The sequence below is a fragment of the Microchirus variegatus genome (assembly GCF_963457635.1).
Source record: "Microchirus variegatus genome assembly, chromosome: 6".
Taxonomy (NCBI): domain Eukaryota; kingdom Metazoa; phylum Chordata; class Actinopteri; order Pleuronectiformes; family Soleidae; genus Microchirus; species Microchirus variegatus.
This window is the reverse complement of record NC_139807.1, coordinates 32,388,207-32,663,206: the sequence shown is the minus strand read 5'-3', so window position 1 is coordinate 32,663,206 and position 275,000 is coordinate 32,388,207. Positions and strand designations below refer to the sequence as shown.

Here is a 275,000-nt window from a genome sequence, read left to right as displayed (position 1 = left end):
GTGTTGCTCATACTAATACTAATCTTTCACTACAACATCTCTCCATTACAACGACTCAGCACAGACCTCCCATCAGTCAAATCTGATCCAGAACAAACGAAAAATGGGTGAATTCCAATTCCTTTCTTAACCCTCAATCTCAAAAATGTTCTCCCTCTAGTCCAAGTGCTGTCCTGATTCTCAGAAAAATTAAGTTGAGGCCAAGTTTAAGGGCTGTATCGCCCTCAATGTTGAGATTTTCTGAGAGACCACCCTTGGGAGCAAGGGCTACCCAGAATGCATTGCGTGTTTTCACATAACAAAGATGGCGCCGAAAGCAGCGAAACGAGTGCGATACAAATGAAGTATTTTCTTTGTTAATAGAGATATAAAAATGATCATAGTTTAGGCCCATATTATGGATTACTGACGTCATTGTTGCCTAACATTTATTTTTATTTGACCATCTTTTGTCAATAGTCGGCCGGTGTGGTTTACTAGACGCAGCTTTCGCGTTATTCTGCCCCCTACAGTCTGAAGACGTATCTGCATTTAAGGGGTGTCCCATTTCTAAGTGACAAAATAACCCTTGGATTTGAGGGCCAGTTAAGATTAAGGGTTGAGCTTGAGGGTTAAGATAGGAATTGGAATTGGGCCCAAAGAGTCTCAAAGTGAGTCAGACAATAAATGCAATAAAACACGGATCAAGTGTTTCAGAGATCCAGAGATCGCCTCATGTCTCTCTGTCTGTCTGTATCTGATGAAATCAAAGCACGTCACTGATTAACTTTCACGTCTGAACAGGCTAACGTGACTCACAGAGTTCCCCAAGGCTCCGACGTGGGGCCTCTTCTGTTTAAGATTCACGTGTGATCCTCTCAGTAGCTCGGTTTCACAATTATGCTCACATCATGCATCGTCGTTATGGACATTTTACGCTCGCGTACGTATTTGCATTTGAACTGAACAAATCCACATCTGAATGTCCCAGAATCAAAGGTTATATGTGAATCACACACACAAGCGCTTTTTGGGGAAAAAGCATTAAATGTTAGGTTATGTGTGGATTGAGCCTGAGACTGAGATAAAAGACAGAAAACTCAGACTCAGACCTTTACAAGCACATGAAGACATGGACAAAGTCAGTATATTGATGTGTGAAGAACACATCGAGGTATAAAGGACTTGGATCTTCAGTCTCTTTGACTGTGATGTAGATTCTAAATGTGTCTCTTAAAGATCAGACTCTGAAGCTTTCACTCCAGACCAAAGATAGTGAATGAAATAACCTCACAGTTGTCAGATCTTTACACTTCCTGTCTGACTTCAAAAATACTGCTTTGGCCAAAATACATTTTCTACTACTACTACTGTGCTGCTAATCATCCAGAGAGCTTCAGGTTGTCTGGGATACATCTGCTTCCTGTCCCCAGAGTGAGAAATAAAGCAGCATTCCGTTTTTACGCTCCACATATCTGGAACAAAACATCCACTGCACGCCTGCTGCTGCTGCTGATGCTGATGCTGCTGATGCTGATGCTGCTGCTGCTGCTGCTGCTGATGCTGCTGATGATGCTGCTGCTGCTGAATGCTGCTGCTGCTGAATGCTGCTGCTGCTGCTGCTGCTGCTAATGCTGCTGCTGCTGCTGATGCTGAATGCTGCTGCTGCTGCTAATGCTGCTGCTGTTGCTGCTGCTAATGCTGCTGCTGCTGAATGCTGCTGCTGATGCTGAATGCTGCTGCTGCTGCTAATGCTGCCTTTAATGTTGCTGCTGCTGTTGCTGCTGCTGCTGCTAATGCTGCTGCTGCTGCTGAATGCTGCTGCTGATGCTGCTGATGCTGAATGCTGCTGCTAATGCTGCTGATGCTGAATGCTGCTGCTGCTGCTAATGCTGCCTTTAATGCTGCTGCTGCTGCTGCTGCTAATGCTGCTGCTGCTGATGCTGCTGCTGCTGATGCTGCTGCTGCTGTAAATGCTGCTGCTGCTGCTGATGATGATGCTGCTGCTGCTGCTGATGCTGAATGCTGCTGCTGCTGATGATGCTGCTGCTGCTGCTAATGCTGCTGCTGCTGCTGCTGCTGCTGATGCTGCTGCTGCTGATGCTGCTGATGCTGATGCTGCTGCTACGACTCCCAGGTCTAACAAATCCCTGCATTTCATTCAATCAAAAATCGTTACGACGTCTCTGTATTTATATATTTTTATATAATACTGTCGTTAATTTTGTGACTTTCTATCAAAAATAGTTCCATTATCTTATGTTATCTTTTACATTTAGTCAGCGGCGCACCAGTTTGCAGAGGCCTGTCACTAAATGTGATATGGACAAAGTTTGTTGTTGTTTTTCTTTTGTTGGCAAGAATTCTTAATATAATGCTAATTACATATAAACTTAAAAGCCAAATATTGGTTCAGCGTTTTCCTACACAAAAAAGTTTCTGGGCATAATTTTCCACTCATTTTCATAAGTATTTCTGTTCTTATATTCACTTATTTGAATAATTACTTCAGAGAAAGTTAGGGAAGTTCAAACAAAATGTCGTAAACACCTTTGTTGTTATTTTTTAAAGGTGCATTATGTAATAAATCTATAGAAACTGGCCATAAAATCCTCCTAATATGTCACAGAGAATAATGTTCATATTACAACTTTGGCATGTGGCGCCACCTACCGCCGTCTACCAATCATTGCAGTCAGTAGAGTCTCAGCTGCCTTTTTGCAGACAATGAAAATCCTTAATTCCTTAATTTACCCATTTTATACTTTGGGCATACAGTGTATTAAATACACATGAAACAGCTCAGACTTTGTGTTTTCTTTAATCCACTAAAACACGTAGATTTACGATAAGTCTGTTGTTCGTCCGTCTCTTTTATCGGAGCATTAACTGCGTTTCATTCGTGACAAAACAAACGCAATCTCTGCAGCTCAGTGTCGTCACGACAACGACGTCGACAGTTCTTTAGAATCAAAGTTTGAAAAACAAAACATGTTAAATTCATTCCACGCGTGCATCAAAGAAAAAAAAAGAGAGAGTTTTACAGCAGGGCTTTTTCTTTGTGATCATTTCTTTGTTGTGTTGATTGGAGAGTTGTTTGTCTTTGAGCTAATTATTGAGGATTTGAAGCTTCTTCACGACGCTTTAAAACGACTCTGATGAGTGCGAATATCAGGGACTGAGAAGTGGACTTGGGTTTAGTCGATTTTCTACTGTAATAATAAAAGTAATTGCTGTTAAAGTTGCTCTAAGTCCTCTGAGAACTTAAAGATAAAAAGGATGCGGTGTCTTTTCCCCTTACCATTGTCATTATACAACAACAACAACAACAACAGCCTGCAGGCAATAAAAAGACATCCTTGAATATGATATATGAGGCCATTTAAAGCACACATTTGGTTTAAAAATAAAAGGATAAGATATATGAGAACGTATCCATCTCTGTCTCTCATTATGCAAATGTACAGTCCTGTAAATACATTCTAGTAATAATACACCAAACATAACATCTGTAATAACACATTATGGGCACTGTGTGAAATACAGGGGGGTCTGGGGGGGAGGTTGGGTTAGACCCCCCTGATTAACACTCGAGACCCCCTGAAAGCCTCAAAGGCCAAATTTGAGGGGGGTCTAAACTAGGGCTGGACGATTCATTTAATGTTATTCATGATTTAGATTTTGGCTTCTCACGATCATAAAAACATTATAATCGAAGAAAAACGATTAATGCGCCGCATGGCGTGGCGTGTATGTAAATTCCTATGCTCGAAAAACACCTTGAATGCACCCGTGTTACCCATGTTTTTTTGTCTTTGTCATTTCAGTTTTACATATATGATCTACATACATAATACAATTTGCATGTTTTCTTATCCTTTATAACCAGACAAAATGTAAATTATTTTATTTGTAATTTTGTATTTTTAATGTTTTAATGAAATGCTTTTCAAATAGCGCTGTGGAAAAGACCCACACACAAGCCCACATCTGACAGGGAAGATGGCCAATACTGCAGTGTGGCACCTGGGGAGGTGAAACAGTATTGTGCAATAAATGGGAGATGGGACCAGTGTGCGAAATAGCCATTAATAATGGGGGGGGGGGGGTCCCGATCATTAATGGGTTGTTGACTGATGTTGAAATCATGATAAAATATGATGATTTTTTTTTTGTCGAAATCACGATTTTCAAAGTCATGATCTCGAGTTTCCAAAAAAATATGAAAAACTTTTTTTTGAAAAAAAACTTTTTTTTCATAATTTTTGGGAAATTTTCCCAAAAAAATATGAAAAAAATATTTTGAAAACATTTTTTTTTTTTTTAAATGTTTTGGGAAACTCGAGATCTCGAATTTCCAAAATATATGAAAAAAAAAAAAAAAATATTTCCACACTTGCTGCAGCTGCACGTAACACGGGTGCATTCAAGGTGTTTTACGAGCATAGGAATTTACATACACGCCGCGCCGTGCGGCGCATTAATCGTTTTTCTTCGATTATAATGTTTTTATGATCGTGAGAAGCCAAAATCGAAATCATGAATAAAATACAATTAATCGACCAGCCCTAGTTTAGACTCCCCTCAAATTTTACCTTTGAGGCTTTCAGGAGGTCTAACCCCCTAATCAGTGTATTTCGCACACTGATAATGGGTGTAGTATGGAGGCAAAACTATTGTATAAAAACGATGTATTTGTTGTTTTATCAGCGTTGTAATAAAGGAAGAAAAATTCATGACGTGTTTTCTCGTGAAAACAAATTGTTCTCCTCCAGACTCTTCACTCTCCAATCTTTGATAATAAATTGTTCCTTGGAGCCTTTATAATAATAAAGTCTTTGGCATAATCGTTCCCCACAGATGTGGAGACGTAACGCAGCACCTTCAGCTCACAGAGCAGACTGATACGACGACTGTCAAGTCATGTTCCCCCAAACCCTGAGCTCAGTGTGAGGATGTGAGGAGCCTGCAGGGAGATGTGGCTGCTGCAATCGCAGCGTTCGGTAAAAACCTCTGCCCACACAGACACAAGCTCATCACTCCTCTGCAAGGACTCCACACAATCCCACATCACCTTTATTCACTAAAGGCTAAAAGGTTTTGCCTGCCCACGTTTTCACGAGCTGAGAGCGGAGTAGGGACTGCCTACACTTTCAGTCGCCGTGTGTTTCCGTGTGTGACGCTCTGAGCTATAAACATGAAAACAGTAAAGAAAAAAAAGGTGCAGCAGCAACAATGAGCTGCTGGTTTTTCACTCTCCGGTGTTATCTCCTCCTGGATCCTGTAATTATCCAGGCAGGAGGATCTGCATAAATAACAAGTCACACAGTTAATCCTCATCTGGCTTAGTTTCCACAGATGAAAAGAAAGAAGAAGAACATGAATAATTTCCCAAATGATAAGGAAGTAAAAAAAAGCTGCACACCTGCAATAACTCTCACTCACTCAGTTCTGGATAATGACCTCAGCCACAGAGACACAGAAGTATCGTTCTCCTCGAATAATAATAATAACTCAAACTGTTTTTTAATGATTCTTGAGGCAGACTCCACGCTGCACCTCCTCTGTCGTCTCGCCAGCGACAATAAAGCCTCCCACTTGTTTGTGAAGTGCGTTTGCCGTCCTCGCAGCCGTCGCCCGCATGTGTTCGCTCGGGGCGACGAGCTAAAGTGTGAGGACCAGAGGCTACAGCAGCTGCTGAGAGGGAAACTCTATCACTGACTTATCTACAGGAGAAAAGACGCAGCCAACACTGTGAGGAGCACGTTAAAACACACAATAACATATGTCTATGTGTGTGTGTGGGTCATTATAACAGATGTGTTTTTACTCTTTTAGGCCCCGCCCCAATCGCGTTCACCTGTAGGGGGAGCAAGGGGAAATGCGATTTTCCCCTTATAATAAACCCTCAAAATGTACTGAGCTCTGATGCGGGCTTTAAAAGAAGTGGAGGATGAAATTACCCATGATGCTTTGCGAATTCAGAGAGCCGGCTGATATTTTTCAACAAAGATGGCGGCCACATCTGCCGAGGAACATTTTCGTTGTAATATATTTTTCGCAAATGAGCGCGTTACAATGTTGAAATGTGTTGGTTTGATACACATCCAAAGGACCGCTGAGCTTTGAACACTAATGTCAGAAAATAAGTGACGATTTATGAAAGCAGCTAGCTAACGTAGCTAGCGAGCGGCTACCCGCCGAGCGCCTCTCGGAACGCTCTCGAATCACCCGACAAACAGCCGCCAGCTAGCTCTGCTACATCTGGGTAGTTTTGCCAGTGTGTGGATGTGTGTACCGACGTTCACCTGAACACAAATACCCTGGACTTGTCAGATTTCAATCACATTCGTGATTTGGCGTTTACGAGGACGGAGAAAAACCAGGGTTTTCTAATCGTCCAATAGTCTTCTAACGCCATTAGCAAACACAATGTACCATTAGAACACGGCAAATGTGCCTCTATACACCTATGTACATATTCCATTAAAAACCAGACGTTTTTACCACATTAACAATGTATAGAGTGTATTTATGATTAATTTCATGTTATATTCATTGAAAAAAAAGAGCTTTTCCTTCAAAAATAAGGACGTTTCTAAGTGAGCCCAAACTTTTGAACGGTATTGTAGCAACAAGTGATCTCTTATAAAAAAGAAAATGTGATATAATCAACAGATTGACTGCAAACTGTAGCAAATATTGCATTTTTATTGTGTTATTTGTTGCGTCCAAGTCTAAATGTGACAGAGAAACTGACGTGTGCACAGGATTTCAATCCCCGTAGCTGATTGATATCAAGGTCAACGTGTCGCCCTTGTCCATGCCTTATTAAAGACAGAAATTCATGAATATTTTTGTCAAACCTCGCGCCCGTCATTAGCGACTCACAGAGGAGTGTGTCCACTGACTGTGTCAGTCGATTGCAGCGTTACCGCGCGTCATCTGCAGCCGCCCGGATTAGCCTCGTACGTGAGTAATGACCGCGGACGCCTCGGTTTGATTGCTCTGATTTTCCTCGACACAAACAGTTTATCGCGTGCAGAATGCGGCTTTAGCGCGCCGATTCAATTTGATTTAGCGCCGCCGACACAATGCAGATGATGAAGGACGTCCGCGTTGTCGCTGCACGTCGTTTTGCCGCTTGTTGGACAACGAGAGGCGAGTAACGAGAGAGAGAGAGAGGTTTCAGATACAGAATCCATTTTCTGTGAAGAGATAAATTGGCGATGGAGGAGCTGCTGGTCAAAAGTTCACTTCAGTGCACTGTGTGACAAACTAGTGAGCACAAATATAACATGCAGCAGCAGCATCATCTGTCCTGTTTTAGCTCTGCAAAAGTTCTATTACAGTCCTACAGTGAGGACCAGTGAGGGGTTTTTAACCAACAAAGTGAGGTCATTTTTACGAAGTGAGGACATTTTAGCTGGTCCTCACTTTGTTTTCATTCAAATCACTTCCTGAGGTTGTAAACATACAGCTATGAATTTAACAGAGCTCTGCAATTTGGTACAAACACACGTTTTCCAGCCCTGGTGTTTCACACACGTTTTGCTCTGGGGGCTCCACCTGCAGACATCTTATGGTACTGCACCCAGTAGTTCTCTGTAGAAGTCATTCATCAAGTAGATATTTGTAATTGTGTTGATTTGTGCACACATCGTCGTCGTTTTCCGAAAAGTTTCCGTTGACATTGACCCGCATAAATATGCTGTCCAGAGCCGTCATAACTACGCCAAGCATGCGGGCGGCAGTGTAGGAAGAAGGAGAAAGCCATACAAGCCAATCAGAATCCTCATCGACAACAACAACAAGAACGACTGACCTCTGACCCAAAACCGTAGAAAAAGTTCTTAAATTGCTGAACTCCGAGCGCTAATACGTCTCTGCTCCTCTACGTAATACAGGAGCTGTTTTTGCAAATGCAAACATGTAAAAAATTTAAAAAGGTTGCATTTTTGGAGCCAGAGGCGATTCTAGAGTCTGTAGGGGCCCTAGGCAAAAATTCCCAGGGGGCCCTTCCTTCCAACCAGTGTTCATCACCATTACGTTACAACTAATCTGACACCAACGGAAAATGTATGATTTCAAAATATTTTTTTTTCAAAATGAATGAAATAACATGGGAAGTATGTCACAATATAAAACTATAGAACAATAAAATACTGTAAATAACTGAAAAAAACATATATAAACTGAGTAAAAAAGATATGCATCACACTGTAAATAATCCTCTTCATTTTCCAACTTGCACAACGATAACTTCACACAGGTTAAAGTGAGGTGGGGCCCCTTTAGGGGGGTTTACTACTGAGATGTCATTGTTGTTTAAGGGGGACGGGGAGGCGGCTGCTCACTGCACATTTCAGTAAAAACAGCCCTCAGGCTCTCCGAGTGTCGGGGGGGGGGCCCCCTATCAGCTCGGGGCCCCAAGCAGTTGCCTGCCCTTGCCTGTTCACAAGCTACGCCTCTGTTTGGAGCGTAGATTGCCTTAAACTCTGTTTTTCTCCAAAAACGGAGTTTTCCTAAATCTCCACTTTTGCCAGAGTTTTTAGAAAGAATCGTTTTCAGGGGCGAAATCGCTGTTTGTGTGTAAACGAAAGGCACAAACGCAATGGGGAAAGTCTCCGTGTTTTCAAAAATACTCATGCTAGTGTAAACGTAGCCCAATTCTGTCTGGCTCATTCTGCCCATTGTTAGCTCAGTGCTAAGTTATGCTTTACTTTTCTACCTTCGATAAACGAAGAGCTGCTGTGTCTTTGTGGCAGAGTTTCTTTGCAAGAGGAACAATAAAAAGCTCTTGAATCATTCCTCTCGCCTCCCGTCTCATGCATTTGGGATCCACGCGGTGCATTCATCACCTCGCTAACGTGCAGCTCTGCTTCACAAGAAGAAGGCACAGACAAAAAAAAAAAGAACCCACACTGTGTGCAACAAAGAGAGAAAAAAAGCCCAGACCGACCTGTCGTAGTCCTGACAGATCTCGCCCACTGCGATCAGAGCCTTCAGGTACTCGTTGGGCTGGTACGGGTTGATGTAGTGCAGAGAGCAGCTGTTCCTCGGGTCTCCGTTGGAGGCCGTGAAGTCAATGGCGACCTGAAGGAAAGAAGAAGAAGAAGGAACAATGTGATACGAGCTCAACTTTATTTTCGACTCCTCAAGTTTTGTGCAAAGACTATCATTTGTCTGCTCATTATGATATCGTGAGATGTTCTTTTTGCGAGCGAGTCGGGGAACATTCCTAATGGCAGCATACATTATCTCATCGGAGGCAGGAGCTTGCACTCGTTACACCCACGTGCTGCTGAAGCACCGGTGGCTTCCGTACACTTTTAAAAAATCCGAGCGAACGAGCGAGCAGCTATTTCAGAGCAAAGAGGAGCTGCATGTATCACAGCAGCAGCACTCGGGCCATTAATATTCACAGCATGGAGAGGCAGCGCTGCAGAGGCCACACCAAAGGGCAGCGGTTGAGTCAGGTTAGCATTTTATTCCTGCTGCCTACAATATAAAAATCACAGAAACTGTGCATGCAGACAAAAACACCACCAGGGAATTCTTTGATGATTAAAAAAGATTGTGTTGTGCTTCACAATAATAAAAATAATAATAATAATAATAAAAAAAAGATGCATTTATTGCATAAGAACTGGCAGCGAGTTCCGTTTTATAAGCAAACACTCCTAAACAAAACATCATATACAGGGAACCTGAGAGCAGTAATTCATAGCCGCTGCAGTTAGAAGCTCAGTGAAACTTAATTAAAACTCCTAACTCAAACTTACTGTAAAGTGAATCTGGCATCCTCCCATGATGTAATCCAAGAAGGAATAGACTCTGTGGAGCTGCATGAAACACAGAATATTCACGTTAAGGCAGAACCTCAGAGCGAATAAAACAATCTGGTGACGTGAAAAGGTCTCGTTATTTATCTGTCGTCAAAGCAGTGGAAACTCCAGGCTGTAAATAGTGATTTAAACTTTTAAATATGAATAAATGTGGATTACAGGTACAGCTGTGTTTCTGAATATGATGTTTCCGTGCTGCACACAGGAAGTGATTCAGTTTACGTCACGATTGATGGAGGCAAGGCTGAAGCACAACGACAGCGTTCCACTATACACTCTTAGAAATAAGGGTTCCAAAAGGGTTCTTCTACAAGGGCTGAGGTTCTACCTGGAACCATTTGCTTCTGAAAAATCATTTTTTCTGTTTTTCAAGGGTTCTTGGTAACACTAATGGTTCCAGTAATAACCATTTTGATCCAGAGAACCCTTTAAAACCCCTTTCCTGAAAAAAGGCTTTTCCTGAATAAGGAAATAAGGGTTCCAAAAGGGTCCTTTTACAAGGGCTGAGGTTCTACCTGGAACCATTTGCTTCTGAAAAGGGTTCTTTGTAACACTAATGGTTCCAGTAAGAACCATTTTGATCCAGAGAACCCTTTAAAACCCCTTTCCTGAATAAAGGGTTTAAAAGGGTTCCAGGTGGAACCCTCCAAATGGGTTCCCTGATGGAACCCTTTTATAAAGGTTCCACCGGGAACCGTTCACTTCTGAAAAAACCCTTTACCGAAGAAAGGGTTTTTCAAGGGTTCTTGGTAACACTAATGGTTCCAGTAAGAACCATTTTGATCCAGAGAATCCTTTAATACCCCTTTCCTGAATAAAGGGTTTTCCTAAATAAGGAAATAAGGGTTTCAAAAGGGTCCTTCTACAAGGGCAGGAGGAACCTTCATAAAAGTTTCTACCTGGAGCCAAAAAGGGTTCTCCTATGAGGACAAGCCAAAGAACAGTATATGGTTCTACTTAGCACTTTTATTTCTAAGAGTGTAGTAAAGAGCGACGGCTGCAAACAGTTAAATTACGGCCTAAAACGGCAAAGACGTGACCGTGATAAAGTTTCAGTTAAAGATTCTCCATCCAAACCCAGAGACTCAGCTCTTTGACAGAGTAAATGCTTCCAGCGACTGTGTAATTAATTGGTAATTACTCAGAATCCCTCAGGGGAGAGACACGAGTTCCTCACTGGAGCTTTAAATGTTCCCGTTTAGACTTGGAAAGCAATGAAAAGCGTGTCGTAAATGGTTTACTCGACTGTGATTTACAGAACGCGACTCGTCTCTGCAGCAGATCCCTACCTTCAGGTCGCTGAGGATGACGACCCCTGAGTTTTTGTAGTTCCTCTTCTTCTGCTTGTACTTGGGATTGACGCAGTCCCACGTCACCTGAAAACAAAGGAAGTGGAAGACAAAGCACACGCACACAAAGCTGAAAACCTCATGTTTCGTCGGTGATGGATTCCGGCCGAGGAAAATGAGAGTCTTATTGGAAACAAATGAGAAAGATGCTGGACTGTGTCAGCGCTCGCTCGCTGCTCACTGACCTTATTTCCACTGGAAATTTTCTGCATTTCCCTGAAAGTGGTGTAGAACTCGCCGATGAAGTCGTGCTTCCCCCTCGAGTCATAATCCCACACCAGGCACTGTTGCACACACACACACACACACACACACACACACACACACACACACACACAATAAAAGCCAGGGTTACATTACATTGCACAAAATTACGAGTTCCCTGTTTACATCAGTGTAAGAATAACAAATCCAATTGTGACCATGGATCCAGGGTTTAATCAGAGAAAACCCATTTTGACTCCAACAACACTATGTTTTGAACATTGTGTTACATACATATATATGTATGTGCTCTTCAAATAATACTTTTATTTCTCTTGTTCTACACTGTCGTACAAAAGTTTGGGCTCACTTTGGGGTCAAGTTTGTCCTTATTTTTGAAGGAAAGGCACTTTTTTTCAATGAATCTATTAATTGAATCATAAATACACTCTATACATTGTTAATGTGGTAAAAACGTCTGGTTTTTAATGGAATATGTACATAGGTGTATAGAGGCACATTTCCAGTGTTCTAATGGTACATTGTGTTTGCTAATGGTGTTAGAAGCTATTGGATGATTAGAAAACCTTTGTGCAATGATGTTAGCACAACTGAAAACAGTTTTATTTGGAATAAAAATCATTATTTCTAATCTTGTCAATGTCTTGACTATATTTTCTATTCATTTCGCAACTCTTTTGATGAATAAAAGTGTGACTTTTAATGGAAAACACAAACAAATTGTATCGGTGAGTAAATTTGATCAAATTTGTTTTTTTTGTTGTTGTCTTTTTCCAGAAAGTTTCCTGACATTTTTTTCAGGAAAAGTTTCCTGAAATTCTTTTTTCTTCAAAAAGTTTCCTGAAAATGTTTTTTCTTCAAAAAGTTTCCTGAATTTTTGTTTTTCAAAAAAAGTTGGGTTATTTTTTCATTTTTTTTTTCCAATATTATATATATATTTTTACTTTTTTACTAATTGTTTTTTTTTTTTTTGAAAATGGAAAAATTGTATAGGTGACCCCAAACTTTTGAACGTCTCAGCAGTCAACAGTAGGACGGGGCATCAGCCCAAACACATTTAATGTACTGTCCTACAATGTGGGGTCATTTTAATTCAATGTCTCTAAGAAGAAACCATTTTTCTGCTCCTGCCATTTTTATCCATTTCCAGCAGCAGAAATATAAACATCACATTTACATAGCAGCAGAACCAGGACGTTAACATTAACGTTAATCTGAACGACGATCGGCACAAACCGACCAATGTGGCCAAAGTATTCAAATTGGCACATTTACATTTTTATTCCAAACAGGCTTTAATTCCAATTATTGGCGTCCATGTAAACATGAGTGGTGTTTCCTGATCTTATCTCTGCTCTCTGGTTGTTGTCAGCGTTGTGGCAGCAGCTTCCTCACCTTGAGCTTTCGCTCTTCATCGCAGCTGCAGAGGGATATGAGCGACACTTTGAAGGCCTCCCACACGGGGTTCAGGTTGTTTTTAATCACCTGTTAAGAGTGAGAACACGTGACACGTGAAGGGGGAAAAACAGCGGTGAAAAGCGGTGTTTGATGAGCAGCTGTTGAAGAGGGAACACGGCGAGTTTTACCTCAGTTCTGTGCACGAGCTGCTCGGTCTCGTCGTCGTTGACTCGGTAGATTTCCAAAAAGGGGTCTGATTTACTGAAGATGTCCTGCAGAGACACAGACACAACTGTTTACTCTTGCACATTGGTTCTCAAAGTGCGGCCCACGAGCCAATGGCGGCCCGCAGAAACATTTCTGGCGGCCCACAATGAATTACACTTGATTATGGTTTTAATCCAGGAGCTACTAAGCTTCTTTAATGTTTATTGGACATTACTGGATACAGACCAATAAGTGTAAACTGTAGAACTGCAATCTGGTCATTAAAATTATTACAAATGGGATTTATTTCTGTTTTTTTTTCCTTTTTTTTTTCCTTTGGCGGCCCTCAGTCCAATGTTGGGTTCCTAAATTGGCCGTCGGGTATCAAAACTTTGAGAACCCCTGCTCTAGCCTATGGAATTAGATTTGTGTCAATATATATATGTATATATATATATATATAACAACACTTTTTAAGAAACAAAAAAATATTATTTCATCATTCAAAAATGTTTGTTTGTGTTTAATGTTTGTATTGTATCGTTTGAAAATGCACTTTTTCTTTGCGCTCTGTGATTTGCTATTTGCGCTCCCGTCTTTGTTATTTGTGCTGTTTTTTTGTGGGCGGGGCTTAGGAATCTGCCTGCTGATTGGCTACTGAGTTTTGGAGCGACACCTCAATAGATAAAAGTCGTTAGGGGTTTGGAGTCGCTGTCCATCTGGAACCCGTTCTGTAATGGCAAATTTAATTTCTTTGTCTCAGAGCTATAGCTGCCCCCTTTCCTAACATAAGATACAGTATCAGGTCCTTTTGTGTATTCAAATCACTACAGGATGTCTAGACTCAACTCGCACCTAACTACAACACCTGCAGGATACCTCGGAGGGTTGTGAAAGCACGGCCTGGGGAGGCAGACCCCTTCCCAGATAAAGAGATCTGAAAGGTGTGTTTCCGTAGGTATAAATATTGAGGGCTCACGATGCTCTGCGTCTTTCTACAGCTACGAACACTCGTGTGAAGATTGAACTTTTCTTTGTAAAGAAACATTCTCTGTCGACATCCAAGTATCTAACGTTTAAGATCTGACAAACGTAAGTTGTTTACAATTATTTTGTCGGATGTCGACAGGGAAAACTTGGGGAACGAGTTCCAGGCGGACGACGGCGACTCAAAACCCGTAACGACTTCCGATCTATTGAGGTGTGGCTCCAAAACTCAGGGGCCAATGAGCAAGCAGCTTCATAAGCCCCGCCCACAAACAAACATAAATACAATATTTTTGAATGATTAAATTGATTTTTGTTTTGTTTTTGCTTCTTAAAACGTGTTGTAGGTCATATTTCCTTGTAAAAAAAAAAAAGTCAGAATTATAAGTTTAAGTAAAACTGTGAAGCAAAAAACTAATTTTTGCAAAATATCCCTGAAATAAAAACCTGACTTACAGCAAATGAGAACAAATGAGGTTCCGTTTGACATTTGGGATTCGGCCTCTAATATATTCACTAATGAGCCTATTATACTATTTGACTATTTTTTTTTTTTTGCCCATGGAGCTGTGATGAATGCAGCTATAACACCATCACATTAACGGGTTATTTATATTATAAATCTCAGTTGTTGGGGGTGATTTGTATGAGAGGAAAACTGGAATGGCTGCTGGCGCTGATGCCTCATCACGTAATTGCACAGATACTTGTGTGCATGATTAAAGGTCAGGAGGGAAGCAAACATAACATTAACAAGGCAGCATCGCGGACAAATAAGCAACGTTGTGAAATTACATCGAGGGGGAAAAAGATCTCTGGTCTGAGGAGAGTTTGAGGGAAAACTGAGCGAAAAAAGCCACAGTTGAAGCTCTTTCACAGCATCAACATCAGCTTCTTCAACCAATATTCAAACACTTCATTTACTTCCTAAGTGCAAAATACATCCCGGACAAATCCTCTGGCACTGGACGGTTATTTCTAAATCAACGATAGCTGTGTGTGTTTCGACGTCGTCATAGTAAGTGAAGTGAAAACATTAGCATTAGCTCGTGTATCCTTGAGAGTTATCTGCACTGGCCGTAAGAAAAACTCTCCTGAGTCTGAAGAACACGAGCACAACAACAACAACAACAATTCAGAGGTCAATCTGTCTGTCACGGCTCTGATGGATTTAGGGTGAATTCCAATTCCTTTCTTAACCCTCAATCTCAAAAATGTTCTCCCTCTAGTCCAAGTTCTGTCCCGATTCTCAGAAAAATTAAGTTGAGGGTCAAGTTTAAGGGCTGTATCGCCCTCAATATTGAGATTTTCCGAGACCACCCTTGGGAGCAAGGGCTACCCAGAATGCATTGTGTGTTTTCACATAACAAAGATGGCGCCGAAAGAAGCGAAACGAGTGCGATGCAAATGAAGTATTTTCTTTTCAATAAAAAGTACTCGTCATCGAAATATATCAAAACATGACAATACATGACACATTTGAGTAGAAAAACTTTCAGCCCCAAAATACTCATCAAACTAGTATTCACAAGGCCTGGCTGTCAGTCAGTGTGTGTGTGTGTGTGTGTATGCGTGTGTGTGTGTTTGTGTGTGTAGAACAGTAGAACAGGGGACTTTGGCGTCGTTACACACTCACAAAGCGGGGACTCACATTGAACAGGGGACATTTTTATTATTCCCCTCTTTAACATGCTTTAAATCAAGCTAAAATCATGTTTTTGTTTGTGGGCGGGGCTTACGAAGCTGCCTGCTGATTGGCTACTGAGTTTCGGAGCGACACCTCAATAGATTCGAAAATTTGTTAAGGGTTTGGAGTCGCTGTCCATCTGGAACTCGTTCTGCAATGGCAAATTTAATTTCTCTGTTTCTTTGTCTCTAACCTTTAATTTCTGTTTTAAAGGCGCCATATGTAAGAATGTGGCCAAAAACGGTTACTACATTCAAATTCAAAACACCGAGGTCTTTTAGGTTTGGTTTTCTGACGTAACTGGCAACCCGTGGTTGCTCGGCACGCTGAGACTCTACTGACTGCAATGGTTGGTAGACGGCGGTAGGTGGCGCCACATGACGCCAAAACATAAACATGATTTGCAGTCTGCAAAATATATTTTTTAATGCAAATATTTTGTCTGTACTGTTGTTGTTGGTGAGTTCAGTTTGTTATATGAACATTATTCCTGAGTCTCTGTGACATATTAGGAGGATTTTATGATTTATTACATAATGCACCTTAAATTAAGCACTAATAACTTATTCAGAGTCTGATTTAACGTCAAATTTTGACTAAACCGTTGAAAATGTTCGGCCCCAAAAATCAAAAATACTCATCAAACCAGTTTTCACAAGGCTTGGATGTCAGTCAGTGTGTGTGTGTGTGCGTGTGTGTGCGCGTGTGTGTGTGTGTGTGTGTGATGGACACTTTGTTCAGGTTGGGTGGGTGAGAGGCTTCTGTGAACACAATGAAACAGTTACTGCTGCATTTCCCGCCACATTAGCCAGATAAATCCCCCGAGGGAACGGAGCGAGGAAAGAGGAAAGAAAGAAAAAAAAAAGAGCATCCAACTCTCGGTTGTCATGGCAACTGCTCGCCAGTGGCATCGGCAGCGTGCACCGAGCAGACGAGATGCGCGTGTCAAATCTTAATCCCGCGCTAACAATGCAAAAAGCGACGGTGAGACAAAGTGATGCTCGTGTTCGTGTTCTTCACAAAAGTTCATTTGTCTCAGTGATTAAAATAAAACATCACTGTGTTTACAACCATATGTGGAGCTGCACCGATCAATGTGTGTGTATCAGCAAACTGACTGGTACGTCGATCAAGTGTAGACGCTGCGTTTTAGCATCTGTTAGCGGGAGGCTAAGTTTGGAACGCTGCCCGAACCGAGCTCGCTGAGGGACTTTATGAAGCATGGAGACAAAGTTAGAAGAAGAAGAGACTCTGCCTGGTAACCACTTTATAGGCAAGTTACTTAAAATGATATGTTTGGAATTACTGGTAATATGAAAGTCATTAGTCATTTCACGGCTCTAGAACGTTCTGTGCTAACTGTACATTTGTCTAAGACGTCCAAATATATGAAGACAGACTTTTCTGTTCATTTCTAATACTGTACTGTAATTTATAGTCCTTTGATACACTTGATTTATCATTTTTATCTTTTTAGTTTTGTTGTTTTTAGTTTTTTTGATTTTCCTTGTATATCTGAATGCTATTTTATAAACGTCTCTTTTCTACGCTTTTTTAATGTCTTATGTAAAAGCACTTTGAATGACCTTGTTGTTGACAGGTGCTACACAAATAAACTTATGACAGATTATCTTTGTAGAGAACGATGAGCTGAAAAATAAAACATTAAAAATAACATCTCATACTCATAGAGCAGCAGCAGCATAATAATCCCTTTAATGGCCTCCGTGGCTCTTTAATTTGGTCGGGGTTTTATTAAAAAAGTTTAACCAACAAACACAAACTACAGCTTTAAAGATGCTATAAAACAACAGTATAATTTACTACCATCTGTGAAAATATGAAAGATTGTGATTGGTAATTACAGTCATGCGTTTCATTTTTGTTAATTAAATTAACAACCCTGATGCAAATGCTTCACCGACAACTTTTTAATCACGCATCAAGGCTACGTTCACTGCTACAATCACTGTCCTGAAGCGGCTGCTGCTCATCTAAATCTCACCAAAGCAGTTAGTCAAGAAAACTGAAAAATTGTTTTTCACCTTCATCTAAATCTTACGGAGCCCCCGAAGTGACATGAGGAAAAAAATTAAGAAAAACTTTTTCTTTTTTTTTCTTCTTTTTTTTAATCTCCAGTTTCAAAGCCAAAATCTCGAGTTTCCAAAAATAATTTAGAAAAAAAAAAAAAATGTTTAATTTTTTTTTTTATCATTTTTTGGAAAGTCAAGATCTCGACTTGAAAAAAAATATATATTTTATCATTTTTTTGAAAAAAAAAAAAATTGAAAAAAAAAATGTCATTTTTTGGAAACACGAGATCTCAAGTTTCCAAAAAAAAATTAAAAAAATAATGTTTGTCAATTTTTTGGAAAATGGAGATCTCGAGTTACCAAAAAAAAATGAAATTTTGAAAAAAACATTTTTTTGTCATACTTTTTTGGAAAGTCGAGATCTCAAGTTTCCCAAAAAATAAAAAAAATAAAAAATTGAAAAAAAAAAAATTTTGTCATAATTTTTTGGAAACTGATGGAAAATGATGACAAAAAAAAAATTCAAAATTTTTTTGGAAAGTCAAATGTCATGTCACTTCGGGGTCTCCGTAAAATCTAAATATTCAGAATAAACAATCACAAAACACTCTTGTAGATCTATTGTAGAAACGTATTCACCGCAGTGAATTAAAGACATACATTAGTCATAATAGCAGTACGTGCTCTGTAACATGGTAACAATACATGTGAATAGAATATTCTATTAGTCATCTCAGCTGCTCATTATTACACACTATTGTGTCTCTGTGTGACGCGCTGCTATTTATATAGAGTGTGATTTCTCTGGCAATTCATCAGAAATGCATGACACACAGAAGAACGATGCACTTATTTTCTCTTTAGGTTCCGTTTCCAGCGATAAAGTGGCTGTAAATTGCAAACTTTAGCGTCAAAAATAATAATGTATATATATATATATATATATGCTGCAGGAAATGTGAATTTTCCTCCCTGTGCTGCCGGGGATTGGAGTGTGATCCAGAGATTTGCGTGCTACTACGGCTCAATCCTGAGAACATGACGTGCCTTCAGATTGTCTGACATGTAACAGGATGTGAGCTCCTGCTGTCTTTTTGATTGAAAAACGCCCTCAGCAAAGTTTTGCAGACAGAGCTCAGGTCAGTGGTCTGCACACTCAGAATGGAACCGTGTGGATGCCACGAGTAACGCCACACAGTTCACATTATATATATATATATATATATATATATACAGTACTGTGCAGAAGTCTTAGGCCACCATTAGATGTGTTGTTTTAGCTGATGCTATAACGACAATAGAGGATCATTATTTCTGTTTCACTTTACTGGAAAACACTCAGAAAATATGTATGCAGTTTTCTGTTGGTATTTTTTCCTCTACAGGTGTGAAGTATTTAGGCTGAATTCCAATTCCTTGCTTAACCCTCAATCTCAAAAATGTTCTCCCTCTAGTCCAAGTGCTGTCCTGATTCTCATAAAAATTAAGTTGAGGCCAAGTTTAAGGGCTGTATCGCCCTCAATATTGAGATTTTCCAACACCACCCTTGGAAGCAAGAGCTACCCAGAATGCATTGCGTGTTTTCACATAACAAAGATGGCGCCGAAAGCAGCGAAACAAGTGCGATACAAATGTAAGTATTTTCTTTGTTAATAGAGATATAAAAATGATCTTAGTTTAGGCCCATTTTATGGATTACTGACGTCATTGTTGCATAACATTTATTTTTATTTTACAATCTTTTGTCAATAGCCGGCGCGGACAAGCGATGACGGTGCGGACAAACTAACTGACAACCTAATAACTTGACTGACAAACGGATCAGAATAAATAATCCTGACGTAAATGTGTTCTTCTTCTTCTTTTTTGGAGTTGACAGACTGGACGCAGCTTTGGCGTTATTCTGCCCCCTACAGTCTGAAGACGTATCTGCATTTAAGGGGTGTCCCATTTCTAAGTGAAAAAATAACCCTCAACACTTGGTTTTGAGGCCAGTTAAGATAGGAATTGGAATTGGCCCTTAGTGTTATGTACCCTTACACTTGAACAATAACACAGCTCTGTTCATACTAGAGTGGAACCTTCACTCATGTTACTAATAAATCCTGTGTTTGTCCTACTATTTAATTTAAAGACATATCTGCTGTAAAAACCTCTATTACGCCAGGTTTATTCAAGATATGACAGAAAAAGTACTGCATAACCAGTATTTACATCTACGTGAGGCACATGATTTAGCATAAAATAGTGAATAAATGTGGGTGTTCTATAGTATATAATATATAATATACACAGTATATCACGACTGCTGCAGTCGCCTAAACCACAGCTAATAAAAGCAGGACTCGTGCTGACGTCCACGTTAAATAACAATGTCTCACCTTATCGTCGAGCTTCTTGGCGCAGAAGCAGAGCTCCACGTATCCGTTGTTGCCAGAGATTTCCTCAGCGTTCACCTGAGGGAGAATGAGATTTACGTTGAATATTTTTGCATTTATCGCCTTTAGTCGTCTTTGTCCATCACGCTTTGACGATCTGTCTCCATCTGGGCGTTTTCCCCCCCGAGGGCATCTGCATGTCTTCTCTGGCTCTTTATTGTAAAGAAGATAGCAGCATATTTTATATCTGCATTGTGAAAAGGCGTTAATGTGTCTTGTTCATTTCACCTTTTACAGAGACGATTCTGAGCTGCTCTGCTCTGACCCACAGATGAACCACAGACTCTTGTAAATTCTCCACATGCTTATGAAAGTCTTGCTCTTTTACCTTTTTATTTAGTTTATTGCTCACTGTTAAAAATGTCTTTACTGTAAAATCAGTTTTGACTAAGTTTTATATGTTAGTCATGGTCACAGATAAAGGATCTTTAACTGAATACAGGATTTTAAGGTACCGCTCTGTTTCTCTTTAAAAACTTTTCAGTTCAATTGAATGAATGAATGAATGAATGGTTTATTTCGCACTAATATACATTGAGACATTTACATGTTCATTTCACAAATAATGGTAAATAAAAATGTCCAAAAAAAGGAGTAGGCTGAAGCCAAGGGCTTATTATAGCCTATATACTTTGCAGTTTCCTGGATTTCATTCAATCAATATGGCATCCGGTGGATGATAATACACAAAAAAGAAAGGAAATATATAAAAAGGAAACAAAGATAAATGTATTTCATGTATTGCATTATATCATATTACAATAATAATACTAATATTGTAATATGGGGCCTATAGTGGTGCTATTTTAATGTTAATATAGGCAACCAACATAATTACTAAGTATCTTTATAACTGTTTATCGTTTTCTTTACTTTTGGTTCTTCCCCGTGTCTTTTTAAACATACCTGTGTTCCTTCAGTTCATATTTACTCTCATGAATTTCGAACATCTTGGCAGGAGATCATGATGTGCTTTGTATATAATCAATAAGGTTTGAAGGTTGACTATATCCCAGAATTTTAATGTATTTAAATGTATAAATGAAGCATTGGTTGTCTCCAGGTACTCTGCTCTGCTCCCATAATTATAAAACTGAACTGAATTTAGTTTCAGCAGAGAAACCTAGCATTAGGCTTCAGTGGAGAGAAGAAAAACCTCCATTTTAACAGAAGAAGAAATCTCTCACAGAACCAGACTCTTAAAGACGTATTGTATGTTTTTGGGTAACATCTGTGGAGTGGATCCCTCACCTGAGCTTCTCCCTAAGGTTTCTACCTCTTTCTTTTGCCCTGTTGCAATGGGTTTTTGTTCCTGGTAGTTTTTCTTTAGCCTGGTCGAGGGTCTAAGGACAGTGGATGTTACCAACCCTGTGGGACAAACTTGTAATTGTGGGCTATATAAATACATTTTGATTTGACTATTAATAATTGGACAATATTATAAACCATATACACCTGCTGCTTATCCATTTATCCACTTATCTGCACATATTACCTTTACGTGGACGTGGACTTTTACTACCTGGAGTCCAAGAGGCTTCAACTTTTACTGACACCGAATACAGAGGAGCATGTTTACTGTATTGGACAATGCAATAATAACAGTGTACACGGATGCAATAAACAAATGGGTATGAAAGCACGGCCTGGAGGGGCAGACCCCCGCAACAGACAAAGGGATGTGAAAGCGGTGTTCCTTAAGGCCACATTATAGTTCTACAACTGCGTAATGCATTATCCAACTGCGTAACCACGGAGACCCCTCGAGCCTTCATAGTTCTCCGTCGTGGTGCCGGATACGCACTGCAATTTCCCGCCAGATCAGTAGGGGTCGCTAGGCAAGGTTGTTGTGCTTCTGGCTACAGTGAGTAACAATAACAACAACGTTTCTCACTTTTCTGTGTCACGGAAAGCAGTTTTAAGATAATTTGCGGCGAGAAATTTGCCATTTAGAGTCTAAACATGTCAGGTATGTATTAGATATGATGTATTTATAGTTTGGCAGCGACGTTGTCGGCGGTGATCAGCTCCGCCTCTTTGGATGCTCTGTGTGTACTCTTGTATGTCAATATTTTTAAGTACAAGTGGTACAAGGCTGTTTCAAGGCAGGTCTTTAATGCCACGGTGTGTGTTTGTGCCCTGAAACGATAAAGTGATAAATATGAGTTTCATTTTGAGATCTGAATCCTCTCTTCTGATGTGCGTCATTCAGAAGACCTTCAATATGTGTGTGTTTTTTATGCGGTTAAATTTGGGTTTGGATGAAGTCAAACTCGCTGGCGAGAAGTGAAATGAAACCCTGAGTCTCTCAGGGTGAGAGGTGCTGGGCAGATGATGAGTTTCCTGGAGAACAAGAGTGTCGCCTATGTGCAACTGGGATGCTCTGACCGCTGAACCGCATAAAAGCTAGTTCCTTACAGTCTGTGAGAAGGGCACCACCTGCAGAAGTGTACTCGGTACAAGAACGCCGCGAGCCGGAAATCAGTGATTGGAACTCTTGTGCAGGTCACCGAGGGAATAAGGGGCTTTGGAAGCGTCGCTATGAGTAATCCTCGCCTTGTGTAACCAAAGTGTGTTTGAATTCTTGGCGAGGAGTGAAACGCGCCGCTCTGTGGGTTCAGCCTCACAGTTTGGTTAAAGAAGTCGAACGTGTTTGGAGGGAGGTGAAGCGGAAACTGCAGCTTCTGTAGCCGTGGATCCAGAGGAGCAGCTGAAGACGCTGCCAGGGTTCAGGACGCCAGGGTTTGTTTTTGTTTGACCGTTGCAGAGAAGGGAAATTAAACGCACGGTTGCTATTGTGACACAAACGTGGACTTTTACTACCTGGAGGCTTCAACTTTTACTGACACCGAATACAGAGGAGCATGTATTAGACGATCCAATGATAACAGTGTACACGGATTATTATGACTATATGACCTAAACGATTATATAAACGAGATAAGGACGAGCAGCAATAAAACGTAATTAGAAGAAGTGACTCTCTGGTGTATTCTCAAACAAGGCAGAGCAGTTAGTTTTCAAACCACAACTCGCCTCGCGTATAATATGCACTTTTATTTTGCAGTGAAATGGTGGTTAATGAACCGGCATCTCTACTCTGTCACATCTGACACATGCATCATTTCTGGTGAATGTGCTCGTTTCCTTATGTGCCTTATGTGTAACGGCAAATTCAATGTCTTTACTAGATATACTAGATCCTTATGTGTATTCAAATTAGGATGTCGAGACTCAACTTTGCACCTAAATACAACATTTCTGCACCGATACCTGCAATAAACAAAAGGGTGTGAAAGCCCGGCCTGGAGGGGCAGACCCCCGCAACGGACAAAGGGATGTGAGAGCGGCGTTCTTTAAGGCCACGTTATACTTCTACAGCTGCGTAATGCGTTATCCGACTGCGTAACCACGGAGACCCAATGAGCCTTCATACGTCTCCGTCACTGCAGTTACGTGCTGCAATTTCCCGCCCGATCAGTAGGGGTCGCTACGCAAGGTTGTTGTGCTTCTGGCTACAGTGAGCAATGGTGTCCGAGAGCAAAAGACTGTTGTCGTTGTTGTTGTTGTTGTTGCAGCGGAATAACAACAACGTTTCTCACTTTTCTGTGTCACGGAACGCAGTTTTAAGATCATTTGAGGCGAGAAATTAGCCATTCAGAGTCTAAACATGTGGAGAGAACTTCCACAAGGGACACTTAAGTGCTCAGCGAGGGCCTGATGTCGACCTTTCAGATGTTTTACCACAAAAAACAGTTAAAAAAAAGTATCCGAGTATGAAACGCAATGAAATAATCCAAAAATCTTCAATTCACCGTTGATTATTTTGCTCAGCAATCACTGAACATTAGCTATTAGCTCATATTAGCAGTAAATCAGAGTTCCACAGATGAATAAGGTCATAAACACAAAGTAAGAAACTTACTGTGATGGTGGATTTTCCGGCATATTTCCCATATTTCAGCAACAAAGGCTTCACCATCTTCTTTTGGGCCACGATCTGCAAAGAGCAGCATAAGCACAATCAGGAAATGATTTTAAAGGAATAAAGAAAACAGACTTTAACAGAATAGTTTTTTGTTTAAATGCATCTGTAAGACAGCAGCGTCTGCCCACCTGGCCGAGCGTGCACTCCACTCCTCCCAGGAAGTCGTCGTCTCGGGTCCCGATGCTGTGAGTGCCGTGGATGTCGTAGACCTCGAAGCGAAGCTTCTGAACCTCTTCAAAGTAATAGTCCAACGTGAAAACCTTGGCAAAGACCGGGTGCAAGTTGCTCTTGATCACTTCTGTTCGGTCCAACTGAAAGACAAGACACAAACAAGTATTTATACAATCTACATATTGGGCTTTTATATCTCAATCTTTCCACAAAATGTGCAGTTTCTTTTTTTGGCAAAATGACAGGAAATGGAGCTAAAAAAACATCACAAACAGTATTTTGAGGAACACCAGCATATATATATATATGTGTGTAAGGGTTCTAAAAGGGCTGAGGTTCTACCTGGAACCATTTGCTTCTGAAAAAGCCTTTCCTGAAGAAAGGGCTTTTTCAAGGGTTTTAAAAGGGTTCTTGGTGGAACCCTCCAAAAGGGTTCCAGGTAAAGGGTTCTCCTATGACAGGGGTGTCAAACTCCTTTTCACTGAGAATAAATGTAACCAAATATAATATAAAATAAAGGTAACTACTCTGTAACATATTGCTCAATAACTTTCTGTATTTATAACTTATTCCGTCGCTTTGCGGGTAACACAATCGCCATGCATTGTGGGAAATGTAGTCTATGATCAACGCACACCTTAAAGCTTCACAGACCTATTTTAACACTGATTTTTAAGGCCAATTAATCACTCGCGGCCTTGAGTTTGACACGTGTCCTATGAGGACGAGACGAAGAACCGTATATGGTTTACTTAGCTCTTTTATTTCTAAGAGTGTACATATATATATACACATATATATATAAATATACACAGATGGGCAAATTGCATTTCTGTATGTCAGGAGAATGATACAAGAGAAGATCTCAGGGCTCTGACATCTAATCACGTCATAAACAAACAGCCATGCTGGACTTTGACTGTGTGACACACGCAGAAGCTGATCTCTCTCTCAGCTCCATCTGCTCGTGATGAAGGATTTAGTGTCAGGACGGTTTCACGAATACACGAGTCGGTCAACGGTTTAAATGCAGATCTGGGATTAAAACCTCAATCTAGCAAAGCTACAGTTTCATGTCACGGAGGAGAACGGATCTGACTGACTGTGTTTCTGACTTTGGTAAAAAAACATGTCATCTGGAAACGTGATGATGATGATGATGATGAAGGAAGAAGAAGAAGATTCACTGACAATCATTCGGTGAAAAATGTTTCCTCCAAAGAAATCTTGTTTGGTATTTTGACGTGTGGATGAGACCTGAGAGAGCTGTCCATCAGCAGCAGCTACAACACAACACAACACAAGACAACACAACACAACACAACACGAGATAACACAAGACAACACAACGTAAAACAAAGCAAGACACAACAACACAAGACGACGCAAGACACAAGACAAAATAACGCAAGAGACAACACAAGACAACACAAGACAAGACGACACAAGACAAGACAACACAACACAAGACACAACGCAAGACACAACACAACACAAGACAACATAACGCAAGACAACACAAGACAACACAAGACAACATAACGCAAGACAACACAACACAGCACAACATAACACAAGACAACACAAGACAAGACAAGACAACACAAGACAAGACAAGACAACACAACGCAAGACATGGCAACGCAAGACAACACAACACAAGACGACACAAGACAGCACAACGCAAAACATGGCAACGCAACACAAGACAACACAAGACACAACAACGCAAGACAAGACAACAATGCAAGACAACACAACGCAACACAAGACAACACAATACAACACAAGACACAACAACGCAAGACACAAGACACAAGACAAAACGACACAACACAAGACAACACAACGCAACACACGGCAACACAAGACAACACAAGACAACACAAGACACAACAACGCAAGACAAGACAACAATGCAAGACAACAACGCAACACAAGACAAGACAACACAATACAACACAAGACACAACAACGCAAGACAACGCAAGATACAAGACAAAACGACAACGCAAGACAACACAATGCAACACACGGCAACACAAGACAACACAGTACAACACAAGACAACACAACGCAAGACGACACAAGACACAACAACACAAGACAAGACAACACAAGACAACAATGCAAGACAACACAACGCAACACAAGACAACACAAGACACAACAACGCAAGACAACGCAAGACACAAGACAAAACAACACAACGCAAGACAACACAACGCAACACACGGCAACACAAGACAACACAATACAACACAAGACAACACAACGCAAAACAATGCAAAACAACGCAAGACAACACAAGACAAGACGACTCAAGACAACACAAAACAAGACAAGGCAACACAAGACAAGATAACACAAGACAATCTATTGATCTAATCATCAAATAAAGGAGTCATCCATTAATGATAGAATCAGAATCTGTTAAATACACTGAGAAATAAATGGTGAAGACATGAAACAGTGATAGAACCATGACAGAACCATGACAGAACCATGACAAAGGTCAGGTCTGTTTCTGGCTGATCCAGCGTTTGTTTGATAGAAGTAGAAGGAAGTTTCAATGCTCCTGCGCTCCTGGTGTTGTTGTACGGCAGTGCTTCACAGCGCCACCTAGCCACCTGGCATGCATACTACATCAAATTTCACGCACTTTAGCGTCAGCGTGTGCGCGCAGATTTACACCCAAAGACGCTCGACTAAACACGAAATAAAAAGTGGGAACGCAACGACACTTTTGCGGTTTTTGTGCACCTTTACGGGCGTCTCTGGACTCTCACAACCAAAAGATATACATTTTCTATTAGAATGCTAAATATCTGGTTCGGTTTTTTGATATAAACGCTAGTGGACAGAGAGGAATCCTTCTTTGTTGTGGTTCTACATAAATAAGCTCACTGCGGCTGACGTTAACCCTGTTGATTGCTCTAGTTTTCCATGTTTTTCCTTGGCAAAGATCCAGAAAGACGAGGTATAAGACGTGGCTCCCGCATCCTCATCCTCTCCTGTCGTATATATACTATCTCCTCATTATCTTTCCTTGTCTTCTCCTCCTCCTCCTCCTCCTCCTCTCTTTGTGCCATCTGGATGGACAGATTCAGGATGAGTCTGATAAGTCTGTTTGTTGATGGAAGCTAATCAGAGCTGCAGATGAAAGGCTGCGGCAGAGTCTGTGACACCTGTTTGTCACTGGTCTGAGGCCAGAACTGCACACACACACACACACACACACACACACACACACACACACACACACACACACACACAGATCGCCGACTGCTGATAACGACGCTCTGGTCTAATCAGAGCTGCCAGGTCGGTCGCTGGACCATTATCTGCGTGGCTCAGTCATTACAGGTCAAATATCAGCAGGAAAAGACGGTGTTTCTAAATGATCTCATTATCACGGGAGCACGGAGAGAGTCCAGTTAACACAAAGACAAGAGAGAGAGGGAATGTACTGACGTGAGGAAATGTCAAGTCTTTGTCGTTATAGTCGGGCTTTCTTCTTCTCGAACAAAGAGTCGAACAAAGGGAATTTTATTTGAAGAAGAAACCTAGTTTTTAAAGCGGACCTAGACCGGAAGTTCCAATTAACGCTGTTTTTTTAGTGTGTATCTGCGTCATTACCTTGTTTACGAAGCCCCGAAGGTTCTAAACAAACAGTTCAGCCACTGCTGAGAACGTTGTGTTTTATTGTAATCTCGGGCTCAGTGAGATCTCTGAAAAAACCCGGTCCGGTTACGTAAACAGCGGTTCTCCTGAACAGCAGATCCTCCTGCTCCGGGCACTAGTCCGGGCACATCCGGTTGCGTACATTGAACCGCAGAAGAAGAAGAATAACGTCCGTTGTGGAGGTGTTTCACGAGCGACAGTGTCTTCTGACTCTGGGTCTGACTCTGGGTCAAAGGTCGTCAAAGGGACTGCGGCGGGGAGTCGTGAAGAAGCTATTTTTAAACACTGTTAAAACAATGTTTTGATAATGAGGAGCAGTGCATCCACCGTTCCAGAGGGGGGAGCTGTGCTTCTGAGAGCAGGTGTGCTGATTATGTCACTTCCTGGTACTGGCCAATCACAAGACAGTTCTGTCTTCTCGGGGTGAGATTTCAGTCTGAAACAGCGCGGCTGACGAGAGCTTCAGTGAGGAGAGATTTCTATCGGCTCGTTTACAGCAACTAGGAGGTTTTTGAGCATAAACACAAGTGAATGTATGTAAGTAGACCTCCATAACTAACATATATGTGCAACAGGACCACTCTATGGGAGCTTTAAGGATTCTCTGACTTCCTTATCTTAATCCCCACATTTGGCGATCGCCCCAGTCTCCTACTTTTATGAGGTTACCTTTACCGTGAAAGAAGTTGTGTCAAATGCCAAATCTTTACCTTCTCACCAGTGTCTCAGAATGGATCCTCTCACAAACGTACACATATATATGAAGTTTTGACATTGGTGTTATTTGGTCCAAACAGGAAACATCTGTACTTCGTTGACCTTATGCATTGTTCAGGACTGGCAGACAACAGGCTTCTGTTGTCTGCCAGATTTTAGGTGAAGCTAGTCCAAGTGCTGTCCCGATTCTCAGAAAAATTAAGTTGAGGCCAAGTTTAAGGGCTGTATCGCCCTCAATATTGAGATTTTCTGAGACCACCCTTGGGAGCAAGGGCTACCCAGAATGCATTGCGTGTTTTCACATAACAAAGATGGCGCCGAAAGCAGCGAAGCGAGTGCGATACAAATGAAGTATTTTCTTTGTTAATAGAGATATAAAAATGATCTTAGTTTAGGCCCATATTATGGATTACTGACGTCATTGTTGCGTAACATTTATTTTTATTTGACCATCTTTTGTCAATAGTCGGCCGGTGTGGTTTACTTTTCAATAAGTCGTGGTGTGTGGTAACTGTCAGCTGAATATTTGTATGAGTATCATCTTATAACTAACTGACAACCTAATAACTTGACTGACAAACGGATCAGAATAAATAATCCTGACGTAAATGTCTTCTTCATCTTTTTTGGAGTTGACAGACTGGACGCAGCTTTTGCGTTATTCTGCCCCCTACAGTCTGAAGACGTATCTGCATTTAAGGGGTGTCCCATTTCTAAGTGACAAAATAACCCTCAACATTTGGTTTTGAGGATCAATTAAGATTAAGGGTTAAGATAGGAATTGGAATTGACCCTTAACCCTCTCATGAGGAAGTTCCTGTTTGCCTCTCAGTTCTTACTCTTCTCACAGTCGAGACAGAAATCAGCTGAGTCAGAATTAAACATTAAGCATTTCAGAACCAAAGATTAGCCGTGTTGACGTGTTCATCTTTGTTCACACACTTCATCTTCTCTGGCCCTGATTCTGCAAAATAGGACGGATTGAAAGCAATGAGAGTGCCTACGAGTCAGCGAGCCACGAGCTGAGGGAAAGAAAGAGGGAAAGAGTGATGCTCTGTCGATGTGAGTGGGCTCAGCTTCTTACTCAGTTGTTGTTGACGTAAGTAAACAATTTTGCCCGAGCGATCGTGCCGCTGCCTCCCCAACAGCAGCAGCAGCATCAGCAGCAGCGCTGAGGGGTTTGACAGCAGAGGATTGGAAACAACTTGTGTTTTCGCCCGTCATCGACACGCCGGCGTGATTTCACCGCATGTGAATCTGAATGTGCTTCAGTTAGTAAAACTAAAAATAACCTCCGTGTTCACGCTGCGTTAAGACCCAGGTCAGTCGTCGCACAACAGCTGCCAATATCAAAGTACAACCAATCTATCACTGTGTGTGGGGGGGGGTGTGTTTGTGTGTGTGTGTGTGTGTGTGTGTGTGTGTTCTTGTACTTGCGGCATACTGAGGACCAGTGAGGGGTTTTTAACCAACAAAGTGAGGTCATTTTTACAGAGTGAGGACATTTTGGCCGGTCCTCACTTTGTTTTCATTGAAATCACTTCTTTAGGTTGCTATAACATGCTATACTCAATTTGTCAAAAAAAAAAAAATTTGGACGACATAGTATAGTATGACTTTCTGTAAAATTTTGGACCCAAAATTTTGTGTCAATTTTTTTTCCAAATTTTGATAAACATAGTATATAGTATGACGTTTTTGCAAAATTTTGGACCAAAAATTAAAAAAAGTTTTCCAGCCCTTTTTGCTCTGGGGCTCCACCTGCAGACATTCTATGGTACTGCACCCAGTAGTTCTTTGTAGATGTCATTTCATTCATGAAGTAGATATTTGTAATTGTGTTGATTTATAAAGTGGAAATGCTGGTCCTCAGTATGCAGCAAGTACAAGAATGTGTGTGTGTTTGTGTGTGTGTGTGTGTGTGTGTCTTCAGCGTGGTTCCCGTGTGGTCTGAATCCGAGCTACACTTCCTTATTATCTCCAGTTTCTACGAAACAGACGGGTTTTTCGGTTAATTGCTCGGGGAGGAGAGAAAAATCTATAGAATGAGACGTCACAGTTTAACACGTCCTCTTCTTCTTCTTCTCGACGGCAAAGTATGTGTGTGTGTGTGTGTGTGTGTGTGTGTGTGTGTGTGTGTGTGTGTGTGTGTGTGTGTGTGTGTGTGTGTGGTTTTTCCCTAATGAGCTAATTACTTCATAAACGGGGGAAATGAGCATCCTGCTGCCTACGCTCCTAAACCAGTGTGGGACCAATGCAAGGAAATCAACATTTTCAACCATATCCTCAGTGATGTCAAACATCACACACACACACACTCACACACATACATCTGTACAGTGTGAGTCCTTCAGGGAAGACAAAGCACTCTCTCTCTCTCTCTCGTACTGAATCATACTCCTCTGCAGATGATATTTGTTTTAGTCCAGAATGAGACTGAAAAGAAAAGAACCTTGAGAGCTCGGACAGAATAATCTCTCTGGTTATGAACTAAACGTCACGACAGGATTTTGATTTAGAAAACGTCATCGTCTACCTGAGACTTTCTGTGCAACGGTTCTCTCCAGAGTTATCCGAACGTTTAATAATGTGCTTAACGATATGGAAATCGCAGCGTGAATAAAAAGGCGTTTGACCAACGAAAACGGAGTAAAAAACAAAAGCATCCTCACCTCTGTCCACTGTCCATTGGTCTGCACCATGAGCATCACACAGGGATCCGATTTATTCAGAGTGTCACGGTCCAGCAGAGCTTTGCAGGACACTCGCAGCTCCACTTTGGAGACGCAGGTCGCCGGACCGCTGAGGCTGGTGGAAGGCGACGTGGCCTCCTGGACGTCATTCATCCTGGTTCAGAGCGATGTAGAGGCTTCTGCTGTAGCTGTGAAGTCCGTGAGGATAGTGGTTAGGGTGGTGGTGGTCAGAAGGAGGATCTCAGTGAAGACGGCCTCTTTTCACTCGGCGTGGATGTGGGGAGGGAAGGACAGAGAATCCTGCCGAGTCCCTGGGGAGCAAAGCAAAGCAAATCCATGCTGTTGTTAGCGGTCGTCAGATCCATCCCCATGTGAGCAGCATCATCTCACCTCTGTGAGCAGCAGAGAGACAGGACGTGGAAGTGCTGGACTAATGCTTTTAGAGGTCAGGAATAGAGCTGAAAGGATTATTAATCGACGACCGAATTAACCGCCAACTATTTTGATCATCGATAATCGGTTTGAACAAGATTTCTGATCGTTTCAGCTTCTTAAGTGTGAATGTTTTCTTGGTTTCTTTGCTCCACACAAACAAAGAAATCATTAAAACTAACATCGTCATTTCCACCTTTGACCACCACTGATCAACGTTTTTTAACATCTCATGGACCAAACCATGCATCGACTCATCGGGAAAATAATCGACAGATGAATCGATTACGAAACTAATCGTTAGTTGCAGCTCTCGTCAGGAATCAATTCATGAGGTCTTATATTGATTTTGGATGTTCATAATGGCACAAATTAAAGGACCAATTAGAACATAAGGGACATAAAGTCACCATTTTCTGTGCATTGGCACATTTTATGAGATACTAAAGAAAAAATGTTTTTTAATTAAAGATAAATATTATACACAGGGACATAAGGACTGACATTTAATTTGACTATGAATGAGGGGCAGGAATTAGTGTAAACTTCATCCTGCTATTTTGTCTTTATATATATTTCTTTATGTTTGGAATTGTAACTGCAGTTTGTCTGAAATAAATATGAACATAAATATCAATGAGTGTCTTTATGTTCAAGGGAAGATCATAATAATCACAATAGTAAAAAAAAGAATCCGCGCTGCTCTAGTGTCCTTGAGCCACGAGGTTTTTGACCCTCTTTACTTTTTAAAAGGAAGAAGAGGAGGAGGAGGAGAGAGGAAGAGGAGGAGGAGGAGGAGTGGGTTCAAATTTCTCTGCCAACATCCTTCACTGTCACATTGTTACGAGACAAGAGCGCGTTTGTCTTTCAGCACCACGGACAGCGCCTCCAGCACCGCGGACAGCGCCCGTGATTTGTTTCCAGCTGCGGAAGCAGATGTTTCCGCTGCTCACGAGACAACAATCGTCCTTATAATAAAAACATGATAATAAAACATTGACGTCAAAGTTAAGAGAAGAAACGCAGACTCTAAACGCTCCGTGTCGTCGGCGACCGAACGCGAATCACTGCCGTTAAAACGCGGATAATTGTCGGGTAATAAAGCAACACGTTCGCGGACAGAACTTCGTGCATAAGAAAGAAAACACTCGCGAGGGTTTAGTTCGTAAATCGACACATTTCTTTAACTCTTAATCCACAGAAACAGTGAAACCTCGGTGTTTTTTCCTCTTACTTTGACGAGTCCGTTTCTGCTTCACTGATCTTCACAGACGCACTTTGACTTCAGTGATGAACTGATCTGAGTCAAGCAAACAAACAGAGAAACTGACTTCTTCTTCTTACCTGGGCTTCTTCACACACACACACACACACACGCGTGTGTTTTATTCAGCTCCCATCGCAACACTGATGCCCGCTTTTTCCCTCTTGTTTGATCCGCCTGAAGTCATCGATGAGCGGCTGAGGAGGAGCTGAGGAGGAGGGAGTGAAGGAGGAGAGTCCAAACGCTGCTGCTGCTGATGATGATGATGATGTAAAGATGGTGATGGTGGGGCTTTTCGAGCAACAAGGGAGAGAGATATTACATATTATATATATATATATAGATAGATATGTATATATACATGTATATATATATATGTGTGTGTATATGTATATACCACTTACTTCTCACCAGGCAGAAGATCCTGAAAATAATCACTTCTGGGATAGTGCTTTGTCCCTGGGGATGTTTTTATCCAAAGTAACGCATTTGACGTAACACATAGGGACATAAAAGCTATAAAATTTTATTTTTTAAGGGTCATATGTTAACTAACAAATAAGGCTTTTCATAAGTTAAAATATTTGTTAGATAATTTGATTTTATTCCCTCTTAAAGCCTGTTGCAATAGACGAAATGTAGGGACAGCCATTTTACAGGTATACAATACGTAAATCTTTAGAATTCTTTAAAAAGTATCAATGTATGAATATTTAATGAATATTTACAATGAACATTGTTTGTTTACCATATCATCAGGAAGTCATAAATAAATATATATCACACAATTGGTCGTAATGATGTTACGATTCTCATGTTCTCACGTTTACGTCAGCGTCTAATTGTTTAAAACTGACGTACGTGCACTTTAAAAGCTACTTTTAAATGTACAAAAATAGAGTTTTGTGGCATATAATACAAAGCTGTTATTTACTTATATTTAATAATATTTAGTTTAAAGAACCTGGGATCCCAGTTCTTACAAAACAATATAATCCTGGTCCTCAAAGGTTAAAATCTTTGACCTCTCTTTGTTGTGAAAAGATTGATTGTTACGTGAAGCCTCCATTGTTCTCTGATGTCACTCATTCTTACACACTGGACCTTTAAATCACAACAGAATACTACTTTTTTTATTCTCTGCTTGAATCTCTTGAGATTAAACACAAAGATGTCTAATGTAGAGTCAGACTTTTAGGTTAAAAGACAGTTTTTCCATTATTCCATATGTGCATAAATGCAGCCCGTCCTATTGTTTCGGTGCATGATGTCGTGAATCTATAGAATATTAAAATGACATCATTCACTGATGATATTAAAGTACAGACTTGAACAAACACACGAGGATCAATAACAGTGTTTCAATAATTAACAAACGCATTAGTGAGACGAACGCATGTTTCTCTGCGCCTACACTTTCTGAGGCCTTTACGCAGATTAAAGAACATATAATTTAGGGGAAAAGCGCCGGGATAAAAGCTTACATTTTAACACTCAATTATAATCTAATAATGATGCGACAGGGTCACGGTGAAAAAGTAAAGGCAGCGGAGAACGAGAGCAGCTTTTAATCTGTTTTTGGGACAGGTTACAGTTTTAGGGCCAGACTTAATTGCCATTGGGAGCTGAGTCCAGCAGTGGGCAGCACTGCAGCTAAACTCTGCTGCTGCTGCTTCAATATTAGCTGCACGACTTCCTATAAACACAAGAGCTGAGCTGCTCCACTCCTTTGTCTCTATAGGAGATCATCTGAGGATGGACTATGGACTATATCTATATAGATAGATAATGATAGAGATACATACAGCAAAAAGTTTCAGTCAACACCAGCTCTTTGGAATTTGGAATGAAGTGATGCGACTTAAAGCTGCAAAGATGCACTTTGACAGTGAACTGACTTTTTTCTCAAAAACAAAAAGTATCTCGGAATGACTTGAAATTTACCATCATAATAGTCGGCATCGCCCTGAACAAGGATCTGTTGAAAATATTTGCAAATCTCTTAAGGAATAATTTTCATGAATTTTTGAAATTCAGGAAATGATCCTTTTGCCCTGATGCACTGACTTTTTTCTCAAAAAAAAAAGTATCTCAGAATGACTTGAAATTTACCATCATAATAGTCGGCGTCGCCCTGAACAAGGATCCGTTGAAATTTTTTGGAAATCTCTTAAGGAATAATTTTAATGAATTTTTGAAATTCAGGAAATTACACCTCTGCACAGTACTGTATATAGATATAGATAAATATCATTATCTATATAGATATACATATATCTATATAGATTTAGATATTTATATATATATATATATATATATGTATGTATATACAGTACTGTGCATGACCATGGAAGGTGAGAGCAGATGCTGTGATGATGGGATGCACAGACTCTCAGTGAGGGGGAAAGAAAAATGAATACGATGCAAAACAATAGGATGTTGGCAGTGGCCTTGTTTCACCTCAGTAGGAAAAAAAAAAACATGAAAGGATGCAAAACATTTCACCGCCAAACAACAGGAAATCAAAAGGGGGCGGAGCTTTGAGCAGCAGCAGCAGCAGCACATCAGTCAGTCACAGCTCTGTGTGGGAGCAGCAGAGGAACTTTAAGGACCTGTGAGGACCTGTGACACACACACACACACACACTGACCAGTAATGGTGTCACATTCAACATCCATGAGTCACAACGTCCGGTTTTCAATCATTCGACAACAGCGTCTTATGTAACATATTGTTTCTACGCGGCGTTCGAGCTCGCACCTTCTTCTCTTTTTTCCTTTTTTTTTCCCCTGCCGTCCGCCCACTAACGTATTATTTTCATAAACGTATTTCCAGACATTGCATAACATTTATAGATCGCGCTGACAAAACAGCAGCTCTCCAGTTTCTGTAAAAAAGCCAAAGTGTCAAAGGCCGTGAAAGACAAACCAGCTGCAGTTGAAAAAAAAAATAAAAATAAAGTGTAAACACAACACGAGCAGCGTTATATTAGAGCAGTGCACTTCTGTTCTCACTGAAAAAAGCATTGGCTTCAGTCGTCGTTTGGTTTTTAAAAGTCCTTCAGACGTCAAAGAAACGTCTAACTGTGCAGAATTTGATTTTGCTCTAATGTGAGAGGATGCTGCTGATTGTTTGAGAGCTCGGGCTTTCGGAGGCTTTTAGGTGCTGAGGTGAGTCCGTCTTCCGCAGATAGGCAGCTCAATTCAATCATTTACAAAAGCAGGAAACAAAAACAAAAAAAGCTAAACCTTTGGCTCTCTGCTTTTTAAATATCTGCTGCTGTGTAAGAGTTTGGTTACATCACATCACTGGAACGCTCACAGGTTGATTACCAGAGTACACGGCTTCATTGCTTGAGTAAAAGTACACATACCCCTTGCTAAATTTTACTCAAGTACAAGTAAAAGTACTACAGTCAGATGTCTACTTAAGTAGAAGCAATGAAGTGCTTGTTTTTAAAAGTACTTGAGTATTAAAAGTACATTTTCTAAATATAGCATTACTGCTGCCACAGTGTTTACATTTACGTATAGAAACGTCCTACATGGAGTTATGACAAATGTTCATGTTAATACCTGAAAAATGTGAAAGCACGTTTATGTTTTGAAATCATGTTTTGGCGTCATGTGGCGCCACCTACCGCCGTCTACCAATCATTGCAGTCAGTAGAGTCTCAGCTGCCGAGCGACCACGGGTTGCCAGTTACGTCAGAAAACGAAACCTAAAAGACCTCGGTATTTTGAATTTGAATTTTGAATGTAGTAACTGTTTTTGGCCACATTCTTACATATGGCGCCTTTAACATTTCTCACTTGAACATAAGGCAACAGCACAACAGCAAAGCTCTCGCTTAGAAATGTACGGAAGTTTATTTCAATGTACAACACTTTGACGTGCTTCCTCAAGTTGGAAGATAAAAGGCGCCATGTGTAAGAATGTGGCCAAAAACAGTTACTACACTCACATTCAAAAATACTGAGGTCTTTTAGGTTTTGTTTTCTCCGCCATTGTAGCTCAGACCTAACTGTTCAACCCGTGGTTGCTCGGCAGCAGAGACTCTACTGACTGCAATGATTGGTAGATGGCGGTAGGTGGCGCCACATGACGGCAAAACATGATTTCAAAACATAAACAAGATTTTGCAGTCTGCAAATTTTTTTTTTTTAATGCAAATATTTTGTCTGTACTGTTGTTGTAGGTGAGTTCAGTAATGAGTTCTCGGTTATGGATATAAATGTATTGGAGTAAAGAGTACAATATTTGCCTCTCAAATGTACTCGAGTAAAGTCATGAGTACTCCCCAAAAATGATGTAAAGTGCAGATCCCTCAAAATTGTACTTAAGCACTGTACTCAAGTAAATGTACTCCGTTTTTTGATTATACGGTTGATTTTTCCAAGTAAAACTAACTTAAATATGTGGCTGCACTAAAGACTCTGAGCTCTCTGACAGTTTTCACCTCTATTCAAAGTCAGTATGAAGCGTTTGTGCTGTGGGCAAAAACACCAGAGTCCTGAGTCCTGTTAAACCACAGCTCCACACAGCAGCCATCTGCTGTGTGTGTGTGTGTGTGTGTGTGTGTGTGTGTGTGTGTGTGTGTGTGTGTGTGTGTGTGTGTGTGTGTGTGTGTGTGTGTGTGTGTGTGTGTGTGTGTGTGTGTGTGTGTGTGTGTGTGTGTGTGTGTGTGTGTGTGTGTGTTTGCGGCAAACTGGAGGTTTTTAACCAACAAAGTGAGGTCATTTTTACAAAGTGAGGACATTTTGGCCTCACTTTGTAAAACTGATCCTTGTTCAGGGCGATGCAGACTATTATGATGGTAAATTTCAAGTCATTCTGAGATACTTTTTGTTTTTGAGACTAAACTCAGTTCACTGTCAAAGTGCATCAGGGCAAATGGATAATTTCCTGGATTTCAAAAATTCATTAAAATTACTCCTTAAGAGGTTTGCAAATATTTTATATATATGTTAATTTTGCAACTTTTGTGATGCATAAAAGTCTGACTTTTAATGGAAAACACACAAATTGTTTAGGTGACCCCAAACTTTTGAACGGTATAGTGTATAAACGTATTAAAAGCAGGAAAAAGGCAATCAACAAAATTAAACTTCCTCAAATAATCCTCCCAAAAAAGTTCAGTGCACTTTTGTGAACAAAATGTCGATTACGGAAAAATGGATAAAACATTAGCAAGTAAACTCCTCTAATCAGACTTTTTTTGTTTTCTAAACTGAAAAACCTGAACATAATCACCTGAATCTCTTCACACATTCACTGTCTGTTTGTGTCACAGCAGCTTCCTCCTGCACAGACAGGTTTTCTCTTCTCTATCGATTAACTCAAGTCCATTTTATTGATGATCGTTTTTTAAGAGGAATCAATCACAGAGTTTCAGTTTCAGCTCGACTCTCCTGACCTGAACGTGTGGTTACAAACATCCCAGCTCACTTTCACTCTCAGTGAACATGATCCGTTCACTAATGAAGCTGACGCAGCGCGCGCACACACACGCGCACACACACACAAACACACACACACACACACACACACAACATTTTTACCGCATTGTGGGGACCACGTTCGGGACCGGGCATAATGTCCCCACAAGGAAAAATGTCCCCACAAAAAGGTGTTTTGCCAGGGTGTGGTCCACACAAGCATAGAAAGACAAGCGCATACACACACACACATTTCTTTACCACATTGTGGGGACCACGTTCAGGACGGGGCATAATAATGTCCCCACAAGGAAAGATGTCCCCACAAAAAAGGTGCTTTGTCGGGGGTGGTCCACACAAACATAGAAAGACAAGAGCATACACACACACACACACACACACACACACACATCTCTTTACCGCATTGTGGGGACAAAGTTCGGGACCGGGGATGATAATGTCCCCACAAGAAGAAATGTCCCCACAAAAAAGGTGTTTTTCCAGGGGGTGGTCCACACAAGCATGGAAAGACAAGAGCAAACAGACACACACACACACACACCTACATGTCTTTACCACATTGTGGGGACCACGTTTGGGACCGGGGATGATAATGTCCCCACAAGGAAAAATGTCCCCACAAAAAGGTGTTTTTCCAGGGTGTGGTCCACACAAGCATAGAAAGACAAAAGCATACACACACATCTACATGTATTTGCCACATTGTGGGGACCACGTTCGGGACGGGGCATAATGTCCCCACAAGGAAAAATGTCCCTACAAAAAAGGTGTTTTTCCAGAGTGTGGTCCACATAAGCATGGAAAGACAAGAGCATACACACACACACACACACCTACACGTCTTTACCACATTGTGGGGACCATGTTCGGGACTGGGCATAATGTCCCCACAAAAAAGGTGTTTTTCCAGGGTGTGGTCCACACAAACATAGAAAGACAAGAGCACACACACACACGTGTAAACTGAGGTATTTCAGCTCCATAGTAAAATAATGATCGTGAGCTAAAATTGTAATATTTTATTTTTATTAGTGGATCGTTTCACATGAGGCTTTCGTCTGATTCCACACGAAGCTTTTCCTCGGTGTAGAACGTCTCGTCGACCGTTCACCTTCATAAAGCTGAATTATTTATCTGCGTTCAGACTCTGGAGACTCAGACTGACGAGCGAGACAAGGGCACCGTGTCACACTCGTCCATTTCAGGAATCGCTGAAATGTCGATGAGTAATGATTTTTGTGTGTGTTTTTTAAAGGAAACATCTCTTGCTGTTTATAAATCAATGAGAGCTCACGAGAACACCACAGTCACCTCCAGCATGTGCTCGTTTCTCCTAATTGTGAGAAACATCTGTTGTCGTAGCAGTGTTTCATGTTTATGGTGCACTGTGGGTAATTTCTGCTCCGCGTGGTGATTAAGATTCAGCTTCTGCAGCCACTGAGTTGAATAATTGTACACGATGGGATTCGTTTGTTTCTTTTTAAACCTCTTGCCTTCAAGGTTTACTTGTTGACCTCTGCGCTGTGAGTAATGGAGCTTTTTTAATACTATAAATCATGCTAATGAGGCTCTGTCCACTAAACCTTTACTATTGGGGAGCAAACTTTTAACCACACAAGTTAACAAAGGTGAACATATAAGTTTTAGTCACACGTCGACTTCAGATTACGAGTGAATAAGCGTCACGTCATGATTGGAGTTAAAAGTTACTACATATTTTCTCCATTTTAGTCAAAACCTACTTTTCAATGTTTTTACATCTCTATCAATTAGCTTCATTTTGTGTCACTACCGCCCCCTGGTGTTAGTACGCACACACAGTCACAGCTGACACCAGTGGTTATTAATATTACAATTTCCACAGAAGAGGCTGTCAATTCAAAGTATATAAATAATATTAAGGTTGGCTAAATTCCAATAATTTGCCTCTTGGTACAGAACAGTCATAAAGATGCTCAAATCAAAATCTCTTAGTGAATAAACATATTAATTTAATACAAAAAATAAAACTTAACTCTACCAGTTGTCATTTTTCTTATTTTACTTACTGCGAGTGCGAAAGCGTCGTCAGAGTTGAATGTACTGCATTTTATTGTTGCAGCTAGAGCTAAAACAATTAAATTAAGCTTCAACTATTTTGATTATCGGTTTGAAGCTTTTTTCACGATTAAAATAAGATTTCTGATTGTTTTAGCTTCTTAAATGTGAATATTTTCTTCGTTTCTTTGCTCCACATAAACAAAGAAATCATTAAAACTGAATCATTTTGGTTTGTGGAAAAAAACAAGACATTGGAGAAGATCGTCATTTCCAGTTTCGACAAACACTGATCGACGTTTTTAACATTTTATGGACCCAACGATTAATCGATAAAATAAAAATTAGTTGCATCTCTGGTTGCAGCCGTCTCTAGGAAAAATGTTAAAAAGACAAGTCTATAGTGAACAAGGGACTATTTAGTCATTTTTCCTAAGATAGTAAAACTGGCGTGCAGTTTTTCAGTGAAAATGTGGACTGTCTTACAGTTGATTCTGATTAATGGACAACATTTTGAACTATATTCTGTGCACAGTTACTCGACCGAGACACAAAAACACAGCCAGGATTAGTTGGCAGCCTTTACCTTGTTTTTAAATCCTGGGGCTGATAAAGTGTGCAGACCATGTCCAGTCTAGACGGGACTTTAATGACGACATTCTCACGTGGATCTTTTTGAACACTTTATTTTGCAAAGTTCCATAGAGACTATTTTTACTTCTTCTTCTCCACGTCCTGCTCGGCGGCCTCTTTAGCTCTCTTGGCGCGGATGCCGAAAAGACGAGCGTTGGAACGAGCCATACGCAGGCTGGCGAAAGCCTTGAAGTTCTTCTCGTCCTCGGAGATGACCCTGGCCTTGTCCTTCTTTTGCACCTGAAGACGCAGATTAAGACACGCGTTAATTTGTATTTGCAAAAACACAAAATCCAGCTTATGTTACCAAAATAATGTCCAGTTTAGGGAAATCTGCATGTCAGAAATATTCAATTTAAAACTGGATTTAGAACAGCAGTCATCAGATAAGGGGTTCAAACGCTTCATCAAAGAAAGTACAGAGATTCCGGAGATTTGTCATCACTTGACTGCTGTTCAACCAAACACACACGAGTTTGCTTTACGTGTAATCAATAATATATGACAATTAAGATAATTCAAGGAACATAAACTTACAGTTTTGATGGGCATGACTGCACCAGGGAGCTGAGTGGCCATCTTGAGTTCCTCCTCCTGGAAATATTACAAACAATTAACTCAAGTGGGAAAAACGGAATAAAACAAATCATAAACCCGTACTGCTTAGTAAGACTTGCTAACATTTGTTTAGATTTAAAAGATTTAAAAAAAACTATTTAACCTCAGAAAAAGCCAATAGTTAAGAGTTATTAAAGCGTAACTAGACTGTGTTTAAGATAAAATGATGGTTATGGTTGGAGCACAAGCCTGCAATAGTCATCAATGACGACTCAGAGAGATGATTCACTCCAGATTGCAGGCTTTTACAGAATGACCTTCAAGTCCAAACATTTGTTGTGACAAACACGACTGCAGTCTGTCCAAGTGGACATTTCGTACGGCAGCGAGAAGAAGAGAAACTCACAGTGCTGTCTCCCTTCTTGGGGGCAGAAGACTTCCTGGGGAAGAGGATGAGTTTGGAACGATATTCCTTCAGACGCTGCACGTTGGCCTGCAGAGACTCTGTGGATCTGTTGCGACGGCGGGGGTCAACGGAGATGCCGATGGTACGGGCTGTCTTTTTGTGGATGCCAGCCGCCTGCAGACACGAGCACGACAGGTTCAACATTCAGACTTTGGACATTTAGATTTGAAGTTTATTAAGAGACGACGTCCTTTTTAATAAGTTTGGTCGATCCAACTTGTTTTAATTACTAACAGTCATCAGAAAAGGGGTTCGAGGTATTCATCAAGCAAATACAGAGATTCCGGAGATTTGTCATCATCTGACTGCTGCAACAACCAACACATGAATGTTTCCTCTATTACTGAACAGATTTGCCATCACTGCTAGCACAGGAGCTTTGTTAGTATACATCAAAGTTATCTCCAATATAAATGACGTTTTACATACAGTAAAAATACCATTGTGAATGAATTCCTTTATAAATTGAACACTAGATTACAGAAAACTACAAAATCTCACCTTGAGTTCCTCCAGGGTGAAGCCACGTCCGGCACGAACCTTTGTGTGGTACCTGATGGTGGGACACCTGACCTGTGGCCTCAAGGGTCCTGAGACGGGACGAGGAGCGATGCGACGGGCTTTGGCCTGACGAGCCTTTCGCCTGTGGGAAAGATTTCATTTTAACACGAGTAAATAAACTATCTTTTCTTGCAATAAACCAGGACAAAAGGAATTGATTTACAGTCAAAGTAACATTGTCGTTTAATAATTAAAAACACACATTGCACATCTGAACATATTTAATTTTAACCAACAGAGCTGTATGCAGCTGAAATGGACATTTTACTGTTTTTTGTCCTTGTGAAAAGCAAGTATTTTTCTTAAGGTTTCAAATCAATTGACGCATTTTCGCTGGTGGTACAAAGCCAGAAGAATACTGGGGGTTAAGGAGGCTGGTGTCATTTCAGCATTTGTGATTATGTCAGTGTATATCAAAATAGGAACCACAAGGAAAAGGGCATATTGTTTCTCAACCTCACAATTTTCTTTTTTATCTTACTACACTTCAAATTAACCCAGGAACTGCGGCTAAAACAATGTGTGTAATGTTCTAAAGTGTAGTTCTGGGACTTGAAATTTCAGACTTGTTTATACCAAGTAACACCTGAGAAAATATAATCAAAATGTAATACAGTGGTGTAAATAGACTGAGCAAAGTCAGCTACAGACTTAACACAAGAGACAGATTTATTCCAAATAAGATAATTTGCTCTCTCATCCTCATATAACTTCACACACTGGTATAGGAACATTAGATTAAGATGGAGTGGGAGATAAGGCAACTCGGAATTATTTGTTTAATTTCCTATGCACTCCAGTCAAAACTTCTCAGTTGCACTCCAATTACACACCCTGGTATCACATAAGTAGAATAGTATTTCTGATTTTCCTTTTAAGTACCACCAGAGGACCATGAAACTGTGAAAAACATACTATACACAACCTTTGTACCACACTATAAACACAAAATATACACACAATGCATTCAGAATATACACCATCAAAATAAAAACACATTTGAAAACCTCATGGCAACAACTAGATAACATAAGGAAGCCGGAGTTCAGCCTTTATAACCATATTAACACCAGCTAGCTGTCTGTCAATGCATAACAGCTCAATAACGTCTTCATATAAGCATATTTTAATGTAAATGAGGATTTGTTGCTATCTGTACGCACACCACATTGCTGCAAGGATGAGTTAGCTTAGCATAACAGCGCGTACACACCAGAAAACCAGAGGACACTCACCTGCGGATCTTCCTGGCTGGTTGATTGAACCAGGTGCGCACTCTCTTCTGCCAGTCCTTGTGAAAGTGAGGGTTCAAGAGCATTCCATTCCGACTGGGGGCCATGGCTGCCTACTTCCCTGCAACACACACACACACAACAGCGACATGAGCCCAATGACATGCCGGCACACCACAGAGCCGCGGCTAACATGCTAACCACGTAGCGTATTTGAGCGACTAGCTATTAGCAACGCGTCACGATAATTATTCTATACTAAAACATACGGTTTGTGGTCATCTGGTAAATGTATATGAAACGTTAAAAACTGTACATTAGAATACAGCTATAAGTACTGGCCCGCATTAGCAATGCTAGCATCCACACACACACTGACGTGACTTGACTGTACACATCGGCTAAAACAAACGCTAGTTAGCATTTCAACTGCGAATCGTGCAACAATAGTCACCTTATTACAAAGGTAACAACACAGACTATGTCGGGATGTGAGTAAAACACAAATATATGATGAAAATAACGAGGATTAACTTAGATTAGATAAACTTTGGTGGAGAATAATTCAACATACCTACGAGGGAGGAAAATGGCCGAAAGGAAAAAGGAAGTAGTAAAGCGGTGGATTGTGGGATATGTGCGAAGCAGCCAATGAGCGCGCAGACGCGCGTTTAAAGGAGCAATCCGCCAAATATAAATGTGACATGAATTGACATTAATTCGTGTTCAGATTAAGATTATAATAGTTTTGTCAAAGTCAGTAAAGTAGGAAAATAAAGACAAAAACCAGACTCTGTCACCAACGTTTGGACTAAAATCGTAGCATTTTATTCGCTTGATATAAATAAACGATAGTGTATTGTTTGACTTGAATGTAATTAAACATAATAACATATTATGTTAGTGAGTGGATGGAGTCTATGGCGTTAACTGTGTTCCTTACGTTTAAAAGTATAGACCTATTAGTTTGAGAAATGGTGAAGTTTTTAAACTGACCACTAGATGTCGACGTTTCACCTCTTGTTAGCAGTCACAAGTGGGCGTGGTCACATCTTAATTTTAGTTTAGTTTAAAATGATTGTATATTTACTATTACAAACACTAACCTTTTTATTTTGGCTTTCAATTTAATTGTATTTTTATTTTAGTGTGTTTATGCTTATTTATTTATTGGTTATTTGTTCATCTATTTATTTATTTTAGTATAATTAAATACAGGAATAAATAAACGCATGAATAAATTAATAAAAGTATAAATAAAAGAATAAAGAAATAAATGCTTTACATTTATTTCACCTACATTTAGTTATTTTTGTGTCCATATGTCGATATTTATACTTTTATTCATTTATGCATTTATTTATTCTTTCATTTATTTATTTATGCATTTATCTATTTATTCCTGTATTTATTTATGCTTTTATTTAAGTATTCATTCATGCATTTATTTATTTACGCATTTATCTATTTATTTATTCTTATGTCAGGTTTAGTCCTCCATATTTTTAATTTATTTATTGGTTATTTGTTTATCTATTTATTTATGTTAGTATTGTATTTATTTATTTATTTATTAATTTTAAATGATAATTTACTACTACTTTTAACTCAGTGCGTACATTTTTGTGTGTGTAAAGCACTTAGTGTTGCATTAACTATGTATAGAGAGTGATATATAAATAAAGTTTTAATGATTTCTATGGGTAACCAATAGACGTATTACTAACTAAATACATACGTTTGTACTGTTTCTAGCTATAACAGGTTATAATTGCCAGTCATAATGAAGCAATAGCATTATTTATTATTGAAAAGATGAAAAGATATTATTTAACAATGATCCACGTTTAGCACCAGGACATTGATGTTATATCTACAGCTTCTTTTCCCCATGTTACAGAAAGATTCACTATAATTAGATCACCGTTTGCCCACAGGTGAACATGTTTCTGGCTGTTTTATCATACTTTTTTATCATAAGAGTCGTAGGCTACTGAGCAACAATGGAACAAACCATTCTACTCTACAATGTACTATAATAGAGATAAGCTTTTATGAGTTTGAAGATGTGGACATTTGCCAGCAAATCAGAGAATCATCAGTCAAATATCACTCGGCTTCAATGCATTTCCTTCTGTCAGATTTGAAAGCTGCAGCTTCATTAATCATTGATCGAGCAGTTTTTCTCTAATCTCTAATCTTCACCTGAGGTCAAAGGTCGAGGTGTGGGCGACCTCTGCTGCGTCGTCAGCACACGTTCGAGTCATAAACGGTCAAAACCATCCTAACGCTTGTCCAAGAAGAACGCCAAAATGTTTTTTTTCTTCAAATCAATTTAAAACTTTATTAAGAGAATGTGTCACAGCGCGAACAGTATTCTGTGCATATTTAACACGGCAGAAAAGCACCAGAAACACCAGAGGCAATAAAACAGATCTGTGAGAGAGAGAACGTCACGTCCTGAAAACACATCTGAACCTTTTTTAAGAAGAAAAAGAAGAACAAAGGACGTTGTCACGTAGGATGTTAGTAACCCACTCTACCAACTCTCTGATTGAAAACATTACAACACAGCACAGTGAGAGGAACCGTTTATTCTTCCAGTGACTTAATAAATTTGTCATACGCAGCTTGATCCATGAGGTCGTCGAGTTCCTCGGGCTTCTCAATCGTCATCTTGATTAGCCATCCTGCAAAAGGAAGACGTCACACTTAAAACACAATAAACTGTGACTTTTTCGGGCCAATTCCAATTCCTATCTTAATCTTAACCCTTAATCTTAAAGGTGCCATATGTAAGAATGTGGCCAAAAACAGTTACTACATTCAAATTCAAAATACAGAGGTCTTTTAGGTTTCTGACGTAACTGGCAACCCTTGGAGACTCTACTGACTGCAATGATTGGTAGACGGCGGTAGGTGGCGCCACATGACGCCAAAACATGATTTCAAAACTGTTGTTGGTGAGTTCAGTTTGTTGTATGAACATTATTCCTGAGTCTCTGTGACATATTATAAGGATTGTATGGCCTTTAGTTGCTTTAGATTAATTACATAATGCACCTTTAACTGGCCTCAAAACCAAGTGTTGAGGGTTATTTTGTCACTTAGAAATGGGACACCCCTTAAATGCAGATACGTCTTCAGACTGTAGGGGGCAGAATAACGCCAAAGCCGAGTCCAGTCTGTCAACTCCAAAAAAGAAGAAGAAGAAGAACTAGAGCTGAAACCATTAACCGATGAATCGATCATTTATCGATTACAAAATTAATCGGCAACTATTTTGATCATCGATAATCGTTTTGAAGCTTTTTTAATGATTAAAACAAGATTTATGATTGTTTCAGCTTCTTAAATGTGAATATTTTCTTTGTTTCTTTGCTCCACATAAACAAAGAAATCATTAAAACTGAATCATTTTAGTTTGTGAACAAAACAAGATTCGAGAACATCGTCATTTCCAGCTTTGACAAACACTGATCAACATTTTTTTAACATTTTCTGACATTTTATGGACTCGATTAATCGAGAAAATAATCGACAGATTAATGGATTATGAAAACAATCGTTAGTTGCAGCTCTAAGAAGAAGACATTTACGTCAGGATTATTTATTCTGATCCGTTTGTCAGTCAAGTTATTAGGTTGTCAGTTAGTTATAAGATGATACTCATACAAATATTCAGCTGACAGTTACCACACACCACAACTTATTGAAAAGTAAACCACACCGGCCGACTATTGACAAAAGATGGTCAAATAAAAATAAATGTTACGCAACAATGACGTCCGTAATCCATAATCTGGGCCTAAACTAAGATCATTTTTATATCTCTATTAACAAAGAAAATACTTCATTTGTATCGCACTCGTTTCGCTGCTTTTGACGCCATCTTGGTATGAGAAAACACGCAATGCATTCTGGGTAGCCCTTGCGATACAGCCCTTAAACTTGGCCTCAACTTAATTTTTCTGAGAATCGGGACAGCACTTGCACTAGAGGGAGAACATTTTTGAGATTGAGGGTTAAGCAGGGAATTGGAATTCAGCCTTTATTTGGGTTTGGCAGCTCGTTATCAGCCTCATTCGACGGGGGAAGAATTCCTGGAAACCAAAGTGTCAGGTTGAGATTCTCACCGTCTTCATAGCAGGATTTATTCACCAGTCCAGGACTCTCTGAGAGCTCCGTGTTGATTTCAGTGACTTCTCCGGTCAGAGGTGAGTAGAGTTCACTGGCAGCTTTTACACTCTCCAAGGCACCAAACTCCTCTGCAACACACACACACACACATATACAGATAAATCACTGTTTGTGTGACAATTTTAAGTGGTTTTTCTGATGTGTACGACTATGGAGGACTAAACCTGACATAAGTATAAATAAATAAATAAATACAGGAATAGATAAATAAATGCATGAATAAATATATAAATAAACAAATAAATGCATAAATAAAGTATAAATAAATGAATAAAAGTATAAATAAAAAAATAAATGCTTTACATTTATTTCACCTACATTTATTTATTTTCGTGTCCATATATTTATACTTTTATTCATTTATTTATTCTTTTATTTAGTTATTTATTTACTCTTTTATTTATTTATTCATGCATTTATGTATTTATTTATGCCTGTATTTATTTATGCTTTTATTCATATATTTACTAATGCATTTATTTATTTTTTTATTTTTTTATTTATTCATACTTATGTCAGGTTTAGTCCTCCATATATGACTGTGTGTTTGAACCTGTCATTTCTGGCTCACTTTGCTAAATACGACACTTTGTGTATCCTGTTATATACAAACAAATAATAAATATATATAAATATATATGTATATATATATATATATATATATATACATACATACAGACCCACCTAACCCTAACTCGCACATACTCACTAATGGTCATGACTGTTTGTGAGAGTAGAATCACGTCAGACTGTACAGATTTGTCTGACGTCAACACAAAGACACGCAGAGACAAACAAATCTGACTGAAACAAGGCTCTACTCGCACGACTGTAACATGAAATGGGTTTTTTACCATTAGAAAACAGACATGTATGCTGTAAATATTAATTCATTGCTGAATCGGCACTGATTAGTGTAAAAAATACTGTGAAACTGCACTGGGGTCAGACGACGTGAGCTGAAAAGTATGTGTTTTTGAGACATATTTTTTAATGTTTGCTGCCGAGGCTGAAACAGAACATGCAATCCTCTCAGACTCTTACCCATTATTTCTAGTTTTTGTCCAACTTCAGGGAGTCCACAGTAAACCACGTCACCCAATGCCTCCTAAACGTAAAGTAAAAAAGAAGAAAATGCATCAATTACAGACAAAGGAAACATGTATTCGTCAACAACCACTTTGCCCTGAGCATTTTGTTCCAAATAAAGGCCTGTAGCATTTACAGGAGCGAGATGTAATTAACTCAGTTTATCATAAACAAAGGGAGTTTGTTTGCATAAACAAGATTAGATTTTAGATTAAACACAGCAGTGTTTCACTGAGGTAAAATGAGAGGAATCTATATAAAGTGACCTCATTGTTTTAACTGAAACAACAGGAATGGATCCAAAGATAATGACTTAATAATAATAATAAGCCTCACATGTCGTGGCCGTTGTAAGTCATCACTGATCATGACTGGACTTTAGTTTGGAACTAAAGAACTCTCAGGACACTCATTTACAGTATGTGCATTTAAGTTTGCATGATTATTTGACTCTCACTCTAAACCAGGGGTCTCAAAAAAGCCACTTTTTTAAGTGACTGGGAGATTATATTGTGAATTTCAAAATAAAGTGTTTGTTTTGTTTATGGAATGATATTTAGTTCACAATAAAACTACTTCTGATGCTCAATCGATCTCCAAATAGAAATATATCATATGTCATTATAACGTGATATTAAATGGCGGGCCACATGAAATCAAGTGAACTTTAATCATTACATCACCAGACAGTGTGTGATTTCATTGCTCCTGAATGAGCCTCTGCACAGCAGCCATGTTGATAACATTACATTACATGTCATTTAAAGCGACTGACAGTGATCAAGTAGCATTAAGGGCCTTGTCTAAGGACTCACACTGGGTATTTATCCTCCACACCAAGGTCTGTGGACTATACCACTGAGCTTAACCAGCTGAGGGTCCCAGATAAGGGTTCCAGCAGGAAAATCACACATTTAAATCAATCAAATCAATTTTAAAATCACAAACGCACAAATTGATTGCAGTAAGTTGCCTTGAAATTTTGAGTCCTCAACGTTTTTCTTTTTACAGTGCACGTCTGTGACCCTCACACATTTGCTGAATCATGAATCAAGTTATTGATTTCCCATAAAACAGCGTTCAACTCGCCTCCGTTCAAAGCAAAGTTTGCGCCCTTGACATTTTCCACTCACCGCGGCGACCTGAACGTTATCAATTGTCTCAAAACCAGAGCAATAAAGCAGTAAATTAGCTTTGATGAGCTGTCGCTGCTGCAGCTGAGGACAAAGTGCAGCGTTAAACTGCAGATTACACACATATTAGTGTACGACTGTCGTCATAAATGAGTGTGTGAGCAGACGCAGCAGAAACGTACCTGAGCATAACTGCTGATGCCGACTGTTCCAGTTCCAGCGTCTACTTTGACCCACTCGTGTTTCTCTGTGAACTTCAGTGCTGTGGAGACAGAGACGACAACAGTTAGTTTATTAACAGATTAATTAATTAATGACTGCTAATCACTATCACCACAAAGAACCATAAAAAAGGAACGTTGAAAGTGCTACAGAGCAAAGTGTGAAATAAGAGAAGTCCATAATGTGTTCGTCCAAAGAGCTTCACTGTGCTGTGAGCCAGAGGTACGGTGGCCCTGAGGTGCAAAACACAAACGCAAATCACAAAACACAAGACATACCTCTTCCATTTAGAGTTAATGTTTTTGTGTGTTTTGATTGCGTTTGTGTTTTCTGCTTTTGCGTTGTTCGTTTTGCGTTTTTTGTGATTTGCATTTGTGTTTCTCGATTTGTGTTTTTGCTTTGTGTTATTTGTTTTGCGTTTTGTGATTTGCATTTGTGTTTTGTGATTTTCGTTTTGCGTTTGTGTTTTGTGATTTGCGTTTGTGATTTGCGTCTATGTTTTGTGATTTGCGTTTGTGTTTTTTGTTTTGCGTTTTGTGCTTTGTTTGCTTTCTTGATTGCGTTAGTGTTTTTTGTTTTGCGTTTGTGCTTTTCTGTTTTTTGATTTGCGTTTATGTTTTGTGATTTGCGTTTATGTTTTGTGATTTGCGTTTGTGTTTTTTGTTTTGCGTTTTGTGCTTTGTGTTTGCTTTCTTGATTGCGTTAGTGTTTTTTGTTTTGCGTTTGTGCTTTTCTGTTTTTTGATTTGCGTTTGTGTTTTTTGTTTTGCGTTTGTGTTTTGTGATTTGCGTTTATGTTTTGTTATTTGCATTGGTGATTTTTCGTTTTGTTTTTTTGCGTTTGTGTTTTTTGTTTTGCGTTTGTGTTTTTGCACCTCAGGGCCACCGTACAGAGTCCCATCTGCAGCAGTGAAATCAGTGTAACTCAAACCTGAAGCTGCTGATGCTGAGAGTGAAATACATCCACAGTTTCTCTTAATCCTGTCACGTCATCAAATACAGGTTTGAACCAGACTTTGAAGAACAACATGAGTCCTGGAAAATGCAGATTATATACCTATATATATATATATATATATATAGGTATATATGCAAATATATAGTCTTTTTTCTGTTGAGCTGGTGCATGAAAACATTTATAATCTGACAAAGTGATTTCTGTGAGAAAAGATTCACGAAACAAAAGCAAACTCCACCAAGGTCGTTCACTTCCCCACAGTCAACACACACACACGCCGCTATCTTTCACACTTTTAACTCTTTATGGGTTCATATATAAATATATAAAAATACAACAATAAAATCAGGAAACCCTCCCAAACCTCATGGACTCAATAATCTGACATTAAACAGATTATTATGATAGTCTGAAGGAGAATAATCCACTCCCAGAATGTGGAGAATAACTGTAAATAATGTGATGAATGACGTCATGAGGAAGTGTAATAATCTGATTACATCAGAATAATTATTATTCAGATTCTAGAATCAGGTCATTTCGTGAAGGATTGTGGGTAAACTATGATTTTTTTTGGGGCCATTTGGTGCGCGTGACACTTTGTTAACGTGTTGTTTATTATCGAGTTGGACCGTTACCTAACACACACACACACACACACACACACACACACACACACACGTGGCTGCTAAACTTTCACAGTTTTTGTCTCGTGCGAGTTTAAAAAACAGCTTCTCGTGCCGCTCGCGCTGCTTTTTCCCCTCTCGAGTCTCGCGCGCACACACACACACACACACACAGCGAAGGTCAATGTCTATTTACAGTGGAAACATAAACACACGTTGTTTTCCTCTCTAAATAAAAGTAAATAAAGTAAACAAAGTAAAGTAAATACCTGTGGACAGAACCGAGCCGGAGCTCAGTGTCCGCGCGGAGACGCCGCTCCTCCAGAGCAGAGAGGCCGGAGACAGAGGAGCAACTGCGGGGAGAAAGTTCGAGGAGAGACACCGGAGAACCGCTCTCATCGCCATCTTCACTGTGTGTGTGTGTCTGTGTGTGTGTGTCTGTGTGTGTGTGTGTGTGTGAAAGAATGTGTGTGTCCGTGTGTGTGTGAAAGAATGTAGCTGTGTCCACTGTGTAATCCACCGCGGGAGCGAGCGCCATCACACTGAGTGCGCGCTCCCGCCGGGGAGGGTGAATTGTTTTTGTTTGAATTAAAGGCGGATTAATTAAAGGCGGACAATTAATTTTTTTTTGCTTTAATTAAAATATATATTTTCAATAATAAAAAAAAAATTCACATAAAGAAAAAAAAAGTGTTTGAATGCAAAAAAAAAAATTGAGTCACTGAACTCACTAACAACAACAGTACAGACAAAATAAAAAAATTTTAATCATGTTTTGGCGTCATGTGGCGCCACCTACCGCCGTCTACCAATCATTGCAGTCAGTAGAGTCTCAGCTGCCGAGCAACCACGGGTTGCCAGTTATGTCAGAAAACGAAACCTAAAAGACCTCGGTATTTTGAATTTGAGTGTAGTAACAGTTTTTGGCCACATTCTTACATATGGCGCCTTTTTTTAAAAAGTGTTTGAATGCAAAAATTGAGACTCAAAAAAATGAATTTGAACAAATAAAACTTTTTCTTTAATAGAAGTGAAGGTTTTTTTTATGTTAAGTAATGTTGTTTTGAGATCTCGATCATCAGTAGTTCTTGTTACAGTAGCTGCAGTTAAAGACACGTTTAAACTTCATCATGTGACTTCATGAATGTGCCGATTCGAGGTCACGACAGGAAACGATTGCCCTTCAATTTTCCCTGATGAAGCAAAACAACTTCTCCTTTTCTTTCTGTTATTTCATCATTTCCTCCACACTCTGACTTCTGACTCCACAGTTTTACAAACATTATTCTTGTTTAATCGTCCAGTTCATTCTAAACATATTCATTATTTAACCTGGACGTTCACACATCTGCATAACAGTCACTTTATTACTGCGTCATTAATCGGACGATGTTTGATGATATGATCTGAATCATTATAGGCTTCATTTGGATGATTAAACCGTAAATTAATTATGTTTTGTTACTATTAAGCTTCATAATTCATGTTTGTTTTCAGTTAGCGCTGCAGCTAACGAGTTCTTTCCTGATCAATCCATGAGCTGTTGTTAGATGTTAATCTGAGATTCCCAAACAGGAAAATGATGACATTCTCAAATGTCCACAAACCACAATTATTGAATTTTAATGATGTATTTGTCACACGGAGCAAAAAACTAAGAATATTCACATTTGAGAAGAGGAAAAATCTAAAAATTTGTTTTAATTATTAAAAAAAAACACTCAAAACATTTCATCAATTAAAATATTTGACGATTTATTTAGTAAATCTAGTAATAATGGAGTAATCGTTGCAGCCCCAGTCTCTATCTCATCTTTCTTTTATGTTTTCATTCTAATTTTAGTTTTTAAATTGAGCTCTCACTATTCCTTTATTGTTTTTATTTATTATTATATTGTATTTTAATAACTGTGCAGCACTTTGAGGTTTTTCAACTGAGGTTGTTTTTAAATGTGCTTTATATAAATAAACTTGAAACTTGACAGTTTCAGGTGATTTAGCGTCTTTTGTCGTCAAATGAACGTAATATTTAGCAGAATCATTTTCTCAGCAGATGCAGATGCTGGGTTTTCTTTGTTGTGCAAAATAAACAAACATAAACAAAAGTCATAGTTGTAGAAACACCAGCAATATTAGATAATTAATTTTAAAGCCAAAATCTGCAGATACCGATAATAGCGTATTGTGTCGTCATGAACTGGGAGCTACTACAGTTCAAGGCTCGTGGTGTTTCTGTTTGTTTCCTCCTTTATTTTTGGACTCACACGGATGTTTCTTCCTCTCAAGTTTAACTACGAGTTTGACAGGAGTGAGGAGTTACTACGTCTGAAGGTCGGGAAACAGAAATAGAACTGACATGGGCGGAGCTTCATTTGCAGGAAAGTAGAGAAAAAAACAGAGACTGGTCGAGCACAGAGTGTGGAGGAGGTCATGGAGGTCACGGAGGTCACGGAGGTCATGGAGGTCACGGAGGTCACGGAGGTCGACTCCTACAGCATCACAACAGAGAACGAGCTGTTCCTGGGTTTTATAAACCACTCACTTTTAGGAAAACATCGTTTCTCACTCACAAGTCACAGTGTCCTATAGTATAGCAATTCTCTGTAATCTAAACCCAATTCTAACCTTAAAACCAAGTCTTAAAGGTGCATTATGTAATAAATCTAAATCAACTAAAGGCCATAAAATCCTCCTAATATGTCACAGAGACTCAGGAATAATGTTCATATAACAAACTGAACTCACCAACAACAACAGTACAGACAAAATATACGCATTAAAAAAAAATCATGTTTTGGCGACATGTGGCGCCACCTACCGCCGTCTACCAATCACTGCAGTCAGCAGAGTCTCAGCTGCCGAGCAACCACGGGTTGCCAGTTACGTCTGAGCTACAATGGCGGAGAAAACGAAACCTAAAAGACGGTATTCTGTATTTTGAATTTGAGTGTAGTAACCGTTTTTGGCCACATTCTTACATATGGCGCCTTTAAGCCACATTAAAAGCTCTTGTAAGTAGAGAGGCGACAAAAGTAGTGCTGTGCAAAAGGTTAACACGCGTTAACGCATGATACGTTTCCATGCCGACTGACCGGAAAAAGGAACGCATGACGTCATGTTTACCAGTTAGCTCCGTTAGCTGCATTAGCTCCTTTTAGCGCCGTTAGCGATAGCCTACAGTGGAACTGGAGCGGGCTGTTTATTAAAGGACAAGAGCAGCGCTACAAATAACCAGCGTACCTGTGTAACTGCGTATGTGTGCCTCTGTTTTTAAAGTTTAGCGTTACTTTAGACACTCATTTTAACAATCGGGAGTCACGTAAACATGACGTCACGCACATCTTTTTCCGGTCAGTCGTCATGGAAACATGTCATGAGTTAGCGTAGACGCCATTGACGCGTAAATGTTTGACAGCACTAGACAAAAGTTCCCTCATTGTGGTTTTAAACCCATATTTGTCCTCAGAACTTCTGAATTAAAGATGAAATCTGACAAATCTATGCAACTAATAACATTAAGAAGAGTTTTTTGCAACCTGGGTTGTATTTAATCAGTGCACAAACATCAAGGAGACTTAATAACATAGATTAATTTGCCTTTTATTCCAAATGAACCATGATTAGACCTTTGAGCAGACCTGGACGGACATGGTGTGAAAACTTTAGACATGAGGATCTTCGGCTTTGTGATCAATCTTATCTGTACTTTGGTAAACATAATCAAACAGAGTATAATCAGAACTGTTTCCTCCAGGTCTGCACATGACACTCAATCATAAGATCACACAGCATCCATTTACCGTCTGACTGACAACAACGAGGAGCTGTTTGAAGAGGAAGCAGCGAGGAATTAAAACCTGTCAAAGTGACGCAGGAGGACCGAGATTTAACCTTTGACTAACTGTGATAAAAAAGACACAAATCCCACAGAATCCACCGATAACAGCGAGGTAAAAGATCCTTCTGTTAGCCTGGGGTCAAAGGTCAGAGGTCATCAGACGGAGGTTCCCTCTGTGGGCACAGACGTCTTATTGTCGTCAGGCTTCATGGCTGGAAACAGCAACACCTCCTGGAAATAAAACAACAAGAAAAAAAATATTTCAGCTTTTGTTTTTTAAAAAGAACAAAACAATTTCTACACATTTTCTAGATAAAGAAAAAGTCATTCTGCCACTTCTGACGTGAAGTTAAAGGATGATAATGTTGAAGGAATGCAACACAATCATTAGATATCAAGCCAATCTTTCATCTAAAGTTTAGTCTGAAGTGGCATTTTAATCCCAATTTTATGAGTCCTCATACTTTTTAGACCATTTTTTTTGAATAATTTGGTACCTAAGAAATCTCCAATGGCCCAGATGGTGCCAAACTGTGCCAAACCAGAGAAAGCCTGGACATTTCTTTACTAAAACCTCTGTAATTTCACTCTGCTTCACTTCAGCAGCATCAGACTTTGCACAGCTCATGTCCACATGTTGTTACATGACCTACATGCATTTTTAAGCTCCTACTGCATATTTTAAAGGTGATATTTGCTTTAAAATGCAATATTTTTTTTAGGCAAGAGAAAAAAGTCCTTCATTTCTGCTGTGTTCCTTGTACATTTACTCTGACACAGTGGCATCTACAGTGAAACTCACAAGGGTTGTTTTTATTTTGATACCAAGATTATCCACACAGAGCTTGTAACTGCAGAGATTTACTCTGTTTAGTTTGGGCATGTCATTTTTGAGCAGGGACTCCAAAAAGAGGTTAAAGGGGATGCATGCAAGAAATATATCATATATATATTAATTTAAATACTGGTTTCACTATCTAACTGTTGCTTTACCCGATAAGAGCTCGTAGCACTAGGGCAGCAGAGTTATTCAAACACACTAAAAAGCCTCAGTACCGCTCTCAAAAATGTCTCGACCAGAGGAGAAGAAAAATGAAGACTGTTGTAATCACTTAATGTCACTGTTGTGCATATTTAACATAACCTCAATTAAGTGTTTAAGTTGTGAAGCGGTAGTAAAGTTGTAAAAAAAATCTGTTTTCCATTTTAAAAATGTGCCCTACTGTGATGCAAAACGCGTCATTTGACTCACAGTAGGGCACATTTGGATAAGGGAAAACTGAGGGAGGGAAGCACATTTTCTATAAAATACTACTGCTATTCTAGCAAAACAAAGCCACATTCAAATCGGTGACGTATCCCTTTAAGTATCACGTATATGCGACAGCTTTACCTTGATGTTGTTGGAGTCGGTGAGGAACATGGTGAGACGGTCGATGCCCATTCCCCAGCCCGCAGTGGGAGGCAGACCGTACTCCAGCGCCGTGCAGAAGGTTTCGTCGATGAACATGGCTTCATCGTCACCTTCAGCTTTGGCCTGATCAGAGATTCAAGTCTCATCATGAACATGCACTGATACACACACTCTCACACAGTCTTTAGATAATGAAACAACATAAGATGACAGACGGAGGGGAGGAGGGATTTACACTCACCTTAGATTGTTGCTCAAAAAGCTCCCTCTGTCTGACCGGATCATTCAGCTCAGTGTAAGAATTACAGATTTCCTTCTTCATCACAAAGAGCTCAAAGCGCTCCGTCAGGCCTTTCTCTGCTCTGTGCCTGAAACAAACAGGACATCACATCAATCTGAGCATTCAGACAATAAATAGCTGCCATATCATACAAAAAGTAAAACCAAACTTAAGGGACAGGAAATGACATCAGCCACAGAGGCTACTGGGAGCTAACAGCGGTTAGCATTTAGAAAAGTGATCATTAGCAGGCTCTAGCAGGCACATTGTCGTCATATATAACATGTATCCACTGGACAGATAAATCCTCTGAGGCTGGAAGTTTGTGTAGAACTCTGTGCTGCACTGTGGAGCCAAGAATAGAACTTTTAGGGGACATTTCCGGTTTAAGCCCTCGCCTGCACTCTTGCGTGTTTTACGGACAAAGCGGAGCTCAGTGAGACAACAATTCCAGGAATTTAGCGCATTGTGACGTCCCAGTGAGTGAGGAAGTCAACATCACGTGTTTTATCTCCTGTACTTAGACTGAGGACGACCACAAAAACATGACAGAGTCATCTTTTTTCACACTTTGCTGACTGATAGGACCTCCAGAGTCCCAAATATAAGGATTCATGGAGATATGGAGCTGCCTTATAGAATAGAACGTTTACAACGAAAACACAAGGCAAAGGCAAATATAAATCAATATTTAAGAATAGATTTCTTGATAAAAAATGAGTTTTTACCCCCGTTTGGCTTCTAAATAATAATTAAAGGCGCCATATGTAAGAATGTGGCCAAAAAAAGGTTACTATACTCACATTCAAAAATACTGTAGCTCAGATGTAACTGGCAGCTGAGACTCTACTAACTGCAATGACTGGTAGACGGCGGTAGGTGGCGCCACATGATTTGCGGTACATAAACATGATTTGCAGTCTGCAAAATATTTTATTTTAATGCAAATATTTTGTCTGTACTGTTGTTGTTGGTGAGTTCAGTTTATTATGAACATTATTCCTGAGTCTCTGTGACATATTAGGAGGATTTTATGATTTATTACATAATGCACCTTTAAATATAAGAACGAGCCGAGTCTTTTGAACAGCTCTTTGAAATTAGCAGCTCCTCAAACTCCAGCTCCCATAAATCCCAGCTCTAGTGAGAAGGAAGTACAAAGTACTCACCATTTGGCTAAGGGACTCATGATTTGAGGATGATCACAGATGAATGTCGGGTTGATGCAGGTGACCTCGAGGAAATCTCCAACCAACTGTGAGGAAAAAATGGAATTAGTAACCATTATATAGACAGTAATCGACCGTACAAATGTTGATGTTCATCAAGACATCACCTTATCCAGGAGGCGGGCGGTGGTTCTGGGTGCAGGACACTCCACTCCTTTCTGTGCGCACAGCTCGTCAAAGAATTTGCGCGTCTCTGAAAAGTCCGAAATCAGAAAGTCGTGATGAACTTAACGTAACTGAGATTATCTTTATTTATCCACACACTTCATCTGCGCCACAGACTCTCACCGTCGCTGTCGTAGCTGTCCGTCGGAGGGAACTTCACGCCCATGATCTTCTCCAGGTCGTGGGTCATGCTCACTCTTCTGAACGGTGGCGTGAAGTCGATCTCAAAGGCCTGACCCTCTGGACCCTCGGGGTGATACGTCACCTTGTATCCTCCGGTGATGTGCTTCACCATCCCTGTAACACAGAGGGGTCAGTTTTTTTTTTTCATTAAAACATAAAGTGGATTCATGTTTGTTCCAGCTGCATTTCCCATGATGCAACAGCTGGAAAACAAAAGGGAAACTAAATCCTCTTAAGTTTCACACTGACTTTATTTTACCATCTCTGACACTGGCTCAACCAATCACACGTTTACTTTCTGATCCATATGACGACTTCTGAGGAGACTTTAGTCTGCTACCCCCTTGTGGTCATAGGCAGCTATTGCAAACATAGACAGGTAAGCATTTTTGTAACATATTATTATTATTGTAAATGTATTATTTTGTGTGCATTTACTGTATTAAATTCTGAATATGAATGATGTACCTGTATATATTACAGACCTGTGAATATTACTTTATGTTACCATGCATTGCCATTTAAAATGGATAATTGTGACACTGAAAATGTATATATTTTTTATAAAACAGTGCATTTATACCCAGATACTGTGCTAAAATGCTAAGTGCATCAACTTTTAACGGCAGCAGTTGCTTGTTTTATTGGAATACACAGAATTCACTGCAATTTAAGTAGAATTTTCCAACTGAATCTATGTAGAATGCGGAGAATGATTGAATTATTTGCATTAAAACTATTAAATTGATCGTCCTCTGTTTTTAAACAAGTGACGTCTTAACTTAACTGAACCTAATTCACATTCACGAGTTGAGTCCACACTTTGACGACGTGTTAAAGATGAATTAAACTTCAGCACTTTTATATGCGTCCTTTCACACAATGATTAATACAATAACTAACTGATAACAGTTTCATTATGCTGCCATGTAGCTGACGAGGTCTATGGATTATAGTCCAGGTAAGAATCAGTCATCGGTCTTTTCTTTTTCTACCCGTCTGGTATTAATGTTATTTGCAACGTAGAACACGTTTGAATCCATTTAATATAGTGTTTAATGTTCCTAAAGAAGGTTCCACATCTGTTTTAAGTGAAGTGTGTTCTGTGTGAGGAGGCTCAGGTGACCTTGACTTCTTTTCTACTGTGCTTGAAGCTTTTTGATGTGGCAATAAGGAAATCAGAGGCTCACAGAATTAATGGCCTCAGTCAAACATTAAGAACGCCAGTGTGTTTATTCTTACCATAATAAACTGACGAAATAAAACATTATGGAGCATCAGTTCAGAAACGAAGTGCAGAAACGACCGTGCGTGAATGTTCTTTTACCTGAGAGGAGTTTCTCTGTGATTTCCATCAGGTCGTAGTAATCTGCATAAGCCATGTAGAATTCACAGGTGGTGAACTCGGGATTATGAGTCAGATCGATGCCTTCGTTCCTGAACTGACGTCCAATCTCGTAAACTCGGTCAATCCCGCCGACGACGAGCATCTGAGGGGAAAAAAGACACGACACAGTGTAGATTCAGAACGGTAACATGAATAAATGATATGTGTTTGTGTACAACGCGTCGACGCTGGTTCTTACCTTGTGGTAAAGCTCAGGTGCGATCCTCATGTACAGGTTCATATCCAGATCGTTGTGGTACGTCACAAAGGGACGAGCCACCGCACCACCGGGGATCAGGTTCATCATTGGAGTCTCAATCTGAAGGATTAAGCAAAACATAATCACACACACATTTAAACACGGTTATAAATGACAAACATAGACACAGAGAGAGTAAACTGTTAGAATTATTAACTATATAACTATTATTAACTGTTAAATTAACGCATACGCAGTACAGAGGTACGCTAACGTTATTTGTTGACGCTGCTCTTTTCCTTTAATAAACAGACCGCTCCAGTTCCACTGTTTACCGCTAAAAGGAGCTAATGCAGCTAACAGGTAAACGGTGCCTGGACTCCGGTGTCGCGGAACGTAAACATGAAGTCACGCGCGTCTTTTTCCGTCTTAACCTATTGCACAGCACTAAAATAAAGTTACTTTATAAACTTTCAGTGCGATAAGCCTGAGGTAACACAAACTCTACTTCAGATGCACTTTGCATGAAAGACAGAAGGCAACTGAACTGGTGCAGACTGTGGACGAGCACTTTCCACACAAGCTAAAGCAGAACCTTCCAAACTTCCAAATCCTAAGTGTGTTTTGCAAAACTTCCGAACCCCATGTCCAGATTTGTACAAAACAACAACGCGGCACACGGTTACCTCCAAAAATCCCATCTGATCCAGGAAGTTGCGCAAGTACGTGATGATCTTGGCGCGGGTGACAAACTTCTGCCTCACATAGTCGTTGAGGATCAGGTCCAAGTATCGCTGACGGAATCTTGTTTCCTGTAAGAGACGGAAGAAGGTTTTTTTTTTAAACGTGTAAAAGTGCTGTTGTTTTCACCTGAAATAACAGGTTTAAACGATCAAATTCACAGTTTCTTTAATGTTAGGATCATTCATGACCGTTAGAACTTTAGCGTTAAGCCCAATTTATACTTCTGCGTAAAGTGCTCTGCGTAGGCTACGTAGAGACTCTGCGTCGACGCAGAGACTGTCGAAGAGCCTCTGCGTCGTCTCCGGGTGCACGAAATATTTTTTAAGTGTCCGTCACTCCGTCAAGGGACAACGGAGACGGCAAGAGCTGCAATTGGTCCTCAGGACAGGCCGAGCGAAGCTGCTCTGTGCCGGCTCTCAGTGCGCTCCGGGCGTCCTGACAGAGGCGGAGCTGATCCCCGCCGATAACGCCGCTGCCGAACTATAAATACGTCATATCTATACACACACAGCACATGTTTAGACTCTAAATGGCCAATTTCTCGCCTCAAATTATCTTAAAACTGCGTTCCATCACACAGAAAAGTGAGAAACGGCCACTGTTTCAACAACAACAGTCTTTCTCTCTCTTTCTTTCTCGGACGCCATTGCTCACTGTAGCCAGAAGCACAACAACCTTGCGCAGTGACCCCTACTGATCGGGCGGGAAATTGCAGCGAGTGTCCGTCACCACGACGCAGAAGTATAAATGCTCGAGGCGTCTCCGTGGTGACGCAGACGGATAACGCATACGCAGTCGGAGAAGTATAATGTGGCCTTTACGGTCAAACGAGTCAGGTGGGAACTGACAAAAAAACAGGTCAGGGCAGATATTTGTAAAATTGGTTGCATGTCACAGAAAAACACATTACAGTGCACTCAAGTCATTGTATCACTAAACATGGAAGACAGGCCTCGTCTTTGCCTGTTTTTAAATCCCTTCTTAAAACCCAACTCTTCTCTTTGGCCTTTGACACTTTGCAAGATGCATTTTTTTCTTGTGTTTTTCACGATCTTTAAATTATTTTAATTTATTTTATTGTATTTCATTGTTAAGTTTTTACTCATTGTGTGTTTTATTTACTATGTACAGCACTTTGGTCCACTGTGCTTTGTTTAAGGTGCTTAACAAATAGAGTTGGATTTTGAGAGTATAATTTCTGAACTAAAATTAAAGAATAAATAAATGAATGAATGAATGAATGAATGAATGAATGAATGAATGAATGAATGAATGAATGAATGAATGTCCAAAAAGCATTTTTAGCAGATAAACCTCACTAATACGTTGGATGAACCAGTAAACTGACCTTAAGCAGCAGCAACCATTTTTAAATAAACTAAATATCAAATTGTGAGACATAAGAATCTTCATAAACTATCAAATACACGTTTGTAGGAAAAGAACTGCGTCGGACGTTATTACCTTGTCTTTGAGGCCAAAGTGGAGATGGGGCAGCATGTGCAAACACGGAGACAGCAGGGTGATCTCCATGGGAATGATGCTCAACTCGCCTTTCTTAGTTTTCCCCGGGTTTCCACGGACACCGATGATGTCGCCGCGGCGCAGTTTGTTGTTGATGGCCGCGAAGGCATCTTCAGACGTGTAGTTCCTGACAGAGCGGAAACAAGATTTAGATTTGATATTAGAAGAAGAAGAAGAAGAAGAAGAGCTGGTATTAACGCTCCTAATCCTGGGATCCCATGACAGAAAATATATATTTGGAGATGGTTCCAGGATGCATTTGTCCACATTACTGAGCTAAATAAATGAAATGTGACGCAGCAGTGGGAGTTTCACTGTTTCTGAAGTAAGCGATAGAGTACAGAAACGACAGAAAATCATTTATTGAACCTTAAAATATAATATAATATAACAGCTTATATTATGCACACGACATAACAACATGATAACCTATACCTTGAGTTTGCCATTACTTGCAACTTGACGCCTTCGCCTCGCAGATCATAGAAGATCAGCTTGGCACCAGACTCCCTCTTGGCGTGGACGCGACCTGCCCAAAATAAAAAAAAGAAGTTTAACAACGGCTGCTACTGCTAAATAACACCATGTATAAAATAGTAGGGCTGAGCGATTTTACCAATCCTGCGATATATATCGATAGCTCCATTAGCTCCTTCAGCCGTTAGCCTACAGTCGAACTGGAGCAGCGTAACCTGTGTACTGTGTGCCTCTGTTTTTAAGGTTTAGCGTTACTTTAGAGACTCATTTTAACAATCGGGAGTCACGTAAACATGACGTAACATATTTTTCCGGTCAGTTTTCATGGAAAAGAGTCATGTGTTAACGCCGTTCATGGTCCAGCACTTATTTTAAGTTAAATAATGTTTAAAAGTTGTTCTTATTGACTGTTTGGGGAAAGCCATGGTTCTATGTTTACTGACCTGGTGGCTAGACTGGCTGCTTCATGTGTTCAGTGTCGAGGTAAAAAATCAACTGTTCAGAACAGAACACTTGATGCACTTTTTAACTCTCCATTGTTTATTGCAATACTGCACTTTGTTTACTTTTCAGGCTTGTAAGCTACAGTTTGCACCGTTTGAATAAAGGGAGCTAATTTTCTCATCACATTAATCACATCTTTAATTCAGTTTGTCCAGCATTTGCAAACTGTAGACTCTGTCCAGTCAGAGACATATAGTGTAATTGATGTTTTTAGTTTACAATTCAATTAACTCAATTCAAGTAAATGAAACACTCACAAGATGTTATAAAAATCTTTCAGAAAATGATGCAAGTGTATTGAATTATATCGAATCGTATCGTTGGCTGAATATCGTGATATATATCGTATTGTGAGCTGAATATCGTATCGTGAGATTAGTGTATCGCTACAGCCCTCTAAAATAGCACCATATAAAATAATCCTGGTACCTGACACACAGAGAACAACATTGGTCAGCTGGTCTCCAGGCTGTAGATGATTGTACTTCTCAATGAAGTCTGTGAGCGACAGGTCGACATGGTACTTGTGTGGGTACGGATCCTCCGCTGTGCCCTTCAGGTCATGGATGGCTTGGGAGCGGATCTTGAAGTATTGCTACAGTGAAGAGTGAAGAAAATGCTTGTGAAAAAAACGTATTAGGGACGTAAACAGTAAAGAAAATAAGGTACAACGACCACGCAGAAATCTCACATTTGGATCGAGAGTCTCCTCATCCAGCACACAGGCGTTGGGCGCAGCCTGGTCATTGGATTCCTTCTTCTGTTCCACCTGCTCTTTGACTTTTGCTTCTTTCTCCGCTGCCTTCTTGTCAGCTTTCATTCGCCTCTTCAGCTCACTGACAAAAAATGAAACAAAAAGTACAAGATGAGTCACAACAAGTTAAATATTACTTAGTGCAGTCGATAACGGCAACAACAGGTTCGCTTTAATGGATGTTCACGTGTTTCACAAACAGAGACTCAGAGGAACAGAGACTCATGCAGAAGAGGAACCACATCACGTATGTGCGTCGTCTATGGACCAGACCTTCAGTGTGTAATGTGTAGTACGTTCCTACTCAAGGACGTAACTCTGTGTACTTTAGGTGAATGTCACAAGTCTTAACTGTTTGAATTAGTCTCTGCGGTTTACTTTAGTTCAAGAACCAGGAAGTGGGAGGTGTAGAACTTTCCAGTGGGTACGGAGCATGCATGTGAATCGCGTAATCAAAACGTTTGTTTTTCGTCTCAGAGCCCGTATGCGTTGTCTGTTTACAACCTATTTAAAGGTGCATTATGTAATAAATCATAAAATCCTCCTAATATGTCACAGAGACTCAGGAATAATGTTCATATAACAAACTGAACTCAACAACAGTACAGACAAAATATTTGCATTAAAAAAATTTTTTTGCAGACTGCAAATCCTGTTTATGTTTTGAAATCGTGTTTTGGGCATCATGTGGCGCCACCTACCGCCGTCTACCAATCATTGCAGTCAGTAGAGTCTCAGCTGCCGAGCGACCAACGGGTTGCCAGTTACGTCAGAAAACGAAACCTAAAAGACCGTTTTTTTTGGCCACATTCTTACATACGGCACCTTTAAGTAGTGCGTGTAGAATAAAAACACATCTGGACAATATTCGATGACAAAAGGTTGGTTGTCTTTCTCACGGGAATGGGAAAAGCCACCAACCTTTTGTCACCTCTCCATCGGTGGCCATAAATTTGAGCTGGGACTGCGGCTGTACATGGGGGGGCACAGTTTAACCACTGCCCCCTGACCACAAAGGCTCGGCACAGCTGCTGCCTGGCTGCTCTGACCAGACACAGCATGCTGCAGCTGAACTGACGCGGGTCAGCAGGCAGACCTGCGAAAATACACATATATGTACACAGATATAACAGCGTTTCTAGTAAAGGCCGCCTTTGAATGGTCTTTGCCGACAATTATTATTGTGCACAAACACACAAGTGAGCAGAGTATAAAGGCAGCAGACTTTAGAAGAAGAAGAAGAAGAAACTAGCAGAAAATCTGAGATTAGCTTCGTGTTTCTTTTAGTTAGCCATGTCACAGCTAACATTAAATGACTTCCGGGTGAGCACAGGAAGACACAGATAAACAAGCACTGTTATTGTGCTCTAATAAAGTGAAAAATAATCATCTTATTGGTAAAAAGTAGAGGGAATTATGTGAATCATTCGTTAAAATGAATATCCAGCACGATTGAAAGCGAAAGCTATGTGCGGAAGACACGTTTTCAGGAGACTCTGGATGTTGTAGTTTTTACTCGCGAGTAACAAGCGTTGCTCAGACGGCGTCGACTCTTGTTTAAAGACTACAGCGACCAGAGATCAAGACGAACTGAATCATGGGAGGTGTAGGCGAGTCGCGCGCCCGCATATGGGGAACCTCCACACTCCTGATGTAACATGAAGTCATTTTACGAAACCTCGTCAAAAAAAACTCACAGCGGTTTAAATAATCACATATTGAAGATAATATTAGGACAAAATGGCGGCTCGACAACAATGAGTGCGATGTAAGAAACGAGCGCGCTTACTTTTTGCTGAGTTTATCTCCGTCCACCGCTGTCACGTCGGCCATGTTTTCACCGTCCTGTTCTCGGAAGGATCTGCGTGTGGATGTGTGCGCGAGAACGCGAGTAAGCGAGAAGTGGATGACGCGTTCAGGGACTGTCGGATATCTGCGCTTCAGAGAGAGGGAGGGACTACAGCACATCTATAAAACTCACTGATCCCTGAACATAAAAGACCGATTACATTTATTAATAACCCCGACTATAAACTGGTGTCTGGATTTATAAAGGGGACATTTCTTATATATATATATATATTTTTTAATAATAGATCAATATCTTTATTAATTCAACGATTGTCTGTAAACAAAGATCATTCAAACATGAAAAGAAGACAAACTCTTCACTCTTTTGCCTTTTAATTACTTTTAAAATGTTTTGAGTATGCACTCTACATAAAATAAAGCAAACTTACATTATATACAAGTAAAGTAATGTACAACTATTTTCAGTTCATCAATAAAGTCAATTTTACATTGCAGGGGTAACCTGAGGTGAGATTGGGATAATATATATATGTTATATATATATAAGACTGTATTACATACAGTGTACAGTAAATTTATCAGATTTTTATCAGAGCATCATATGTTATTTTAATGATGTTTGTAAGATGTCAGTCTGTACATCAGTCTGGTCGCTTTGATGTGCTTTGATGTGCTTTGATGTGAGTTGAAAGTCGATGATTGGCCAGTGAGAGACACTCACCGACGGGATGTGATTGGGATCTTTGAACTGTAGAGGGCAGCATTGCACCTTGCAGTGCACAGCAGGTGGCTGTAGTGAGAGAAGAAGAGCATCCTTGCTAATGTGACAGGCATCAAATACATCAAGAGTCAAAGACATCAAAGACAAGAGTCCTTTGATGTCTTCGAACAAAGGAATGAAACAGGATTGAAGCTTGTGATGTGCATACTCACTGCACTGGTTCATAATAGTCACATATTCATCTTCTCTGTTCTGATAATGTCATGTGGTGTAATAAACACTGCCCCCCACAGGTCAAAGCTCTTAATGACAGTTTAGAATCTTCACTGCTGTTCAAAGTTGTTTGCAGCTCACGCCTCTTCCTTGTCTACCTCCTTTTCTGGTCACAAATTCTCCAAAGGTGGTTTCATCAGACTCTTGGACCTTCTTTAGAAATCCAGTGGAACATGGTTTTCATCTTGACGTTGTTGTGATTATTAACAGCTGTGTGACTTTGGAACAAAGAGTTTCAGTGAGTCAGAGCGTTAGACCGAGACACAACACATGACACATGACGGGAAATCACAGAATATTTCCATTTTCAAAAATTCCAAAATAAATTCATCGAAACATGTTTTTTACAAAGTGAAGAAAACCAAACACTGATTTAAAGCACACACTCTTTATAACTAACCCTTCTTCTCTGTGAGGACAACTTTGTGGGGGACTGTCGTAAAAACACCAGAAGTGGATGACGCGTTCAGGGACTGTCGCTAAAAGGCGAAAAGTGGATGTCACGTTCAGGGACTGTTGCTAAAAGGCGAAAAAGTGGATGTCACGTTCAGGGACTGTCGCTAAAATGCGAGAAGTGGGTGACGCGTTCAGGGACTGTCGCTAAAACGCGAGAAGTGGATGACGCGTTCAGGGATCGCGCTAAAACGCGAGAAGTGGGTGACGCATTCAGGGACTGTCACTAAAACGCAAGAAGTGGGTGACGCGTTCAGGGACTGTCGCTAAAACGCGAGAAGTGGATGACGCGTTCAGGGACTGTCGCTAAAACGCGAGAAGTGGATGACGCGTTCAGGGATCGCGCTAAAACGCGAGAAGTGGGTGACGCATTCAGGGACTGTCACTAAAACGCAAGAAGTGGGTGACGCGTTCAGGGACTGTCACTAAAACGCTAGAAGTGGGTGACGCGTTCAGGGACTGTAGCTTAAAACGCAAGAAGTGGGTGACGCGTTCAGGGACTGTCACTAAAATGCGAGAAGTGGATGACGTGTTCAGGGACTGTCTAAAACATGGATGACGCATTCAGTGACTGTCGCTAAAACGCGAGAAGTGAATGACGCGTTCAGGGACTGTAGCTTAAAACGCAAGAAGTGAGTGACGCGTTCAGGGACTGTCACTAAAACGCTAGAAGTGGGTGACGCGTTCAGGGACTGTCACTAAAATGCGAGAAGTGGATGACGAGCCCCACAAAAGTCCAAAAATCGCAGCGAAGTAAAGACACGACGCGAGCGACTTTAAGGCTCTTAAATAAATAAAAACTATTAGATTTAGCTTTTTGCATGTTTACATGTTTTTATCATTTGCTCACACACAAAAACAAAAAAATACAGTGTGGAAAAGAAATATCAATGACATGAAATGAAAGCTCTGCAGTTTACCAGTGAAAGTACAATATATATGTTTATTATAGACAGCAGCAAGTTTACAAAATGATTTGCAAGAAAGAGAAAAAAAAAAAAAAAAATCCCAACAAACAAAAGCCAAATATATAGAAACCTTTTCTTTCTCGTCCTCGAGCGGATTATTGTTCACATTGTTAGAATAAACTCTCTGTTTTCAGGAGGCTGTTTATCAGTGTAGTGGGAAAAAGAGTGATATATTTATATATATATATATATATGTATATATATATGTATTTAATCTTAACACTGTTTCTAAATGACAAACAAAGCTATTGTTGTGAATATGAAGAGAACCCTATGATTATGGCAGTAACTAGAGAGAAAATAACATCACTACACTAATAAACAGCATCATGTGACACAAAACATAATAAAAAGACGGGAAATAGTGAGCTTTGAATCACTAAAATGAACTGGAAGAGAAATCTACACTAATTTTTAAATTTGGTTAAAGGTTTCACTCAAAAACAAAGCCGTAGTATGAACATTAGCGACATAAATAAAAGACAGGACGAGAGGCTATCATAGAAAAATATATCATCAGAAAACAAACAAAAACAAACGGGACACGTCTACATTTACAGTATATCAGCTGCATAGCAGTTTCAGAGGATTCTCGTCTGCATCTACGTCGTTTGGACGCAAACGCGAACGCGAAGGATACTTCAGGACAAACCGCGCAAAAAAAGACGCACGACACGTTCACATCAAAGCAAAGTGAAGAGTCTTACGGCTTCGACGCGTTCTCAGGCTAATTCAGAAAAAGGTAAAAACATCTCCTCCAGACCTGTCAATCATCAATCAATCAATCAATCAATCAATCAATCAATCAATCGGACTTAATTTACAGTATATAGCACCTCTCATACAAAGCCTGTCAATCATCCTGACCAACACACACTGTCAGATTAAAATAGATCGCAAACGTAGCAGAAAAAACGACGATGTACATCAGGGGCCTCGGACTCAAAATGCCCTGGGGGCCAAAGAACTTCTAGTCTGGTCAGGAGGTGAAAACATAAGTCCAACAATTTGGTAAAAACGAACGGTTTAGTGATTACAAATTAAAATGTTGATATTTGATATCTTGATAATCCATCGTGATGTTGCAATTACAAATATTTAGGCTGACATCGCACACCCTTTCAAAGTAAAAGTGTTTGTTTTGATGGATAATTCAAGACAAAAACCCCCCCAAAAATGTAAATAACAAAGAGGGACAGAAATAAAACAGTGTATACTGTATACTGTATACTAGTGCTGGACGCTAGGCTAACACGTGAACGCACACAACGCATTTCCATGACTGACCGTGAAAAGACGTGCGTCACATCATGTTTACGTGCCGCGACACTGGAGTCCAGGCACCGTTTACCAGTTAGCTCCGTTAGCTCCTTTTAGCGCTGTTAGCGTTAGCCTACAGTGGAACTGGAGCGGTCTGTTTATTAAAGGAAAAGAGCAGCGCTAACAAATAACCAGCGTACCTGTGCAACTGCGTATGTGTGCCTCTGTTTTTAACGTTTTTAAACTCATTTTAACAATCTGGAGTCACGCAAAACATGACGTAACGCGCGTCTTGCGTTCACATTAACAAGCGCGTTAAACCGGGAAAAGACATGCGTGACGTCATGTTTCTGTGACTCCGGATTGTTAAAATGAGTTTAAAAACGTTAAAAACAGAGGCACACATAAGCAGTTACACAGCTACGCCGGTTATTTGTTAGCGCTGCTCTTTTCTTCTCATAAACAGACCGCTCCAGTTCCACTCCAGGCTAACGCTAACGGCGCTAAAAGGAGCTAATGCAGCTAAAGGAGCTAACTGAGCTAAATTACAATTGTAATTAAAACATTAGACAGGCTTTTATATATATATATATATACATATATATATATATATATATATAATTAAAGGTGGAATTTTGTAATTTCAGTGTAGGGCCGCGGGACAATGACTGACGGGCCACATGTGGCCCCCTGGGCTGCGAGTTTGAGACCCCTGATGTACAGCTTATGTTAGTGTCTAAAGTGACATTTTATGGAAAGGAAATAGAACATAATAAAATATAATAAAGCAATAATTTGGTAACGTTAAAAAAAAAAAAAAAAAAAAAAAGAGAGATCGATGTCTTGTTCTGGCGTTTTTTTGTCGCCTGTGGAACTTTTTTATCGACGTAAAGAAACATCATCATCGTATTTTAACTTTGGTTGATTTTAGCACAAACGTGTTACATGTACTTTACATAAGTAACCGTGCACAGGAATGTCTTTATTTAATCCGAGTGTTTTCGGGGGAATCAACATCGGTTTCACTCGGAATTACAGGAAAATAAATTTGGAAAATAAATTAAGATATGCTCTAGTACAACAACACAACACAACAAAACAACAAAAGGAAAATACAATCATAAATACTCAATACTTCACGAGTTTAAGAAAGCCAATCACGGATAGCTCTTTTCTTCAGGAGTAAAGGGTCCCTTTAAGAACACACAAACAAACACACACACACACACAAACGTCTGTGTCGCGTTGAAAAAAACGTACAAAATGTAACGGCGTTTTTTTTTTTTTAATGTTTCTAACATAAGTGTGGAGGGGAAACAGAGACCAGCCCCCTTTAACGTCAAACAAGTAAAAGAGTCTGAGCGGCGTCGATGCTTTTATTTTGAAAAGGAAGAAAACAAAAAGCTCATGAGCCATAAAACTGGATCAGGATCAGGATTCATCTGGAGTCAAAACCACATGGAATCTGTTCAACTCGCTTTTTTATTCACAACAACGCGCGTAAAAATGGGCTCCGTCGTTAGCGACGCGTTAGCGACGTGCTAACGACACCTTCATCCAGATAAGACGTCCTATGTACAACTCCCGCTCCTCCTCTGCGTTCACTCGCTCCGTCACACGAATAAAACTGATAAAAAGGCTCTTGTGTAGCTTGAAGAATACTAATCCAGTTAATCCCGCGTGCCTGACGCAGACCTCAACGACACTTAAAAAACACAAACGTCACCGTCCTAACCCTGACAATAACGATTAACTACGATACTGATATGCTATTATACATTCTCTCGTGTGTTTAAACAGATCTACTCCTTCAAACACAGTTCCTCCTTACGTTTGTCCACATTACTAGAAACAAATAAGGGAAATTCTAGATCTTTTGGAAAGAAACAAAGTTGTAACACGGCTGACGAACCAACGTGGGGGGGTTTTGGGGAGGTTTATCCTGTAAACACTGAGGAAATGAGAAAACCTGTGGGACTGTAGTGTACCCTCAGTAGTCGCGGAGAACAGCGTTCTAAAGTGCTGAATAAACGGTATAACGTGAAGAAAAAGACAAAGAATCAGCCATTATCTGTTGTTTGGACCACAACACAACACAACACAACAACTCTCTGTGATGTAAGCAAAGGGAAAGAAAAGCTAAACCGACGCTAACCGACGTTAGCCTGTCAACATGTTTATCATTTAGCGACGCTAACAAAGTGCTGCGTGTACGTTGTGGTCGAGATGACGACGACGACGCAGGGCCGGCCCAAGGCATATGCGAACTAAGCTGCTGCTTAGAGCCCCCGTGACCACTAGAGGGCCCCCAAGAGCAATTCACTAAAAAGTAAAATAAAACGTTTGTATTGCTGTAGTTTATTTAGAATTTTTCTCTTATGATTATTTTCTTAATGTTGTGTTTTCTACATATAAAAGTCAAATATTTGTATTACAGGAGTGTATTTTGAAAGATTGTGCACATTTTTTTGATTTTCAGACCTTAATATCTTAATATTTTATTAATTAACCGTTTGGGTTTATGTATTGATTCTCTGTGTCGCCAGTAGGGGGAGTTGCTGAGTTTTTTTTTTGCAACAAAAAGTTCTCACATTTAGTTTTACAAGTGTATACGTGACAGAGTAGAATAAGTAGAATAGCTTTAGTATAGTAGGTGTGTGAATGATCAATAATCATTATTATTGGCAGTAACAGAGGGCCCCCAAAATCACATTTTGCTCAGGGCCCCACGGAGGCTTAGGCCGGCCCTGCGACGACGTGTGTCGACGTATTGAAAGAGAGTTAACGATGCTTCATCGCTGGCTGTGAGCGCCCTTAACATCACAGAGGCCTCAACAAGTCTGCGCTTTATTTACACAACAACAAACTCACGCTAAAGGCTTTTATTTCCACACCTGCTGAGCTACAGTTCATCCATTTAAGATTCACGTCCTCAGGAGTAAGTCGTTGTGCCTCCGTGTTACAAACTACCGAATACTTTCTACTTTTCCATCTCATCGACTTTTCCAAACTTCCTTTTCTACACTTTCTTAACTTCGACAACCTCGGATGCGTCCGACCTTTCAAACCACAGTCCTTTCCAAACATCTGTACCTCACTCTCTCCTCTCCGTCGTCCATGCAACAACAGGAGAACACAACGACAAACACAGAGGATTAAGGCCACGTTATACTTCTACGACTGCGTAACCGCGGAGACCCCCGAGCCTTCGGAGTTTGCAATTTCCCTCCCGATCAGTAGGGGTCGCTACGCAAGGTTGTCGCGCTTCTGTCTACAGCAGTGGTTCTCAAAGTGCGGCCCGGGGCCCAATGGCTGCCCGCAGAAACATTTCTGGCGGCCCCGCAATGAATTACAGTTGATAGTTTTAATCCAGGAGCGACTAAGCTTGTTAAATGTTTATTGGACATTACTGGATACAGACCAATAAGTGTAAACAAAAATACTGGGTATTTACCTGGTTTCTATATGGTGAATTTTAAGTGTATTATTGTGTTATAAGCTGGTAATAACCAGGTAGCTACAGCCCCCAATTACTAGCTATTTACCCAGTAAATATATGGTAACAGAAATGTGTTACTTGGTATTAACCTGTAATTAGAAGGTAAGAACAATGGCCAAAATACTGGGTAATTACCCAGTAAATTATTAAGCGTTATTATATTAATGCTTAAATTACATTATATTAACGCTTATATTACTTAACGCTAAACTGTAGAGCAGCAATCTGGTCATTAAATTATTACAAATGGGATTCAATTCCCAATTTTGGGTTCCTAAATTGGCCCTCAGGTATCAAAACTTTGAGAACCTCTGGTCTACAGTGAGCAATGGCGTCCGAGAGAGAAAGACTGTTGTTGTTGTTGTTGCAGCTGAATAACATTGAAACAGCGACCGTTTCTCACTTTCTTGTGTCCCGGAACGCAGTTTTAAGATCATTTGAGGCGAGAAATTAGCCATTTTGAGTCTAAACTGTGGTGTTTGTGTATTAAGATATGACGTATTTATAGTTACTTATAGCCCTTGCCGTCTCCGTTGTCCCTTGACGGAGTGACGGACGACACAGAGGCTCTCTGTGGACGTAGAGGGGTCTCCGCAAACCTACGCAGGGCACTTTACACTTTACGCAGTAGTATACTGTGGCCTTTATATAGGGAACACTATTCTAACACTGTAGAAAATAACACAGAGACAAACAGTTGGACACGCACGCGCAGATATGGACAAAAAATGCACAAGATAAATTAATTCCATTACTATTTGAGGCCGAATTTCATCAGTGATGGTGGAGTCTCAGACCATGTTTATCTTCACAGTTCTTCACGGGGAGATCTAATTTTGTTTCTGCAGGTTTGAAGAGAACAATAGAGAGTTTGTCTCATACGTTGTTGACCTGCTTGATATCATCAGAGGATGAAGGGAGGTCAGTACGAGCGAGTTAAGCTGCTGCCGGACTCCTGCAGACTGACCAGCAGGTCGTCGATCTTCTCCATGCTCTGCGAGGCGGACATGCCGCTCTGCACAGGTCCAGACTGAGACATGGACTGGTTCAGCAGAGACTGGATGCGGGCGTCGTTCTCTCGCTGGCTCTGACCGGACTGACTGATGGCGATGATCTGATCTGAGAGGGTGTTTCCTGGAGTGTTCATCAGCTGACCACATCCTGAGGAGAGGGAGGAGTCAGAGAGGGAGGAGTCAGAGAGGGAGGAGTCAGAGAGGGTGGAGTCAGAGAGGTTCGGTATACAGTATCAGGGTCTCTGCAGGTTTCAACAAGTCAAATTTAAGACTTTTTAAGACTTTTTTAAGACCATAATGAACACAATTTAAGACCCATTTAAAATCAATACTGGCAAAAAAGTACAAAAGACATGATGGAAAAATGGAGCCACAAAAAAAAATTCGGCTTAGCTGTGGGTTTTCGTTAAGTTTTCTCCGCTGCTATGCTAAGCTAAACACACCGCGGCGCGCGCACAGTACACTAGCTAGTGGTGATCGATAAATTCTGCCCGGGCAGCACAGGTGACCTACTTTAGTTCCGTGTTGTAGTTATTGTTTTATAGGAAAACACTGTTCAGATCTTTGAAAAATATTAGCCTCAAAGTCACTGATCTGTTTGAAATGCTTCTTTTCACAAAAAGCTCGTTTTCGCCGGTTTTTTTTGGTCAAAAACTGTTTTTGGTGAAATCAGCCTATTTCCTAATGCAGATTACTAAAGAACGGAAAAAGGTAGAAACAAACTTTTTTTCCCAGACGAAAGAAGAACGTCTATTCTTTCTTTTAGTAGTTTCACTGTTTACGTCATCAGAACACAATATTCTGTGGGTCTCGAAAGATTGGTCGAAATGCTCGAAAACGGAAAGAGTTAACAAACATCTTTTGTTGAACCGTTTTGGCCACTTGGGGGCAGCAGAAACAAGCCGAGCACACACCACTCTGACGTCACCTTCTAAGACGACGTGACCATCGATGTCCTCGTCTCACGGAGCAGAAACAGAGAAAGGTCAGTGTTTATTTAGACTCGTGCTTCCGACCGCAGGACTAATCCAAACATCCAGGTTCTGGATTAGTCCACTATTATGTCTTAAGCTGTGCTTTGGCTACTTCTCTGGATGTTAGAGTGTGTTTGAATGTTGAGTCGAGTACAGCTGAGGCTGTAAAAACCAGAACAGTAAGAGCTCTGAGGAACCGATGAGAACTCATAAATGTGGTTTTGCAACTACAAGTCGCACATTTCAAGTACAAGCAGTCGATTATTAACACAAACTAAACACTAATTACAGCCGCGTGAGGGGAACTGGAGAACCATGTGACTCACACACACACACACAGCGAGGTTATGAGTTACTCACCGTTCTGAATCCCAAACAGGAAGAGGCCGGGCTGCTGAGGCTGACTGGGCTGACTGATGCTCCCGTTCACAGTTTGAAACAGGGTCCCCGGCTGTTGAACGGGCGACGACGTCGTCGTCTGCAGGTTTGCGACGCCGTTATGGGACGCGAACATGGACGACTGCGTGAGCTCTTGGGCCATGCCGCCCTGCAGAGGGGCCATGTTGGACTGAGGCATGAAGAGCCCCACAGTCTGCTGCTGCTGCTGCTGCTGCTCCTGCCGGGGGTTGGAGCTGCTGCCCAGCTGCATCGGCTGCTGCTGCTCCTGGAACATGACCTGCTGCTGTGGATGAGTGGGGTTCCCCAGGGCCATGGGCTCGGAGCGATCCTGCTGGTTCACCGTCACCATGCTGGACTGGGAGAAGAGCAGCGACGGGTTCTGGGGCTCTTGAGATACCAGATTGCTGCTGGTCAGAGGAGGCATCTGCGACTGGCTGCTGAACAGGAGGCTGGAGGCCTGGTCCGGTGTGGAGAGGCTGCTGTTGCAGAACAGTAGGCCAGCCTGCTGCTGCTGCTGCTGCTGCTGCTGCTGCTGCTGCTGTTGGCCTGGAGAGAGTGTGTTTGAAGATGGATGTGTGGGGATGCTCTGAAACAGAGAAGCCTGCTGAGCCGCCTGAGGCTGTGAGGGCTGCTGCTGCTGCTGATCCATGGGGCTTCTCTGCAGGATGGGGGAAAGTTGAGTCTGAGTCTGAAATACTGATTGTGGTTCAGGTGCAGGGGATTGTAGAGCACTGAGAAAGCCCAGCTGCTTCTGTTGTTGCTGCTGTGAATTGCCAGGTGTGAGCTGAGCGGGCAGAGGAGTCTGGGGGAGAAAGAGTCCAGCGTTTGAGGGCTGCTGCTCTGGAGACTGCAGCACTGTCATGGTGTTCTGAAACAGAGCCGCCTGAACCTGCTCCTGAGACACTTTCTGAAACAGAGCCACCTGCGGATCTTGCGTTTCAGCCAAAGCGCCGGGGTTGTGGAACATGGGCGGTGAAGGGTGAGAGGGTGTCTGCGGGAGGAAGTTGGTCTGTATAGAAAGTATGTCATTGGCTTGCTGAAAGAGCGCTGCTTGTTGCTGCTGCTGCTGCTGCTGCTGCTGCTGCTGCTGCTGCTGCTGCTGCTGCTGTTGCTGGAAAAGCGAGCCAGGCACCACCCCCTGCGACGAGGCCTGCTGCTGTGCGTTCTTGCCCGGTGAAGCATCCTGAAACATACCACACTGCATCTGAATCTGCGACTGAAACAGCTGCTGCTGTAAATTCTCCAACGCCTGCTGCTGCTGTTGTTGCTGTTGCTGCTGATGAAGCTGCTGTTGCTGCATCTGTTGCTGCTGGATTTGCTGTTTTTGGATCTGCTGCTGGTGCTGGATGTGTTGTTGTTGTTGTTGTTGTTGTTGCTGCTGTTTGGCCATGGCATTGTCAGGCTGAAGTGGTAAACTACAGAAACCCTTGGCTTTAAGCTGCCTCACTGCCTCCTCCAGCTGGGCCACTTCATCTGGGGGTAAGAGCGGAAGCTGCTGCTGCTGCTGCTGCTGCTGGGGTGTGGGGTCTCTGCCCAGCCTCTCCTGTCCAAGGCCTTCTCGAGGCTCCAGGAGGAACTGCTGTGAGCTCTGCTGCAGCAGGGACTCTGCGGGCACAGAGAACGAGCCGGGGGCAGCGATGTCCTGCTTCTGAATGGTGCTCAAGGGCTCCGTGTTGGTGGTAAAAACAGAAGCCTGGCCTTTGTCGGGGTCAGCTGAGGCCTGAGGCAGGCTGCTGGAGAACGCTCTGTTTTTACTGAGATGTCCTGCAGCCATGTCTGTGCTCTGCTGCGCTGGACACAGATCAGCACTCTGCAAACACACACAATCACTTCTTAAAACTAGTGCTGACACACGTTAACGCGTCAACGGCGTTTAACCTGGTCAAAGTTAACGCACGTTAACGCACGGCACGTTTCCATGACGACTGACCGGAAAAAGATGCGCGTGACGCCATGTTTACGTGACTCCGGATTGTTAAAATGAGTCTCTAAAGTAACGTTAAACTTAAAAAACAGAGTCACACATACGCAGTACATAGGTACGCTGGTTATTTGTTAGCGCTGCCCTTTCCTAATGTTTATCTCATGTAGACACCTTAAGGGATACTAGTTGCCAAATAATGTATTTTAAAATAAATATCAGGAATGTATATATATTTTTATAAATATTTGGTTGTGCCACCTGACATGTTTTTGTTGTGAAGTTAAAAATACTGTTAAAAAATGAGTTAAAACATTCAATATATGAGAAATGTTCAAACACAGGTTCTGGACTCAAAAATATGCATTACATCTATTTTGAAAATATTTTTTAAAAATACCTTTTTAGAAGCTTTATTCGTCATTGACCCTTATACTGTTTATATGTGTGTATGTATTGTTATATAATATAAAAGCACTTAAACGTAAACTGTTGTTTTTAAAAGGTGCTATACTATTATTATTTTTATTATTATTATAATTATTACACACACATACGACTACTGTTAAACCTAGAACCACAGGAGCAACGAGAATTAAGTGACTGAAACCTGCATCATTTTCAGTGATTTAAAGTTTATAACGAGGTAATAAAGAGATGAATAAATCACCTTAAATACTCCAGAGGATTGGAGGTTGCTGGTCACTTCCATCGGCGTCACGTCTTCTCTTTTCACCAAAGGCAACATGGAGGGCCTCAGAGCGCCGTCCAGCGCTGTCACAGCAAGAGCACGGACAGAATTAATTAATTAATTAATTAAAGTGACTTTAAATCATTCTCAAAATGTCAAAATACGTTTTTAGCATCGTGTGCAGTATGTAGAGGAATAAACAGCTTCACCCTCCCATGTTATTAATGTATAACTAAAGGAAAATAACCTTTCATTTGTTCATCAAAAGTACAAGTCTTCACTGGGGAAGACATCTCTTTCTTCACAGGAACATCTTGATTTGCTGCAAGAGAAATCAGTGAAAATCTCCATCAACATCCTTTCATTGCAGATGATGATCATTGTTAAACCAATTTAATGATTATTATTCCAACAAACGTCATCACAGACACTGCATCCTGATATGACGATATACGAGTGAACTCACACAAAGCCAGGTCTGGAGTGTACGTGAACGGCTGAACGTCGTGGGATCTCCCAGCGTTGGTCAGCACATAAATTCCCACCATGACTGCAGAGGTGATCGCCTGATTCTGGTACGGAGGAACCGTCACGATCAAGTGATTCTTGTGGACGAGGAAACAGAATAAAAGTCAGCAAACAGCTCCAGCACAGTAAAAAAAAAATTATGTTTGAATTAAATCGATGTAATTGTTGTATATTTATCTCTAAAATCTTAGAGAAAACAGTACTTGTACAACTGCAGTCCATTTTTAGAAGTACATGGCTTTCTTGAGATTTTTCAGTCTGGTTTTAAAGCCTTACACAGCACTGAGTCTGTACTTTTAAAGGTTTTTAATGATCTTTTATTCATTACTAACTCCGGTGATTCTGCCATTCTTATGCTTTTAGACCTTACTGCCTTACTCTGACACAGTCTGGAGCATTGTGTGGGTATCAGGTATGCTGCCTTGGAGTGGTTCAGATCATATCTGTCTGAGAGATGCTTTTCAGTAAGCGCGAGTTCCCCAATGCACTATTCTTGGGCCCATCCTCTTCTCCTTATACATGTTTAATTTTTAAAAAACATGGCATCTTCTACCATTTTTACACAGAAGACTCCCAAATCTATCTGCCACTTAAGAGAAACGATAAGTGCTCCCTGATACCCTTACTAGAGTGCCTAAAAGACGTTAAGGCATAGATGGCTTTTAATTTTTTAAACTTAAATGTAGAAAAAACTGAGGTCATCCCACCCATATCAAAATGGCCCCCACCCTGGATACTTTTAAAGCCCAATTTATACTCCTGCGTAAAGTGCTCTACGTAGGTTTACGGAGACCCCTCTAGGTCGACGTAGAGCCTGTCGGAGAGTCTCTCCGTCATCTCAAGGTGCACAAAATATTTTTTAAGTGTCCGTCACTCCATCAAGGGGCAACGGAGGCGGCAAGGGCTGTGATTGGTCCTCAGGACAGGTCGAGATAACGCTGCTCTGTGCCGTCCACAGAGGCGGAGCTGATCACCGCCGATAACGTCGCTGCCAAACTATAAATACGTCATATCTTAACACACAAACCCCATGTTTAGACTCTAAATGGCCAATTTCTCGCCTCAAATGATCTTAAAACTGCGTTCCGGGACACAGAAAAGTGAGGAACGACCACTGTTTCAATGTTTTTCCGCTGCAACAACAATAACAGTCTTTCTCGCTCAGACGCCATTGCTCACACAACAACCTTGCGTAGCGACCCCTACTGATCAGGCGGAAAATTGCAGTGCGTATCCGGCACCATAACGATAACTATTAAGGCTCGGGGGGTCTCCGTGGTTACGCAGTCAGAGAAGTATAATGAGGCCTTAACTCTTGCCTAAAACTCATTTTCAGACTGATGTTTGGAGGTCTGCATCATGCTGTGAGGACGACGTGGTTTTCAATGTAGTGTAAAAGTTCACTGGAGCGGACGGACACAGGCAGCGTGACTTTGCTTTCACTGATGACGAAGACTGAGCAAAGCTAACAGAACAAGTGTTTATCTCCACTGTTTCCATGTAACAGCGCGAGCACAAGAACCTCCTCAGCAGTTGTCGACGAGGCCAAAGGTTTGAAGTAAACTGCAGAGACACTCAGCCCACACTTGGAGACGCGGTGGAATTAGGTCAGCACACAATGGGACTACTTAAACCTTTGAACCAGCAGCCATTTAAGGATTTAGACCACGACGACGACGACACGGCCCACACAAATATGAAATGGCTGTTCCTAGTATGCACTCAGCTCATTAAACACAAACTGCCTCAATCTCTCTGATACAAAAACAAGTCACATTTTACCTGGTGAAACAACTCCATGTCGATTTCAGCCTCTGCCTTCCATGATTTGTCATCTGAGAGAAGAAACACACATCATGTTAAAAACAGATGATTTTAACTTTCTATTGAACCCAAAACACTTTTAAAAAACAGACTCTTACCGGAAACATTCTCGTGAAATATGACCTTAGTGTCTTTAAGGAAGTTTTTGCCGATGATGAAGACTTCTTCTCCGCCCCTGACTGAACAACTGTGGAGTGACTTCTTCAGGATTTCAGGGACTCCTGCAGGCTGAGCTGTAGAGGAGAAACAAGACTGAGACGCTTTTCACTCATTATGGGACAGAATTTAGTACTTTGGCCAGTCTTTGTTATCTGTTTGTCTGTCTGTCCACGGACAGATGATATATGATGTGATGTGTGTAGAGTTAAAGTTCAAAGATGGGTGTGAACATATGCAATTATGTCGTACTTAGTGATTAAAGAGTCACTGTGTCGATGACAGTGGTGATTAAATCATCACATTGATGGATTTTATATAGGGACATTTAATGAACCCTATTCTGAGATTCACAGTGTTCCTACTCGACATTTAATACGTTTGTTGACGACTCAGTCAGTGGTTAGGTTCAGTGTAAACTCAACTCATACACTGCATCACCTACACTCTTAGGCTTGTCCTCATAGGAGAACCCTAAAAGGTTCCACCTGTTGCCAAGAACCCTTTTAAAACCATTTATTCAGGAAAGGGGTTTTAAAGGGTTCGCTGGATCAAAATGTTTCTTACTGGGAACCATTAGTGTCACTAAGAACCCTTGAAAAACAAATGGTTCCAGGTAGAACCACAGCCCTTGCAGAATAACCCTTATTTCTAAGAGTGTATGGTTTATTTATAGCCTATGAAATAAACAATTCTAGGCTTTTTTTAAAACCCTATTTTTAATTTTTCTCTCTCTAAATGGTCTCTAAAAACCACTTCCCTTTCCCTCTAATACATCTCACAGATCTTTTCACCACGCTGTATCACACACACACACACACACACACACACACACACACACACACACACACACACACACACTCGCATGCACAGATGCCACTAGGGATCTTTTTTTTTTCAGCTTTGAGGAAAGATATTTCCCTGGATTGCATGCTGCTGGTGTAAACAGTAGAAGTCCACACACCTCTATTGTTATGTCCTTTCCCTCTCCTCGTTCCCCAGTCTAATCCACTAACACAGACACTGTCTTATGGCCCTGAGCCTCTTTCCTGTTTATGAAACCAACCACACCCTTATACTGTATGTATATTATTCAATAACACCTGAGTCTGAGGGGATATTTACACACTGTCTCCACTGTTGACATCAAAAGACAACAGTCTCCTGACCCCAGGCTACACTGAACTTTAGACACCGGGCCTCTCCTGTTAAAAGAGACGGGGAGAATGGCTCAGTTTACGGAATAAGGCCCCGTCCCAATACCTCCCCCGTAAAATTTCCACTTGGTTTTTTAGCGCCCTCAACCGTAAATTCCCCTCGTTGAGGGAAGTGGTATTGGGACACCACTACGTGCAAATTAGCGTAGTGAACGTAACGAACGTGCTAACCTACATCATTCAGGAAAAATGCCGGCGGATCCAGCTGTTGCGTTGGAAATCGCCAGGGTATTCGTGTTCAAGCGAACGCCACAGGCTAACCACATGCTAACCACAGGCTAACCAGGCTATGACTCTTTTGAAAATGTCATTTAAGATGTAGCAGAGCTAGCTAGCGACAATTTGCCAAGTGCTACGAGAGAGTATGCCCGTCATTTAGAGCTACATGACGGGCGAACGCTCTCGAAGCACCCTGCAAATAGCCGCTAGCTAGCTAGTTAGCTAGCTGCTTTCATAACTCGTCAGGGTTAGGGTTAGCGTTAGGCTAACCTCAAAGCTCAACTGTCCTTTGGATGTATATCAAACCAACATATTCCAACACATTTCGACATTGTAACCTGCTTATTTGCGAAAATATAATGTTCCCCGGCAGATGTGGCCGCCATCTTTGTTGAACAATATCAGCCGGCTCGCTGAATTTGCAAAGCATCATGGGTAATTTCATCTTTCACTTCGTTTTTAGCCAGCATCAGAGCTCACTACATTTTGAGGGTTCATTATAAGGAGAAAATCGCACTCCCCCTTTACTCCCCCCCTACACGAGGATGCGCAAAATTTAGGGTTAGGGCAAAAGTGTAGGGTTAGGGGTGGTATTGGGGCGGGGCCTATATCATCATTATTAGGTTAAGTAGGTTACAGGTTACAGTTTCTCGATGGTCCGGCTTAACACTGTAATAATTCCACAGAGGTGAAGACGACGTACTGCACAGGATGGGAGACGAGGGAGTTTGAAGCGTGAGCACGGATCCGTCCGAACGAGGGACGTTGACCCGGAACACCAGGCGAGCGCGGGTGCTCTTCTTCTTGGAGCCGGCGACGCCGATGCGAGCTTCGACGTCGGCGTTACGGAGCTTCAAGATCCCAACACAGTCGACCCTGAACAGAGACACACAACACACAACATGATCCATTTAATACACTGCATCTTATCATGTCTCATAATTCATTTAGCCAAGAGAATATATCCCTGACTTTCTCTTTTAATAACTTTGTTTGTTAATAATAAGCAGTTGACTTGCTTTGTTGTTTTTTATGTGATTTGACAAAATGAACAAACGACCCAGTCTCGTGAAGGTGGGTACATACGCTAGTGTCATGTTGGTGCTTGGCTCAAGAGAGACCTCAATGACTGTCGTGCCGTCCACGTCCACCTCCTTGCAGGCCGTGGTGTTCCGACCCGTCACCCTGCAAGCCTGATAAAAGCCATGAGGCTTCACGCGGCCGTTATCGTTACCCACAAACACCTGCAGAGTCACTGGGTCGCTCACGCCCTCCAGCTGTGGACGTGAAGCAAAAAAAAACAAACAGATTTTAAAGAGATTTTAAGTCATTTGGTGCATCCACAACCAATCATATCACAGCTCTGCATTCGAAGCGAGTTCGCTGAACCGTACACACATGCCTCTGAAACACCTCTGACAATAAGCCAATAATTACGACAGTACAATGAGAGACACGCCTTACTACAGAGTCGATCATCACAGAGACTTACCTTGATAGTAGGGAAGCCCTGCTGCGTGCGGTCCTTCACTGATCCTCTGCTGCCTTCAGTCAGGTAACGAGCTCGGTGCTGAGTCTCAGGCTGGACGAGGATCTTCAGCTCTTTGCCCTCGCTCTTCTGCGGGAACTGCGTCGAAAGAGTTCCCCCCTTGTGGTGGTTGACGGTCTGATGATCGTCAGAGCTGAAACAGAGGCCGGTTTGAGAGACGTTTAGTCTGCTGTAGCACACAGAACCTACAGTTAACATCTTCTAACTTTGACAAACTACCTTATTGATTCATAAGGAGAGGTGATGAACTTACTTTATGATACTCTTTTCATATGATTACTATTACCTTTATATAATTGAATATATAACGATAGTTCCCACTGTGAAAAGGCTTAGAAGTTGCCATGTCACAATACGGTATGACTTTTTTTTCAAATTTTGGACAACACTGTTTTGTGACTTTTTTTGGCCAAATTTTGAACGACATACTGCAATATGACTTTTTCGTCAAATTTTGAAAAACATTTTTTTTGACATTTTTTGGTCAAACTGAACGGCATGACTTTTTTGTCAAATTTTGGACCAATTTTGGATAACATTTTTTTGTGAAATTTTTTGGTCAAGCTTTGAACGGCATGACATTTTGTCCAATTTTTGACCATTTTTTTGTTGAAATTTTTGGTCAAATTTTTAACAACATACTGCGGTATGAGTTTTTCGTAAAATTTTGGGCAAATATTTGTTTTGAATTTTTTTGCTCAAATTTTGAACGACACCTTTTTTGCTCAAATTTTGAACGACATACTGCGCTATGACTTAACGCAGAGTTAAGAGGCCAACAATCAGCCAAGCATATATAGCGTATGGCTCTGAAAGCCTTCGGAGTTATCTGCTTAATTAATCTTCCCCGTTTATCCCTGGTCTTTGACAGGGGCTCTCTGTGAGTCACTGTGGCTGACCATTGTTTGTAATTCAGTATCCTGCCCCTCCCTTCAGGCTCTTCTTCAGTCACCGTGCAGTGGTTGGGAAACGTCGAGGCGGCCATTTGTTATTTTAAAGGCTGGTTGATGTTCTTGCCCCGTGTTCCCATTAATATAAATAATGATATCGGCAGATTTGTTTGAAAGTGTCACTGTAATTTGAGCAGAGCATATTTGATAAGGCTCCTCCCCCAATTGAGATGATAGTGTGAAACTATTTCAATATAACTTTGCTTAAAGTAACACATCAGTGGCAGAATAGAGAAATTAATTCTGCACCTGTCTCTGTTTATAACATGACTCAGTCAAACAGATGGAGGATGAATTCAGTTCCACAAACCTTCCTTTGGAGCCCGTCTTGTTGTCAGGGCCTAACTGTGACAGTACGAAGTGTGGGCCTTTAGCGCTGTCTGCGTCAAACACGTCCATGCTGGCTTCTGCTGCGCGCACAGACTTAGGTCCAGGCCTCTGTCGAGGTGTGCGTTTGCGGGACTTTCTCGGCACCTCGGTGTTGTCGTTGTAAGACGCCGAACTCATCATGCTGAAGTTGGAGAGCGAGTCGTCCATCCAGATGCTGTTGCTCTGCTCCGAGTCCAGGGACACCTCGTCGTGGCTGGACATCTGGCTGTCGTCAAACAGGTCCTGCGGAGGCGGCGAGATGTTGAGCACGGTGCGGCGCTTCGACGGGGTCATCTGGTGATGAGGCTGGGCCTCCAGCGACGCCACGCCTCTCCCGTCTCCCAGTTCGCCGCTGCCTCTGCCGGTCCCACCGCTGTTGCTGCTGCCATTGCCGCTCTCCGCCCCGGCCACCTCTCGGCTGTCCTCGGGGTCCACGCAGCTGCCGTGAGCTGGGTTTTGGTCACCGGTCGACGCAGCGCTGGAATGGGTGACGGAGCTGGAAGGGGTGGAAAAAGCACTGCGGGGGCCTTCCGTGGTCATAGAAGAGGACATGGCATCTACAGTGCAAATGATTAGATCGTGAACAAAGGCATCTCAACCAGCGTTGGCTAGCAGTCCCAAATAAGCAGCAAAAATCTTTTTATCATTGTCAGTTTTTGCTGTTACTAAACAACTAAAATTCCCCTCTTTTTACTGTATCTTATGTGTGTGTGTGTGTGTGTAAATGTACAGCATATGGATAATAGTATACTGTATGTATGACTCAAGCAGGGCCAGGACCCCCTGTTTTTAAGAGTAAAAATGCTATAAATGGATGAATTTATGTTCAATATTAGCGTTTTTTCATGTTCAGAATGAAAAATGATTAAATGATGAGGAAGTTCAAAACAGTAATGTGCATATAAAGATGCATGCCAATTAATGGAGCATATTTTAGGTTTGTCTTTTCTTTTCCTGCTACAAAAGTTCATTTTGTTGGGACTGAGCGTAGCCACAGAGACAGAATAAACAAGCTTCTGACCTATGAAGCAGAGAACTGCAGACCATTTTATATGCAGACACTCCCTGCTTCAGAGGGAACTTCCTGGAATATAAAAATGAGACAGCGAATGAGCAATAAGAGCTGAACAGTAAGAATTTATTCAGAATGAAAGAAAAAAACACAGGGTTTTTTGTTGTTGTTGTTGTTGTTTTTTTTGTCAAAAAAGTGCTGCTCCAGCATGCTGACAAACTCAAAAGCATTCAAATAGTTCCTCGATGAAAGGTGGTGGTGTAGTATAGTTACGGTGAGACGTCTGTTCACATTCTGTATTATTATATTATTAGTCTTTGGTGACGAATTAGTGACAGTTGTAAAGAAAAGGAGGCGTAAACAATTTGTGGGGGTAGAAGTATTGCAACACAATGGACATAAATGATGGTAAATAAACATGGATCTCACTCTAACTGTCTGCTGTGCTGCATGAAAACTAGTGCCGGGTGCGTTAACGCGATAGCGGCGATTAACGGAGTCAACGTTAGCGCACGTTAACCTTTCTATGACGACTGACGGGAAAACGACGCGCACGACGCCATGTTTACGTGACTCCCTATCGTTAAAATGAGTCTCTCAAGTAACGCTAACCTAACCTAACCTACGCTGGTTATTTGTTAGCGCTGCTCTTTTCCTTTAATAATAAACAGACCGCTCCAGTTCCACTGTAGGCGGTGCTAACGGCGCTAAAGGAGCTAACGCAGCTAACGGAGCTAACTGGTAAACGGCGCCTGGACTCCGGTGTCGCGGCACGTAAACACGACGTCACGCGGGTCTTTTTCCGGTCAGTCGTCATGGAAACGCGTTAACGTTCGCTAACGTGCGCTAACGTTCGCTAACCTAGTTCCCAGCGCTAATAAAAACTGTTTTACTGGTTGATTTTAAGACATTCACACACCGAGTGGCTGATTAATGATATGCACGACAACATAAAGTCATTTTTTAAACACTGACTCATTATGTTTTACACGTCATCGTCATCACACTCACCGGCGTAAAGTGTTCACTTCCTTTAAAACTGGAATATTATCTGACGCAGGGTTTGTGGGAATATGTTGGAGTTTCCAGTAGACAAAATATGTTTGTTAGAAAATCAATGAACGTAACTCAGTAAATTCCTTTTTGCATGGTTCATAATTAAGCCTTTGTTGCACTATTGCGATTAATTTAGGTTTGACAGCTCTAAGAGGAAAAAGAACGGCGTTGCAGCTAATGTTTCCGTGTGATCAGAACATTTGGACTCGCTGCCATGTTGCTTGTGTTTCTCTGCCAGTATAATTTTTTCATCTGTGAACAATAGCTCCATCTTGCAAGTGCCAAATGGTCAACAGGGTGATTACAGCCATGTAAGCGTATTAATTTTCTTCACAAAAGCTGACAAAGCTGTTAAAAACAACCAAGCACTTTGTACTGAGCATGCAAAACCAAAAGAAAATCCAGAAAATGACAAATCCTGGCTGTAAATACTGTTTGAACAACATTTCAAAACACTTTCACAGCAAGAGCCGACAATAAATGGTCAGTTACAACAATCACAGTAACTTCATCCAACGCCAATCATTGATATACAAATTATATTTAAATGTATTTCATGTTGTGGGTTTTTTTGTTGTCTTGTTTTTGGACCAACACGTGAGGATGACAGAGCAATGGTCGGCTTGTCTGACTGGCTTTCCTGTCGTATGCAGGTGTTTGTTTGCCTACACAGACAGAGTGTGTATGGGGTGGGGCGAAATCAGACCTGCTTTTAGAGAAGGAATCAAAAATAATAAGAGGAGCAGGATCCTACCTGATCCTAAAGACACTGGAGGGGGAGGCCCTGCCTCTCCGCCACTCGTTTGACTCATGACTTTTGGTTTGTGGCCTGTGGAGGAAGGCGACTGCAGCTCTCTGGGTAGAAAGTCATACACTGACTCTGTGAAGAGAAAGAGAGAGAGAAAGAGAGAGAGAGAGAGAAGGGGGTTAACGTGGTCAGAAAATCCAAAAATCTTCAATTTTCTTCAGGTTCTCCCATTCCCTCCCACAGTCCAAAACATGCAAAGGCTAATTGGACTCTAATAGTCTCCGCTTGTCTCGCTACCATTGGGTGATGTGGTTCAACTGAAGGTTACAACATTCAGCCAGTCCGAGTTTGCTCTCACAGTTTTACACTTTAGAGCAGGGGTGTCTTAGGGTGAAATACAATTCCTTGCTTAATCCTCAATCTTAACCCTCAATCTCAAAATTTTTCTCCCTCTAGTCCAAGTGCTGTCCCGATTCTCAGAAAAATCAAGTTGAGGCCAAGTTTAAGGGCTGTATCGCCCTCAATATTGAGATTTTCCAAGACCACTCTTGGGAGCAAGGGCTACCCAGAATGCATGGCGTGTTTTCACATAACAAAGATGGCGCCAATAGCAGCGAAACAAGTGCGATACAAATGAAGTATTTTTTTTGTTAATAGAGATATAAAAATGATCTTAGTTTAGGCCCATATTATGGATTACTGACGTCATTGTTGCGTAACATTTATTGTTATTGTGTTATTATGACACATATACGCTGTAACAATGGGCTCAGACATATCTCCCGGCTATCGTTCTACACACAGTTAGCTTAGTTTGGAAATTAGCAGGCTCTAGCAGGCACATTGTTGTCATATATAACATTTATCCACTAGACAGATAAATCCTCTGAGGCTGGAAGTTTGTGTAGAACTCTGTGCTGCACTGTGGAGACAACAATAGAACTTTTCACGGACTTCTGCCGTTGCCCTCGCCCGTACTCTCGCGTGATTTACGGACAAAGCGACAAACAAGTTCCGCGAGACAACAATTCCAGGATTTAGCGTCTCGTGACTTCCCAGTGAGCGCGGAAGTCAACATCACGTGTTTTATCTCCTGTACTTAGACTGAGGACCACAAAATATAAGGATTTACATGATTAAAAAGTTTATTTCGCATAATATGGGACCTTTAAAGCGAAACCAAGACCTACGTTTTTAGGCGAGTTTGCTTCTTTGGTGCGAAAACTGGTTTGATTAAGAAGGGATGGTGTGAATGCACCCTAAATTGTGCATAGTGTGAATGTGAGAGTGAAGGATTGTGGGTCTCCACATGTTTGCCCTGTACTGGACCGACGACCCCTTTCTTCCTTACGTCAGCTGGGATTATCTCCGGTGACCCCGCGAGCCTCACGTGGAGGATAACGTGGTAAACAATGACGTTACACACACACTAAGATGACACGGCTGATGAAATCAACATTCCTCTTTGTCATTCATTGATAATCAGTGTCAGACATAATTGCAAACACACTCTTGCACAACTGTCAGAACATACCTGTGACCTGATTGGCACCGTATCTGATAAATGACAAGAATCTATGCTGCACTCTAGTTTTTGGAACAATGTGTGACAATTATGGCCTCAGTTCAGTTGCCAAACATCCATGTTGTCCAACATTTTATTACTGGCAATCTCTTTGTTTAATTATAGTTTTATTCTAGTAGAACTTTTAACTTTGTTTACAACATCCAACTTATAATAAAACAACAAAAACTGCCTACTAGTATTTTGTGGGATTCATGGTGGACAGTAAAAATCAATGGATCAATTTAAATAGAACAGAAGCAGCTACTGTCAAAACCATAGACTGTATATAAAAATGGACTTTGGTCTGCAGGTCAGTGAAGTGAAGACAAATTGTCTTTTTTCCAGCTGATTTACAACATCTGTAAACATTTTACTCTGTAGATGTTGGTCTCACTCAGGTTTTCTTTACTGCAGCATGATGTTCTCACAGGTATTACTAGAATAGGGGTAGAATTCTTGAAAAAGTTTGCTTCCTAACCTCAGTTTTGAGTTGAGAAATATCTTCATTCTTTTTCTGGTTATGTGCCCACCAGTGACAGTAGATGGAGGTTATTTAGATGGCTTGCAAATATGGCGGCCACTTGGTCCTGTTAGCTCAAAACTGCAACGCTATTTCCACACTTTTTAGACCAGTGTCCAGTGTAAACAGTGTCTGCCATGACGAGAAATGACGAGATTAATAATGTCAAAGCGAAAGCTTCAGCCTGCGAAAATGGACAATTTCATGACAAACAGACACCAAAGGCTTATTTTCTCTCTTCCCGGAGGAGCATCAGGACGCGGGCGAGTGGAGAAAGCCACGGGTCAACAGCATGACAACACTTTTACGAGCAGCCTGATTCATCGTCCAAATATTATGGTTTGAACTTGGAGCAGCCATTACAGTCGCCTGACTCTCTCCTCTGCCAACTGCCAGCTTTAATTACTTGCAGCTGAGTCCCAGGGTTTTGGTGTGTATATCAGATACTTAACCCTCCCATTGTTACCACTCTCTGTGTACAATAGACAAACCTGGGACACAGTGAAATCAGCCCATGCCTCCTCATTCCCAAAGCCCTGCAGTCTCTTACCCCTCGCTGTAGAGGAGCAGGGAATGCTGGTTCCCAGAAAGGGAGCTTAAATCTGGGCTCAGCAAACTCATATAACTCACAGCGAAGCACACACACACACACACACACAGACAGAGGATTCTAGTGTGGTTTTGCTGGTTATCCAAACAAAAATCACACACGCACCAAACGCTCCCCAAACCACCGCCACAAAAACACTTTCTCTGCCCCAGCGTTTACACTTACAAACTCCACAGTCTTCTCGGGGCTCACCGACTGAGTGCACATGCAGCGACATGTGCTCTGAGCAAGCAGCCCTTTCCAGTAAACAGATTGCCAACCGCACACACAGAAAATATGTGTGCTCGTCTACTCAAAGCAGTGGTCTTCTTGAATCACTGGCTGGCCTGTTCAAAGTCTTTCCACAAAAAACTCAAAACAAAAACACATTCAGCTGTGAAGCAGACAGAGCAGTGTTCTCATCTGTGTGGTGTGTGTGCACCTGACAAACAACACAGTGGGAACATTTAAAACAGAACAAGATCAGCTTCACGAGCTCAGAGATACAACAAAACCGTCACCACGTGATGTTTTGATTTGACTGACACACTCTGTGATAGTAGCAGACGCCGTGCTCACGTGACCAGCTCTGCTTCACCTATTTATGCAATTTTATGACATCGACTACGGCTAGCTTTACACGACAACGCTCTGAACGCAAACCTGCAAAAGTGGCGTTGCATTGCTACTTTGTAATTTCGCGTTTAGTCGAGCGTCTTTGGGTGGAAATCTGCACGCACACGGTGACGCAAAAGTGTGAGAAATTAGATGTAGTATGCATGCGAGGTGGCTAGGGGGCACTGTGAAGCACTGCCATACAACAACACCAAGGCGCAACATGTTTGTTGTTGTTTGTCTGTACTGCACATGGATCTGACGTCAACGCGTACGGGAGGGTAGCTAGCGTGAGCAGCTCAGAGCGCACTTTTGCGTTTTCAACCCTTTTGACGGGAACGCGATGGTGGGAGCGCTTTTAAGAATTCCACTCTGTAGGGTGGCTTCATTTTTTGGCGTTTTTTAAGCCACCGTCGCCATCTAAACGAAAGGCACATCCGATAGAATATTTTGTCGGTTTCACCCGGGAGCGTTGTCGTATAAAGCCAGCCTAAAGGGAAAGGCAGCCACCATCGTTGACTGTTTCACTGCATTATATTTAAGCTAGCTTTACACGACAACGATCTGAACACAAACCTGCAAAAGTGGCGTCGCGTTCCCACTTTTTATTTAGCGTTTAGACGAGCATCTTTGAGTGGAAATCTGCACGCACACGGTGACGCAAAAGCGTGTGAAATTCGATGTAGTATGCATGCCAGGTGGCTAGGTGGCACTGTGAAGCACTGCCATACAACAACACCAGGAGCACAGGAGCGTTGAAACTTCTTTCTACTTCTCTCTAGTAGCAGCTAAGGCAACGATTGTCAGACTGATGGATATAATCAGACATGTTTGTTGTCGTTTGTCTGTACTGCACATGGATCTGAGGAGGATAGCCAACGTGAGCAGCTCAGAGCGCACTTTTGCGTTTTCAACCCTTTAGACGGGAACACGACGGTGGATCGTTTTTAAGAATTGCACTCTGGAGGGTGGCTTCATCATTTTGCGTTTTTAGGTCCCGGCAGCGTTGTCATGTAAAGCCAGCCTAAAGGTAAAGGCAGCCACCATCGTTGACTGTTTCACTGCATTATATTTAGTCACAGTCAGTGTAAACAAAAGGGTAAATAACAAACCGCACACACAACCACGTTCACACCAACAGGGACTAAAACTAACACTGGTTTTTCTTCAGACACTCACCGTACTGTGACGCTAAAAAAAAGAAAGCACTCACCATGTGAATGGCAGGACTTACACTCCCATTCATTTGCCTCACATTCCTGTTGCTTGCTCTTACTAGCCCTGGCACCTGGGGTGTGGCATTGGTTTTTTGGCTGAGTGACAGTTTTAACTCCCCTCCTCCGCCTCCCCCTCCCCCCCCCCCCTCCATCTATGCCTTGTTTACTGTGCTTCCAGACCCTTTTCTGTACTTCAACTTGCCCAACAGGTTCGATGTATTGTGATGTGGAATCCTGTCAAGCGTAAATAAAGCTTATGTTAGGCTGCAAACACACACACACGAGGTGAATTTAACCCCCCAAAAAAAGAAGAAAAGTGGAATACGGCTTCACTGAAAGACTCGAGGAACTAATAAGTGCACAGTATATTTGGTATTTAATCCGAGCGTAGCAGAAAAAGAGTGAAAGGGCTGGCACCTGCAGCAAAGCATGTACAACAACCCTGAAATGTTTACAGCCAAGCCTACACCAAGGCTGCCAGAGACGCCATAGCAACGCAGATCAGGAGACAAGTCTTTCAAGTCTCGGTGTCTCTGAACCGATATGACGAGGAAAAAGTCGGAAACGGCGTTAAAAACAAATGAAGAACTTCACCGTGACGACGCAGGATGTTGCAGGAACAACCTTACAACAGTGAAAATGTCACCACGCGGCTAATCTTCTTTGTCACAATATAACTGTCATTAATGCTGAATCCAGTACAACCAACGCCTAATGTTACGATTTATAATTTATAGTTATTATCAACTGTAACTGATTAATTACTTAGCGAGCAACGGATAATGAAGTTAAACATTCATTCACATTTAGGTCACATTTTCATCAAAGTAGCTGCCAGCAGACGCTGCAACTAAACCGTTAATATAACAAAGCAAACAAAGCAAAGACGGTGCTCTGTTTGCTCATTGTTTTTATAGATTTACAAAACAGTGAGCAGCATATTCATTCAGCCAGTGTCAGTATCTGCTCAAACAATAGTCTGAACACTCTCAACTGTGATTAATGCATCGTTTCAAAATCACTGCCAGCAGCAAACACCTGGAGGCAAGTTCACTTTGTTAAAAAAAAGTCATCATTTCATTAAACAGCCTCCTCTTCTGCAGCGTATCCATGTCTTTTTTACTACACATGCAATACTGCACAAAGTGTGTGGTAACACTATATGAACTACTCATTACGTATAATTCAGGTTGCTCAACTTTCGTTGATGACCCCACGCGATCGTTACGCTGCACACGTTGACTCAAATATGTGGAAAGAGAAGCTCTTTGCTCAGCACAGTAGCAGACGCTATAATGACAGGTGTGATCAGTGCATTTAGTACAGTCATTGCATTCATTATAAGGATCACGATGCCATCATTGCGTTTGCAAATTCTTTCACTGCAGGAAGAACGGCACAAGGTTTACTTTGACATGTGTGCAATCGGGATTAAGCTTTGATAAAACCCTGGAGGACATGTCATCATTAAAAGATAACAACTTAAGCCTGTAAAAGTATGAAATATCGATGTTTTATCCTGACCTGCCTTTTTTTTATCTGACATGAGTTAAAACAAAGGGTCAAAAACATGTCAGATTGTAGGTGTGTGATGTTTGTACGGTGTCGCCTGGTGCTTTATAGAAAAGGAACAATGCGGCATGAGCTGCAGGTTCTGCACGGTTTGGAAAAAGTCGGTCAGGCTTGAGAACAAGCTCATTAAATTGTTGTGCACCAGGCTCAGCGTTTGCGGCACGTCGCTCTTTGAGTCCGGCTAATCCTGAACTGACCAGGGACGACCTCCAGGCATCGGTTTACACGACACGACTTCAAGAAACGCCGCCCACCGCTATCCTGACTCGACGGAACGGCCCACTGTGGCTGTGGTGGGGGGGCCTTACCACCAACATACAAGTCAGGTTAGAAAACAAAGAGGGTCATTACAGAGATAAATAAATAAAACGAATAAAACAAACAATAGTGTGACTGAATAGACGTAAGAACAAACAATAAAACAATAAAAAATACTGTAGAAAATATATAAAAACAACACAAACAAACAGGTCATACAATAAAACCATCCAGCCATGAAACTAAAGGTTACTGCTTGGATATCGAGTTCATTGTGATGTTTTCATGGTGAACGTTTCTGTGTTTACTGTCGACCCACAAAACAACACAAAACAGAAAACACTCGGCTAAACCTTGAAGTGTCACTCAAACCATTTACAAACACAAACACAAACACGTGTTGTGTTTACACAAATACATTCACATGTTTTACGTTTTAAAGTTGTATGGAGCTGGTTTAAATAAATAGTTTCACTTTAGTTCTGGGGTAAAATAACTGTGTTAAAACGCTTAAAGGTGCCATATGTAAGAATGTGGCCAAAAACGGTTACTACATTCAAATTCAAAACACTGAGGTCTTTAAGGTTTAGTTTTCCGTCGGCAGCTGAGACTCTTCTGACTGCAATGATTGGTAGACAGCGGTAGGTGGCGCCACATGACGCCAACACATGATTTGCAGTCTGCAAATATTTTGTCTGTACTGTTGTTGTTGGTGAGTTCAGTTTGTTATGAACATTATTCCTGAGTCTCTGTGACATATTAGGAGGATTTTATGGCCAGTTTTATAATTTTAATTGCACTGTTGTAAAATAATCATCAGAAAATGTGTGTACTAAAAAAAAGTTAAAAAAAATATGTTGGGCTTAAAAAATGGCTCAAAGATTTGTAAGATATTAAGCTGAAAAAAAGGTAACCGTGGTGTGTATTACTTTATGAAATGTGGAAATTATTTAAGAATAAAACAGTTGCATATATTTGAATATATGGATATGTGAAATGCTCTATTTTATTGTATTTAATCACAGTGATTTGTATTATTATTATTATTATTTTTGTTCCTTTGTGGTTTAAAGGTTTTTTACCTGCTCAGAAATTAAGTTCATCATTTTGGGGTGGATTAATCAGATCCCTTGCAAGTGGGGAATCTGCAGAAAAAACATTAAAAAGACTTGACAGCGTTCTCTACAGCACTGCCCCAATACTTCCAGTGAAATGATGCAGAACTGATGAGATCCGTCTGCCTGTTTTCCAGAGAAATTTACCAAACTTTGGTCTATCACAGAAAATTCGGTGTGCCAACATCGGCACTTCTGTCCTGCTCACAGGAAAACCAGGCTGAGGCAACAGGAAAAGGCCTGTAGCAACACCGCACGCATACACTCACCCTGTGACCACAGACGACGTCAAAATAACATTATTCAGAATATTGCACCCGCTTACGCTCATGACATTACGTTTTACTTGGAGAAAGAAAGTTGCTGCAGAGAACTCTTGAGATCTGAGCTGCTTTAAAGAGGGTGTTTATGAATATGAAACTAAAGCAGCAGTCTGTTATCTTAGCGTTAAGGCTGGTCTGGATGTCTCTGAAGATAATAACGTCTACACGCATATCTATCCACCTTGTATTTGTTTTATTTAACCGTTTTTTTTAAGCCATTATATATTTTTATAGCTATATTTTATTATCGTTTCTGTTTCTTTGCTAGCATTTTGCCTTCGTTCGTCAGCTACACTCTTAGAAATAAGGGTTCCAAAAGTGTTCTTCTACAAGTGCTGGCTGGGGTTCTACCTGGAACCATTTGTTTTTCAGGGGTTCTTGGTAACACCGAGGCCCAGTCCCAATTCTCTCACTTGCTCTGAGTTCCCTCCAAAGTTAAGTGAAGTGCAAGGGAAGATTTTCTGCTAAGAAATGGGACGCCACTAGTATGCAAACTAGCGTACGTCACGCGCATCATCGCCGTGTCTGATTTTACCCCAGTCCAGTAGATGGCGGTGATACACATTGCCTGTGAACTGCAATACCCATATCTTCGTTTGACAAATCAACGGAGAAGAAATCTGCGAAACAGAAGACGCGTTCGCCGCTTGCTCGCAATAGTCGGGACGTTTCAGGATAAGCACGAAACATCCGCATGTATACACCGGGACACACACACCCCGGTCATGGGCAGACTCTTGCGAAGCACTCGGCATATTTACGAACATCGTCAAATAACGATTTTCAAACTAAAACTTAACAGTCCATTGCAAATATATCTAACACATTCCAACACGTTTCAGATATTTTTACAGCCATATTTGCGAATATATTCCATTTGCATATAGTCGTTTGCACCGGTAGCCGCCATATTGTTCCAGAAAATCGCCGCTGGCTGAGTGTGCAAGGCATCCTAGGATACTCCCTTGCCCACCAACCTGGTCCAGAGCTGACTTGGTGGCGAGGGGCTTTTTTAGGGGAGGATAGGCACTTCCCACTTGCTCCCTAAAGTATTGGGACACCCTACTCCCTAATCTAGGGCAAGGGCTCAAATCTAGGGCTAGGGTTTGAATTGGAACAGGCCCTAATGGTTAGAGTAAGAACCATTTTTGATCCAGAGAACCCTTTAAAACCCCTTACCTGAATAAAGGGTTTTAAAAGGGTTCTTGGTGGTTCCACCTAGAACCAAAAAGGGTTCTCCTATGAGGACAAACTTGTACAGTACAGTGTACAGTACAAAGTAATTCACTGTAAATGAGTGACCAGTGAAAGTGAAACCAGACAGCATCAAAGCTGTGGCACTGTGTCAACACTCATTATTGTTACGCTCGAGTCTTGAGGCGTCAGAAATTCACACTCGAGCGACAAAAACAAAGAATGTACGAGCGTCAGAAACCCAACGCCAACATTGTGCAAACCGAGAAGTCACTTCATATCAAGCAGCGACTTTAAACAAAGAGAATCGAGCCTCCTCGCGGCCTTTAACTCGTAAACACACTGCGTCGTCTTTCTGCCCTCGTTTCTTCAGTTTTACCAGCGCAAACTAGACTCGCCATTTCCCCGTGATTTATGTCAGTTTGTGCGTAAGACGTAACGCCGACACCTTCGGCTCACAATCGCTTCAGAGGGATCTGGTGAAACCACGGCAGACGGGGGAAAACAAACACCACCACAACCACAAAACTCAACATGTGGAGTGATTTAATGATGCTAATGTTAGTGACCACATGTTATACGCATGTCATCTCAGTTGGTTTGTATTCACCCGTGAACTAAGGCCACGCAGCCTTAGTTCTATGAGTAAATGAAATCTAACTCATGCAAAAATGCATTGAATCATATTCCTACTAAAACAAGCTGTGGCTTGCTAAAGACAGTGAAGTGAGCGATGAAGACATCGTCATCCGGCTGATGACGTCTTTACAGCGAATTAAAAAAACCCATCTTTGCCAAAACCAGGGAGAAGCAGGAAGTAGAGTCATGACAAACTAATCCTGACATAATAAAGCGCCGTTGTCAGGAAGGTGATGACGAAAGATTACAGTTAAGATTTCAACGGATCTCTGACAATGATCCATGCAGAAAAGAATCTGAAGAGTTTTTCATTCACAAGAGTTGTGTTATTGTTTGTTCTTAGGTCTATTAGGTCACACGTTTGTACGTTTTATTTGTTTTATTTATTTATCTCTGATGTACAGCACTTTGTTTCACATGTTGTTGTTTTTAAAGTGCTTTATAAATAAAGTTGGATTGGATTGGAAACACCAATTAGTGACGTCCTTCAAATTCAGAGGAAACAAATCGTTTGCATAGAAATGTGTGTAAAGTTACTCGGTTGAGACCAAGTTTAGCTTGAACCTGAGGCAAAATACTATGTGTGTGTGTGTGTGTGTGAGGAAGATAGTAAACAAACATGACCTTTGATTCTACAGAAACAAAGTTAAAACAAGGTTAAACTTTTTTTTTTACAATGCAGTTTGGAGAGTATTTTAACATGGACTCCATTGCCAGTTTATTAGGCAAAAGGGAAAGACAGGCAGGTGTTTGGGCTATGAATGCAAAGGTCCTTTGGTTTTAACGGCTAACGGCTTCTCACTTTCATGTGAGGGAACATATGACGCGTGGCTGCCTATCATCATCATCATCATCATCATCATCATCATCATCAGACCTTCCTTACACTTTCTGTACCAGTGTCCAAACGTATCTATAACTGCCAGTTAAAACAAGGCAAACAAAAATACCAACAATGACAGGATGCTGTTCATTCCAGCCATGCCAGTCTGCAGAGGAAGCAGACGATGACTCAGAATAAAAAGGACTTAAAACACAGGATGTCCAGAGACCACAACTGTGGACTGTAGGAAGGATCGTCTGACTACTGTATGCCAAAGGTATTCTGCATTCCAGAAGATCCTTATCTCACATATAAGAAAAACCGTGTGAGTGCAGATCATATCATGTGGACATTTTCACTCTCACAAATGGAACAAAATGGAAACATAAACATCAGCATGAACAATAACAAAAGTCCGCTACCGATTCCAAAACACAAATAAAAAGCCATGCCAAAGCCAAAGTGCGTAAAGATAAGGATTTAACCCATTAAGGCCTGAAACGCATGGGAAAAATGCCCCTAAAACCTGAGGTTCAATGCCGACTAAATTACTGATTTCTCAGCCTCTCAAAGTATTTGAGAGCTTACACCTGTGGCTTGAGTGAATAACTATTTTCAATTAAAAAAACAGTAAGAAAATAAAGTAATATAAACTTGTTTCAGTGGTGTCAATGGAATTACGCAGCCGCGCTAATGGCTTTAATTGTAGAAATGCGGCAATGCTTTCCCGGCATCAATGGTAGAATTACGCAGCTGCGCTAACGGCTTTATTGGTAGAAATGCGACAATTCTTTCCCGGCGTCAATGGTAGAATTACGCAGCCGCGCTAACGGCTTTATTGGTAGAAATGCGGCAATGCTTTCCTGGCGCCAATGGTAGAATTACGCAGCTGCGCTATCGGCTCTAATGGTAGAAATGCGGCAATGCTTTTCCGGCTCTAATGGTAAAAATGTGGCAATGCTTTCCCGGCGTCAATGGTAGAATTACGCAGCTGCGCTAACGGCTTTATTGGTAGAAATGCGGCAATGCTTTCCCGGCTCTAATGGTAGAAATGCGGCAATGCTTTCCTGGCGCCAATGGTAGAAATGCGGCAATGCTTTCCCGGCACCAATGGTAGAAATGCAGCAATGCTTTCCCGGCGTCAATGGTAGAAATGCGGCAATGCTTTCCCGGCTTCAATGGTAGAATTGCGGCAATGCTTTCCTGGCGCCAATGGTAGCAATGCGGCAATGCTTTCCTGGCGCCAATGGTGGAAATACAGCAATGTTTTCCTGGCGCCAATGGTAGAATTACGCAGCCGCACTCCAGGCTCTAATGGTAGAAATGTGGCAATGCTTTCCTGGTGTCAACGGGTTCAGGATGAACCATAAACCAGAACCAAAATCTTATAATGGACATGGTTGTGTTTTTTAGAGTGCTATAATTTGTGGTGGACATTAGTTATTAAACTTACTCTGATATGCATTGAAGGCCATACTATCAACCACTGGTCCAATCTAGAAGTTGTGCATATGTGTTGGTGCAAAGGTTAGTGTGTTGCAGGCTACTGTACGTCGAAAAACAACCAGCCAACACCAACCATGTCCGCCATCCACATCTTTTACCCAAATTTCAAGAGAGGTTTTGAATGCATCACTCACGTCGGCGGCAAAATGACTTTGGGGTTTGCACTAAACGAAAAGCCAGCATATCAGCATGATAGATTAGGTAATTACAGATGTCCAGTAACACACAGCATATTTCATCACTAACACATTACCAACAAGACGCAGTCATTTGTCAAGTCTGACAGCAGAGAAGCGGCAAACAGGACGACTACTGTAGAGTGGAAGTTAAAGAGCGAGTAAGACTGATGTTTTAGGGTCAACTCGTCTCAACTTGAAGATTATTTTAGTGTTTTCCTTATCAATCACATCATTCAGCTAACGCAACAGACAAAGACTTGAATCAACAGCTCTCTGGCACAGACTCAACGATTAAGTAAATGTGATAAACTTCACAGAGAGAGGTTTATTTTGAGGCTGCTATATTGGATTACATGAATCTGGTGCTCTGGTCTGTGGCGTTATCGTGCATGTAAAAGCTCAAAGCAAAAGATCTGAATCTAAGTGAACTTAAAATGTAAAATTGAGGCTCAGTAGGTCATTAATTGAGGATTTAGTTTATCTGACAGTGGAGCGAGAGACTCTGGTCAACCAAGAATCGCCTCAGTTCATATTTAATTTCTCGGTTCAGAATCATATTGCTCTGGAGCGAAAACACAAGGGTGGACGTGAGATCTCACAGGTGCTTTGAACTTCTCACAGATAAGTGTGAGAAACAAACGCCGTCATGGCCGCCTGTACTTCTTCTTCTTCTTCTTCTTCTTCTTCTTCTTCTTCTTCTTCATCATCTTCTTCTGGACCAGGGAGAAACTGTCAAGTCAATCTGAAAACATAAAATTTCCCAAATGCAACTGAACCACAGTAAACGTGGCGAGAGCAACAACAGTCTGCGCCACTAAACCAAGAATACGATATTATGATAATTACTTAAGAAACAAAATAGTTATTTCTTAAAGGCGCCATATGTAAGAATGTGGCCAAAAACCGTTACTACACTCATATTCAAAATACAGAGGTCTTTTAGGTTTCGTTTTCTCCGCCATTGTAGCTCAGACGTAACTGGCAACCCGTGGTTGCTCGGCAGCTGAGACTCCACTGACTGCAATGATTGGTGGATGGCGGTAGGTGGCGCCACATGCCAAAACATAAACATGATTTGCAGTCCGTGGCTGTACTGTTGTTGGTGAGTTCATTTTGTTATATGAATATTATTCCTTCGCTAAGCTAGCTTAGCGAACGCTAGTTCACTTACGTTAATGCATACTTTACGGCAGTAATCAGTGAATTGTAAACCTCTTTCACTCATCAAATGTGTGATTTGGAGCATATTAATTCAATCTTTAAGCTGTAAGAGATCTGTGATCATTTGTTTCAGGTATTTAACTGTGATAAATGTTGTGTTATTAAAGCACACGAGCGAGTCCATTGTATGTAGGTTAAACAGAAGTCCAAAATAGGTGCTACCCAAAATAATCGATAGATTAGTCGACAACAAAAATAATGGTTAGTTGCAGCCCTATAATCCTGAGTCTCTGTGACATATTAGGAGGATTTTATGGCCAGTTAGCTTTAGATTTAGTACACAATGCACCTTTAAGTAATAATGTAATTTTCTGACTATTACTGTTTGTATATTGAATATATTGTACACATTTTTATACCGTTTCCAGAACAGCATCAGTAGCTTTTGTGTGCAAATCCAAAATATACTGAGGAGAATTTGAAATGAAACAAACTGCTCAAGATGTCAACACACACACACACACACACACACACACACACACACACACACACACACACACACACACACACACACACACACACACACACACACACACACACACACACACACACACACACACACACACACACACACACACACACACACACACACACACACACACACACACACACACACATCAGTACGTTTTAACAGGTTAAACCACTCATATTTGCTGTGGCCAAAGCAAAGTCACAGGTGTGCAGTAAATACCAGAGGAGGTGACATTTTGACCTGACCCTGATTAGAGGTTTTACTGGCGTTTGCTTAGCATTAATGATTAATTAAAAGGCTTTAAAAAAAAAGAACATAGAACAGAGAGATAAGAGGACAAGTCACACCACGTTCAATGGTGTGACTAATTTGCATCATAATTTGTTTCACAGGATGTACTGGATGAGTTTATATTAGGTTAACATTTAACTTATTAATAATTATTATACAGTACAAGAAGTCTTCATGCACAACAGCAGCAGCACAAAACAATCATTCACATCCATTCAAACTGCAGATAAAGTAAAGATCCAGAGTCATGTAGAATGACTGACAGATGCAAGAGAGTTTAAATATGGCCTCAGGTGAACGTTTGACTGTCTGGATTCTCAGTACACTCAAGGGTTCCAAAAATGGTCCTTCTACAAGGTCTGAGGTTCTACCTGGAACCATTTGCTTCTTTCCTTAAGAAAGGGTTTTTTAAAAGGGTTCTTGGTAACACCATCCAGAGATCCAGAGAACACTTTAAAACCAATTTCCTGAATAAAGGGTTTTAAATCGGTTCTAGGTGGAACCCTCCAAAAAGGGCTCAAAAAGAGTGTAGAAGCTTCTCCAGAAGGGTAATATCTGACACTCTGATCCACTCTGCACCCTGGGTTGTCTCCGTAAACTTGCATTATGCCGATTCTGATGAGTTCCTGTCCACTGCATTCATAGAACTGATGCTATAACACATTATAAAAGGATAAGATTCTGCTCGTCCTGATTAAATATGCAGCTTTAGCTCCCTACACTCTTTTTCGGCTTGTCCTCATAGGAGAACCCTTTTTGGCTCCAGGTAGAACCTTTAACCTCTACCTTTTAAAACCCTTTATTAAGGAAAGGAGTAAGAGTAAGGGTAAGTAAGGGTTCTCTGGATAAAAATGGTTCTTACTGGAACCATTAGTGTTACCAAGAACCCTTGAAAAACCCTTCCTTTGGTAGAGGGTTTTTCAGAAGCAATTGGTTCCAGGTAGAACCTCAGCCCTTGTAGAAGGACCCTTTGGAACCCTTATTTCTTTATTCAGGAAAACCCTTTATTCAGGAAAGGGGCTTTAAAGGGTTCTCTGGATCAAAATGGTTCTTACTGGAACCATTAGTGTTACCAAGAACCCTTGAAAAACCCTTCCTTCGGTAAAGGGTTTTTCAGAAGCAAATGGTTCAGATAGAACCTCAGAAGAACACTTTCGGAACTTATATTTCTAAGAGTGTAGGCTCACCATGTTCTATATTTAGCTCCACACTCTAGTCCCGGTGTCATGTATGGCACTATTCAAAATAGTAAGGATCTATATACATATATATATAAATATATTCTCTATAAGTTATTATTCTTTATTCTATCATCAGTGCCACAACAAGCTTTCAAGACAATCAAATATTTTTGAGCGCACGCCGCTAAGTTTGCTTAACACAGATGTCAATATTAATATAGTGCTTTTTAGGGTCAGGTTTACACACTGAGCAGTGGTTAATGATTAACACCCGGCTTTGGTGGCTGTCAATAAAAAATATCAAGAAAATGCGGCCTTACAATTGTTAACCCGATTTGATAGAACTTATGGGAAAGCCATAACATTCTTCACCTTTGACGTGAAGCTGATGGGAAGACGATTTTATGGCGTCCATTAACCCGCGGTCTTTACTGAGCACAGAGAATCATGCGACACGTAGAATTCCTGTCCTGAGAGCCATTGTGTGCTGTTTTTCCTTGGTATTCCCAGGTCAAATCACAAGCCACAAATGCGTGTTCCTCATTATTATGATTATTTATATTTAGCCGTGACTGACAGAACAGCACGGCGCATACTGCACGAGCTAAGAACAATGACACTTTCATCATTGTGTACATTATAGAAACCACAGCCTTTGATAGTTAGAGTGTGGGTTATGATTTGTCAATACTGAAGATTCCAGGAGTTTTTTCTTCCAAACGGTGCAGGCGGTGGGGGGGGGAGGTTTAGCTGCCTGGCTTGGCCTAGCCTTGTCGGCATGATGAAAGCTAACTTCACCTCCCACATGCAGCAGCCCTGACACACATTCACAACAGTGTGACCGGTAAGCAAACAAAGCAAAAGGCTAAAGAACGCGTTAGCGTCGGTCGACATCGCAAAGGAATTTTGGCCGACACACAGAGTGGCAATTGGGAGTCCATAAAGGGCTTTGGAAAAAGTCAACCAAAATGCACCAATAAAGGATTATTATTGTGAGCTGTTTTTCCATCTAAAAAGGAACGATTTGGCCGGTTCCTCTAGTTTGCATTGTATGAGGCCAACTACTGTTTAAATGACAAGGAAGAAGATCTAAGTGACTGTTTCTGACCCACGTCCACAATAAATAATTACCCAATATATTTATTTATTTACTTCACATGTGAACCGTCAAAAACAAACAAACTTGGACACTTGAATGGAGAGAACAACTGTCGTTAAGTTTTACAAGAACGTCAACAAATGAAATTCCTCTCACTTTAATCTAATTGTTGGCATACAGCAGAGAGGCAGGCATGTGTGTGTGTGTGTGTGTGTGTGTGTGTGTGTGTGTGTGTGCGTGTGTGTCTAATTGAGTTTTCACTCATTCTAGCATTTAGTAATCAAAGTGTTCTAAAGGCCAATTCACAGATCACTGATATTTTGGAAAATGTGCAAAGTCAGCGCACAGGAGTATCAGCGCACACACAGTGCTGACTGAGATAAGCCTTAATCTCAATCTTAATCTTAACACAACGTAATGACATTTCAAATGTCAAATATATGACTCAGCAGTGGTTTACTTTGCAGAATCATGAAGAATAGGTTTACAACTGTAGATGTCGAGATGTTCTATGAGCTTGACTAATGAATTATGTACTTTTACACTCGTGTGCATACTTTATTGTTGAGCGTGTACCTGTACCTGTTGTGTTAAGTAGTATTAAGTTATATTTTTTTAATAAAAGCGGGACTGAATCAATGCTGATTTGGACCTCCTGGACAATGTGCTCACCAAAAACCCATCATCACCAGTTAACATCTAAGCCTGACTTTAACCAAACACAATTCAAATCTTAGCCTGAAACTTCTCAGAAATGAGGTTCTGCCTCATTAGGACCAGGTTTTGGTCATCATGAGGACTACTGGTCCATTTGTATAAGCTTGACTAATGTAATGCAATGAATTCATTCTTTCTTTATGTTATTTTACACTCGTGCACTTAGCAAATAGCCGCGAGCTAGCTAGTTAGCTAGCTGCTTTCATAAATCGTCAGTCATTTTCAAACTAAACCCCCCTAAACGTGCGTGAAAACGGACAAAAATTGCCACACACATCAAAACTGGCAAAAACACTGACAAAACTAGCCAGATGTAGCAGAGCTAGCTAACGGGTTTGCCCGTACATGACGGGCATACTCTCTCGAAGCACTCTGCAAATAGCCGCTAGCTAGCTAGTTAGCTAACTGCTTTCATAAATCGTCAGTTATTTTCAAACTCGAATTTGATCCCCTAAACTTGTGTGAAAACGGACGAAAAAATAATGGACTTGCGAAAAACCAATACAAAATGGCTCAGTAGCGCCCCACAGGTGAAACCCCTATGGAGCCCTATGAAACCCCTAAATTCACCAAATTCAGTGGGAACATTGTCCGGCCCAAAACGAACAAAAAAATCCTCTTGACACCGTGACCTCAAATCAACAGGAAGTCGGCCATCTTGGATTTGGCGTATATCTTGGCAAGTTTCGTAACTGAGCTTGCTAGTCTGAGGGCGTTTATCCTCGGAAGATGAAAATGCGTCAAATTGTACTTTTAATTTAAGTTCTGTTTAACAGGAGCACGGTCAGAATTATAAAAGCATGAATTAATGAATGAATAAAGGGTTAAAGTACATAGATACTTCATAGAGTGCCTCTTGCTTTTTAGAGACGGCTCACCAGTGCTGCCTCTCCCATGCTGGCATTGTTGATGTTTTTAGAACAAAATTTTGCAATATTCTTTTGTGTCGGTCTCAGGGTCTGATGCAATCATGCACTTTTTGGAAGTTTTGAAGCCGTAAATTTGAAAACATGCAGCGACCCATTTCTGCTGGCAGCGCTCGCTGAGTGAGACAGCTACACATGTCAATTCAAAGACAGAAAAACAAAGACCGTGGTCCACTCTGACATGTGAAGAAAAGCTTAATCTTCAAGTTTTTATTTTCCTTTCCTTCATAAATTAGGTCTGGAAAAGAAGGGGTGGGGGCACCAGAAAATACACAACACTGCTTTTCAGCTGGCAGGGAAAAGTAAACTGGTCTGACCAGTGTACAGATGATAAAAATAATATGTCTTCACCTCACTTCAGGAAACACAACCAAGTCTTCAGACATGAGGACAACGTATATATGGACATCTATGTCCAGAGACTCTTCAGAGAGAGGACACTGCACTGACCTCCAATGATCTGGACCTCCTGGACAACTGTGTTATAACCAAAAACCCATCATCACTAGTTCATGCCTAAACCTGACTTTAACCAAAAGCCTGAAACAACTTAACCAGCTCCTCAGAGGTGAGTCTTCTGCCTCATTAGGACCAGGTTGTGGTCTCCATGAGGACTACTGGTCCTGGGAAGGTCAGTGTGGTCTCCATGAGGACTGCTGGTCCTTACAAGGTCAGTGTGGTCTCCATGGGGTCTACTGGTCCTGAGAAGGTCAGTGTGGTCTCCATGAGGACTACTGGTCCTGACAAGGTCAGTGATTGTCCCAAAGAGGTGACAAGATGCACACAAACACACACATATTCTTGTCCAGCAGTCTTCATGAGGCCCCTCATAGACAATAACCACATTAGCCGTACTCTTACATTAACCATCACCATTAAAAACCAGTTAATGACTCATTAGGACCAGGTTCTGGTCTCCATGAGGACTACTGGTCCTGACAAGGTCAATATACACACATATTCTTGTCCAGCAGTCTTAGTGAGGCCCCTCATAGACAATAACCACCTTACCCATACCCTTACATTAACCATGACAACTACACTAAATGCCTAACCTTTAACCTAAATCTGGTCAATCTAGGTAAGGTTTTTGGCTGTCTCTCTCTCTCTCACAGACACACACACACATACACACACACACACACACACACTACACTGACTTCCATTCATTTATGACAAACACTAAACAAAACCACATCCTTAACCATAACTAGTTAATGACTCATTTTAATTTTTTATCCTTTTATCTCATTTCTATTTCTTTGTATGCACCATTAATCAGTTTAATATCTATTTTAATTATAGATTACGTTAACTGTTGTTTTTAAGGAAAGGTGCTATATAAATAAATGTATTATTATTATTATACACACACAATCACACACACACACATACTACACACACTTCCATTCATTTATAACAAACACTTAACAAAACCACATCCTTAACCATAACCATACCTAGTTAATGACTCATTAGGACCAGGTTCTGGTCTCCATGAGGACTACTGGTCCTGACAAGGTCAATATACACACACACACACACACACACTACACTGACGTCCATTCATTTATGACAAACACTAAACAAAACCACATCCTTAACCATAACCATAACTAGTTAATGACTCATTAGGACCAGGTGTTTACCCTGAGGACTACTATTCCTGAAAGTTAACGTTATTAAGTCAACGTCAGAACGAGTGCGCGCACGCGCGGGCACGCACGTCTACGCCAGGTAGGCGGCAAGTTAAGTTTAAAAAAAACCACACAGTTTAAAAAACCTTTAAAACAAGACACAAACGCGGTGTTTGCGAGTGAATATCAGTAATAATGGCGGTGTTTGTCGTTACCTTTGTAGAAGAGAGAGGTGGGCGCAGTCAGGTCGAGGTCCCCGCTGAACAGGGACGTGAAGTCAGAGGGCATGGCCGTCCCTCACGGCGAGGAAACCCGACACCGTCAGCCGGACACGGAGCGACGTCACTCGCTTCTTATATAAACATATAAAATAACAGAAACGTGAATCTGCCGCGTGTGTTCACATCAAAACACTCTCACTGTGCCGGAGTTTGTCGTTTAAACGGACTTCATTCACTTTAACTGCCTCCGCTCTGCTGTCACTCACACACACACACACTCAGACTTCTCCCTCCGCCCCGCCCCCTTTCGCTCCTCCCACACAGCAACCAGCATGGGAGCCACGCACACACACACGCACACACTCATACTTCTCCCTCCGCCCCGCCCCCTTTCACTCCGCCCACACAGCAACCAGCATGGGAGCCACGCCCACACATGTGTGACGCAATACTTTTTTCTTCTTAGTATGGAAGCCCATTTAAGTCAGTGTAAAAAAAAATAATCAAAAAAATAATAAATATATAAATATCTCAAATAATGAGATACTATCTTAAATTAATGACTTAGTATCTCAAAACAATGACTTAGTATCTCAAAATAATGACATTGTATCTCAATATTTTGACTTAGTATCTATATATAGACTTAGTATCTCAAAATAATGACTTAGTATCTCAATATATTGACTTAGTATCTAATTATATTGACTTAGTATCTCATTATATTGACTTAGTTTCTCAAAAGAATGACTTAGTATCTCAATATATTGACTTAGTATCTTAATATATTGACTTTGTATCTCAAAATAATGAGATAGTATCTCAATATATTGACTTAGTATCTCACAATAATGACTTAGTTTCTCATTATAGAGAGATACTAAGTCAATATATTGAGATACTATCTCATTATTTCGAGATACTATCTCATTAATTTTGAGATACAAAGTCAATATATATTATATATATTATTTTGTCGGAAATGGGCTTCCATGTTGTTTAGAGTACATTTAAATGTGTGTGTAAACTTAGTAAAAGTATGGGTATTGTTTTATATATTTTATTTATTCAATTATGTTTTTTTTATCATATTTTAATAAATGTTTAATACAGATCACACGTATGTGTGTAATTCTGCTCCAGAAGATTCCATTTCTAATGTCACACCAGTTAAACAGGTCCTAACGTGTGTTGGTTGGTATGCTGCTTTTAAATTGACTTCATTAAAATTAATTATATCACATTAGTAGATAGTAATTATTCAGGCTCTCTCACTCACTCACACTATTATAATTACTATTATTATCATTATTATTATTGTTAGTGCTGTGAACACACAATGAGGGCAGTGTAACTAGCAATGCAATAGAGAGTAAACAGACCAGATCTGTTATAAACAACAAATTATGTTGGTATCTGTCTATAAGTATCTGATATGTGCATAGAATTACGGTGGCCCTGAGGTGCAAAACACAATCGCAAATCACAAAACACAACACAAATCACAAAACACAACACAAATCAAAAACAAACACAAATCAAAAAAAAAAAGAACATTAACTCAAAACGGAAACGCAAATCACACAACGCAAAGCAAATGAAAAAACACAAACGCAAATCTAAAACATAAACGCAAATGAAAAAACACAAACGCAAATCAAAAACACAAACGCAAATCAAAAAACACAAAAACATTAACTCAAAACGGAAACGCAAATCACACAATGCAAACACAAATCACTTAACACGAACGCAAATCAAAAAACACAAAAACATTAACTCAAAACGGAAACGCAAATCACACACACAAACACAAATCAAAAACACAAATGCAAATCGAAAAACACAAAAACATTCACTCAAAGTGGAAACGCAAATCACAAACGCAAATCATAAAACACAAACGCAAATCAATAAACACAAATGCAAATCAAAAACACAAATGCAAATCAAAAACACAAAAACATTAAATCAAAACAGAAATGCAAATCACACAACACAAACACAAAAGCAGAAAACACAAAAACATTAACTCAAAACTTTGTGCTTTTGTGTTTGTGTTGTGTGATTTACGTTTTGAGTTAATGTTTTTGTGATTTGCGTTTGTGTTTTGCACCTCAGGGCCACCGTATATAATAGAAAAAATAAACACTGTTGAAATGCACACGAAAAGAACCCTGAGGAACACCTGTGGTAACCGGAGAAGGCTGGGATCTGAAAGGTTTGAGGTGGATGAGCAGGAGTTTTATCAGTGATTCCAAACACTGGACAGGAACTGTTCACGTAAGTTATTGATGTTTAAAGAATCACAGCTTATTTTCATGCACGTTTTATTGGAAACATATACACGTTACCAAATAAAGCGTTTAGACTTTAGAGTTAACGGGATGTGGTGTTGTTTACATAGAGATTGTGCATTTGAACTGTTCTTGTACATGTATCAGGTGCACTGTTCTATTCTATTTCTTTGTTTTTCTTTATTTTAATCCTTCAACTCTCGTATAAAAGGTTCCCTCTGTGAATGACGCCTGAAAACCACAGCACGTCAACTCTCTAATCGACTGCCAAATATCTGCAGTTATTCTGATGATATTATAGCAACCTGACAAAGGTCTGACAACAGATTAAATGAGTGTAACAGACGTCACTGACTTTTATTATATTACTGTGTGTATTCTGACAGTAACATTGGTGAGTACTGTATGCTTTTAATAACATCTCTATTTTCATGCAGCAGCCACAGAAACACGTTTATTCCTTTACTGCAGTTTAAATATAGTAACATAACAATGGTCTCCTCACCGACTCTTAAATATTCAGCCACAAAAAAAGCATTAACGTGAACATTAAAGACAAAGCAATCTTTCTCGTTCACTTTGAAGAATAAGTCGTCGCTGTTGAAACAGACGGAACAGACGGTCTCTCGGTCGAGTCGTCGCCTCCTTGTTTCTTAAACTTGAGGCCGAACAGACTGCAGAGTTTCATGAGCATCAGGTCCACGATCTCTTCCTCCTCTGATGGCTGAGAGTAAACAGAGTAAATAGAGTAAATAAACAGTAAGTCCAGTGTGAGTGAGTGGAGGATTGAACAGGGTTCAGAGCGACAAGTCAACACTCACTAACGTGGGTGAGTTACCTTGTGATAAGCTAGTGTAAAAAAAAATCTAAACAATGAGATAGTATCTCGAAATAATGAGATACTATCTTAAAATAATGACTTAGTATATCAAAATAATGACATAATATTTCAATATATTGACTTAGTCTCAAAATAATGACTTAGTATCTCAATATATTGACTTAGTATCTCAAAATAATGAGATAGTATCTCAATATATTGACTTAGTATCTCAAAATAATGACTTAGTATATCAATATATTGACTTAGTATCTCAAAATAATGAGAAAGTATCTCAATATATTGACTTAGTATCTCAAAATAATGACTTAGTATCTCAATGTTTTGACTTAGTATCTCGAAATAATGAGATAATATTTCAATATATTGACTTAGTATATCAAAATAATGACATAATATTTCAATATATTGACTTAGTATCTGAATATATTGACTTAGTATCTCGAAATAATGACTTAGTATCTCAACATATTGACTTAGTATCTCAATATATTGACTTAGTATCTCAAAATAATGACTTAGTATCTCAATGTTTTGACTTAATATCTCGAAATAATGAGATATTTCAATATATTGACTTAGTATATCAAAATAATGACATAATATTTCAATATATTGACTTAGTATCTCAATATATTGACTTAGTATCTCGAAATAATGACTTAGTATATCAACATATTGACTTAGTATCTCAATATATTGACTTAGTATCTCAAAATAAAGACTTAGTATCTCATTATATTGACTTGGTATCTCAAAATAATGACTAAGTATCTCACAATAATGACTTAGTATCTCATATTGACTTAGTATCTCAATATATAGACTTAGGATCTCAAAATAATGAGATAGTATCTCAAAATAATGACTTAGTTTCTCAATATATTGACTTAGTATCTTAATATTTTGACTTAGTATCTCAATATATTGACTTACTATCTCAAAATAATGACTTAGTATCTCAATATATTGACTTGGTATCTCAAAATAATGACTTAGTATCTCATTATATTGACTTAATATCTCAATATAATGAGATAGTATCTCAAAATAATGACTTAGTATGTCATTATACTGACTTCGTATCTCATTATATTGACTATCTCAAAATACTAAGGTGAGTTACCTTGTGATGGATCTGCTCTTGACTGAATGCCACCAGGATGACAGAGATGAAGAGGTTCAGGACCACAAAGGTCATGAACACGATGCAGGAGCCGATGAGGAACGCACCGAGCACCGGATTATAATTCAGAACCTGAGGAGAGGAGGAGGACATCAGTGTTTGCTTTGTTTTTGTGTACTTACTATAAGTCCATTTCTAAAGGTCTGGCACTCACCTCTTCGTAGTTAAAGATGCCGAGCTGCAGGCTGACCATGGTCTGTGCTGCATCCAGCAGAGTGCGATAGGAGTACAACCTCCACCCGTACATCAGGTTAGACTGAAACACACAGAAAGTTCCTCTCAGTGTCAACATTATTGGAATGAGTCATGTTTCTTTTTTACAGATTGCGTGATAAGGAACTAAGTGTGGGAAACTCCTCACCGCAATGGAGTAGGCCAGAAACATGATGGTCATGACCACCAGGAAGCCTGAAATATCAGTCCAGGCTCGCTGCAGCGTCGACGTGATCATGTGCAGCTTGGGGTTCAGTCTCAGCAGGTGCCACAGTTTGACTGTAGCCAATAAAACTAAGAAGGCAATCAGATACCCCAGCACTGCATCGGCCTGCGCTGTCTCATGGAAACTGGCATATCTGAGAGAGAGGAACACAAAAGAGCCTTGAATGACTTCTACAGCACATGATATGTCACAGTTTTGTCAGAGGGTTAAAGTTTGCACTGTGTTTAATGTTGTTTAAACTTTGGTCCCAATATACTGCTGTATAGTGTATAATATACCCTATGGTATTTGTTATTAACCATATAAAACTTTATAGAGCTACAGTATATAAAGATATATAAAGTATAAAATGCCTTATTTCTTTACTTGATCGACCACACTTTGAATCAACAAAAATGTATAGGCAAATGTTACTAAATGTCACAGATTTAGTATACGTAAATACATTTACTTTAGATTGTACATAAACTAGTGCAGTGTCCGTTTTGAAGAAAGTCAGCTCACTGTCAAAGTGCATCAGGGCAAATGGATCATTTGCTGAATTTCAAAAATTCATAAAAATTATTCCTTAAGAGATTTGCAAATATTTTCAACGGATCCTTTTTCAGGGCGATGCCGACTATTATGATGGTAAATTTCAAGTCATTCCAAGATACTTTTTGTGTTTGAGACTAAAGTCAGCTGACAAATGGATAATTTCCTGAATTTAAAAATTCATTAAAATTATTCCTTAAGAGGTTTGCAAATATTTTCAACAGATTCTTGTTCAGGGCGATGCCGACTATTATGATGGTAAATTTCAAGTCATTCCAAGATACTTTTTGTTTTTGAGAAGAAAGTCAGCTCACTGTCAAAGTGCATCAGGGCATTTCCTGAATTTCAAAAATTCGTCAAAATTATTCCTTAAGAGGTTTCCAAATATTTTCAACGGATCCTTGTTCAGGGCGATGCCGACTATTATGATGGTAAATTTTAAGTCATTCCGAGATACTTTTTTTTTTTGCTGATAAGCCGCTGCCTGCCTGGTGCAGCATGATAAATCAGTGAAAATTAAAATTCCTCCAAAAAATTTTTAATTCAAGGATGCACACCATCAGGACATGCTCAACCCATATCCAAACAGACACACAGACGCATCTTTCTTTATAGATAGATATCCAAAAAGGTTTCCTGGATATCATTATTTCTTACTGGTCCCTGTTCTTCTGGTAGTAGTAGATGTCTCTGTTGCCCAGTAACGTCCTCTTGATGAAGACCGACAGAGCGCTCCAGCTCAGAATGATGATGGCCAACTCCAGCAGGTTCCACTTACTCTTGAAATAAGCCCATTTCTGCTGCTTCATCTGCTTTCCCTGTGGTCAGACGTTCTCGTGAGCACCTTCACACTCGTCAGATTATCACTGGTGATGATGGTGAGGGTTAATCAACACAAACCTGAACAAACATGTAATAAATGATAAAGAGGAAGTAGACGGCTTCGGAGGCCATGACGAAGATGTGAAGGCCGCCCGTCGACTGGTAGAGACGGACGCTCTGGAGCTCACTGTGGAACTGAAAAGCTCCTGAAAGACAAAGCAGCAGTCGTGTTTTTCTGCAGCTCTCACACCGTGGGTGAACCCGGCTGAACACTCACCGATGGCTGTGGTCTCCAGCATGAGAGTGACGATGCAGAACAGGTTGACGTTGGCGTTGTACACGGTGAACTCAACAAAGACGGCCTGAGTGTAGACGTCAAACCAGGTGTTTTCATAAAGATGCTGCAGGGATCTGAACATCAGAGACATGAAGACGACATGAGGAAACAACCGATACTGAATCAGCAGCAGTTTTCACTTCAGACAATTCATCACATTAATATAAATAGAGCTGAAACAATTAATCGACGATTTTGATAATCGATTAAATTGGTTTGAAGCTTTTTTTAATTGAATAAAACAAGATTTATGACTGTTTTAGCTTCTTAAATGTGAACATTGTCAGGTTTCTTTGCTCAATAAAACAAAGAAATCATTAAAACTGAATCATTTTGGTTTCGAGAACATCATCATTTGAAAACAATTATACCCTTGGGGACAATAAACTAACTCATTTCTTATATATAGGTTTATATAGGTTTATATATAAACATTTTCTAGCATTTTATGACATTTTATGGCCCAAACGATTCATTGTGAAATCAATCGACAGATTAATTGATTATGAAAATAATCAGCTCTAATTATAAACACACAGAATTAAAGGTGCCATATGTAAGAATGTGGCCAAAAACAGTTACTACATTCAAATTCAAAATACCGAGGTCTTTTAGGTTTCGTTTTCTGACGTAACTGGCAACCCGTGTTTTTTCGGCAGCTGAGACTCTACTGACTGCAATGATTGGTAGACAGCGGTAGGTGGCGCCACGTGACGCCAAAACATGATTTGCAGTCTGTAAAATATTTTTTTTAATGCAAATATTTTGTCTGTACTGTTGTTGTTGGTGAGTTCAGTTTGTTATATGAACATTATTCCTGAGTCTCTGTGACATATTAGGAGGATTTTATGGATTTATTACATAATGCACCTTTAAAACTGAATCATTTTGGTTTATGGACAAAAACAAGATATTCGAGAACAAACAAACTAACTAATTTCTTATATTATATAGGTTTGACAAACACTGATCAACATTTTTTTTTAGCATTTTCTGACATTTTATGGCCCAAACGATTCATGGATTAATCGTGAAATCAATCGACAGATTAATCGATTATGAAAATAAGCAGCTCTAATTATAAACACACAGAATTAAATTACCACTAACGATTATTTCCACTAAATAATCTGAGTTCCTACCTGGTGGAGTTTGTTAAATCAGGCCCCAGATCCACCACAAACCCTCCTCCTCTGTAGAAAACCACACTGCCCCACATGGGGAAGGCCCTGAGTTTACCCTGGGACTGATACGTCCACGGACTCTGCAGCTTCTCAGAGACGTTCCCCCCCTCAGAGCTGCTGCTGCTGCTGCTGATGCTGCTGATGCTGCTGCTGCTGCTGCTGCTGCTCCACGCCGCGCCGTACGATCCCACGTCCTCCAGCTCCCACGAGTACGGAGCGTGACAGTCGGCCACAGACTGCTGCATGGAGCGAGCCACGTGGCAGGAGTTCTTCTTCACCCTCACCTGACGCAGACGAGCGTTACCCACCAGCTTTGAGTTTCCGTCTGTGATGAATCCTGCAGAAATGAGTTCAAGATTAAACCACGAGCTGCTTTTCAAATAAATGCTGGAGGGCATTCATACAAAGTCTACAGGTCCGTAAATATTGGGACATCGACATGGGACCATGTTTTTGCTCTTTCTCTGATGGGTTTGTTTTGACTTTTCAGCATAATAATGGCTTGCTGCTCTGACAGCGACATCTCCTTGGAACTCATATTGAGAGTTAAAGGTGTATTATGTAATAAATCAAGTCATTCTGAGATACTTTTTGTTTTTGAGAAGAAAGTCAGCTCACTGTCAAAGTGCATCAGGGCAAATGGATATTTCCTGAAGTTCAAAAATTCATTAAAATTATTCCTTAAGAGGTTTGCAAATATTTTTCAACAGATCCTTGTTCAGGGCGATGCCGACTATTATGATGGTAAATTTCTAACTTTCACTGACAGCGACAGCTCCTTGGATCTCATATTGAGAGTTAAAGGTGAATTATGTAATAAATCATAAAATCCTCCTAATATGTCACAGAGACTCAGGAATAATGTTCATATAACAAACTGAACTCACCAACAACAACAGTACAGACAAAGTATTCACATTAAAAAAATATTTTTTTGCAGACTGCAAATCATGTTTATGTTTTAAAATCATGTTTTGGCGTCATGTGGCGCCACCTACCACCATCTACCAATCATTGCAGTCAGTAGAGTCTCAGCTGCCGAGCAACAACGGGTTGCCAGTTAGGTCTGAGCTACAATGGCGGAGAAAACAAAAACCTAAAAGACCTCTGTATTTTGAATTTGATTGTAGTAACCATTTTTGGCCACATTCTTACATATGGCGCCTTTAACAGGAACAGATTCCAAATGCAAATGTCACTCCAGGAATAATCTACTAATACTAACACTCCTTTTACCTGCTTAATTGAAGATGAGATATGGAGGGAATAGCTCACACCTGTCCATGAAATAGCGTTTCAGTCAATTGTCCCATTACTTTTGGTCCTCTAAAAAGTGGGAGGTACATGGATGTAAATACCGTCAAATTAAAGCTGAAAGTGTCCCTTTAAAGGGATTTATGGGTTTATATAACCCAAAATCCACTTTTTTATACATATTATGTGCTCCTGCATTGTCTAGTCGCTGTATAATAGTTTTTGTTTCATTTTCGTAGTGTTTCAAAAAGTCATGTAAAATAGTCGCGGGCCGCTGTTGCATAGCCACTGTTAGCAGCGAGACGCCATTTTTCTACCGGAGCCTGTAAGGACAAACGCGAGAGAACAAATCAAGCGTCTCTTTACTCGTAGCAGGAAGTCCCGCCTCCTCTCTCTCCGCTTCGTCTGCTACGGCCGCGGTCGCTCGCCCTCTCCCTCGCCTCACGAACCTCATCTGCTGACACGGAGAAAGACGACGAGGACGACATTTGACCAGCTGAGGACACCGTAGCGCTCAGGGAAGGGAGGGGGTGAGCAGAGGAGCAGTTCGTTGTTGTAAATTTCAGCCTCTCCTCTAGATGGCACTATAAACTACTTACTTCCCCTTTAAAACACATTTTGTTCATTTCATTTCAGATCCATTGTTGTGTCGTAAAGAAGAGAATTGTGTCCATGTCCCAATACTTATGTCACTTCAGCACACACACACTGACCCGGGCGCTCTCCGAACAGGTTGCTGAGCAGCGTGGTGTTGGCCCAGTGGAACACGTCCTGGACGCTCATACTGTCCGAGATCCCTCTGCTGAAGCTCTGTCGGATGTGGTGCGTCAGGAAGTAAGCGTTGGGATCCCTCTGACCGTACGCCACCAGCAGCAGCATCCACATGAAGCCCGTGTAGGCTGCACCAACGAACGCATCGGTGTCACACACACACTGCTGGGTTACATCTGCATGATAAAGTGTCTGTAAGCGTTTTATCGACTCACCAACGATCTCCCCCATCAACGCAAAGACTTTGCGCTCTTTGATCATGTTGTTCCTGATCCTCTCGACGTCAGTGGGAGGCGGCGGTTGATAGAAACTACAGGTGCTGTCTCTCCTCGCCGCTCGCACGGTGTCAGCATCGTCTGAGGGGGAGGAAGTTCACACTTCACTTTGTCGTTTGGTCTTTTATTCATCAATAATAATAATAATAATAATAATAAAAAGACGTGAAAGAACCTGCCTGTGTTTCTGAGGCTCTCGTCGATCTGAGGATCTCCAAACTCCTCCTGGTCGATCTTCTTCAAAACGAGAGCAAAGAAAGCAGCAAAACCAAGAACCTGAGACAGAAGATTTCCTCACGTTAACGTCACACAACTCCAGGAGTTCAGATTAACTAAACATCAGCTAATATATGAAGTGCATTATTGCTCATTTACTGACATAATAATGAATATGAGTTGGATTTTGGTGCACTTTTAGAGTTATTAGCTGCCTTGTATAAAATGCATGACAGCAAAGATCTTTTTTTGCAAATACAGATTAATGTTATTATTATTATTAGTATTATTATTATTGTCTTTTTCTTTGAGCTTTTGCTGAAGCAAAATGTATTTATTGATCATTCAAGATAATAGAATTTTATTCAACACAAAAAAACAACTAATTTGGCGGTTTATATAGTTTTTTAAAAGCTATTTACAGTATTTTATTGTTCTATATATTTATATTGTTTTATAATGTGGGTTCTTTACAGTGTAATGTATTTTTTTACTAAGTTTATATAGTTTTTTAAAAGCTTTTTACAGTATTTTGTTGTTCTTTACATTTATATTTTCACATTCTTTTTAATTACAAGGTTTTTCCATGTTATTTCATGTTAACTCATACATTTTTCATTGGTGTCAGATTATTTATAACATAATGGTGATGAACACTTGTTGGAAGGAAGGGCCCCCTGTGGATTTTTGCTCAGGGCCCCTACAGACTCTAGATGCGCCTCTGCAGGTACCTGGCCAATCACAAAACAGTGTCTTCTGGGTGTGAGATTTCAGTCTGAAACAGTGCAGCTGATGAGAGCTTCAGTGAGGAGAGATTTAGATTTGCTGGTTTGCAGCAACTAGGAGGTTTTTGACCATAAAAACACATTAATGTATGTACGTAGACCTCCATAACTCACATATATGTGCGACAGGACCACTCTATGTGAGCTTTAAAGAGTAGCTGACATCTTCTGATCTCCTCACCTTTAGAGGCTGTGTGATGAACAGACTCTCAAAGAAGGACACCAGCATGGAGATGAGCCAGCTGATGGAGCGATCTCTCCCATAGGTGAGCCCATACATCATGGTGAAGTATCCCGACACTCCACTGGTGGCAATCACCAGGATCCATCCGATAAAGACGAACCACCACGGCAGCCCCGCCGGGCAGCATCTTTTGGACGAGTCCGCAGCGGTGCCGCCCTCTTCTGGACTGGAGCTGCGCTCTGACTGCTCACCGTCCGGGCCGGATGACGGCGGCAGGTGGAGGTTCAGGAGACCCTTCATGCCCTGGACCTGACGCATGGCTCGGTTGTAGCTGTCGGGGTTGGGGAACCGAGAAGATCCCAGGAGACCGAGCTCGTTCTCGACGTGACGCAGCTGCCGGTACAGATACCTGCTGCTGTTGTTGTTGTTGTTGTTGCTGTTGTTCTTCTTCTGAGCTTCATCTGAAGTCTTCTCGGGGCTTTCACACGTGATGTTTTCTGCTCACACACAAACAAATGAAACACTTGAAGGATCTCAGTGATTTAGATCATCTGTTGATCTACTGGAGAATTAACACCATGTGGTGTTATTGTTCCTCTAAATGTTCTTTGATTATTTAATTCAGAGCTTGAACATGAGACCGTAGAGAAGACTGAGAACCACCACCATTGATTCTATGACATAACTTATTAAAACAATCATTCTTTGTCATTTGTAGTACAACAAAAGAACTTCTTGTAGGTCTCGTATGTAGACATTTCCCTGCATGTAATAAACATAACAATAAAAGTTCTCAAAGTGCGGCCCGAGGGCCAATGGCGGCCCACAGAAACATTTCTGGCGGGCTACTAAGGAGGTACTAAGCTTGTTAAATGTTTATTGGACATTACTGGATACAGACCAATAAGTGTAAACAAAAATACTGGGTATTTACCTGGTTTCTATATGGTGAATTTTAGTGTATTATTGGGTTATAAGCTAGTAATAAGCAGGTAGCTACAGCCCCCAATTACTAGCTATTTACCCAGTAAATATATGGTAACAGAAATGTGTTACTTGGTATTAACCTGTAATTAGAAGGTAAGAACAATGGCCAAAATACTGCGTAATTACACAGTAAATTAGTATAATTATATTAATGCTTAAATTACATTAAAGCTTATATTACTTAGCGCCAGAAGTGGAAAGTAACGAAATACATTTAGTCAAGTTACTGTGTTGAATACTTTTTTTGTGTATTTTGTATTTTTTAAGTTTTACTTGAGTACGTATTGACTCAAGTATTGTACTTAGTTACTTTATAAATCCTATCCGTTACCGATTAAAAATAAAAATGGCGCGTGAACATAGAGGGGGCGTGGCCAAAAGTGACGTCACATCCTGTCGCACTACAAAATAGTTTTGGATTTCTGACCCTTTGTCATATTTCTACTACCCTCACATCCCACGCAAAGTAACTAAGTAACTTTTACTTAAAGTACTACTTTTTACTTCTACTTGAGTAATATTCCATCAAAGTATTGGTACTTTTACTCGAGTACAATATTTTAGTACTTTTTCCACCTCTGCTTAACGCTAAACTGTAGAACTGCAATCTGGTCATTAAAATTATCACAAATGGAAAGAAATCCCCGTTTTTTTTTCTTTGGCGCCCCTCAGTCCAATGTTGGGTTCCTAAATTGACCCTCAGGTGTCAGAACTTTGAGAACCCCTGTAATAAACGCTCATTATATTCATTTAATTTTTTCTTTACCTTGTAAACTGACCGCTCCTAAGCTGAGGATGGCGCCGTGATCCCGTTTGCAGGCGTCGGAGTAGAAGTCTCCGCTGACTCGGTTCTGCTGCCTGATGATGTCCTCGACCAGAGACAGCAGAGCGTTGATGTCGGTCTGCTGACCAGGACGGAGCTCCTGATGAGGCAGAGGACTCTTCATGGCCTTCGAGAGCGACTGAGCGATCTTCTTTATGTCCTGAAGCAGAAACCACATCATGGTCATCACACGCGGAGCAGGAGAAACAGTCACGACGATGCGTCGAGGACACCCGTGTCCTCCTCACCTTGATGACCGTGTCCGCTGTGATGTCCTTCAGCTCTTTCTGTGGAGACGACGTCTGCGACGGACTCACTCGACCCGTCTTCCCCTGCTTGGACGCGTCTCTTTTGCCGCTTTTCTCTCGAGGTCGAGTCATTCTGAAGATGCTCACGATGAGGAGGTTGATGGGAAACATGATGATTGAGCTCTGGATGCCGATCATGACCTGCTGCCAGGTGAACTCGATGTGGCCTGTGAGATTCATTCATGGGGAGAGAAGTTCCTTTAGATCAGGGATCTCAAACTGGCGGCCCGGGGGCCCACTTCAGGGCCGGCCCAAGCCTCCATGGGGCCCTGAGCAAAATGTGATTTTGGGGCCCTCTGTTACTGCCAATAATAATGATTATTGATCATTCACACACCTGCTATACTAAAGCTATTCTACTTATTCTACTCTGTCACGAATACAAATACTCTTGTAAAACTAAATGTGAGAACTTTTAGTTTGACACCAGATTTGCAAACTTACAGAAAAATCTTTCAATTAATATTTGGTAAACTCAGCAACTCCCCCTACTGGTGACACAGAGAATCAATACATAAAACCAAACGCTTTATAAATAAAATATTTAAGATATTAAGGTCTGAAAATCTAAAAATGTGCATCAATCTTCGGGGGGGGGGGGGGATTCAAAATACACTCCTGTAATACAAAGATTTGACTTTTATATGTAAAAAACTCAGCATTAAATAAAATACACAAATACTTCAATAATAATAGTAAATCAACAGAGGCACCGGGAACAAGGTCATAAAATGGTTTATAAATAAAATATAAAATTAAATAATCACATCTAACAACTATGTAAAAACTGTGAAAAAGCTTTGGTAAAAATGGGGAGAAAAATTCTAAATAAACTACAGCGATACAAACTTTTTTTTTTTTTTAGTTAATTGCGCTTGGGGACCCTCTAGTGGTCACGGGGCCCTAGTTCGCTTATGCCTTGGGCCGGCCCTGCCCCACTTAACATCATGTTATAATGAAAACATGATCCACGACCTCAGCGTCTTTTAAACAGCTGCCAGCGAGGTGATAGAATATAATATGTTAGCTAGTAATGTTATTTATAACAGTAATAATAAGACATTTGGTCATAATTATCACATTATTAATTACATATAAAAATACACTTGTTAGGGCCCGAGCCACAGTGTGGTTGGATGAGGTATTAACACAATTACGGCCCTTTTAATTGAACAAAATGCTCAATAAATCACATTTATATCTGTCTGTCTTCAACGTGTTCACTGTTTTATATTTTTATCTGTCACACTGCTCCCTCTCCTGCACCAAAGTCCATGAAAAACAAAAACTGTGTTTATAGGTCACAAGGAAACAGAAAGTAACTCAGCCAAGGTCGACTGTGAAACTCATTAATCATCTCGTAATCTCATAACTCATAATCCTGTTCCGAGATTTCAAACACCGAAAGATAACGCGTGAACTTCCTCTGAGTCACCGCGTCAAATTCTCCCTGATCCAAAGTTCTCGATGAAGAGTGATTTACAATCTTTAGTAAGTTAATGCTGTCGATCGGCGGCGGCGACATCAAGCAGAAAACATCACAGACTTCAACAGACATGGATTTAGTTAGCAGAGCTTTTTGTGAAGTGGCTAAAATACACGGATCATTGGAAACTTGAGAGTCCACAGTTAAAAAATAATGCACATGTATATGATGTGTTCCATACCCAGGTCCATGGTCTGCTCAGATGGGTCTGTGGGGATTCCCCAGAACATGATGCTGGTCAGCATGGTGCACAGCAGAAGAGAGAAGCAGCAGGAAACTCTCTGCACACGAGTGAACGTGCTGCAGGGAGGACGACTCACCACCGAGAACCAGATGTGACCGTCGCTGAAGTCTTTGGCCGTCTTCATGAAGAACAAGTTACTGCAAAGGGGACGAAGCAGGAGGAGGAATTAGGCTTCGTGACGATAACGTCGCGCTGGGTTTGCGTCTCTTCACCAGGTCTCACCTGAACCTCTTCAAATCCATTTCTGAGGCGACCGGGAAGACCTTGTCCAGAGAGCACTCTCCCACGTCCACAGCCAACCAGGAGTTACACAGGAAATGCCATTTCTGAGCAGTCTCCAGATCCTGCACCATCACTTTGTTCACATACCTGCACAAGAACGGGAACGTGAACGTGAAGAACATGGATCTCCAGGGTGAGATGTGTAGTTTTATCTCCAGTGGGGAAAAAGGACTTCCCTCCTTGATACACTCTTAGAAATAAAAGTGCTAAGTAGAACCATATAAGGTTCTTCAGCTTGTCCTCATACGAGAACCCTTTTGGAGGGTTCCACCAAGAACCCTTTTAAAACCCTTTATTCAGGAAAGGGCTTTTAAAGGGTTCTCTGGATCAAAATGGTTCTTACCAAGTGTTACCAAGAACCCTTGAAATACCCTTTCTTCTGGAAAGGGATTTTCAGAAGCAAATGGTTCCAGGTAGAACCTCAGCCCTTGTAGAAGAACCCTTTTGGAACCCTTATTTCTAAGTGTACACTATTAGAAATAAAAGTGCTAAGTAGAACCATATAAGGTTCCTCGGCTTGTCCTAGTAGGAGAACCCTTTTTGGCTCCAGGTCGAACCTTTTTATAAAGTTTCCACCAAGAACCCTTTTAAAACCCTTTATTCAGGAAAGGGCTTTTAAAGGGTTCTCTGGATCAAAATGTTCTTACTGGAACCATTAGTATCACCAAGAACTCTTTTAAAAGTTCTCTTTCAGAAGCAAATGGTTCCAATTAACCCATCCGTCCTAGAAGCAGCAGTGGGCAGCGACAATGAGCAGCGCCCGGGGAGCAATGGAGGTTGGGTAACTTGCTCAGGGTTACCCCAGCCCTTTGGCCTGGTGGGGACTCGGACCGGCAACCCTCCGTTTAACAAGCCAAGTTCCCCTTCCACTTGGCCATAGACTCATAGGCCCCAAATATGTGCTAGCTACACAGAAGAATAACATCCATTCCCTGACACACTTCTTACACACTTCTTACACACTTCTCACACACTTCTCACACACTTCTTACACACTGGGCCTTAAACCATAACGTAGACCTCTAACCATGCAGGGCGTCCTCCAGAGTTGTCGTGCCACAGCCTGATGCTCTGCAGATCTCCCAGAGAAAAGTGTGTTGTGAGCAGGAACATGTCCACGCCTCCTCGCTCAAACACAGGCTTCTCGTGGTCGGTCAGGTGGTGAGGTTCACTCTCTCCCTCTGTTCCCAGCAGAGTGATCGTCACCTACGCGACAAAAACAAGCGTCTCAGAGGGTTCGTGAATGTTCTAAGGAACAGAATCCAACAGAACTCCTCTGTGTTTGAGCAGACGTCACTGACCTGAGAGGACGTGGACGCACCGTGACGATGTCCGGTGCCGACGCTCAGGACGTAACGATACTCGGCCAAAGGGTCGTTGTCTTGAAGAAGCGTTATCTTAACCTGTGAGTGGAAATGTGAAGAAGAAGCTCTCAGGAAGTCACGTTTATAGTGATTATACAGTCAGTGTTTACAGAGGAATTAAAGCATGTTAAACGCAGGCTACAATAAGGAGATGAAGTTTAGAGGCTTGACTTTATTTGATGTTATTTTTTACTTCCTTAATGTCCCATTTCTATAACTTTCATTCCTTTATTTGCTCTCACTTGCTCGTGTGTGACTTTGTCTTCTTGGTTTTTATGAATCTTTGTGTTTTTTTTCACAAAAAAGTTTTTTTTCTCAAAAAAGTTTATTTCTCAAAAAGGTTTTTTTCTCAAAAAAGTTTTTTTTTTAATTATTATAATTTTTTTGCAAACTTAAAATAAATTGTTGTTTTTTTTCCTGAAGTTTCCTGAATTTTTTCTTTCAAAACGTTTCCTGCAATTTTCTTTCAAAAAAAGTTTGTTTTTTGTTCAAAATTTTTTTTTCTATGGAGCCCCGGACATGACATGGTCCAAAAAATATTAAATTGTGGCCACAACATAGCTATAATGTGCGCACCCCAAACTTTTGAACGGTAGTGTACATACATATACATACATACATACATACATACATCTGATCCACTGAGCTGCAGAATCACAGAGAGAATTCATCCAGGATTTACCTTGGCTGAGTCCTGGATGTCTTTCCTGCGAGCCCACACCACCAGCAGCAGATAAGCAGTGAAGATGGCGCCCACGAAACAAACCACCACAGGATTGTTGGTGAACGTGGCAAAAAGCTCCGCGGTGCGCGACACGTCCACCACGTTCGGCATGACAAAGAAGGAGCTGCCGAAGAAGGTCAGGTGGTTACAGAGACACTGAGTGATGAACGGTGTCGTCAGAGGACCCACCTGAAGACCAACACAACAACAACAGCAGCAGCTTTAAACACAGTCAATTTGTTATTCTCTGTGTGTTAGGTTTTCAACTCACTCTGCAGCCATTTTCACTCCAAGAAGTTTCACTTTCATTCCAGTATTTGCACTGAGCAGCGATGGACGTGACGGCGACTGTGGCGTTGATGGATTTGACGCCGGGTTCAACAACGGGCTTCAAAACAAGGAAGTGAACTCCGACCTCTGCTGTTCTGTTCTGGGGACTCAGCACCCAGGTGTATTTTTCCTCTGTGGTAAAATTACACACAAATATTATAAATAAGTGTAGACCTACTCTAATGTTAAAAAGTTTGGGGTCACATATACAATTTTTACATTTTACAAAAATAACTTTATGGAAAAAGAAAGAAAAATTGCTTTTTTGAAAAAAAGCTTTTTTTTTTCAAAACAACTTTTTTTTTTTCAAAACAACTTTTTTTTTTCAAAAAAACCCAACTTTAATAAATAAATAAATAAAAATTTACTGAAAAAAAAAAATATTTCAAAAAAAAATAATTCAGGAAACTTAAAAAAAAAAGAATTCTGGAATTTTTTTGGAGAAAATTTGAATTTCAGGAAACTTTTTCTGGAAAAAAATGCCCGGAAACTTTTGGAAAAAAAATAAAATTTGTGGCTTTTGAATTACACTCCCGTTCAAAAGTTTGGGGTCACCTATACAATTGTTTTGTGTTTTCCATTAAAAGTCAGACTTTTATTCATCAGAGTTGAATAGAATAGAATGAATAGAAAATATAGTCAAGACATTGACAAGATTAGAAATAATGTTTTTTTATTCAAAATAATAATTTTTCCCTTTGGTCAAAGAAGCAGCAAAACTGTTTTCAGCTGTGCTAACAAGGGTTTTCAAGGGTTTTCTAATCAACCAATAGCTTCTAACGCCATTAGCAAACACAATGTACCATTAGAACACTGGAAATAGAAATGTATTTCTGATTCATTTAATGTTATATTAATTGAAAATATATTACTTCCTGTTGCAAACTTTACCTTCTTTGGAGTTCTCCAGGGGAATCCGAGTCTTTGCCACATAATTCTCATCATCTGGATATTCTTTATATCCCAGTAAGACGATGAAAGAAATGTCTTCAGAAGGCTCCATCTTCAGCACCAGCGTAACATCTGGTGACGGCACGTCAATTATGACTGTGCTGAAATTGGCGAGGTCAACGATGGTGCTGTTCTCCTGCGATGCGTCAGGTCTGGGAAGAAGAATCTGAAGAGAAAATAAAACAAACATCTATTAACATGATTGTCCAGAGTCAGTTTACTCCAAGTGTTTATAGTTTGTTCTTAAAGGACCTGGATCTCCTCAGGTAAGTTCTCTACAGGGATGGCAGAGCCGTTTACTCTGGTCAGAGACACTGATCCAACTGTTCCTGAGATGTTTCCCTGTGACCAGGAATATGGATTCTTCTCAAAGCTCATCATCTACGAGGAGGTAAAAAGAAACTGAGATTATTTTAAAGCTATTGTGATGTGGTACAGGTTCAGTGCTGGGTTTACAGAGGCTGCAATCCTGGACTAACTAAACATCTTGAAGGCTACGTACGCTAGGTTCTCCATCACACTGAGGTGAGGAACAGCTGCAACATCTCAGCTTTACAAATAAAAAGTAAGTCAAGTCAAACTTTTTGTTTTTGAGACTAAAGTCAGCTCACTGTCAGGGCAAATGGATAATTTCCTGAATTTCAAAAATTCATAAAAAAATTTCCTTAAGAGGTTTGCAAATATTTTCAACAGATCCTTGTTCAGGGCGATGCCGAATATTATGATGGTAAATTTCTTGTCATTCCGAGATACTTTTTGTTTTTGAGAAGAAAGTCAGCTCACTGTCAAAGTGCATCAGGGCAAATGGATGATTGCCTGAAATTCAAAAATTCATAAAAATTATTCCTTAAGAGGTTTGCAAATATTTTCAACGGATTCTTGTTGCCTATATATATTTATATATATATACTGGAAAAGATGGAAAAGAGTATTTTTTTGAAAGATTGTAACTGTCATGACATTGCCTTTTCCAAATAAATAAATAACTAAAATAACTTTAAATGACGTTGACTCACTCTCACGTCCATGGGCTCCTCTGGAGAAACCACGTCATCGGGCAGTCGAGGGAAGGAGAACCTGGACGAGCTGCTCTTCTGAACGTTGATGTCCTGCGTCTGCATGAATTCTGGAGAGACTCTGCAGACACAGCAGCCGCTCACTCACTCACTGCAAGAGTCTCAGGTGTGGACGTAAACGTCACCATCATCATCATCGTCGTCGTCACTCACCTGTTGACGTAGACACTGATCTGACCAGAGTCGATGATGGCAGGACTTCCATCCAGCTTCTTATTGGTCAGCAGTGCGCTCTGAACGTTGTTAATCCCAGTCAGAAGATAATCAGAGACTTTTTTCTGGTGAAAACACAAATGTGTTTAGTTCAGACGGTAGAAAATGTGAAGAAAGAAACAGTCATTAAAGCGTTTTTATTATCTTACATTTGATGAAACATGTAGAATATTACTGGCTGCTTGGACGATGGGTGCGGCTGCTTCCACGACTTCGTCATCATCGCTGTGGTCGTGATGAAGAACACTGATGGAGCTCAGGGACGAGCTGAGGTCCACCAGCAACGAGCCGGCTTCTTCCTGAACAACAGAAAACACATTTTTATCAGAACATTCTTCTAAAAATCACTAACTTTATCGTTGCTTAACCCTTACATACGGAGGTTATGAGAATGTGCAATATAGAGCGTCTTATATCCTTTCTTTTGGCAATCTGATGAAAAACAAATGACATTTTCACCAACTATATAAACACATCTGAGGAAATGTACTCTGAATTTGTGAAATTTGGAAAGTTCAAAGTTAATTTTTCGCTCATTTTTAAGAACAAAAAGAAAAGAAAAATTAAAAAATCTAATTTTGTGACTTCTACACATTTATATCACTGCTAAAAAATGTGATATAAAATTAATCCTAACTTTGACTCGAGACAAAAGAAACACAGCCGTTTTTTAAAGCCTTTTTTAAAGACTGCATCAATCCTGGTGAAAATGTACGTATTTAAAAAGGTTTGGTGAAAAAGCGTGGAAAATTGGAAAGTATGGAAGGGGCTAAAAACGGAGGCAAAAAACTGCTAGTTGTAGGTAGGTCAAGGAAACTTGTTACACGCGTTCATGAGGTTGTGCCGTAAATAAAAGTCGACGACAAGTGTCCTGTGAATCCTACAGGAAGGCAGCCATTTTGGATTGAACGCGAGGCGTTTTCGGCGAATTTGCACCAATGCTACAAAATCTATTATAATAATAATAATAATGGAGTGACGTGTACTTGAGCAGCAGGACTGAGCTCGTCTGAGCGCTGAGTGAGTCCAGCCACAGCTCTGGCCGTCACTTGCACTTCCTGTGTGGAGTTACTGGGAGAGTCCAGCAGCACTGAGGCCATTTTGTTCAGCATCTGCTGCCTGAGCTGAAACACAGAGAGAGAGAGAGAGAGAGCAGCACTGATGGGACCGGTCAACACCAAATTTATTGTATAAGGTTTTTTTTTTTAGCTGATTTAGTATCATGTTGATGTGCTGAATCCAAAAATCACATTGGTTTGGCTCAATCAGGTACATGTTACGGGTATTTTCGCGTCATATGACGCAAAATTATTTTATGTTTCTTGCAACACACAAATTCTGAAGATTTTGCATGTGCCGCATTTTTTTTATATATTACAAGTGAATGAAATGGCTTCAACGAGATCTAGCAAATACAATCCTGACGTTTTCTGCTACATCTGCGCTCAGGGCCGTTTCTAGCTGTTTGGGGGCCCTATGCGAGATACCATTTGGGGGCCCCTATTTTTTTCAAACTCGAGGTAGAGATTCCTAACTTTTTCTGATTACCCCACAAACACTTACATGCTTTGCAAATATATGCATAATGAATGCGTCCAATACATAAAGACAGTAGAGCTGAAACGATTAATCGATGAATCGATTATTAATCGATTACTAAATTAATCGTCAACTATTTTGATAATCGATAATCGGTTTCATGATTAAAACAAGCTTTCTGATTGTTTGAGCTTCTTAAATGTGAACATTTTCTTGGTTTCTTTGCTCCACATAAACAAATAAATCATTAAAACTGAATCATTTTGGTTTGTGGACAAAATAAAGACATTCGAGAACATCGTCATTTCTCGGTTTGACGAACACTGATCAACGTTTTTTTTAACTAAATGATTCATCGATTCATCAAGAAAATAATCGACCGATTAATCGATTACCAACATAATCGTTAGTTGCAGCTCTAAAAAACAGGTACTTTTAATTCTCAAAAATATAATAAAATAGGAGTCTGAACTTGCAGTTTGGGGGCCCCCTGGTGGCTGTGGGGGGCCTATGCAGCTGCATAGTCCGCATATAGCAAGAAACGGCTCTGTCTGCGCTGAATACACCATTGTTCCTAGTGTGCTGACCGTGCTTATTTTGGTATTAAACGTGGTGACCAGGATAAAACTTGAGCTAAATGTCATCAAGTTAGTCAGAAGATCGGATTTTTCTAAATCAAATTAGCATAAAAACCTGCCCTGATTGAGAAAAATTGAGGTAATTTTTGGATTCAGCGGTGCAAAATGGTCCTAATTCAGTTGAAAAGACATAGACAACTTCCAATTTCTATTTTGTAACCCAGTGTTATTATTGTATAACTAACAGCAGTTTCAGCCTCAGACACAGCGGCTCGGTTACCTCGGTCCTGGCGTCCTTCTGCTCCTCGCTGTCCTCTGTGTTCAGAATGTCGGAAACGGAGGTAAATATTTGCCCGAGAGCCTCAGAGGAGAGCAAACCCTGCTCCTCTAACTGAGTCACAGTGTCCTCCACTGCAGACTGCAGAGCCTCCACCGAGCCAACGGACTCACTTTCCCCCACCTAAGGTTTCAGGTAAATAAGGGATTATAAAAAGAGCTGTAAAAATCCACTTTTTTTGTGATTTTTGATGACGTTCGTGATGAAGACAGACCTGAGCGGTGAGAGTCGTGGAGGTTTTGTCGTTTGCATTTTTCACCGTCACCACCACGGACAAAGTGTAGTCGTTGTTCGCGTCTCCCAGAGGCAGGAAGACGGACTTCACCTGGTTTGTGTTACTGCAGCGCAGATGTGTGCCTGTGTGAAAACACAACAAACTGTTGATTAGTCTATTATGAAAGAAGTCAATTCTCCACCCAAATAAAATTAAACTGGAGCCGCAAAAAACCCGATAATATCATGTATAATGTTTTTCTCATACATATAAACAACATTTAAAGGGACACTGTGTAGTATTTATGGGTTTATATAACCCAAAATCCACTTTTTTATACATATTATGTGCTCCTGCATTGTCTAGTCGCTGTATAATAGTTTTTGTTTCATTTTCGTAGTGTTTCAAAAAGTCATGTAAAATAACATGGTCGCGGGCCGCTGTTGCATAGCCACTGTTAGCAGCGAGACGCCATGTTTCTACAGGAGCCTGTAAGGACAAACGCAAAATAACAAATCAAGCGTCTCTTTACTTGTAGCAGGAAGTCCCGAGCTAATCTTTTTACGTGTTTAGAACGGAGGACCACACGTATTTTACACCGGATAAAGGAACACCAGTACCTGACCGTACGCCGGCACCACGGAGAAAGACGACGAGGACGACATTTGACCGCCTGATTTCAGCCTCTCCTCTAGATGGCACTATAAACTACTTACTTCACCTTTAAAGAACTACAGTTTGTCGCATTTATGACATTTAACCCAAGAACACCATTGCCGGGTGGTTTTCACCAGAGCAAATATATTTATGTGATTTTCATGAAAAGTACTGATTATTGGGTGTATTTATTATCCCGGGTAAAAAACCCCAGGCGTTAGTGATGGTGTTTTGAATTTGAGCGATAGTGTTCCAGGGTTAACAACTACCAAAAGAAAACTGTTGACATTACATTGCTGCTCTTATAAAGTGTAGGAAAAAAGTGACTTTGTAAACGAAATAAAACGATTTTATGCCGTGGATCCAAAGATGGACAGCACTCCAAATGTACTTTAATGTATTACTTTAATTTGAATATCCAATTTGACGTACACTGGACACCGTACGTGACGCACAAATTATCAAAACACCTTTTTTTAAATTATGCCTTCACCTTGAAAACATGGAAATAAAATAAAAAGATTTCTTCAAATCTACAGGGAGTCACTGCTCCTGGAGACCTGCAGAGCCCTGGTCTAGTCTTATCCAAATGAATCCTCTGCATGTTTGTGTCTTTACACAAACATTTGAAGTCTTTTTTATTGCTTTTGCAGCCACATAAGCTCACGTTCTTGGCTTTTAAAACTCAACATTCACTTAGAACCGTGCCTCCTCACCGGTGTCAGTTTTGAAGCAGTAAGAGCAGCCCTCTGAGCAGAAGGAGCTGGGTTCACAGCTGATGTCAAAGGCATCGAGGACGCTCCCTGATGTGGGGGAGATGCTGCAGGACGGGGGGCTTGGGGCTGACGGAGCAGCTGTTATCAGAGCAGCAGCAGCAGCAGCAGCAGGTGTTGTTGTCTCATCTGGTTCAGGATCAGGGACCAGAGTGAATTTGACAAAACCGGGCTCATTCTTGCCTGTAAGAAAAAGAAAAACGTGCTAATTTAATTCAGCATCTTCATTCATTCCTCGTCTATCTGCTGGTGCCAATCCCAGCTGACGTAGGGCAAAAGGCAGCGTCACACCCTGGACCCAGGCTGCAGGGGCGCAGCTTGTGAACAGGAAAGGCAGGCAACTGCTTGGGGCCCCGAGCTGATAGGGGGGCCCCCCAACACTTGGAAATGTGCAGTGAGCAGCCGCCTCCCCTTCCCCTTAAACAACAATGGGCGATTTGCAATGACATCTCAGTAGGAAACCTCCCTAAATTGGCCCCATTATTTACAGTGTAATGCATATCTTTTTTACTCAGTTTACAGGGCCGTTTCTAGCTGTTTGGCGGCCCTATGCGAGATACTATTTGGGGGCCCCTATTTTTTCAAACTCGAGGTAGAGATTCCTAACGTTTTCTGATTACCCCACAAACACTTACATGCTTTGCAAATATATGCATAATGAATGCATCCAATACATGCAAATAAATACAGGTACTTTTCATTCTCAAAAATATAATAAAATATGAGTCTGAACTTGCAGTTTGGGGGCCCCCTGGTGGCTGTGGGGCCCTATGCAGCTGCATAGTCCGCATATAGCAAGAAATGGCTCTGTCAGTTTATATATGTTTTTTTCAGTTATTTACAGTATTTTATTGTTCTATATATTTATTTTGTTTTATAATGTGGGTTCTTTACAGTGTAATGTATTTTTTTTTACTAAGTTTATATAGTTTTTTAAAAGCTATTTACGGTATTTTATTATTATTATTATTATTTATATTTTCAAATACTTTTCAATTACAAGGTTTTTCAATGTTATAAAAATAATAATTTGAACACATACATTTTAAGTTGGTGTCAGATTATTTATAACATAATGGTGATGAACACTGGTTGGAAGGAAGGGCCCCCTGGGGATTTTTGCTTAGGGCCCCTACAGACTCTAGATGCGCCTCTGGTCCCAGGTCTCCAGTCCATCACAGGGACAACATGGAATATAAATCATATTATAAATGATGTAAATACCTTAACTAAACTTCCAAAGTGGTCGTTTTGATTAATTTATTTAAAATTATTTTATTTTTTTTACCACATTTACAAAGTCATTGGGTCTTATTGTTCAGTCTCACAATAATAGTGGATGTTTACATTTGTGTATAAGTCCTGCTTTATGGCCATGAACGCACACAACCTCTTCTAAATTTGCGTCTTTTGGATCCTAAAGCAGTTTATTTTCATGCATTTTAGCTCATTTTCTACCTTTTCTGGGACAGAAAATCAGAAAGAATGAATTTATTTTGTGCTCATTAGAATTTAAATTATGTCGATTATGTAAATAAAACATATGTAATTCTCAAAGTGTTCAGATCCTGCATGTCTTAAGAAAATAAGATTAAAAGAGAAAAATCACCATAAGCGATGACAGTGACGTTGTGCAGCGCGTCCCTCGACTCCTTCAGACGACGACTTTGTACGATATATTCACTGCTGCCGTCCTGCATGTCAACAGGGGGCGCCGTTCCTGCTTTGAAGTAACACTGGTTCAGGTTAGCCTGTGGAAAACATCTTCAGTTAATACACTGACAGGTTTTATTTTGAAAAAAAACATTGGAGGAACTTCCTGTTTCAGAGCGACCTTCAAAGCTTGGTGGTCTTCAGTAAACCAGACGACGTGAGGACACGAGGTCACGCAGCTCAGCCTCAGCTTCACGTCCTCGTCCACGTTCACAGGAGAGCAGTTATCACAACTGTAAACATGAACACACACAAGTTTAAACTTTTACTGAATGTCAGGTTTTCCTGTAAATTGACGTCATTTATTTACCTGATGGTGACGTCGGTGAATTCCTTTGGCGTCACCGTGACGCATTTAGAGTCTGAACCGAGTTCGATCCACTCCCTGAACCAGGTTTTCTTCGTCACAGTTAAAATGTATTTGAAAAATTCAAAGGGTTTGGGAAGACAGTGTTTCTCTATGACGTGGAATTCATCTGTTTTTAGGTTTCTGCACGAGCAGTTTCCTCCTGCAAGACAACGAAATATAATATATTTCGTTATATATGTATACATATTATATATACATATATAAACATGTATATATGTAAATATATACATGCGTGTGTATATATATATATATATATATATTGAATTGAATTGAATTGAATTGAATTGAATTGAATTGAATTGAATGACTTTATTCCTCCCCTGGGGAGGTTAAGGCGACAAGAGGTGCAGAAATGTGCATAGGGCATAATAAGTAAAAAAAGAAATAAAACGTAAAGCTAAGAGTAAAAATAGAATAAAATAAAATACAATATGGTAAAAAAAAATTACACATAAGCCTTTACATAAGTAAAAAAAGAAAGAAAGAAAAGAAAAGACTTAAGTGGACGTCTGGCAACATTTCTAATCTAATTTTAACTTCCTTTTACTGCACTATTGGTGTTTATGTGTATTTTAGTATTTATTTATTCTATTTAATGTAACTGCAGCACTGTATGGGTCACTTTTATCATCTGTACAGCACTTTGGTCAAGTTTGAATTGAGTTGTGAACCTGATAATCCTGACATCTATTTATTATTCTGATAATAATAATGTTGCATGACCACATATCAAATGAAGAGGGAATATAATCGGTCCAGACATATTGAGTGCATATATTATATGCAAATTCTGTGTGGGTTAGGGTTCATGTCAGTATATAACTCAGAATAAAATCATATTAGCATTAGAATAAAAACAGGACTTAAGGGCTGCATAAAAACATAATAAATACATTGAACTAACCCTGCTGTAATGATATCAATCACATGTTGTATGTTTACTGTTGTACTTACGACACTTCCACTCAAACGTGAGTCCTGTGTTGTGTGAGGCTTCAGCTGCAGCTGCTGCTCTCAGTGTGACGTCACCACTGTAGTCGCTCACAGACTCAGGAGCAGCGATGATTCTCACGTCCGTCTGTGACGGGGAACATGAAAACACGACTATTATGATGATGATGATGATGGTGTGATGTCAGCAGAGGCGATTCTAGAGTCTGTAGGGGCCCTAAGCAAAAATTCCCGGGGGGCCCTTCCTTCTTACCAGTGTTCATCACCATTATGTTATAATGTGATAATATGTATGTTCAAAATGAATGAAATAACATGGAAAAACCTTGTAATTAAAATGTATGTGAAAATATAAATGTAAAGAGCAATAAAATACTGTAAATAGCTTTTAAAAAACTATATAAACTTAGTAAAAAAAATACATTACACTGTAAAGAACCCACATTATAAAACAATATAAATATATAGAACAATAAAATAATGTAAATAACTGAAAAAAGATGTCCATTACACATATGTAATGCAAATAATATGATAGATATGCAAATAATCCTCTTCATTTTCCAACTTGCAGAACGATAACTTAACACACAGGTTAAAGTGAGGTGGGGCCTCAAACAGCCCTCAGGCTCCGAGTGTCGGGGGGCCCCTTATCAGCTCGGGGCCCCAGGCAGTTGCCTGCCCTTGCCTGTTCACAAGCTGCGCCTCTGGATGTCATACACGTGTTCAACCTACTGTGTTCTCGTGTTCAGAGTGATTCTGACACGCCTCCAGAACCTTCTCCAGGTCCACGTCCACATCAGAGGCTGAGAGAGCGTTCATGGCTCTCACCTGAATCTTTACCAGCCCTTTAAGAGGAAAAACACATTTTATATTTAAACACCACATGGAGCATTGTAACACCATCATCGTTGTTTTCTGTTTCTTTCAGTTACCTTGGATTGGTTTGGAGAAAGTATAAACCTGTGAGCTGCCGTTGAGCAGCTCCCTGCTCTCAGACAGCGTCTCCTCGGCTCCAGTGAAGTTAAAGAGAAGCTGAAGCGGAGCTCCGAGCTCCAGAGAGACCTGGACGACCAGGTCGGCAGAGTCTGGACACCGTCCGTCCTCTGACATCACCGAGGCCTGCAGCTCCACCACAGGCTGCAGCAGACACAGCCGCAGACCTGCGGACACAGAGCGAGCGGTGACGCCGTTCCACGCCGACACGGTCAGGTTGTGACAGCCGGAGCCGAGCTTCTCCACCACAGAGGAGTTCAGCGTGATGTTGTGAGGTTCGAGGCCGACGTCCACCGACGAGTTTGCAACCAAAGAGTCTTCACGGCGAACGGCGTAGGAGATATTTGTACCTGTTTAGGAGTAAAAGAAAGATGAAAATGAATGTTTACTTACAATATTTGTGATACTTACACTTTCATGAGGTTAAATAGAATATATATGAGACATTTAGTGTTTAAAACATCTCCACTGCAGACCCTCATCTTTCTTATCCTCTGGTCGAGACATTTTTGAGAGTAGTACTGAGGCTTTTTAGTGTGTTTGAATAACTCTATTGGGTAAAGCAACTGACCAATACATCAAACCACAAACTAAACAAAGTTTTCAGTGTGCAAATAACAATCACCTCATGTTAGTTAGTGAAACCAGTATTTAAAATAATACAATATATTTCTTACATGCATCTCCTTTAATACAAATCCTTTGAATGTTTTGGTTTTCGACAGATGCCAAACTGGGACTAAAATGCCACTTAAGACTTAACTTTAGATGACAATTGGACATGAGCATTCAAAAGTTTACAGAAGGTTAACTTAAGTTCACCTGTAAAGGTTAGAGTGCATTTTAGGTGCATTCTGAAATTGAATCCAAAAGTCTCACATCCCTAAATTTTGTGAGTAGTGTATATATAAGTGATACTTCTACCTTAATTTAGTTTAAATAGGATATATATGTTAAATATGCACAACAGTGACATTTAGTGTTTAAAAACTATTCAACGTCATCTCTACTGCATATCTTTATTTTTCGAGATTCAAGACATTTTTGAGAGTGGTACTGAGGCTTTTTAGTGTGTTTGAATAACTCTGCTGTTATTGGGTAAAGCAACTGACCAATACATCAAACCAGTTTGCAAACAAAAATCCCCAGTGTTAATTAGTGAAGTTAGTATTTAAATTAATACAATAGACTATAAACGTATTTATGATGCAAATTCAATATAGTAATAAAAAAAATTTAGAGCTGCAACTAATCGATTTATATATTGATTATTTTCTCGATTAATCGATGAATCGTTTGGGCAACAAAATGTCAGAAAATGTTAAAAAACGTTGATGAGTATAGAGTTATTCAAAGACACTAAAAAGCCTCAGTACCACTCTCAAAAATGTCTCGACCAGAGGAGAAGAAAAATGAGGGTCTGCAGTGGAGATGATGCAACAGTTTTAAACACTAAATGTCACTGTTGTGCATTTAAATAAGATATTTAATTGAGGTTAAATATCCTATTTGGTCATTTTTCAATGACCAAAACTTTCAAAAATGTTGTATTAAAGGAGATGCATGTAAGAAATATATTGTATTCATTTAAATCAGGGGTCTTTTTGAGAAAAAGTAATGGAAATAATAATATTTATGATGATATTTCACATAATTTAACATTAAAAGTGAATGTTTTGATATGGAACGAAAGAAAAGTTGACTATATAAACGTATTTATGACGCTAATTTAAATATAGTAATAAAAACATACAGAAATAACTCACTTAGTGCTACAACTAATTGATTAATCTGTCGATAATTTTCTCAATTAATCGATGAATCGTTTGATCCATAAAATGTCAGAAAAAAATGTGAGAAAAGAGTTATTCAAAGACACTAAAAAGCCTCAGTACCACTCTCAAAAATGTCTCGACGAGTCTAGTGTATGTTTGGATGGACGATGGACGTTCACTCACCAGCCTCCATCATCACCTGGACGTGAACAGGACGTCCATACACAGCGTTGCATTGAGCGCCCTCTGTTGACACGTCGCCGCTAAAGCAGGCGATGGCAGCAAACTCTCCCACAGGCTCCTGGACGGTGATGGCTCTCTGAGCGGTGACGTGCCAGTCGCTCGTGGTGCACTCCACCACCACCAGGAACTCACCGGGGCGGCTGAATCTGTGCATGATGGTGCTTTCCATCCTGTGAAGACGTGAACGACGTTACGTCGCTGCAGTTCTCCAGAGAAGCTACAACAACGCTTCTCAAATAGTTGTTTTTTTCCCACTCACTCTTCAGGGCTGTACGGATCGATGGTGTGTCCGTCTCCAGCGTTGACCGAACACGTCAGGTTCCCCTGAAACGGATGAAGGAGCCACTTCACTGTGATGGTGACGTTGTCAAAGACGGCCGCCAGTTTGCTGATGAGTAAGTAGAGACCTGAGAGAAGATCACAGCGTTAGAGTCATTAACACATAACCAGGCTCATCATCCTATATATGTGCAACATATATATATATATATATATATACACTGTCTTTTTACAATAAGTGCACAGAGTTCCAACACATTTTCCATTTCAATTCACTTCAATTCAATTCAGCATTAGCATTAGCATTAGTTTAAAGCGGACCTAGACCGGAAGTTCCTATTAACGCTGTTTTTTAGTGTGTATCTGCGTCATTACCTTGTTTACGAAGCCCTGAAGGTTCTAAACAAACAGTTCAGCCACTGCTGAGAACGCTGTGTTTTATTGTAATCTCGGGCTCAGCGAGATCTCTGAAAATCCCGTAATAGTTACGTAAACAGCGGTTCTCCTGAACAGCCGATCGTCCTGCTCCGGTTACGTACATTGAATCGCAGAAGAAGAAGAATAACGTCCGTTGTGGAGGTGTTTCACGAGCGACAGTGTCTTCTGACTCTGGGTCTGACTCCAGGTCAAAGGTCGTCAAAGGGAAGATATTTTTAAACACTGTTAAAACAATGTTTTGATAATGAGGAGCAGTGCATCCACCGTTCCAGAGGGGGGAGCTGTGCTTCTGAGAGCTGGTGTGCTGAATATACTGGCCAAACACAAGACTCTGTCTTCTGGGTGTGAGAGTTCACTCTGAAATATCGCGGCTGACGAACAGCGTCAGAAAAGAAAGATTTCTATCGGCTCGTTTAAAGCAACTAGAAGGGTTTTTGAGCATAAAAACTTAAATGTATGTAAGTAGACCTCCATAACTAACATATATGTGCAACAGGACCACTCTATGTGACCTTTAAAGACCAAAGTTCTAAGTTTAGAGGAGGTAAATCTGACCGTGTTTGCAGTGATACTCCACAGAGAGGTAACTCCCCAGCACAGGACACGGTTCAACAGAAGAGCTGAGATTCACTGGAGCCTGACAAGCCTGAAGTCCATGACAGTGAGCTGCAGAGAGGCAGAAGACGAGATAGAACCATGAGAGACTGTTTTTCATATTAAAAATACATGACATTTCTCAACTTCCATCCAATTAAACACAAATGGCTGACAGAAAACAGAAAAAATCAACTTTAATTATACTTCAAAAATGATGTTGGCAGTTCAAAGGTTTGGGTTTAGTACCCTAAAAGATCTCTGCACAACACGTCTCGGTTACTACACTCTTAGAAATAAGGGTTCCAAAAGTGTTCTTCTACAAGGGCTGAGGTTCTACCTGGAATCATTTGTTTTTCAAGGGTTCTTGGTAACACTAATGGTTCCAGTAAGAACCATTTTGATCCAGAGAACCCCTTGAAAAAGAGGTTCTTAATCTCAATGGGACCTTCCTGGTTAAATAAAGGTTAAATAAAATAAAAAAAAACTTTAAAAGCCCTTTTCTGAATAAAGGGTTTCAAAAGGGTTCTTGGTAACACTAATGGTTCTGGAACCAAAAAGGGTTCTCCTATGAGGACAAGCCGAAGAACCATATATGGTTCTACTTAGCTATGACAGGTCTTTTTAATTTAATCCTTATCTGTGAGTCAGATGAAACTACGCTCTTAGAAATAAAAGTGCGAAGTAGAACTATATAAGGTTCTTCGGCTTGTCCTCATAGGAGAACCCTTTTTGGTTCCAGGAACCCTAGTGCTAGAACCCTAGAAGCTTCTACAGTCTTTTCCATGTAGAACCTTTTTTATAAAGATTCCACCTGGAACCCTTTTGGAGGGTTCCACCAAGAACCCTTTTAAAACCCTTTATTCAGGAAAGGGGTTTTAAAGGGTTCTCTGGATCAAAATGGTTCTTACTGGAACCATTAGTGTTACCAAGAACCCTTAAAAAACCCTTTCTTCGGGAAAGGGTTTTTCAGAAGCAAATGGTTCCAGGTAGAACCTCAGCCCTGGTAGAAGAACCCTTTTGGAACCCTTATTTCTAAGAGTGTAGGTATGCTACAGACTTTGAAATCTTTAAGTAAATATTAGATTAAAATTGGTAACGTGGGTAAAAGTAAAAGAAAAGTTGGTATATCTTAAAAAATGGTTATAAATCTCTAGTTAACATAAGACTGATTTTACTAAATAATGAATTGTGATGTCAGGTGCAGTGGTTAGAATATGAAAAAACTCTAAACACCAAAAATAAGACATTTCTGGGTCATACTTTTGTCGATAGTTTCATCAGTTTCCCTATTTTGTTAATTATTGTGTTCCTTGTTACACCAGGTTTTGGAAAATCAGCGTCTAAAACGGTCAAATCTTACGTAGACTTTCTAATCGACTGGAAACGTGTAAAAATAAATGTATAAACTCAATTGTGAAAGAGCCGACATGATTCATTCTGAGTTTGAAAATCCCTCTGATGAACAGAGAGGTGAGTGAATCATCAGGAGAATCTCCTCTGTTTGTTTAACACAAACTTCTCCTGTAAAGTGAAGTCTGGACTCATATGAAGCCATTACTCAGCTCCTCTAGCAGAGGATTCGTGTAATGTCTCCTCAGCCTTTTGTCTGCAGACGTCGTTTTGTGTCGGACACAAAAACAGAGTTGATTCTGGTTTGTTTACCTTCAGCCTTTGAGCAAAGCTACAAACAAACACGTCCTCACAGACTGAATGTATGGCACGGTCACAGCTAAACGTTTATATATCATAAATGACAGTATTAAATATTCTATATTGATAATTGTGTTTTTGAAGCGTATTTCATTCACCTGTGACAGTGTCGACCACATCTATCCAGCTGCACTCCTCCTGTGATAGCGTCGTCGTCGTCGTGGGTAAATCTGCGACCGTAGACGAGCGACAGTAGTGAACGGTCTTGCGACCGTAGAAGCTGTCGATGACCTCGATCACCTGACCTGAGCCGCACTGCAGCGAGGCGTTCTGGCCGTGACACGCCATGGTTCTGCCAGAATCTGAGGGGGGAAATACTGTCAATCAGCAATACAATACAATACAATACAACTTTATTTAGACAAACCACAGTGGACTAAAGTGCTGGACATAGTAAATAAAACTCACAATAAGAGTTAAAAATGAAAAACAACTGGAAGTCTCCCTCTCTACCATGCTTTAAGAAATGGCGAAATGATTTGGTTTCCTTTGTATCTTGAGGAAATCACATTAGACACTTTCTGGATGCTATTAAAAAGGACACCGTCCAATTGTTGGACCCTACACTCTTAGAAATAAGGGTTCCAAAAAGGTTCTTCTACAAGGGCTGAGGTTCTACCTGGAACCATTTGCTTCTGAAAAACCCTTTTTCCCAAAGAAAGGGTTTTCAAGGGTTCTTGGTAACACTAATAGTTCCAGTAAGAACCATTTTGATCCAAAGAACCCTTTAAAACCCCTTTCCCGAATAAAGGGTTTTAAAAGGGTTCCAGGTGGAACCTTTATAAAAAGGTTCAAAAAACAATAAAATAACATAAAATAGATTAAAAATAACCTAAGGATCATAAAAAACACAAGAAGAAATGGCAGTCATACAATAAAAATCAAACATCTCGCAAGGTGTCAAAGGCTGAACATGGGTGTAGAACAGGGGTCTCAAACTCGCGAACCGTGGGCCACATGCGGCCCGCCAGTCTATATCCTGCGGCCCTACGCTTATTTTGAAATTATTAAATTCAGCTTGTCTAGTGTTTTAATTACAATTTACATGATGTTTTTGGTTTTAATGTTTTAATTCTGTTCTATTTCTGTCTTTTTTCGTTATTTAGATTCATTTTGCTCATAATAGGTTTTTTTTTGTCGTCAACTATATATCAAAACAAACACTGGATTGTCAAGATATAATTTACATTTTGAATCACTAAACTACGGAGCCTCCGAAGTGACATGAGAAATAAAAATGACGAAAAAACAATCTTGAAATCTCGAACCAAAGTTGAGAATTCGAGTTTGAAAGCCGAGATCTCGCGCTTCCAAAAAATTATGAAAAAAAAGTGTATGCTTTTTATTCATTTTGAAATCTTGAGTTTCCAAAAAATTATGAAAAAATATTGGATTTTTTTTTTCCATTTTGAAATCACGAATTTCAAACTCAGGGGGTTCGAGGCCATTCAGGGATTTAAACCCAAATAAAATCAGAAAGAGCAACAGCAGACGCTGGTACTGTGATTATTGATGATTATTGATGATTATTGATGATGTTTAGCGAGCACCAAACTGGCAGATGAAGTCCAGCTCCTGGCTGCAGTTGACCGTTGCTTCCCACTGGAAGCCTGAATGTCCCAGGATGTGACCACAGGCTGCTCCTGGATCTGGAACATTCACCCAGTTATTGTAGCTGACGTCGGAGCTGTCGAGCCACGCGAGGGATCCTGGGAGAGAGCGGTAACACATAAATAAAGATGTTAGAATACAGGACGCACAGTGTCCTTTTCTTTGTGCATGCGTTAATTGTTCGGGTGTAATTACGGCTCATAAAAGGACAAAGCAAAAGGCGGAGCGGGTGACACGTGAATGAACCATAGAGATTTGTTCTCTGCGACGGGAAATAAAGACAACGTTTGTAAATCAGGCGACTGACAGCGAGGCCATTGAAGAGGAGAATATCTCTGGTTACACCTGCTGCTCTGAGGAGATCAGATCAGATCAGAGCTGAACACACGGAACAGCAGAAACATCCTAAATGTGTTAGAAATAAGATAAAATACTAAATGTAAGTGACTAACAAGATCCTCGATTAGTAGATAGTTCAAGGTTCAAACCTTTTCAAATCAGTTGTATAACAAAGGTCTGGTAAATAATGGAATCTATATATCTATCTATATCTATATATATAAATATACACATATATATTATATATATATACACACATACACAAATATATATATATATATATATATATACACACACATATATATAATCTATATAGCTTTCTAAAAAAATAACAAAACAAACTATAATTCCTCAGTCTCATTTCATTACAGTATAGCATGTTTACAACCTAAGAAAATGATCTGAATGAAACAAAGTGAGGACCGGCCAAAATGTCCACATTTTGTAAAAATGACCTCACTTTGTTGGTTTAAAACCCTCACTGGTCCTCAGTATGACAAAAGTACAAGAACACACACATTATTGTTCTTTCTGCATACTGAGGACCGGGTAAAGGTGCTGACATAGTACAAATATCTACTTCATGAATGACATCTATAAAGAACTACTGGGTGCAGTACCATAAAATGTCTGCAGGTGGAGCCCCAGAGCAACAAGTGTGTGAAACACCAGGGCTGAAAAACAGGTTTTTGTACCAAATTGAGGACCTCAGCATGTTTACAACCTAAGGAAGTGATTTTCAATGAAAACAAAGTGAGGACCGGACAAAAATGTCCACACTTTGTAAAAATGATCTCACTTTGTTGGTTAAAAACTCTCACTGGTCCTCAGTATGACACAAGTACAAGTACAATGCGTGCCCTCTCACCCTCAGTGTCAGCAGACTCCAGAGTGAGGTTAGGAGCAGCAGGTGCCAGCCCGAGCCACCAGTCCTTCTCCGGCTGCAGGTGCTTCTGAAGGAACTGCTGCGTCTCGTCGTTGAGGATGAAGGCCAGGTGTCCTCCTCCTCCTCCTCCTCCTCCTCCTCCTCCTCGCTCGCACCACGTCTGAGCGCTGAGGAAAGATCTCTGCAGAGACACAAACTCGTAGCAGGAGCCGTCAAAGGCCTCCTGGTGTTCGGGGCAGGACGGAGTCTGAGCTTCGTCGTCTTCTTCAGCGTGACAGAGCCGGCTGAGGAGCAGAGCCATCAGCGTGAGGACAGCAGCTCCGTCCATGTCGCCTTCGGTCCACGCTTCACGGTCTGCGAGCGACGTGGTTTTTAAAGGACTCTGACGTCAGCGGCTCTCACGCCGAGGATGGAGCCACTGACACGGAGGACGGTTTTCCAGGCCTTTGTGTTCGTCTCCGTGATTGTCGGAGCACAAACAAAGCTCAAAGAGGACGCGGCGAGAGTGTCAACAGCCGGCGATTGTCCTCGCGTCTCCGTTTACAGCAGCAGGATCCACCATCTGCAGAGTGAGATAAGCTTCTCTTTCAGACCTGCGACCATCAAAGTGTCACTCAAAGAACACACGAGGGCTTTAACTGCATCGTGGATGTGATGTTTGTTTTATTTAGGAATAAAAACGTCATATTTACCTTTGGGAGAGGGACTGATGATGATGATGATGATGATGATGATGATGATGATGATGATGATGATGAGCACAAGACTGTTGAATCCTGTCATCTTTGCCTGTAAACGCTGCATCGCGTCTTTAAATAAACCTTCTGTAATAGACATGTTTCACAGGTGTCAGTAATGACATTAATTAGAGTTCCACAGAGTCCTGCTGTGGTTCAAATGTAAGAGACAGTTGTATTTTAATAAAGACATTGCAAAATAATAGTGCATTGTTATTATAACATTGCTAAAACAACACATAATGGTGGTATTTGTACTGTGTTGTATACAGAAGACTAAACTAAATTAAACTAAACTAAATGGAAATCACAGGTAATTATCAGTGAGTCATCACTGATTTTATTTTATTTACACCTGCTGTCTGAACATTTCTGAGTATTTTTTGTTTCCTCTGACGCTGAAATATCGTACGATCTTCATGGAATAAAGAAAATAGTAACTAAATAACTGCTCCATACATACGTCTTTTAGGAGGTTTTTAAATGTAATAATTATAAAGTACATATTGTTCAAATATATTATTCCCATCATACACGTCAACAAAATGATAATCCAGTATGTGATTATTTTGTGATTATAAATACTAAGATAAACACGTGCATTATCTTATCTTATCTGCTTATGAAGCATATGTTATATTTGCAGCTGTAGTTGTTTATGGAGGACCTGACATATCCACAAATAAATGCACAAATAAATAAATCAGAAAATAAGAAAACAGAAATGTAGAACTAAATAAATGTAGGTGAACAAAAATAAATACATAAACAAATATAAATGCATTAATAAATAAATACATAAATAAATGAAATAAATACAGGGATATATGTGTATATATATATAAATAAATAAATAAATACAGGAATAAATAAATAAATGTAGGTGAACAGAAATAAATAAATAAATACAGAAATAAATACATTTATTTATTTATTCCAGTATTTATATATGTATTTATTTATTTATTGATATGTCAGGTCTTGTCCTCCATAGTTGTTCTTTAAGTTTCCTCTTTGTATAAATTTATAAGATTTAATATACAAAAACTATTCTGTTGCCTCTTGTTGATTTGTTTATTTTATTTAAACTTAGAACTGTTTGTCGAGTAATGGTCAACATTTACATAAAGTTCCCAATAACTTTAACATAATGTGCATTTGTTTAAATGAGATGCATAATTATCAATAACTTACTTATATTCTTTCTTTCTTTGACTGACGGCTCTTTTAAAAACAACATCCAGGTGTGTGACGTCATATTCCTGCGCCGAGTCTCCTCCGCTGAGGACATGACTTGCTAAGCTAGCAGCCGGTGGTGCGAATGTAAACATTCCCTCCACCAGATTAATTCATAAACTTAATCTGTATTTTGTTCATTTCCGCGATGCTGGCGTGTAAACGGGCTTTGTCCGGCACCGTGACCTCTGCTCTGCGGCTCCTCGGCACCGGTCACCGGGTGAGTTTTTTCACCGCTTCGCTTCGGTGGTTGAAGCTCTGAAGTGTTTGAGGCAAGGCACGTTTATTACTATAGCGCCATTCTTACACAAGGCAATTCAGAGTTTTAATCTCACCGTTGACTCAGCGTTTTTAATCTCACCGCTGACTGTGACTCAGCGTTTTTAATCTCACCGCTGACTGTGACTCAGCGTTTTTAATCCGGACATTGTTCCTCCTCTTCAGGCTGCGCAGAGAAGTCTGTCCTCCTCACAAACTAACGGTGAAGTCCGCATCGCAGAGATCCTGAAGGACAAGTTCCCGTTAGCGTCGTCGCTCAAAGTCGTGGATATTTCAGGTAAACAGGAGCCTGCTCTCTAACACGTCCGCCCAACGGCAGTCAACAGTCTGTAATAATCTAAACAGATTACTGAGCGTATGTATATGTATATATGTATGTATGCATGCGTATATATATGTATGTATGTATTTATGTGTGTATATATATATATGTGTGTATATATATGTATGTATGTATGCATATATATGTGTATGTATGTATGTATGTATGTGTGTATATATATATATATATGTGTATGTATATATGTATGTATGTATGCATGCGTATATATGTATGTATGTGTGTGTATATATATGTATGTATATATGTGTATATATATATATATATATATATATATATATATATATATATATATATATATATATATATATATATGTGTATGTATGTATGTAGGTATGTATATATGTATTTACGTATGTATGCATATGTATGTATATATGTATATATATGTATGCATATGTATGTATGTATATATGTGTGTGTATGTGTATATATATATATATGCATATATATATGTAAATATGTATGTACATACTATGTATACGTATGTATATATGTGCAAACATATACATATGTATATATATGTATGTATGTATAAGTAAAAGTACCGGTCTAAAAGTATACTTAGTTTAATTTTCAGAGTTGATCACATGACATGAATAAATATCACACACACAATAATGATCACTGCTTCATTTGAATTGAGCAAAGATTGTTTGATTTTACTGACTTGTTCAATATCTCTGTGATAATAACTGAGTTTAGGAGCAGATTCTCCGTCTTTATTCGTGATCCACTATTCGTGTTGTGGAGAAACTCTATGATTGTGTGTGTGTGTGTGTGTGTGTGTGTGTGTGCAGGTGGCTGTGGGGATATGTATGAGATCCACATCGAGTCCAGTGAGTTCAAAGGAAAGAGAGTTGTTCAACAACACCAGTTAGTCAATCAGGTAAACTAAACTTAACTCAAGTGCACAAACTCTGTCTGAACACAAATTGTACAACAACAAAAAAAAAAAGACATTTATAATATCAATATTTACCGCCCTTAAACCTCATATTTATCACATTTTAACTTCATAAACGTTTAAAACCTGTCTCTTTAGAGCATGTGTCCAACTCAAGGCCCGGGGTCCAGATGTGGCCCATCGTCACGTCATTTTATGTGGCACACGAGTGATTAATTGGTCTTAAAAATCTGTGTTAAAATAGTTCTATGCTGCTTTAAGGTGTGCATTGACCATAAACTACATTTCCCACAATGCATGGCGACTGCGTTACCCTCAAAGTGACGGCATGCCGCCACTAGACCGCAGCGTATCATTGTTTATGCATCATGCGACGAGTGGAATAGAATAAGTAATAAATACAGAAAGTTATTTAGCAATATGTTACGGAGTAGTTACCTTTATTTTACATTATTTAATATTTTTTAATATAAGTGTTTTTCTTCTTCTTCTTCTTCTTCAGGCTCTAAAGGAAGAGATTCAAGGAATGCACGGACTGCGAATATTCACCAGCACCCCGAGACTTTAGAGAAACCACTTTTTCTCTTCTTCACTCTGTCTGAATGTAAACTATCACAGAGGATGTTTTATAGCAAATGAACATAGAATCACACAACACAAGTCATTTTTCTTTACTTTTGAGAAATATACTCCGACATAACAGAACATTAAATGTAATATATATGAAACCAGGCTGTGATACGCACAATTTAACCTTGTAAAAGTGCCAGTGAACCAATGTAAAGACATTTTTACAGAGTTTCAGGGTTGAAGGGCTGCTGGTTTAAAGAAGAGAACTCGCATGTGACATGTGCTTTTAAGTCGATTTCTACATGGACCTTGAATTTATGTTACTATGCACCAGAACTTCAGATAACAATAAAAAGCAGCTGCTGCTCAACAACACGACGACTCACTGTGTTCATACTGAGCGGCTTCAAATCACTAAATTACTAAAAGTGACTAAATTAAAGGTTTGTGAGGATGTTTGACTGTATATACACACACATATACAGTATATGTATTATTATTATAATAATATGTATGTCATGTTAAATTAGACATTTCTGTACATTGATAGGGTGTTATGTTATATTACATTGTCTTATACTATATTATTATATTGTCACGCTATGCTAATCCCTATTACCGCTGCAATAATATTGTTTATATTATTGTTTGTTAATATTGGGATATTCAACACAAGGTTAACATAACTGATGTTTAATATAAAGAGACTTCTCTGAATATTGGCGTATAGTTTACATTTCTACATATTTGCGCCATTCTAACAATATTTAATAATATATTGATGAAATATAAATCATTAGTGCATGTTTTTTTATAATGTTTTGATACAGAATGCACTTAAACTGTTCACATTCTAATGTGAATACATCCCATAATTAAAAGCCCCTGTGCTGTTCTGCTCTCTGACACTTAAATAAAATAAAAATAAACATGTCATCATGAAACAACACTGAAAATCAATATACTGTACATTTGTATAATTAAGAAAAACCACTTTTCGCCACCAGATGGCGCACTTCATACAGAAACCACCCACACACACGCTAATATATATAATAATAATAATTCTGTTAGTTTTTTTTTCTTCTTTTTTAATAATTGTCATGATTTCTGTAATTTAATTTAATTTAATTTAATTTAATATAATTTAATTTGAAGTGACTGCATTAATTTGAATAAGAAAACAGCTCCAGCTCTGTGAAAGGAAGACGCATCCATTCATTCATCCATTCACCCAACCACTGAGCGCGTGTGTGCGCACCATCATCACCATCATCATCATCATCATCAGTGAAGCTGAGGAGGAGCAGAGAGAGGAGGAGATCTTCATCATCATCATCATCAGCAGCAGCAGCAGCATAAGGAGCAGCAGCAGCAGCAGCAGCAGCAGCAGCAGGTCTCGGTCGTCATGGCTAAAGAAGGATCGGGGATGACGGAGGAGACCGAGTTCATGATCGACAGACACGTGGGCAAAGAGCCGGACTGCGGCGCGCATTCCCCGCACGACGCCAAAGAAATGCGGGCGGTGATTCTGTCCGGGTTCGGAGGTCTGAACAAACTCCGCGTGAGCCGGAGGACGATGCCCGAGCCCCGGGGCGGAGAGGTGAAGATCCGCGTCAAAGCCTGGTAAATAAACACCATCACCATCATCACTGTGTATTTACACTGTATTCACACTGTATTTACACTGTATTCACATAGTATTCACACTGTATTCACACATTATTCACGCTGTATTTACACTGTATTCACATAGTATTCACACTGTATTCACACTGTATTTACACTGTATTCACACTGTATTTACACTGTATTTACACTGTATTCACACTGTATTCACACTGTATTTACACTGTATTCACACTGTATTCACATAGTATTCACACTGTATTCACACTGTATTCACACTGTATTTACACTATATTCACACAGTCATGAAGCCACAGGTTGGTTCTGACCATGATTTCACATTCTTCACTAGTTTCATGCGTTTTTGTCCAGAGAAGCTGTTTTTACCTTCTTTTTTTTACCTTTATCTTTATCTTTATCCTTATCTTATCTTACCTTTATCCTTATCTTATCTTTATCCTTATCTTATCTTACCTTTATCCTTATCTTAATCCTTACCTTTATCCTTATCTTAATCCTTACCTTTATTCTTATCTAAATCCTTACCTTTATTCTTATCTTACCTTTATTCTTATCTTAATCCTTACCTTTATCCTTATCTCATCTTACCTTATATTTATCTTTATCTCACCTCACCTTACCTTACCTTACCTTATCTTATCTTATCTTATCTTATCTTATCTTTATCTAATATTTATCTTATTTGATGTTGTTGCAGTGGCCTGAATTTCCTGGACCTGATGGTCCGTCAGGGAACCATCGACAGTCCTCCGAAGCCTCCTCTGGTCCCTGGCTTTGAATGCTCTGGTATCGTTGAGTCTGTGGGTGAAAACACAAAGGGATTTGAAGTAGGTGGATGTGAAAGTATCATCACAGTGAATCTACATCATCCTCCTCATCCTCCTCCTGCTCCTGCTGCACTAACATCTCCCTCTCTCTCGTCCTCAGATCGGCGACAGAGTGATGGCCTTTGTGAATTACAACGCCTGGGCAGAGGTGGTCTGCACGCCGGCAGAGTTGGTCCACAAGATGCCAGACAGAATGACGTTTGCCGAGGCCGCAGCCTTCGCCCTGAACTTCGTGGCGGCGTACATGATGCTCTTTGAGGTCGCCAACTTACGAGAAGGGATGTCGGTGCTGGTGCACTCGGCCGGCGGCGGCGTGGTGAGTTTGTTTCCCTGAGACACAGAGATAGAGAGAGAGCACACGGTCTTGGGTTAACTCACCCAAATTGCAAATATGCTAAACAAACAAACAGCTATATAACTAGCTAGACGTTTAGCTAACTTTAACCTATGTTTTAGCTAATAGATAGATAGATAGATAGATAGATAGATAGATAGATAGATAGATAGATAGATAGATAGATAGATAGATAGATAGATAGATAGGATTAGCTCACTTTTAACTTACTTTCACCCAAATTGCTAATATGCTGTACAAACAAACAGCAATCTAGCTAGCTAGACGTTTAGCTAACTTTAAACTATGTTTTAGCTGATAGATAGATAGATAGATAGATAGATAGATAGATAGATAGATAGATAGATAGATAGATAGATAGATAGATAGATAGATAGATAGTAAGCTAACTAGCAAGAGCGATAGATAAGTTGATAGATACCTTGTAAGTTAAACAGCAAGATAGATAGATAAGTTGATAGATAGCTTGTAAGATAACTAGCACGCTGAACTACATAGATAGATAGATAGATAGATAGATAGATAGATAGATAGATAGATAGATAGATAGATAGATAGATAGATAGATAGATAGTAAGCTGACTAGCAAGAAAGATAGATAAGTTAATAGATAGCTTGTAAGCTAACTAGCACGCTAACTAGATAGATAGATAGATAGATAGATAGATAGATAGATAGATAGATAGATAGATAGATAGATAGATAGATAGATAGATAGATAGATAGATAGATAGATAGATAGATAGATAGTAAGCTAACTAGCAAGAAGGATAGATAAGTTGATAGATAGCTTGTAAGCTATTTTGCGTGTTGTGTGTTCTAAAGAGAATAAACACACACACTCTTTAGGGAGTTGTGGTTCATTTACACATCATATCTTTGATAAACTGTCGTGTTATTTCCTGTTTTATTTCCAGGGTCAGGCCGTGGCTCAGCTCTGCTCCACTGTCCCTAACGTCACGGTGTTCGGCGTCGCCTCGTGCTCCAAACACGCCGCCATCAGAGACTCAGTGACTCACCTGTTTGACAGAAACGCTGATTATGTACAAGAGGTCAAAAGGTCAGCGTGCAGAACACTGTGTGTGTGTGTGTGTGTGTTGTATGAATCTCTGTGGAAACATTAACGTGGTTTAAATCAGAGTGTAGTTTGAAGGCTGCGTCACGTCGTCGTCCACGTCAGCTAATGTGATAACGTGGCGAGGGCAGGATGCAGACGATACCTGTTGCCTAATTTGGTCTTTTGTGGCCGTGGTCTCCATGGAAACGCTCCGTTAATCTCAGACAGCAGCAGCAACGTTTGTGCCGGGCGGAGGTCTGCGCCGGCAAAGTGGAACGACAGAGCTAATTAGGACTGAACATCACAGAAAATACAGCATATTTATTTATGTATTTAATTATGTATTTAGATAGATAGATAGATAGATAGATAGATAGATAGATAGATAGATAGATAGATAGATAGATAGGATGTTTAGCTCACTTTTAACTCACTTTCACCCAAATTGCAAATATGCTAAACAAACAAACAAACAAACAGCTATATAGCTAGCTAGACGTTCAGCTAACTTTAACCTATGTTTTAGCTGATAGATAGATAGATAGATAGATAGATAGATAGATAGATAGATAGATAGATAGATAGATAGATAGATAGATAGATAGATAGATAGATAGATAGATGTTTAGCTCACTTTTAACTCACTTTCACCCAAATTGCAAATATGCTAAACAAACAATCTTGGAAGGGTTAGGGTTTAGCGTTGGATTTTTTCCAACAGCGCAAACTGTCGTAATTACAATAATCAAATGTGTGAGATGATATTCAGCACAGGTTCAGCTGTGATCGTTTCAGCCTCTTCCTCTTCCTCTTCCATCTTAGCGGTGGATTATTGGTCTTTTCTTCATCTCTCTCTGGCCCTCACATTCTTCTCAGGATCAAGAGCACAATCAAATTAATCTTTTTACAAAAGGCAAAAACCATGAGAATCACAAGACCAGTGAGCAGGTGTCCAGAGCCACAAGGCAGAGAGAGAAGAATTTACAGCTCTGTGATCATAAAATAACTTCATTCATTCATTCATATCTGCTCACTCACGACTGTCTGTAATCTCAGCGCGTGAATAATCTGCACCACGACACAGAATAATCAGCCGAATTATGTCCAAAAACAAATATGTTGACTCACTGTTTCTGTGTTTGAATGTCAGGGTTTTTTGAGTTTGAGAGAGAGAGAGCGAGTGGGCAGAGGCTAAAGAAACATGTGGGTTTTTCAACACAGCAATGGCACTGTCTTTGTGTATGTATATGTATATATACATATATATATGAAGTCTGAGCCTTATTTCACAATGTTTTAATATTTGGCCGACCTAACCATTAGCTGCAAAAAGAATAATCGATCATAGATTTAGTCAGTAGTACCATATTTTTGCCTAAACATATTTAGATAGATACTCTTTGGCAGTATGAGAAGTAAGTTTTGGCTTTTTTATGGTTTTATTGAATAAGTTTTTATAATTTCTTCAGTATTTTTAGTTTTATTGTTTGTTCTTGGGTCTATTAGGTCTTCTGTTTTTCTATATTTTATTTATTTTATTGTGGGGATTGTACGATGGTGAATGGCAAAAGCAGCTTTGAGTCGTCATCAAGACTAGAAAAGCTTCTTTTGATTGTATTTGGTAGTAACAAGTAGAGAAGATAATTAGGGGGAATGTATTGGAGTAAAAGTAAAAATTGAGTTTGAGTAGACTTCACCTTGACTTCACCTCAACTTCACCTTGACTCTGCTCCTCCTCTTCTTCTTCTTCTTCTTCCATATCTCAGACTCTCTCCTGAAGGTGTGGACATCTTGTTGGACAGTCTGAGTGGAGAGAACACAGGGAAAGGCCTGAGTCTGCTCAAACCTCTGGGAACGTACATCCTCTACGGTGGGAGTACGAGTTTTTAAGCTTATTATAGTATGTTTAAGAAGATGATTTATTTTATCATGCTATTATCACCCAAACATTCGGAGCGTCCGAAGTGACATGAGAAAAAAAATTATGAAAAAAAAGTGGATTTTTGAAATCTCAAGTTTGATAGTCGAGATCTCGTTTCCAAAAAATTGTAAAAAAAAAAAAAAAAAATCTGTCAAATTTTTGTAATTTTTTGAAATCTTGAGTTCCAAAAAGTCGAGATCTCGAATAAAAAAAATAAAAAAAAATTTCAATTTTTTTTTTTCAGATTTTTTTGGAAACTCAAGATCTCGACTTTGAAACTCGAGATTTCAAAAAATGCCGGGGAAATAAAATCCACTTTTTTTTCCCTCATTTTTTGGAAACTCAAGATTTCACCTTTCAAACTCAAGATTTCAAAAAATTACTAAATTATTTAAAAAAAATCATAATTTTTTGGAAACTAAATTTTTTACTTTAATTTAAATTAAATTTACGATTAGAGGATGTACAGTCAAATTTTTCCACAAATGGCAACCTTTTATTTCTTATTTTTCTAATTTAGAGGTGCATTTGTTCATTGTTCGTTACACTGTATTCTGTCATTTAATTGAGTTATTTTCTCCTACATTCTTATAACAGTGTTTTTGTATGTGTAAATGTGAGTGAGTCCATGTATTCAGTAAAATAGTGAGGCTCAGTTGAATCAATTTTGGGTTAATTATTCTGATATTGTGGAGCCTCATGAATGAAGTCACATAATTCCATGTATGTAGAGATGTGGTCTCTAAATGGACCACAACATCCTCACAGCATCTTCACAGCATCTTCACAGTGAGTCCTAAGCGTCTGAACCTTCTCGTCTCTCTTTGTTGTTCCAGGAGCATCAAACCTGGTCACCGGGGAAACCAAGAGTTTCTTCAGCTTTGCTAAATCTGTGAGTCACAGACGCAGCTGTGGTCTGTCGTCATCATCATCATCATCATCATCATGGACATGTGAAGGAAACAGAAGCCAGTTTAACAACAGTTTTAATGCCTGAATGAGTCACTCTTATATCTTCTCTATCCTCCTGCTGCAGTGGTGGCAGGTGGAGAAGGTGAACCCCATCAAACTCTACGAGGAGAACAAGGTCATCGCTGGATTCTCGCTCCTCAACCTCCTCTTCAAACAGGGCCGCTGTGGTCTGGTGAGGTCGGTGATGGACAAACTGTTGAGTCTCTACGATCAGAAGAAGATCAAGCCTGTGGTGGACTCTCTGTGGGCTCTGGAGGAGGTAAGACATCATCACATCATCATCATCTTCACAGATCTATAAAGATCAGCTGTTTGTCCACAGATGGTGGGCAGGCTGATGATTATTCATTATTATTTCACACCCACACACACACCTGTCAATCACACTGCTCTGGATTTATGCTAAAGTTCACCTTTACTCTTATTATTTGTTCTGCAGCGAGTGAATCACTGGACATAATCATGATAATAATCACAGTTTTCTTGGATATTTAGTTCATGAGAGAACAGCAGATTTTTACAGAGTGGATTTTCTCTCATTCATTTATTGAAGTTTGAGATATTTGTTGATGTTTGTGCACCTGTTCGTCCTTCTGTTTGTTCATAAACATCTTTCACTCGCTCTTAATCAAAGATAGTTTAGAGATATGTTTTTTTTTTCGGGGCCGATACCGATGAGTAGCGGTCAAGGAGGCCGATAAACGATATTTGGAGCCGATGCAGTAAAAGTGAAAATATTGGCAAGTAATTTTAAGTTTCGTTCGTAGATTTCTGACAGCGTCACATTTGTCAGGTGTTTGTTTTACCACAAACTGCTAAACGAAGCTCCAGAAGTGTGAAGACCTGCCCTCAGAATCAAAGTTCCTGGTCTCTGACTGTGTTTTTGACCACAGTATCAGCAGAGATTATTAAACCACAGAAAATGTTAGGAATTCTGCTCCACGCCCAGTTCACTCTGGACGAATTTGAGATAAAGGCAGAAATAACGTAGGAGGAGCTGATTACAAGTTATTCTGAGAAAAGATCTGTTCAGTCGTCAGGTTTTTGATTTCTCACGGGAAAACATCCATCCTTCCATCCTTCCATCCTTCCTTCCATCCTTCCATCCTTCCATCCTGTTGTCATTAGTGAACTTTGGCAGGTCGCTGAGGCCATTCACTGAAATCACTGGCCGTGAAGAAGAATCTCATTTGATGGGAGGATGGCGTGGGATGTGTGGGTTAGAGGCTCAGTCTGCATCGTTTGTTTATCAGAGAGGAGGAGGAGGAAGAGGAGGAAGAGGAGGAGGAGGAGGAGGAGGGCGGTGGTTTACACCGAGGCCACGACTACAGTTTATTCTGGAAGGAAAATACAGAAAAAGGCTGATTAATCAACAGGAGGATTTAAGGTTAGAAGGTGAATACAACAACAATAAGAGATTAAGATAGATAGATAGATAGATAGATAGATAGATAGATAGATAGATAGATAGATAGATAGATAGATAGATAGATAGATAGATAGATAGATAGATAGATGTTAGCTAGCTGATAGATAGTTAGCTAGCTGATAGATAGATAGATAGAGAGATAGCTAGCTTATAGATAGATAGTTAGCTAGCTGATAGATTGTTAGCTAGCTGATAAATAGCTAGCTGATAGATAGTTAGCTAGCTAATAGATAGATAGATAAATAGATAGATGTTAGCTAGCTGATAGATAGAAGAAGTTAATAGATAGCTTGTAAGCTAACTAGCACGCTAACTAGATAGATAGATAGATAGATAGATAGATAGATAGATAGATAGATAGATAGATAGATAGATAGATAGATAGATAGATAGATAGATAGATACTTTATTGATCCTGAAGGAAATTCAAGCATCCAGTAGCAGTAACATACATTGAACATACATACATTAGACTTGACTTATAACACAGTAACCATACACTGAGAATGAAAATAAATATATAACTGTGTTAAGTTAAGCCGTGCTTAACGTCTATACAAGAACTATATAAAAAATATAAAGTGACTAGAAAAAATGTTTTATACACAACCTGCGTATAAACAGTATTTCACTGTCAGAATTGATCATTATACTCTATATAATTATACTAAATTATAGGTGGAATTCTCCTCATTTGTTTGTCATTTCAAAGCATTTGTATAAAACAGGTCTAACCCTGCTGAACGAGTGCATGACCTCATTCTGCTCTTGGCTTGGTTTCCACAGTTTCATCAACAAGTGAACAAGCTTGTGACACAATTACTTCAGACAAAGACTCACATTCAGTTGTGATGAGAAAGTAAAATGTGACAAAGACAAAGCTTTAATGAGCTGCACTGAGCTTATGTTTATGTGTAAAGATGGGAATACAATCATTGTTGCCCACAGAGAAGTTTTGTTAGGTCCAGCTCTGCAGCCCACGTCTCCACGTCCTCACGTCTTCATATCCATGTCTTCACTTTTAGCAGCAGTGGGCTGAGGTTTGCTGAATAAATCCTAAAAGAGTTCATACTGATCTAAAGCTGTGGCTGCAGAACTTTTCTGCTGTGTTAAAACGTCTATAGTTCATCTACAAATTGGGTTTATTTCTTTATTTTTATGTAATATTCCATAAATAATACTTTTTTTTGTGACTGTGTTGACACCATTTTTATATTTTTGCCATACTTAGGTTAATTTTAAGTTAGATGGATTGATAGATAGATCATAAGCTAACTAGCAAGAGAGATAGATACGTTGATAGATAGGTTGTAAGCTAGCCAGCAAGATAGGTAGATAAGTTGATAGATAGCTTGTAAGCTAACTAGCACGCTAACTAGATAGATAGACAGACAGATAGATAGTAAGCTAACTAGCATGATATATAGATAAGTTGATAGATAGCTTGTAAGCCAACCAGCAAGATAGATAGATAAGTTGATAGATAGCTTAACTAGCACGCAAACTAGATAGATAGATAGATAGATAGATAGATAGATAGATAGATAGATAGATAGATAGATAGATAGATAGATAGATAGATAGATAGATAATAAGCTAACTAGCAAGAAAGATAGATAAGTTGATAGATAGCTTGTAAGCTAACTAGCACGCTAACTAGATAGATAGATAGATAGATAGATAGATAGATAGATAGATAGATAGATAGATAGATAGATAGATAGATAGTAAGCTAACTAGCAAGGATAGATAAGTTGATAGATAGCTTGTAAGCTAACTAGATAGACACTTCTTCTGTGTTGTTGAGTCAAAGTTCTGAATCATTTTATATCACATTTTAGTTGTGATATAAAGTCACAATAATTGTGCAGAAAGTCACAAAATTAGACAAATTAGAGCCAAGTGAACTTTGAACTGTGACGTATTTCACAAATTCAATTTTTGCTCATGTATGTTTATATATTTGGTGATTTTTTTTTTTTTTTTAGCATATTGCCTTGATTGTGCTGGAAAAAAGGGATATTAAACACTCTATATTGCACATTCTGATAACCTCTGTATTCTTATAACCTCTGTATTCTTATAACCTGAGGAGCAGCGTGACTCACCCTCTGTTAGTCATCGTTTCCTCCATTAACGCTTCACACTGACTAAGTTTAGATTATCGCTGCTCTGCGTCTGTGATGACGACCAGGATATGGTGGCCACCGTGTTCTTTAGTGTGGAATCAAAATGAAATGATGCTGGAAGCTGTGAAAATCAGTCTGAGACCAACGTTTATATCATATACTCTGTGGGCTTATCTGTGATATTTTAACACATGTTAAAAGGTGATGATTGTGTGAGGTAGAATGTAGTTAAAGTACATGTATGTGTGTTTTCTTCTCAGGTGAAAGAAGCCATGCAGAGAATCCACGACAGAGGCAACATAGGAAAACTCATCCTGGACGTGGAGAAGTCTCCCACTCCTCTGGTAACAACACGTTTAATGTGCTTTTACTTTATTTAGTGCAGTATTTAACGTCAATGAAGGCCATTGAGACATACAGGTGCATTTAAATAGGGGAAGAGGTGCGGATGTCTAGTATTTTCTATTGTATTCTATTTTCTGCTGTTCAGAGAAAAACAAACAAACACACAATCGAACGTTGTCACTAATGCAGATGGCGAGTGACAGCACAGAGACCAGTGAGGCCGGAGAGGAAGAGGAGGAGCCTGAGGGAGACAACGACAGCAAGGAGAGAATGCCTTTCATCCATTAGACCATGCAGAAGTTGTAGATCCTGCAGAACCTGCAGATCCTGTAGACCATGAACACCCTTCAGATCCAGAGGCTGCAGACCCTGCAGATCCAGACCCTGCAGATCCTGCAGATCCTGCAGATCCTGTAGATGCTGCAGACCCTGCAGATCCTGTAGATCCTGCAGAATCTGCAGAACCTGTAGATCCTGCATTCCCTGCGAAACCTGTAGATCCTGCAGAACCTGCAGATCCTGTAGACCATGAACACCCTGCAGATCCAGAGGCTGCAGACCCTGCAGATCCAGACCCTGTAGATCCTGCAGACCCTGCAGATCCTGTAGATGCTGCAGATCCTGCAGATCCTGCAGAACCTGTAGATCCTGCATACCCTGCAGGCCCTGCAGATCATGTAGATCCTGCAGAACCTGTAGACCCTATAGACCCTGCAGATCCTGTAGATGATGCAGACCCTGTAGATGCTGCAGAACCTGTATACCCTATAGACCCTGTAGATGCTGCATATTCTGTAGATCCTGCATACTCTGCACACCCTGCAGATCGTACAGACCCTGTAGATCCTATAGACCCTGTAGATCCTATAGACCCTGCATAACCTGCAGATCCTGTAGACGCTGCAGATCCTGTATCTCCTACAGACCCTGCAGATCCTGCACATCCTGCAGATCCTGCAGATTCTGCAGAACCTGTAAATGCTGCAGAACCTGCAGATGTATACCCTGCAGAACGTGTAGATCCTGCAGAACCTGCAGATCCTGTGGACCCTGCAGATCCTGTGGACCCTTCTTCTTCTGTGGTGCATTTAGAGACTGGAGAGGCTGCACAGAACCACTCACACCAGTGTTGTACAGTATGTGTTGTGTGCATGAATGTGCTGTGTTTGTGTGCGTGTGTGTGTGGCTCTTGTCTGTCAGTCGATCGGTCAAACAACATTTTTTTTTATTTTCTTGAATTTTTTAATTTTTTAAAATATATGAAGGTTGATTTGTCATCAGGCAGCAAGAACAAGTACTTTGTCAAATAGTAGAGTTATAGTTATATTTACAGTTCATTTAATCTTCCAGCTCATGTTTTTGCACCACCTGCACCTTTAGTAACGCACCTGAGTGTGTGTGTGTGTGTGTGTGTGATGTTTTTGATGTTTCAAACAAACAGGTGAAAGAAAAGCATGTTTTCTTCTTCCATTCATCGTACTCTGGCGTCACCGGTGCCTTTGAGCTGCAGAGGAGGGTTTGATACTTGAAAAATGCTTTTCCACGTTCATATTGAACAAATGAACAGAAACGGCGATTGATGACCATGAAAACTCTTGTGTTTTCCCACGCAGTGTTCCGTTCATCTTTAGGGTCACAGAGATTTGAGACGTCAAGTTTAATTCACTTCAGAGTAATTAATCTGCCAAACTCTGAGCTGCGATGAATCAGTAACTTCAGGATCTTCAGTCTCTGCTTTACTTAACTGTGCGTGACCAAAGTTTATTGCTGGTGCCTCAGATCAAAAGTGCCATAAAACTCCTGAGATCAATCGTTTTTACAGTTAGAACGCTGTGTATTTTACTTTATTATTAATAACGTGGGATTCCCTTCACTCTGAAGAGACAAAAAAACACACTTTCTTTTTCATTTAAAGGTGCATTATGTAATAAATCAACAACAGTACAGACAAAATATTTGCATTAAAAAATATATTTGGCAGACTGCAAATCATGTTTATGTTTTGAAATCATGTTTTGGCGTCATGTGGCGCCACCTACCGCCGTCTACCAATCATTGCAGTCAGTAGAGTCTCTGCTGCCGAGCAACCACGGGTTGCCAGTTACGTCAGAAAACGAAACCTAAAAGACCTCGATATTTTGAATTTGAATGTAGTAACAGTGTTTGGCCACATTCTTACATATGGCGCCTTTAAAAGTAAAAGCAAAACATGAACTTTGTCATGTTTTCACTATTTATTGAGCCTTTTATTGGCTCTGAGAACTCCAGTGTTTCATTTTTATCTCACATTTCGAGAGTTAGAGCGTAGTCCATGTTAATCCAGACGTAGGGGATTAGATCTCTCCATCGCTGGCTAAAGAAGTGTTAAGAATTTAAGTCTGTGCTTAAATGACATCATTAACTGTGGTTTACCTGTGCTTGTGTTTTTGTTGTGTACTTTATCCGAGTACAGTTTTGTGATACTTGAATAAATGTATCTGCAAAGTATTCCACAGTTGTATTTTGTCTTTATTTTCTCTCATTGTCTACCACTGTATAAGTGGTAGAAAGTAAGCTAACTAGCAAGAGAGATAGATACGTTGATAGATAGCTTGTAAGCTAACTAGCAAGCTAACTAGATAGATAGATAGTAAGCTAACTAGCAAGAGAGATAGATAAGTTGATACATAGCTTGTAAGCTAACTAGCACGCTAACTAGATAGATAGATAGATAGATAGATAGATAGATAGATAGATAGATAGATAGATAGATTGATAGATAGATAGATAGATAGATAGATAGGTTGATACATAGCTTGTAAGCTAACTAGCACACTAACTAGATAGATAGATAGTAAGCTAACTAGCAAGAGAGATAGATAAGTTGATACATAGCTTGTAAGCTAACTAGCACGCTAACTCGATAGATAGATAGTAAGCTAACTAGCAAGAGCGATAGATATGTTAATAGATAGCTTGTAAGCTTACTAGCAAGCTAACTCGATAGATAGATAGATAGATAGATAGATAGATAGATAGATAGATAGATAGATAGATAGATAGATAGATAGATAGATAGTAAGCTAACTAGCAAGGGAGATAGATACGTTGATAGATAGCTTGTAAGCTAACTAGATAGATAGATAGATAGATAGATAGATAGATAGATAGATAGATAGATAGATAGATAGATAGATAGATAGATAGATAGATAGTAAGCTAACTAGCAAGAGGGATAGATAGTTGATACATAGCTTGTAAGCTAACTAGCAAGCTAACTCGATAGATAGATAGATAGATAGATAGATAGATAGATAGATAGATAGATAGATAGATAGATAGATAGATAGATAGATAGATAGATAGACAGACAGATAGATAGATAGATAGATAGATAGATAGATAGATAGATAGATAGATAGATAGATAGATAGATAGATAGATAGATAGATAGTAAGCTAACTAGCAAGGGAGATAGATACGTTGATAGATAGCTTGTAAGCTAACTAGATAGATAGATAGATAGATAGATAGATAGATAGATAGATAGATAGATAGATAGATAGATAGATAGATAGATAGATAGATAGATAGATAGATAGATAGATAGATAGATAGATAGATAGATAGTAAGCTAACTAGCAAGAGAGATAGATAAGTTGATACATAGCTTGTAAGCTAATCTATCTATCAGATAAAGCCAGTGTAGACGTCAGGGTCCACTGTTCTGGACTATGGGAAGAAACTGGAGAACCCGGAGAAGAGTGAGTACATGTGAGAAGTTCCATTTTCGGTGCACATTTGAAGATTTCCATGAATTCTACAGACATGTATTTAACTGTGTGTAATTCCTCAGTTTGCCACCAGGTGGCGACAGAGTGTCAAAGAGTGTACAGTTAGAATATCACCACTGATGTCTTTATACACCAGAGTCTCACTGATGATTGTGTTTGACCTTCACTGAGTAAAATGTGCACCCGTTGACCTTTGACCTTTGGCTCATTTTGATGCAGACTGTGTTTTATTCATGTGCTCATGCTTTAATCATTCATTACTGATTCAGCCACAAGTATTGATCCTCTGCTAAGTTTTCTGTTTCACTCTCAACTGCAGCTGCAGAGTTTGGCTCTTATTTCTGCTTCAGGGTGGAAATAAACAAAGAAATAAATAAAGATCCGAGGATGATTTATCTTATATTTTTGAAGAAATCAAACGTTTTTATTAGGAAGCAGAATACGTTATTCTGCAGAATGTCTCACTGATGTGGAAACTGTATTATTTTTGCAACTTTAATTGAATCTTAATGCTTGGAAATGTACATGAATAAATATGTAAAATGAGAAAATATGACATGAGCAGGCTTTGGGAATGTACGGCTATATCGAGCGTACGCACGTCCGAGGTTTGTGTTTCATATTTAGCTCTGCCCTCCCGTCTGTGTGCAACGTCTCACCCTATAAATAACTGGCTGCAGCAGAACTGGAGCTGGAGCCGGAGCCGGAGCCGGAGCCGGAGCCGGAGCCGGAGCCGGAGCCGGAGTCGGAGCCGGACCTGGACCTGGACCTGGACCTGGACTTCCTTCAGCTCTCAGGATTTTTTGTTCGTCTCGGGCCGGACAATGTTCCTAACGAATTTCGTGAAATTCGGTGCAACTAAATTTCGGCTCAGCCTGCGGGGACCCTACCATTTTGCATGGGTTTTTCGCAAAAAAAAAAAGAAAGAAAGACTTTTTTTTTTTTTTTGAAATCTCGAGTTTCCAAAAAAAATATGAATTTTTTTAATTATTATTTTTTTTTTTCCATTTTAGCTCTTTACTTTTCTATTAGTTGATCTGTTTTTAGTGATTTTGTATTGAGGGGAGAGGGTTTTATATCAGCCCTTTTGCCTTTGTGTGATGAAATATAATTCTTGTTTTTTTTATCATCGTGCATATGAATAATAATACAATAAATAGATAATATAAATAAATAAAAGTGTCATGGTCTGTTTTAGAGCTGACGTGAGAATAACTTGAAGAACTCTGTGTGTCGCTGAAAGTGAAATTCTGCTCCGTGCTCCCTCTGTGCAGAGTAAATATTTTTCAGAAGCAGGAAATGGTTATTTTCTCCTCACCTCCCTCACCTCCTCCTGATGTTTGGACAAACACAAACAGACTTGGTGCCAGTGCAGGAGGAGGAGGAGGAGGAGGAGGAGGAGGAGGAGGAGGCGTACACACAGAGGAAGCCTTACACAGTGCCAGTATATACTGTATATATGCAGCAGCATTAGCATTAGCTGGGTCACTGTGTTCAGTCCTCTGAGGATCCTCTGGCCTCAGTCATGGCTCGTCCAGCTCTTCCCGTCCTCCTCGTCCTCCTCGTCCTCTGCTTCTCTTTGCTTCACTTCAGCTCCGGTCGTCCGTCTCGCACCAGGAAGGCCGTGTCAGGTATGAATGACCTGAACTCACCGTAAACATCATCACATACGTGTGCTCGTGTGCTCATGTACTGAGATATTTGACCTCTTTGTTGAAAATGCAGCCGCAGACGAAGAGGACGTGAAGTCCCAGATCGAGAAGTTATGGCAGGAGGTGAATTCACTGAAAGAGATGCAGGCGCTGCAGACAGGTACTGTTTTAATTATTCATGTATTCTTTCGATTGGACAGTTAATTAAACCCAAGAACATCAAAAAAACGGGTAAATCAGAGATATAATTACTGAAAAATAGAGAATGTTGTGATTGTTTTTGGAATTGTTGAATTTATTTTGGTTTAACTCGACTTTATTTGTCATATTTGAGGCCAGTGAATGTTCTGTCAGACAAGAGTTTTATATGGAGACCTGACACATCAATAAATAAATAAATACAGCATTAAATTAAATAAATGCAGAAATAAATACATGCTTTACATTTATTTATTCATTCATTCCTGTATTTATTTATGTTTATTTATTTCTTTATGTATGTTTAGGTATGTTTATTTATTTTATACATTTATTATTTGTTTTTTGGAATCGAAAAAGTTTGGTTTGGAGACCTGACATATCAATCAATCAATCAATAAATACAGGAATAAATAAATAAATGCTTTACATTTATTTATTCTTGTATTTATTTATTTATTTATTTATTTATTTATTTATTTATTTATTTATTCCTGTATTTATTTATTTATGAATTTATTTATTTATTTATGCATTTATGCATTTATGCATTTATTTATTTATTTATTTATTTATTTATTTATTTATTTATTTATTCCTGTATTTATTTATTTATTGATATGTCAGGTCTCATCCTCCATAGTTTAGATGCTGCAAAGAGATCTTTGATAACGAATTACATTTCAAGCCTGTTGGTGAACAAATTCACCAGCAGAGGGCAGCAAATCTCAGATCAATCAGTCAAAGACAAAGGGAAGTATGACAGGAAATAATAACTTTTATATAGAAATGTTGTGTTTCTGATGTCAGTAGTTGTATCAAATGCAATAAATCAATGTTTTCCAATGTTCTGTGAAGTCATTGTGAATTTCTACAAAGAAAAATGCAGGATTCAAAAGTTTCAGGATCGTTTTTCCATCACTGAGGAAACTGAACATTTCCATCATTTGTGAACTCTGTAAACACCACATGTTTGACCTTGAAGGAAACGCTCTCTGTGTTCCCAGTTTGTCTCCGAGGCATCAAAGCTCACAGGAAGTGCTACCTCACCGTCGAGGAACCCAAACATTACCACGAGGCCAACGAGGACTGCATCGCACAGGGAGGGACCCTGGCGACGCCTCGGGACATGGCGGAGAACAACGACCTGAGGGACTACGCCAGGAGGAGCTCTCCGGGCTCCAGGGAGCTGTGGATCGGCGTGGCCGACATCGTCAGAGAGGGCCAGTACGTGGACGTCAACAGTTTACCCGTCAGCTTCGTCAACTGGGATCGATCCAAGAAGCAGCCGACGGGAACCAAGAGGGAGAGCTGTGTGGTTCTGTCGGTGTCTGCTCAGGGGAAGTGGTACGACGAGGTGTGTCGCAGTCTGAAGAAGTACATCTGTGAATACGTCATTCCTTAAGAGACTTGAGAGGGTTCGCGAGGGGTCGTCGTCATCAATGTTTGTGTTTTGTGGATGATTAAAGGTGCGTTATGGGATAAATTTAAAGCAACTGGCCGTAAAAATCCTCCTAATACGTCACAGAGACTCAGGAATAATGTTCGTATAACAAACTGAACTCACCAACAACAACATTTGCAGACTGCAAATCATCGTTTATGTTTTGAAATCACGTTTTGGCGTCATGTGGCGCCACCTACCGCCGTCTACCAGTCACTGCAGTCAGTAGAGTCTCTGCTGCTGAGCAACCACGGGTTGCCAGTTAGGTCAGAGTAGTAAGTAGATAGTAAGCTAACTTGCAAGAGAGATAGATACGTTGATAGATAGCTTGTAAGCTAACTAGCACGCTAACTAAATAGATAGATAGTAAGCTAACTTGCAAGAGAGATACGTTGATAGATAGCTTGTAAGCTAACTAGCGCGCTAACTGGATAGATAGTAAGCTATCTACAAGAGAGATAAGTTGATAGATAGCTTGTAAACTAACTAGATAGATAGATAGATAGATAGATAGATAGATAGATAGATAGATAGATAGATAGATAGATAGATAGATAGATAGATAGATAGATAGATAGATTCTCGATTCAAAAATTGTGTGTTAAGGCGAATTATGGCATCAAAACAATCGACTTTGTATAAGACAATGTGATAATGTGATCACACAAAGGCAAACTTAAGACAAAAGTTAACATTTATTCATGCAAAACAAATAGAAACTTACTTCCTGTACATCAAAAATAACTTGCATAAATAAAAAGTTTAGACTAGCTGCCTTTTTCTCCCAGAAGTTACAAAAATAAACTGTACACAAATAGCCCGACTGCTGTTTTGTGTGGTTTTTAAAAATAGAAACTTAACTGACTTAACAGAAACTGATTAGAATCGCAATTCCTATGTGAATAGAATTTGTCCTCCACCCCTAAAATATATTGATAAATATAAAACAGACTTCTAAATGGTATATAGAGTTGGCAAAATTAAATATATTATTACAAAGAAAAGGTTCAGTGCATCTCTACATCCTCACCAGCCTTCATATCCACGTTTAGTGAAACAGTTTGTTTGTTTACTCTGTGAGAACACACTGGTCTCTGCCTGCTTGAATATAAATATATATAAATCTCTATTTTGGTGCAGTGACTCCATCTCTAATGCCCAAACTCTACCTTTGTATCCAGAGTCAACATTCAGTAACTTTATGTAATCTGGAGTCGAGGTCGTGGCTCGTCGCAGGAATGTGGGGGAGAAACCAAAAGCATTGGAAAATAGACGTAAACAAACAGAGAAAGAACACGAAAACATACAGAAAGAAAGAGAGAGTGTTATCACACCTTGACCCCTGCTGTGAGGCGACAATGTGGAATAAGCATTCTGAATTAACATGTTACATGTTACATGTACATTGGAAAACATTTTTAAGGGTTTATTAAAACATATATATTTAACTTACAAGTCAAATGTGGTCTCTTCCATCAGAAAGGCACAGAAATTTAATGTGTCTCTTAGATAAAATGACTGATTAAGACTGTTCATCCCTCTGTCATTGTCTGTTATTATCATATACACTAATATGTAATATGATAAATTACAAATCTATATATGTTTTAAAAGATACAAAATAATTTTTAACCCTTTAAGGTACAACTCAACCATTTGGTCGACCACATTTTAAGTCACTATATCTCATTGAAGCTGAACTCACTAACACTAAATTAATGTGACTTGTTCTGAATGTTGTACTTTATGAATTATACAAACAAGGTTTATTATGAACAGACGTCTCAACCGTTTGGTAGAGGCCTGTATCTGAAATACTGTAGGGTCTATTTAAAAAAAAAATAAAAAAAATAAATAAATAATAATAATCGATTGTCGTTATGGTTATCATATGGAAATAAAATAAAATAATAAAAAATGCAAATAAATAATTTTCCTTTGCTTTTTTCTTGGTGCGTACCTTAAAGGGTTAACGCCCGTTCACGTTTCCATGACGACTGACCGGAAAAAGATGCGCATGACGCCATGTTTATGTGCAAAAAACAATACAATACTATACAAAACAATGAAAGAAAAACACAGGAGAGGTCAGGGACGAGGTTGATGGTGTGGAGGACGAGACCTGACATATCAATAAATAAATAAACACAGGAATTAATAAATAAATAAATGCACCAATAAATGCATAAATAAATAGTTGTATAAATAAATAAATACAGAAATAAATAAATAAATAAAGGCTTTACGTTCATGTATGTATTCCTGTATTTATTTATTTAAATGTCAGGTCTCGTCCTCCATACAAAGAGGCACCGACCTACGTCATCAGACTCGCACACATCACGCACGCTTGTCTGGACGGAATGTGACGTCACATCAGCTCCGTGCGTGAAGTCTCGCGGAGTAAACCACCGGCCATTTTTCTCCGCGTACAGCAGCAGCAACAGCAGCAGGACACCGTGAGCCACACTGAGCCGCTGGATCCCCGCACATCATCACTTTCGTGAGAGACGGAACAACTTTTTGTCAAACTTTGTGATTTTGGCGACGCAAAAATCACAAAGTGGCGACAGACGACGGCTCCACCGCAATGTTTGTGCGCGTCGCTGCAAAGTTTGTCCGCTGACATCGCTCGCTGTCCGGGATAGATGCTCGCCTGAACTGTCGCTCCAATGGAAATGGTGCCGAGCGAGGAGAACCAGTTCGTGTCCAAAGAGGTGAGGGCTGCGGGGGGGTTTGTGGCGGAGTCAGCCCGGCTCACAGAGTCACGGAACACGCACATTAACAGCGGCAAAAACAGGACTTTTGCACCGCGGTGCTGCGGTGTGTCACGCCGAGGCTAAACTCTCCGCTGCTAACGTTTAGCTCAACATGACTTGAACGGCCTATCATGACACGGCTAGCTAGCGTTAGCTTCAGCCGCCGTCAGTTGGTGTCTTTAGACAAAGTGAGTTTATGAGCTTAATGAGCTCCAGTGTTGATATTATTACACAATAATGCAGTTTACTTTGGCCTTTTTACGACTATAAAGTCGCAACGTGACACATGTTGTCACTGCTATGAAGTTAATCCTTTTAACGGGGACGACATTTGTCAACATTAGCGAGCTAACTTGCAAGTAACGTTAGCCTCCAGGCTAGGCTTTGGCTAGCAAATGTCGTTAATCATTTAAGTCTGGTTTATGGCAACAACTCCAATTAACCTAGGTGTTTTCGGTTATTGCAAAAGAAAATGTAGATAATCACACACACGGTCACGAATGACAGCAACATTTACCCCTGGTTTTATTGTTATTATTATTGTTGTTGTTATTATTACGCCACCGTGGCATCGTGCCCTGTGAACACATTGTTTTGAATGAACTTTAAGCTCAGAGTTAGCTCCTCACGTTACTGTAAACTTAGATGCAGAGTTATTTTGTTGCCTCTTGTGTTGAAATATAAAAGCTCAAATTCTATTTTCACGTCCCCGTCGAGCTTCAACGCCGTTTTTAGATTATCCTGCTGTGTTGTTGTTGTACTGAAAGTAAACGTGAACATGGTTGTTACGTAAAATAATAATAAAAATAACAATAATACTAATAATAATGTGAGTGTACGCTGATACAGTGCTGTTATTCTTTCACTGAATAACAATACTAGTGCTGCTGCTGCTGCAGCCACTGGCATCAACACTGACGGTCTTATGGTGATTTGTGTTGTTGCTGCGTCACGCGTCGAACATGTGACGTCAGTGGATGTTATTATGGGCTGGGGGTGGATGGGATGACGCAGAGCTGCACTTCTTAAAAATATAGTGACAATAATGGCAAACTATTTTAGCATTTAATGGTTGAATTTGTCACTAAAATTGACATTAGTCATATCAACAACATGGATTTTGACACATTATTATACATTTTGACTGTTCTAATATTATATTTAGTTCATTTCAGTCCATTTAACGATGCATTAACTATTTAAAATAATCAAATACTTGTTTGGTATAGTGAAAACTTCCATCTTCTACAGCACATGTGTCAAACTCAAGTCCCAGGGGCCACATCATTTTATATGGCTTGTGAGGTCTATGCTGCTTGTTGACCATAAACTACGTTTCCCACAATGCATCGCGATTGTGTTACCCGAGAAGTGACAGTATCCTGCCGCGATTAATGAAATTAAGAAATATCCATAAATGATCCCAAAATGTCCAGGAAGAGAAAGATTGATGCAGAAAGATTGTGAAGGCGAATACGTGTTTGTGCTTCAAGGAGGAAAAAACGATATGTCTTTTGTGTTATGAGGCCGTGTCGGTCTTCTCCGTCGGCATTTTGACACCAAACAAGCAGCCAATTATGCCAAAGTTAGTCTTCAAGGGAAACAACAAATTGTCAAAGAGTTAAAAGGCAAACTGCGATCGCAGCAGAATGTGTTCACAAAAGCCACAACCAAAAACGATGCGGCGGTGAAAGCTAGCTTTATTGTGGCTGAAGAAATTACACAAGAAGGACATGCAAACTCCATGCAGAAAGATCCTTGTTCCCGACCGGGTCGCAAACCTGAGTCTTCTTCCTGTAAATGCTAACCACTACGTCGACTGTGTGGCCCACGAGTTAAAACTTGATTTATCTTGTTGTTTCATGTTCCCTTTCCTTGCAAAATTCTTGTTTGTTTGTTTTTAACATAAAAAATAGGGTGACATTGTTCAATGATACTTTTTTTCCTAGCCAAAATGTTAAAAGCTGCTAAAAATATGTTCCACCACAGTTTTATTAAACTATGATGGCATCACATGCTCACATCAAGGGATAACTTAATGGATGCGTTATTATAACAATAAATACATTGATATGTCTCTGTTTTTCTTATAGGGCTGAACCATTTATCGAAATTTTATCTAAATCGCAGGGTTAGGGTTAGTTAGTTAGTTTGTTCAAGCCAAAATGTGTAATTTTAGATGAATTATTGTCTCGATCAATGCAAATCTTATTCTACAGACTGAAGAGAGCATATTTGTTTCCCACAGATCTGCACAAATATCACACAGTAATCATTTCAAATGTTTTTTGAATGAAAATGAGAAATCAAATCACAATTCCTGGCAAAAATAATCACAACAACGCCGTTCAGCCCTCGTCTTTTATGACATTTGCGTTTTTTACTCCCCAATAGTCGTCAAAGAAACAGAGGACTTTTACTTGTAATAAAAACAACAACAATAAAATGACTTAAGGATGCAGCAAATCTCTGTCATGAATATGAATTATTATACCACAGACTTCTTTATGGGGCACATGTGATTATCACCACTCCTGGTGTTGTACTGTATGCACACAGGTGGTGCAGCCAGAGTGGGCTCAAAAAAATCATCCCCCAAAAAAAGAGATAAGTTATGTTAACCAGTGTTAAACATATCCTTTAGATAGTGTAGACTGAAGCAGGTGTGGGTTTTATTAGGTGAGCAGATCTAGTTTTCCTGTAGCCTTGTTTTCAGTAAATGACCGAGTATCGGGCCGATTCATGGAAACTGCAGCGTGTTCAGCAAAGACCTATGCCTTTAACACCCGTAAAGAAATGGTGCCTGTCGTTTGACGTACCCCTGCATACATGTCAGCGCCTTGTGATTATATCCACAGTAAAAATAACCTTTTAATCTGCTAATACACTTGGGTGTTGTCAGCTGCAGCTTCTTTAGGATCCGCCAGTCACATTTTTCCAAGATCACAATCACCAACAAACAAAGGCTTCACGACAACAACCGTAATAACGTGTGTGTGTGTATTCCTGTAATCATCACCCTGTCGTGATCCAAGAGGTTTGTTTGCCCAACCAAACGGAAGTAGGTGTATGTGGTGGCTTCGTGCACATGCACCCTCACTCTTACTACTGTGTTTTTAATTTCTTTCTCTCCCTGACTATCTCCACGTGTTATCAGGGTGTTTTTTGGAGATGCAGACAAAGTATTTTTGATGAGATGAAGAGGATTTCTCAGGTAGAGTCATGTGTGTGCATGGTGTTAAATAGATGCATGAAGCCGCTCTGCTTATTATCACCACACACAAGCAACGATCGAGTTACATCGATGAAGAAGAGGCAGCGTGACAAATACAACCGTTCTCTAACGTTAGAAAAACACATGTAAATGATAACTGTCGGACAAGGACAATTATATTAGTTAGTATGAAGGCATTTAATACAACATAACATGATGTTGCTTACTAGTGTTTTGAATGAGGCGTAAATCAAAGAGCGATCCAGTCAACACATGCTGGCTACATCAATGCTTGATGAGTGACCTTTACCTAAAAGGCTTTTGACATTTGACAATACTTTTCCTGGTCAGGTCATTTTTGTACAACACCTGTTGCAAGAAAACTAACTGCACGTGCTGTTAAGATGATAACATGACTTCTGATCCACTTGGAAAACCCCTACCTCTGTATATTTTATAATTAAGTGACGCATGACTCGAGCATGACTTTGAAGAATTTAAATATTTGTAGCTTATTTATAATTCTAAAGATCAGCAGCAGTCCATCAACGCAACTGGGTTTGTCCCCAGTCGTGGGTTAAAAAGTGTTTTGCTGACCTCGGTATTTTGAATTTGTATGTAGTAACTGTTTTTGGCCACATTCTTACATATGGCGCCTTTTAAAGACATGAGTAACTGTGTGTTATTTTACATTTTATTAGCCTTAATAATGATGGGTATGAAAGTAGTTTTATTTTATCTCAACATTGGAAACATTTGAGAATTTTAGTTCTCTGTTTTTTTGTGCCAAGAAATATCTTGTTTGTTTGCCAAAGACGTGTTTGTTTTAAAATCCAAATTTAGTTTTGCATAAACATTGGACCCAACCTCAGACATAAGTCTCTTGATGTATTTCTGACTGATGTGTGCTGCACAGCTGTAATATTATTCTTACCATTTCCCACAGAATACACCAACAATAGTGTACTTTTGTAACGGGCAAGTGATATTATGATAATACATATATTTCTATAATAATTATAAAGTAATTGCTTGGGAATCCAAATGGAAAACATGTGGGGCACAAGGGAGGATGCATTTAACCTTAATAATGTAGTGATTATTAAATTTTAATCCACAAACGATTTCATGTGAAGGTTTTACACTGATGGTCGCCTCATTGCAATGTTATAACTTTGTAAATAATGTGGAAATATTACTCTAATATTATCATAATGTTACTTCTTATTATGAAAGTATTATATTCTAATGTTACCCCACTGTGCTATAAAGTTAACCATGCAAACCGTCAAAACGCATCCTGTGAATGTCTTGATTTTCAGATCCAGAATGCAGCGGAGGAGCCCAGAGTGCTGTGCATCATCCAGGACACCACCTGTGCGAAGACCATCAACGAGAGGGTGACCGCGAACCTGCCCGCGTCCACAGCGCTCTCCAGACTCTATGAAGACATCGCCCACAAAGCAGGATATGTAAACGGCTCCTTCACCCTCGTCTGGGGAAATACAGCGGAAATGGTGAGGAAATAATTCGTTGTTTTTTTCCCACTCGGTTTAACGACACATTTAACTGGCTCATAGTCTGCTCTTTCAAAATAAAATCAAGCTGGGGTAGACGTTGCGTTTCAGTTGCGTTCTGTTTTTTTTATAAAGTCCTAGTGGCATTAGACTCCCTCGTGTCTCTGTCCGTCAGGAGACACGAGGGAGTCAGGAGAAGTTGTACCGACCGGCATCGCTGCTTTTAGACGTGCGGCTCGGAGGTCTGGATACTGCGAGCTGTTTCCACCAGCAAAGGCATGTTTGTTTTATTCATTATGTTTGAGCACAGGCAGAGTATTGTCGGGTGGGATTCATAATCGTGGCTCTTAGCTTATTCTCCATTTCAGTGAAGTTTATGCAAGCATACGAACAATAGCCCCTTCTATCCATATCATGACCTCAGTGAAGCTGATAGTGGCAGAGATACAGTATTTCTGAAAATGAGATTGTGGTTAGCAGTATTTTGGATGCTATCTCGGTGTCAAAAATGTTGTTCTCTGCTACGAGGAAACAAAAGCCTGTGACGCTGTGAAAAGTGTAGTAGAATGACCGCGTTTCTAATTGTGCTCTCGTAGTGTCGACTGTGGTTGTTTTCTGTTGTCTGGTCATGTGTGGACATGCAATTCCTTTTCTTAAACGAGCCCAGGCTAATCCCGCCGCTGACCCGGGCCAAAGCCCAGGTACTGTGTCTGTTATCTCACTGAGTAGGTCAGTGGATTAAGCCTCCGCATGTTTCCACTGCAGCACTTTGCTGCTGGCTCGTCCTCGGCTTGTTTGGGAGAAAGACAGCAGCTCTGTAGCTGTGTTTACATGTTGTCTTCAAGCTACTTTCCTCATACATGTCACTACAGGGAACTGAGAAGCTGTCTCAGTGAGTTCTTGTGAGTTCATCCAGTTTGTAAACAGCTTTCTGTTTCTATTATCCTTCAGCATTTATGTCATCCCCTCCCTTTCTCTTTCTGCTGACCTCTAGGCACCGCTGGATCATAACAGCGACATGTCCCTCTCAGACTCTGGGTTTGAGCCTGGCGGTAAAAAGAATTTCCTCCAGCTGACGGACAAAGATGGAGAGCAGCCACAGACGGCATCGGTGAGTTATACATCCAGCTCCTCATTTCTCAATTAGCAAGTACAACAACAACAGCAATATTAGTGACTCCAGCAGTGGATAAACGGGTGCTGTGGCCCTTTAAGAGCAGCAGTGAGTGACCGGCTAACGTGGCGAAACAACCTTTTGTGTAACTTCCTGTTTCACTGGTGTCGCAGTGTTTTTACTACTGTTCTCTACAACTTGACTAATTCTGCTTATTACATACACCAGTCATCTTGCTGTTAAACTGTGGAGAACATTCCCTAACTACGACAGCTTTAGCTCTACTACAGATTGATGTAGGATTGGTAGGTAAATATACACTCACCTGCCAACCGTTTAATAAACCCCAACATAAGAAGAATATTCAGTCACCAGCGACTTAATTAACACAGGACACTTGAAAAAGTGGCAGGATTGGCACCTGCTTCAAGGTTTGACAGGTTTTGAAGTCAGAGATACGTACCTTGGTTGTAACCAGTAGTTGTTTTGAGTTACTGTTGCTAGTTATTCTTGTTCTTCCATCGTTTTCAACCAGTCTGACCAATTTCCTGAGCTTTGGCAGTATCAGTGGAGTATTCCCTACACATTTCCATGACGACTGACCGCAAAAATACGCGCGGAGTCCAGGCACCGTTTACCAGTTAGCTCCGTTAGCTGCATTAGCTTCTTTTAGCGCCGTTAGCGTTAGCCTACAGTGGAACTGGAGCGGTCTGTTTATTAAAGGAAAAGAGTAGCGCTAACAAATAACCAGCGTACCTGTGTACTGCGTATGTGTGACTCTGTTTTTAAAGTTTAGCGCTACTTTAGAGACTAATTTTAACGCGTTGTGCGCTAATGTGCATTGAATGTGCGCTAACGTTGACGCCGTTAAACGCCGTTGGCGCTTTAGCATTTGACAGCACTACTATAAACCCTAGAGATGGTGGAGTGTGAAAATCCCAGACCAGCCCACCTGGCTCCAACAACCGTGACACAGTCAAAACCACTTAAAATTCTTCTCCGTCGTCAGGTCGTCTCGACCATGTCAACTGTGATGGATGATGAGATAAGGAGCTGTACAGGTGTACTTAATAACTTAGCAGAATAGTGAGTGCACATACATTATCAAAGTGTGTGTGTGTGCAGGATGAGTCGGGAGCAGCTGACAGCAGTGGACTGGATGACAGCTCCCAGGAGCGCTTCATTGGGCCTCTTCCAAGAGACAGCACTCCAGGCTGCAGTGGTGATTACAGCAGTTCGTCTTACTCCTACTCATCCATCCTCAACAAATCTGAGACGGGTACGTTCTGGTCGTACTTTACAGATGTTACCGATCGCTTCTTTTACACAACCTGACTTCTTACCACCACCCGTCTCTTGCCTCCTTTATAGGCTACGTGGGTTTAGTTAACCAAGCCATGACCTGCTATTTGAACAGTCTTCTGCAGACGCTGTTCATGACTCCTGAGTTCCGAAACGCTCTCTACAAGTGAGGAATCATGCTCATTGTCCTGTTTGAAGTGTTACTTTTGTGATGAATGTGTTGTGTATGTGAATAATTACACTAAACGTGTGTGTGTGTGCCACCTCAGCTGGGAGTTTGAGGAGTCAGAGGAGGATCCAGTCACCAGCATCCCCTACCAGCTGCAGCGGCTGTTTGTGCAGCTGCAGACCAGTAAAAAACGTGCGATTGAGACCACTGATGTGACTCGGAGCTTTGGCTGGGACAGCAGCGAGGGTTAGTTTGTGTGTGTTTCTTTTAATTTATGGACAGAGACCATGTGACCTATACATCTGTAAACTAAATGAGATTTTTGTTGCCTGTGTTTTTAGCGTGGCAGCAGCATGATATCCAGGAGCTGTGCAGGGTCATGTTTGATGCTCTGGAGCAAAAGTGGAAGCAGACAGAGCAGGTAGGACAACAGACATTCAACTGTCAGCCTGATGTAGGAAGTATGTATTTCTATAGTGGGAGCTGAAGAAGATTTTTCAGTTATGCTAATGCATGATAAAATTATTCCTTAAGAGGTTTGCAAATATTTTCAACGGATCCTTGTTCAGGGCGATGCCGACTATTATGATGGTAAATTTCAAGTCATTCCGAGATACTTTTTTTTCTTGAAGAAATTCAGCTCACTGTCAAAGTGCATCAGGGCAAATGGATCATTTCCTGAATTTCACAGGATAACATCGCATTTTACCGCATAATAGAGTTCTGATGTCACTGTGCTAATGCTGTGTATCTGCAGTAAAATGAGGCACCTCCTGAGTAAAAAATTATTCTGATTTCCTGAAGAAGTCAAGAGACTTTTTCTGGAACCTCACAAATGCTGCTTGTTGTCTGTGAAGCATGTCTGATGAGGCCTGACTGTCATGCCATCCCTGTCCCTGTCCTCAGGCTGACCTGATCAACCAGCTGTACCAGGGGAAACTGAAGGATTACGTGCGTTGTCTGGAGTGCGGCTACGAGAGCTGGAGGATTGATACCTACCTGGACATCCCTCTGGTGATCAGACCCTTCGGCGTCAACCAGGCCTATGGCAGTGTGGTGAGTTTCTACATTTCATCCCTTTTTAAATATTTAGTACAGTGGCAGCAAAGATCTCCGACACCTCTTAACTCTCATTCATGCTTCAGAATTCACAGCTCCTTAAAGGCTGCATTGCAGCTCATGTTGATGCAGTCAGTGTCCATTAAAGTGTCTTCTATAAACAAACGTAAAACTATATTTCATGCTCTGCCACAGGAGGAGGCTCTGCAGGCGTTTGTTCAGCCAGAAACTCTGGATGGACCCAACCAGTATTTCTGTGAACGCTGCAAAAAGAAATGTGACGCCCGGAAGGTGAGCAGACAGAGTGTGTGACATGGGAGAGTCGTGTTCAGAGAATACAGCGTTCGGCTATTGACCCCCGTCTAATCCTTTGGCGATGAATGCCTCCTTGCTGCAGGGTCTAAGATTTCTGCACTTTCCCTACCTGCTGACGCTGCAGCTGAAACGGTTTGATTTCGACTACACCACGATGCACCGCATCAAGCTCAACGACAGCATGACGTTCCCCGAGGAGCTGGACATGAGTCCGTTCATCGATGTGGAAGACGAGGTAAGAGCAGCGTGTTCGCGATTAAACGCTACACTTTGTTGTTGTTTTGTAATGAGGGCATGAGCGCAGACTGCTGTTATTATATAACGCTCACGTCACCTTCCTCTGGGTAAATATTTAATACACACTCAGGAGCGACTGAACAATATCTAACACTTGATCATTTTGGGACAGAGTTTTATTTTGTCCCTAAACAAACCGATTATGTCCCTTGTTTCCACTGCTATTGGCCTTTTAAACAAATTACACATTGGAAAAAGAAACGCATGACGTCATGTTTACGTGCCGCGACACAGGAGTCCAGGCACCGTTTACCAGTTAGCTCCGTAAGCTGCGTTAGCTCCTTTTAGCGCCGTTAGTGTTAGCCTACAGTGGAACTGGAGCGGTCTGTTTATTAAAGGAAAAGAGCAGCACTACAAATAACCAGCTGTACTGCGTATGTGTGCCTCTGTTTTTAAAGTTAAGCATTACTTTGGAGACTCATTTTAACAACCGGGAGTCACGCTCGTCTTTTTCCGGGCAGTCGTCATGGAAACGCGTCGTGCATTAACGTTGACGCCGTTAAACGCCGTTGACACGTTAACGTTTGTCAGCACTAATCAAAAGAGTTGAAAAACAAATAGAAAATATAGTCAAGACATTGATGACATTAGAAATAATGATTTTTATTCAAAATAATAAAACTGTTTTCAGCTGTGCTAACATCATTGCACAAGGGTTTTCAAGGGTTTTCTAATCATCCAATAGCTTCTAAAACTATTATCTGTTAGAAGGCCCATTTCCAGCAAACACTGGAAATGAGCCTCTATACACCTATGTACATATTCCATTAAAAACCAGACGTTTTTACCACATTCACAATGTATAGAGTGTATTTTTGATTAATTGAATGTTATATTCATTGAAAAAAGTGTTTTTCCTTCAAAAATAAGGACATTTCTAAGTGAGCCCAAACTTTTGAACGGTAGTATAAAACGCCCAACTGCGATTCTTGCGTGATTATTTGCGCTGTATTTACAGAATTGTTTATTTTTGTAACTGTACAATGTAGATTGTAGAGAAAATTGTCCTTTGTGGACATTATAGTTTTACTTCCCCTTACTGTTTACTTTATATGGAATACATGTGATGATACTGTATTTGCTAACCTGTGTGTGTTTACTCTCATGTTAAATCTATTGTCCACTGATGTTTTTTTAGAAGTCTCCTCAGACGGAGAGCTGCACTGACAGCGGAGCTGAGAATGAAGGCAGTTGTCACAGTGACCAGATGAGCAATGACTTTTCCACTGATGACTGCGTGGACGAGGGCATCTGCTTGGACAGCACCGGCAGCACAGAGAGGGTGTTGAAGCCAAAGGTGATGATTTTGACCGGATACGCTGTGATGGTTTTATGTGGTTATGATCTGAAACTGTAAATATTTAATCTGTGAATCATCTCGGCTTAAAATTTCCCTCATCATATTCACAGAGTTCGTTGAACTTTGAGCTGTTCTCCGTCATGGTCCACTCTGGGAGTGCTGCGGGCGGCCATTACTATGCCTGCATCAAATCCTTCAGTGACGGCCAGTGGTACAGTTTCAATGATCAACACGTTAGCAAGGTCAGTGTCGGTAGCCTCAATTTACCAATCTGATTCTCTCACAGCACTCAACTGTCAGGCTCATTAAATAGAACCACAGTAACGATTACATGATCCTCATGTCACAGAGCAGCAAATGTGTGGAATAACTGTGTTTCTGTGTTTGACAGATCACGCAGGACGACATAAGAAAGACGTACGGCGGCTCCTCAGGGAGCAGAGGCTATTATTCCAGTGCCTTTGCAAGGTCAGTTGTGTGCAGCACATTCCTGCACTGCACTGCCTTAGAGAATAGAATAATAATTAACTTCAACATGAAACTGGAACCACTTACATCTGAGCTGAAACGGGGAACTACAGAGTTCATGTTTATTCTTTGTTCATTGTGCTTTATTCATACTGAGCATTGTCAGTGTTTTATATTTATCTGAGCTCCCTGTATACACATTATATGTATTATTTTTTTATTTCAGTCGTCATAATAAGCCTTTTTTCTTCTCCCAACAGCTCCACAAATGCATATATGCTGATATATAGATTGAAAGACCCCTCAAGGAATGCAAGTAAGGACTTCATTCACTTAAATCCCATTATATGAATGAGATGAGAATCAGTGAAAGTACATGACTCTTTATTCCCTGTAGTGTCATGCTACTTACATGTGAGAATTAACATGTTGCATGCCAACATGCCAGTGCAGGCATTGCATTGAGTCATTATGGGTTTAGTGTTAATGGGAGATATTTGTGGTTATTTTCTGAGCTTGGTGTAAGTTTAATCACGGTCTTGTTCTTCCTGAACTGTGGTTTAAAGTGTCCTCTGTTGTTCTGTCGGCAGAATACTCGGCTGCAGACGACTTCCCAGAGCACATCAAGAGTTTGGTTCAGAAGGAGAAAGAGTCTGAGGAGCAGGAAAAGAGACAGAGGGAGATCGAGCGCAATACCTGCAAGGTTTGTTCAAATCCACTGTTCAAATTCAACCATCTGCATGTGAAAATGGACGAGTTGATAAATGGTCTGCTCTCTCCTTTTTAGATCAAGCTCTTTTGCATGCATCCTGTAAAGATGATGATGGAAAGCAAGCTGGAAGTTCACAAGGACAAAACCCTCAGAGAAGCAACAGAAATGGCCTTTAAGGTTCGTCTCTTGTAGCTAATCTGATCATTTTGTGGATTTATTGATGCACTAGAGTGGTTAAAAATAATCCTACTCCTTGCATCATCTGTGTCATCATTTGCATTTTCCTCAGCTGATGGAGCTCGAGGGAGTCGTCTCTCTGGACTGCTGTCGCCTGGTGAAGTACGACGAGTTCCACGAGTACCTGGAGCGCTCGTATGAAGGCGAGGAGGACACGCCCATGGGTCTGTTGCTGGGCGGAGTCAAGTCCTCGTACATGTTTGACTTGCTGCTGGAGACGCGGCGGCCGGATCAAGTGTTCCAGCCTTACAAACCTGGAGGTCAGTGGAAGTTAAGACTGTATAGTGATTATAAAATGACTGTTCAGCAAAACTACAGTACATTCATTCATTCATTCATTACACTTGAAATCTATGACTGTCTGAGCTGAGGAGTGTGTTCCTGATCTTCTCCAGAGGTTATGGTGAAGGTTCATGTCGTGAATCTGAAGAGTGAGACCATTGCCTCGCCGGTCAGTGTCCGGGCGTACCTCAACCAGACAATCACTGAATTCAAACAGCTTATTGCACAGGTTTGTTTTTTTTAATGATTAACAGTGAACTCTGTGTAGAACTAAATGTGACAATCAGCCTCGTGGTCTTGTGCTTGTCTCCAGGCGACAGGTCTGTCTGCAGAAACCATGCGTGTGGTCCTGGAGCGCTGCTACAACGACCTTCGCCTCCTCTATGTTCCAAACAAGACCTTGAAAGCTGAGGGATTCTTCAGGAGTAACAAGGTCTTGTCAAGAAATTCTTATGTGATAATTTATCAGGAAGCTTCGCCACACTTTTAACGACCCGTTTTCTCCTTTTTCTTCAGGTGTTTGTCGAGAGCTCGGAGTCGTCCGATCATCAGGTCGCGTTCACCGACTCCGTCTTGTGGAAACTGTTGGATCGTCACGGGAACACGATCCGCCTGTTGGTCTTACTGCCGGAGCAGTCGCCTGGTACCTTGGCCAACAGAACTCTGAGCCAAGATGAGTCCAAGGGTACCAGGAAGTCTGTGGAGGCGATACTTGAGGAGAGCACGGAGAAGTTAAAGAACCTGTCGCTGCTGCAGCAGCAGCAGCAGCAGCAGCAGCAGCAGCAGCAGCAGCAGCAGCAGCAGCAGCAGCAGAGCTCCAGCGACAGCCAGAAAAGCTCCGACACCAGTGACTTTGAACACATCGAGTCCCCGACACAAGAGGCCGACTCGAACTCTTCGCTCTGCGCGGCCGCAGACAGCAGAGAGCTGGAGAACCGGATCAGGACCACGGCAGGGAGCAGCAGCGGCGGCGGCGCCTCCTCCTCTGACCCAGAGAACCACTTTGCCTGTGAGGAGCGCTCAGACTCTGAGGTGAACAATGACCGCAGCACCAGCTCGGTGGACAGCGACATCCTCAGCTCCAGCCACAGCAGCGACACGCTGTGTAACGCGGACAGCGGACCCATACAGTTGGCCAACGGCCTGGACTCGCACAGCATCACGAGCAGCCGGCGATCCAAAGCCCACGAGGGTAAGAAAGAGACGTGGGACACGGCCGAGGAAGACTCTGGGACGGACAGCGAGTACGACGACAATGGGAAGAGCAAAGCCGAGGCTCAGTATCTGTACTTCAGGGCAGAGCCGTGTTCTCAGGACGACGCCACGTGGGACGCACACAAATGTACTAGTTTAGTTTCTCGTGTGCCAGTTATGATACACTTTGAACAAAGAGTTAGTTTTCTTTTTAAATGTGGTTGTTTTGAGGTATTAATACATTATCAGTGCAGAGTTTGTAGAGGTTGCTTCATTTCTGTAGACCTGTGTGGAAGTCAGATACTCATACTCATTCTCACTTGAGTTTGTTTGTGACTTTGTGAGTGTTTAAAAACCTTCATTTTGATGGTTTATCTAAGTGACACAAACCTAATGAAGCAGCAGTCGACCTGCAGCTTCTTTGTCACCACAACATGAAAATGCTGATTTCTCTATAAGGCGTAACGTGAAGGAGAGAGAGAACAGTTTCCACACTCGAATTTCCAGCTGGAAATATTGCTTAACAGTGAGATAAAGCAGCAAACATATTCTAAAGGTTTCAGACTAATAGATTTTGTTTAGTGAATGTGTGTCAGCATCATAACATCAGTGAGAGTGAGTGTTCAGGTCCCACACAGGTCTGCAGAGTTGTTGACTCATCAAAGTCTGTGTTGATACTCAGTCAATTAGGCCTCCGACGAGTAATCAATTAATTACTAAATTAATTGCCAACTATTTCAGCGATCGATGAATTTCTGGGAGTGTTTCTTGGTCATTAAAACTAGTTTTCTGATTTTTTATGTCAATGTTTTATAGTTTATTTTGCTTCATATAACAAAGAAAGCATTAAACATGAATGATTTTATTAATCATCATAACATTTTCTGACAATTATCGACCAAACAATTGATTGAGTCGTTTAACTGAAGGATTGATCTATTTATTTATTATTATTATCAATACGACCTGAACTACTCCTTTTAAAGAATATTTATTTTAATAAAAATAAAATGCAGTTAGAATGACACTCTTGAGCTCATGAGCTCTTCCTCCAACAATCATATTTAACTAAATTATCAGAGAAAAGAAGAGCGACCAACAAATTTAATAACTATTTTATTATCAGATATTTTCTCACACTTAATTGTTGTTTTTTGTGTGTGCGTTTTTCTTCAGGTTTAGTCGTTCATGTGGACAAGAGAATAACGTTAGCGGCGTTCAAACAGAACCTGGAGCCGTACGTGGGCGTCACCTCCACGCAGTTCAAAGTGTTCCGCGTCTACGCCAACAACCAGGAGTTTGAGAGCGTGCGGCTGAATGAAACTCTGTCGTCGTTCTCTGACGACAACAAGGTCGGTGCGAATAAATACTCACAGTTCATGACTTTATTATGTTTTTTTCTTTGTTTTGTATCAACGTCAATTAATAATTGACTTTCCACAGATAACCATTCGACTGGGAAGAGCCCTGAAAAAAGGAGAATACAGAGTCAAAGTCTATCAGCTACTAGTGAATGAGACGGAGGTGAGAACGTTTATTTTTTATTAAACAATGACTTAAAACTGGTCGTTTATATGGATTTAAAACATGTCTATGTATATATATATACACATGTATATTTACATAAGCACATACACATACACTAGTGCTGTGCAATAGGTTAACGTGCCTTGACGCACGACCCGTTTCCATGACAAAAAAGACCCGCGTGACGTCATGTTTACGTGTCGCGACACCGGTGTCCAGGCACAGTTTACCAGTTAGCTCCGTTAGCTGCATTAGCTCCTTTAAGCGCCGTTAATGGAACTGGAGCGGTCTGTTTATTAAACGTAAAGAGCAGTGCTACAAATAACCAGCGTACCTGTGTACTGAGTATGTGTGCCTCTGTTTTTAAAGTTTAGCGTAACTTTAGAGACTCATTTTAACAATCTGGAGTCACGTAAACATGACGTCACACGCGTCTTTTTCCGGTTAGTCGTCGTGGAAACGCGCCGTGCGTTAACTTTTGACGGCACTAATTTATACTTTCTGTTGTCGTTTTTCCAGCCCTGTAAGTTCCTGGTGGACACGGTGTTTGCTAAGGGAATGACTGTGAGACAGTCTAAAGAGGAGCTGCTGCCTCAGTTAAAGGAGCAGTGCAAGCTCGACCTCAGCATCGACAGGTGAGGGTTTCAGAGAGTCGCAAACCACAGCAAATCAACCTCCTCCATCTAACCCTGTTCTCTCACACTAGCTAACTTCATGTCCTCTTTCACTACATTCTTAAATCTTCTATAGACCTCCTGCATATATTCACTATCCCTCCTCTGTACATGACCAAACCATCTCATTCTGACCTCTCTGACCTCATCTCCAAAACATCTAACATGTTCTGTTCCTCTCATTAGAGAACCTCAACATCTTCATCTCTGCTTCCTCCAGCTCTACTTCCTGTCTTTTCCTCAGCATCACTGTCTCTGGACCACACAGCATCACTGCTCTCACCACTGTCTTATATACCTTTCTTTTCATTCTGGCTGATACTCTTTCACTGCACTTTTCTCCACCCTTTCCAACCAGCTTGAGCACGTTTCTTCACCTCTTTTCCACACACTCCACTGGTCCAAAGTACCCTAAGTACTTGGGGTCAACAGGAACTGTTGAGTCACTATTTATACCTGGTACTGTAATGTGTTTGTTTAGGGTTCGTCTCAGGAAAAAGACGTGGAAGAATCCCGGCACGGTGTTCCTGGATTACCACGTCTACGAGGAGGACATCAGCATATCGTCCAACTGGGAAGTTTTCCTGGAAATTCTCAATGGTAACAAATGCTCTGCACAATCAGAATACTTTTATTATCCCGGAGGAAATTGTTTTGTTGCAGTTGCTCCATATCAGAGTCAATACATTTAATGTAGGAGAGTACAAGAGGAGCAACATTGAAACTATTCAGTACTTTTCAATAAAATCCTATGAAACATTTTTCTTTTTACTAATGAATTCACTCACGCTCATTATCATCAAAATAGAAAGAGTTAATATGAAACTAAACCCACATCGCTCGTCTTCAGCAGTCTGTTGAAGTTTCATGTAAAGCAGCAGCAGCATCATCATCATCAGCAGTGAAAAGTGATCTGTGATCCACTTTTTTGTTTTTCAGAAGCAGAGAAAATGAAGTCCATGTCACAGCTGGCTGTTCTGAGCCGCAGATGGAGCCCGGCCTCGATGAAGCTGGGACCTTTTCAGGAAGTGATTCTGGAGAGCAGCAGTGTGGAAGAACTCAAGGAGAGGGTGAGTCTCTCACCTGAGGATCGATGCTCTGTCCTAAAGTCCTAAACATTCGATCACTGAGAGTAATTTACGTCTGTCTTTCTTTTCTCTGACACAGCTCAGTGAAATGAGTGATATTCCTCTTGAAAGCCTGGAGTTTGCAAAGGTTTGTCGAGTTCACTTGATCTTGATGTTACTTACTGTTACTGTTACTGATTGTGTGTAACTTTGTCTCTGTGATGTTTCCAGGGCAGAGGAACGTTTCCTTGTGATATTTCCGTGCTGGAGATCCACCAGGATCTGGACTGGAACCCAAAGGTGTCCACGCTCAACGTTTGGCCTCTGTACATCTGTGACGACGGAGCCGTCGTCTTCTACAGGTGAAACAGAAATAAATCAAACACAGCTCTGTGAGCTGTAAATAGTTCACCATAGTATATTAGTTATTATGTTTTATGTCTGTTGGCAACATAACTCGAAAAGTCACAGATGGATTTGGGATTTGGATTTTGGGCGTGATCCGTAGACGCCATCACTGGTTACAACACTCACTTGTTTTTGTTTGTTGCCAAAATATCAATGTTAAGAGTAGATTTTCAGCGGCGGTCTGCGCTCTCTGAGTGCTTTTCTAATGTCTTTTCTAGCGTCTTCTTTCACAAAGATTAAAGCGGAACTAGACCGGAAGTTCCTATTATCGCTGTTTTTTTAGTGTGTATCTGTGTCATTACCTTGTTTACGAAGCCCTGACGGTTCGAAACAAACAGTTCAGCCACTGCTGAGAACACTGTGTTTTATTGTAATCTCGGGGCTCAACGAGATCACTGAAAATCCCGTAATAGTTACGTAAGCAGCGGTTCTCCTGAACAACCGATCGTCCTGCTCCGGGCACTAGTCCGGGCACATCCGGTTACGTATATTGAACCGCAGAAGAAGAATAACGTCCGTTGTGGAGGTGTTTCACGAGCAACAGTGTCTTCTGACTCTGGGTCTGACTCTGGTTTAAAGTCATAAAAGGGACTGCGGCGGGGAGTCGTGACGAAGCTATTTTTAAACACTGTTAAAACAATGTTTTGATAATGAGGAGCAGTGCATCCGCCGTTCCAGAGGGGGGGCGCTGCGCTTCTGAGAACGGATGTGCTGGATAGTACTGGCCAATCACAAGACTCTGTCTTCTGGGGTTGAAAGTTCACTCTGAAATCTCGCAGCAGAAAAATACTGTCAGAAAAGAGGATTTCTATCGGCTAGTTCACAGCAACTAGGAGGTTTTTGACCATAAAAACAAGTTAATATATGTAAGTAGACCTCCATAACTAACATTTATGTGCAACAGGACCACTCTATGTGACCTTTAAGACCACGGAGTGAAAACGATGAAAAGTCTGTCACCAAGTTTTACTCAGATCTTCTCAGATCACCTGCACTTTATCGCGACTGTACTCCATCCTCGTCATAAAGATCATTATTTTTATGTGGGTATAAAACGCGTAGAGAAATGATCCAGTCTGCTTTAGATATGAAATGACCGCTTGGAGACGCAGAAGCGCAGGAGAGACCAACGGCGCAGGAGAGGGAGAAGAGAGAAATAAAAGATGAGGCAGATGAGGGGGCACTACCAATTTTATATTTATGTTGATTTATTTTACTTTTAAATGTAACCATTGCATGGCTTGTTATAAGATTTATTGGCCGATTACTTAATTAATATTTAACTACAAAAACGCTGTGGGCCGCTTAGCAGGTTTTCTGGGGGAAACCCTTCATCATCATCATCATCACTGTGTTGCTTCCTCGTCTGCAGGGACAGCACGGAGGAGCCCATGGAGCTGTCTGAGGACGAGCGCAGCGAGCTGATGAAGAAGGAGAGCAGTCGTCTGCTCAAGACCGGACACCGCGTCAGCTACTCTCCGCGCAAGGAGAAAGCCCTGAAGATCTACCTGGACGGAGGTCCTGCCAAAGACCCGGGGCAGGACTGAGAGAACCTCTCTGGAGTCCTGCGGTTCGTCATCTGGCTGCTGTCGCCTGAGCAACCGGGCTGTGGATCTCAGTCATAGTGTGTGTGTGTGTGTGTGTGTGGTCCTGGTTTAGAGACTTGAAGCTGATGCAGCCCTGCGAGACGAGCTCTTCCTCTTCCTCTTCCTCCTCCTCCTCCTCCTCCTCCTCCTCCTCCTCACTGAGCTCCAGGACCGTGCACTCAGGTGCGCTGTACTGTAACGTTTAAAGGGAAGTACAACTAACTATTCAATGCAGAAAAAGAATTATGTTGACTTTACGGATGAGCGTCAAGGGTCCAGAGATGTTTGCAGAGGTGAAGCTGTGCTGGAGTCCCGCCTCCTCTCTCCTCTCTTTATCTCCTCTCTCCATCATCATGTTGTCAGATCTGATGCTGATCCTCTCTCTTCTCGTCTTCTCTCTCTCGTCTTCTGATCTCACGTCACTTCCTCGACAGATCATAACAAACCAAGAGCTACTTTTTGAAGCCTTCCCCCGTCTGAGGTGAACCTCAGAACCTCAGCGTCTTTACAAGCAGCTGAGACGACGTTTATACACAGGATTTGATTCATAAGAATATAAATAAATATAAATAAATAAATAAAAGAGGCGACGAAGAGTAATTCATTTGTAAATCGGAGGCTGTTTCTCTTCCTCTGAACTCTCTTTCGATGCCAGACTAATGTGTTATTATGGGCTGTCAGTGCTGCTCTCTGGTTCAGTCACTTCCTCTTTAGATTCACTGAGACTTTGGCTTTTGTCCTGAAATAAATGTACATGTTTTTTTTTTTGTTTTTTGTTTGTTTGTTAAATGTAAATTATTCTCATTTTTGCCGCAGATTGATTATTATTGTTTAGTTTGGAGATCGATCACATCCGTGACGTCTGTGTGATCCTTTAAATGAGAACGAGGAGTTCTGTCTTCTGTTTTTGTCGCTGCATCATGTGACCCGACTGTACATCTGTGTGTGTGTGTGTGTGTGTTGTTCTGAGTGGGCGGAGCTCTGTCTCTGCATTATCGTCAGAGAAAAGCGTGAATGAGCTTGAATTTGGCGCTTATACCTGTTGCTGCTTCATAGACTTTTGACAGCAGAAGCTCTAACTGAACTCAGCGTCCATCTGTCCTCCGTCTGTCCTCCGCCTGTCCTCTGACTGTCCTCCTCCTGTCCATCTGTCCTCCGTCTGTCCTCTGCCTGTCCGTCTGTCCTCCGCCTGTCCGTCTATCCTCTGCCTGTCCTCTGTCTGTCCTCCGTCTGTCCTCTGCATGTCCGTCTGTCCTCCGCCTGTCCTCTGTCTGTCATCCGCCTGTCCGTCTGTCCTCTGTCTGTCCTCCGCCTGTCTGTCTGTCCTCCGTCTGTCCTCCATCTGTCCGTCTTGTCCTCCATCTGTCCTCAGTCTGTCCTCAGTCTGTCCTCCGTCTGTCTGTCTGCCCTCCGTCTGCCCTCCGTCTGTCCTCCGCCTGTCCGTCTGTCCTCCGTCTGTCTGTCTGTCCTCCGTCTGGACGCCTGATGCTGTCACCAGCGAGTCACTGTAGAAATGCCAATATCTGAAGAAATCCTTCTTTTTTTTTTGTTGATGTTTATTTCTTTGAGGTTTGAATCCTGTGTGAAAATGGTTTAAAATGATTTTAGAAATGAATTAAAGTGTTTTTTTTTTTCCATAAGCGTTTTTGTTTGTTTGTTTGTTTAAATGTGTTAAATCCACAGTTATGGCTGTTGTGCTGCACCCTGAGTTACTTGTTGCTCAACAGAATCTTCCTAAATGACTTCAGTTCAAACCTGGACGTTTATTTTTATTATGATATTTAAAGTAAGATCATTGAAAAACAAACACAACGACTTAAGCTGCTGTTTGATATTTTCTGCTCTGACAACAGAAGTAAAACACTATAAAGTACACAAATAAAATACATAAACCATATACTGTAAATACATAAATAAACCACAAGGAAACACAGTGAACAGTTAATTACATGTAACCTCTCTGTGGCTTAATCACATAAAACAAACTTCCTGTTTCATGACATCAGATCAGATCCACGAGGATCAAGAGACAGAGTTTGCAAAAATAAACGTCTCAGAAAACATGGGAAATAAGAAACGATAGATGAGTTCATGTGAAGCAGGTGAATCCAGGTGTAAAGTGATTAATAATTTATAATTAGATGCTTTTACTCTCTGGTTTTTCACTTTCTCTAGAGTCTGCTCAGTCCTTTAATGACATTTCTACCTTGTGTTACAATAAAATATAGAATATATAATTAAATAGTCATGTATATATATATATATATATATATATGCCAGTGTTAAGTATGGATGCAGGTCTTTGTGTCATGTTTCTGTTTGTGACTTTTATATTTACATGTAAAGACAAACTTAAAACCTAATTTCAAAGTTATCAGCAGTTTTGACTGTTTCTGCTCCTTTACTTTCCACTTGCCGTACATTCAGGTTCTATTTCCATCTTCGTATATTATATATACATTTACTACAATCTTAAAGTACTGTAAACCTCAGGGTTAGGTTTGAAGTTTTTGGTTTTTCCATCTTTTATGACTTTGGACTCAGCTGGAGAAGAGAGTGCAGAGATTTGAGTTTTCAGTGCAGATCTGGAGATGGTGAAGTTCTGGAGTCGGTGAAGCTCAGGAGTCAGTGAAGTTCTGGAGTCGGTGAAGCTCTGGAGTCAGTGAAGTTCTGGAGTCGGTACAATTCTGGAGATGGTGAAGTTCTGGATTCAGTGATATTTTGGAGTCAGTGAAGTTCTGGAGTCTGTGAAGCTCTGGAGATGGTGAAGTTCTGGAGTCGGTGAAGCTCTGGAGTCACTACAATTCTGGAGATGGTGAAGTTCTGGAGTCAGTACAATTCTGGAGATGGTGAAGTTCTGGATTCAGTACAATTCTGGAGACAGTGAAGTTTTGGATTCAGTGATATTTTGGAGTCAGTGAAGTTCTGGAGTCTGAAGCTCTGGAGATGGTGAAGTTCTGGAGTCGGTGAAGCTCTGGAGTCAGTACAATTCTGGAGATGGTGAAGTTCTGGATTCAGTACAATTCTGGAGACAGTGAAGTTTTGGATTCAGTGATATTTTGGAGTCAGTGAAGTTCTGGAGTCTGTGAAGCTCTGGAAATGGTGAAGTTCTGGAGATGGTGAAGCTCTGAGGTTAGTACAATTCTGGAGATGGTGAAGGTCTGGAGTCGGTAAAGCCCTGGAGTCGGTGCAGCTCTGGATTCAGTGAAGCTCAGGAGTCAGTGAAGGTCTGGAGTCAGTGAAGTTCTGGAGTCAGTGAAGCTCTGGAGTCAGTGAAGTTTTGGAGTCAGTGAATCTCTGGAGTCATTGAAGTTCTGGAGTCATTGAAGTTCTGGAAAGTTCTGGATTCAGTGAAGCTCAGTCTGTCTGAGGGTCAAACCGAGCTTCTTCTGATCTAGATGATGTAGTCGATGTCTGAGTACAGTGAGTCCTCTTCACTGGAATCCTCTCTCTTCAGACACATGGATCCTCTCCTGCACAAGAACACAGAATAGACTGCATTTAGTTTAACCCTCAAGAAGTATTAGAAAATGAAGATTTCAAATAATCTGCTCATGGGTGCAAGTAAGGATTATTCTGTTATTCCAGTTATGCATGAGTTAGTTATCACACTGTATGATCTGTGGAATTAAATCAGGACCAGAATCTCTTTGTTTATGTTGTGTTTGGTGCACAGTAACAATACAAATAAGGAAGATTTGGAATCAACAAATCAACATTTAGATGGATTGAATGAAGAAATCATCAATTATAATTAAAATCAAGTGTGTGCTCTTGTTTTATGATGTTTTATTATTCTATAGTGATGAGTTGAGATGTTAAATGCTCTTCTCACCCCAGGTGCTGACAGTGCAGCTCTCCTGCACACGGACAGTGTTTCCTGACTCCTTTATTCTCAGAGTCCCAGGACAACAGCGCCATCAGGTGGTTGGAGGCAGCGAAGCAGCGTTCTCTCTCAATGGGTTTGGCCGAGCAGACGGAAAAGAGTAAAGCTGAAGAGAGAGAGAGAGAGGATGACTCAGCAGTTTACTGTTACAGTAAGTGTGTGTGTGTGCGCGTGTGCGCGTGTGTGTGTGTGTGTGTGTGTGTGTGTGTGTGTGTGTGTGTGTGTGTGTGTGTGTGTCATCATACCTTTATGTAAAGCACAGCAGAGTTCTGGTCTACAGTCACTCTGGTGCTGACATGTGCTTCCGGCTTCTCCTCTGGTCACGTTTTCACTGCATTGACCCCACAGACACGACTGTTCACCACAGCACTCTGAGTCTTTAGAGCACGACTGAGAAAAGAGGAAATATTACAGCAATTTCAAACTCTGCTGAACTTCAAAAGCCCAGATTTGTGTAGAAACAGAAATCTCCCTCCATTGGCTCTCAGTTCTTTAGAGAATAGATTTTAAAATCCTTTTATTTGTGTATAAATGTCTAAATGTAGCTCAGGAGTCAGACTCCATCAGTGTTAAATTTGAAATCTCTAATGGAGACTCACCTGCTATTTGATGCATTTGAAACAGTGCAGACTTTTCTGCATTTTATGAGTGAGATTTCATGTCTTTTATGTTTTTATTTATCTGTTGGTTTAGTTATTTTTATTTGTATAATACTACTGTACAGGACTTTTTTTTAGCCATCTATCTATCTATCTATCTATCTATCTATCTATCTATCTATCTATCTATCTATCTATCTATCTATCTATCTATCTATCTATCTATCTATCTATCTACATATCTATCTATCTATCTATCTATCTATCTATCTATCTATCTATCTATCTATCTATCTATCTATCTATCTATCTATCTATCTATCTATCTATCTATCTATCTATCTATCTATCTATCTACATATCTATCTATCTATCTATCTATCTATCTATCTATCTATCTATCTATCTATCTATCTATCTATCTATCTATCTATCTATCTATCTATCTATCTATCTATCAGACAGCTCAGCTGTACCTAATAATGTGGCCAGTCTGTGAATAACATTATATTTTATTTATATTCTCAGTCAAACTCTCTGTTTAAACTCTGCAGTCATTTATTTGTTGAAATATGAGACTGAAGAGTCAAAGTTACAGGAAGTGAGTGTTTGAGATAAGACACAGATCCTCGTCCTCTGAGGATTTATTATTTATTATTTATTATTTATTTATTTATGATCTCAGCTCTCTGTGGCTTCAGTTTGATGCTCGGCCAACAGTCGTATTTCACTCGTCCTAAAATAAAAAACCTGTTTTTGTTTTTTCTGTCCTGAGGGAAATGCAAGAGCTTTTCTTTAACCTTGACATGATGTTTGTCTTTCATGTGATCCTCAGGACACAAACACACTCGGGTTACACTCAACTGCAATGCAGCAGCTGCTGCCAGTGTGTGTGTGTGTGTGTGTGTGTGTGTGTGTGTGTGTGTGTGTGTGTGTAATCCCATAATAGTCCACATGCTAAAGCTAACCTGGCTTCACTCACCACGTCCGTAGCTTTGCAGGGCAGACACCTGGAGACGTGCAGGGCGTTCACACAGTATCTGCTTTTCCCGCAGTCGTCGTCGTTGATGCATCCCTGAACACAGAGAGAGAGAGAGAGAGTTTGTGAGGTCTGCACCTTTAAATCTGTCAGGTTATAATTATAAAGAGTGAAATTATGGGATGATTTTACACGAGCGAGAGCGCGAAACACAACACAGCTGCAAACCTGAGTCATCAGCACAACGCAGAGTCAGCAGATAACAGCCGCTGTAGCATCATGAGCGAGAGGAAAAGGAATTGGGCTCGTAACTGAAAGGTTGCTCGTTCAATTCCGGGATGGGCTAAGGTCTGTGGCGCCTCTGAGCAAGGCAGCAAATCCCCAGGTGCAGATAAATGCTGTAATCCTTTCTATATTTTGAATTTTCAAAGTCATATAAAGTCAGGATGAGCTGCACTGATGTCTGTCCAATTATATGGTGATATGTTCAACTTCCCAAGTGTCAGACCATCAAATATTCCAGCTCAGCTAATCCCATAATCCCACGCCACAAACAGAGTTCTCAAACACCGTAACCAGAGTTTATTTAAGAACAAAACAGACGTCACGTCACGGTCACAGTCACTTTAGCAACATTAGCTAATCCTGCTGCAGTAGATCTGATGTATTTATTTATTTATTTAAAATAAATATCAGACATGAGAGAGAGTGATATGGAGCTGCGTTTAAGGGTAACAGCAGCAGCGCAGTCGCTTTAGCAACATTAGCTAATCCTGCTGCAGTACATCTGATTTATTTATTATTTTAGAATAAATATCAGGCATGAGAGAGTGATGTGGAGCTGCGTTTAAGGGTAACAGCAGCAGCACAGTCGCTTTAGCAACATTAGCTAATCCTGCTCCAGTACATTTTATTTATTTATTATTTTAAGATAAATATCAGACATGAGAGAGAGTGATTTGGAGCTGCGTTTAAGGGTAACAGCAGCGCAGTCACTTAAGCAACATTAGCTCGTCCTGCTGCAGTACATCTGATTTATTTATTTATTTATTTATTGATTTATTTATTTATAATTTTAAGATAAATATCAGACATGAGAGAGTGATATGGAGCTGCGTTTAAGGGTAACAGCAGCAGCTGCAGTCACTTTAGCAACATTAGCTAATCCTGCTGCAGTACATTTTATTTATTTATTATTTTAAGATAAATATCAGACATGAGAGAGAGTGATGTGGAGCTGCGGTTAAGAGTAACAGCAGCAGCACTGTCACGTTAGCAACATTAGCTCGTCCTGCTGCGGTACATCAGATTTATTTATTATTTTAAAATAAATATCAGACAAGAAAGAGCAATATGGAGCTGCGTTTAAGGGTAACAGCAGCAGCCGCAGTCACATGAACGAACTCACGTGATCGATGCTGTTCTCCAGCTCAGTGTCCACGACGTCTCTGCTGCTGATGTTGATGTTGATGTTGTTGATGTTGATGTTGTTGATGTTGTTGTTCTCCTGTGTGAAGACGAGACTTTTATTAAACACAAACTCACACAGTGTGTTTTTAAAACGACGATGAGTCGACGCTTTACCAGATCTGTGACGTCGTCACCGGCGGTTTGATTGTGACGGAGTTCAGGAGTGACACTGACACTGGTGCTGTCACTGCTCCTCTGAGAAAATAACATGCATATGTGTGTTTTTATCATCAGTTATATACTTATTAATTAAAAACTGCTGCGTCATGTAAACACAGTGCTGCAGCTCAGTGCTCACCTGGTTTGATGCATCCTCAGGAGTCTGTGGATCCTGTGGATGCTGTGGATCCTCTAGATCCTGTGGATGCTGAGGCGGATGTGGATCCCGTGGCAGATGTCTCAGCTGTGGATTGTGAGGATCCCTCGGCAGCTGCTCCACTTCCACAAAGTCTCGCCTCGGCGGCGTTCGCTCGTCCAGGACGTGGCCGACGCCTGAGTTCACGATCTCAGGGAGGATTCCGCGGCAGACTCCCGTCAGAGCGAGAACCAGCAGCAGGACCACCCTCATCATCCTCATCATCCTCATCACTGTGCTGCTGCTGACTCTGATGCTGATGCTGCTGTGAGGAGGAGGAGGAGCTGGAGGAGGAGGAGGAGGAGGTGGAGGAGGTGGATGTGACGATGATGCTGAGAAACATAATCCACGTCACAGCTGATTTGTCTTCCCACAAACAGCTGATTCTCCTTTTATTCGTCTCTTCCCTGTTTCAGGTGATGCTGCCGATGATGATGATGATGATGATCATGGTAAAAAAATCAAATCAAATAAAATGTGTATATATATATATATATATATATATATATATATATATATATAATTATTTATTTATTTATTTATTTATTTATTTAGATGACAGTATAGAAACCAATCACAATCATTCTAATCCACATTAGGATCAGGATTATATTCTTTATTCATTATTCCTTTGAAAATCAGCCTGAAGAAGCGACATCCTGTGCCTGCAGTATCTGACTCTGCCACTAGATGGAGTCATTTTCTTTTTCTTGTAAATAAAACACGTTGCAGACTCAGTTTCAGGTCCTTAGTTTTCCATGTTCCTTCATCAGCTTCTGCTGAGAAAGTGTAAAAAATGTGCAGTGATTTACTGAAATGTCACTCAGATGTTTCATAGAGTCACTTTTTATTCCTTCAAAGATGCCTTCAGGTGTTCACGGACGAAATCTATATTTGTGTCGTAAAAGTCCAGTGAGTAAGAATTAGTGACATCTAATGGTGAGACTGCAGATTGCAACAAACGAAGGGAGGAAATCGTGAATTATTGTGATAAGTTTGTGTGATTTTATTCTATAAATGCACATCTGTGTGTTTTATGTGTTCAGGGTTGTGTAGAAACATGGAGACACAAGATGGCCGCTCGTGTAAATCAAAGCTCTAAATTGTAATAAACCAATAAAACTAAATAAGTGACATTTTAAAAATGATGACACTTATCTGCACTCACAATATTTAGTTTCTGCTAATAAACTCTTGTGTACATTACACACACACAATATCTGCTGCTGTGGGCCTGTGGGCAGCACTGCATCATGGGAATTGTAGTCTCCCTGATTTTTATTTTTTTATTTTATTTTTTTTAGCATTTTCATTGTTTTAAGTTTTTTAGCTTTTAATGTTTTTTTTTTTTTTTTTTTTACTGCTTGTATCTAATTTTTCTTTATGGAGCTGCGTTTAAGGGTAACAGCAGCAGCTGCTTTATTGTATTTCGCTGCTTTTTAACTATGTCATATAAAGTGAGTGTTTTGAAAGTATTATATTATTATTAAAAATACCTAAATAAAACCATCCTTAAATATTAAAATAAATGTCTATATTCATAAATAAAACGACTCAATAAAACACAAAACATTGAGCTCATCTTCTGAGTTACATATCATGTCTTTAACTTCCTTGTTGTGGTGAGGTTTTGAGGGGCGTGGTCTAGGTGTGGGTGTGGCACATGTGTGGGCGTGGTCTGGGCGTGGTGTGGGCGGAGACACTGGCTTTGTAAAAAAATAAAGACAAACGATGAGGATTTTGGACTTTATTTTTATTTTATTTTATTTTAATTCATAAATGTTGAACTTTATTGTGATGTTTCACAGCAGCAGCAGCAGCGCGTGAGCAGAGATTAGGGGCGTGTCCTCAGAGCCCCGCCCTCCTCCTCCTCCTCTTCCTCCTGCAGCTGCAGCAGTTACAGTGAAGCGGTGACTGAGTGTGTGAGTGTGTGAGTGTGTGTGAGTGAATGACTGCAGCTGATCCAGCAGCAGCTGTAATCTGTCATCTGTGCGGGATTAAGCGCTGATTGGACCAGGCTGAGAAACTCGGTGAGTTTTAAACACTTTTAAATCTTTTTTTGTCACTTTGTTTGTTGACTTTTTGAAAAGTCTCTGGTCCTCGTGCGCAAAGTCAACAGTGAAACATTGTTACAGCAGCAGCAGCAGCTGCTGCGCGAGGACACACACACACACACAGGAGCTGGATGAACATGTGTTCATAATAATCATCATTTAAAGTCAAACACAGTCACGTGATCTTTGAGCCGCATGTAATGATGTTAATAATAGAGTGAATTAAAAAGCTCTAAATCATACGTTTACATAGAAACACGTGTTCACTTTGTTTCCTGAGTGAAGCAACATTTAAATACAGAACTGCTAACTTCTTACAGTGTCAACCATGTATTAAGTGACTTAAACAGAAATAAACAACACATTTATGTCATTAAATTATTGGTTTATCTTTATATTTGCTTCAAAAATAAGTAAAACTGTCTTGAAGTTATGAATTAAATGATAAATCTTGTAGGTCAGATACTCAGTGATCGTCATTAAAACACATCATTAGTGTCAATTTAATGACTTTTTTAATGCTGTGTTTGTTACTTAAATGACTTAAAACAGTCAGACGTAAAGTCTCGTCTCCTCTTATTATGATAATAATAATAAACTTATCTCCCTCTTGTGAAACCCTGCATGTTTCCCCCTTCGCTGCTGAATTCTAATCCATAAAAATCACCTTTGAGCCTCGATCATAAACCTGTGGAGCTGCTTTTTAAAGACGAGGCTTTAGGTTAAAAACTGGAGCGACAACAACAGAGACATAAAGTTTAACTTTAAACCTCTGCTCACAGTTTACTGCAGACTGACTCCACCTGCTCTGCAGCTTCAGAATAATCTGCATCATAAAGACAGGTGTGGCTCTGTCAGTCACAGGTATAATATATTATCATATATTTATATATATGTGACCTGTCAGTGTTCTGCAGTATCATGATCACACATTAACTTCTTCTTCTTCTTCTTCTGTGTTTCATCAAATGAACACATGACGTCTGCAGTGATTCACACAGTCGTCTGTGAGTGAGTGAGTGATCAATCACTTCCTGTTTGTTTTAAGTCTATTTAAAGAACTTCATGTTTGATTCTAACTCTAAGGAACTTCTGAGTCACAGAGAAACACACAGGAGCAAAGTTGGCATTTGTGCAAATATGATATATGTTGTGGAGGATATGTGTATATATATATATATATATATGATTACAGATAAAACCACTCTGTTATCGTTCTGTCATCATAAAGTAATGTGAACAAAGGTGAAAGAGTCATAAATGAGTTTTATCTGCAAACAGAGTGGAAACACAACAAACTTCTGTATTAAATATGCTTTGTTTGTTCAAAAACTTTATTGTTGTTATTGATTTTCTGTGAAGAAGCTGTGAGTGAACTGTGACGCTCGACTGTCGTCAGATTATAAATCACTGAGTGAATGAAATCAGACTATAATGAAGATTATGTGACAGCTGAGTTTGATAGAGACGCTGAAGGTGAAGTTAAACTGTTGGAGGAGGAGAGAGGAAAGGAGAGGAGGAGAGAGGAGAGAGGAGGTTAGAGGAGGAGGTGTGAACTTTCTCTTTCCTGTTCTCCACATGTGTTTCCTTCCTTTTCCACTGAACCGGACACATGTGCTCACAGAGGAGGAGAGAGGAGAGAGGAGAGGAAAGGAGAGAGGAGAGGAGAGAGGAGAGGTTAGAGGAGAGGAGAGAGGAGGGGAGAGAGGAGAGGCTAGAGGAAAGGAGAGAGGAGAGGAAAGGAGAAAGGAGAGAGGAGAGGAGAGGAGAGAGGAGAGGTTAGAGGAGAGGAGAGAGGAGAGGTGAGAGGAGAGAGGAAAGGAGAGAGGAGAGATGAGAGGAGAGGAGGAGAGGTTAGAGGAGAGGAAAGGAGAGAGGAGAAGAGAGGAGAGAGGAGAGGAGAGAGGAGAGGAAAGGAGAAAGGAGAGAGGAGAGGTTAGAGGAGGGGAGGAGAGAGGAGAGGTTAGAGGAGAGGAGAGGAGAGAGGGGAGGAGAGAGGAGAGGTTAGAGGAGAGGAGAGGTTAGAGGAGAGGAAAGGGGAGGGGAGAGGAAAGGAGAGAGGAGGGGAGGAGAGAGGAGAGGAAAGGAGAGAGGAGAGGAGAGAGGAGAGGTTACAGGAGGAGAGAGGAGAGGAAATGAGAGAGAGGAGGAGAGGTTAGAGGAGAGGAAAGGAAAGGAGAGAGGAAAGGAAAGGAGAGAGGAAAGGAAAGGAGAGAGGAGAGGAAAGGAGAGAGGAAAGGAAAGGAAAGGAGAGAGGAGAGGAAAGGAAAGGAGAGAGGAGAGGAAAGGAAAGGAGAGAGGAGGAGAGAGGAGAGGAAAGGAGAGAGGAAAGGAAAGGAGAGAGGAGAGGAAAGGAGAGAGGAAAGGAAAGGAAAGGAGAGAGGAGAGGAAAGGAGAGGAGAGGAAAGGAGAGAGGAAAGGAAAGGAGAGAGGAGAGGAGAGATGGCAACTTTCAGAGATTCAATCCAACTTTATTTATAAAGCACTTTAAAGACAACAACAGCTGAGTGTTTTACATCAGAGATAAATAAATAAAACAAATAAAACACACAAACATGTAAACGTGACCCCATGGAGCTGAAGAACAAACAATAAAACAATAAAAATACTGTAGAAAATATAAAAACAGACAGTTGTTGAATGTTGAAGCTCAGCTTTGTGTTTGAACACAAACATTTGCTGATGTGTCTCAATGTTCACACTCAGCTCTGCAGACTCTGAAACAGGTTTAAACACTGTGTTAAAACAGCGTAGTCCAGCTTTAAAACACAGAGGTGGAGTCTGAGGTCTGTGTCAGACACCCCCCCCCCCCCCCCCCCCACACACACACACACACACTGCAGATGTTTCACATGTCTTCAGTGCAGCATCATCAGCTGACCTTTGTACGTTGTTGTGATCTGAACCCTGAGCCTGAGGGTTTGTTTACAGGTCGTTGTTGTTGTTGTGTTGAAATGTTTGTTGAAATGTTTCCAGGTCATGAGCTGTTTTCTTCTGAAACATGACACTCTGGTCTATTCTCAGTCTGGCTTCAGTGATTGTTGATCTCACACTCAGATCCTCTCACTGACATCATCTCACTTTAAAACTCAACTGCACTTTGAACGTAAACAAACAAACAAACTGTACCTGTGTGTAACTGGTGTGTGTATCTGGTGTGTAACTGTATGTAAGTGGTGTGTAGCTATATGTAACTGTGTGTAAGTGGTGTGTAACTGTGTGTAAGTGGTGTGTAACTGTGTGTAAGTGGTGTGTAACTGTATGTAACTGTGTGTAAGTGGTGTGTAACTGTGTGCAAGTGGTGTGTAACTGTGTGCAAGTGGTGTGTAACTGTGTGTAAGTGGTGTGTAACTGTGTGTAACTGTGTGCAAGTGGTGTGTAACTGTGTGTAAGTGGTGTGTAACTGTGTGTAAGTGGTGTGTAACTGTGTGTAAGTGGTGTGTAACTGTGTGTAAGTGGTGTGTAACTGTGTGCAAGTGGTGTGTAACTGTGTAAGTGGTGTGTAACTGTGTGCAAGTGGTGTGTAACTGTGTGCAAGTGGTGTGTAACTGTGTAAGTGGTGTGTAACTGTGTGCAAGTGGTGTGTAACTGTGTGCAAGTGGTGTGTAACTGTGTGTAAGTGGTGTGTAACTGTATGTAACTGTGTGTAAGTGGTGTGTAACTGTGTGCAAGTGGTGTGTAACTGTATGTAACTGCTGTTGTACCTTTGCTCTCTGTGTCTCAGCTCAGATGTCAGAGGTTGAGATAATAGTGTGTGTGTGTGTGTTTTGCCTGTGTGTGTGTGTGTGTGTCTGAAGTCCTCATCACTGAGTCATGTTGACTCTTATCAGACAGAAAGTTCCTTCCTGTGCTGTTTCTTTCTTTTTTTCTTTCTTTTTCTTCTTGAGTCTAATCTATAATCCCAGTTTGTGCCTCAGTCGCTGCAGTTTTGTTTCAGTTTATTTCCCAGAATTCCTGATGTTTTCCTTGTGACGTCAGCTTCCCTTTGTGTTCTGCTGTGAGATCTGAGCTTAACACACAATGATACTGTACATGAGGGTTTGACTGTTTGTTTAAAGACAGTCAAAAATCATCATCATCATACATGTGAAGGGACGAAGAGGAAACATTAGTGCTTGTGATCGTAAACTAAATATCTTTATTCCACTGATTGTAGAATTATATTATATATTATATATAGAATCATATTCTGTAGATTATTCATGATAAAAACTAGGGCTGAAACAATTACTCCATTATATATCGATTACTAAATAAACTATTTGGATAGTCGATTATTCGCTTTGAGTGTTTTTAAGGAACTAAAACAAGTTTCCTGATTTCTCAGCTCCTTAAATGTGAATATTTTCTCGTCTTTTTTGCTCCGCACGACAAATAAATCGTTAAAACTGAATAGTTTTTTGGGTTTTGGACAAAACTAAACCAGGTTATAAAACAAATGTGTTCTTTATGTGAAAATGGATGATGTTTTTTGATGTTATTTTTCCGTCTCTTCTTGTCGTCTTTTTGTGCGTCCAGGTGTTTCACAGGTACATGTTTCACATTCCTAACATTCTCTCTCTCTCTTTGTCGTCTCTCTCTTCTGAAGCTGAACTCTGACTCTTTGTTAAATTCAGGTTTTTCTCTTTATCAGTCGTTGTGTTACAGAACACTGTGTTAACGTGGATGAATAGCAGTGAGCTAATGTGATATCTTAGCATCAGGATCTGTCTGAAATGGTAAAATGAAAGGAAAGTAGTTACACAAAGTAAATGAAAGCAGCAAACAACACAAATTGAACTTTTCTGTCAATTCTTTCTCTCTCTTGTCAAACGTGATGCTGTTTCTCTGGTGTCGTCCTCCTGACTGTGTGTGTGTGTGTGTGTGTGTGTGTGTGTGTATTCTTTCCTCTTTGTGTGGCATTAGCTGTGTTTTTACAGCCGCTCTCTCTGTGGCTTCAGTCTCGTCTGAACCACAAGTGACTTTTCCATGGTGTCAGACTGAGATGGTGAAGTCATGGCACTCATGAGTCTGAGTCTCTGAGCGCTGACTCGGCCTCAAAGACTCTTTGGGCCAATTCCAATTCCTATCTTAACCCTCAAGCTCAACCCTTAATCTTAACTGATCCTCAAAACCAAGTGTTGAGGGTTATTTTGTCACTTAGAAATGGGACACCCCTTAAATGCACATACGTCTTCAGACTGTAGGGGGCAGAATAACGCCAAAGCTGCGTCCAGTCTGTCAACTCCAAAAAAAAGAAGAAGAAGAAGAACACATTTACGTCAGGATTATTTATTCTGATCCGTTTGTCAGTCAAGTTATTAGGTTGTCAGTTAGTTATAAGATGATACTCATACAAATATTCAGCTGACAGTTACCACACACCACGACTTATTGAAAAGTAAACCACACCGGCCGACTATTGACAAAAGATGGTAAAATAAAAATAAATGTTACGCAACAATGACGTCAGTAATCCATAATATGGACCTAAACTAAGATCATTTTTATATCTCTATTAACAAAGAAAATACATGGCTCTTCAGCCCCTCTGTAGTGGCTCCTTCTCGCTTTGAAGAAAAAAACTTTTCATGTTTTTCACACTTTTTTGTCAAGTTAAAGGCGTAAATAAAAGTGTTAAAAGTATATTTTTTCCGTCACATCCAATTGAAAAACCTAAAGTAATGCGTACATGAAGAAGTTCACATTTGGAGTCCTGTCCACGCTTAGATCCATATTCTTAGGCCAGGCAGATTTTCTCAGACATAAACTACATAAAATTGTACATAAAATTTCATCTCAAAGTCATTTTTCTACACTTTAGAGGTTTGCTATCAACATGCGACAAACTGTAGTTCTTTAAATATAGTATATATGTGTAAAAACAACAACTTTACATGTGATTTTATCTTCATTTTAAGGATCAAATCAGGTTTTTTGCGGCTCCAGAATAAAGGTCTGCAACCTTTTAATTCTAAAGGTTGCAGACCCCTGGACTAGAGGGACTAATTTTTGAGATTGAGGGTTAAGCGAGGAATTGGAATTCACCCATAAGCAGCGTAAACGTGAAGTTACTTCTCTGCAGTTCACTAAATGTATGGAGTTTATGGAGGCAGGAGTTTTTGTCCTGTGACTGTGGAGCCAGAGTGAGACCAACACAGAGAACCAGAGTGAACCTGCTGATGGAGCAGTTTAGAGTCAAAGAGCCAAAGAGTCACTGCTGCAGCCACGTGGCAAAGGAATGTCCACTCTGTCTGAGCCTGTGATGAGACACAAAGACCAGCACACCTGTGTGTGTGTGTGTGTGTGTGTGTGTGTGTGTGTGTGTGTGTGTGTGTGTGTGTGTGTGTGTGTGTCTTTGATATGGTAATGTCCCACAGAGCAGAGGTCACACACATGAATCCACCACGACTGTCACACCACACCCACCACCCACCAGGGCCTCAGGCGAAAGTGTCAATACAGGGTTTTAAAGCCACGTTAAGGCCACATTATACTTCTCTGACTGCGTAATGCGTCACCACGGAGACGACTCGAGCCTTTATACTTCTGCGTCGTGGTGACGGACATGTGCTGCAATTTCCCACCCGATCAGTAGGGGTCGCTGCGCAAGGTTGTTCTGCTTCAGGCTACAGTGAGCAATGGCGTCCGAGAGAGAAAGACTGTTGTTGTTGTTGTTGTTGAAACAGTGGCCGTTTCTCACTTTTCTGTGTCCCGGAACGCAGTTTTAAGATAATTTGAGGCGAGAAATTGGCCATTTAGAGTCTAAACATGTGCTGTGTGTGTTAAGATATGACGTATTTATAGTTTGGCAGCGACGTTGTCGGCGGTGATCAGCTCCGCCTCTGTGGACGCTCGGTGCTCACTGTGAGCCGGCACAGAGCAGCGTTAGCTCGGCCTGTTCCTGAGGACCAATCGCAGCTCTTGCCGTCTCCGTTGTCCCTTGACAGAGTGACGGACATTTAAAAAATATTCCGTGCAGCCGGAGACGACGCAGAGACTCTACAACAGGTTCTGCGTCGACGCAGAGGACTCTCCGTAACCTACGCAGAGCACTTTACGCAGGAGTATAAATTGGGCTTAACCACGGAGACCCCTCCAGCCTTCATCGTTCTCCGTCTTGGTGCCGGATACGCGCTGCAATTTCCCTCCCGATCAGTAGGGGTCGCTACGCAAGGTTATTGTGCATTCGCATCCGAGAGAGAAAGACTGTTGTTGTTGTTGTTGTTGCAGCTGAATAACATTGAAACGGTGGCCGTTTCTCACCTGAAATAAATATTTTTCTGTCCCTGAACGTAGTTTTAAGATCATTTGAGGTGAGAAATGAGCCATTTTGAGTCTAAACGTGTGGTGTTTGTGTGTTAAGATATGATGTATTTATAGTACGGCGGCACAGAGTAGCGTTAGCTTGGCCTGTCCTGAGGACCAATCACAGCCCTTGCCGTCTCCGTCGTCCCTTTGATGGACAGTTAAATAAATAACATATCGTGCAGCCGTAGACGACGTAGAGCACTTTAACGCAGGACTACACTGTGGCCTTTAAAGTCCTCCTCAGTCACGGTCAACTCCTTCGTTATCCTGTGACTTTGAATAATGATTTGAATCAGGTCAGATTTTGAATCTCATTGCCATAACAACAGTGTTTGTCGTCCCCGAGCTAAAATTAGCATATATTCATTTAGACATATTCCTGTTTGGCTGCGACTCGTATCCTGTTTTGATCCTGAAGACGATGATGATGATGATGATGATGATGATGATGACGATTTCCTCGACCTTAACCATGAAAACTAAACACCTAAACTTCAGCCTGAGTTAATTTAATCTGCTTTAAAGACAAACCTCTTCTCTTTGACTTCACTCCAGGATCAAAACAGTCAACACAGACTCTTCTATGTCGCTTTTACCATTTTATTAAGTCACTATTTTACTGTTTTACTTCTATTTTTATGGATTTTATGATGACTTGACTAAGTTAAACCTGAACCTAACATTAACCTGAACTCTGTTAAACCAGTTCCCCTCCTCACACACACACGTCATCTTAGCTGTCTGTTATTTTAGAGTTTATTTATTTATCTTTTAGACAAAAGACAGTTGTTTGTACTTTTCTTATTTGCATTATATACAAAGGTTCAGTTGTACATATTTGCATATTTATTTCTTGACTTCTTAAGCCTGAAAAAGCCCTTTAAAGGTCAAAATGTCCCCATAAAGACAAGACACACACACACACACACACACACACACACACACACACACACACACACACACACACACACACACACACACACACACACACACACACACACACACATTCTTCCACTTGCTGCATACTGAGGACTGGGTAAAAGTACTGACAAATCAACAAAATTACAAATATCTACTTCATGAATGACATTGATAAAGAACTACTGGGTGCAGTACCATAACATGTCTGCAGGTGGAGCGTGTGTGAAACACCTGGGCTGGAAAACGTGATTTTGTACCAAATTGAGAGGACCTGTGTTAAAAACAGAGTATAACATGTTTACAAACCTAAGGAAGTGATTTCAATGAAAACAAAGTGAGGACCGGACAAAATGTCCCCACTTTGTAAAAATGTCCTCACTTTGTTGGTTAAAAACCCCTCACTGTGTCCTCAGTGTGCCGCAAGTACAAGAACACACACACACGCAGAAAAGTTCCCACCTCTCGCTTTGATGTTGACTTTTCAGGCTCAGTTTTCTCTCGCATTGTTTTCAAAATCCTCGATGGTTGAAGAGGAAACAAAGACAGAAGTCGACTTGAATGATTCCTGGTTTCCTTTAGGCTTTTAACTCTTTATTTTTTATTGTGTATTGTATGTTTTTGATTCCTCACATTAGGTGATTGTCCCTAAGGTTTCTACCTCTTTCTTTTTCCCTATTATAAGGTTAGTTTTTCCTTAACCTGGTCGAGGGTCTAAGGAGAGAGGATGTTACCAACCCTGTGAAGCCCTGTTAGACAAACTCTGTTATATAAACACATTTTGATTTGATTTGATTCAGCTTTAACGCAGTATGAGTGTATTTCAGTATGTACTGAAAGAGTTTGATGATGAAGCATGCATACTCAAAGACTGTTGAAATTATTGTCTGGGTTTAAGCTGGAATAAATGTCTAAGCAGACAAAAGCTGTAAAAGTATTTAACTCACCACAAAAATCACTGTTAGCATCTGTGAAGACAGTGTTGTCTGTCTGTCTTTAATATTCTGTAAAAAGTAACCCCAGAATAAAACGGCGTTTAAACCTCATTTCAGACGTTAAATACAGCGAAGGACGCTTTAATCAGACTAAGAATAGAATCTGGAAAGTACTTTACCATGTGCTGACATCACATGTCCTGTGTCTGCAGGCCGGGCATGACGACACGGGCCGGGCCGAGGGTGTAGCCCACATCTGGAGAGGGTGCTGCAGTCAGCAGGAGCTTCAGCAGGAGATTCAGCAAGAGCGTCTGCAGGAGCTTTAGCCAGAGCTTCAGTAGGAGCTTCAGCAAGAGCGTCTGCAGGAGCTTCAGCAGGAGCTTTAGCAAGAGCGTCTGCAGGAGCTTCAGCAGGAGCTTTAGCAAGAGCGTCTGCAGGAGCTCCAGCCGGATCGCTTCAGGAGCTTCAGCAGGAGCTTCAGCAGGAGCTTCAGCAAGAGCGTCTGCAGGAGCGTCTGCAGAAGCTTCAGCAGGAGCGTCTGCAGGAGCTTCAGCAAGAGTGTCTGCAGGAGCTTCAGCCGGAGCATCTGCAGGAGCATCTGCAGGAGCTTCAGTAGGAGCGTCTGCAGGAGCTTCAGTAGGAGCGTCTGCAGGAGCTTCAGCAGGAGCATCTGCAGGAGATTCAGCAGGAGCTTCAGCAGGAGCTTCAGCAGGAGCTTCAGCAGGAGCTTCAGCAAGAGCGTCTTCTGGAGCTTCAGCAGGAGCCTCAGCAGGAGCTTTAGCAGGAGCTTCAGCAAGAGCGTTTGCAGGAGCTTCTGCAAGAGCGTCTGCAGGAGCTTCAGCAGGAGCTTCAGCAGGAGCTTCAGCAGGAGCATCGACCGCAGTGAAGATGGGAGAGGCGGAGGAGGACAGGGATAACGTGGGCAAACAGTTTGAGAACTTTGTCCAGGCGTCCTCGTGTAAAGGAGCTCTGCAGGCCTTCAGCGTCCTGTGCAGACGGCTGGACCTGGACCCTGCAGACCACAGCTCCTTCTACAGCAGCCTGAGGTCAAAGGTCACCACGTGGAAGGCCAAAGCTCTGTGGAGCAAACTGGACAAGAGGATTTCGCACAAGGAGTACGAGAAAGGTCGAGCATGCGCCGGCACCAAGGTACGTTTAATGTTGTCTTAACTTAAAAAGGGAATCATGAGATGATGATTCAAAGCAGGTTCTTGATGATTTTTGAATGTTTTGTCCTTATAAAGACTTGAGGTCGAGCTCCAAACACTTCTCTGGGTTTTTATGGAATACTTTCTTTGGCAGGACTTTGTTTTCTTTTCATCGTGGTATGAAGTCAGATCTTTGTAAGAAGATAAAACAGCTAATGATCATCATTCACCCTCACATGAGTCATCTCTGTGTCGTCATCAACGCTGTTTTAAAACAAGCGCAGACTTAAGAGTTCACTCTAACTGCAGATGTTTTTTATTATAGATGAAAGAATACACATCACTTCCCTTATTTACTTTATCTCATACATATACTTCATTTATTTCACTTTATAAGCTGCAATAAGAGTTCTGTTATACAACCAACGTTGGAAAAACAAGCTCAAACGTGTGTAAAGATCTAAAATGATCACACCAGAGTTAATTCAGGAACTGATGGATGTGACTTCCTCTCACATGGTACCTTTTTTATTTTCCTTTTTTAAAAAAAACCAATCTGAACTTTGTTCCTCTTTATAAACAGAACACCAGAGCTAAAGCAGCTTCATGGTCATGACTTTAACCTGGAGCAAAGACGCAGAATCATCATTTCTACACTTTTACTGCAGCGACTCAGAAACAGAGAAAATACTTTATATGAATACATATAATATATATATATTCATATATAGACATAAATATATATATTCATATAGGTAAGCATTTAGGAGATGCTTTTATCCAAAGCTATTCACAAGAGAAGAATAATCTACATAGACTCTTAGAAATAAAAGTGCTAAGTAGAACCATATAAGGTTCTTCGGCTTGTCCTCATAGGAGAACCCTTTTTGGCTGCAGGTAGAACCCTCCAAAAAGGTTCCACCAAGAACCCTTTTTTAAACCCTTTATTCAGGAAAGGTGTTTTAAAGGGTTCTCTGGATCAAAATGGTTCTTACTGGAACCATTAGTGTTACCAAGAACCCTTGAAAAAACATTTCTTCGGGAAAGGGTTTTTCAGAAGCAAATGGTTCCAGGTAGAACCTCAGCCCTTGTAGAAGAACACTTTTGGAACCCTTATTTCAAAGAATGTACACTCTTAGAAATAAAAGAGCTAAGCAGAACCATATAAGGTTTTTCGGCTTGTCCTCATAGGAGAACCCTTTTTGGCTGCAGGTAGAACCCTCCAAAAAGGTCCCACCAAGAACCCTTTTTAAACCCTTTATTCGGGAAAGGGGTTTTAAAGGGTTCTCTGGATCAAAATGGTTCTCACTGGAACCATTAGTGTGCCGTTAGATTGCAAAAGGACAGGGACTTTTATGTCAATGAAAAAAGAGGGACTTTTATTTTGAAGAAGTGACTTTTATTTTGATAAGGAACTAACCAGGAAGTAACCTGAGCTTTTAGGAGAGCATTGAAGTCGGTGTGAGCAGAACTATGGAGCACTTTGTAGGCAGTGATTTGATGTGGACGTCTAAATTATAGAATAGAAATGTTGTATCCAGACACAAGTGTTTTAAATGCTCCAACCTGAGCTAAACTCAAACAGCTTCTCTCTCATTCAGTCTGCAGAGTTTCACTGTAAAATATAAAGTGAACAGTGATGTCATTAAGAGTGAATGAACGTGAGCCTTTCATTCATGACTCAGTCGCTCACACAGAGATTCAAAGAAAATCTGTTTCTACTTTGACGACTAAAGTCTCGTGAGAGCAGCGTAAAGTGACGACTCATGGTTTAACAGCATTAGACACAGATGTGATATCACTCAGCTCCTCGTCTCTCATGATGTGATCTCATGGTATTTTAACGACCTGACACATAAAGTTTTACTGCGCGTGAAAAATAAAATGACAAATTGAATAATTCAAGAATTGCAATAATATCATTTAAGGTTTAAGAGCTGAGGGGAAACTGAGGGAAAACTGAGAGGAAACTGAGAGGAAACTGAGGGAAAACTGAGAGGAAACTGAGGGAAAACTGAGGGGAAAACTGAGGGGAAACTGAAGGGAAAACTGAGGGAAAACTGAGGGGAAAACTGAGGGGAAACTGAAGGGAAAACTGAGGGAAAACTGAGGGGAAACTGAGGGAAAACTGAGGGGAAAACTGAGGGGAAACTGAAGGGAAAACTGAGGGAAAACTGAGGGAAAACTGAGGGGAAACTGAGGGAAAACTGAGAGGAAACTGAGGGAAAACTGAGGGGAAACTGAGAGGAAACTGAGGGGAAACTGAGGGAAAACTGAGGGAAAACTGAGGGAAAACTGAGAGGAAACTGAGAGGAAACTGAGGGAAAACTGAGAGGAAACTGCGGGAAAACTGAGGGAAAACTGAGAGGAAACTGAGGGAAAACTGAGGGGAAACTGAGAGGAAACTGAGGGAAAACTGAGAGGAAACTGCGGGAAAACTGAGGGAAAACTGAGAGGAAACTGAGGGAAAACTGTTCTGGTTTTTCAGTTTTTAAACAAGAAAATCAGTTTAATGGTCAGTAATGTACAGACTGTGTCACTAGTGTTCACTGCAGCATGGAAGGGGAGGAGTTTTGGAACACAGACGCTGTGATTGGTCGACACACAGACAGACCCAGAGCGACTGAATCTATAAAAATGAGGCGTCATCAGTTCCAGTTTTAGTTTCCGAACATTAAACTTTAAAGAGGCTGATGTCGGGGGACAGATGTGACCGCGGCGACGAGAGCGAGGTCAAAGGTCGGGAGCTGACAGGAAGTGCGTCTGTGCTGAGTCGGCAGGAAAAAAAACACGCCTCGTATCTGTAAAAATACATCAGTGAAACGGAAAAAAGTAAGAAAGAGATAAAAGATTTGCTGGTGACTGATAATCACATGGAAACAATGACAGAGTTTTAGATAAAAACACCTGAATAAACGCAGTCAGTGCTGTTTTGCACATGAATGAGATCATTTCACTTCCTGTCACAGATACTCTCAGCTTTTGTTCACAGGGAGATGGATTTAATAGTCGCCCTCAGGCTTGTGCAGGCAGCGTCTGTGTGAGAATGTACCTGAAAACACCTGAAAACACCCGAGGACACGTGTGGTGACAGCGTCATCATGTTTCTACAGCGAAACCACCGCGAAACCACCGCGAAACCTCCGCGAAACCTTCGCGGCGCTCTCAGAGAGAGGGAAAACACCGTGCAGCGTTCTGTAAACACAACTCTGAGTGGAATCGTCCCGTTGTCTGAGAAATGAGACGCTTTCTCGGGATTGATTTTCAGGAATCCACGCCGTCAGTCAGGGTTTGGTCCTGGATTAGATTTCAAAAGAATCAGGACGTCTCAGACACAAGAAGAAGAAGAAGAAGAAGAAGCAGCAGCGTGTTTAAGCCTGAACGATGACTTCATGACTTCATGACTTCATGTTTGATCCTCACATTCTCAGACAGACGGGCAGCGTAAAAAACCTCAGTGCACGGATTTCATGAATCACGAAGCTTTGATGACGACGTCATCATCTCATGATAAGAGTTCCAAGTAAAGTAGATCATCCGTCACACACAGAGGTCTATAAAGGTCTATAAAGGTCTATAAAGGTCTATAAAGGTGTATAAAGGTCTACAAAGGTGTATAAAGGTGTATATAGGTTTAGAAAGGTCTATAAAGGTCTATAAAGGTGTATAAAGGTGTATAAAGGTCTATAAAGGTTTATAAAGGTGTATAAAGGTCTATAAAGGTCTATAAAGGTGTATAAAGGTCTATAAAGGTTTATAAAGGTCTATAAAGGTCTATAAAGGTCTATAAAGGTGTATAAAGGTCTATAAAGGTCTATAAAGGTTTATAAAGGTCTATAAAGGTCTATAAAGGTCTATAAAGGTCTTCAGTGTCACTGTGTGTCCTGTTTTTAAGTCCTTTAGTCTTGGAGAGTGTTTCTCAATCCTGATCCTCAGGGAACTCTGCCCTGCCATGTTTTACATGTTCCCTGCTCCAAAAACACCTGATTCAGATGAAACATTACATTATTTAACACATTACTTTTTTTTTTGACAAAAGTTGAAACATTAATTTAAAAAAAATTGTCAAAAGTTGAAACATTACATTTAAAAAATGTTTTCACAAAAGTTGAAACATTAATTAAAAAAAATTGACAAAAGTTTAAACATTAATTATTATTTTTTTACAAAAGTTGCAACATTAGTTTAAAAAAATTGACAACAGTTGAAACATTAATTAAAAAAATGTCAAAAATTTAAACATTAATTTAAAAAAAAAAAGTCAAAAGTTGAAACACTATATTTTGAAACATTGAAATATATCATTTTTTTGAACATTATAACATTATTCTTTTTTTAAATGACAAAAGTTAAAACTAAATTTTAGATTTTTTTAACAAAAGTTGAAACATAAAAAAAAAAAAGCAGGGCAACATGTAAAACATGGCAGGGCAGAGTTCCCTGAGGACCAGGGTTGGGAAACACTGCTTTAGTCCTTTAATGAGACAATCAGGCCTTATTTAGACTTTATGCTAACATCCATCCTCAGTGGTCTGAGTGTTTCCTTACATTACATCACATTTCATCACATTAAATATCATTTAGCAGACGCTTTTATCCATTTCAACATTTGGGAACAAACAAGAGCCAGAAGTAAGTAAGTTCTTCAAATGATGCCAAACTATAGTGAGCTAAGTGCATGTGGTTGTTAGCGCTATAAGAACAAAAGTCTCCTGTGAGCGAACTTGACTGATGACATCAGAGGTCATCCATGGAGGAGGCGGTTTCTCAGATTGTGTTCGTGCGCGCTCAGGAATGTGTGTCCTAAGAACCACCTCTAAATGTGTGTGTGTTTTAAAATGTGAGGATTCAAACGTGATCATTGAGGACGAACATTAACGCTAATGTCAGGTCTGAGCGAGGGATAAATGCTCTGGTGGTGAAGTAAAGTGCATGCTGTCATTCTCCTGGTATGTTAATAAACACGTGGACTAGAACCAATGTTCATGTCGTTAAAGGAGGCTTATTATGTAAAAATCAACTTTTTAATCATTTAAATCCTTGTATTTGAGACTCTGGAGGTCCTGTGAGTCGGCAAAGTGTGAAAAAAGATGATGTTTTTGTGGTCGTCTTCAGTCTAAGTACAGGAGATAAAACACGTGATGTTGACTTCCTCACTCATTGTGACGCCACGATGCGCTAAATCCCTGGAATTCTCATACAACAGAGTGCAGCACAGAGTTCTACACAAACTTCCAGCATCAGAGGATTTATCTGTCCAGTGGATTCATGTTATATATGACGGCAATGTGCCTGCTAGAGCCTGCTAATGATCACTTTAACAAATGCTAACTGCTGTTAGCTCCCAGTAGCCTCTGTGGCTGATGTCATTTCCTGTCCCTTAAGTTACGTTTTACTTTTATTTTTAAGGTGGACCTTTTAAGGCGGACCTAAAGAGATACTGCTAAACAGAGTGTTGGTAACAGGGCTGTTTTACGGTGGCCCTGAGGTGCAAAACACACAAACGCAAATCAAAAAACACAAAAACATTAACCCGAAACGGAAACACAAATCACACAACGCAAACACAAAAGCAGAAAACACAAAAACATTGACTCTGTGTGTGCACACTACAGATAGCCCTAGTTCGAATTCTGCCCCCAAGCAGAAAACACAAACACAAAAGCATTTAACACAACAACATTATCTCACGACGGAAAAAAGCAAATCATAAAACGCAAACAAAAAAGCAGACTACACAACGAAAATGCACGTCGAAATGGAAACGCAACTCAAAGAACAACAACGAAAAACGTTGTTTCCCGCGATCGACCACTGTCGTCGCTCGTTGCACAGTCTGTGTTTTAAAAAAAATATATCTTCGTGTTTTCTGCTTTTGTGTTTGCGTTGTGTGATTTGTGTTTCCGTTTTGAGTTAATTTTTTTGATTTGCGTTTGTGTTTTGCACCTCAGGGCCACCGTACTGTTTTGTCAGGTGATTGAACTGCTGTGGTGCTTCATCCTTATGGTATATTGACCAAAGCACGTCACAGACATGTTCACTAGTTTAACTTGGACAAATAGACTATAATATGTCTATGTTTGTGTTTCCGTCCTCCCTCAGTGCCTCATCATCGGCGGAGGTCCCTGCGGCCTGAGGACGGCCATCGAGTTGGCTCTGACGGGCGCTAAAGTCGTAGTGATCGAGAAGAGGGACTCGTTCTCCAGGAACAACGTTCTGCATCTGTGGCCGTACACCATCCACGACCTCCGCGGCCTCGGCGCCAAGAAGTTCCACGGAAAATTCTGCGCCGGAGCCATCGACCACATCAGTGAGTGTCTGAGAGAGAGAGGGAAAAAAAACCACTGATCTGTGATCTGTGAGCTCAGGTTACTTCTGCTCTGAAGCCTGAGATTTCTACAGGATACAAATAATGTGTGATGAGCTGTAATCAGCGTATAAATGTTAACCAGGTGTGTTTGAGGACTCTGTGGTGGATTCACTCAGTTAAATATATTCGTAAGCGTGATGATGATTGGTTAGCACCTACAGTTTGTTAATTGGTATTGAGACAATTAAGTATTCATGAATCATGAATCTTAAATCTGTGCTGGAATATTGACGTCAAGGGATTTTGGAAAGTTGAACAACGTCTTTGAGTGAAGCCACGGACCCACAAAGCAGTTTAGTAGCATTTAAGTAGTGCTGAGCGCTAGGTCAACGCACGTTAGCGCGTTTCCATGACGACTGACCGTAAACATGACGTCACTCGCGTCTTTTTACGGTGTGCCGCGACACCCGAGTCCAGGCAGGCACCGTTTACCAGTTAGCTCTGTTAGCTCCGTTAGCTCCATTAGCGTTAGCCTACAGTGGAACTGGAGCGGTCTGTTTATTAAAGGAAAAGAGCAGCGCTAACAAATAACGTTAGCGTACCTGTGTAACTGCGTATGTGTGCCTCTGTTTTTAAAGGTTAGCGTTAACTTTAGAGACTCATTTTAACAATCGGGAGTAACGTAAACATGACTTCAGTTAGCTCCGTTAGCTCCTTTTAGCGCCCTTAGCTAGCCTACAGTGGAACTGGAGCGGTCTGTTTATTACACAGAAAGAGCAGCGCTAACAAATAACGTTAGCGTACCTGTGTACTGCGTATGTGTGCCTCCGTTTTTAAACTTTAGCGTTACTTTAGAGACTCATTTTAACAATCGGGAGTCACGTAAACATGACGTAACGTGCGTTAATGTGCGTAATGTATTGATTTAAAAATACTTAAAGTAAAGTATATGAGACATAATTCATTCATTGTCAACTGATTTCTCCTCCACCGTCAATTTAGAGCGTTCAAAAGTTTGGCCTCACTTAGAAATGTCCTTATTTTTTGAAGGAAAAACACTTTTTTTCAATGAATATAAGATTAAATGAATCATAAATACACTCTTTACATTGTTAATGTGGTTAAAAACGTCTGGTTTTTAATAGAATATGTACATAGGTGTATAGAGGCCCATTTCCAGTGTTCTAATGGTACATTGTGTTTGCTAATGGCGTTAGAAGCTATTGGATGGTTAGAAAACCCTTGTGCAATGATGTTAGCACAGCTGAAAACAGTTTTATTTAGAATAAAAATCACTATTTCTAATCTTGACTATATTTTCTATTCATTTTGCAACTCTTTTGATGAATAAAAGTCTGACTTTTAATGGAAAACACCAAAAGAATTGTGTAGTTGAGCCCAAACCTTTGAACGGTATTGTATTTAATTATTTTCAACCCTACAAACTAAACAGACGGCGACTGTGTGTTTTCCACATGTATAAAAACTCAATCTCTCTCTCTCTCTCTCTCAGGTATTCAGCAGCTGCAGCTCACTCTCCTGAAGGTGGCGCTCATCGTTGCGGTCGAGTTTCACGTCAACGTGGAGTTTGTCAAACTGCTGGAGCCTCCTGAGGATCAGGAGAACGAAGGTAAACGTCCACGCGTTCACTGCAGATCCACGTCTAGATCACTAAAATAAATAAAATCAATAAAAACAATGCATCAGAGAAGGAGCAGACAGAAGCCTGATGCTTGATAATCTGTCAAAGTTGTCAAATGGTTGTCATGTGGTTGTCATATCAACACACTGATAACAAACAGAGCCTCGGGCCTAAATTTAGACGTGAAGACTTAACACTTTCAAACTGAGCCGAGCTCTTGACTTTAATGGAATGCATTTTCCACGCGTTGTGAAGCGGCAAACACTTAAAATTCCCTCATTTTTAAATATATGATACTGTTTTATTTGGACAATAATCGCTGACTCTGTGTAAACAAACCAACACGTACGACTCCTTCTGTTTTCACACATCACCAACATACAGCATCTGGCAAATCCAGCTAGCGACGTAGCAACAGCGCTAAAGTGCACTCAGGATTACACACACGTGTGCAGGACGTGTTCTGATGGAGGCTGTTGAAGTGTCCTTGAGCAACACGTCAGCTCTTATCTGTTGCCGTTCCACATTCCCCACATTCCGTATGAGTTCCACGTTCTCTCTCACTCTGTCTTTGTTTCCTCTCCTGTCAGCGGTCGGGTGGAGAGCTGTGGTTCGACCTGCAGATCATCCTGTGGCTCACTTTGACCTGGACGTGGTCGTCGGAGCAGACGGACGCAGGAATACTCTGGAAGGTGAGAGGACGCTCAGGGAGACACTGTTCAAAACATCCACTCACAGTCCAAATGGGAGCGTACCTATGTCCCCAGAGGTGGAAAAAGTACTAAAATATTGTACTTAAAGGGACAATATGTAGTATTTATGGGTTTATATGAACCCAAAATCCACTCTTTTATACATATTATGTGCTCCTGCATTGTCTAGTCGCTGTATAATAGTTTTTGTTTCATTTTCGTAGTGTTTCAAAAAGTCGTGTAAAATAACATGGTCGCGGGCCGTGGTTGCATAGCCACTGTTAGCAGCGAGACGCCATGTTTCTACCGGAGCCTGTAAGGACAAACGCGAGAGAACAAATCAAGCGTCTCTTTACTTGTAGCAGAAGTCCCGCCTCCTCTCTCTCCGCTTCGTCTGCTACGGCCGCGGTAGCTCCGCCCTCTCCCTCGCCTCACGAACCTCATCTGCTGACACGGAGAAAGACGACGAGGACGACATTTGACCGGCTGAGGACACCGTAGCGCTCAGGGAAGGGAGGGGGTGAGCAGAGGAGCAGTTCTTTGTTGTAAATTTCAGCCTCTCCTCTAGATGGCACTATAAACTACTTACTTCCCCTTTAAGTAAAAGTACCAATACTTTGATGAAATATTACTCAAGTAGAAGTAAAAAGTAGTTCATTTGAAAAGTACTTTAAGTAAAAGTTACTTAGTTACTTACCGTGGGGTGTGAGGGTAGTAGAAATCCAAAACTAGTTTCGAGCTCACGCCCGGTGCGACACAGGATATGACATCACTTTTGGCCACGCCCTCTATGTTCACGCTCCAGTGCTGGTGCTGATCACATCATCATTGGTCTGGTTCTGCTGTATATTTTAGGGATAGGATTTATAAAGTAACTAAGTAACTAATACTTGAGTCAATACGTAGTCAAGTAAAATACAAAATCCTGATTTTAAATTGCACTTAAAAAAATACAAAATACACAAAAAAAGTATTCGACACAGTAACTGGAGTAAATGTATTTCGTTACTTTCCACCTCTGAATGTTCCCCACTCAGTTGAGAGCCCCTGAAAGCCTCAAAAGCAAAATTTGAGGGGGGTCTAAAAATCAATTCACATAAGAATCTTGATTCTCATTGACTACGATTCAGAATCGATATAAAATGTCCTAGAATCCTTTTTAATAAAGATGCTTTTATTTTTGCTACTTATGCATAAATGTGATATTGCTTTTATGCAACAGTTACAACAAGTCCATCTAAGCCCATTTGTCATTCAAGCAGACTGGATTAGATCATCCTTTTCACCTATAGAATGAAGCGGAAATCATTTTGAATCAAGAGTTTTGTCATTTGTGTCTTACATATATGATCTACAACTTTGCATGCTTTATTATCATTTATAACCAGACAAAATGTCTTTTTATTTAAGTATTTTATTTGTGATTTTGTATTTTATTGTATGAATGAATTGCTTTCTAAATGTCCCTACGGAAAAGGCCCAAACGAGCCCACATCTGACATGTCGATACTGCAGGGCGGCACCTGGTGTTGGTGAAACACTGTTGTGCAACAGATTATAAATAAAAAGTGTTTCACACACTGGATAAAAGCGTCTCTGATATCCAGCAGCTTCATTATGTTTCTGCTGTGAAGCTAAATATGAAACTCACCTTGTGTGAAATCATACGCGTCATTAGCTGACACTGATCTTTCTGTGGACAAAGGTAACACATGAGACCTTTAAAAGAACAGGAATAGAACAGAGCCGAGGGCTGAGCTCTGCATCATCATCATCATCATCATCATCATCTCTGTGTGTGTGTGTGTGTGTGTGTGTCTACACTAAAAATGTTGTCATCGAACAAACCCCAATTCAAATCAGATGTTTATTCCTAAAAAGGGCATCACTGAGCCAGATGAGGTCATGGCTCATTCTGAAATGACGGAGAAGCCTCAGGGAAATGATTTTTCCTCAAGAGTCGACTTCACTCTGAGGCCGAGCTGCAGCAGCAGTAACAGCAGCAGAGTTACTGTACATGTGTGTTTGTTTTACTGTGTCTTTACTGTGTCTTCACTCTGGAGGAAACACAATCCAAACCTGTGTTCACTGTGTCTGAAGTTAGAAGCTTCTTCTTCTTCTTCTTCTTCTGCACTGATGTGGTTATAGAAGCAGAGTAAACACATGAGACGCTCGGGTTGGCACAGGATCAGTGTGTGTGTGTGTGTGTGTGTGTGTGTGTGTGTGTGTGTGTGTGTGTGTTACTAATGTTGTGGGGACCTACAACTGTTTACACACTCACACTGTGGGGACTTGTCTGCATTTGTGGGGACAAAAAGCAAAAAGTCCCCACAATGTAAATGACTATATTTTAAGGTGAAGATACGTTTTAAGGTTAGGCTGAGGTTAGGGTTAGGGTTAAGTTTAGAGTAAGTCTCCAGGAAATGAATGTAAGTCAATGCAATGTCCTCTGAAGTTATGAATGAATGAGTGTGAATGGCCATTTTAGTGCTCAAAAGTGCGATATAATGACTTTCTTTGACTATTCATGATGTTAAACTGCATAAACGTGCGTCATTTAACAGAGTTAGTGTTGCACTTGTAGGCTAAAAATAAAAAAAACACAGTGTACAGTTGTCTCCAGTGTCTAATGGACATAAATACAACATAAACAATAAGATTTAACGCAGTCAAATGTCTTTGTTTATCCACGATGAACAGAGACATATGGAGAGAAGCTCAAAAGTTTGAAATGTCCTTATTTTTGAAGGAAAAGCTCTTTTTTTTATTCAATGAATATAACATTAAATGAATCATAAATACACTCTAAACGTCTGGTTTTTAATGCAATATGTACACAGGTGTATAGAGGCCCATTTCCAGTGGCGTTAGAAGCTATTGGATGATTAGAAAACCCTTGAAAACCCTTCTGCAATGATGTTAGCACAGCTGAAAACAGTTTTATTTGGAATAAAAATCATTATTTCTAATCTTGTCAATGTCTTGACTATATTTTCTATTAATTTTGATGAATAAAAGTCTGACTTTTAATGGAAAACACAAACAAATGTATAGATGAGCCCAAACCTTTGAACAGTGGTGTATTTATTCAGATTACAGCACAGTTTTGTCCTGTTTCTTTAAAACACTCACTAACTGAACTGCAGCTACAGCCTGAAGTCAAACATGTTTGTCTCAGTTCTCTGTGAACAGATCTGGACGTGAAGACGTTTTCTAGGCGATTCTCTCAGTTTGACTGTTTTTCCTGAGGCTGTTGTGTTGTGACCTGATCTGTCGGCCTTTGTGTTTCAGCATGTGATGTCAAAAAAAGAAGGTTTTAACACTCTCAACAAAGACTGTAACAACTGTGTAAAACATCTGAAGCGTGGTCTGGTCACTATCATATGAAACCAAGCAGTTAGTGACTTTTAAAACAACGTGAAAATGAAAATTTGATGTCAGCTCAGCAGAATATAGCAAGAATCCTAACATGTTGTTTCCTGTAATTCCTCTGTCAGTGTGTTATTGGTGTAGATTACACAGATAATCCCATTTTGAAAGGTCTTTAAGTTTTAGGAAAGGTCCTTTTTTTGACACTTTTGCATTTCTGACAACACAGTGTTATTTGACTTTGATGACAGTATTCAGCGTTTGTTCCACTGACTGAATGAAGGGCTCACCTTGGAAAGCTGCCTCTTATCCTTTAAAAAACTGCCTTGTAATTATGGTTTGAGCCGGGATTTCCTTTGGTTTTTAACAGACGTTTTTATAGGAGTGGATTTCTTGGGAAGATGAACATGTTTTTTTTTCTTTTTCTGCTGTGTCTCTGTTTCTTTCTCACTCTCAGGTTTCAAAAGGAAGGAATTCCGAGGTAAACTGGCGATCGCCATCACGGCCAACTTCGTCAACAGAAACACCACCGCTGAGGCCAAAGTGGAGGAGATCAGTGGAGTGGCCTTCATCTTCAACCAGAAGTTCTTCCTCGACCTCAAAGAGGAGACAGGTGTGAGAGACAAGAACTGAAGATCTCACTGATGTTCTTCTTTAAATCTTTAAATCTTCTTTAAAATCATCTCTAAATGTGTCGCAGGCATCGATCTGGAGAACATCGTCTACTACAGAGACAACACGCATTACTTTGTCATGACTGCAAAGAAACAGAGTCTGCTGGACAAGGGAGTCGTCATTAATGTAAGAATTAAAACTCACACTCACAAAACACTTGTGAGATTCCACCAGAGGTGTGAGTTTCACTGTAGATGTCACTGTGTCAGAGTAAATGTACATGGAACACAGCATATATGAAGGATTTTTTTTTCTCTCGCCTAAAAAAAATATTGCATTTTAAAGCAAATATCACCTTTAAAATATGCAGCAGGAGCTTAAAAAACACATGGAGGTCATGTAACAACATGTGGACATGAGCTGTGCAAAGTCTGATGCTGCTGAAGTGAAGCAGAGTGAAATGACAGAGGTTTTAGTAAAGAGATGTCTGGGCTGTCTAGGTACCAACCCATTAAATTTTATCTATATGTCACTATAGGTCTCAAAAGTCCATAAAATGTCAGAAAATGTTAAAAAAAAACGTCCATCAGTGTTTGTCAAACCTGGAAATGACGATGTTCTCCAACGTCTGATTCAGTTTTAATGATTTCTTTGTTTATGTGGAGCAAAGAAACAAAGAATATATTCACATTAAAGAAGCTGAAACAATCAGAAATCTAGTTTTAATCATGAAAAAAGCTTAAAAAATGATTCATCGATTATCAAAATAGTTGACGATTAATTCAATAATCGATAAATAGTAGATGTTTCAGCTCTAAAACAGTTGTTTACATATCAGTGCTTAGAAGCTCCAGATCCAGGTTATTGTTTATATTTCAGTATTCCTTATGTTTATAATTTCACACGCTTTTAAACAAACTTAAGTTTTTATTTCACATCTGAGTCACAAACGCTGATCTTATTTAGTTATATTTTACATGATGCTTGTGCATAATTATGTCTAAACGTGTATATTCTTTAATTTATTTAATCTGGAGTGGATATTACGCTGTCTCTGTTTGTCTTAACTGTTTATAACATGGTATTAATGTCTATAATGTCATTTACAGCTGGATCGAGCAGGAGGAAAAATGTAAATGCTGCACTTTTCTGCACAAAGAAAATAAAATGCTAAACTCTTGTCTTTGTCGTCCAGGACTACGCCGACACCCACTTGTTGCTGAGCAGTGAGAACGTGAACCAGGAAGCTCTGCTGTGTTACGCCCGCGAGGCGGCTGACTTTGGCACCAACTATCAACTCCCCACGCTGGACTTTGCCACGAACCACAGCGGGCAGCCGGACGTGGCCATGTTCGACTTCACTAACATGTACGCCTCGGAGAACGCCGCGCTGCTCAGGGAGAGGTTCGGACGCCAGCTGCTGGTGGCGCTGGTGGGCGACAGTCTGCTGGAGGTAAGACCTGCTGTGTTCACGTGAGAGGGTTTGAAGAAGAGGAAGAAGAAGAAGATTATGTTAGGAAACATGGACGTCAGGTGACGAGGGGACGTATGTTTGTTATTTTAATACCAGTCGTGTCGTCTTTCTACTTCTATTCCAGGAGTTAGAAACCTGGTTTCTATTGTATGGAGGACCAAACCTGACGTAATAATAAATAAATAAATAAATACAGGAATGAATGAATAAATGAATAAATAAATAAATGTATGTGAACAGAAATGTAGAAATAAATGTATGCATTTATGTATTTATTACTGTATTTATTTATTTATTTATGCATGTATTTATTTATGCATGTATTTGTTTATTTATGCATGTATTTGTTTATTTATGCATGTATTTATTTATTCCTGTATTTATTTATGCATGTATTGATTTATATATGCATGTATTTATTTATTTATTTATTTATTTATTTATTTATTTATGTATGTATTTATTTATTCCTGTATTTATTTATGCATTTATTTATTATTACGTCAGGTTTGGTCCTCCATACAAACTCAAATATTTGGTCAAATAAAATGCTAATTTATTTGTTCAGAGATTAACAGTGCGGATGAATCTGTGGATCATTTGTTTTTCAAAATAAAATCAGAAATTAAAAAAAAGGAAAAAACTACTTGTTTTCTCAATATTTTCTCAAAATCAAAATGAAAAAAACGGATAACGACTCGTTTCCCGTTTAATCCAATTTTGATAAATGCAAGTTGCGTGACCCGGAAGTGACCTTTAGATCTGTGTGTCATTCGTTCATTCATTTTTTCAAAATAAAACAAGAAATGAATATTGAGAAAACAATTTTTTTTTTTTTATTTGTGGTTTTATTTTGAAAATTATTATTGTTGTTGTTGTTGTAATATATTATAAATGTATATATTTGTATTATATATACATATATAAATCATATTTACGTATTTTCTTTGTGCAGCCGTTCTGGCCCATGGGGACGGGCTGTGCTCGAGGTTTCCTCGCTGCCTTTGACACGGCCTGGATGGTGAGGAGCTGGAGTCAGGGTCGGCCTGCTCTGGAGGTGCTGGCTGAGAGGTACACACACACACACACACACACACACACACACACACACACACACACACACACACACTCTCCGTCTTTGTTTGTGCAGAGTTCATATTTCTTTGTTCCGTGGCGTCTCTGCAGAGAGAGCGTTTACAGGCTCCTCCCACAGACCACGCCGGAGAACCTCGCCAAGAACTTTGATCAGTACACCATCGACCCGGGAACCCGATACCCCAACCTGAACTCGTCGTGTGTCAGACCTCACCAGGTGAGAGCACAGTCACGTCATCAGATATCACATAAAGACTCCGTCTGCACTGACTTCACTGTTATCTGCTCTTTCCTCTCATTCCTCTGTCAGGTTCGTCACTTGTGCGTCAGCGGCGAGATGAACTCCTGCTCTGTGGAGCGAGCGGCTTCCATACGACGACCTGTCAATCTGTGCAGGAGAGGTGAGCTACGAGTCTGACAGGGTGTGTTGTTGTTGTTGTTGTTGTTTTTGGCTCGTCAGACTCTTTGTTTGATTCAAGCATGAACAGGTTTGAAATTAATGCTCAAAGAGTCAAAAATGGTCTTGTAAATGTTAGCGTTGACAGAATCTGGCCTCAAACACAGAGAGATTATGTTTCCTGCATGTTGTTGTTGTTGTTGTTGCTGCAGGCGTTCGTCCACATGGCAGAAACTCTGGTTTTTATGAGTGAATTTTAAATTCAAATCAGGAGTGATCCGACTGTTGATAGGATTTATATTTCTTGTACAGAATAACTTAAAGACGAGCTTCATTTCAACATAAAAGCCTTGTGTTTTCTTTCATCTCCTTCAAGAGGAAATAGAGACAAACTAGAGTGTTTGCACTAGTGTCGCTACCCGAGCCGAACCGGTTCTAACCCAACTTTATTTAAATCAAAACAGCCAACTGCATTTTCTATCTTATGTGTGTGTTGGCCTGCAGATTTAAAGGCGCCATATGTAAGAATGTGGCCAAAAACAGTAACTGCATTCAAATTCAAAACACGGAGGTCTTTTAGGTTTTGTTTTTTGATGTAACTGGCAACCCATGGTTGCTCGGCAGCTGAGACTTTACTGACTGCAGTGATTGGTAGACGGCGGTAGGTACATGACGCCAACACATGATTTCAAAACATAAACATGATTTGCAGTCATGATTTCAGGCCTTAATGCAGGGGTTCTCAAAGTGTTTATACCTGAGGGACAATTTAGGAACCCAACGTTGGACTGAGGGCCGCCAAAGGAAAAAAAACAGAAAGAAATCCAATTTTAATGACCAGATTACAGTTGTACAGTTTACACTTATTGGTCTGTATCCAGTAATGTCCAATAAACATTTAACAAGCTCAGTCGCTCCTGGATTAAACCTATCAACTGTAATTCATTGCGGGGGCCGCCAGAAATGTTTCTGCGGGCCGCCATTGGGCCCCGGGCCGCACTTTGAGAACCAATGCCTTAATGGGTTAAATCTGCAGGCTCTTTTGCTCTTCCTTCACCCTTGAACTAACCGGATGTCTGTCGCAGTAATTTGAATAATTCAATTTCAAATTATACTATTCACATTCAGTTTTTCAATGCAATAATTCAAATTAAACAATACAAATTCAAATTATGTGATTCAAATTCAGTTTTTCAATGCAATTATTCAAGTTTAGCCATTGAAATTCAAATATAAACGATTCAAATCCAGCTCCTGGTGGCACATATTTCAGCCCATACCCTTGTTTCAACCGGGGTTTGAACCCAGGAACCAGGGTCTTCTTGCTGCAAAAGCGAGAGCGCTAACCACTTGGTCTTATCGTGTACTGTAGTGATTTCTCCTGATGACTTTTTCTTCTTCTCCTTCTCCTTCTTCTTCTTCTTCTTCTGCAGAGTCAGAGGTCAGACCGGCTCGTCTGCTGACCTGGTGTCAGAAGCAAACCGAAGGCTACAGGAACGTCATCGTTACAGACCTGACGTCCTCGTGGAAGAGCGGCATCGCTCTGTGCGCCCTCATCCACAGGTTCAGACCTCAGCTCATGTACGTAGTCGCCTACATCCCATAATACCTGCAGCTTAAAAGGTGTGTTGTGTAATAAATCTAAAGCAACTGGCCATAAAACCAGTTCAGTACACGTTCAGTGTAAAATCCTGTCATACAGATAAAATAATGAAGAATGACTGTTTGTTTTAAGTGTTTCGGGTTGTTTTGAACAGAGTACACGGCTTCATTACTTGAGTACATTTTCTAAATATTGCATTACTGCTGCCACAGTGTTTACATTTACGTATAGAAACGTCCTACATGGAGTTATGACAAATGTTCATGTTAATACCTTGAAGAATGTGAAAGGAATTGAAAGTAAAATCAAGTAATTTTCATCTTTTTTTACCTTTTATGTTGCTTTATTTAAAGGTGCATTATGTAATAAATCATAAAATCCTCCTAATATGTCACAGAGACTCAGGAATAATGTTCATATAACAAACTGAACTCACCAACAACAACAGTACAGACAAAATATTTGCATTAAAAAACAATATTTTGCAGACTGCAAATCATGTTTATGATTTACCGCCGTCTACCAATCATTGCAGTCAGTAGAGTCTCAGCTGCCGAGCGACCGCGGGTTGCCAGTTGCATCAGAAAACGAAACCTAAAAGACCTCGGTATTTTGAATTTGAATGTAGTAACCGTTTTTGGCCACATTCTTACATATGGCGCCTTTAAGTCCTGACAGTGCTCTTTAGTGCATCTGTACATTCATGTCATTCTTTAAAGCCGTAGCTGGGAGGACATTCATGTTAAGGGTGTGTTAAAAATGCTCGGCATGAGATCTTTATCTTCTCCGCCGACTCCTCCAAGGAAGGACGCTGTTATTTTAGTATAAATGTTTATATTTTCACACATTTTATCCTCTAAAAATGATTATTCCTGCGCAGTTAGAATTTCATTCTAAAGACATGAACAAAGGCTTCAAACTCACACGACTACAAACCTCCTCTTTCTTCAGTGATTTTCCACAGCGCTCACGGTTTGACTCTGTGTGGAATCTGCATCGCGCGACTGCAGATTAGCGCGTTTACAAATCTAATTATATCCTGGCTCTCTTTAATCGCTGCCTTCATACTTTGCCACATGCCGCTGCAATTTCATGTGGTGCTGAGAGTTTTTTCCGAGAAGCTCTGGCATTTTCCCTCCATCCGTTCTGCAGAAACAGAGTTTGTGTTTGCTGTTGCTCGGTTACGGCTCTCTCTCCTTTACGTTATTCCTAAACGTGACTGAACGACGACGTCATCGCTGACTGTTAGAAGTTATTTCCTGTCGTTTTCTCCTGTAATTTAAGAATTCTTTAATTCTTCTGCAGGCCTGAACGTGAAGTCAGTAAAAGGAGAAGTTCATTCCTCTGTGGACTCACTGAGAAATGTCCTTATTTTTGAAGGAAAAACACTTTATTCATTCATTTAAATCATTATTTCTAATCTTGTCAATGTCTTGACTATATTTTCTATTCATTTTGCAACTCTTATGATGAATAAAAGTCTGACTTTTAATGGAAAACACAAAACAATTGTAAAGGTGAGCCCAAACATTTGAACGGTAGTGTAATTCCAAAGCCACACATTTTCAAATTAGTTGGTTTTTTTTTTCAGAAAGTTTTTTTTTTTTTTTTCAGAAAAAGTATTTTTTTTTTTCAGAAAAAGTATTTTTTTTTTTCAGAAAAAGTATTTTTTTTTTTCAAAAAAAGTTTTTTCAGTTTTTTCAAGTTTTTATTTTAAGTTGTTTCAAAAAGTTGTATTAAAAAAAAAGTATGTTTTTTTTCTTCCCAAAAGGGTGTTTTTTCATTTTTTTTTTCAAAACTTGGAAAAATTATATAGGTGACCCCAAACATTTGACCTTTTGAGTGTACATTCAAATAAATCATTAAATAAACTGTAACACTCACTTTCCTCTTATTTTTTGCCTCCGTTAGAGATTTGGATTCGTTAAATGAAGAAGACCACGCTGCAAACCTACAGTTGGCCTTCGATGTCAGCGAGCGAGAGTTTGGTTTTCGCTCGTTTGCCTCGGTGAAGGATCTGAGTTGTGACGACGACCTGGAGAAAACCAGGATGATCGCATACCTGTCCAGGTTCTACGAACTCTTCCGTGGAACTCCTCTACCTCCATCAGGTACTTCATGTCACGCCACTCACAGCAGATTAGCATGTTAGCAAAAATATCAATCACAAGAGGAAAGAAGCAGCAAACGTAGCCACGTACATTTCTAACTTTCTCTTACATCATCATTTCATTTCCTGAGCTGATTTCAGTGATTTTGGTGTCAAATAATGAGGTAAAACTTCTAATGAATAAATCACAAATCTTTTTATATCTCTTTCTGCCATTAAAAATAATGAACAAAAGGTTTATTACATTACAGATGTGAATGTAAAAAATGCAAATTGATTCTGATTTTCAGGTTATAATTGTACACATTTTTTACATTTGTAAAAAATGTTTTGCTGGAATAATGTGTTTGTGCATCTTTTGTTCAGTATTTTAGAAAATATTCTGAGTAAATGGCAGAAAGAGATTAAAAAAAAAATCTTATTTATATATTGGAAATTTTACCTCATCATTTGACACCAAAATCGATGAAATTGACTCAGGAAATTAAATTCTGATGTAAAAGACGGTTGGAAATTTACTACGTGCCGTGACACCGGAGTCCAGGCACATTTACCAGTTAGCTCTGGTAGCTCCGTTAGCTCCGTTAGCTCCGCTAGCTCCGTTAGCTCCTTTAGCGCCGTTAGCGTTAGCCTACAGTTGAATTGGAGCGGTAATGTTTATTAAAGGAAAAAAGCAGCGCTAACAAATTTACGTTAACAAACGTTAGCGTACCTGTGTACTGCGTATGTGCGCCTCTGTTTTTAAAGTTTAGCGTTACTTTAGAGACTCATTTTAACAATCGGGAGTCACGTAAACATGACGTCGCGCATCTTTTTCCGGTCAGTCGTCCTGGAAATGTTGTGCGTTTAACGTTGACGACATTAAACGCCGTTAGCGTTTGACAGCACTCGTATTAAGTAAAGGATTCAGCTCCTCGTAAGCAAATACATGTATAAATTGGATTTCTTATTTGTAAATCAGAATTTTTACCTCATCATTTTATACTAAAATCGCTTAAATTGACTCAGGAAATGAAATTCTGATGTAAAAAACGGATGGAAATTTACATTTTTGAAATTTACGTAGCTAAAGGGACCCAAGAGGTATATTCAGTCAAATGCTGGTGCTTCTTTACATAAGATTTTCCTTAAAAAATGCAATAATGACTAGTTGAAGCGATGTTAATGTTTACTTGCTGTAGGATTTATTTCTAATGCGTGGAAAACCCTTGCTAACACAGTCTTGTTTTTATCTGCAGGCTCCAGAGTCGTGGATGAGAACAATGAAGATTATCCATCTAAAGAAGTCAGAAGTCACAATAATGTGCTCAACATGGCCGTTCACAGGAAGAGAGTTCCAAAGGTAAATCCTCATTTATTTATGTTTGTCGCCTCAGAATCTCCTGGTTTGAATATTTATCCTCACGTGATGAATCCTCTGTGTTCTTCAGGATGAGAAGAGAACAGACACAGACCTGACTTACAAGAGGAGGAGAAAGTTCTACTTTGAGGAGGTTTGAGACTGAACTTTATTCATTCTAATATACATTATTCTGATGTTTTCACTCCATAAACTCACACAGTTTTCTGTTGTTTTTATTCCAGGCCTCTAACGCGTCCACTAACGGCTGCACAGAGACACAGGAGCCTAAAGAAAACAGAGTCGGCTCCATATCCAGTCAGTTATTGGCCAAATTTGAGAGCAAACCGAGCAACGGCATCAGAAGAACACAGGTACAAAATATAAAAGAGAGACGAGAGGTTAAAGATTCTCTGTTTTCTCCAAACTTTTCAGCCTTTTCTTTCTATGTCTGTGCCTTTTTATTATTATTATCTCTCTTTCTAATGTTTTCTGGACAAACCTCAGTCAGACTGTGAGACGACGTCACATGACCTGACGTCACGTGACCTGAGCCAGAGTCTGCACGCTAAAGTCAGGCCTCAGGTTCAACCTAAACCTTCACCTGAGATACAGGTAGACACTGTGAAGACACTCAGACTGTACCAAACTAACTATAGAACATAAATAAATGTATTAAAGTTTGGATATTTAACGGATCATACAGGTGGTTTTAATGCAGATACACAGACTTTATATCAAAACATGTCATAATTACAGTAAAATTAAATTCTGAAAAAATTTTTTGGAAAAAAAACAAAAAAAATATTTTTTGGGGGGAAAAGAAATATGTAAAAAAACCTGAAAAAAAAAGTTTTTGGAAAAAATAACTTTAAAAAAGTAACAACAACAAAAAAAACAAATTTGAAAATTTGTGTCTTCGGAATTACACCACCGTTCTAAAGTTTGGGCTCACCTATTATTTTGTGTTTTCCATTAAAAGTCAGATATTATTCATCAAAAGAGTTGCAAAATGAATAGAAAATGTAGTCAAGACATTGACAAGATTAGAAATAATGATTTTTATTCCAAATAAAACTGTTTTCAGTTGTGCTAACATCATTGCACAAGGGTTTTCAAGGGTTTTCTAATCATCCAATAGTCTTCTAACGCCATTAGCAAACACAATGTACCATTAGAACACTGGAAATGTGCCTCTATACACTTATGTACATATTCCATTAAAAACCAGACGTTTTTACCACATTAACAATGTAAAGAGTGTATTTATGATTAATTTCATGTTATATTCATTGAAAAAAAGTGTTTTTCCTTCAAAAATAAGGACATTTCTAAGTGAGCCCAAACTTTAGAACAATAGTGTAAACACTCACACAATAACTCTGTCCTTATATGAACATGTTGAGTCTCTGAAATCAAAGCATCGTGTTCATGAGCTCAGCTTTTGGAGAGCAAACTAAAGACAAGTTTCTTTTAAATGTAGCTGAGTCATGAGATAATAATGATGATGAGGATGATGATGAGGTAACTTTGGCAGAACATAAAAGCAGAGGTGATGTATCACTAATGCAGATTATAGTGGTTTATATTTGATTGAAACATCTAAAACCACCTGTATGACTCTTCTCATCATGGTTTCATATCATATCACTCTCTCCAGTTTGAGTTCAGTATCAGAAAAGCCGCAGAGCTCTTAGTTCACCTGCCGCCAAAGGCTCCGCCCAAACCCCGCCTCCTGTCGCCTAAACCCCGCCTCCTGCCTCAGCATCAGCATCCGTTCTCCTCAGTGAAGCTCAGACACGTCGATGAAGTCGAGTTAAAAAAGCCTGAGTCTGACCCTGAGAGCTCAGGAACCTCCTCTTCCTCCTCTTCCTCTTCCTCCTCTTCCTCCTCCTCCTCCTGCCGCTCAGCCGTCCAGTTCATGTCCAGACTCCTGCAGCGTCTCAGGGAGGTGGACGAACACGTCTCTGAGGTGAACTCTCTGTCTCCTCTTCTTCTTCTTCTTCTTCCTCCTCCTCCTCATGATTGCATGCTCTGGTCCTGTGAGTGAATGTTGATTATATATTATATTATACACTGATTATACACTGAGGCTGGTGTAATGTGAAGTCAGCCCCGTCATTATGCAGCTGAAATGGAAAGAGCAGGCATTATTTGCCAGAAAGCTGCCGACGTTGATTCGGATCAGCACCAAAAGCTTTATTTCATTGTGTCATTTAGTGTAAAAGTGAGGTTTCTGTGTTTGTTTTTGTCGTCATTTTAAATCCTGTCATACAGAGAACAGACACAATAATGAAGAATGACTATGTTTTAAGTGACGGTTCAGGTTGTTTTGAAGTGTGGTCGACAGCTGACTCACGATTCTCTAAATCACCCTGAGAACTCACGCTCTCACTGCAGGAAAAAACCCACATTTTTATGATATCATATCATAGACTTCAGAAAGCATAGATGTGATGAGGTCAGCCTTTTCTTTTACACGTGTTTTACTGCAGTAATTCTCAGTGTTGACACATGAAATCTTCTTCTTTTTCCAACTCCCAGCTGACAGGAAGCTGTTGGTGATATCAGTAAAGGTGTACTTTGACATTTTGCTAAAAAATAACCGGGTTTGCTAAATATGTGCTAAATAAAGAGCGAGATCCAGGAGGCGATTGTCTTAGATTAGCTTAGCATAATGATTTGGAGCAGAAAGGTTGGTCTGCTCTCGTCTCCTCACCTCAGCCATGACTTATTTTCATTTCAAAGTTTATTTAACATTGACGATACATACATACATGAAAATGGGAAAATGTGACGCATAAAAGACGTCTATAGCTTCAGCTAATTTGCAGTCCTTGTCCCTGGCTTTAGAATAGAATCAAATATTCTGAATACGAGTTGTCGTCAACACTCGCAGATAAATATTTGACTCTTTTACATAAAGAGGAAGCACAAAATAAAAAAAAAAGGAAACCAGAGCAGCGACAACAGCTGTGTGTAGTTACTTCCTGTTGTGTTTTATAACATGAAGTGATGACGTCACAGGTGTTGATGGATGGATCATAGACAGACAGAGGCAGTGTAGAGTCATCCTGTAACTCCATTCATCTAATGCATTGGTTCTCAAAGTGCGGCCCGCGGGCCAATGGCGGCCCGCAGAAACATTTCTGGTGGCCCCGCAATGAATTACAGTTGATAGTTTTAATCCAGGAGCTACTAAGCTTGTTTATTGTTTATTTGACATTACTGGATACAGACCAATAAGTGTAAACTGTACAACTGTATTTACTATGTCATTAAATTTTGGATGACATAGTGACACAGTATAGTATGACGTTTTTGTCAAATTTTGGCATTTAAATTTTTTCCCAAAAATGTGGGACGGCATATATTATTATAAATTTTTGTCAAATTTTGGACTGAAATTTTTTTTGAAAAAAATTGTCAAATTTGGGACGGCATATGTCGTTTTTGTCAAATTTTGGACCAATTTTTTTTTTTGATTTTTTTTTTCTAATTTGGGACGACATAGTATTGTACAATGTTTTTGTCAAATTTTGGACCAAAAACTGTTTTCCCAAAATGTTTTTAAAATTTTGAACGACATAGTATAGTATGAAGTTTTTGTCAAATTTTGGACCAAAAATTAAAAAAAAAAAAAAATGTCACATTTTGGAAGATGTATTATTGTATGTCGGTTTTGTCAAATTTGGGACGCCAAAGTTATTACAAATGGGATTTCTTTCAGTTTGTTTTCTTTTTTTTCCCTTTGGCGGCCCTCAGTCCAATGTTGGGTTCCTAAATTGGCCCTCAGGTATCAAAACTTTGAGAACCCCTGATCTAATGAATGACGTCATGTGATCAGTGTGTTTGTATCCAGTGTGTAACCGAGAGTATAAGAACTTCAAAATAAGATTCTTTTAGCGTTAGAATAAACATTTTAATTCCATCTTGCTCCTCCGTAAAGAGGAAGTTTTATGACACAAACAAAGAAAGTACAGAGGTGTAAATCTGAACACTTTAAAACGTTTGAGATGTCAACTCAAATGACCTCGGGGCCAATGAGCATCCAGTCTGTGGGAAAATGTGGGTATTTTACAGATTTTCAAAGTAAAAGTGCTTGTTTTGATAAAGGAAGGACGTATACGTCACAATAATAACATATTCACAGTGCGAAATAAATGTTTTACTGTCAAAGACGGAGAAATACATCATAAATGAAGTGAATAATAGAGCATATATACACAGTACATGTTTATGTTGAATGTAATACATTTAATAACGTGGTAATTAAAAGTCTTATTAGTATTATTATATTAAAAAAAATACTGTTAGCAAATATAAAGTATTTAGAATTATATTCTGTCTATATCAACACTGTGATATTGAGTGAGCCTCCATTTTGACCCCTCTGCTTTAAAACATCTGTAGGCCACCGTAGTTTCATGACCTGAGATGTCACTCATTCTTATTCGCTTATTAACGCGCTGTGAAATGTGACTCGGCACTTTTCAAGATTTCCAAACTGATGTTTTTGGAGATCACTCGTCTCTGGTTTCACCTCCAGGACGACGCAGCCGTCTCACTTTTACAGCGCGAGAGCGACCACATCAGTGAGGCGTGAAACGACCTGTAATGAGGTCGTGTAATAAAAGCAGCCGTCGCTTCGCCGTTCTCCTCTCGCGGCGCCGAACACTTTACCTGTCAAACTCGGCTCAGCTCAGCACAGAACTCTCTTTCATGGTCTCGTTAACGCAGTCACTGCCGCGTCTTTGTTCCTCTGCTGCAGAGAAAAGCTCAGACGCAGCAGAGCAGAGAGTTCCACACAAAGAGCATAAAGGACAAAGCTGTTCATCTGAGCTCTTTGTTCTCAGGAGACGCTTCTGCTGAGCTCCAGGTGAACATCTGGTGATGGAGTGATGCACGCTGCATGTTCTTTTTCCATTTATGCATCATTATAGACTAATAATGCTCTTCAGACGTCATGTTATCCACATTATTTTGCTTTTATTGTTCCTCCGGAGTGCAGATACAGGGAATTTAACTTGTTTCATCTGTGATTCACAAGTTATCTTCACTTCTGACTTCAGACTTTCAAGAAAACACGAGCGAGTTCAGATGCTAATCACTGAGGAAAATCTGAGGAAATCTTCACATATTCAGTCGTCTTTTTCTCTCAATTATACTTTATTGTGTTTTCAAAAGCATAGTAGATGTAAACAGTAGGAATATAGAGAGTGAAACGTCTGTTCTCTAATGATTTTAGATGTTGTTTTTATGACGTTCTCTACAACAGTCTTAGAAATAAGGGTTGCAAAAGTGTTCTTCTACAAGGGCTGACCATTTACTTCTGAAAAAAGCATTTTAAAAGGGTTATTAGTGGAACCCTCCAAAAGGGGTTCCAGGTGGAACCTTCTTAAAAAGGTTTTACCTGGAACCCTTTACTTCTGAAAAACTTTTTCCCGAAGAAAGGGTTTTAAAAGCATTATTAGTGGAACCCTCCAAAAGGACATTTACTGTGTTACACTCTTAGAAATAAGTGTTCCAAAAGTGTTCTTCTACAAGGGCTGAGGTTCTACCTGGAACCATTTGCTTCTGAAAAACCCTTTCCCCGAATAAAGGGTTTTAAAAGGGTTCTTGGTGGAACCCTCCAAAAGGACATTTACTGTGTTACACTCTTATAAATAAGGGTTTCAAAATGTCCCTTCTACAAGAGCTGAGGTTCTACCTGGAACCATTTGCTTCAAGGGTTCTTGATAACACTAATGGTCCCAGTGAGAACCATTTTGATCCAGAGAACCCTTTAAAACCCCTTTCACGAATAAAGGGTTTTAAAAGGGTTCTTGGTGGAACCCTCCAAAAGGGTTCCAAGTGGATCCTTTATAAAAAGGTTCTACGTGGAACCAGTTACCTCTGAAAAACCCTTTCCCTGAATAAAGGGTTTTAAAGGGTTATTAGTGGAACCCTCCAAGCAGACATTTACTGTGTTACATTCTTAGAAATAAGGGTTTCAAAAGGGCTGAGGTTCTACCTGGAACCATGTTCTTCAAGGGTTCTTGTTAACACTAATGGTTCCAGTGAGAACCATTTTGGTCCAGAGAACCCTTTAAAACCCCTTTCCAGAACAATATGTTTTAAAAGGGTTCTTGGTGGAACCAAAAAGGGTTCTCCTATGAGGACAAGCCGAAGAACCTTATATGGTTCTACTTAGCACTTTTATTTCTAAGAGTGTAGAACACCTTCACTTCCTTTACTTCATGACTCGAGATTAAAAAACAAAGCATTAATTGATCAACCCTATATGACGTTAGGGTTTATTGCAGCACTTTAGTGTTTGACTCCAGCTGTAGCTAATAAAGTGGCACCAGAGCTCAGTATTATATCACACACACATCCCACAGGCAGCACACACACATCCCATAGGCAGAACACACACACACACACAGGCAGCACACACACATCCTGTTCTAAAAAAATATATCCTAATTCCACTCTTTACACCGTTTCCTGGAATGAACAGAACATTTTTTTTGCTTCACACGAGAGTTTTGCTCCACGCTGTGGTTTTTTTCTTTTTAATGATCAGAGCGTTTGTCGTCACAGAGCAAAAGTGTGTGTTTTTGTGGTGACACTGTGTGTTTTCTCTGCTCCACCCTTCACAAACAGCCTGCAGCCAGATGTTAGAGCACCGCTCGCTCTACAGCAGCTACACAACTGTCGCTCGTACCACTTTTTCAAAGGAATTCCTGAAAAGAAAGAGCGGATTTTATTCAGCACAAAAATAACAAAATAACCTATTTTTTATCTCATTTATGTGATTGTGTTATTTAACTTTTTAAACCACACGTTTTCCTGTAAGAAAAGTGTGTCGACTACAACAGACTCACCCTCAGATATCAAAATATACACAAGGTGATTTATTTTAAGCATTTAAGTTTGTTTTTATAAAGGTTTAAGGTTCATAAACTTACAGTCCAGGCACTTTGGAATTATCTGAATCAACATTTAAGGAAAAGAAAAGGACAGTATAATAATAATAATAATAATAATAATAAAAAGTAGAACAATATTAAACAGTAAAACAGGTACAAGAGATATAAAATAACACACAATATAGAGAAAAATAAATACAAACTAATAAAAAAATACCAAAAAAAATATGTAGAGAAAGAAAATATATATAATAATCAAAATAAAGTACAATATGTAGAGAAAAAAACATATATAATAATCAAAAAAGAAAGGTACAAGAGATATAAAATATAAAACACTATATAGAGAAAAAAGATGTATAATAATCATAAAAGTACAAGATATATACAATATAGAAATACTATATAGAGAAAAACATATATATATATATATATATAATAATTCAAAACAAGTACAATAGATATAACATATAGAAATACTATATAGGGGGGAAAAAGATATTTAATAGTCAAAAAAGTACAAGAAATATAAAATGTAGAAAAATACACTATATAGAGAAAAAATGATATTGAATAATCAAAAAAAGTACAAGAGATATAAAATATATAAAACACTATACAGAGAACATTTAAACATAAAAACATCTATAATAATAATAATAATAATAATATTATAGATGTGTTTATCTTTATGTTTATGTTTGCATATAATGCTCTAACCTGCATGTCGTGAGCTCATCAACACAAACTCCATGAAGTGTTTAAATAACAGAACAGTGAAAAGTGTGCGTCGTCATCGCTCGTCTTAATGTCGTTGTTTCTTGTTTCTGCAGAGTTGCGCGGTCAGAAGGACGTTCCCACAGTCGGCCGACAGGTGTCACTCTTGTTCTCGGCGTGTTTACCTGGTGGAGAGAGTCAGCGCTGAAGGACTGTTCTTCCACAGAGAGTGTTTCCGCTGCTCCACCTGTAACTCAGCGCTGAGACAAGGAGCTCACGCTTTTGACTCTCAACAAGGTTTGTAAAAGATTATCATCGCTTAGAAAGGGAGGGATTTTTGTAGTTTTACCTTTTTAGATGACACTAAATCTTACGCACGGAACCTTTAATATTTAAGTTGACATTTTCTGGGCTCTTTCAGGGAAATTGTTCTGCAAACTTCACTTTGATCAACGTAACTCTGGGACAAATCTACGGAGAAGCTTCTCGCTACGATCAGTGAGTACATGGGCCTTCATTCAGCATCTATCTATAAAGCAAGTTGTGTGTGTGTCTGCGACAGGCATATCTCACTGACAGTTAGTCAGATTGCCCTAAGACTTTGGATATGAGTTGAGCATGGCCTGATGGTGTGCATCCTTGATTTTCAAATTTTTTGGCAGAATTTTAATTTTCACTGATTTATCATGCTGCGCCAGGCAGGTAGTATATTTAAAAAAAGTATCTTGGAATAACTTGAAATTTACCATCATAATAGTCGGCATCGCCCTGAACAAGGATCCGTTGAAAGTATTTGCAAATCTCTTAAGGAATAATTTTGATGAATTTTTGAATTTCAGGTAATGATCCATGATCCATTTGCCCTGATGCACTTTGACAGTGAGCTGACTTTAATCTCAAAAACAAAAAGTATCTCAGAATGACTTGAAATTTACCATCATAATAGTCGGCATTGCCCTGAACAAGGATCTGTTGAAAATATTTGCAAACCTCATAAGGAATAATTTTAACGATCTTTTGAAAATTCAGGAAATGATCCATTTGCCCTGATGCACTTTGACGTAATGACTTGAAATTTACCATCATAATAGTCAGCATCGCCCTGAACAAGGATATGTTAAAAATATTTGCAAACCTCTTAAAGAATAATTTTGATGAATTTTTTAAATTCAGGAAATTATCATTTGCCCTGATGCACTTTGACAGTGAGCTGACTTTCTCCTCAAAAACAAAAAGTATCTCAGAATTACTTGAAATTTACCATCATAATAGTCGGCATCGCCCTGAACAAAGATCACTTGAAAATATTTGCAACCCTCTTAAGGAATAATTTTAATGAATTTTTGAAAATTCAGGAAATGATCCATATGCCCTGATGCACTTTAACAGTGAGCTGACTTTCTTCAAAAAAACAAAAAGTATCTCTGAATGAACCCTCTCTAACTTTCCTCTGTTTTTCAGATCCATAATGGAGCTGCAGTTAAAGATCGCCGTGTTGCAGACGCAGACGTTGGTGAAGTCTCTCAGTCCAGCAGCACATCAAACCTGCAGAGTCCACCTGCAGCAGCAGGTACCTTCTCGTCCTTTATCAGGAAACAGCTGAGCAGACCCCTGAGCGTGACCCGCATGGTGTGTAGCGCCCCCTGGCGTCTGTCCCGCTCTGTGCGCGGTGCGGCGCGGGCCGTCTGCGGCCACCTGCGTGACAACGCCCTGGACTACGCGTTCCTGTACGAGCTGCTGAGCGTGAGCTTGCCCCTGTTGTTTGTGTTAGAAGAGGTTCTGGTGCAGCTGTACACGGAGGCCGTGCCCAGTGAGTCCAGCTGTCTGCAGCCGGCTGTGCTGTGGCTGCAGGAGCAGCTCAGGCTCAGCTAGAGCTGTCCGTGTTTTTAACCTTCATCATCTGACACAAGCACCTTTTTCATGTTTACTCGCCTGTTATGATGACGACGACGACGACGACACTGCGTTTTCAGCGTGTAGTTTAAAGGGGACATATTATGCTAAATCAACTTTTTAATCATTTTAAATCCTTATGTTTGGGACTCCGGAGGTCCCGTCAGTCGGCAAAGTGTGGAAAAAACTCATGTTTTCGTGGTCGTCCTCAGTCTAAGTACAGGAGATAAAACACGGGATGTTGACTTCCGCGCTCACTGGGACGTCGCAATGCGATAAATCCCCGGAATCGTTGTCTCGCGGAGCTCCGCTTTGTCCGTAAAGTGCTGGCGAGGTATCCGAAACTGGAAATCGGCGAAGTCGGCGAAAAGTTCTATTGTTGTCTCCACAGCGCAGCACAGAGTTCTACGCAAACTTCATGCCTCAGAGGATTTATCTGTCCAGTGGATACATGTTATATATGACGGCAATGTGCCTGCTAGAGCCTGCTAATGATCACTTTTGCAAACGCTAACTGCTGTTAGCTCCCAGTAGCCTCTGTGGCTGATGTCATTTCCTGTCCCTTAAGTTTGGTTTTAAATTTTTTTTAAGGTGGACCTAAAGAGATACTACTAGAGAGAGCTTTCTGAACAGCGCTGAAATTCAGGAAATGATCCATTCGCCCTGATGCACTTTGACAGTTAGCGGACTTTAGTCTCACAAACAAAAAGTATGAAAATATTTTCCAAATGCTAACTGCTGTTAGCTCCAGGTAGCATCTGTGGCTGATGTCATTTCCTGTCCCTTAAGTTTCGTTTAACTTTTATTTTTAAGGTGGACCTAAAGAGATACTACTAAACAGAGCGTTCTGAACAGCGCTGAAATTCAGGAAATGATCCATTTGCCCTCATGCACTTTGACAGTGAGCTGACTTTAGTCACAAAAACAAAAAAGTATCTCAGAATGACTTTAAAAATTCATTTAATTTACCATCATAATAGTCGGCATCGCCCTGAACAAGGATCTGTTGAAAATATTTTCCAAATGCTAACTGCTGTTAGCTCCCATTAGCATCTGTGGCTGATGTCATTTCCTGTCCCTCATGATTCGTTTTACTTTTGTTTTAAGGTGGACCCTTTAAGGTGGACCTAAAGAGATACTACTAAAGCGAGCGTTGTGAACTGCTGTGGTGCTTCATCCTTATGGTATTTTGACCCAGTCATGTTCATTAGGACACCAGGTTAATAATTAGGTTAACTTGGACAAATAGGCTATAATATGTCCCCTTTAATAACAGACTTTATTTGGTACAGTTTTTTTTTTTTTACACATTATTTTTGCAGTTGTTAGATTAAAGTGCATTCGTTGCGATTAAAAATGCAGGTGAATTAAAAACAAACAGGTGACTGCTGAAATGTCCTGTAGTTAAAACGTCTTAACTCAGGTTATGACTTCATGCACTTTATCTTTGGGATCTGCGTCATAGACGACGTCACATACATGTGCTCCTGCAAATATGTTGTCTTTTAATACTGAAGATATATGCAACACTCTTTGATCACTTTTATACTCTGACTACACTGTTTTACTTTATAAACCGTTCTTTTTAATTATTATTATTATTGATTCACAAAAAAAAGGGAAACATCTCCAGGTATTTGATCTGTGGACTCTGTGGTATTTAGTTCTACTCTGCTGCCACCTACTGTTGACTCTGAGAAAACCCATGAAGTGCAAACTGAGAGAAAGTAAAACTGAACACATCTCATTTTTCACTGTGTTGTGTTTTGAAAAAGACTTTGAGTTTGAATGCGTTTGCCTTCATTAAGACAAAGATCAACCTCAAACCTCTTTGACTGGAAGCTCCACAGCTGCTTCCTCTGTCTGAACATGCTGGTGAAGCACTTTTTATTTAGACTTATTCTATATTTGTAGAACCTTACAGCATTTCAAGTGTTTACAGCATGATGTGTTGTGATATTTGTCTTTGTTTCGTGACAGCGACCCTCGTTTTTACTGAATCTGCATGGAAACAAAGTCGCATGTTGTTGTTTAATGTTGTTTTTTACACACACACTCACTGGACTTGTATAATATTTATAATTATACATGCGTTTTATGACGGAAATAATAACATGTACAACGGTGCCAAAAAACAAACAAACACCTTGGTCATGATGAATGTCAGTGTTTTCGTTGTTTTCATAAACCTTTTTACTACATTTGTGCACTCGACTGTTTTTATTTATGTGTTTATTCTCAATGGTTTGTGTTTGTGTTTGTGTTTGTTCTTCCATCAGCCGGAGCCATGAGTGTGTGTGTGTGAGACGACAGGAAGTGTAGGAGGAGTTAGAAGCGTTTCCAAGGTGATCGCCTGCATCCGCATGGTCACTGTTGGTTTGTGATGCTGGTGAATAATAATAATAATAATAATAATAATAACAGACACAAAGTGACTTTGAGCTTTGGCTAAAACTAAACTAAACTAAATGAACGGCTTCAGTCTTTGTCGTTGATCTCAGATTGGTTTTGTGGTGAACTGGTGCTGAACTAACTTCACATCACTGGGTTTGACAAACTCATTCATAACTAGAAAAGCACTCGGAGAGCACAGACCTCTACCAAGACATTTCCTGAAAATGTCAGTTATGTTGGTCGCTAACAAACAAACAGACTCTGGTGAAAACATATACTGTCTCTCTTTGGCGGAGGTCAATTACTTCGGTTAAAGGTACAGTTTGTAAAATATAGCTAGATTTTTTTTTCTTTGGTGGAGAAGCTACGTAGCTTTCAGTTGGCATCAAAACTCAACATGTATTTAGTTTGTCCATCGTGAGCTCCTGTAAAAACGTGGTGATCCAAAATGGCTGGAAAATAGTGGAAAGGCAGTGGAAATGAATAAATCTGTGACAGCACCAGACTCTGAATCTCCAACCATCTGCCTTCACTAATTAACTTCATATTTTTTATTTATTGCTACTTATTCGTAGCAGAAAATCTATAAAGAATTATATATATAAAGAATTATTAAGTATTAATGTTATATCTGGTCAGAAAGTGTGATACAAACATCACAAAGTTCATGTTCTTTGGTAAAATAAGCCTCTTTGTCCTCACTACATTTATCTTTTATTACTCTGAATGTACAACAGTGAACTTTAAAGAAACCTTTTAATACAGTGTTAAAAATAAAAGGTAAAGGAGAAAACCTTGATCACGATGTATTAGAGACAGACGTGAACTCTCGTGTCGTGTTAAAAAAGAGACAAACAATCTATTCATTAGAGAACAGTTATGGTCCATTACGCTTCACAGTGTTGTGAGTGAAGGTCGTCGAGAGTTGGATCAGATAAAACGGTCGTCGTCTCCATCACAAAGGCCCGTCATGACCGTGATGATGGGACAAAGAACCACTTAACGTTTACATCCAAAGGTTCACCACATAAACTCTGTGTGTGATAATAACGTTTTACACACATCGGTTTATACGTAAAACACATTAGCGACATTTCTCTGTCTCCTCTCCTGTGACGACAAATGAAATAAAGAATAAAGAGTTCATTGTGTTCCAAACAGCTCAGGAATGCACTTAGAGCTCACAAAGAGTTTTTAAGAAATATTTATGTCGCAACTTTCTACTTTTCTACTAAACATCCTTGATTCTGCAAAACCTGAGGAACAAAAACTCTTTCTGCTGTGGCTGTGCATCAGTGACACCACTGCACAGGGCCGGACCAAGCCTCCATGGGGCCCTAAGCAAAATGTGATTTTGGGGCCCTCTGTTACTGCAAATAATAACGATTATTGATCATTCACACACCTACTATACTAAAGGTATTCTACTTATTCTACTCTGTCACGAATATGAATAAAACTTAATGTGAGAACTTTTTGTTACATGGAAGCAGACACCAGATTTGCAAATTTACAGAAAAATCTTTCAATTAATATTTGGCAAACTCAGCAACTCCCCCTACTGGCGACACAGTGTATCATTACATAAAACCAAACAGTTTATAAATAAAATATTAAGATATTAAGGTCTGAAAATCTAAAAATGTGCACAATCTTTACATTCCTGTAATACAAAGATGTGACTTTTAACACAGCATTAAATAAAATAAACAAATAAATAAATATCAAACAAATACTTCTACTAATGTAACTAAACAGAGGCACCCGGAACAAGGTAATAAAAATGGTTTATAAATAAAATATAAAGTTAAAAAATCACATATGACAACTATGTAAAAACTGTGAAAAAGCTTTGGTAAAAAATGGGGAGAAAAATTCAAAATAAACTACAGCAATACAAACTCTTATTATTATTATTTTTTAGTTAATTACTCTTGGGGGCCCTCTAGTGGTCACAGGGCCCTAAGCAGCGGCATAGCTCACTTATGCCTTAGGCCGGCCCTGCCCCTTCACATTCACTCTGAAAGCACAGACACCAAACTAAACTAAACGTGTGTTTCTGCTACTGCTGCTACGATAATAATAATAGTAACTGTGTTAACTCTGTGGTAACTCTTTTGACCCCCTCTACTTTACAGTTATAACCTACTGCAAGTTACATAAAAGAAAAATACAGTCCACGTCCCAGTATATGTACCGTATGTAGCATGAATCACTGTGATGTTATCGTTTCTTTTAGGTCACGTGTCAAACTCAAGGCCCGGGCCCAGATGTGGCCCGCCACGCCATTTTCTGTGGCCCACGAGTGATTAATTGGTCTTAAAAATCTGTGTTAAAATAGCTCTGTGCTGCTTTAACGCGTGCGTTGACCATAAACTACATTTCCCACAATGCATGGCGATTGCCTTACCCGCAAAGTGACGGCATCACCACCAGGTTACATATATAATGCATCATAATATGATATATGATATATATATTATATTACCTATTCAAGTTACAAATATTATTTGTAACTTGAATAAGTAATAAATAACAAACTGACGTGATCATTTCTAACCTGTTCTGAAACTGACATTTAATCTACAGTAGCTGGTTTTGCTCCAATTAATTGAATTGAATTTAGTTTTTATATATTATATATATATATATTATTTTTATTGCGAATAATAAGTTGTAATGATGTGTATCTTCACACAGGAGCCGAGTCACTTCATCGTCTCAGGACTGAGAATTACAGCTGAAATGGTGTTTGTAATTAAGAGTGACTTTTAACAAAAGAGTATTGCTGCTGTTTTTCTTTTTAACCAATAAATGTGTTAAATAAATGTGGTATTGACGTCTCTTTCTTAGACACAAGACTGAGACTTTAAAGGGGAAATAAGTAGTTTATAGTGCCATCTAGAGGAGAGGCTGAAATTTACAACAAAGACCTGCTGCTCTGCTCACCCCCTCCCTTCCCTGAGCGCTACGGTGTCCTCAGCTGGTCAAATGTCGTCCTCTTCGTCTTTCTCCGTGTCAGCAGATGAGGTTCGTGAGGCGAGGGAGAGGGCGGAGCTACCGCAGCCGTAGCAGACGAAGCGGAGAGAGAGGAGGCGGGACTTCAGCTACAAGTAAAGAGACGCTTGTTTTGTTCTCTCGCGTTTGTCCTTACAGGCTCCGGTAGAAACATGGCGTCTCGCTGCTAACAAAAACTATTATACAGCGACTAGACAATGCAGGAGCACATAATATGTATAAAAAAGTGGATTTTGGGTTATATAAACCCATAAATACTACATATTGTACCTTTAAATCAGTTAACCCGAGTCAGTTTTATCCATATTTAAATGGTCAAACATTAGAAAAGCTGTCTTTATTTAAATATCCTTCCTTTATTTCTTGATAAACTGGCACATACATGTTGGTAAATTGCAGATCTCATGGTTTTACAGCGTGTGCATCAGTGCACCTGTGCTGTTCGAGGCAGCTGAGCCTTCATCCACTTTAATTAATGCTTCCTGAAAAAGGGGGAAAAAAAAACCAGCTTGGACGGTTGAACTAAAAACGTCCTTGACTCTAATGGCCTGTTTCTAACTAACCACCTGCCTCGGTTCTTCAATGTTAATTAAATGTTCAGAGGCAGGTGAGGACAAACACACGTGAATATTTGTGAAGATTTTCCTCAGAGGAAAGAAAGAAGGAACAATGTAAACCCAAATGCTGAAATGAATGAATTGGATTAAGTAGTGCTAACTCAAAATTAAAGGTTTTAAAACATTTATTTCAAACTTAACAGCAACTTTTTTCTTTCTTTTGAGTAATTTTAACTTGTAATGTTTTATTAATATGAACTTAATATAGAAATTGAGTAAAGTGTACATGAAATTATGGTATTTAATTAATTAAGGTACAATGCTAACTCACAAATAAACATAACGCAAAACAAAATTAACTCCCCCGGAAGTCTGCACTCGCTTTTATTTTGAAAATCGCCGGATATTTCCTATCTGGACTACGGCGTCACACGCGGGACTTGACTCTTACAACTGGTTAACTGAGAGAAGACGGAATTACGGACCATTTTTCTTCATTGGTATCAACAAACTGTGTCGTTCTAAAAATTGTGAGTATTCGGCATAAACTTAACAGTCGTTAATGCTTGTTTTAAAGTTAAAGTGTGTTTTCGTGCACACATTGCCAGAGGGCTCGGGCACCGCGTTGCATTCTGGGACGTGGCGGCCATGTTAATGGCTTCGCGAATGTAAACAACAGCAAGCGCAAGCTAGCCTGGACGTGACCGACCACCACAAATGACTCATCAAAGTGTTACGACAGGTAAGTTTAATTAACAGATTAAAGTAATATAAACTGTTTTTTTTTTTTTTTAAATTGGAGTTTGAATAATGCGTTAGGCATGCGACGAGATCTCGCGATAGATAAAAACTCCCCGGTGAGAGGTTGTCTCGCAGTATCTGTTCTACGTCGTCAACTAACGCAGCCTACACTTACTACAGCTATGGCGCTGACCTTAAACGTGTGAATAAAGCTTCTTGCAGAGCTTTCCCTCACAGTTAATGATATTTTGGTTTTAAGGTCGGCTGACACACGTTTGACAGTCAAAGAAGCAGTTATTTATGGGAGGGAATCACTCGTTTTGGAGGCAAACAGACATGGAAAGCATTGCTATCAATGCTAGCTTAGCAACACACGTCGCCCATCCTGTGTGTCTGCATGAAGCGGCCACACTAGATTTTTCAAAACATGCGTGGTGAGAACTAGTGAGAAATAAATAAAAACCTAGTTGTATATTAATTTCACTGTGTTTTAGCAACTATTAATGTGCTGGTGTTGGCGAGTTTGCTACAGTAAGTAAAGTAAAGTAATTGAAGGTCAGTTTTCACGTGTTGTAACCATGTGTCACCAGTAGGCTGCACTAAAGCACCACAGAAAGCACAAACTTCACATTAAAATGACCCTTTTACTAAAAAGATGTACAGTAAAGTATTTCAGTTTATTTATTTAATATTTGTTTAAGTCAAACATTTGCCGTTTACAGCTTCTTAATGTGTTTTTTCTTGCCATATGTGATAATCAATGAAGAGCCTTTAGTGTTTCTACTGCTGGTTTGACAATTTGACAATTTAGGCTCTGCAATTAGCAAATAATGAAATAAATGTTTGTTTCAGTGGATATTATAATGTGTAATCTCTTCCATCCTTTCAGGACGATGTTGGAGTCACGGCGTTGGATCTCGTTCCTTACAACTGTCAGTGACAATGTGGTAAGAGCAGTTCACTGCACCTGGAAAGCTTCTTCACATCTTTATAAATAAGCTTCATGATTTGTCGACTTGCACTAATGCATTAAACGTGTTCTGGTTTAATAATTGACTTTCTTATATCTACGTTATTTGAGTTATTTGATTTAAGGGAATCGGTTTCCTTGATCTATTTGACATGAACTAACACATCAGATGGCTGACGTTCTGACAGATGTATTTTCTGTTTTGATATCAGAATCCAACATTATTTGAATTAGTATTTACTCCACAAGAAGAAGAAGAATATACATTTGTTTTTGTTCTTGAGGTGGCAAGAACTGTGTAGGACTGTTCTGTTGAAGAAGAGCAGAGTTGTGTTTGCAACCATTGGCTCTTCTGACCATTATAATATAAAAATATATTTTTACTTCAAACAGGACGATGACGTCCTCTTTTTTTTAATGGAGTCTATGGTTACAGACCCAGGATCGTCCTTGTACCCGAGTCTCTTTCTGCTTGTGTGTGTGTGAGTGTATGAATGATGTCTGACTGAAGGACGCCGTGTTTGTTCAGGTGGATCTGTGGAGCTGATTGGTCTTTTTATGCTGAAATGTTCCATCACATGAAGCTGGATTCACATCAGAGTCTCCTTTAGGCTTTTTGTTTTAAATACACCTTGAAAATGGTGTCGACATTGTGGTGCTGGTACTTGTTTCACAGAGGTTTTATATCCAGAGGCCTGGATGCATCAAGTTTACAGAAAGTATGTTGTATTTTTGCTGCCCCCCAGTGGCCAAACAAATTTGCTATTAATGAGATACTGGAGAGCATAACAGCAACAATTACAAAGATGGTAAAATAACAAACCGTCATTGAGTTTTGTCAATAACTTTAAAATGTTTTCACCTCTGAGAAGCAAAGGTTACTAATAACATAATGAACAATTATTCAATATTTTAAATCACAGCTTGTGTTTTAGTGTCCGCAGTCATGAAGACAGAATATTTTAAAGAGAGACAAATAATAATTTGCCTCACAGCACAGTTGGGTAAAGTGTTATTTAAGCAATCGGTTTCCTGACCCCTTGTAACTTTTTCATTTCTTTTTTTTGAGTGTTAAATTGCCCTTTCTTTCATGCAGAAGGAGCCGGGTTGAAAACAAGTTGTACAGTAACAATGATTGGTATTCAAGCAACCGAGCAATCAGAGGCTGAAATTGCATTGAAATTACAGAAGCTGTGCAAGTTAATGAAAAATAAAAGCTGGGACGAGATAAATCCAAAAATACAATGTCATTATTTTAGCGCAATCACACAAATCACCCTTTTAAACAGTCGCACACACAAATCAACAAATGGGAAGAAACATGTGGGTGTGCGGTAATAAATCATATTTAATCTATGCCAACATTTACATTTCCTATATAAAAAAGAAGAAAACGATGCTGTAACACAAAGTATGTTGACCTTATTTATACTGGAGTGTGCAGGAAATCTTCAGGTAATTAATATATAAATATGATTCATTATTCCACAAAAACAAACTGTTGAATAATATAAAATAAAAACATAACAACAGAGAACCATAAGACAAACTGGACATAAATAAAGACCAATGGCAGCAGATGCTATTTCTGTTTCTGTTTCTACTGCATGTTGTGATCTGGAGCTGAATTGAATTATACTGAAAGTCTCACTGATACTTCTTCAGATAATATACATTATAATACACATTATCTGACATCATAACCATAACTCACTCTACTGTCCTGTACAGTACCGTACTATACTATACCTCACCATACCATATTCTATACTATACTGTACCATACAATAATGTACTGTACTATACTATTTTATACTGTACTATTTTATACTGTACTATACTATACCCTACTATATTGTACTGTACTATACTATACTATAATATACCCCACCGTACCATATAGTGTACTACACTATACTATACTGTACTATACTACACCTCACCGTACCATACTGTACCGTATACCGTACTATACTGCACCATACTATACTGTACTGTACTATACTATACCGTACCGTACTATACTATATCATGCCATAACATATACCATATCGTACTATACTGTACTGTACCTTACTGTACTATACTGTACTGTAGTATATCATACCATATACCGTACCATACTGTACCATATACCATACCATACCGTACTATACTGTACTGTACCTTACTGTACTGTACTATACCATACCATATACTGTACCGTACCGTACTATACTATATCATACCATACCATATACCATACAGTGCTATACTGTACTGTACCTTACTGTACTATACTATATGGTACTGTACTATACTGTACTGTAGTATATCATACCATATACCGTACCATACCGTACTATACTATACTAAACCTCACCATACCATACCATATACCGTACTATACTGTACTATACCTCACCGTACCATACACTGTACTATACTATACTGTATGTACTATACCATATACTGTACCATACCGCACTATACTGTACTGTACTATACTATACTGTACTATACTATACTATACTGTACTATACCATATACCGTACCATACCGTACTATACTATACTATACTACACTATACCTCACCATACCATACACTGTACTATACTATACTATACTGTACTATACCGTACCATACACCGTACCATACCGTACTATACTGTACTACACTATACCTCACCATCCCATGTTGGTCTGTTTCCCTGCTTTAGTTTGCAGTTGTGAGGGTGGAGGCCAAATCAAATCAAATAAGGTTTAGAAAGTGGTTAAAGAAAGTAGATTAAAAGTTTCTGTCTTTTCATTGAAAGTTCCAAGGTGAGAAGTGTTGCCTGTTTAATGCCCAGTGTGATTATTTCTGCTAATTCTTGACATAGACATCCCCTCCTTTTCCCCCCCTCAGTGGCACATTTCTTCCAATGTCATTCCCTTTAATTATTGCATCAATGCCTCAAAGTATTTAGTAATTATTTCTTAAATCTACAGTGTGCGTTTGATCAAGTAAAGGTATTAAATGTTTCTTTCATCACCCTTGTATAAATTGTATGCTGCCTCTTCAGGTGGCAATCACAGCATGATACAAATGCTCGGCCTTAATTTAATTCTAACCCAACAATTCACAGAGCGCAGCCTTCAACGCGGGTCAGAATCCTCCACATTCACCTCGCACTGAGTCTTTCTGTAAATGTTTAATTTGCTGTTTGTTTGTGTGCAATAGTTTAACTTGGAAGATACAAATCTAATCATGTAAAACATTTCAAAGGTTTTCTGAGCAAAAGTAAGGAGTTTTTTTTTTTATTGATTCAAAGTAACTGTATAACAACTGCATATTTAGTTTTTAATACAATAATAGTTAAAGGTGCATTATGCAATAAATCTAAAGCAACTGGCCACAAAATCCTCCTAATATGTCTAAGAGACTCAGGAACAATGTTCATATAACACATTGAACTCACCAATAACAACAGTACAGCCAGAATATTTGCATTAAAAAAATATTTTGTGCACCGCAAATCATGTTTATGTTTTGAAATCATGTTTTAGCATGTGGCGCCACCTACCAGTCATTGCAGTCAGTAGAGTCTCAGCTGCCGAGTAACTCACGGGTTGCCAGTTACGTCAGAAAGCGAAACCTAAAACACTTCGGTATTTTGAATTTGAATGTAGTAACCGTTTTTGGCCACATTCTTACATATGGCACCTTTGAGAACGCTGCAGATGCTTGCGTTATTATAAAAATTATTTGAAATTTGAAATGTTCTTATTGCAGTTACATCAGTAAACTGATTCTCCTCTCGCTGTTGTCAAAATCATTTGAACACAATATGCATTCTGAGTATTCTCTAAGTATAGATAGAGTGAATAAAATAAGTACTTCAGTGTCATCACTGCTGTGAAGATGCTTTTAGCGTTAACTTATTCTATCAGACTGTGCAGAATAAAAGATCTAAATACTTTTATAGTCACTGTTTTGTAAATCACATTCTACTAAAGCCCTTTTCATAAAGTCGTGGCATTTCGGAGGTCCTCGCTGTTTTTCTTCATATATAAATACACTATAACTCAGTGTATTTACTGTATATTCTCAGTTTGTGTCCACTCCAGGGCTTCGTAGCTGCTGCTCTCGATTCTGACTGTGGACGGCGCCATAAATCGAGCCCTGGATTTCTGTCCGATCTCGTCCTCTGACATTTAAGCTGCGACAGTGACAATGAATTTCAATGGCCCATTGTTCTGAACCACTATCATCAGAGAAACCCCGGTACCTGGGAGCTGCGCCTTTTCACCAAAAACCAGGGGGAAAAAAAGCAGAAAAAGATCACCCGTAATCAGACATCATATGCCAAGATGTTTTGAACAGGAGCATTTCCAGCCATTAGGTGTAATTACAGTCCTGTATCTTTCTTTATATTCCACTGCATTCATAGCAAATAAGCCTGCGCGCACACACTAACGCCACAGTCCCGTCTGTCCTTTATGGAGGACAACAGCAGTTCTGGCTGCACTTTAGAAAAATAGCCAACAAAAAATCACACAAAGAGGTGAGAGTTTTGGCGAGCCTCACACCGAGGAGGAGTAGTTTATGTCTATTACAGGTCCAGGAACTTCAAGATGTTTGTCATTGATTTTTGCAAAAAAAAAACAGGAGAATCTATTTAATGACAATGTTGTGCAGTTTTATCCTTGCTGAGCTCATTTCAACATGATCTCTTATGGCTGCTTATGTTTCTTTAAAGCCATACAGTGTATTTAAACTTTTAAAAACCATATGTCTTAAAATATATTCTGTAATCGTAGCCAGGAATAATTCTTCCTGTAGGAATAGTGTAATTTTTTTTGTTGTTTCATACCGAAGGTCCAACAATTCTTTTTGCCAGATGGCAGAAATCAGCCGGTGCGTCCACACGATTCTTTTGATGGCAGGACATAAAGCTGTGCTCTAAAAACATGCGTCGGTGTGATATCACAAAATCCTCTGCCTCAGATATAATCTGCACGCACATCTGCTCATAATCACATTATCAACATTGGTTATGCAATAATCTGCCTTTAATGTCTGTGCTCCATTGGCAGGGACGTTCTCGTGGACAGGAAGGAGAGCTGATAAAGAGATTTATGAGCCATGAGCAGGTATGCAAACTGTATAATACTGTCAGACAAAAACACACTGCAGCAGCAAACACACACACATTTCTGCATTTTTCACATCATTTAGTGACACATTTCTCCCATAATTATCCTTTATTACATACACACGTGTGGATTAGATTATTTTCGAAAGCACATATGCTTCCAGCTATACATGAAATTACATTAAATACACATTATTTCTTTTGTGCTCATAATATCAAGGTGTTTATGTGATGTCGCTGCCTTTCACACCACAATGGGTCATTTTACGTCAATAAAATTGGCTATTTATTACTATTAGGCAAATGTATGTATTTGTGGTGGCTTAAAATATGGATAATCTCAGTTTTATTAAACTAAAAAGCACCTCTGTGATACGCTGTATGTGATGGACACTAAATATGATGCTTTTTACTGAATAAAAATGGACCATCCATCATCCATCTTCTACCACTGTATCCCTCACATGAGGGTCGCTGTTGGCAAAAAGGCAAAAGATGGGGTCACACAGTGATTCTCAACAATAAAATGAATAATTACAAACATTTATATGCAAAAATAAGCAGCAGTTGTAGTTTTTTTGTTCCAATACTGACAGTGTTGATAAAAACTGTCCTGTGCTTCTGTCAAATCAAAAAACCAAGGTAACTCTTTCTGTCGCCTTGTTTTCTTTTTCCAGTGAATCTTTGGTATTTTCTTTTACGTTTAACAGATTGATAATAAATTGTTGCACAGATGCTGACAACAGAAGTTCAGAGTTCAGTAATAAATAACTTCATAAATTTAAATGTGGACCGAGCTCTGATTATCCAGAAGAGTGTGTCATTGGGGTTTTCTGAGTAAATTAATCTGCACTAATATAATTTTAATAACCTCACAACATCTGAGCAGACAAAGCTATGAGCTCCCCATGTGATATATATATATATATGTGTGTGTGTGTACAGTATATATGTATATATGTATGTACGTATATATATATATATATGTACATGTATATATATATATACATATATACATATATGTATTAAATATCCACCAAAATTGAGTAAATTGAGTAGAAATAACAGGGCTAAGTAGAACCATATAAGGTTCTTCGGCTTCTCCAAAAGGTTCTACCTGGAACTGTTTTGAAAGGGGTTTTAAAGGGTTCTCTGGATCAAAATGGTTCTTACTGGAACCATTAGTATCACCAAGAACCCTTCAAATACCCTTTCTTCGGGAAAGGGTTTTTCAGACGCAAATGGTTCCAGGCAGAACCTCAGCCCTTGTAGAAGAACCCTTTTGGAACCCTTAATTCTAAGAGTGTATGAGAGAGAAAACAGAAGCCAACCCTGTCAGGGAGAACTTCAACTTCCTCTCCAATCTTCAGCTCTCTATCTCTATCTTTTGAAACATCTCCATTGCTCCTCCTTTGGTCAGAGTGTTTTTGAGAGGGGTGCTGAGGCTTTTTTAGGTTTGGTAATATTAAACATAACCAATCCATCGCTGCATTTGTCTTTGCTGCTTCAGTGAGGTGGTGGATGACACAACAGAGCAAAACATTGTGATTTTGAGTGATTCTGGTGATGATCTGGATACAGATCACCTCTGAGTGTCCTGACATTACGGGGAAATGATTGGTGGAGTATTTCAGTCCTGTGACAGGAGGATCCAACCTCTCACCAAATGAGAAGCTCAGTTTGTAAAACTGGATTAATATTGAAATGCTGTTGAAAGGACAATAAAGACTTTCTACCAGTGTTGGGAGTGACAGGTTACTGTGACCTGTCACTCACACATTTGCACAACACAATAGCCATTTTCATCCATTAAGACTAATATTCAACCGCAGCCCTGCCGCTGTTGAATACAGTCCAGGCTGGTTTTGCTACAAAGGTTTATTACATATTATATGTCTTTTATTATTATTATTATTATGATAATATAAATTGTCTTGGGAAGTCAAGTGACAGACTAAAAGCATGACATCCTAGCATGAGATTTAAAGTCAGTCATTGTTGTTCCTATTAGGAGCTCAAAGAAAATGCTCACGTGTGTTTGCAGAAGGTCCAGATGATCCGGTCCAGCTCTGGAACAGTTAAATTAACAGCTAAATGTGTTGAGGTTTGGAGACATTCTGGCGTTGAGCTGCATAGATCACCTTGGTAACCTGCAGAGGGCGACTGTCCTGCTCTGAGGGAGGTTGAGTTTAGAGAATCAGCTAAAACCGTGTGACCTTCTGTCTCTGAACTAATCATCTCACTGCAGAACTGTGGTGTTTCAGTGGGATCTCCACACAAATCATGCATTCTTATTAAATGCCCAGACCTTTATTTTGCATTATTGTTGTTGTTTGCACTATATAATACATTTTTGTACAAATGGGCTGACTGCATTATATATTTTCTCACTTACAACTTCTGCTCAAATGTAAACCAGCCAGTTATCAGTTGTCAAAGATGTTTTACCATAGAGCAGGGGTCTCAAACTGGCCACATGTGCCACAAATCAATTTCATGTAGCCCACCAATTAATATCAACTTATAATGAGTTTAGAGCTGAAACGTTTAATAGATTAAACTAAATTCATTAAACTAAATTAATCGTCAACTATTTTGATCATCGATTAATCGGTTTGAAGCTTTTTTTCATGACTGAAACAAGAATTCTGATTGTTTTAGCTTCTTAAATGTGAATGTTTTCTTTGTTACATTTACATTTTCTGACATTTTCATGGACCAAACGATTCATCGAGAAAATAATCGACATTTTAATCGATGATGATAATAATCGTTAGATGCATCTCTAAATGAGTTATTTCTTTGTTTTTTATTACTATGTTATGGTACTAGGTTTACAATGCCATACATTTATATAGTCAACTTTTTTTTGTTCCATAACAAAACAATCACTTTTAATGTGAAATATCATCATAAATACTATTATTTCCATGTCTTTTTCCTCTAAAAGTTGGCCTTTTCTTGACTTCACCAGCCCCTTACTGACCAAACTAATACCCATGTTACTACTTACCAAGAAATGACATGAATGTTGTGTCACAATGGGTCTGTTTTTAAGCTACATGTCTTTTTTACATAATTCATTGCATATGCACCATAAACTTTTCTACCTGTAGTCTAGTCCAGTAATGATATGTTTTTAAATGTCATTTCATTCATTGATTGGCTCTTTGTATAAATTAGAGAATGAAATGAAAGAATGGAAAAATAACCACAGGGGAAAAAGTCTTACAAAATTATAGAGGACAAATAATAACTCCTCTTTGGTTCTATTGACCCTCACTAGTCCTTCTCTTATCTCTGAATAAAGTGAATCAGTGTGGCTGCAGCTGAGCAGTCAAAGCAGAGAGCCAGAGGAGCACCTGGCCTTACACGGCTATCTGATTATAGACGTTACAGGCCATGCTGAACCAGGCCAGGCCAGGCCAGACAGTCCAGATCTTTAAAATGGAGTAAAGCAGGTTAATTCTATTGCACCATGGCCTCCCTCCGAGGCTTAGGGTTCAAATCAAAGCAATGCCTTAGCAAAGGCCAACCGTATCAAGCCAGGAGTCAGGAATGAAGTGCTGCAGTGAAGAAAACCATAGCTTTTCTGGTTGAGAACGGCTGATTAGTGTTCTCTGAAGCATGCTTTCAGTGATTAATCTCGTATTATCTTCAGTGTCCCCAAGCTCCCAAATTGGCTCACAAAAAGAGTCCTCAGACGTATTTTACCTCACGTGACGGTAGCATGAAGACGGGAGGGTTTACTGAGAGTCTGCACACGGGAAATAACGATTGGAGATGGGTTTGGATTTTTATTCACATTTTTCTGTTTATTATTTTGCAAATGAGCTAAAGCTCTAAAGAGGAAAGCCCATCAGCATTACAGTGAATCACAGCATTGAGTCAAAAGTTGGAATAATTATATTCAAACTAAATGCAACTTACAGTCACTTTAACATCAGTAGAGACACAAACTCAGTATCTCGTGGCTTAAAGTAAAAAAACACTCTATGCCGCCTATATATAATGTGTTGCTAAACATAATAGGTATCCTCGCCAAGGTTGAAATAACTTTTGAAATAAATCAATTCGACGAGGAACTGAAGAGCTATAAGGAGACGCAGGAGTACAGAAAGCTCCATCCTAAGTCTCCTCTCACTTGAATACTTTGATAAAAGCCCTTTCATTGATGGATGTCGCATAGTAGCATCTACTATAAACACTGCGACAGCTGTCTTCACTTTGTCTATGCACACTATATCTGTCCCTATCAAATCAAGCATGAATACATTAATCACTAATAGTAATAAGTACGACAGTGCAAGGCAATTAAATCGGCACAAAAAGCCCTGAAATGTGCCGACTGTTGCATAGATGGAAAATTGTTTGTTATTGAGGTGTTATTTCTGAGTGACTTTGAGGCCGTTTCATAACAAGGTCAGTTCCCATCACGCTGTTTTTGTTCCGTTCTGATAAAAGGAAATGAAACACAGAATGGACACCGTGCAGAATGAGTAAAAGACAGGAAAGTGTTGACCAGAGTAATGTGCCACTCGTCTGATTATCTATCTATCTTGCTAGTTAGCTTACAAGATATCTATCTATCTATCTATCTATCTATCTATCTATCTATCTATCTATCTATCTATCTATCTATCTATCTATCTATCTATCTATCTATCTATCTATCTATCTATCTATCTATCTATCTATCTATCTATCTATCTATCTATCTATCTATCTATCTATCTAGCTAGCTTATAAGATATCTATCAACTTATCTATCCATCTTGCTAGTTAGCTTGTAAGATATCTATCAACTCATCTATCTATCTTGCTAGTTAGCTTACAAGATATCTATCAACTTACCTATCTATCTAGCTAGTTAGCTTATACGATATCTATCCACGTATTCATCTCGCTAGTTAGCTTACAAGTTATCTATCAACTTACCTATCTATATTGCTAGTTAGCATCCTATCGATCTATCTTGCTTGTTAGCTTATAAGATATCTATCTATTGTGCTAGTTAGCTTACAAGATATCTCATCAACCTACCTATCTATCTTGCTAGTTAGAATTCTTTCTATCTATCTATCTATCTATCTATCTATCTATCTATCTATCTATCTATCTATCTATCTATCTATCTATCTATCTATCTATCTATCTATCTATCTATCTATCTATCTATCTATCTATCTATCTATCTATCTATCTATCTATCTATCTATCTATCTATCTATCTATCTAGTTAGCGTGCTAGTTAGCTTACAAGATATCTATCAACTTATCTATCTTGCTAGTTAGCTTATCTATCTATCTATCTATCTATCTATCTACATTGACGGTCCCTTAACCTTGAGCAGTTACTTCTTTAAACCACATTCTTTACCAACACCAAAGCCTGTTTTTTGCGCTTAAACAAATCTACAACTGCTCCACAACACTGACCGTGTATTTATTAATCGTCACCATGACGACAAAGGTGCAGCGTTTCTGCTGCTTTTAAGTTCCTTTATGGGTTGCGTCCAGCGGCATAGGGGAAAACAGCCTATACAGGCTGGTTGTTTGATAATTAATGCACTGTTGGCTTCGTATGTGAGGGTTTTAGTCTTGGCACAAACAGTTCAGTGGCTTTTTTTTCTGCTTTACCACATGCAGGAATGAGGACGCGCCGTCAGTGCACCGTTAAACGCAGAATAGCAGGGATTCATGTATCTGTAGCAATGACAATTTCCTGTGTGACACATTATGTTTGAACTCCTGTATTTACATATTGTGTATTTCAAGAAACAGCCAGAAGAATAAAGGGGACTGGTGAACTACACCATGGAGTGTATATTTAGTAGATAATGGAGTAAACAGATAACATAGTAAAGAATGTGGTGAAAAGGGAGTCGATACAAAAGACATTTAAATCATTCACCTCCTTGTGTTTCTCTGTCAGACCGACGTGCACAGACAGGTGTTAAAAGGTGTTGATGGATGTCCTCACGGGGCACTCATTCATCTTCACAGATCCCATTCTTTTTAAGGACTGGTGTCAAAACACTGGCTTCTAATGGATGACTTGTTCAGACAGGAGCGCAGCCGAGTCTTTGGCTTTTCTGTCCATCACTGTTTGAACTCGCACTTGTAAATCTGGCCAAATCCCGCGTTTGGTGGAAAACCAAGACGCGTATGATTGAGATGTGACACAGAGAGTTCATTATTAAACACATGCTATACGCAAATGAATATAGTTGACTTTTAAAATGAAACATCACGATAGAAAGAAATGTCTTTAAATACGTTTGATTCACTTCGATGAACAAACTCAACCCAATAACCAATGTTATGTTTAACGTGCACCGACTTATTTATGTCCCACATTGTAAACAAATTGAAAACATTTTATTATCAATGCAAATGCAACAAATTTCTGGCAGATAAAAGATTAATACACTTCATGTGAACCCAAAAGGCTTATATATACTGTTTATACTTATATATAAAATAAATAAAACTCTAGTTTTTATATCAGTTAACGATAATGTTTTTTCAATTTTAGTTTTTGTTATTTTGTTAGATCTTGTTAAAGATAATGACGATCAACAGGAAGCAGGTGGGGGGGGGGGACACACCAAATCCCAATCTCGCCTAGGGCACCACAATGCATAGGGCCGGCCCTGCATTAAAATGAAACAAAATAAGTTAAATAACTAAATAAACAAATAAAAATGTATTTCAAATGGGGGGCTTTTCTTACGGAAGAGTATTAAAAAATATAATACAATAGCATGAATTGAGATTTCTTACTTTTTGTTTAATTTCAGAATTTTTACTCTTTTTTTTTTTTGTCTTTTAATTTTTTTTTTTTTTTTTTTTACATGTGTCCCTAATACTCTTCCATATTTTATTTCCCTGGTCAGATTGCTAATCAATAATTCATAAACCAGAACTCCTCCTCAATTTGCCTGTTGCCTGTTGTGAATATATATAGATATATATATAAATATATAAATATTCTGGTACATACATAGGCTGCCTACAATCACAGCTTTACTAGTAATTGCCAAAAGGGACGCAAGTGTCACAAAGTGCCAGAAATAGGTGAAGCTACGGTTTTATTGGCTTTTAATAATACTCTCATTATTTATGGGTTAATGGGCCGCGGACCGGTCCAAATTGCTTGAAGGGCCGGTTCTGGCCCCCGGCCTTAAGTTGAATAGCCTTGCCTTAAAGGGTTCATTTCAGAATTTGTACCTTTTTTTTTCTCAGAGTTTTTTTTATTTTATTTTTTTTATTTACATGTGTCCCTAATACTCTTCCATTTTGTATTTCCCTGGTCAGATTGCTAATCCATAATTAATAAACCAGCACTCCTCCTCCTCCTCCTCCTAAATTTGCCTGTTGCCTGTAAAAACTGTAAATTCCGAGTTTTCCTCGTGTCCCTGAAGGCGTCATGTCTCCACCGGGATGTTGAGTTCCCTCCTCCCGGGCTCTGCCGCTGATGCCCGGGCTGCTTCAGCTGCTGCTGCCGCTGTTGCTGCTGCTGTTACTGATGCTGCTGCTGCTGCTGCTGTTGTTATTGCTGATGTTACTGCTGCTGCTGCTGCTGCTGGTGCCCGTGGCTCGGGATGACGCCACCTCTCGCTCCGCCCCGGCGCAAACTCGCTCCTCGCGTTCATTTCATTCCTCTTCTCATTCCGAGCATTCTTCGCATCTCTTGTCAGTGCGCGACTTCAAACCAGCCCGGCCGGCGCAGAAACACTACTATAATAACTTGACATAGTATTTAAAAAAAAAAAAAACCGCAGTCACTGCACATTAGCAACAGAAAGCGTCATTTTTTCATTTTTTATTTTTTTTATTTTTTTTTAGATGAGATTTCAATAACGAGGTAAGTTTCGTTGGTAGTTGCAGGCATTCTGCAGACGTCTTTAATCTGAGTTGTTTTCCCACTATTAAAACGTGGATTAATCGCAGACATAGATGGTCTGTTCCGCAGCAACAGGATGCTTCACTTTGCACAGTCTCCGGTGCAGACAGCGGCGCTGACACAGCAGCGACAAATCTTTCACATTTTTCACATTTTTCGGGGGGGAAAAGAAGCGTGCGCTCCTACGCCCACATAAAAGCCCTTTGCACGGCCGTGTGTCCGCTGTCAGAGCCTCGCAAAGTCCCGCACTAAAAACACACACTTTTTTTTTTGGGGATCAAGATGACGATTGAAAACGTTGCTGTTTCCCCCTCTCCAGAGTTGCCTCTCCAGCCGGGACTTGTTGTTGTTGTTGGTGGTGGAGGAGCGTTCACGGAGCAACTCGTCGGGAGGAGAGCTACGCTGGCCGGGGCTGAGACTTGTTGCTTCAACGCGCGTTTGTTCACCGACACCTGCGTGCAACTTTTGTGTAAGTAAAGGCTGTTATATTTTAAAACCTTCTTGACTTTACTGAGCTGCAGCAGCAGCAGCAGCAGCAGAAACAGCAGCAGCAGCAGTGTAGTCTCCATGCTAATAAGCGTTAGCATGAACTCCTCATAGTGTTCCATGTTGTTGCTCTGCCTCCCCACACATAAACACAGATACTCACTTTATTTTATTATTAATTTTATTTATTATGATTGTTTGTGTTTTCCTTTTATTTTCAAATGATAATTAACCTGCACCTGGTTGTTTTAAAAGACATAAATAAGCAGCTTTTATGTCCATTAACAGCTTCTTTGTAGACTTTGAGGAGCTTGTATTTTCGGGGTTTCCTCCATTGTTTTCTTTCTTACTTTGGGAAATGCCTGCTCAGCTAGAACTCAGACTCCCCAGCTGTGTGTGTGTGTGTGTCAGGAGTAAAACTTGGCCACACACACACACACACCTTCACTGGAGATTAACTTTCATTTAACCCTTTAAGGTTCTACTCAACCATTTGGTCGACCACACTTTAAGTCACTATATCTTGTTTGGAAAAATGCATCGAGCTGAACTCACTAACACTAAATTAATGTGACTTGTTCTGATTGTTGTACATTTATGAATTTATGCAAACCAGGTTTATTATGAACAGACGTCTCAACCGTTTGGTAGAGGCCTGTATCTGAAATACTGTAGGGTAGGGTTTAATATACGTTATTGTTGTCATAAGTAAATAAAAATAAAATGATAATGCTATTTTCTTGGTGCGTACCTTAAAGGGGTTAAACGGAAAAGAGAGAAGAGCCTCAAAAAGACTCGTCTTGGCTCCAGAATGAGACACAGATTATTTCATTTCTTCAGATGTCTATAAAATGAACCACTGAGTAGTTTCAGAAAAGCTAAATAACATGATACTGCTATTTCACTGTTATTTACACATGCATTTTGGAGTATAGCTCATCTACATGTAGCACAGCACCAAATATTATCTTGTATGTATGATAATAAGTCAGTTAATCCCCTTTTTGACCCCTCGTTGCACCTGCCTTGGTCAGGACATACACTGACTGCACTTAAATGCAGCTGAAAAACACTGAGAGAATCCACCTGTTGATGGTTTGGTTGCACTCCACCGTGTTTGCTGCATGACTCTGTACAGATTTGGTTTGCTTGGAGCAAACAGCTGCTCGGTCACATCAGCAGGCCTCAGTTTACACGACTGCTGCTGCTGCTGTGATTCAAATGTTTTTATAATTTTTTTTAATAAACATCAGGGTTTATAAAATATTAATTGATGATGTTTGTCAGCTGTCTGATCTCACTCGCTGCCTCTGTTTGCGAGCTTAAGATGAGTGACGCAGGTGATTTAATGCAGTGAGGAAAAGATGGAAGGTGGAGTGAAAGCTCGAAAAGGAGGGTTTACATTCTTTGTGGTAATGCTGGAAGTTTTTGTCTGCAGCACCACAGACTCCTCAGGTGATGTATTTACAGGGTATCCACGGGGTCTTAAAAAGTCTTAAATCCAATAATTTGAATTTAAGGCCTTAAAATGTCTTAAAATCTCCTAAAAGGTCTTAAATATAATTTTGAAAGGTCTTAAAAACCTATTAAAGTTCATCCTTCAATCTCGCTTTGAAATGTTTAGATTTTTGAGGATGCGTCAACATAACTACAACACCAAAATAGACCACCTGTGCTGCCCGATGAGAATTTATCGAGCACCACTAACCCATTGATGTGAAATGGGTCTTAAATTGTATTTATTATGGTCTTAAAAAGTCAAATTTGACTTGTTGAAACCTGCAGAGACCCTGATTTAATGTAAACGCAGCTGGCGTGGTGGTGCGTAGCTTCTTCTGTAACTCCTTGCGTTTAAATTGCATTAAAAAAAATGCATCTTTGTTGTTTTTAAGTCTGTCAAATTCTGCGATCGTTGGTATTTGGATCGGTTCCATTGGTTGTGCTATTGCTAAAATCTGGTATTTTAAAAATTCCGTACATGTTCCCTGTGTTTGATGGCCGTCTTCCAATGAGGTGACACCGTGCGGTTCGTTGTTGTAAATCCAACGGCGTCGTCAGACTTTTTACGCAGCGCTGTAACTTTTGCAGTGAAAAGAAAAGCGCGTACAATTCTACAAACACGCGCTATATTCGTTCGATTGTGTGACGCGAACGGGCTTCTTTACAGGAAACAGGCTGAATGCAGTCAGGCATAAAACCCCAGACATGTCGCAGTGTAAATCAGCTTGCTTAAAAAGGAGGTGAAAAAAAGGAAAAGCAGGAGGAGAAATAGATGCTTTGTTTTCAGCTTATGTAACCGGCGGACCTGTTGGACGCTAGCCTGCATAACATTTGAGCAAGAATAGGATGTTGTCTTTGTCTGAATTAGACTTAAAACTTGTGAGTTTGTGGACTCTCTCGGCTGCTTTTTCCGTGCCGCATTGATGCGTTTCCTTTCTTTAACTAACCTATATTTGTGAATAAAGAAAAGTTGACTCATGAAATCACAAACCAGGTCGGCGTTAAAGCTGATAAAGAGCTGGTGCCGCTGCCTCAGAGAGAACACTAGCTGTGTTTTAACGTATTGTTGGTGGAGATTTTGTTCCTTTCTGTTCTCTCGTCAAGGTCCGAGTGCAGACCTGCACAGAGCGAAGTCTCTCTGTTGCAAAGTGTGGGCAGAATAAAGTGCTTTTGTGAAGCTCACAGTGGATTGTGTTCATTCCTGGAGTCAAGTGAGACTTTTCTCTCTCTTTTTAGGGGCTTTTTTTCTGTTGAATTTTGCTAAAAGGTTGTTGGCTTTTCAGAACGTCGTTTTATGGCCGAGTATTTTTTACTTCCTGCTTTTGTGCAATGAATAAATGAATTTGGAATAATGATTAAAGAATTTTATCTTTTCTGGGAATACACTGATACCTAAAATCTATTTCATTTTATTTTTGACCCAAAAAATAATGATTTTTAACAGCATATCAACAGCAATAGTTGTTTATTAGCATGAAACAAGTTGATATGATCATTAATGGAAGCAGCTGTGTTCAACAGGTGTCGTATGATGGTGGTTTTTATTATTTTTAGGTTTCAAGCACGACTGTGCAAGAACCCTACTGAAACTGAAAGAGTTATTACTATTATTATTATTATTTTTCCCACGAGGAATTCGGGTTTTTTAAGGCCTGAACAAATCCCAAAACTCACGGATTTCTGCGACCGCATCAGACCTGGTGTAAATCGGCGTCTGAAAGCGGTTCGGGGGAATGTGCGTAAAAAAATTGGAAGTGGGCGGGGCTAAAGACTGGCGTAAAAAGCGCTAGTAGGTCGTCTCCTGTCGGGGTTTAACGTACACGAACGAAACTTGGTGCACACGTTCATGAGGTTGGGCCGTAAAATAAAAGTCGATGACAAGTGTCCTGTGAATCCTACAGGAAGGCCGCCATTTTGGATTGAACGCGGAAACAAAGGCGTTTTTGGTGAATTTGCACCAATGATACAAAATCTATGTAGTATTGTGTTTGAGTTCTGATATTTTGGATTTAAGATTGAGGGACACAGTCATATGGTGGGAGAAGTCAATTGAGGTTTGTGTTTATTGGAAATTGTGAAGCTGTGTACTGCTCATTTTATGCATATTTTCTATTTATGTGATAAATATGAAGTATATCAAAGAACAGACAGTTGATGTTGGAGGTTTTACCTGACTGAGCAACGGTCCCGTTAAATTCGTCTCTTTATATTGTCCCACATTTAAATAAAATGCAATTCAGTTGTGTGTTTTTTTTTTTTAAACGGGAATGTCAGGCTATAAAAAACACACATCTGCGATCTGTAATTGAATATGGAAGAGCGGTCATTAATCGTGTAGTTGGATGTGACGTGTGGAGCAGCGGGAGAATCACATCAAAACATCAGTGTTGTCCACGCACGCTTTAGAAAGACGACGCTACTGCAGGCTTCCGTGTGTGTGTGTGTGTGTGTTTGTGCCCTGAGGTAAACCCTGATCTAGAAAGGGAATTTTAGAGTATGTGCTGCTGCTGCTGCTGCTGCTGCTGCTCAGCACTTTGAGCAGGGCCCACTGAGGCCAGTGGAGAGTGCCACCAAAAAAGAAAAGCTGGCTCAGAGCCACTTACGTCATCTAAGTAAATCTGCTTCAGTACTGCAGCCATAAAATGACTGCCAGCTACTGAATGCACTTTGGCCTTGTCAACTACCTTAGTGGTGTAGCACAGCTTTTTACCCTCCGTGTGCGAGTCTCCTCTTTTTCCTGCTTCGAGTAGCAGACTCTGCTCGTTCATGCATGCAGAACAAGTTTCTAGTTTTACACAAAGCTCTTTGAAGTCTAACCACTTTCATATTACAGTCCTGTAATGTTTACCATATGGACAAAAAAAGAAAAATGCATTCAGACTATATAATGTCTATTTAATGTCTAACCGCTTATTAGTGAGGTGCAGCTCCTCAGAAGCTCTTAAGATTCTGGGATATGCACTTTTTAAATTGAAGTAAAAAGTCAAATAAACGAGCTGCCTCATAATCACACACACACACACACACACACACACACACACACACACACACACACACACACACACACACACACACACACACACACACACACACACACACACACACACACACACACACACACACACACACACACACACACACACGAAGAGCAGTAATACGCTCTCCATGAATCATGCGATGAGTCAGTTTCTGAAACCACTACAAACATTCGGAGTTCTTAGCCGCAGTGAAAGCAGGAAATCTCGGCTCCAACAACTTCCTGTCTCTGGTGGCCATAGTAGCCGCCGTGGTGTTCGGCTTCACCACTGGTGAAAAGAAAGCCGCGGAACAAAGGCTCACAGTCACTCGGTCGACTGAGAGAGTGGAGAATTTGCAGCCTGTATTCAAACGTGGGTTATTTAGTCTCTCTGGCGCTGAATCTCCCAGTCGTTGCTTGTAATAAATTCCCACAAGAGCTTTTTTTTTTTTCTTCTTATCAATGGTTGTGTTTTGTTATCGTGGCTGACACCGCTCACACACACTCTCTGCCCTCGAGGTGTCACAACATTAATGTGCAGCTATAATTTTTTTAAAGGTGCCATATGTAAGAATGTGGCCAAAAACAGTTACTACATTCAAATTCAAAACACAGAGGTCTTTTAGGTTTCATTTTCTGACCTAACTGGCAACCCGTGGTTGCTCGGCAGCTGAGACTCTACTGACTGCAATGATTGGTAGACGGCGGTAGGTGGCGCCACATGACGCCAAAACATGATTTCAAAACATAAACTTGATTTGCAGTCTGCAAAATGTATTTTTTAATGCAAATATTTCAGTTCAGTTTGTTATATGAACATTATTCCTGAGTCTCTGTGACATATTAGGAGGATTTTACAGCCACTTCATTTAGATTTATCACATAATGCACCTTTAACTTTGAACGTAAACAAAGACTTTAAACTGAACTAGAAAAGCACTCGGAGAGCGCAGACCTCCGCCAAGACAGCTCAGTGCTGACAAAATACACCCTGCCGGCGTGCCTGGGTCAGACTGCGGGTGTTGTAACCAGAGATGGCGTCAACGTGTCACACCCAAAATTTAATCACTTGTTCCTGGTCCCATTGCGGACATTTCCTCCAAATTTCATCCAAATCCGTCAGTGACTTTTTGAGTTATGTTGTTAACTAACAGACAAACAGCCTTCACCACAGGCTGCGAAAAACCCAGTGATCCAGATGCAAAGACTTTTTACTTTTTATTCTTTGTAACTGTGTATTGTCAGTTTTGGGTAACATCTACTGCACGCCTGTCTGTGCACGGAGTGGATCCCTCACCTGTGCTTCCCCCTAAGGTTATTTAAGGTATTTAGCTGTCGACATGTCCTGGGATTAGAGCCAGTAATCTTAATTTGTCATTACCATAAAACAAAAGTCAGGATTATTATTAGTGAATTGGTCAAATACAAAATCATTTTCACATTTTTAACACCATAATGAACCAGATGAGAGTGAAATATTTGTTTTGTCCTAAAGTAATATTTAATTGAGCACTGTTTGCATATGACTTGATTTAATATTGGGTTATAGTTCATAGTTTTTGGTTTCTTGCGTCATCAGTAGAGCTGCAACTAACGATTATTTTCGTAATCGATTAATCCGTCGATATTAATCAATGAATCGTTTGGTCCATAAAATGTCAGAAAATGTTAAAAAACATTGATCTGTGTTTGTCAAAGCTGGAAATGATGATGTTCTCGGAAGTCTTGTTTTGTCCACAAACCAAAATGATTCAGTTTTAATGATTTCTTTGTTTATGTGGAGTAAAGAAACGAAGAAAATATTCACACTTAAGAAGCTGAAACAATCAGAAATCTTGTTTTAATCATGAAAAAAGCTTCAAACTGATTATCGATTATCAAAATAGTTGCCGATTAGTTTAGTAATCGATTAATAATGGATTCATCGATTAATCGTTTCAGCTCTAGTCATCAGAAACATTTCCTGCCTAAACACAGGATGATATACGACGTGACTTCTGTGGCCTTCAGGTCCAAAAGAATAAAACCTGTCAGTGAGAGCTTTTCGGGAATATATTGGCAATTCTACACGGCTGGAGATAAAAATCACACACACACATACACACACATTTAAATAAATTGCAAATGCAGCCACAGTCAACACCTGGTTTTGTTAATATCACAAAATAACAAACAGCTTTTTTTTTGCGACGTAAGAACGAGAGAAGACAGACAGACAGACGTATAGAAGAGGATAAATAATGAAAGTCGGAGTGATTTGGCAGAGCCAAATGCAAATGGTGGCCTTCGTGCTCATCACAGTGATTTGTTTTTTCGTGCCCGTCCGCACGCGTGGTGAATGAGCCGGTGGCCGGGCCTCCGCCCTCGCCCTGCTCTGCTCTCATAACTGTCAGGAGATCCTTTATCTGAACGGACCTTTATTTACAGCTTTAATTTCCTGAGCTTTATGTGTTTCTGCTGCCACTTCACACACACCGGCCGTGACGCCGCGCTGGACGCACACGCCGTCTGGAATGTGCTGCAAATTTTTTTGATAGGCAAATGTCCCCCGAGCTTTCATTACATTCCATGTTTGAATGGTAAATTGTGTCCTCAGGAGAGATTTTTGTCTCTTAGATTACACTCTGTGTTGTGCAGAGTGAGAGACCTGTCTCTGCTGCCAGAATATCTGCTGTCGTCCAGGTCATGTTGTAATTTAAAGGCTGGGATTAATTAGCCTTAATTACTACGCGACTCCGTTTGGGAGGTCCGTTATGGTTTTTTCGGAACATGTTACTAATATATGTTTCCTTCAAATTAATTAAAGGTGCATTATGTAATAAATCTAAAGCAACTGGCCATAAAATCCTCCTAATATGTCACAGAGACTCAGGAATAATGTTCATATAACAAACTGAACTCACCAACAACAACAGCACAGACAAAATATTTGCATTAAAAAACAATACTTTGCAGACTTCAAATCATATTTATGTTTTGAAATCATGTTTTGGCGTAATGTGGCGCCACCTACCGCCGTCTATCAATCATTGCAGTCAGTGGAGTCTCAGCTGCTGAGCAGCCTAAGGTTGCCAGTTAGGTCAGAAAATGAAACCTAAAAGACCTCGGTGTTTTGAATTTGAATGTAGTAGTAACCGTTTTTGGCCACATTCTTACATATGGCACCTTTAATTGTCAACTATTTTGATTATCGACCAATCTGTTTGAGTATTCCTGATTTTTCGGCAGCTTAAATGTGAATGTTCTCAATATAACAAAGAAATCATTTAAACGCATCAATATGAATTTTTCCTGACAGTCTTTAGACTCAACGACATCCAATAATCGACAGATTAATCCATAATGAAAGCGCCGCTGTCCCAAGTGGTTAAAAAAGGGCGATGTTTGCTTAAAACGTGCGATTGTTTTTCGGAAATGACGATGGAATTGTTTTGCATTCCTGCCAAAACTCCAAAATTCTGATTAAACACTGATTTACGCCCGGGATTAAACTTTTTCTTTTTTTGTCAATCAGTGGTAATGAAGAGTAGAAAAATGTGAGCAGTGCATCATAAAATAAAACTATGACAAATAAGCTTCATGATTTATGTTATAGTTTATGTAGTTTGTTGTAGTTTCAGGACCAAGATTTTATTGAAACGTCACTGATTTCAGAATCTTAAAGGTTTCAAAAACCTTTGAGCAAATTTAGAACTGTTTTTAGTTGCAGTGGATTTTTGTCTCTTAGATTACACTCTGTGTTGTGCAGAGTGAGAGACCTTTTGATTTTGATTTGATTTGATTTATTTGGAATAAAGACAAATCCAAGGGATAGCGATGTCTCTGCTGTTGTCCAGGTCATGTCGTTGCTACCTGTTTCTCCGTCTGAGGCAGGTAAAGTAGGAAGCGTTGCCGTGACAGTGCCTGTAAATCAATCCCATTCTCTCGCAAACAAAGATTGATCCCACGGCGGCCTGATGGTTGCTGTGCGCTGGGATCCAGACCTCACGTTTGAACGGGATGATATCAGACAGATTCATGGCGCACAAGTCTGCCGGGTTCAAAGAGGCGTGAAATAAACACTATAGACCAGCAGCGCGGCATAAGTAAGAGTTCCAGCCTCTCCAGTCGACCGTGGAGTGAAAACGCTGTTGAAAACCTTGTTTATTTCGTTAATTTCAGCTTCAAGTGTCGATTCTCTCATGAAACCCTAAAGGAAAAATCTAATATAGAATCAATAGTTTCGTGCAGAAATTCCTGCAGTTTTGTACAAATCATTTAAATGGAATAGAATTGCAGGAGGTTAAGTGTGTGCTTCAAACATGTATTTTTTAATTAAAAGCTTTGGTTTGTGTTTACTGTTTTGCTGATTTTAATTTATTTCAAACGGTGGCGGCGGCGGCGTTCGTACCTCGGCTTTACCTTGAGTGTTAAAGCGTTTCTAAATAAACTCACAAAAGTATCTGCGTAGATTTTTATTTTCTTTGTGCGCGTATCTCTCAAGGTCCTCGAGGACCTGCTGCCAAAGCCTTCATTCCATAAACACGCTTTTCACGAGGTAATTAATTTGTTTTAATCACAAAAAGAAAGCGAACGGAATTTCAGATATGTCTGTCATTGTAAACGTTCACAGTTACCTGTTGATCAAAAACTGGATTCTTTTGACGCTTTTGCTGTTAAAATTATGCAAAAGTCAGGATCCGTCTTTGTGTGTAACGCGCTGGAAATGTTGAATTTTGAAACCACATGGTAATTATAGTTTTACACACTGTGGCCTTAAGTATTGTGGGCCATTATGGGGTTGCACAAAAGTCATTCACAGCATCATTACTGCGCCCTCTGAGATAACGGCACAAAAGAACTCCACGTGGAAAATTACATTTGAGACCTCTCATCTGCTATTTCATTACCCTGCTTTCTGCGATGGGTGAAATGGGTTCTCTTAATTTGAGAAGCTGGATTCCAGCTTGGCGAGTGATTTATGTAATCTCACTGTAAGTGTAATTTCTCATAATGCCATGTCACAGCTACTTCTCTGCTTAGCTACCACATTCACTTCTCGCATTGTGGGCCGTCGTCTTTACCCTGCATCGCACAAATAAGCCCATTTCTATGGTGTGCACCCTGAAGACAGAAGTATGCAATTATCTGCTCTGCCACAAGTGCGTCTATGGCTGACATTCATACCTTCTTTTGACAGACATAATTAGTCTACAGATTCTAAGGCACTAAGAGACTGGCTTCATTGACAGCTCTGCTAGGTTATTCACAGCAAAAAAAAAAAAAGAAGAAAAATCCAGTCGATAGGATTCAAAGAAACTATTGAAGCTGGGGGTTGAGATTCATGCTGTATTATTTCAGTGTTTATGTGAGGACGACAACAACAGAAGAGAAACACCTTGATCTGACACCAGAGCTTTAAGGCTTTAATTGATCAAAGAGGTTTTTAGTCTCTTTTCTAATGCTGGTTTTTAATAGAGCGACTGTTCAAAACACCAGGAAAACATGAAATGATGTACTTCTTTTTCTTCTCTCTGATGCACTGCTGGTTTATCCTGATCCTGGTCTCTGATTGGCTGGAGTTGCTGTTATTGCGTATTCTGGGCGTGGTGACTCAGACGTGTGCTTGAAAGTTATTATTGTAATTTGGGAAATGATGTAATGGTTCACTTTTCTCTCCATCATTTCCTCATAATGAGAGTAATGGAATTTGAAAGTCAGTTTATCTGGTGTGGTCTGGTTTATTGTTTTTATCTGCATTAGTCGATGGGTCTAATTTTCCTTTAGTTAATGATCAGTATACACACGACACACAGATCCCAGGCAGACTTGTTATTACTATCCATCCTGAGTGAGACACAATCCTCCATCCCTTAATCTGTGTCCAGATCTGATCACAAAAACCACATCCAGAGGAGGTTTCGTGGACACATGTGGACACAATACGTTTCCTCAGAATGCATTAGACGCTGCTTCTTCAGCTGACATCCTCCACAGTCGAGGTTTAAAACAAGGCTGTCAAACTCTAATGACCCGAGGGACAACGAGCATCCAGTCTGGTCAAGAGGGGTACAACAACATATATGAGCTTAAAATTATAACACAATATTGTGTCATGATGTCGGTAAAGATATTCATGATCACATTCCCCAGAATTTCAAACTAAAAGTGCTTGTTTTGTAGGGATGTGAATCTTTGGGTGTCTCACGATTCGATTCGATTCCGATTCTTAGGCTCACGATTCGATTCAAAATCGATTCTCGATTCAAAAATGTATACAATGCGTAGTGTGTTAAGGCAAATTATGGCATCAAAACAATACAGTTTGTATAAGCTGATGTGATTTTTCCAATGATGTGATCACACAAAGGCAAAACTAAAAAATCTATCTATCTATCTATCTATCTATCTATCTATCTATCTATCTATCTATCTATCTATCTATCTATCTATCTATCTATCTATCTATCTATCTATCTATCTATCTATCTATCTATCTATCTATCTATCTATCTATCTATCTATCTATCTATCTATCTATCTATCTATCCTGCTAGTTAGCTTATAAGATATCTATCGACTTACCTATCTATCTTGCTAGTTAGCATTCTATATATCTATCTATATATCTTGCTAGTTAGCTTATAAGATATTATTATTATTATATTTCTTTAGCGGGCCATGTTTTCATTATGACATGATACCGGCTTAAAACCTTATTTCATGTTACAGCAGCGTGAGTAGTGCGGTGTCTTATTTCCTCTTGTAGACGTACAGATGACAAACACATTGACAGTGGACACAGCTGCACAGTCGGACTCATTAAAGACATAATTTTGGTCTCTTGAACAGATCACATGTATGTTTATATATTACTCGATGATGTCCTCTTGTGATTGGATCTCTCAGGACGGAGCAGGTCTGAACAGAGGCCACAGTTGATGTTCTATTATAAAAAGAGTTCATATTTAAGTAACTGCCGAGACAGTGACCCACATTTTTGACCTTTAAAGCCTTTTCCACTTGTAGTCCGATAATCTAGTGGGAGGAGCTGAGGTTAATGTAATTCATTGCATGTTACTCCAACAGTAGTAATTTCCTGATGTGTGGTTTTGAAGATGGGGCACCTGCAGAAGAGGGGGAAACATCAGTGTGTCCGCGTGAGAATCAATTTGCTTTAATGGACCGAGCCACAAGTCACTGAGGAATACTTACAGTATCACTTTATCAACTGTAACGTATCACAGAAGTGAAACACAGCCAGAGCTCATACAACATTCATAGAAATCCATAGAGGCTGGATATTAAAATCTCTGTAGAAGGATCCAAAAATCAAGTTGAATATGTTGAAAAATAAAGGAACTGGACTTGCAGTTGAAGCAGAAGAATATCAATGCAAAGACTTCAAGCTTTTACAAACCGCTCTCATTCATTGTTTGGACCAGATGAGGCTTTTTATTTTCCTCAGAACCTCGTCGTGCTGTGGAAACATAAGCTGGAAGTGATTACCAGCACGGTTCATCATTTGGTCGGGATGAGAGGAGCACGTCTTTAAAGAACCCCAGCCTTTTAGTGGTTGAAAATAGGAGGGTTTTTTCTCCCCCCTCCTCCCTCATCAGTTTGTGAGTTAGTTCTGCAGTGTCAACCAGTCGGCACACAAAAACAGAATTCAGTAAGAGCTCTCTGTGAGTTTTTTTCCCCCAACAGCTTGCTCCCATCCCCCCCCCCCGTTTCCCCCTCACGAACTGACATGCTGGAAGAAACATATGCTGCTTTTCCCACTTCCTGACAGCTTGTGAGGCTTGAACAGGATCCTGTGCTCGGGGAGGAAGTCGTTGTCTGGAAAGAGCCGGGATATGAGGCGCGAGATCTCACCGACTTTTGTTCCTTTTTTATAGCTGGTAAAACGTCGAGATGGTGCAAATGGAGTCGTGTTAGTCTGTTTCTGTTTAGTTCTGAGCTGGACATGGACGTAAAAGTCAGTTAGTGGAGTGATATTCAGTCTAGATTGTCTTTGCAGCTTCATGCCAACAGCAACAGCCGAGTTCTCCGTCCCGTGTGCACTGCCCTGCACTCTGGATATTTTCAGCTCCAGAGCTGCGGTGCACTCAGGAACATTTGACGGAGCTCACGGGCCAATACATAATCACACTCCTACGGTGTCTCTATGTGAAAAACGTGATGCCAAACATGACACCCCAGTGTTACACAGTGTGATTAATGACTGGGGCAGTTACATGATTGAACACGACTGAACACTTAAAGGCAGCAGCTGTAGCCGTTGTTATTTCTCTGTTCCAATTCTTCTGTGTTTAGATGCTGAAGTTCCTTGAAGTTCAACATTTAGTGTGATGCTTATGTTATTGACCCGAGTCGAGGAGGTATATGTTTTCGCCGGGCGTCTGTCTGTTAGTGACCAACATAACTGGAAAAGTCACAGGCGGATTTTTATGAAATTTTCAGGAAATTGTGATCCGCACGTATTTCTTGATTTGTATGCCTGTTTTGAGATCCACAAATAAAAAAAATCCAATTTTTAACTTGTATATTGATTTTTACGTTTTTTTAATAACGTGACATTTGTAAAACTGAATTTTGCATTTGTGAATTGTGATTTCGCATTTGTGGATCGCCCAAACACGCATTCCTCGCTTTCCGCAGTTACGGATTTTTGAGACCTTCTTTGCGTGAAAGTCACACAGATCCCAAATCTGTCACACAGTTCACAAAAGCGAGAAATGCGTATTCTGGCGATCCACAAATGCGAAATCACAATTCACAGATGCAAATTTCAGTTTTTACAAATGTCACGTTATTTACAAATGACGTCTTTATTTTGTAAAATTCAATATACAAGTTACAAATTGGATTTTTTTATTTGTGGATCTCAAAACACGCATACAAATCAAGAAATGCATGTGGATCACAATTTGCACATATACAAATATCAGTGGGACAAATTTAACTCCATACAATGGGACCAGGAACAAGTGATTACATTTCCGTAAATGCTATCACTGGTTACAACGCTCGCTGTCTGACCCGAACACGCCGGCATAGTGTATTTTGTAGGCACTGAGCTGCCTTGGCGGAGGTCTGTGCTCTCCGAGTGCTTTTCTAGTTTACAAATGTGGAAGGATTCACATTCTCTGTGTGTACTCGGTGTAATAAATAGAGTCCAATCCAACTTTATTTATAAAGCACCTTAAAAAACAACAACAGCTGAAACAAAGTGCTGCGCATCAGAGATAAATAAATACAACATACAAACGTGTGACCTAATAGACTTAAGAACAAACAATAAAAATACTGTAGAAAATATAAAAATAACACAAAAAATATAATAATCTAATAATTTCTTCCCTGGGTCATAATCTACATGAGTTATTCTGCTCACAAAGAGGCAGACAAACACACTCCTGGATGGAGCTACAGTAGTTTTGTGTCTGTTTATTTAAGCCTGTTTACTTCCAGACCTGCAAACTGTAAAATGTAAAAAAAAAAAACGCAGCCTCTTCGTGATAAATGAGAACGTGTTTTCTCTGCCCACGCTTGACGTGTAAACCCACAAAGCCAGTTCTGATGTGATCTAACTATGTCAATAAACACTGACATACTGAGAGGCTGGGAGCATGGTGATGGACCTTCTATACACAGAATGCTTTCCATTCATGGAGGCCACACACACACACGCACACACACACTGTCGATTAACCACAACACTGCTGGACCTCATTTCACCACACACACAGTGAAATAACGTGATCTGTACAGTCACAAAGTTGTGTACATATACAGTGTAATGTAGTCGATATATTTGCCGTAGTGTGCGGGACAGTCGGCTGGTTTCCTCAGTTTATCAGCTGCAGATTCATCCAAGCGCCTGTTGGTCTTGTCAATAGCTGCTGGCGAGATGAGCCACTCTTGAGTTGTGTGAGCAGCTTGGTAAGACACACAAAGTTGTTTGGTTGTTGGACGGTCCTGCAGTTTTCTAATGATGCCTGCAAGTAAACACCAGACACTGACTCTGAGTGTTTCCTCTCTGTCAGTAGTGACTGGTTTGATCTCTCTGCTATGCTTTTTTTGTTTACTTTTGTCTTTTACTTACTTTCACTTTCATTTTAATAGGAGAATGGTCACATAGAGTGGTCCTGTTGCAAATATATGTTAGTTATGGAGGTCTACTTACATACATTAACTTGTTTATATGCTCAAAAACCTCCTAGTTGCTGTAAACGAGCCGATAGAAATCCTCTTTTCTGACGGTGTTTCCCAGCCTCGAGATTTGAGACTCAACTCTCGCACCCAGAAGACAGAGTCTTGTGATTGGCCAGTACCCGGAAGTACACCCGCTCTCAGAAGCACAGCTCCCCCCTCTGGAACGGTGGATGCACTGCTACTCATTATCAAAACATTGTTTTAACAATGTTTAAAAATAGCTTTGTCACGACTCCCCGCCGCAGTCGCTTTTATGACTTTGACCCGGAGTCAGACCCAGAGTCAGAAGACACTGTCGCTCATGAAACACCTCCACAACGGACGTTATTCTTCTTCTGCGGTTCAATGTACGCAACCGGATGTGCCCGGAGCAGGACGCTGTTCTGGAACCAGTGTTTACGTAACCGGACCGGGTTTTTTCAGAGATATCTCTGAGCCCGAGATTACAATAACACCCAGCGTTCTCAGCAGTGGCTGAACTGTTTGTTTAGAACCTTCAGGGCTTCATAAACAAGGTAATGACGCAGATACACACTACAAAACAGCGTTAATTGGAACTTCCGGTCTAGGTCCGCTTTAAGAGCACTTCAGCGCTGCCACTCTCTTATTTCCTGTCCCAGATTCATCGCTCCAGGTCAAACTAGCAACTTTTGGGCAAAATCTTGAATGAAGTTAGAAAAATGAACATAACCTTAAACTAAGCTACAGACAGATTTGACCATAAAGTCTGAGTGGGACCACACAGTGATGTTGTGTAGTGTTTATTATCATTATCCCGTGCATTTAACTGAGTTTGCTTCTGTATCTGTGTGAAAAAGGAAGCTCAACAAGAGAAAGTGTCTCAGTTGCTCAGATTCATTACACGAGGATGACATTTGTTTGCCCACTGCTTGTCAATATTGTGTTCTCGGTTGTCTAACACGTTGGCCGTCCTTTTGTGCAGAATAACAGCTTTGGCCGCGTCTGTTTATTTGTGAATTTCAGGTCTCTCCCTAGTCCGCTCCAGGCTTCTGCTTGGAGAGCCCGACCGCCACCATTGATCCCAGCAGCTGGAGCGGCAGCGAGAGCCCTGCCGAGGACCTGGAGAGGATGAGCGACTCGGCAGACAAGCCCGTGGACAACGATGCCGAGGGAGTGTGGAGCCCTGACATTGAGCAGAGCTTCCAGGAAGCGCTGGCCATCTATCCTCCTTGTGGACGCAGGAAGATCATCCTGTCTGATGAGGGAAAGATGTATGGTGAGTACACAAACAGTACTGACCCACATGTTTGCTGTATTACAGCTGTTCATAAGGTTTAATAATATACATGAAAACTGAGATCCTTGAGGGTCAAACCTCGGAGCTTTGATGACTTTACAGAATTAAATGATGCATTAACCTAAGAAAAAGGATTAAAACAAAGATGATGGCTTATCAGCGCTGATGTTTCCTCACCAAATCTTCACATCTGGTCTTTCCTCACCTTCACCAGCTGTTTCCTCTGGATGATTCAGGTTCAGTCTTTAGTTTAGGTGGCACAGACCAGTTTGACCTACTTCTTCATTCAGTACATTCCAAAAAGTTGAGGTATTTTATTCAAATATGTTGTTATGTGTCACTGGTGCGTGTCAGAAAATAATGTATTTCAGCTTTCAAAAGAGACACCGCCCCATTTATAGAGCAGAACATGAACTCTACTCCACTGAAGATTAACATACAGATTCAAAACAGCATGGCCAAGTTTGTTGTAAAGCCCAATTTATACTCCTGCATAAAGTGCTTTACGTAGGTTACGGAGACCCCTCTACATGTTTAGACTCTAAATGATCAAATGATCTTAAAACTGCGTTCCGGGACACAGAAAATATTTATTTCAGGTGAGAAACGGCCACTGTTTACAATGT

General features: G+C 40.1%; 13 protein-coding genes across 17 annotated transcripts in view; 6 read left to right on the top strand and 7 right to left on the bottom strand.

Moving 5' to 3' along the window:
* cpne7 (copine VII) overlaps positions 1 to 31,557 on the bottom strand; it is a gene marked incomplete at both ends in the record, with an annotated part of 39,275 nt that extends 7,718 nt beyond the window's left edge. Inside the window, 10 exons of the mRNA XM_083890915.1 lie at positions 8,942 to 9,075; positions 9,765 to 9,824; positions 11,117 to 11,203; positions 11,362 to 11,460; positions 12,797 to 12,886; positions 12,988 to 13,071; positions 20,095 to 20,169; positions 24,077 to 24,151; positions 24,268 to 24,450; positions 31,384 to 31,557. Of these exons, the coding sequence (XP_083747041.1) occupies positions 8,942 to 9,075; positions 9,765 to 9,824; positions 11,117 to 11,203; positions 11,362 to 11,460; positions 12,797 to 12,886; positions 12,988 to 13,071; positions 20,095 to 20,169; positions 24,077 to 24,151; positions 24,268 to 24,450; positions 31,384 to 31,557 (1,061 nt within the window). The remainder of the gene's footprint in view (positions 1 to 8,941; positions 9,076 to 9,764; positions 9,825 to 11,116; positions 11,204 to 11,361; positions 11,461 to 12,796; positions 12,887 to 12,987; positions 13,072 to 20,094; positions 20,170 to 24,076; positions 24,152 to 24,267; positions 24,451 to 31,383) is intronic.
* A 9,710-nt stretch (positions 31,558 to 41,267) lies between these two features.
* Positions 41,268 to 44,659, bottom strand: rpl13 (ribosomal protein L13). Its single transcript, XM_083891763.1, has 6 exons — positions 44,622 to 44,659; positions 44,051 to 44,168; positions 42,756 to 42,897; positions 42,195 to 42,368; positions 41,768 to 41,824; positions 41,268 to 41,470 (listed from the first exon to the last, which is right to left on the bottom strand). The coding sequence occupies exons 2-6, from the start codon at positions 44,152 to 44,154 to the stop codon at positions 41,312 to 41,314; spliced, it is 636 nt and encodes a 211-aa protein (XP_083747889.1). The 5' UTR covers positions 44,155 to 44,168; positions 44,622 to 44,659; the 3' UTR covers positions 41,268 to 41,311.
* Positions 44,660 to 46,373: 1,714 nt separating this feature from the next.
* gcshb (glycine cleavage system protein H (aminomethyl carrier), b) lies at positions 46,374 to 52,722 on the bottom strand. Its single transcript, XM_083891758.1, has 5 exons — positions 52,544 to 52,722; positions 50,652 to 50,731; positions 49,292 to 49,355; positions 48,184 to 48,315; positions 46,374 to 46,737 (listed from the first exon to the last, which is right to left on the bottom strand). The coding sequence occupies exons 1-5, from the start codon at positions 52,677 to 52,679 to the stop codon at positions 46,640 to 46,642; spliced, it is 510 nt and encodes a 169-aa protein (XP_083747884.1). The 5' UTR covers positions 52,680 to 52,722; the 3' UTR covers positions 46,374 to 46,639.
* Positions 52,723 to 55,858: 3,136 nt separating this feature from the next.
* Positions 55,859 to 66,856, bottom strand: kars1 (lysyl-tRNA synthetase 1). Of its 2 annotated transcripts, XM_083891260.1 has the most exons (15): positions 66,762 to 66,854; positions 65,894 to 66,068; positions 64,910 to 65,054; positions 64,648 to 64,813; positions 63,673 to 63,766; positions 63,178 to 63,364; positions 61,656 to 61,781; positions 60,970 to 61,089; positions 60,711 to 60,873; positions 59,324 to 59,497; positions 59,143 to 59,228; positions 58,976 to 59,061; positions 57,768 to 57,894; positions 57,506 to 57,649; positions 55,859 to 56,343 (listed from the first exon to the last, which is right to left on the bottom strand). In XM_083891260.1, the coding sequence occupies exons 2-15, from the start codon at positions 66,031 to 66,033 to the stop codon at positions 56,269 to 56,271; spliced, it is 1,833 nt and encodes a 610-aa protein (XP_083747386.1). In that variant the 5' UTR covers positions 66,034 to 66,068; positions 66,762 to 66,854; the 3' UTR covers positions 55,859 to 56,268. The 2 variants fall into 2 exon arrangements, with proteins under 2 accessions (XP_083747386.1, XP_083747387.1); XM_083891261.1 differs by lacking the exon at positions 65,894 to 66,068 and having other exon boundaries at positions 66,762 to 66,856.
* Positions 66,857 to 74,203: 7,347 nt separating this feature from the next.
* nfat5b (nuclear factor of activated T cells 5b) lies at positions 74,204 to 108,563 on the bottom strand. Its single transcript, XM_083891618.1, has 13 exons — positions 108,461 to 108,563; positions 88,591 to 88,716; positions 85,710 to 86,325; positions 84,393 to 84,582; positions 83,987 to 84,177; positions 83,604 to 83,776; positions 81,407 to 81,541; positions 81,267 to 81,319; positions 79,423 to 79,561; positions 79,204 to 79,278; positions 78,936 to 79,039; positions 76,306 to 78,154; positions 74,204 to 75,119 (listed from the first exon to the last, which is right to left on the bottom strand). Exons 1-13 carry the CDS (start codon positions 108,531 to 108,533, stop codon positions 74,881 to 74,883), a joined length of 3,963 nt encoding a protein of 1,320 aa, XP_083747744.1. The 5' UTR covers positions 108,534 to 108,563; the 3' UTR covers positions 74,204 to 74,880.
* A 2,774-nt stretch (positions 108,564 to 111,337) lies between these two features.
* Positions 111,338 to 144,713, bottom strand: LOC310928353 (polycystin-1-like protein 2; the record flags this gene model as incomplete). The annotated part of the gene is made up of 41 exons (XM_083890877.1): positions 111,338 to 111,487; positions 112,731 to 112,862; positions 112,945 to 113,046; positions 113,152 to 113,362; positions 114,421 to 114,581; positions 114,664 to 114,791; positions 114,863 to 114,996; positions 116,065 to 116,443; positions 118,074 to 118,259; positions 118,347 to 118,487; positions 118,586 to 118,682; positions 119,589 to 120,088; positions 121,345 to 121,561; positions 121,650 to 121,876; positions 123,377 to 123,576; positions 123,662 to 123,808; positions 124,749 to 124,927; positions 125,023 to 125,124; positions 125,768 to 125,998; positions 126,081 to 126,271; positions 127,031 to 127,256; positions 127,343 to 127,471; positions 128,107 to 128,227; positions 128,320 to 128,444; positions 128,529 to 128,678; positions 129,366 to 129,503; positions 130,777 to 130,956; positions 131,048 to 131,190; positions 132,421 to 132,660; positions 134,087 to 134,228; positions 134,312 to 134,423; positions 134,501 to 134,699; positions 135,515 to 135,638; positions 136,247 to 136,359; positions 136,447 to 136,857; positions 138,466 to 138,695; positions 138,785 to 138,932; positions 139,798 to 139,908; positions 141,648 to 141,851; positions 143,100 to 143,258; positions 144,368 to 144,713. The coding sequence occupies 41 exons, from the start codon at positions 144,711 to 144,713 to the stop codon at positions 111,338 to 111,340; spliced, it is 7,566 nt and encodes a 2,521-aa protein (XP_083747003.1).
* A 1,686-nt stretch (positions 144,714 to 146,399) lies between these two features.
* bola3 (bolA family member 3) lies at positions 146,400 to 148,785 on the top strand. Its single transcript, XM_083891805.1, has 4 exons — positions 146,400 to 146,578; positions 146,803 to 146,914; positions 147,778 to 147,866; positions 148,387 to 148,785. The coding sequence occupies exons 1-4, from the start codon at positions 146,507 to 146,509 to the stop codon at positions 148,450 to 148,452; spliced, it is 339 nt and encodes a 112-aa protein (XP_083747931.1). The 5' UTR covers positions 146,400 to 146,506; the 3' UTR covers positions 148,453 to 148,785.
* A 1,077-nt stretch (positions 148,786 to 149,862) lies between these two features.
* Positions 149,863 to 159,427, top strand: vat1l (vesicle amine transport 1-like; the record flags this gene model as incomplete). Its single annotated transcript, XM_083891087.1, has 9 exons — positions 149,863 to 150,080; positions 150,802 to 150,931; positions 151,032 to 151,247; positions 152,204 to 152,346; positions 154,110 to 154,213; positions 155,101 to 155,156; positions 155,301 to 155,495; positions 159,055 to 159,138; positions 159,329 to 159,427. The coding sequence occupies 9 exons, from the start codon at positions 149,863 to 149,865 to the stop codon at positions 159,425 to 159,427; spliced, it is 1,245 nt and encodes a 414-aa protein (XP_083747213.1).
* Positions 159,428 to 164,437: 5,010 nt separating this feature from the next.
* On the top strand, positions 164,438 to 166,167 carry clec3a (C-type lectin domain family 3, member A; the record flags this gene model as incomplete). The annotated part of the gene is made up of 3 exons (XM_083890969.1): positions 164,438 to 164,543; positions 164,638 to 164,724; positions 165,770 to 166,167. The coding sequence occupies 3 exons, from the start codon at positions 164,438 to 164,440 to the stop codon at positions 166,165 to 166,167; spliced, it is 591 nt and encodes a 196-aa protein (XP_083747095.1).
* Positions 166,168 to 168,687: 2,520 nt separating this feature from the next.
* usp47 (ubiquitin specific peptidase 47) lies at positions 168,688 to 189,031 on the top strand. Of its 3 annotated transcripts, XM_083891023.1 has the most exons (29): positions 168,688 to 168,923; positions 172,123 to 172,179; positions 173,502 to 173,696; positions 174,691 to 174,807; positions 175,936 to 176,089; positions 176,182 to 176,278; positions 176,382 to 176,527; positions 176,623 to 176,702; positions 177,188 to 177,337; positions 177,536 to 177,631; positions 177,738 to 177,890; positions 179,091 to 179,249; positions 179,363 to 179,494; positions 179,644 to 179,720; positions 179,981 to 180,036; positions 180,311 to 180,423; positions 180,508 to 180,609; positions 180,722 to 180,929; positions 181,065 to 181,180; positions 181,265 to 181,384; positions 181,468 to 182,293; positions 183,322 to 183,497; positions 183,589 to 183,669; positions 184,192 to 184,307; positions 184,828 to 184,946; positions 185,286 to 185,416; positions 185,514 to 185,561; positions 185,645 to 185,775; positions 187,194 to 189,031. In XM_083891023.1, the coding sequence occupies exons 1-29, from the start codon at positions 168,879 to 168,881 to the stop codon at positions 187,366 to 187,368; spliced, it is 4,176 nt and encodes a 1,391-aa protein (XP_083747149.1). In that variant the 5' UTR covers positions 168,688 to 168,878; the 3' UTR covers positions 187,369 to 189,031. The 3 variants fall into 3 exon arrangements, with proteins under 3 accessions (XP_083747149.1, XP_083747148.1, XP_083747147.1); XM_083891022.1 differs by lacking the exon at positions 168,688 to 168,923 and having other exon boundaries at positions 170,201 to 172,179; XM_083891021.1 differs by lacking the exon at positions 168,688 to 168,923 and having other exon boundaries at positions 172,105 to 173,696.
* Positions 189,032 to 190,801: 1,770 nt separating this feature from the next.
* Positions 190,802 to 194,921, bottom strand: dkk3a (dickkopf WNT signaling pathway inhibitor 3a; the record flags this gene model as incomplete). Its single annotated transcript, XM_083890876.1, has 6 exons — positions 190,802 to 190,880; positions 191,243 to 191,399; positions 191,539 to 191,683; positions 192,875 to 192,967; positions 194,456 to 194,536; positions 194,640 to 194,921. The coding sequence occupies 6 exons, from the start codon at positions 194,919 to 194,921 to the stop codon at positions 190,802 to 190,804; spliced, it is 837 nt and encodes a 278-aa protein (XP_083747002.1).
* Positions 194,922 to 206,776: 11,855 nt separating this feature from the next.
* mical2a (microtubule associated monooxygenase, calponin and LIM domain containing 2a) lies at positions 206,777 to 239,439 on the top strand. 2 transcript variants are annotated; one of them, XM_083891137.1, is made up of 21 exons: positions 206,777 to 207,042; positions 213,144 to 213,351; positions 214,865 to 214,981; positions 215,584 to 215,685; positions 219,512 to 219,667; positions 219,755 to 219,855; positions 220,865 to 221,122; positions 222,099 to 222,214; positions 222,329 to 222,455; positions 222,549 to 222,639; positions 224,069 to 224,216; positions 226,150 to 226,349; positions 227,587 to 227,690; positions 227,779 to 227,841; positions 227,933 to 228,061; positions 228,195 to 228,302; positions 229,348 to 229,659; positions 232,459 to 232,566; positions 235,435 to 235,615; positions 235,740 to 235,816; positions 236,780 to 239,377. In XM_083891137.1, exons 1-21 carry the CDS (start codon positions 206,782 to 206,784, stop codon positions 237,188 to 237,190), a joined length of 3,378 nt encoding a protein of 1,125 aa, XP_083747263.1. In that variant the 5' UTR covers positions 206,777 to 206,781; the 3' UTR covers positions 237,191 to 239,377. The 2 variants fall into 2 exon arrangements, with proteins under 2 accessions (XP_083747263.1, XP_083747264.1); XM_083891138.1 differs by lacking the exons at positions 228,195 to 228,302; positions 229,348 to 229,659 and having other exon boundaries at positions 236,780 to 239,439.
* Positions 239,440 to 274,190: 34,751 nt separating this feature from the next.
* Positions 274,191 to 275,000, top strand: part of tead1b (TEA domain family member 1b) — a gene marked incomplete at its 3' end in the record, with an annotated part of 34,330 nt that continues 33,520 nt past the window's right edge. The window contains exon 1 of the mRNA XM_083890635.1: positions 274,191 to 274,353. Coding sequence (XP_083746761.1) covers positions 274,206 to 274,353 — 148 coding nt within the window. The 5' untranslated portion in view covers positions 274,191 to 274,205. The remainder of the gene's footprint in view (positions 274,354 to 275,000) is intronic.

What these genes read in the sequence shown, in the direction of transcription:
- kars1 (XM_083891260.1), bottom strand. Translation starts at nt 66,033, where the DNA reads ATGCTGTGTCTGGTCAGAGCAGCCAGGCAGCAGCTGTGCCGAGCCTTT. An exon ending in CGATGGAGAGGTGACAAAAG is followed by an intron (nt 65,055 to 65,893) that starts GTTGGTGGCTTT and finishes ATTTTTTGTCAG; the next exon opens with TGAGCTGAAGAGGCGAATGA. An exon ending in GGACAGCTACGACAGCGACG is followed by an intron (nt 59,229 to 59,323) that starts GTGAGAGTCTGT and finishes CGGACTTTTCAG; the next exon opens with AGACGCGCAAATTCTTTGAC.
- usp47 (XM_083891021.1), top strand. Translation starts at nt 173,364, where the DNA reads ATGTGGAAATATTACTCTAATATTATCATAATGTTACTTCTTATTATG. An exon ending in TCGAGCGCAATACCTGCAAG is followed by an intron (nt 180,424 to 180,507) that starts GTTTGTTCAAAT and finishes TCTCCTTTTTAG; the next exon opens with ATCAAGCTCTTTTGCATGCA. An exon ending in CGTTCTCTGACGACAACAAG is followed by an intron (nt 183,498 to 183,588) that starts GTCGGTGCGAAT and finishes GACTTTCCACAG; the next exon opens with ATAACCATTCGACTGGGAAG.
- bola3 (XM_083891805.1), top strand. Translation starts at nt 146,507, where the DNA reads ATGCTGGCGTGTAAACGGGCTTTGTCCGGCACCGTGACCTCTGCTCTG. An exon ending in TCCTCGGCACCGGTCACCGG is followed by an intron (nt 146,579 to 146,802) that starts GTGAGTTTTTTC and finishes CCTCCTCTTCAG; the next exon opens with GCTGCGCAGAGAAGTCTGTC. An exon ending in CAAAGTCGTGGATATTTCAG is followed by an intron (nt 146,915 to 147,777) that starts GTAAACAGGAGC and finishes GTGTGTGTGCAG; the next exon opens with GTGGCTGTGGGGATATGTAT.
- nfat5b (XM_083891618.1), bottom strand. Translation starts at nt 108,533, where the DNA reads ATGCCCTCTGACTTCACGTCCCTGTTCAGCGGGGACCTCGACCTGACT. An exon ending in TTTTGATGAACAAATGAAAG is followed by an intron (nt 79,040 to 79,203) that starts GTTATTTTCCTT and finishes TTGCTGTGACAG; the next exon opens with CGCTGGACGGCGCTCTGAGG. An exon ending in AATCCTCTGGAGTATTTAAG is followed by an intron (nt 78,155 to 78,935) that starts GTGATTTATTCA and finishes GTGTGTTTGCAG; the next exon opens with AGTGCTGATCTGTGTCCAGC.
- gcshb (XM_083891758.1), bottom strand. Translation starts at nt 52,679, where the DNA reads ATGGCGATGAGAGCGGTTCTCCGGTGTCTCTCCTCGAACTTTCTCCCC. An exon ending in GCATCAGCAGTTATGCTCAG is followed by an intron (nt 49,356 to 50,651) that starts GTACGTTTCTGC and finishes CTTTACGTTTAG; the next exon opens with GAGGCATTGGGTGACGTGGT. An exon ending in ACAAAAACTAGAAATAATGG is followed by an intron (nt 48,316 to 49,291) that starts GTAAGAGTCTGA and finishes TGTGTGTTGCAG; the next exon opens with AGGAGTTTGGTGCCTTGGAG.
- mical2a (XM_083891137.1), top strand. Translation starts at nt 206,782, where the DNA reads ATGGGAGAGGCGGAGGAGGACAGGGATAACGTGGGCAAACAGTTTGAG. An exon ending in AGGTTCAGACCTCAGCTCAT is followed by an intron (nt 224,217 to 226,149) that starts GTACGTAGTCGC and finishes TGCCTCCGTTAG; the next exon opens with AGATTTGGATTCGTTAAATG. An exon ending in AACTCCTCTACCTCCATCAG is followed by an intron (nt 226,350 to 227,586) that starts GTACTTCATGTC and finishes TTTTATCTGCAG; the next exon opens with GCTCCAGAGTCGTGGATGAG.
- rpl13 (XM_083891763.1), bottom strand. Translation starts at nt 44,154, where the DNA reads ATGGCCCCCAGTCGGAATGGAATGCTCTTGAACCCTCACTTTCACAAG. An exon ending in TCACCCTGGAGGAACTCAAG is followed by an intron (nt 42,369 to 42,755) that starts GTGAGATTTTGT and finishes TCGTGTCTGCAG; the next exon opens with GCGGCTGGCATCCACAAAAA. An exon ending in CCAAGAAGGGAGACAGCACT is followed by an intron (nt 41,825 to 42,194) that starts GTGAGTTTCTCT and finishes TAATATTTCCAG; the next exon opens with GAGGAGGAACTCAAGATGGC.